Raw genomic sequence first — 288,358 nt, forward strand, 5'->3', positions numbered from 1 at the left:
ATTTAGAAAGAATGAGAAGAGTACTTTCATATTGTAGGAGATTTGCAGACAAATGCAGAAAAAAGAAGGACAATGGACAAAGTCAGCTTACAGTCCAAGAATTAGAGGAAACGCTATTAAAGGTGATAAAGCACACACAGCACGCCTACTTCAAACAAGAAATAAATAAGCTGGAGAAGAAACAGCAATTAGACAAGAAAAATAAATTAGCGTCATTGGTACCATTCCTGGATAGACAAGGAATTCTAAGAGTCACCGGAAGACTGAGACACACGAATCTAAAGTACGGAGAAAAACATCCGATAATTTTGCCAAAGGATAGTGCATTAACAAAGTTACTTATAACAGATAGTCACGCAAGAAATCTACATAGCGGATTACAACAAACACTACAGTACATAAAAAGGAAATACTGGATAATCAACGGCAGAAGAACCGTGAAAGATCATCTAGCAAAATGTTTAAGGTGCAGGAGGTATAAAAGCCAAGCAGCACAACAATTAATGGGAGATCTACCGAAAGACAGAGTGAACCCGAGTCATCCCTTTACTAACACAGGGATAGATTATGCCGGGCCAATAAAAATAAGTACCACGAGAGGCAGAGGACAGAGGAGCTATAAGGGCTACATCTCAGTATTTGTGTGTCTGTCAACGAAGGCAGTACACCTTGAGGTAGTAAGCGATATGTCTACGGATGCTTTCATCGCAGCGTTCAAGAGATTTACGGCACGCAGAGGACAGTGCAACAACGTATACAGCGATAACGGAACCACATTCGTAGGAACAGCAAATTTGTTGAAAAAAGAAAATCAAAAAATAGATGACGAGATAAAACAAGGATTACGGGCACTAGGTACCCAGTGGCATGTCATACCTGCATATGCACCACATTTCGGAGGATTATGGGAGAGCGCAGTGCGAATAATGAAATATCACTTGAAAAGAATCATCGGGGAAACAGTTCTAACATATGAAGAATTGAGTACGGTGCTGGCACAAATAGAAGCATGTATGAACTCGAGACCATTATGTGGGTCATCAGAAGACCCTGAAGGGAAAATAGCCCTGACACCAGCTCACTTCCTTATAGGGAGAGAAATTATATCACCAAATCGGGAAGAAGAGCTTACGACTTATTTGAAGATGCCGACGAGGTGGAGATTAGTGGAGAAAATAAAAAGAGACTTCTGGAAAATTTGGAAACAGGAATACCTGCACCAATTACAACAGAGAAATAGATGGCATAAGGCGCACCCTAACATAAAAGAAGAAGAAATAGTTATAATTAAAGAAGAGGATACACCTCCAGGCAGATGGCCATTAGCGAGGGTAACAGAAACACACCCTGGAGCGGAGGGATTAACCAGAGTAGTAACAGTGAGAAAGGCAAACGGGAAACTGACTAAAAGACCCATACATAAGCTAATACGACTGGAAGAAGAGAAACAGGAAAAGCCGAAAAAGGCAGCAGCACTAAGATGGAAGAAAATACTAGTAGCTATGTTTTTAACGATGTTAAAACCCATAAAGGCAGAACCGTATAAAATATATAATCCGGTACCAGGATTTTTCACAGAAGACCTTGGAGAGGTCGTCATAGACCGGGGAACATTTCGAATAAAGGTGTTACTCGAAAAAGGAAGAATTCGAACAGAGCACCAACTAATAGGAAATATGATACAAGGCGTACGAGAACTGTGTCATGAGATAAAAATCGTGAATTGTAAGGATATAATAGAGAAGTTAGAGGAAGGACAAAGAAAGGCGGAGTCAGTAAGCGAGGGGTTGACAGTAGAAATAAAAGGAAGGGAAAGAAGAGGAATATTAGGAACAATATTAACCTCAGTATTTGGAGTCAATGACGAAGCCTACAGTAACATTGAAGCATTAGATAATAACCAAAAGGAGCTAATAAAGGGATCACAGCACCAGGCGAAGATAATGTTAAAAACAATAACATCAATCAATCACACAGAGAACAGGATAAACGAGCAAATGAACAAGTTTAACAAAGCACTAATCACAGGTCTACAAGAAATATCTAAAGGACTTAACGAAGTAGAAGACAAAGCACAAAAACTAGAAACCGAATATAGCACGTTACGAATACAAACGATAGCATTACAAGTTATGGACTTCATAAACGAATATACTCAATTTTACGAGGGAATATTAAACCTTCACTATAACCACGGACACTTCATTGATATAGTGAAACCGGGTGAAATAACCAAATTAATAGGGAAAGCAGGGCAGATACTGCCTCAAGGGGTCGAAATACGACGACAACCCATTATAGAAACAGAAGTCAGTCATGACGACAGATATATAACAGTCATCGGCTACTTCATAGTGACAGGGAAAAATAAGTACAGCATGCTCAAAGTCACGGCCATACCACTTAACGTTGAGGGGTCGGTGTTGCGCACATTTGTCGCCCCAAGGAATCTACTGGTCGTAGATTATAACACACTGCACTACTTCGAATTGACCACGGAAGATAGAGAAAGGTGCTTACTGTTGACAAAGGCGCAGATAGCGTGCTCACCAACGGCTATAAGAAACATGGATACCCAACCAAACTGCATACTAGAAGAAATTTATGAGCGATCTAAGAATAGCACATGTCCAGTGGTAGCCAGGACAATACAGACAGCTCAATGGAGTAAGATGGGTACTCCCAACCTCTGGCTAGTTATCACGCCAGTCACGATACACATATCCATTATTTGCGATGGAAATCGGAGCGAAAGAGTACTGGAACGAGTCACATTCCTGAAGCTTTCACCCAAATGTATCGCCCAAACGAAAAATATTACATTACTCCCCACTAGCAGTGGGGTGGACAGAGCAGTGACGAGTTACCTGAAGTCGCCAATCACTCCCGTGGCCCAACTGGTGGCGAGGACACCCCGCAAGTTTAACACGCCTCTAAACACCTACCTTGACATACCAGGAGGAGAGCTACGTCATGTGTTACTTGAGGAGGAGAGTCTGGAACAAGAAATGACGCATACGCAGTGGCGATCGATTCACGAATCTAATTGGCATTATTTTGTGGCCACCGGGATCATTACTATAATGGTAATAATTGGGATACTCACGTTATGGAAGTACCGTCCTGTTGCACGACTATGTCGTTCAGGGAATCCACAAACTCAGACTAACGAACAGGAAGTACCTGTATTAGTGAGTAATCGGCACAACAATGTACGGTCGACTTCCCAAGTTGACATCCCACTTTCCACATTTTCATCCAATTGCCCTAATTTTAATCTAGAGATAGAGTCGGACATTGATAGCTAGGGTACGGTTGGAAGATTATTGATTATTCTTAAACTATTTATAATTTATCATGTTTGAATTTTACTATGTTATGTAATACTTATATGTAAACTTTGAGTATTGACACTTGGGCCAGATTGCCCGATTCCGCAGTATGTCCAATATCAAATCTTCATAATTCATATCCGAAATTGGACAGTATAATTTTATCACCCAGTAGACCGAATGAATCTATTTGTTATTAAATACACACACGTAGTTAATTAGGTTACATACACATTTGGTCAATTATAAATAATAATTTGGACATCAGTCAAAAGTACTGACAAAGTTAAACAATTTACATAAATTAAATACACATATCACGCTAGGTACGCGAAAAATATTGACCCAAATAGAATTTATATAAAACTAATATCTCTTGACTAGAGAAGCATTCAATCAATATTCACTCAACGAACATATAGTCTTCAACGATCAACTTCATCAGTCGCTACTCAAAGTAATCCCGGGTCTACACCCATAGTGTACGTCTCAACAATAAACTCTGCTACTATTATTTGGTGTTTCCATTACAACAGAACGAACATCTTCACTGAGCCAACGAAGGGAATTTGTTCACACAGTTTATACATACTTCATAACAGGTCATCAAATAGTTGCACATGTGTTACTCACTTAGCAATTTAGATTTAAGAGATTTCTTAAAAGATATAATCGATTTTAATTTTAATTCTTTAGCTAATCCATTATATACTTTTGATATTTGATATGTAAATGAATTTTTGAATTGTTCTGTACGATGTGGCGGAGCTGTAATTGTATTTTTATATCTTGTATTAACATTATGTATGTCAGTTCTGTATATAATTTTTTTAAAAAGATATGCTGGTAGAGAGTTTTTGATAATTTTGTGGAAAAGACAAGCAGCATGTAGAAATCTTCTCTTTTCCATGTTCAACCATTTAACATGTTTTAATTTGTGAGAAATAGGCTGGTGTCTTCTTACACCACAGATCAGACGAAGACACGAATTTTGAACCACTTGAATTCTTCTCCTGTCATCTGAACTAATACAAGGCCCATACACAACATCTCCATAGTTAAATTTTGATAGTACCAGACTTTCGCACAATATTGTTTTTACTTTGTATGACAGATAGCGGCGATTATGGTAAATTGTTCTTAGACTGAGAAATGCTTTACTCACACAGGTGTTAATATGTTTTGTAAATTTGAGGTGATTATCTAAAGTTAAACCTAGATTTTTTGCACTAGTTACAGGTTTAATGGTTTCATTATTAACAACTATTTCAATGATGTTACTCATTTCCAAACACACCCTGTTTGGACCAAAAACCACCAGATTAGTTTTTTTAGAATTTATATTTAATGCATGATTTTCTGCCCAAGCAATCAATGATTTAATATCTTGATTAACAATCTCAATAGCACTTGCTCTGTCAACTGGGTAAAATGAGTGGTAAATTTGTGTATCATCTGCATAGAGATGAAATTTACAGGTATTCAAGGAGGTACCAATATTGGTGGTGTATAAAGTAAATAAGATTGGACCTAAGATTGAGCCCTGAGGTACACCTGACAAAATGTTTAGAAAATCAGAGATTCTTTCGTCTACTTTGACGCTCTGTTTCCTGTGATGCAAGTATGACTTAACCATATTCAATGCATCTATGGAAAAGCCGATTGACTTCAAAATTGCACAGAGTAGTGAATGATTGAGAGTGTCGAATGCCTTAGAGAAATCGATCAAAACTAAAATGGTAACCTTACCCACATCTCTTTCTCTCAAAATGTCATCAGTTATTTTAAGGAGTGCTGTTTCACAGTTGTGAAATGGCCTAAACCCGGACTGAAAATCAGTTAAGATATTATTGTTAGAAATATTATCACCAAGCTGCATTTGCATAATGCGTTCTAACACTTTTGATAAAGTAGGCAGAATACTAATAGGTCTAAGATCCTTATATTCGGTTGGATTGTTACATTTAGGTATGGGTCTAATTAATGCTTTTTTCCATTCATCTGGAAAATAGTTACTTGAGAGGCAACAATTCATTATATGCGTTATATAAGGAATGATTAATGGGCAACATTGAAGCAACATTTTTAAGTTTAAACCGTCTGAACCTAGAGCATTAGATTTAATAGTATATAACAATTTTCGCACTAGATCACAAGATACTGGAGTAAAGGTAAATTGTTCGCGATTAGGTACAGTATTTAAATAATTGTCAATTGTATTTTGATTGATTGTTAGATGTGGGATGCAAGATGTGTAGTACTGATTAATCTCATAGGGTTCTTTTAATGTTTCTGGAATTGTGTGTTCTGTCTTACCAATATTAATGAGTTGTAAATTTTTCCAAGTATTTTTTATCCCACCCACATGAAGTTTGTGTTGAAAGAAAGCTTTTTTTTCATTCTCACATGCTAATGTTGTATAATTTCTAATCATTTTGTAGTAGGTAAGGTGAGCTACCTCCTTAGTTTTCTGCCACTTTTTTTTAGCCTGATCTCTTAGTGACATAAGAAGTTTCACATTATCTGTTAGCCAAGGATTATAATTTTTAGTGACTTTAATCTTTTTAAAAGGAGCATGTTTGTCGAAGAGAGCCAAAATGGAGCTGCTTAAGAATTTTACTTTATCATTGATGTTTTCAATGTGATAGATGTTGGCAAACAAAGTACAGTTTAAATCAAGTAAAAAAAGATTTACATCAAAGTGTTTGAAATTTCTAACAGTCTTAAAAATTGGGGCTGGTTTTTCTGGGAAGATATTGACGTCACAATAAATAAGCTCATGGTCTGTTATGTGGTCAAGAGAACACACACCAAAGGAGCTTATTCTATTTTTGTTTGAGACAATTATATAATCAATTAGAGTCTGCGATGTAGGGGTTATATGAGTTGGCCCATCAATAATCTGTACCAAATTAAAACTGTCAAGTAAGTCATTAATTGTATGAGCTGGATTCAGATGTGGATTGAGTAAGTCAACATTAAAATCACCCAAACAAAAAATGTCATCACAATCTGTAACCATATCAGCAAGAGATTTTTAAAAAAATTCAATGAAAGTATTAATTATGTAGTCTGGTGGTTTATAGACTACACCTATACCTATCAACAAGTCATTAATTTTTAGTTTGATCCACACTTGTTCTATGTGATTGTTAAATTTAAATTCAGAAAATTGATAATTATTTTTTATATACATACAAACTCCTCCACCTCGACAGTTGGCTATTCTGTCCTGACGAATTAAATTGTAACCATAAATTTGTACAGCGTTATTTGGTATTATTGGCTTGAGCCATGTCTCAGAGACACAAAATATATCAAATTGTTTATCAATAACATAATTAGCTAAATCAACTATTTTAGGAAATAAAGAACGAATATTAACATGTGCAACTTTTAATCTACCTGTTATATCTTTCTTCAAAAATTTCCACCTCCATTGCCTAAATATTCTTGATATCGATTCATATGAAATCTTTTTACACCAACTCCAACGGGCCAGAAATCCGATTTATACATATCATCCTTCTTGTTGAGGGGAGCCGATACCACAAATCGCTTTAGCATGTTTTCTTGGCTGGGTAGCTCTTTAACCACAATAGATTTCTCTTCCATTCCGCGTTTGTCTCGTAAAAATGTACGAATATCTTCTTCTGTCGATGTCCTCCTAATTCTGTATATGTATAACCAAACTTTACTCTCCTCTCCCTTAAAACCACTACCACTATCATCATGAGCTATTTCTGCCGTGCCAATATTTCTTCTAGATTTTCGTAGTTTAGTCTTTCTCTTCACAACCTCGGTGTAGCTGTCATGCTCGTCTAGTGAGACTTTATCAATTTCAGCATCAATCTTCAAACCTGTTTCCGTAACTGGGCCATCACAACAAGTTTTGTTTATTTGCTTCTGAATTTGTTTATTTTTACTGTATTTACCATTGCCGTCTATCAACAGAGTAGGAGGCAGTTTTGGTTCATATGAACTACTGTCCGTTCCGACTACGTCACGATATAATCGAATCATCGGCGAAGGTTGTGCGACATGTATGTTCTGTGGTATATCCATATATTTGGGTAGTTCACTTTCACTATTGGCATGACCTTGATGGGAATTGTTTACAGTCGATTGTTTGTTAGGTTTTACACTTTTTTCAGATATCTTTGTTTCTAAAAAACTTACTCTTTGTAATAATAATCCATTGTTTTCTTTTAAAATGCTGTTTTTGTCCTCCATTTCCTTGATAAGTCTTTTTAGTAATCCGTTTTCTAACTTAAGCATTTCTGTATCAGCTGTTGATTTAACTACATTCAGGTTATGTTCAACATTCTCACAGCACTTTATTAAATTTTTCTCACAAACTTCAAAACCAGCCCTTTTTGCACAGCTGGGATGAAACACATTGAAACACCATTTACATACCACAATTTTGCATTGTTTTTTGGTGCAGCATTTGAAATTAATCTGCAAATTATTGTCACCATCAACTGAACCTGCGTCCTCGTCGCCGGCCATCTCGAATCCTAATGATAACGATTTGTAATCTGTAATTTTAATTTAATCAGAACTACTTTATCCATCATGGCAATCTGTATTTTGCGAACTGCTGTTTTGAAAAGATTTGTGGTTGTTGTGTTGAACCATGTACGTAGATTTTTCAGCCAGAAAATCCTTCGCCTTTCTGGTTCACGTTTTCCTTCCACTTTTCCAGTCAAGATTAGTTGCAGCAGTTCATATCTTTCGCTGTTCCTCATGATGTGACTGAGGTATTCTATTGTGGTTAGCAGGTCTTTTTCTTTTTGCATTCTCAACAAAACATCCTGATTAGTAACGTGGTCGGTATAAGATATCTTCAGAATTCGACGGTAAAGCCACATTTCAAAAGCCTCAATTTTCTTGCAATTATAGACTTTTATGGAAGGTTATTACTCTGGTTTGAACCCACCTATTGGAAAAGGTGGACTAATAATTATTCATATTGGATCTGAAACTGGCTTTGTAAATGGTGGTTTTTTAGAATGTACTTCAAGAACCACCAAAGAGTATCATGACAATAGAGGTATGTATTTGAAGAATATTTAATGGTATCAAACGGTTAGTAACATACCGCAAAATTCTGTTATAGTAATGGATAATGTTAATTGCCATTGTTGTTTAATTGAAAAACTACCAACTTTGGCTTTATAAAGGCATTATTTACTTAATTAGTTAAAAGGAAAAGAGACTCATGAATTATTGTTCAATAACACAAACAAAAGTATAAAAAATATGTAATCAATGAAAAAGCTAAAAATGACAGAATAACTGTACTTCGTTTATCCCCATATAATTACTGTCAACTTAACCCTATAGAGCTAGTATGGGCACATGTAAAGGGCGACATAGTGAAAAACAACAGTTATTGAAGAAATAACTGTTGTATCAAGACGTAGCGAGAAACAAACTACATACATTCAAATTAGTTGATGTGAAAAGAATGTTGAGGAAGCTTTATCAAAAGTCACTGCAGAAAATTGGAAAGTATGTAGGTACACATACAGCATGCAAAAAGGATGAAGAAAAGTTAGGGAACTTAGATTTGTTAGTTGACTAATGCTTATTAGAAACCAATTATCATTGCTCCAAACAACCAATTTCAGATTCATAATAGGTATGATGATCATAAACACGATATGATATATTAGGTATGTGAACTGTGATATTTATTTTTATTCGACCTAAGGAGAACAGCATATAGCAAATTTAAATATTTGGTGAGTGACAATAATTGATAAAGAGGAAAGAAGTACAAAAGAGACTACTAAAAGTAGGTAGTGCAATGGTATAATGTTCGTGACCATTGGCATTGTATGCTTGTAACACTTGGATAATGAATAAGAAAGATGAAATGAAAATATACATCTAGAGAAGGAAATTACTTTGAAGATACAAGTGATACAATTTATTCATCTTCTGAAGAACTTGTGTTACTGTCATTGCCAATTGGAATTATTAACGGCTCTATTACACTATCCATGATGCCATCTAATTTACACATTTTTTCCTCCACTTTGAGAATGTGATTAACACAATTTTGCCAATGTGTTGTGGTTACATTCTCGAGAGCTTGTAACAGAAGTTTTTTTACTTCTTTAAGTTTAAATGTCGTGTTTTTAAGTGCCACTTCATTTTTCACCTGGGCCCAAATTTTCTCAATGGGATTCAACTCGCAATGATATGGAGGCAGCCGCAGTACAATTTGACCATTTGTTTTAGCCATCTCATCAGTTACATACATATTATACTTATCTTTATTTACACGTACAAGATGTAAAAGTTCTGACCTAACCATCTCCATATCAAAAGGAATGTTTTTTATTTGTAACCATTCTTGCATATATTTCTTTGTTGATGATGTTGTCGGAATTTTTTCTACTTTTCGGCTGTGATATGATGCATTATCCATTACAATCATAGCGTTTTTTGGTAATTTTTGCAAGATATTATTAAACCAATTTTCAAAAACAGATGCATTCATTTCTTCATGGTAATCCTCTGTCTTTCTTCCCTCAAAAAGTAAAACCCCTTCATTAACAAATCCTAACTCTGATCCAACATGTAAAACTATGAGGCGTTTTCCTTTCCCCGATGGGTTTTTCAAACCAGTAGACAGCCCCTCAATGAATGCCTGTCTAGGGTTTTTTATGGCACAGTCTACCCACACTTTATCTTTGGTGTGACCTTCATTTATACATTTTTCGTCAAGGTAATAAATGGGCTTACCTTCACTTCTGTACCTTTTTATAGAAGTTAGGTAATTACGCCTCCATCTGACAACATCATCACGTTCAATTAGAATACTTGTTCGACTTCTCTTCTACCTACAAAATAATAGAATGTTACATTTAGACCAGGGCAAATCTGTGAAAAAAGTCTGTTTTTGGATATGAGAGGTGGCATTCGGATTTTTGCAGAAAAAGTTAGGTAATAACTTCAATAATAACAATTGACTCATGCTCCCTCTCAAATATGCCCGGAGCATTAATAAAAACATTAAAATATTTAAAAATTACTAAAAATATGGATTTTTGTCTACTTTCTTTGCTCATAACTTTAAAACTGTTAATTTTGGAGGAAAGTCGTACATAAATAAAACAAAGATAATTAAATTTCCTATGATATATGAGTGGTTAAAAATGTCTTCCAACCATTTAGGTTGTACTTAGGTCCTTCGTAATTGGTTTAGAAAATTTTTATAATCTACTCAAACCGTCCACCAAATTTGAAATTTTTTAAAAACTTTTAGAACAAACATTAGACCATTTAGATGTTTGCAAATTTTTTTAAATATTAAGACGAACTCTACCGGTCTAATACACTACAGAATTGAAATCGTATTATTTAGGCGGTCTCAGCAATGTTTTAAAGTTATAAACAATTTTTTTGCTAAACAAATAGATTATTGAAAAAACCATACTGGAACAGACTCGGTAGACGCTTCTTGTAAAAGAAAAAAAGTTGAATTGCGAGGAGTAGTTCCTGAGATACAACCGGTCAACTTTGACCGGTATTTGCGACGAAGCTATACCTAAACAGTAGGATGGTAACTTTTGAACCATTACCTTATTTTTTCGGTTCTCTTTCTCTATACATTTTTTCATATGTTTAAAACACTCATAACATATAATAATAATAATGTTATGTTTGTTGCATATATTTAAGTTTGTATTACAGATGGTAAGAAAGAGAAGAGAAAATATGATGGCAGTATGGCAGATGAAGGCATGAAGGATGAAGAGAACCGCATGATGGCAGAAGGTTAAGGTTAAGATTCGTAGCTTTTAGCAAAGCTTTGCTTTTAGTATTAGTATTATCAAATAATATGTATTATATTCTTTGATTGTACTTACATACATATTAAAATAAAGTAGTTTCATGTAATATATATTTCATTCTACACTACATACACAGTACACAACAATTGACTTTTACGTACCATACAAAAGTGAAAAACGATAAATTATGGAAGCCGCAACTACCAGTACATTACAAATTCATTCTACATTTACAGTGGAATCGTTTAATGAATCAGTTACAAAATGGTCACGATGGGTGAAAAGCCTAGAAGGAGCTTTTAAAGTTTTTAAAATAGATCACAATATGAAATTATCTTATCTATTACATTATATGGGTCCTGAAGCCTATGATACACTATGTGACAAGTAAGTACCAGATGATAAAACATAGAATGAAATTATTACACTATGTAATGGACAATTTTTACAATCATGCCCATTTGGAAATTGCTGAAATTTACAGGTTTCAAACCAGAAAATAAGCCGAGGGAGAATCAGTGCAAGAATTCTTACTAGCATTACAGAAGACAGCAATAAATTGCAATTTTTAAGCATATCTAAAATCTGTAATAAGGAACCAATTTGTCTTTGGATTACGTTCCAAAAAAAAATACAAGCAAGACTATTGGAAACAAGGAATCGAGACTTGGATCGAGCAGTAGAGATTGACAGTAGTTTGGAAACGATCAGAAAAGAACAGTAATCAATTAAATTACAATAATTCAATTAACAAAATATTCAAAACTCAATAAGAGTAAAAAACATACTAATACAAGTTAAAATGTAAATTCAAGTACAAATATTACACATTCTAGTTCAAACACTAAAACAGGTATATGTTATCGTTGTGGGGATGCTTCTCATTTAGCCAATCAATGTAAAAAGAAAAATTTGGTATGTAATTTTTGTAAGAAAAGAGGACATTTACAAAAAGTTTGTTTGAAAACTAAAAACATAAATGCTGTTGAGGAAATTTTAAATGTACATTCAACTAATTTAAAAGATAAATTTATTATTAGTTTGAAAGTAAATAACAAACCGATACAGTTTGAAATTGATTCAGATGCTGTAGTCAGTATTATTAACAAAAATGTATTTAATTAGAATTGTACTGAATTACAATTACAAAATACTAATATAAAGTTAGCTACTTACTGTAAAAATGAATTACATGTTTTAGGTATGGCTTTGGTGACAGTTGAGCATCAGAATAAAACTAAATTCTTGAAATTATATATACTTGATGGTGAAGGTCCTCCATTGGTTGGGAGAGAGTGGATACATTCATTAGATATAAATTTACACAATGTGAACACTGTCTCAAATGCAGAAAAGGAGTTACAACAATTGTTTACAAAATATAAAGATTTATTTGACAAATCTATTGGACAATTTTCGATTTCTTATACCAAAGTTATACCTACCTTAAGTATATCTCCAAGAATATGTAAACCTATTGTAAAAATGAATTTGTAAAAAAATTCATTGTCAAGGAAGAAAATGTTATATTTGATGCATATATTTAAGTTTGTATTACAGATGGTAACAGAAAAGAAAAGGAGAGAACCGGATGGCAGAAGGTTAAGGTTAAGATTCATAGTTTTTAGTATTGTACTTAAATATTAAAATAAAGTAGTTTTCAAGTAATATATATTTCATTCTACACTATATACACAGTACACAACAAAAAACAATCAGTATTGAGCGATTATTTGGTATAAAAATACCAAAAATTCAAAAAAAAAATAGGTTGAAGAAAGTTTAACTTCAAAGTTCAAAATCGGTATACATAAAAAAATGCATTTTCTCAGCTTCCAATCGAGCAATTTTCTTCATTTTTTTTTAATCCGAAGTAACTCGAGTAGAGCCAGCCAAATAGCGCATTATCAAATTCCAAATATGTTTTAATTTTATTATAATAAATAAATTAATTTTTTTCTAACTAACACACATCTACCTTACTAACGCACTTCTAAATGCCAAAAAGGCTTTAGTTTTGTTGTAATAAATTAATTTATTTATAACAAAATAAAACCACATACTGTCTGTGTCAAGTTAAGAATTCATAAAGGAGCCTTATGGGAAGCGGTGATGCCAGAACTACCGATAGACTGAGATAGGCGAGAGTAGTGGAGTTGCAGCGAAAAAGCAGGGCCGAACTGCATGTTATATTGCACATTAGACGTTTTTTCACTTAGGTAACTTTAAATTTTTTTTGTTTTTTTGAAAAATAAAAATTAAAGACATGTCTTTTTCTCACAACAGTTATTTATTAAATTTCGGCTTAGGTCATCATCAGACTCTTAAAAATATTCTTAATTGTTTAATGAACAAATTGAGTGAGTATTGTGGTAGATATTATTAGTGTCAGTAAAAAACATAAAAAAACAATAAAAACTTCTGTATATTTTAAAAAAAATACAACAGAACCATAGAAATGTAACAAATTATTTGGTTTTTTAGTTTGACATTTATATATTTACAATATTACAATTATCAAAAACTATGTACATTCTTCGTCCATATCCAAATCGGAATTGTCACTACTATCATATAAATCTATAACTATGGGAGTTACGTCTTCCATTAGACCGTCCACTTCCCAAAATTTTTTCTCCAGAGTCATTACATGTTGAATATAGTTTTTCCAGTTATCAGACGTAACATTTGAAAACGCTTTTTTTATGAGGTCCTCCATATCCTTCGCTTTGAAGGTGCTGTTATTTACGGCCACATGCCTTTTTACTTGGCTCCATACCATTTCAATTGGATTTAATTCGCAATGGTATGGAGGCAAACGAAGCACTTTGACATTATTTTGTTGTTTACAAAGTTCTTCAATTTTGTAATTATCAAAATTTTGTTTAAATTGCGCGACTACCTCCAAAAGCTCGCACTTCAGATAATTTTCTTCAAAAAATATGTCTTTTTGTCTTAACCAGTCCATAATGTTATTCTTATTCCACGATTGGTTAGGCAACAACTCGGTTTTTACACTATGATATGGAGCATTGTCCATAACAATAACCGTTTTTCGAACTAAGTTGGGCAACAGTTTGTTTTCAAACCAGTTCTCAAAACACGGACCGTCCATTTCGTCGTGATAATCAGCGCTGTTTTTTTTTGCAAGGAAAAACATTTCAGCACCGTTTACAAAACCATTTTCACTTCCGGCATGGACAAGGATGAAACGTGGTCCACGCTGAGTGGGATGCTTTAGTCCAGTACTTAGCCCTTTTATGAACGCATCTCTTGCCGAGGTGACGGTTTTGTCTTTCCATTCTCTGGAAACCGAGTGCCCCACATTGACCCATGACTCATCCAAATACACAATGTCATAGCCCTCAGCCCGATATTGTTTAATGGCCCTTAAATATCCATGCCTCCATGCAATTATATCAGGACGTTCTATTAGCACGGCACTTTTATCACGTTTTGCATAAACAAAGTTCATGTCTTTTAACAACCTGTACATTGTACTGCGGGTAAAATTTGGCAAGTTTTCGTCTTGGTTCACTTTTGGCAGAAGACGATTCAAAGTAGGAGGAATGTTTTCAAAAAAAAAACTATGCACTGTTCGACGAACGCCGATACGAACACCTTCATCGTAAGTATAGTCTCTGGAGTTGTTTCGGCAACGGGTTCTTTTTCTGTTTGTTTTTACCTCAGAAAGCTCACCTTCTTTGTCTTCCTGTACGATTTTTTGAATCGTACGAACTGACACTCCTGTCATCGCGGATACTTTGTCGAATACAATACGTTGACTTTCATCTCGAAGCAAATTAATGTGGTATCTCACTACGTTTAAGATCACTTTTTTAGCACTCAGATGTAAAATTTGACCACTTTTAAACGGCAAAACTGGATCCATTTTAACAATATAATTTTTTACACTTGAGATTTGAGTGCGCGATGGTTATGCCTTAACCCTTGTCCGGGCAGAAGAATTTAAAAACGTAATCGGGCAGTTTGGGCTTATGTATACAGACAAACATATAATCTCCACTTCACCTAATTACACTATTTTGAAAAACATACCGCTCATTTATCTATAACTCATAAATCTGTCTGCTTTCCAAATGTGCTTTCCAAATGACACTATTGTTTGGAATGACTAAGTACATAAAGAGAATTAGAAAACTATTAATAGTCAATTATAAAGTAATCAATATTGTTTACTGTTAGGGCCTGTTAGCCCGGCTTGCCCGATAATGGAAGTTTAAGCACAATATCTTAATTATTATTGCTTTCTATTTATTAACTATTGTGAAAGTAATATTTTATAAATAATTTTGAGAGTTGACACCTAAGCTGTCAGAATTACCTGTGCCATAATAATTAACCAATTGCGTAAAACCTAATATTTTAACCACTAATAAAGACATTTTTCTAATAATCTTTAAAATCACTTCCCTGAAAATGTAACCATATTTATAAGTAATTGTAGTCGTTAAGCTTATTAAATAGATACGTACCTATCTTTTTAAAATAAATTTGATTAACATTGAAAAATATAAATAAAAATTTGAATATAAATAAAGAATGGGTTATTTCGGCCGGCCCTGCATAGTCCCGTGAACTATTGGCAACATACGCCCGTAAGAAATGCACTGGCCTATCTGTTCAGTTGTGAATTCTTAACTTGAAACAGTCTGTAGGTATTTCTTCCTACGTTGTGGAATTTTTTTTACAAAAACTTACCACACATGTACTTTTTAACGTTATAAATAGAAATATTCTCATTTGAATAGTCTATAATTATTTAAACAATCTTTGTTTAAACAAATTAAATTTTTTTGTTAATTTTTTTTACCTGACGGGGTACTTATCAGTTTCAGCGGTTCTGATTTCGCCCCAGAAGAATATGTCATCTGTGTTTATATTTCCTTGATCAAATAAAGACTATTTAATTAAACAAAGATTGTTTAACTAATTATACAGCTTTCAAATGAGACAATTTGCATTTAGACCGTTAAAAGGTCTACAACATAGGAAAAAAGAAGTAGTTATATTTTGTTAATTTATTTTTAACAACATTAAAGCATCTTTTGGATTAATGGTATTTATTGCTATTTTGCAGCAAGGGAAATAAATTAAGACAGTTTTAACCTCTATTCGTATAACAGGAAATTTAATCATTACCTTTATTTTATTTTTGTACGGCTTTGCTCCAAAATGAATAGTTTTAAAGTTATAAGCAAAGAAAATAGAAAAAAAAATCTATATTTTCAGTAATTTTTAAAGCTCTTTATCTTCTAATCGATTCCCTAATTCAGACATAATATATTTTTTGGGTTGCACGTTTTATTTATTATTGTGGCTAACCTATATTTACTTACTTAAAATTGATTTGCTTCAAGAATTTATATAATAATGAACGACACATATTTGGAAGATCTGGGCGGTTGTTTACTTCACTTAAAATTTTATTTAATGTAGGCATTTCATTCTTGAAAAAGAAGCTGTGTACTAGGTATCTGGCGTATAGATGTTTTAACTTTTTCATCATATGTTGCAAGAATAGAAGGTCGACAGCCAATATTTTTAGAACATTTTACTGTTCCAGTTTGCTTATATTCTTTAATTGTTCGGTAAATAGTTGAATTCGCAACACCTAAAATTAGCACATTACTTTAGTAAGTCTTGATTTAAACTATAACTATTCTGCAAAACTAACCTGTTGCCTGTTTTATTTTTGCTACCGTGACTGTTATTTTCATTCCAGAATTATCACTTTTGATTTGTTTATACATGTTTATAATGCATTGTTTCTCATTTGTAGATAAATGACCCAAATGTACTCGGCGTTTTTTTGGCGGAGAAAAATTAATTGAATCCATATTGTTATCTTAATAACACTAATATGTCGCTAAATAGTTCTGAAAAGAACTGTTTTTATATAAATACAAACGAAAAATCTAAAAAATGTAAGGAATACCGCAGAAAATACAAAAAATTGTCGATATAAATTTTGAATTTTAAAATTTCACAAATGTCATAAGTGTCAAAATGTCATAATTTAGTGGAGTAAACTTGCCTGCGATTGGACCAATTAGAAACAAGAATTACGGCGCGGAAAATTTGAATTACTCCTCCTGGTTAAAAAACAGACCATAGATTAGATTACACTGACTGGTATGCTCTGCCAATTAAAGATTCTTTGTATTTATCATAATATTCATCATGCCTGATTCTCCTTTCCTCGGTTTTACTTTTACGCTTCCATCTCTTTTCGAGTACTTTTGTAGTTTTTTGATCAACTCTACCGATTACCATTTTACGCGAAGTTCTTTGGTCGGTTAGAAATTCACGTTCAAGTACAGGCACTTTTATTGTACAAGAACAGCTTAAAAAGTCTTTACATTTGCATAAAGATATATCAAAGAGTTTCTTCTCGGCCAATTCTCTAAATAAAACAACCTGTTTTGAATTATTAAGTTGACCGTCCTTTTTTAGCCGTTTCATTATGTTACGATATTTACCGTGGTATTCTCGAATTTTATGTAATATTTCTTGGTCTGATACAACACAAATGGAAATTTTCTGCCACAAGTTTTTCAAGTCTTTTATTAAACGGGAACAGACATCATCAGCGAAACTAGGTCTTTGTTTACTTTGTTGTACAACAATTTCTTGTCGACGATATAAGTAACATTTAATAATATCCGCGTAGGTCGGCAACACATTATTCTTAAATGGTTGTGGTACACCAAACACAGGGCACAATGAATCACGTCGCGTAAAAGACATTTTTTACATACGTTAACTGTTATAATGCTGCCAAACAAAAACAACTAAAATATTTCAACACCATAAATCAACGGGGGCAGACGATACGTAGGTCTACGACCACAACCGATTTATTGCGAATTGCGACTGAGTTCTGTTAGCCTCGTTGGCGCTTTAACGCAATGCCGTGTCAAAGAGCATGTAGTATTGTTTCAAGGTCATTATATTGATTTGCTATTTGGTTCTAGAAATGTTTTGTAGACTTTGTAGTATGTACCTTCTTTACGTAATTATCCAGTAATAATTATTCATAAGATATTAGTGACAATAATAAGATATTATATATATATATATATATATATATATATATATATATATATATATATATATATATATATGTATATATATATATATATATAGATCTAGCGGTTAATGGGGGCTCCGTACTAAAACGGTATTATACTAACTCCAGGCGAATATACATCGTGTATATTATTATCTGGGTAGCGCTTTATGTGGACTCCGACCAACACGTCGGATTAAGTGGACTCCGTAATAGGTTAAAACACTTTTGGGATCCGTTTACATTTCTTTGCGTACACAACTAAACTCCTCCGATGTTGCCAATAATTTGATTAGTCGTAGATTTTTAAATTTTACAGCAGGTGCGTTTTGGAACTTCAAATTTATTTAAATATCAATCAATCTAGTCATCGAGAAATTTCACAAATAGGTACTCGGTTAATGTAGTTAAATATTTTATGGTGGTTATTTATATTACTTGCTTTAATTATTTTCAAACTTAAAAAAGTATTTATTATAAGCTTGGAAATGGCTAGTTTTCGTTTTATTTATTATTATTTTTTGTTAAAATGAATATGCACTTAAACATTTAGTCTCTAAATGTACTAACATCGAGAAAAGTAGTCGTGTAACAGTTTAAGAAAGTAGAAGCCCTTCGGTAGGATTATAATAAACTACATAAAATTAAAAGAAACTCTGTAAACAGGAGATCTTTGTAATTTTTTAATTCCTGCAATTTATGACGTGCAATATTTGTTTCATAAAGTAGTTAAATTTAAACTATAATAATTTATGGGAAGCGTTTAAAGAAGTAATCGCTAACCTTAATTAGAATACGGCACAATAAGAAGATAAAACTGTATTTTTACTTATTATATTCACAGAAAGAATATCCAAAGTAAAATTTAACACGTTTTAATGGAGTTGTAGTGAAATTTGACTTCTTATTACGATACCGGATCCTGTAAAATTCTAAATACATTAAATCTCCCATAAATTATTAAACTTATTCTTAGAATAAAATAATTAGTAATTAGGTACAATATACCGTTCACAATTATGTGATAATGTATAGGTGTCAAGATTGCACGGTCATGTGCCATAAGGTTTCATCTTTCATATAAACATCGATAGTTTTTAACTTTGGGTGTATTTGATTCCACCGTGCTGTAACCGATCCAACTTGAAAAGTGTTATTTTACATAAAATTAGCACGTTGGCCCTAATAATGACCTATAAATATACATTGCTAAAAATTGTATACATTTATCAATTTAAAACATTCTTTGTCGTCTTCTGATCTTCATCTCCATTCGTTCCTAATTAAGCACATGTTATCCACAGGATACCTCTCTCATTTTTAAATCATTACTCTTTTTGCCTTTTGCCATGAATTTCTTTATTTTGTTTATTCATATCGTTTTTACTCATAACAAATATTGGGTAGATTATTGTACATTAAACTTTCTCCTTATATGTCCGTATCATATAAGTTGTCTAGTTATTTTAGCGTATATAATATCGTATGTTAATTCCATTTTGTTTAACAATAAAACAGCAAAACTTCTACAAAATTATTTCTATCTTATCACTACAGCTGTTTCGGAGAGTGCCTTTCTCAAGTCTCAAGTTTCTCGAATCCATCAATCATCCATTGTATTTCTTATACTTTCATTTTAATCCTCTCCAATCAAAGATTTTGAAGCAGCTTTGCTCCATAGTCCATTTTTGTTGCTTTTTGTCACTGTTTCTCCTTTCTCTTTATCATTATCAATACGTAGCGCTACAACACTGGGTAGGTCTTCGCTGACTACAACTTATCTCCAAGTTGATCGATTTTCCACGAATCTGCAATCAAATGAAATGTTCATTTTTTGAGATATGATTGGATGTTTTCTCTCCATTGTATACTGACATGCCCAAGTGGCATTCTTCTGTGCTAACTTCCTTCCACACCAGTTCTACAAGTTTGACATCTTGGCGTCTATGCACGTGTCCGATATACCTTAAGGGATTTATTTTCCTGAACAATATCGTTATGCGAGCTTTCTTTATTCAGTATGCTTTCTTATTCTATACGGATTTGTAGAGATATGATAATGAGTTCTGAAGCTATTTTCTTGTGGCATTTTAAAGTAATTACTATTTAAATGGGAATAAGCCACAATTAAAGCTTAAAGGTAGTTCATTGACGTTTCAATTTCCACTTCGGAAATCGTTCTCAAAATACAAACATTAGTGAGAATGATTTCCGAAGTGGAAATTGAAACGTCAATAAACTAACTTTAACCTCTAATTGTGGCTTATTCCCATTTAAATAGTAGTCATGATAATGGGGTTAAATAAAAATTTCTGATTATTTTCCTTTCAAATATTCGGAGTGCTTTCTTATTTGTTTTAGTCATTCTTCATGACTCACATCCATGTATTAAAATAGGTCTGAAGTTTGAATTATGCTCTGTATTTCTTTAGTGGCATTATTACTAACCGTGATTAGTGATCTAAGATATTTAAAGTGTTCCATACTTTCGTTGACTTTAATGTTTTTTCTAAATTTATTGAATTGGTTGATTGGTTTTCTGTTGATTCGCTTGTATTTGGTTTTTATTTCGTTGATTTTAAGTCAAACATTTTTTGTGCTCTCTTCACTTTATTGAAGTTTGTGGACGAAAGAGTTTCTCATTAGAGTTATGAGTTCTATATCATTAGCATATGCTAGGAGTGCTTTGTCCCTTGGGCCGTTAATGGATTACATCTTAAATAGGCGTTATTTCTATTTTAGTAAGCTGTTCATTAATTTTTTGATTATTGGAATCGAGAATCTGTATTTTATTCGACTGTTTTATAACACAGAGTTTCTTGGAGCATATTTTTATCTTTGGTTTCCAGTATCATTATTACAAGGATTTTGCTGGCTATGGACATAGTGAACCCGGTGGTATGTACATGATATTTTCATAACCAACGTTCAAAAATTTTTCTTACTGTAAATTTATGATTATTTTACTAGGAAATATAGTGTTGTTTAATAATAATAAAGTTCAAGCAACAATTCCTATATGCATTAACTCGGTAATAATAATTCTGCTCCCCGATACCAGGTAGCAGTACCGAAAACATTAAAACTGCTACACTCATGCTTCTCATTATCCAACAATTAGCCAGTCCAGAACTATACGCCTTATTATAGTACTGATATTGCTGCTGCTCCTCATAAGCGAATAGAATATGCAAGGAAGGTTTTGACAATTTAATAGGATTTTGTGTGTTAGAATATTATTTCTACGAGAAAGTGAAGAATATCTATTTGCTATCCTTATTTAATCCATAAATTAAATAATAGAATGCTCTAAAATAATGCTAGTAGCAGCAAAAAAAGCGGTCTAATAGTCATCATCATCATCATCAATCAGTCATGAGTTGTCCATTGTTGAACATAGGCCTCCTCTAGACTTTTCCATCTGCTTCTGTTTTGCACCTCTGGTATCCAATTGGTCACGATTCTTTTGAGGTCGTTGGTCCATCGCTTTGGGGGTCTTCCTCAGCTTCGCTTGTCAGCCCGTGGTCTCCACTCAAGCAATTTTTTGGTCCAACTGTTGTCTTTCATTCTTGCAACATGTCCTGCCCATCTCCATTTTTTTTTGTAATATGTTCGATAATGTCTTTCACTCCGGTTCGTCTACGAACTTCCTCGTTTCTTATTCTATTGCTTAAGTTTATTCCAAGCATTGATCTCTCCATCTTTCGTTGTGTCCTCAATTTTTCGGCTGATGTTTTTGTGAGAGTTAAGGTTTCTGCTCCGTATGTGAGGACTAGTAGAACGCACTGGTTAAAAGCTTTTCTTTTTAAATGGATCGGTATATTTGTTTTAAATACGTCTCTCATTTTTCCGAATGCAGCCCAACCCAGACTTATTCTTTTGAGTATCTCGCATGTTTGGTTATCTCGCGTTAACCTTATTTCGTGACCCAAATACACATATTTTTCTACAAGTTCTATGGGCGACTTTTTGATTTCTATTAGCTCATTGGGGACGAGATTGGTCATCATTTTTGTTTTTCCATAGTTTATTTTTAAACCGACTTTCTGGGTTACTTGCTGTAGTTGTTGTAGCATAACTCTGGCTTCTTCTAAGTTGTCTGTTATGAGAACAATATCATCGGCATATCTGAGATGATTGAATATTTCCATCGATTCTAATACCCTTTGATTCCCACTCTAGCCTTTTAAATGCGTACTCCATGACTGTTATAAATAGTTTTGGCGACAAGGTATCTCCCTGCCGCACCCCTCTGCCAATTTTTATCTTCTCAGTGCAATGGAGGTTAACGGTTGTTGTCGCATTTTCGTATATATTTCGAATAATATTTGCATACCTTTGATATATTCTGCATTCTGATAGTGCTTTTAAGATAGCAACTGTTTCGACTGTGTCAAATGCTTTGTGGAAGTCGACAAAGATAAGAGCAAGGGGTCTGTTATATTCGATAGACTTTTCAACTAGAGTTTTAAGGTATTGCAAATGCTCGTTTATTCCGTGTCCCGCTCGAAATCCTGCCTGTTCTTCTGATTGATAGAAATCGAGTTTTGCTTCTAATCTGTTTGTCAGTATTCAAATAAAGAGCTTGTATAGGTAGTTAAGCAAACTAATTGGCCTATAGTTTTCGAGATCTGCTTTATCCCCTTTTTGTGGAGGATGATTGTAACCGAATTTTTCCATTTACTAGGAATGTTTTCACTATGCAGACATAGATTAAAAAGTGTTTGGATTCGGGACATCAACAGTGGACCTCCTAATTTAATTGTCTCAATGACTACACCATCTTCTCCCGGACCTCTATTATTTTTCATATTTTTGAGGGCATGTTGAATTTCCTCTCGTGATATATCTGGTATATCCTCCGATACTATATTATGTACCTTTTGTATTGGTTGTTCGATGAGCTCTGGAATAAGTTGACTTTTATATAATGTTTCCATATTTGTCTTTAAGTTGGAAGATTTCTTTTTTGTCATTTTCTATTTTTCTCCTCAACGCTTTCATGATTTTGTTGTCTTCTATAGTTTTTATAATTTTCTCGTTGTTGTATTTTCTAATATCCCGTCTGATGGCTTTAGAGATTTCTTTATTTATGTTGTTTATATCTTGTGAGTCAACATTTCCTTGACTTCTCAGCATTCTACGATCTTCCATTTTTTGTTTCGTTTCTTTACTATTTTTTTGTTCTTTTCCATGTTTAGGGCCAAATTTTTCCTGATCTTGTGTTAATGTATCTACTATTTCTTCGTTTAGGTTATTTATGTCTTCTCTTGTTGTATTTCTGAGTAAGTTACTGGTGATATATTTTTCAAACTCAAGTTCATTCGTTGGGCGCATCCAAGGTTTGAATTTTTTACTTTTTATCATGTTCAGTCTTTCGTGCTTAATATTGACTTCTACAGTTGCTCGGACCATTCTATGATCGCTTGCAACCGAAAATTGATTTAAGACTGTAACATTTTTGACTATATGTTTTTTGTCAGTGATGATGAAGTCGATCTCATTTTTTGTCTTACCATAGGGGCTCTTCCAAGTCCATCTTCTATGGATCTTCTTATAGAAGAAGCTATTCATTAAATATAGATTGTTTTCTAATAGGAAATTTAAGAGTATTTCCTCCCTTTCGTTTCTACCTGGTGTGCCAAAATTTCCGAGGGCATTTTCAGCTGGGTCAGTGCTTATTCCTATTTTGTCATTAAAGTCGCCACATATTACCGTAAAATGTTCTTGGTCTTCTGAAACAGCTGTGTACAAGTCATCATAGAACCGTTCTATTTCTTCGTCAGCGTGACTCGATGTTGGTGCATAGACTTGAATGATCTTTATGGAGTAACGGGTGTTGTAGTTGTAATTTTGCAAGTATAACTCTTGTGGAAACTGCTTTTACTGATATGATATTCTCAGCTAGTTTTTTATTAATAAAGAGCCCAATGCCTCCATTCCCATAGTTTTCTCCGACATGATAGAAAATGTGACCGGATTTTAAAGTGGTTAGGCTTTCTTTAGTAGATGTTCTTTAACATACAAAAGAGAGGATCGAGGGTAGCGCATAACGGAACAATAAAGCCATATAATTTTGAAAGATTTCAGCGTCTTAGATGCCGTAGGTAATGTTGTTACATAAAAAATAAAAGGGAATATTTAGGTAGCTAACTGATGTTTATGTATATATAACCCTCTTTTAAATCCAGAAGTCTAATTCGAGTCTCTAAAATCGGGATATATAAAATAGTGATCAAACCAGTGCTAATGTGTGGATACGTGACGAGAACGTATTAATTAAACCAGGATTGCTAGAAAAGCCATCAGAGGTATTTTCCGACTTACAGAGGTCCGAGTACTAACCAATACCGAACAGAGCTAATTCCAAGATCAAACACATATATAAAGATAGCAACGTCGTACAAGAAAGTAAATCTCAGTGCTAAAGTCGCGCTGGCTTTATCCAAAGACTCTATAATAACTGCATTGCCAAGTTAAATTGGGAGGATGCCCCAAGAGAAAAAATGCCTTTAAGACTTCCACAAATGAAGACGGAGGTAACATAGGGTCAGATTTAGGAATAATGAGACTATCTACCGACCCATTATATTTATTAACACCTGCTATCCTACCTACAATCAATACTTATCTGTTGTGGAATATCAAATCAATTACATGTAATCAAACGAACTGGGCTTAAAAAAAATTATCCAAAAAAAGGCACTTCAGAAATATTGACATAAATTTTAAAAACGTCTTTTACCTGGCTGTATTTTCAATAGGAAAGGGAAGACAAAAAGAAGAAAAGGCAATAGAATCTTGTTCCGTTCTGACTATACGATGACGATGATCTTTATATAACATATAGGGAGAAAGAGAGAATAATGTTTATGTTTAATTTAGAATTCGCTGGTTTTCTCCCTTTTGAATTGGGTATATATATGTATTACCATAGAAAATAAAAGCAAGAGAACTATAATTATAAAACGAAAAAATTACGAAATGAAAAGATTATATAAATCCCTTATATTTACACAGACTATTTTACAAAAGGTGACCGAATGAGCATAAACGGACAGCTGTTTTACAAACTTAATATTATTAGACGCATTTAGGATCAATTTCACTCAAAATATGATATGCTAAAATATAATACGACACGAAAAAGGCAATGACTTTTACAGCTGATTGCCACATAAATATCAATGTAACCCAAGTATAATGATTTTTGCCACAGCAAATTTAAAATGTTCCATACTTTCAATTGTAGTTGTTGACTTTAATGTTTTTTCTAAATTTATTAAATTGGTCTCTTCTGTTGATTCGCTTGTATTTGGTTTTCATTTCGTTGATTTTAAGTGAAACAGTTTTCGTGCACTTTGTTAAAGATGTTTGCGGACCGGAGAAAGTTTCTTATGAGATCCATATCATTAGCATATGCCAGGAGTGCTTTGTACCTTGGCCCGTTAATGGATTACATCTTAAATAGGCGTTATTTCTATTTTACTAAGCTGCTTATTGATTTTTTGACTATTTGAATCAAGAATCTGTAGTTTATTCGACTGTTGAATAAAACAGACTTTCTTGGTGCATATTGTTATCTCTGGATTTTTGTTTGCCGTCTCCTTATTACAACGATTTTGCTGGATATCGACATAGGGAACCTGGTGGTATGTACATGATGTTTCCATAACCAACGTTCGAAAATTTGTCTTACTGTAAAGTCATGATGATTTTACTAGAAAATATAGTGTTGTTTAATAATAATAAAGTTCAAGCAACAATTACTATATGCATTAACTTGGTACTGATATCTCTGCACTCCGCTAACAGATGGCAGTCCTTAAAACATTAAAATTCATGCTTCCCATTATCCAACGATTAGCCAGTCTAGTACTATACGCCTTATTATGGTACTGATATTGCTGCTGCCCCTCATAAGTGAATAGAATATGCAAGGAAGGTTTTGGCAATTTAATAGGATTTTGTGTGTTAGAATATTAATTTTCCGAGAAAGTGAAGAATATCAATTTGCTATCCGGATTTAATCCATAAATTATTAGAATACTATAAAATAATGATATTAACATATAAAAAAACCGTCTAATAGTCAGTAATAAAGTATATAAATGTTCTTTAACATACAAAAGAGATGACGTAGAGTAGGGCATAACGTAACAATAGACCCATATAATTTTAAAGGATTGCAACATTTTAGATATCGTAGATAACGTTGTAACATAAGAAATAAAAGGGAATATTCAGGTAGCTAACTGATGTATATACAGATTGAACCAATTTAAAACGGAACATACAATTTAATATATGTCTGTTTGAACTGCATTTGAAATAGTGGACCAATATAAAACTTGGACAAAAATAAATCCATACCCGGTGATAGACATTGTATAAAATATCGTTCAACTATCTGTCTTCTTTAAAGGAAAGAGGAGCTTGCCTAATAGTCGGAGAGATAGAGCCGAAATTTTAAACTGATCAGTAATATGACATTTCTCTATTGGAATATATTCATTGTAACTGGGTTAAGACTTTGCCTTACAGGCGGACGCCCCTCGTGGTACAGGGGGTGGCTATACAGGGATGAAGTTGTCATTTTTTTCGGAAAAATTAACGATCGATAATATGGCTGAACATTTGCCCAGAGTAAGATCTTGGTATAACTAGACGAAATCCCAAAGGGCGGACGGGAGAGTGGATACATAAGGGGTGGCGGACAGGGGTGAGGTTGCAATTTTTTGGGGAAAAATTAACGATAAGTAATATGTCTGCCATTTTCATGGCTCATTATTTAGCCCCTAAAAACTCTAAATATAAAAGGGCGGACAGCTGGGTTGGTGCAGAGAGCCATAAAACGGGGTCAAATGTACCACTTGCCTGCGCATTTTAGGTCTCGGTAACAATTTTCAAACTGATTTTATTATGATATTTTTATACCGATTGATTTGAAAATTTGTATGCTCACTTTTGTTACTATTCTGAAAAGCGTCAAGTAGAGTTTTCCTCAAAATTTTCCAAAAAAATTTCCGTAAATAAAAATTTTCGTAATTTTTTGAGGTAAAATCTAATTTGTAGAATCCTTTCGATTTTCTGTCAGTTATACCATGATTTTTTTCCAAAAATTTTAAAACGATTTTTCCGATAAGAAAAAAAAAATTTAGAAAAACTTTAAAAATTTCGTCATTTTTCTCACTCTCATTGATGTCATCACATTCATCATCTTCGTCACTTTCACTTTCAATAATATCACATTCATTATCTGCTTCATTTTCAATCACTATTTCTCGAACTGATTCTGGCATCTGAGGTCCACTAAATCATTTGAATTTATATGTTTTATCTTCAAACTCCCAACCATGTTCTTCAACAATCAATTCTGTTGGTACTTTTTTATGAGCATTTGTCTAAATATTTGAAATATAATGAGCTTGCAGTAGATGTTGGTGTAATTCATCTTGACATGGTGGTAAGCTTGAAGCATCGAATTTTTTTAGTTTTTTTAAGGCTCGTTCACATCATGCAACTTATACTGCCGGTTAAATAGTGAAACTCTGACATCGTTTACTTTTCTTTTTGGAATTGTTCTCGTCAGTCCTGTTCCATATAAGTGACATATGAAAGTTTCTAAGGTTTCGAAAACTTCATTACAATCGAAGTCAGTTTCACCAAGTTGAATAAAAGCATCTTGATACTTATTACATTTAGCGCATGCGTCTAGAATGACTGATCTAAATAAACGCGCATCATTATTATTTTAATATTTTAAAATAATAATGATGCAAAATTAATGTCCAAACAGAATTTGTAAAATTATAATTAACTAATGAAAAAAAAATTCAATCAATTTGAAAGTTAAAAAAAATATTGAAAATATCTACAAAGTAAATTTCAAAACTTAAAAAATTGATAATTCCACTATTAAATTGATTTTTATTAATAATTATTTGTAAAATGTTAAAGGAATTCTACAAATTGAATTTTACCTATTGATAAATAGAAATAATATATTTTGTAATTGATTATTAATGTAATAATAAATCAAATTTTTCTTATATCTGAACAATCATTATTTATGCAATATAAATTTAAAAACCTTTTTATTGTAATAAAAAATAAGTAAAATTACTATTTGTTATACCAAAAATATTTAATAGTTAACATTATAAAATTACTTTAATTTAATAAAATATCAAATATCAAACATTTATTCAATTAAAAATTAATTCGAAAAATATATATATTTAAGAAAAAAATGTGATTTGTAAAGTAAATATGACTTTAGTTTGAAAAAAAAAACATTATCATAATATCATTTTAAAACTACAAAATATTCTATAAAAGATTCAGACGATGACGTAGAGTTTTATCAAATATTTTAGAAAAGTTTTTCTAAATTTTTGTTTCTTATCGGAAAAATCGTTTGAATATTTTTGGAAAACAAATCATGGTATAACTTACAGAAAATCGAAAGGATTCTACAAATTAGATTTTACCTCAAAAAATTACGAAAATTTTCATTTACGGAAATTTTTTTGGAAAATTTTGAGGAAAACTCTACTTGACGCTTCTCAGAATAGTAACAGAAGTGAGCATACAAATTTTCAAATCAATCGGTATAAAAATATCATAATAAAATCAGTTTGAAAATTGTTACCGAGACCTAAAATGCGCAGGCAAGTGGTACATTTGACCCCGTTTTGTGGCTCTCTGTACCAACCCAGCTATCCGCCCTTTTGGATTTAAAGTTTTTAGGGGCTAAATAATGAGCCATGAAAATGGCGGACATATTACTTATCGTTAATTTTTCCCCAAAAAATTGCAATTTCACCCCTGTCCGCCACACCTTATGTATCCACTCTCCCGTCCGCCCTTTGGGATTTCGTCTAGTTATACCAAGATCTTACTCTGGGCAAATTTTCAGCCATATTATTGATCGTTAATTTTTCCGAAAAAAATGACAACTTCATCCCTGTATAGCCACCCCCTGTACCACGAGGGGCGTCCGCCTGTAAGGCAAAGTCTTAACCCAGTTACAATGAATATATTCCAATAGAGAAATGTCATATTACTGATCAGTTCAAAATTTCGGCTCTATCTCTTGGACTATATGGAAGCGATAAGTGGTTTGACAGCATAATAACTGCTTGTTTAATCTAGTTTTTTCAGTGATTCTAGGCAACCTATTTGAGTGGGGTTTTGACTTGTTCTTGAATGAGTTCCGAATCCAGCAGCCCGCTGAAGTATTGGATTTTTATAATATAATTATTTGACAACCTTTTGTTGGCCAACCACCTAGAGCGGAGTTGAGCCGAAATACATTGATTTCGTATGTTCCGTTTTAAATTCGTTCAATCTGTATAACTCTTATAATACTTTTAAATTCAGAGGTCTAATACGACTTTCTTAAATCAGGATATATAAAGCAGTGATTAAACCAGTGCTAATGTGTGGATATGTGGCCAGAACGCTAACAAAACAATGTACGTAAAACTCAGGTATTAATTAGATCAGGATTGCTAGAAAAGCCATCAGAAGTATTTTCCGACTTACAAAGGTCCGGTACTAACCAATATCGAACGGAACTAATGCCAAGGCCAAACACATATATAAAGACAACAACGTCGTGTAAGAAGCTAAATCTCAATGTTAAAGTTGCGCTGGCTATATCCAAAGGCTCTATAATAACTACATTGCCAAGTTAAATTGGGAGGATGCCCCAAGAGAAAAAATGCCTTTAGGACTTCCACAAATGAAGGGGGAAGGTAACATGAGGTCAGATTTAGGAATAATGAGACTATCTACCGACCCATCATATTTATCAACACATGCCTGTTCAACTACCTGCTATCCTACCTATAGTCAATACTCATCTGTTGGGGACTATCAAATCAATTACATGTAATCAAACAAACCAGGCTTAAAAAAAGTTATCTCAGGAAAGGCACTTTTAAAACGTTATTTACGTGACTTATTAAAATTTAAATTTTTAATGAAAAGTAAAAGATTAGACATTGCATACTGAGACGCTCAAGTGGTATTCTTCTGTGCTAACTTCCTTCCATACCAGTTTTACAAGTTTGACATCTTGGCGTCTATGCATGTGTACGATCTACCTTAAGCAATTTATTTGCCTAAACAATATCGTTATATGAGCTTTCTTTATTAAGTATGTGTTCTTCTTCTATACGGATTTGTAGCGATATGATAATGAGGTTAAAACAATTTTCCTATTATTTTCCTTTTAAATATTCGTAGTTCTTCCTTATCCGTTTTAGTCATTGTCCATGATTAGCATCTATGTATTAAAGTAGGTAAAAAGTTTAAATTATGATCTGTATTTATTTAGTGGCATTATTATTAACCGTGATTATTTATCTAAGATATTTGAAGTGTTCCATATTTACGAAATTGTAGTTGTTAACTTTAATATTTTATCAAGATGTATTAAATTGGTCTCTTCTGTTGATTCGCTTGTATTTCTTCTTAGCTTGACGAATTCTTCTTTTTTCATTCTGTGAACTACTAGTGGGTTCTTTTTACGGAATTTTTTCATCACGTTTAGGTAATCATTAACGGTATATAAACGTTGTTGAAATTTTAGGGCATTTTCAAAATCTCCAAAATCACTACCATTGGGTAAAAGCTATGACTAGGAAAGAAATAGCGTAATGTAATTTTTTCAATGGTAGGATGAGTTTCCAAAATCATTTTCAGAATCAAAACTATTTTAATGCTGCGGTTTTGGCCGCCACAAGAGTCTGACCACAAAATTACATGTTTTGCAGAAGTAACATTTTCTTCAATGTGTTTCTTAAGACAACTGCCTACGTCCTGGGCTCCCCGACCAGCTTCACCTTCTATCCAAATATAACAATGACTTTTTTATCCTTGGCGCTATAGATACCAAGGTTGTAAATACATAATTGACGCTTATAATATACAATATTTATTAGAATTCTCGAAAGGGGAAGAGTTTTTCTTTAAATCAAAACAAAAGGTTTCCACTTCTGGTTGATCCTTGCTTATCTTCATGTCTAGCTTTCTTTCTTCTAAGTGTACATTTTTTCTTTTTTTAACGCTTAATTGTTCGTTATCTGCGCAATTTTTAATTTCTAATTCGAAACAATCACATCTACTACAAGTATCTTTTTTCAACTTTTTTCTTTGAAGATTAAATCGTGTTAAAAACATTTTTTTGTAAAACGAAAATTTAACAAGATCATTGTCTGCTTCTTCAATATACAATTCATACATTTTACTTAATGTTATGTCTTTTGTTAAGTATTCTCTTTCTGTGTTAGCTCTTCTGTAATGTGACTATTATAGAAAAATTTAAGCAATAACTGCCACTACTTCTTAACCTAAACGCCTCAACAAGTTGCCAACGTCACCATTGTTAACCACGTTTATGTACATATGTTGCCAAATATTCGATTTACAATCATTAAAACGCTCGCAAGAGGCGCTTGGTCCAAAACTAATACACAAAAATTAGTCGCTTGCTCTAGTTATGCAAAATTCAAAATCCAAAATAAAAAGAAAGGTACTTAATCTTTTTAAATATATCTGGTTATTCGTTACTAACAGGTTAATGGGATTTATTACGTAGATAGTTTATGCCTTTTTCTATCTTCTTCTTTAAGTTCCATCTTCTATCGAAGGTTGGAAATCATCATGGCTATACGGACTCTGTTGACTGCCGCTCTATAAAGTTCTGCACTACCGCATTCAAACCATTCCCTTAAGTTTTTAAGCCAGAATATTCTTCGTCTTCCCACATTTCGCTTTCCTCGGATTTTGCCTTGCATAATAAGTTGTAATAATGCGTATTTTTGCACTCTCATCACATGTCCTAAGTACTCAAGTTTTCGTCTTTTGATAGTTAATAATATTTTCGCCCCATTTCCTATCATTCTAGTTACTTCCACGTTTGACATTCTTTGAATCCATGATATTCGTAGGATTCTTCTGTAACACCAAAATTCAAATGCGGCCAACTTATTCAAATGGACTTGTTTTAGTGTTCACGTTTCCAAGCCATAAAGAAAAGTAGAGAACACGTAACATCGAAGCATTCTCAGGCTCTAACTTTATATCCCGAAAACAAAGAAACTTTTAAAGTTTGAAAAATAATGCACGTGCTATTTCAATGCGTGTCCTAATTTCTTTTGTTTGGTCTACATCTGATGTTATCCTGTTGTTCCTCTTTTCCACCAGAAAGCGCCATAATCCACAATTTAAGAAATTGGGGCTGGGTCTAGTGATGCACAACGCCGTTCATATAGCAATTTGTTGTCACATGTTTATAGTTTTTCAAAAAATGAACTTCGATTTAAAGATTAAAACTTAAAACAAAATATAAAAACCTATTGAACCTTATTCAGAAAATTTCAGAAAAGAATAACTTTTGTGAAAGATTGTGGGACACAGTCATATTTTAAGATAAAAACTTCAATTCAGAGAGTGGACATTCTTAATAAATGTATAATCTAATATGGAAGCATGTTTATGTTTTACAGACTGAGAAAGCACTGAGCACACAAGTATTTATTTTTTTATGTACTAGGTCGTAAAATAAGTATACTCAAAACAAATAAATATTATCTACCAAGTATTCTACTCCACTTTAATATCAATGCATCAGATATATTATAAAGATTTCGTCGTAGTTGTAAATTAATAGGAGATAAAGCCAAATGTAGAGCATATAGTGAAATCTGAATATCTTAAAATAACTATATCGAGCGGGAACATTATTGATGAGCAAAAGAGAGACCCATCGCTGAGAAAGTGACAAAGCAATTGGCAAAAGCAAAGGGTACTTTGTACTAAAGTACCCATACTCTAAAGCCTAAGCAGGTCTTTTCGTACTCTTTTAGTAAGTGATAGATTCGACCGTTACTTGATGGAAATTCATTTTATCTAACAATTAAACAGGTATGCGTTTACACGTCATATTTTGTAACTGAATAAGTTGAGGAGGGGATAACTGTTTGTCTCAAGTTGGTCATTCAGAATTATGTCTGTATTTTTTAATTTGCTAATTTCCATAGATTCTAATATTCATGGAATCTACAGATAGCTTAAGGCCTTTATTAAAAATACACTTTTTTAGTAATAAAAATATATAAATAGAACCTAGAATACGCCTGTAAAAGTATGTAACCTTTGATCTCTGGGATAAACCCATCTCCTGAACAATGGTGCCGATATATGTAGGTAAAATTTTCTACACCTATTTTAACCTGTTTATTTCCTCATTATCAATATATATGAGTTGTAACCGATACCACAAACTCATTTACTTATAGAGACTATATATTGACTATAGTTATTACTATACAAATCTGACTCGAAATATCGTCTTAAAATAACAGTAACAGAAAAGTGAAAGATTAGTCATTTTTTATGAAGTTTAAAGTAGAAGCGTTCACGAAAATTAAAGTACTAATAAGACCACCGCAATCGGGCGTACCCTGGGTAATGAATAATTAAGTAATCGTTAATTCTTAAATCACCCGTTCAATATGTTTTTTGTCAAATTGGTCCTTTTTAGGACCAACTATTCTAATTATGTGTATAAATATTAAGAGTATATCTAGAGATAAAGACACTCCACTTTACATTTGCGCTTAACAAAATGCAGGAAGCACGTAGATGGCCAATCCTATGGTATTTGGTATTAAGCTAATCGCTGAAAATTACATATTAAATGCAGGCAAAGAAGCAAAGAAAAACTTATAATGAGAGAAAACAAAACCAGTCAGCTGAGAGAACCTTTTAACGATGTTGAGCTTGGATCCGCTATCCACGTATATAATGAACAATATTACGGCTCCTGGCTGAGGATCTGAGCACAAGACTAACTATAAAATTGGAACTAAAAATACAACAATGGCTAATATTCAAAGTCTTTAGACAAGCAAAGCAAAGACAAAGTTGTTGCCTTGCTTAAACCTGGCAAAAACTCCAACGACCACAAAAGCTATCGGCCAATATATCTATTTATTTTGTCAGCTATACAGAATACTTCTGTACATGATCCTTAATATAAACCGATAATAGAAGAAAAACTTAAATTAAAAGACAAAAGTGGCTATATATGACAGGTTAGATCATATATGTCACAAATACTAAATCTTGCCCAACACAGCAAAGAGAAGTACGAAAAATATCAGGTATGAGGAGTGGTATTTGTTAATCTAAATGCCGCTTATAAATAGTTATTTAAATAACTTATAAAATATTTAGTTATAAATTAGTCAGCCAAATTCAGGGAATATTAAGACTCACATCCACACATAAGCTCTACAATATCGTAGCTATCAATCCACCTAATATCCGAAGATAAGTAGCTAGAGAGCAAAAAAAATAAAGTCCAGATTCGTGACATCCACTCCACGAATACCAGCCCATTTTATGACTAGAATCAAGGAAAAACTGGCTATATCAACACATCTGCAAGATATACAAACAAAAATAAGCTGCTCCTCTCCATCTGATCCCTCGAACGGAATTTCCTTATGGTAGTTATCTTCCTTAAATCTGCCAGGAGGACTCTTGCCTGCAAACACCGGTTAACTTGTGTGCATGTGGGGTGGTACAAGACTTATCGCACTTCCTTAGTTAACTTTACCGTTCAAATCGCTCTTTTTGAAGGGACAAGGTTTATTTATGTGAACTGAACATGTAAAGTACAGTCAGTAAGCTATTACTTATAAAGATCATTGCAAATTTGACACTAACTCCACTTATATTAATTACATATTACTCCTAAATACGAGATAAAACATTCAGAAATATGTAATATTGGTGAAGTGGTATAATTCATGTTAGAAACATTAAGCATTCTTCCCTTTTTTGTGCACTACTACCCATTTTAACAAAAAAATATCTATTTTAGCACTTAAAAATTTATTTTGAGATAACCTTCTATCCAGAATTAAAAAATAGAATAATAAGAAATAGAATCCAGAAAAAAATAAAATAATAAAATAGAAGAATTAAAATAACAAAAAAGCTGTATATAAGATATCATGAAACAATGGATGAAATAAAAGAAGTTCTTATTAACCGGATTCTTAAATAAAACGTATAAAGACATACTCACATTAACAAAATACATTAGAAAATTTTCGCATATGAAAAAACACATCCAACTTGGTAATGAAATCCTTTTGTATCTATAAATCTATTTTTAGAAAAGCACGTACCTACCAAAAACAGGTATTTGGTAGAACACATATCTGTTACATACTGTAATGCGTATGAATGATAACAAAAGTAAGGAGTCTATATGAACCGTTTAGAACATACGCTGGAAATAAACGGCTTAATCCCATAGTTGCCAAACTATCAGAGCTTACTTAAACCGATATACGTATGGTTCCAATATACACGGAACAAGATCTGAACGACCCCTATAATATATACACGTGAACTAAGCGATATACATTCATGATACAGGGGTACTTAGGGGCTCCACAAAATTTTTAAAAATTGTGAAACTATACATGTTGACGAATCGACAGAGCCAATATTATGGAATGGTCAAGTGAGCTCCGTATATCGGTGGCCACTTGACCACGGAGCTCACTTGAACCTGAATTTTAACATGGGCGGAGTCCACTTTATGCCGTAGATATATATATATATATATATATTATATATATATATTATATATATATATATATATATATATATATATATATATATATATATATATATATATATATATATATAACTGTTTTAGATGGGTTGGAGTCAATAATAGGGCTATTGGTTAACTATTTTTTTATTCTCGAGCTTTCAATTGTGTTTACAATTATTATCAAGAGCTAAAAAAGACAAAATACTTATAAGGTTGAACTAAAAAGAAGAAACAATTTTTGTTAACTTACCAAATAAAAATTAGTTTGGTAAGTAAAAATCACTGCTTACATGTTCAAAATATTTAATACAAAAATGCTTTTATCCAATAAATGTTTCTCTGAAAAATTTTTATAATTTTGAAAACATTTTTTTTATTATAAGAATAATTGAATTTATAAATAAGTTCAAATAGCAACCAATTACAAATAGCCTCAATGTCATAAATGCCAACATAAAATTTTTATTTTTGACAATTATATTGCCAAAAGTAAAACTTCGTTTAAACATTCTTTTTTGTTTAGTAACAAAAAGAAGAAGATTTATTCACCCTTGACAGATGTCTGAAAGAATGTGATAGATATATGGAGAATTAAATATGACATTTTACAAGTTTTATATATAAATCATAAAGAAAGAATATAATTATAAATTTTACTTAAATTTTGAATTTCAGATCTTTTGTTTAAACTCTTATAATTTTTGCTAATACAAACCATTTCCAAAAAAGTCCTTTTAAATTTATTACTTTCACTACATAAAATTTTAATGTTATCAAAATCCATAATATGGTCTTTATCGATTACATGTTCTGCCAAAGCACAAGATGGTTTTTTAATTCTGCAATCACTTTTGTGAGAAATAATGCGATTAGAAAGATTTCTTCCGGTCTCACCAACATATTCAGCCTCACACTGAGTACAACTAATGCTGTATACTAAATTTGTTTTTTCAAATTTGTCTATAGGATATTTAGTTTTAGAATATAAAGATGAAATAGTTTTGATGTTCTTTGTTGCTATTTTTATATTGTCAATAACCTTTAGTGTTTGTATTAATTTAGGTGTTAATGATGGTATAAAAGGTAGTGAATGATAATAGATGTTCTGATTGTTAGATATAATGTTTTGAGATTGAGAAAAAAATGGTGTTAAATTATTTATATTACCAATATTAGAAAAAAGCATCCTATGTAGCATATCTGGAGGATAAGAGTTTTCAATTAGAATATTTTTTAATAACTGAAGATCTTCCTGTAGATAATCTGGATGAGAAAGTTTTAAAACACGTTCTTTTAATCCTGTTATAAGGTTCATTTTCATCTTATTTGGATGGTGAGAGTAATAGCTTATAAATCTATTACTACATATGGGTTTTCTGAACCATCTGGTTTTCAACATATTGTCTGTATTTCTTACAATTCTCATGTCAAGGAATGGTAGAGAATTATCTACCTCTTCCTCAACTGTGAATTGTATATGTTGATTATGACTGTTGAAAATGTTGACTGTTTCATGAATTTTGTGTTTAGGAAGTGCCAAAACTAAATCATCTACATATCTCTTGATAAAAGGAATGAAAAAAGTGCAATTACTGATACAATCACTGATAACATCATCCATAACATAGCTACTTAGAATGGGTGAAAGACTAGATCCCATAGGACTACCAAAAATTTGTTTATAAAATACACCATTAAATATAAAAATATTAGAATCAAAAACAAAGTTGATAAGTGTTTTGAAATGTAATAAGTCAATATTAGTGTGTTGTGAAATCTCATTCCAATGTTTTTCAACACTACTTATGATTAAATCTAAAGGCAAATTAGTAAAAAGAGATGTTACATCAAAACTAACTAAAACATAATTTTGTGGTAATTGGAAATTATTAATGAAAGAACTAAAATCAAATGAATCTTTAATGTAAAAATTGTTGTTTAAATTATAAGCATTAGTTAAGATGTCAGTGAGGAGCTGTGCTATTGGTCCATTAGGAGGGCATAAAGATGAAACAATTGGTCTCATAGATAAAGTTGGTTTATGTATTTTTGGCAGAGCATAGAACCGTGGAGCAATAGAATTGTAAATTTTGAGCTCTTTTGCTTTTTTATTATCAATAAATTTCTTTATGTTTAATTTTGATACTAGACAATTTGCTTTTTGTTGCAAAGTACAAACAGGACTCCTTCTAAGTGTAGTGTAATACTTAGTATCATTTAAGAGTTCTCCAGTTTTTTGTAGATAATCCTCTTTGTACTTTTATATTTTATTCTTATAATAAAAAAAATAATAAAAAATAAAAAAAAAAAAAAAAAAAAAAAAAAAAATGTTTTCAAAATTATAAAAATTTTTCAGAGAAACATTTATTGGATAAAAGCATTTTTGTATTAAATATTTTGAACATGTAAGCAGTGATTTTTACTTACCAAACTAATTTTTATTTGGTAAGTTAACAAAAATTGTTTTTTCTTTTTAGTTCAACCTTATAAGTATTTTGTCTTTTTTAGCTCTTGATAATAATTGTAAACACAATTGAAAGCTCGAGAATAAAAAAATAGTTAACCAATAGCCCTATTATTGACTCCAACCCATCTAAAACAGTTATATATTTGTTCCAAACGAGTCACAAGTACTTCTTTTTTCTTATTCTTGTAGAAAAATATGGGGTTTTTCGATGACATCCGAAACGATTATGGGCAATCTACAGTCAGAATTCTGAAGGATTGGACTAGAATTACCATCAAACTTGCTGCTTTACACAATCAAAAGACTTTTTTGTTGAAGTGTAGATCTAATGGATGTTTCCCTGGACATGTTACAAATGGCCTAGTTAATGTAAATTCCCTTTTACATCATCGGACTGGGAATATTCACCATGATGCTTGGAAATTATGTGACAGGTTTGGAAGAAATATTATTAATTTAGAAATTAAAATCGCTTTTGCTGATATAAACTTTTTTGAAAGAAAATTACATGAGTTACGTACCAAGGCCTACAATATCTTAAATTTCCACACATTTAATGAATTTAATCGTAGACAAAGAATTAAATACAACACAGAATTTCATAAAATCAAAAAAATACAAATTAATAAGTTCAATAAATTAAAAATAGAAGCTTTTGATAAGATAAAATTTCAAGAAAAATGGTTTAAAAATCTAACATCTATTCATTTTCCTTTTGAAATTAAAAAATTTTTAGCATTAGGACCTAAATTTTCTTTATGTCCTTCCAAATCTGATATTAGAGTTCCTAATTTACTTTCTGATATTGAATCAATAATCAGACCACTTAATGATAGTCAAAAGGATGTTGTTAGATCTAAATGTACAAACGTTATTACAAACTTTTTGCATAAAGAAGTCAAAGATCATTTTTTAAATAAATACTATATGCAAACTAAACTTTTTCTTAAAAACCATCCTGAAATTTATATTGTTAAAAGCGATAAAGGTAACGTAACTGTTGTAATGTACAAAGAGGATTATCTACAAAAAACTGGAGAACTCTTAAATGATACTAAGTATTACACTACACTTAGAAGGAGTCCTGTTTGTACTTTGCAACAAAAAGCAAATTGTCTAGTATCAAAATTAAACATAAAGAAATTTATTGATAATAAAAAAGCAAAAGAGCTCAAAATTTACAATTCTATTGCTCCACGGTTCTATGCTCTGCCAAAAATACATAAACCAACTTTATCTATGAGACCAATTGTTTCATCTTTATGCCCTCCTAATGGACCAATAGCACAGCTCCTCACTGACATCTTAACTAATGCTTATAATTTAAACAACAATTTTTACATTAAAGATTCATTTGATTTTAGTTCTTTCATTAATAATTTCCAATTACCACAAAATTATGTTTTAGTTAGTTTTGATGTAACATCTCTTTTTACTAATTTGCCTTTAGATTTAATCATAAGTAGTGTTGAAAAACATTGGAATGAGATTTCACAACACACTAATATTGACTTATTACATTTCAAAACACTTATCAACTTTGTTTTTGATTCTAATATTTTTATATTTAATGGTGTATTTTATAAACAAATTTTTGGTAGTCCTATGGGATCTAGTCTTTCACCCATTCTAAGTAGCTATGTTATGGATGATGTTATCAGTGATTTTATCAGTAATTGCACTTTTTTCATTCCTTTTATTAAGAGATATGTAGATGATTTAGTTTTGGCACTTCCTAAACACAAAATTCATGAAACAGTCAACATTTTCAACAGTCATAATCAACATATACAATTCACAGTTGAGGAAGAGGTAGATAATTCTCTACCATTCCTTGACATGAGAATTGTAAGAAATACAGACAATATGTTGAAAACCAGATGGTTCAGAAAACCCATATGTAGTAATAGATTTATAAGCTATTACTCTCACCATCCAAATAAGATGAAAATGAACCTTATAACAGGATTAAAAGAACGTGTTTTAAAACTTTCTCATCCAGATTATCTACAGGAAGATCTTCAGTTATTAAAAAATATTCTAATTGAAAACTCTTATCCTCCAGATATGCTACATAGGATGCTTTTTTCTAATATTGGTAATATAAATAATTTAACACCATTTTTTTCTCAATCTCAAAACATTATATCTAACAATCAGAACATCTATTATCATTCACTACCTTTTATACCATCATTAACACCTAAATTAATACAAACACTAAAGGTTATTGACAATATAAAAATAGCAACAAAGAACATCAAAACTATTTCATCTTTATATTCTAAAACTAAATATCCTATAGACAAATTTGAAAAAACAAATTTAGTATACAGCATTAGTTGTACTCAGTGTGAGGCTGAATATGTTGGTGAGACCGGAAGAAATCTTTCTAATCGCATTATTTCTCACAAAAGTGATTGCAGAATTAAAAAACCATCTTGTGCTTTGGCAGAACATGTAATCGATAAAGACCATATTATGGATTTTGATAACATTAAAATTTTATGTAGTGAAAGTAATAAATTTAAAAGGACTTTTTTGGAAATGGTTTGTATTAGCAAAAATGATAAGAGTTTAAACAAAAGATCTGAAATTCAAAATTTAAGTAAAATTTATAATTATATTCTTTCTTTATGATTTATATATAAAACTTGTAAAATGTCATATTTAATTCTCCATATATCTATCACATTCTTTCAGACATCTGTCAAGGGTGAATAAATCTTCTTCTTTTTGTTACTAAACAAAAAAGAATGTTTAAACGAAGTTTTACTTTTGGCAATATAATTGTCAAAAATAAAAATTTTATGTTGGCATTTATGACATTGAGGCTATTTGTAATTGGTTGCTATTTGAACTTATTTATAAATTCAATTATTCTTATAATAAAAAAAATGTTTTCAAAATTATAAAAATTTTTCAGAGAAACATTTATTGGATAAAAGCATTTTTGTATTAAATATTTTGAACATGTAAGCAGTGATTTTTACTTACCAAACTAATTTTTATTTGGTAAGTTAACAAAAATTGTTTTTTCTTTTTAGTTCAACCTTATAAGTATTTTGTCTTTTTTAGCTCTTGATAATAATTGTAAACACAATTGAAAGCTCGAGAATAAAAAAATAGTTAACCAATAGCCCTATTATTGACTCCAACCCATCTAAAACAGTTATATATTTGTTCCAAACGAGTCACAAGTACTTCTTTTTTCTTATTCTATATATATATATATATATATATATATATATATATATATATATATATATATATATATTGTGGGGTATTAACAAACAAATGTACTATTACAAATTAATAGTACTTAATTAACAGAACTATTCCTTCGATAACTCTGGCGAGAAAAATGGACCTTTACTCATTGGTGCAAATAATTATTAAAATTTAAATGGTTGCAATAAACAATCAAAGACAATTTATAGGTTTAGGTAAAACTAGGTAAAAACTTACCGCTGGGTCTAAGTACCAGGGTTTGCACTACAAAACAACGAACGAAATCAATTCAATATGCGTGCATGGGTTCCCGTGCCGGGTTGCGTCTTTTCTTTTCAACGACTGGTGCTCTTCTCTCTTAAAGGGACGCATTCCACGAGCCCGATGGCGGTACTTATAGGGATCGTAGGAATATAGGGAGGACAAATGTATTGATTAATTTATACAACCATATTTAAATTTAAACATTCTCCCCCCTTTAAAGGCCATAAGGTCTTTAAAAAACAAAACGAATTCCAAATACTATAATTACTTAAACAACTAAAACGATAATTAATACAAACAATTCCTATACAAATCTTACACAAATATTCAAAACTTAAACTACAATAAAAAAATTAAAATTAAAATGGTGGTTTCGTCGCGGTTATATTGACAAAAGTCGAACAAAACAAAATCAGTAAAAAGGCTGACCATCTAATCTTCATCTATCGGCAAGGGACAGATTCGAACAAGAGGCCGTTTTAAGGTTCCGGTGATCGTACGCACGGTAGCCACTCGAGCTACACCGTCTTTACCCTCATGCAATTCAACAAGACGCGCGAGAGGCCATTTACACGGAGCCAAATTATCCTCCTTTAAAACAACTAAGGCACCGATTTTAGGTACAAAGCCAGAATCTAACCAAGCATACACATTTTGAAATATTATATGCTTCCACGACTCTAACACAAACGACATAAGTTTTACCAAATGAACAGCAGCTAACAATTCTAATCGAGGTATAGTAATCTGTTTTATAGGAGCTACTTTCAATTTGGCACACAGTAAATTAACTTGAACTAGGTTACGAGTATCAATACTACGAATATAAACGACACAAGCATATCCCTTTTCACTAGCATCGGCAAATCCATGAAGCTCTAAGATCGGACATGAGGAAATATTCAAAAAACGAGCAATTTTGAACTGTGAAATAAGAGATAGTTCGCTCTTATATTGCTCCCATACACGAATTATTTCCGAAGGAGGACGATCATCCCATTTAAGACCGGTTGCCCAAAGTTGTTGGATTAAATGTTTAATGAAAAAGGTAATAGGTGTTAAGTAACCACAAGGATCATAAATTCGAGCTAATTCGGACAAAAACGATCTTTTGGTACAAGGGACGTCTTGCAATTTGACTGAAAATTGAAAGACGTCGGACTGTGCAATCCACTTCAAACCAAGGATTTTTAATGAAGGACCATTTGCTTCTGGATCAAAATTATTGGAGTGAGGATTAATATGGGATTCAGGAAACTGCGACAACAATTTGGGTTCATTCGAACACCATTTCCGTAACTCAAAGCCTCCTAACTTTAACAAAGCGACTAATTCGTCAACTAAAGTTTGTGCTTCTTCGAGACTCGAAGCACCAAAAACAAAATCATCAATATACGAAGCATGACGAATAAGCGAGACGGCTTTAGGAAAACGAGAGCCTTCGTCTAATGCTAATTGTTGGAGAGTTCTTAAAGCGAGATACGGCGAAGATACTATTCCAAAAGTAACGGTTAATAAACGATATTCCTGAATTTCCTCAGCGCTAGAAAATCTCCATAACACGCGTTGATAATCCGTGTGTTCAGGAGCGACTAAAATATTACGATACATCTGACGAATGTCCGCACACAGCGCAAAACGATTAAGTCTAAAATTCAACAACAGCGAGACTATGTTCTGTTGCAGCTTAGGACCGACCAGTAAATAGTCGTTTAAAGATTTACCGCGACTGGGACTTTTCTGAGACGCATTATATACAACTCGAATTTTACTTGAAACACTATCTGGTTTCACAACGCAATGATGTGGAATATAATACTTTCCCCTTTTATTTTCGGCATTAGAGACTAACTGCATATGACCTAAATCAAGATACTCCTGCATATGAAAAGAATATTCTTTTTTCAAACTTGGTTGACGAGATAAGCGTCGTTCTAATGATAGCAATCTATTTAAAGCAATATCATAGCTATCTTGCAAACCAGGCGGCGATTCACGAAAAGGCAAAGATACAACATATTTACCCGAGACGTCCCGATTATGCGTTTCCAGATAAATGTTCTCACACAGAACGTCTTCTGGTTCTGAAACTGGCTTTTCCGGTACGTTTTCCAGTTCCCAAAATTTCGTTAACGAAGAATTTAGTGGGTCTTCAATATTTGAAAGACAAACAAGCGAAGTCGACGAAAGGTTAGGTGTGCTAGTAGGTCCTAACAAAATATAACCAAAAACGGTATTTAGGGCATCTGGTTGTCCCGCTTTACCTTCAATTTTACCTTCTAACAACACCTTCGAAAATATGCTACAACCAATTAACAAATCTATAGATTGACTACAGTTAAATTCGGGATCGGCTAACTTCAAATTTTTAATATAATTCCACGTCGATATGTCAATTTTGGTGCTCGGCAAATCCGAGCAAACCCGATCTGTAATAATAGCCTCCAAGTGAAACACCGGTGACTCCTGATGACGAGGTTGGATAGAAAAACTTATTTGACCTTGATTCAGTTTCGTTTGCATCGAATTGAGTCCGTTAACTTCAAATGAACAAGGAGTTTTAGGCCAACCTAATCTACTGGCAGCTTTACGACTAATGAACGAACTCATTGAACCTGAATCTAGAAGACATCTCAAGGGCTGTTTACACCCCTTACTATCAATCGCGTGAACTAAAACAGTACCGAGCAAGATTTCCTTTTTTGTCTCGTTTTTCTTCCCTAAAAAACTAGCAGCACAATGTGATATTTCAGGCGAATTTTGTTCTACTCCCGATGCTCCTGAATTATTAGTATTTCCTGTGGACGACTGATTATTGGAAAGATTTCTATCAAAGTGCAACAAACTATTATGAAGGTGACTATTACATTTACTACATTTAAAGGCCTTTGGACACGACTTGACAGAATGATTAGCCTGATTAAGACACCTAAAACACGAGGAAGATTCTTTACAAAATTGGTATCTTTCTTTTGGAGATTTTTTCAAAAACAACGAGCAATGGTTAAGAAAATGACTTTGTTTACATAAAGCACAACATATTGACGACGAATTTGTAACAAAGGATGAACTACTATTATGCCTTGACTCATTGGAATGTTTATAATTACACTTTGGCTCCGTATAAGTTGGAGCCCTCGACGATTTCTTAGATTCACTTAAGCTACTATTCAAATTATCGTAAGCAATGTACTAAGTTTCAATAAACTCTACCAATTTTTGAAATGACGGGATTTTATTCGATTTATTTTCTAACTCAAATAACTTTACTGAATCCGCGTCTAATTTCGACAAAAGTAAATTAAACATAATAAAATCCCAATGTTCTGTCGGAAGACCTAATGTTTTCAATGCGGCTAAATTTTCTAAAAACGTATCTACTAATTTAGCCAGATTTTTCGAATTAACTACCGATATTTTCTGTACGCCCAAGATCGCATCCCAATGCGCGGTCGCACAACGACGAACATTTGTGTAGCGTTTAACAATTAGATCGTAAGCAATTTGATAATTATCGCTATTTATTGACAAATTACGAATCAAACTAAGTGGAGTCCCTTCTAAACATCCTTTCAAATACTTAAACTTTTCTACGTCTGCTAGGCCTGCGTTATTATGTACAACCGAATTATATAAATCTAAAAATGAACTAAACTCCTTAAAATCACCCTTAAATTTAGGCAGCTCTATTTTAGGCAAGCGAATATTTGATTGTGGAACTACTACCGATCTAAATGGTTCTGGAGTTTCAAATTGTGGCTCAAATAATTCCGCACTAAATAGTTTTATTTTATAAAATTGTTCCAAAAATAATTCCCGAACATTTTCTTCAACCCTCGTATCCGCGTCTGGTACAGAAAGAATATTACTAATAATATTAGTGTGATGTTTTAAGAACTCTTCGCGAATCGAATCTAATTCTTCCAGTCTAATTTTAAATAAAGGGCGAATAGAAACGTCTGAACTTTAAAATTTAAATAAAACAAAATATTTTTTCAACAAATGAGTTTAAATCCGGCTAGATAGGCCAATGTGGGGTATTAACAAACAAATGTACTATTACAAATTAATAGTACTTAATTAACAGAACTATTCCTTCGATAACTCTGGCGAGAAAAATGGACCTTTACTCATTGGTGCAAATAATTATTAAAATTTAAATGGTTGCAATAAACAATCAAAGACAATTTATAGGTTTAGGTAAAACTAGGTAAAAACTTACCGCTGGGTCTAAGTACCAGGGTTTGCACTACAAAACAACGAACGAAATCAATTCAATATGCGTGCATGGGTTCCCGTGCCGGGTTGCGTCTTTTCTTTTCAACGACTGGTGCTCTTCTCTCTTAAAGGGACGCATTCCACGAGCCCGATGGCGGTACTTATAGGGATCGTAGGAATACAGGGAGGACAAATGTATTGATTAATTTATACAACCATATTTAAATTTAAACATATATATATATATATATATATATATATATATATATATATATATATATATATATATTTAAGTATAGGGAAAATTCAAATTTTCAAAGCGGTTTGGGCAGTAGAAGTTTTAGGTTGATTGACCTGAGATTTTTTTTGGTGAATACTGGTAGTAAAAGGCAACTTTTCTACACATAGGCTTTAGGGAATTATGAAAAAAAAATTTCGCTCCACCCTAATGTACAACCTAATTTTCTCGAAAAATGTATTTCCAGAATCCTGGAGAAATTCAATAATTCCTATTCCTAAACAAAGTAAATCAAAATCAGATTCCGAAACATATAGGCCAATATCTCTTACTTGTAATATGTGCAAAATGCTAGAGAAAATTATAAATAACAGCCTTATGTGGTATTTGGAATCAAAGAAACTAATTATACCAGAACAAAGTGGCTTCTGAAAGCGTCGTTCTACTGTAGACAACTTTATTGATGTAGAATCGGAAATACATGAGGCTTTCCCATTGTACTGGAATATTTTTCGACATTAGTAAGCCTGCGATTCGTAGCTGCTGAATCGTAGCCTACGATTCAGTTTGGAAATATTCAATTTTAAAAACGCTCAGCGAATGGAAAATAAGAGGTAATATACTCAAATACATATCAAACTTATTAAAAAATAAACAATTTCAAGTCAGAGTAGACGGCGTATATTCCTCAACAAAAAATCAAGAAAATGGTATACTATAGGGCTCGAACCTTAGCACTACTCTGTTTCTTGTAGCTATGAATTCTATTACCGCAAAAATTAAACATCCTGTAAAAGCTAGGCTATATGCAGATGATTTAGTTATACTTTGTAGAGGAAAGAACATAACAACCATCCATAACCATGTCCAAAAAGCCATAAATCATATTGAAGAATGGTCATTCACAAGTGGTCTCCAGTTCAATACACTCCAAACCAAAGCAGTATGTTTTACGAAAAGTCACCAAATACAACCGAAGAACTTATATTTAAATAGAGGACAGCTTAAATATGTAGACGAAGTTAGATTTCTTGGTATGATCTTTGACCAAAAACTAACTTGGAAGATACATGTAGAATATTTAAAAAAGACATGTCAGCCTGGAATAAATTTGTTACGATCACTCGCAAACAAAAAATGGGGCGCTGACTCTTCTACGTTACTACATATCTACAAGGCCCTAGTACGCTCCAAACTGGACTACGGCTCAATTGTTTACAACTCCTCCAAAAAAACCACCTTGAAAACAATAGATGTTATTCAAAATACAGGTCTTCAGATTATACAGAAGCTTACAAATTACCTTCATATACAACAACGTTCTCAGCTGAACTGTATGCGATACTAAAAGCACTAGTTCTGATAGTTAACAAAAACAAAAAGAGAAATATCATTATTACAGATTCTCTCAGCTCAATAATGGCATTAAACCAACTCTACTGCAATCATCCACTACTCCTTCTCATTAAAAAGGAACTAAAACATACAGAAAATATGAACATTAAAGTTAATTTTATATGAGTACCATCACATACTGGAATCGAAGGAAACGAGGTTGTACAAAGGAAAGGACAAAATAGCAAAAAATGCACCTACGAACCCAAACGCAGAAGATAATACGAAATCCCTTCACACCGATCTGAAAGCATTCTTTAAAGAAAAGATTAATTCAATATGGCAGGATACATGGAAGAACTTCCCAACCAAGCTGTACGAAGTTGATATTAATCATAAAAAATTCCCAAAATTTAACAATAGAAGACAACAAGTAACCTTCACTCGCCTCCGGATTGGTCATACTCGGTTAACACACGACTACCTACTAAAACGTGATGATAAACCTGTGTGTGACATGTGTAAAAGTGTCTTAACGGTAAAACATTGTTTATTGCAGTGCCCCAAGTACGATGTGCAACGCAAACTGTATAACATACCATCAACATAAATAGTGCTCTTGGAAAAGACAGTGATACTAAAAATATTTTCGCCTTTCTCAAAGACTGGAAGCTGTTATCAAAAATTTAATATTTTACTTTGTATAGATTTAGGTTTATTTCTATTTATGTACTGCTATGGTTAATATTCTATTGTTAAGTTCTAACTCTGTATCACAATCCATACACGCTAATAACCCTGCGTGGTTGATGCGTCATGTAAGGAAAAAAAACCTTATTCCAATAGTAAAAATAATTAAAATTTTTTCCAAAAAATGATTATAGTATTTTTCATATAAAAATGCGTGAAATTTCATTAAAGATTTACGATGTCAGAACCCCACAGCGTTGCCAAAACATTAGAATAGTTAGTAAGTGAGGAATTTTTAAAATGTCAACTATTTGTCAAACTATTATATTAATAGTAGATACACTTAGTTTTAAGATTACTGCAACACACTTAAATACATAAGAAAACATTTTAATACAAAATTATATATTCTAAATTTTAAACTTACCACTTTTAGAGCATTAATAATAAAAACGTCCCGCCATTATTTCTTGTTCAAAATAATCTATCTTATATGAAAGCCTATCAGCTTTCTACAGACTATTTAGTTGTTTTGGCATAGCACAATCACAATACAAAACAATAATTAGTTTTTAACGCTATTGATCTAAATTTAATATGTATTTATAAATACAATTTATTAATATATAATATTATGATCAAATTGTGTCAGAAATCAAAACATAAACAAAATTCTTACTCTAAAAAAGTGGCAACACTAAACAATTTTACCACACGCTGAACTGTCAAAAAATTTGAAGTATTTTCGTACCAGTATTTAGTTAAAATTATTATTTTGCGGAATATTAGACTTAAAAAGTTATTTCATAAAATTTGTATTATTAATAATAAATGTTTTGGTTATGTAATCAATATAATTCTAAACCTCTCAATACAATGATGATTACATTTTTCTGATTATTATACCATGTTGATGAATATGAAAGATCGAGCAGCTCCGTATGGGTTTCGTATTATTAGCTGTGTCAGGAAAATTTGAACTCTAACGTTGACTGGAAATTTTAAATATAAGTGACGTCACTTTATATAAATTGTGACGTGCACACATTTTTATATGAAAAATACTATACTTAGTTCCATTCATTTTGTTTTTTTAAGCGATGAAAAGCTGCTATGCTGTTTGTATAACAATATCTGCATAGAAGAACTGCTAAGTCCCTTAATGAAAACAAACAAGATTTATCGTGAAACTATTAACACATTTTACAACTAAACTTAACAAAAATTGTAATTTATTACAATGTACACTTACCCTCAATAAATCGCTTAAATAATTATAAACACTAGGAAAAACTAACACCGATACAAATGATACAAAACGCGTACTTGTTACGTCAAGTTTTACGATTCAATCAAATGCATGGCTGTCAAGAACTTGGCTATGTTTACGCGGGAAAATCAAAGCAATCAGACTTAACTGGTATTCACATCATACAATATTTTAGGCTTTAGATAGAAAAATCTGACTTGACTGTTTACAGAATCGATAGACTAAATTAATACTATTATGAAGATGGTAAAAACACATTTTACCTAAAATGAGGACTTAGCAGGTTAACACAGGCGACAATATGAGTTTATATGTTTACACGCTGCAGCTCGAGCGCCCGTCCTGTCATAAACGTTTCAATAACTTTTAAAAAATAATGTTTTAAAATCAAATAAACCCCAAAATACTTATCGGGAAATGATAGAACCATATTTGAACTTGAATTTAGGTCATTGGTGAATTCAAAAATAATATTTTTTACTTGTGTTTTTGAATCTTGAAAATCGTAATTTTGCGCTTTTTCCAGTTTTAAATTAATTATAACTTGGAAACGATCAAGTTTACAGAAAAACTACAAGAGACCTATTTTGTTCAGAATGATTTAAAAGATTTAAAAAAAATTGTCTGGGCCGAAAAAATTGATTGTTACAATTTTTCTTAAAAAACTAAAAAAATCCGACCAGACAAAAAAAAACTTTTCGCCTGGGTGACCTCTTGAATCTTATTTTGGGTTATCTTATGAAAGTTTTTTTTCTAATAAAAAGGTTAGAAAAATTAAAAACTTAGTAATAGGTAGGTTGCAGTTTTACAAGAAATTTTCCTGGGCGTATAAGGAGATAGGAGATAAGGAGATTGTGGAAATTTTTAAGAAAAGATGAATAATATCAGGTTTTAATCTATTGTTGAATTTGATCTTTTTAATATAAGGTTTGGTGGTATTATACGAGGTAGTTTAAAAGATAATTACGTTTTTTAATTAATTTTGTAGCAAAATTAATACCCTGTATAAATATAAAGATTTAACATCAAAAAATATATTTATATTCTTAATTAGTACTTAGATTTTTAGTATAGTCTACAGTTCGTTTTTGGCAGTGGTCAGGTAAAGTTCTTATCAGTGCGTGAACGAGTCTTCATTAAGTGTTTGTTTATTTGTTTTTTAATTGTTATGATCGGGGATTCGGACGGAAGATATGAACCTCCTGATAGGGGAAAAAGTATAATTATAGATGAAGTGAATATGGAATTTAGCGGAAATGGAAAAAGCGACGAAACAGGTGGTATTGAAAAAATAATAAAACAAAAAAATAAATATAGTTCAACGGACCAAGGTCCATATTATGTATTTGTGCAAAGTAAAGAAGGAAACATAGGTAAGTTTCATAAAATTTCTACTGCTAGATTAATTTTAAACGCAGAACAGGAGATCAGGAATAACATTTTAAATATTTCTGTAACTGGTAGAAATAAAGTTAAAGTCGAATTAAATTCATTCAATAGTGCCAACAAATTAGTCGAGTCTAAAGCAGTGGCGGCTGGTGTGGTAAAATTTTGGGTAGGCCAAGCCACCAAATTACATAGCTATGGTCACGGGGTCATGACCCCCCCCCCCCAACTAATTTTTTTGCGATTTTTGATTTTTCATCTAGCAAATCGCGAACAGAAAACGCCCTCTTCTGTACATCCTTAACGGACAGCAAATTACTGAAATGTTCCTTGCAACTGGAATGTTTTTTTAAGGAGGTAGACATATTTTTTAAATCAAAGTATCCTTCACAATTCTATACATATTTCTTATTAGAAAATAACAAACACGGCCAACAATATAGTCTGTTTTTCGTAATACTTCCAGACAACCATTTGTAGATATCATACCAAGAGCAATTAAAAGTACACACCTTTTTCCCATCTTTTTGGTCAATTCGCAATGTTGGAGTATGCCTTTCATTCATAATAATTTTTTTTTCTATAAATTTCAGTTCTTCTAGATAATGACGATTCCAATAGTGAAACAACAATGTCCAAACACTCACTATCAACATTACTATTACTCCAACCTGGTAAAGCGTCATAAAAACTCATTTTTATGTATCAGTTATAAAACAATCTCACATATATAAGTTGCATACAATCAGGCGATATAGAAATCACGCAAATGTGATTTTTTTTTCTTCGAATTTTACGAATTTTTTAAAATTTATTTGGGCAACCGTGCACTTGTTTGTAATTGTGTTGTTTGTTTAAAAATATGTTACAATTAAAGATTATGTTACATATTTTTTTATCATAATTTAAAAGAAAATTTATATTACAATTCGATAATTACGTTACAAGTGACAACGATGGTCATCGTAGGCCCGATCGTCTGGTGCCTAAACAGCAAGCGTAAACACGACAATATAATTCGTTGTCCGGCAAGCTGCTTAACTTCAAACGCTTTTTGAACGGGGATCTTATGTGAGCTGGGTCGGCCAGTTCCGATAGGGCCTATTAATGATATTTAAAATGCCTGAATATGATTCGATGCTTACTGTGGTAATATAATAACTTAGTTGTTTTAACGGACGGTAATGTATTGAGTGATTTAGTACATTTAAAAGTTATTTACATGCATTAACATAATTTTTAAATATATGTTTTTCAATTTTAAAGCTCTTAAAATTATTGGGTAGGCCCGGCCTATCCTGCCTACCCCCAAAAGCCGCCACTGGTCTAAAGTATTTCAGGAAAAAAATTACGAGGCATATATACCCACTTTCTTTACATACAAAAAAGGTGTAATAAAAAGTATTGACAAGGATATCAAAGATGATGATTTATTAAACATAATTAAACCTAAATATGGAAATAATTTTAAAGTTTATGAAGTAAGGAGAATAAAACGAAAGGTAAATGGTGAGCTCCCTACAATGGCAGTTATTGTTACTTTTAAGGGGTAAATGATACCTAAACAGGTAGTAATAGAAAAAATTATTTACGATGTAGATATATATGTTCCACGAGTAATCCAATGCAGACATTGCATGAGGTACGGTCACGTTAGGGCACAATGTAGAGGTAAAGTTCGATGTGGAAAATGCGGCAATGAACATGAAACAAATTCTTGTAATTCGCAATTAACATCATGTATTTTAATTCGCAATTAACATCATGTATTTTATGCAAAGGAAATCATGAAGCAACGGATAGGAAAAATTGTGAAGAATTTCATCGTCAGAAACAAATTAAAACATATATGGCTACAGAAAATTTATCCTATAGTGAGGCTAATAAAAAATATAATAATAGTTACGCAACGGTGACAAAGAATGTAAATAAAAGCACTCATTACTCAGTACCAGTTAAACGCAGACGAAATTTAGAAAGTTATCCTAATTATCCCCGTTCAGGATATTCTGACGAGCATAAGGAGATTCTTTCATCTCCATCTACTAGTAGTCAACCGGTATATCAAAATTATAGAAATATCCCTAACTATTCCCAATCAACAATGAGCTCAAATTCAAATAAAAACTGTAAAATAAACTCTGTTTGTGATATGATTATAAGCACTTTTAAAAATGTATTAAAGAATAACTCAATAACTTTAGACAATATAAAAATATTTTATAATATTTTAAAAATAATTTAAGTCGTATTCTCGCAGATAATGAATAAGTTCAAAATTGTACAGTGCAACGCTAAGTCCATTGTACACAATAAAGGTCATTTTGAGAAATTTATTTTTGAAAATAATATTGATATAGCTATAATTAGTGAAACGTGGTTAAAAGAAAAAAATAATATTAATTTCAGAAATGATTACCCCAACGCAAAGATATATGTCTCTGGGGAAGAAATCGAACAAGTCAGGCAATTCAAATACTTTAGATGTTTGCTGAATGAGGGTTGGGACCCCGAGAATGAAATAAAGAGCAGAGTTGAACAAGCCAGAAATGCTTTTTTGAGGCTTCGTAAGTTTCTGACTGATCGCAAATTGGACTTCAACCTCCGATACAAGATGCTTAAGTGTTACGTGTGGCCTGTTCTCCTGTACGGAATGGAAGCATGGACGTTAAAGGCCAGTTCCATTAACAAACTTGAAGTGTTCGAAATGTGGTGCCTGCGTCGAATGATCAGAATATCATGGACGGACAGGGTCAGAAATGAGGAAGTACTCAGAAGAGCGGGCTTACAGGATAGGGAACTTTTTAATTATGTAAAAAGTAAGAAGACTGCATACTTGGGGCACATTATACGAGGAGAACGATACACTTTTCAGCAACTGATACTCGAAGGGAAAATAGAGGGTAGGAGAGGTCTCGGACGTAAAAAAATGTCATGGCTGCGCAATATTCGACAATGGACAGGAATCCACAGCTATGAAATGCTTCGCAATGCTGCTAAAAACAGAATTATTTAATCCAGAATATTTAACATCTCACCTGACAAGACGATGTACGGTGGACGCCTACGCAGAAATGCATGGCACCTTAAGAAGAAGAAGAATTTCAGTGGTTATAATATATTTCGGAGAGATAGAGATGATGGTTATGGAGGATTAGCTATTTTAACTAAAAAATACATTCAGTTCACAGGTCATCCAAATCATCATAAAATCAATCAGGCTATGAGTATATCAATAACAGTCAAATTAAAATCAAATAAAGTACTTAATATATATTCAGTGTATGCAAAACCAAATTTAAACGTATCAGAGAGTGAATGGAAAAAGTTTTTTAATAGTTTAAGTACACCATTTTTGGTGGCAGGAGACTTTAATTGTCACCATAATGCATGGGGTTGCGATCAGAATGATAGGGCTGGACTTAGTCTATTAACAGCAATAGAAGACTGTGAGTTATGTTTTTTAAATAATGGGGCCGAAACTATAATATCTAGATTATACACTAGAAATAAATCAGCTGTGGACATAACTATATGTTCCAGTGACATATCTTCCTGTTTTGATTGGAACGTTAAAAATGTAGCTCTAGGTTCTGATCACTTTCCAATAATAATTGAAAGCGATGTTGATAATATAACAATAGTTAATGAGAGAACCCGATGGAACGTGAACAGAGCAGATTGGTCGTTATTTTCTTCGATTCTTGAAACTATTGACACCAAAGATATAAATACTGATGAAAATATTAATAACATATATAATACATTTATCAATATAATTAATGATGCTTGTGAATTATCAATACCTAAGAAAAAAATGACGATCAATAGTAAGTTTAATAAAAAATGGTGGAACCCAGAATGTGCACAAGCTATAAAATTTCAGCAAGAAGCTTTTTTAGAATTTAAACGAAATAGTACATATGAAAATTACATAAAATATCAGAAAGCAGAGGCAATTAAGAAAAAAACAATATTAAAAAGTAAAAAAGCTTCTTAGCGAGAATTTTGTAATAAATTAAATACTCCGGCCCAAGAAATTTGGAAAGAAATTAAAAAAATCAAAAATACTTATAATGTCTCAAAAAATCAAGTAAAGAAAGATAATTGGACTGAAGAATTTTTAAATAAGTTAGCTCCGCCCTGGGTTTCACCAAATTTAAATGTGAATAATAATAATTCAAACTATTTGTTATACGAATTTACTCTAAAAGAACTAGAATATAGTTTAAAGTGTCATAAAAATACTGCTCCTGGCTTATGGGTACTTACAATATGGGTTTCGTAAACTAAGATCGACATCAGAAAATATAGCTAACCTTATCCTAGACATTAATATATCCTTTTCTGAACGTAAATCCCTGGTATCTCTATTCATAGATGTAGAAGGTACATATGATAATATCAAATTAAATATCCTCTATCAACAAATGGAGAAGATAGGAATACCCAGTGACTTTGGTAAAAGAATAATAAAACTGTATTCAAATAGGAATCTACAACTTCAAATCAATAATGAACTATTGGATCCAAGAATTTCTAATGTTAGGTTACCGCAAGGAAGCATCCTTAGTCCTTTACTATATCTCATTTATACCTCAGACTTACACAAAAAAAATGAATACAAGAAGAAATGTTCTACAGTTTGCTGATGATGTGTGTATATATGTGCCTAAAGTTGAAATCGATCAAGGTATCAATATAATGAGTAAAATGTTTTCGACAATAGAAGAGTATTATTTTAATATAGGACTCAGCATCTCTACAAAGAAAACCCAAGCATGTATATTCTCAAAAAAACATAGATTATAACAATCTATAGTATTCAATAACGTTAATTTTGAGGTTCAATCATCCATTAACTATTTGGGTATGGTAATAGATAGGAAGTTATTGTGGAACGAACACATAGACCGCTTAATAACAAAAACAGAAAAAGGATTAAATGCAATAAGATCAGTGTGTCATACAAGTTGGGGAGCTGATCCAAATGTTACGCTTACCTTTTATAAAGCTTATATTCGTTCAATAATAGATTATGGGTCAATTTTTTATAGTCAAGCAGCGAAGACTCACCTGAAGGAATTAGATAGGCTAGTAAATAAAGTCTTAAGAATAAGTATAGGTGCACTTAAGAGTACACCCATTTCAAATTTAAATGTAGAATGCAATGAACCTCCACTAAATTTCAGAAGAGATTACTTAACGGAGAAGTTTTTATTAAAAATGTATGCAAAGAAAATTCCGGTAGTCCAAAAATGCTTTGAGCTCAGTATTTACGATCTAGTCAAGGAATATTGGCAAAAAAGCCTACAATTCCTATTATTGAATCGTACAAATACGTAAGGATACAACTTAGTAAAGACATTTCGACTTCAAGAGAATTACCATGTTTTAAAATAGAATTAGAACACTTGGACAGCATAAAAGTAGGATATCTTAGAGACTACTCAGAATTTCCACAATATATCCGGAATAACATGTTCCAAGCTGGCATAAAGTCTATGTTCCCTAATTATTCACTTATTTTTTCGGATGCATCTAAATCAGATTTAAAGGTTATATCTGCCTTTTACGATCCAGATCGAAAAGTTAGTACAGTAGTAGATCTAAATATTAAAACCTCGATATATACCGCTGAATTAATAGCAATATTAGAAGCACTTAAATATATTAGTAATTTCTCAAGAACAAAATCTAATTACGTTATATTCTCTGATAGTAAAAGTTCAATACAAAAAATTGAAAATATTTCTAAATATAACAATATTGGATTTAATTATGTGTTATCTAAATTAATTACTATTTAAATGGGAATAAGCCACAATTAAAGGTTAAAATACTGTTACGAACATGCTCTCGGCATGGCCCAGGTAACGGTTGCATTGCATCTCTAATACCCTTCCAGAAGCTTCGAGGTGTATCGAGTGCGAGAGAGAATAACCGGTCACGTAGGCGAATTAGAGGTGGGACAACGCCAGAATATTCTCGAACCTTGTAACTGTAGTATATATATATATATATATATATATATATATATATATATATATATATATATATATCTCACGATGTTATGAGGGAGTTTAGTTAATAAATATAAGTATATAAATTCGAACCGCTCGTTTTATTTAATCTCGCTACAGTGGTGTTACGGTGTGAGTAAAAGAAATAAATTCAGCAATGACTTTTGAAAAAGACTTTTGAACTTTTGAAAAGTATTGTTCGTCGGGAACATCCGCGTAGTTCGGTAGTGATCTTTGTACGAAAAGAACATTTAAAAAATACGTGTGTGCCTGACAAAGATGCTGCTAGTAGAACTTTCAGTAAAACAGTTGCGTGAGCAACTAGAAGAACGCGATGAAGACTGCAGCGGGTCCAAAAAGATACTTCAAGAACGACTGAAGACTGTTCTCAACAAGAATGGAGAAGACCCAGAGACATTCCAGTTCCAGTCAGCAGAAGAGAAGAATCTTCTCGAAAGAATGACGAAAGATTCAATGAAACGTCTCAAATGATAGAAGAATCTTCTAAAAAAAATGATGATAAATTAGAGAACGTTTCCAAAAGATTCGATGAGAAATTCGAAAATGTATCTCAAAGATTCGACGAGAAATTTGAAAATGTTTCTCAAATGATGGAAGAAACTTCTAAAAAGAACAATGAAAAATTTGAAGAAGTTTCTAAAACATTTGATAAAGTAGAAGAGAAGATCAAACAGTTAGAGAGCATGATAACTAATACAAAAGTGCTACCACCAGTTAATACAATAGCCTTAGATCCGGTAGTGAAAGAAGAATCACCTAGAGACGAAACGACACATAATATGAGATTCAAATTGCCACCATTTGATGGAAAGTCCTCTTGGTCCATATACCTTAGACAATTTGAAGCTATTTCGACAGCCAATCATTGGACAGAACAAGAAAAAGCTGTTTCCTTGACTGCTGCTTTACGAGGTGATGCTGCGGATATCCTAAGATCGATTCCTAAGGGTCAAGAAAAATGTTACCAGACCTTGTTCACTCGACTAGACAAACGTTACGGAGATGCCCATCTACAACAAGTCTACAAGGCGCAACTAAGAAGCAGAATTCAACGAGCAAGTGAAAATTTGCAAGAGTTTGAAGCAGATGTTGGTCGTATAGTGCGGTTAGCTTATCCAGAGGCACCAGACAACATGCTGGAAGAAATTGCTGTAGATATCTTCGTCAATGGGTTAAAAGACAGTGAATTACAGAAAGCTTTACGACTATCAAGACCGAAAGTTCTAGATGAAGCGCTCGCTATTGCCTTGGAACATGAAACGGCTAGTCAAACTTCACGGACCCATCGAGTAAGAACCATTGAAGAAGGCGACGAACCAAACGATGAACGTCTGGAAGAAATGGTACGAAGAGTAGTTCGTAACACGATGCCGAAGAGACGCGAGCCCAGATGTTGAAATTGCGGTGACGTAGGTCATATTCGCCGTAATTGCAAGAAAATGATACAACAGTCGGAAAACTAGAACGGGTCGACAACAAGGGGCAACTGCCGACCTCGAGAAACACAGCCCCCATAGTAACGGTGAACATTACGTCCTCAGGTGGAATTCATAGCTTGTACATAGAGGGTCGTATTAATAATAAATGTAGATCGTTTTTGGTAGATACAGGTGCAACGAGAACTATTGCACGGCCAGAAGTAGTACGAGGCCATCTTAAATTATTGCCTGCAACAGTAAAGCTTAGAACAGCAACTGGTGAAATAATTAATACATATGGCGAGGCTAATATGTCAGTATCCATTGGCCAGACCACAGTGAAACATACAGTATTAATTGCAGAGATCTCTGATGAGTTCATATTGGGGATGGATTTACTAAGGAAAGTTGGGGCTGTATTGAATGTCAAAGATGGAGTTCTCGAGATCAGTGGTGAAGAGTTGCCGTTTCATGAAGACAAAGAAGATGTTATCAGCTTAATAACTACTTGTGACGTAACAATACCCGGTAATAGTGAGAAAATTTTGATGACCAGACCTGATGGTTACTGCCGAGAGGGAAGTTTAAGGATGGTCGAAGATGTAAATAATGACGAGTTCCTAACGGCAAAAGCTTTGGTGAGAATTCGAGATGTCGTTCCTGTAAGAGTTATGAATTTAAAGGGAACTGCTATTAAGTTAAGTAAAAGAACTTTGATCGGACAGTGTGTTCCCGTGGCTTCGATTTGTTCCATGAATACTAATGAGAAACCGTCGAAATCTAAGTATCCAAAGGAACTTGTTGAGACGATGATTAAAACGTGTCAAGATCTTGATGATGAACGAACTAAGAAAGTGAAGTCTATGCTGATAGAATTTCAAGATGTTTTTGCCATGGATAAGAAGGATAATGGCAAAATAAGCATAGTAAAGCATAAAATTAATACCGGAGACGCTCAGCCAATTAGATAACAACCTAGACGACTTCCATTTGCGAAAAGAGATGAAGCCGAAGACATCATCAAAGATATGAACAAACAAGGGGTAATCGAACCATCAAACAGTCCATGGACATCACCAGTAGTCCTAGTAAAGAAGAAAGATGGTTCAACACGTTTTTGTATTGACTACCGACAGCTCAATGCAGTAACTAAAAAAGATAGTTATCCTTTGCCCAGAATAGACGATACTTTGGATACACTTTCTGGTTCTCGTTGGTTCTCCACACTCGATCTGAAAAGTGGATATTGGCAAGTAGACATGGAGCCAGCCGATCGTGAAAAAAACCGCATTCTCGATAGGATCAGGGCTTTGGCAGTTCACAGTTATGCCCTTTAGTTTATGTAATGCCCCGGCCACATTTAAAAGATTAATGGATGTAGTTTTAAGGGGTCTAACATGAAAAACATGCCTGGTTTATTTGGATGATGTAATTGTAGTTGGAAGATCCTTCGATGAACATGCCAATAATCTAACAAAAGTCTTTCAACGATTGCGGGCAGCGAATCTGAAGTTGAGTCCGAAGAAATGTCACTTGTTTCGACGAGAAGTGAAGTACTTGGGACATATTGTAGCAAGTAATGGTGTAACAGCTGATCCTGAAAAACTTGCAGCAATTAAGGATTGGCCAGTACCAAGAGATAAACACGAAATTAGAAGTTTTCTTGGCCTATGTACATATTACCGACGTTTTGTCAAAGGATTTGCCAACATCTCTAAGCCATTAACAAAGTTGACAGAAGAAGGCAAAGAATATACATGGAGCGAAGAGTGTCAAAGAGCTTTCGAACACTTACAAATGGCTCTGATCAGCGCACCGATTTTAAGCTACCCTAGACAGGCAGGAAAATTTGTGTTGCACACCGATGCAAGCAACAGTGCAATAGGAGCTGTTCTTTCCCAAATCCAAGATGGGCAGGAGAAAGTCATCGCTTACTTTAGCAAAGTCTTGTCAGAAAGAAACTATTGCGTTACCAGGAGAGAATTGCTAGGCGTAGTGAAGGCTTGTGAGCATTTCCATAAATACTTGTATGGCAGAAAGTTTCTTCTTCGCACGGATCACGCTGCTCTAAAATGGCTCCTACTGGCAGAGTTCATTCAAATGCTGATGCCCTTTCGAGACGGCCGTGCAGTGCAAATTGTAATCACTGTCTTAAATTAGAAGAACGACTTTGCCCCGTGAGACGAACCACCGTCATTAATGAGCAATGGCAGCCTTAACAGCTACAAGACGCTCAAGCAGATGATCCATGTATAAAAAGAGTATTGGATTGGATGCGTCGAAGTGAAAGACCTTCTTGGCAAGACATTAGTGCATGTAGTCCAGAAGTCAAGTGTTACTGGAGCCAATGGAATTGCCTAGTGCTGAAAGATGATCTTCTGTATAGAACCTTTGAGAACGATGATGGTACAGAAACTAAGCTTCAGTTAATTGTACCTAAAAGTAAAGTGTCAGAAGTATTGCGTCAGTTGCATGACGGTGCATCAGGTGGACACTTTGGTATCACGAAGACTCTGCAAAAGGTTCGAGAACGGTTCTATTGGGTGAACTGTAAAGATGATGTAAGGAGATGGTGCCGGAAATGTGAACTGTGTGCAACCAGTAATGGTCCAACTGGTAAAAAGAGGGCACCCATGAGACAGTACAATGTTGGTAGTCCTATGGAAAGAGTAGCAATCGACATTGCAGGTCCACTTCCAGAGACAAATGATGGAAATAAATATATCCTGGTAGCCATGGATTATTTTACGAAATGGACTGAGGCTTATGCGATACCAAATCAAAAAGCTGCTACCGTTGCAGAGGTACTTGTTAAAGAATTCTTTAGCCGATTTGGTGTTCCCTTGGAGATCCACTCCGACCAAGGGCGAAACTTCGAGTCAACTCTTTTCCAAAACGTTTGTAAATTGATTGGTGTCAATAAGACCAGAACGACACCCCTGCATCCTCAGTCAGATGGAATGGTCGAGAGAATGAACCGAACAATGGGTAAACACCTGTCCAAAGTTGTATCAGAACATCAAAGAGATTGGGACCAGCATATTTATTTATTCCTAATGGCCTACCGCTCGGCCGTGAATGAAACTACAGGCCAGACTCCAACCTGCCTGATGTTAGGTCGTGAAGTTCGTTTACCCTGCGACCTAGAGTTTGGCTGCAGACCTTCCGAAGAACATGTTGCAAGCGAAGATTATGTCGACCGCCTGAAGTTAAGAATAAACAACATTCATGAACTTGCCCGACAACACATCCAGATAGCCAGTGACAGAATGAAAGATCAATATGATTCTCGATGCAAGAGTGAAAGCTATGAAGTAGGTGATCTTGTTTGGCTTTATAATCCACAACGTCGTCGAGGCTTGTCTCCCAAACTGCAAAGACAATGGGAAGGTCCATATGAAATTAAAAAGAAAATAAATGACGTAATATACCGAATTAAGAAGTTGCCGAAAGGTAAACCAAAAGTAGTTCACATAAATCGTCTTGCACCATATGCTGGCTCAAATGAAACAGAAGAAGCACGAACCCTTCAACATGAGATCAAAGATGACCGGCGACCAAGCTTTAATGAATTTATGTCAAATTACGCAGAGAGAAAGAGTGCTAGATTCGGCGTGACCACAGAAGTTCAGCAGGATCTTTTTAGTGTTCCGCATAACGTCTCTCTAGCCCACTGTGTTGCCCAAGATCTTGAGATGACTAAAGGAATCTCATCCGTATTTTATAAGAAATTCGGTCGTTTGGACGAATTAAAAAACCAGCAGCCTAAAGTTGGAAGAGTACTGAGATTAGAAGATGGTTCTCGATCTTTGCTGTATATGGTGACCAGGAAGTCGTATACAGACAGGGCAAGCTACGAGGATATATGGCGTGCTCTAACTAATTTGAAGAAAATTGTGTGCAATTACGACATCAAGAATTTGGCGTTACCCAAGATAGGCCATGCACTAGACAATCTGGATTGAAAGATTGTCAGAAGCATGCTTGAAGAAATCTTCCGAGAAACCGGCGTACGAATTACTGTGTGTTGCATTAACCCGATGAGATCATATCCTACAAAGTCAGTAAATTGTTATTTCTTTCTAAAGGGTTCATGCAGAGCTGGAGAGTCCTGTAGATTCCACCATCCTGTGCCTACATATAGAGTTGCTGATCGGGACGATCAGATTTAAGAGGGGAGCAGTGTTACGAACATGCTCTCGGCATGGCCCAGGTAACGGTTGCATTGCATCTCTAATACCCTTCCAGAAGCTTCGAGGTGTATCGAGTGCGAGAGAGAATAACCGGTCACGTAGGCGAATTAGAGGTGGGACAACGCCAGAATATTCTCGAACCTTGTAACTGTAGTATATATATATATATATATATATATATATATATATATATATATATATATATATCTCACGATGTTATGAGGGAGTTTAGTTGATAAGAGAGTACCGAACTGTAAAGTTATAAATAAATATATGTATATAAATTCGAACCGCTCGTTTTATTTAATCTCGCTACAATACGTTTATTATAATAATAAATTAAAATAAACCTGGTGGGTACAATAAAATTAAGAGGATCTAATGTAATGTTTTGTTGGATAAAAGCTCATTGTGGAATATTAAATAATGAAATAGTAGATAAAATTGCTAAATATAATGAACCATCTAAAGAATCAGAATATAAATGTGTAGTTGAAGATCTAAATTCTCATCTAAGGAAAAAAATGTTAAATTCATGGCAAACAATGTACAATTTGTCCAACAAAGGATTATATTATAAAGATATAAAACCAAAAATACAGTCCTCAACATGGTTCAAAAACTCAAATTTTAATAAAGATATGATTAGAATACTATGTAGAATAAAATTTAACCATGCTCTGTCTCCGTTACATAAATTTATAATTAATTTAGCCGAAACTCCATTTTGCGAATGTGGCGAAGAAGGCTCAATTGAGCATTTAGTTTTAAATTGCTCATTAAATACACGATGTATAAACCAATTTATAATAAAAATATACGAGTATATCAATAAGGAAAAAATTCGTATTAAAAGACCTTTTAATTTATCAGATTTAATGAAAACCAATAACTTGCATATATATATGAAATAATTTTTCGCCACATACGTGAAATGAAATTGAATTTCTAAATGTATTATGGTAACAGTGTATATATTTCAAACATAAAAAGTTAGTTATATAAGTCCTTTGTTTTAACCCAGTTGTTAACCTTTCTATCCGTGGTCTAATTTTGTGTTGTGCAAATCGCCTTGATAGACCCCTAGGCGTATGTAATAAATCAGCAAAACCATATATTTTCCTTTTCCTTCCAGTAAAAAAAAAGAAAAAAAATAATAACAAAAAAAAATAAGATAAAAAAAAAAATAAAAAAAAAATAATAACAAAAAAAATTAAAATAAAAAAAAATAAAAAAAAAAAATAAAAATAAAAAAAAATATAATGATAATAAAAAAAAAAATTAACGTAGGTACGTACTTATATGTAAGTCAATAGAAGATAAGATTTTATTGTTGTTACGGGTTCTCTCTATAACAATTGTTTAAAAAAAAAATTAATTAATAACTCAAAACATAATAGGCTAATAGATTATGTCTCTAGTCATAAAATAAAACTACACACACACACACACACACACACACACACACACACACACACACACACACACACACACACACACACACACACACACACACACACACACACACACACACACACACACACACACACACACACACACACACACACACACACACACACACACACACACACACACACACACACACACACACACACACACACACACACACACACACACACACACACACACACACACACACACACACACACACACACACACACACACACACACACACACACACACACACACACACACACACACACACACACACACACACACACACACACACACACACACACACACACACACACACACACACACACACACACACACACACACACACACACACACACACACACACACACACACACACACACACACACACACACACACACACACACACACACACACACACACACACACACACACACACACACACACACACACACACACACACACACACACACACACACACACACACACACACACACACACACACACACACACACACACACACACACACACACACACACACACACACACACACACACACACACACACACACACACACACACACACACACACACACACACACACACACACACACACACACACACACACACACACACACACACACACACACACACACACACACACACACACACACACACACACACACACACACACACACACACACACACACACACACACACACACACACACACACACACACACACACACACACACACACACACACACACACACACACACACACACACACACACACACACACACACACACACACACACACACACACACACACACACACACACACACACACACACACACACACACACACACACACACACACACACACACACACACACACACACACACACACACACACACACACACACACACACACACACACACACACACACACACACACACACACACACACACACACACACACACACACACACACACACACACACACACACACACACACACACACACACACACACACACACACACACACACACACACACACACACACACACACACACACACACACACACACACACACACACACACACACACACACACACACACACACACACACACACACACACACACACACACACACACACACACACACACACACACACACACACACACACACACACACACACACACACACACACACACACACACACACACACACACACACACACACACACACACACACACACACACACACACACACACACACACACACACACACACACACACACACACACACACACACACACACACACACACACACACACACACACACACACACACACACACACACACACACACACACACACACACACACACACACACACACACACACACACACACACACACACACACACACACACACACACACACACACACACACACACACACACACACACACACACACACACACACACACACACACACACACACACACACACACACACACACACACACACACACACACACACACACACACACACACACACACACACACACACACACACACACACACACACACACACACACACACACACACACACACACACACACACACACACACACACACACACACACACACACACACACACACACACACACACACACACACACACACACACACACACACACACACACACACACACACACACACACACACACACACACACACACACACACACACACACACACACACACACACACACACACACACACACACACACACACACACACACACACACACACACACACACACACACACACACACACACACACACACACACATAGTATAGTCTACTATTGTCTAAAATTATTAACATAGCGAAATATTTAATTTTTGTATACGGAGTTTGAATTTTACTTGTTTTACACTTGGAATGTGCCGCTGGGAAATAATCAAAAAACCCCGTGTGAATAAGAACTTCATTTTATTAAAATTAATACAATACAAGAATATATGACGGTAAGCGTCAGTCCGCTAATAAGTATTATGTTTCGCTTCGCTCTTCGCCGGATTACCGGTCTCGTTCTCGAATCTTGTGAATGTGGATGTGCTTTCCCCTTGCTATTCTTTTCGTGACTGGTTTTTTCGCGATTCGTTTTAATTTTCACATATGCCATATCTGCAGACACTGCTACGTTGTCGTATCGGAAAAAAAGCATGAAATTAACTTAAACCATATAATGCTGTAAAATCGACTGCTAACGCTAACTGTTGGAATGTTTGAAATACACTTAGTCCAAACTGGGCAACGGACACACCTTGAAAAAATAATGAGTAATCATACCATTGTCTGTCTTTATCTTGAAAACTCTGGCTACACCATCACTGCCGCGTATAAGTTCGATTACGAGACCTAACTTCCACCTTAATGGAGGTAGATTGTCTTCTTTTATGAGCACTAATGCGTTTTCCGCAACTTCACTGTTGGTAGTAGTCCATTTGGTATGTTTATATAGTTCGGAGATGTATTCTTTGTTCCATAGTTTCCAAATATGCTCAGAAAGCTGCTGAATATGCAAGAATTTTGAGAGCCGATTAACTGGAATATGACGCAAACCTGGATCTGGATTGGTAATAAGTGGTCTTCCAATGAGAAAATGTTAATGGGGAGAGATTATTTGTATCGCAGGATAAAGGATGAATAGGTCGGGAATTTATTATAGCTTTAATCTGCACAAGCAATGAATAAAATTCCTCGAACGTTAAGAGCGCGTTTCCCAAAACTCTATGTTAATGATATTTAACTGTTATTACTCCGCTTTCTCACAGTCCGCCAAAATGTAGAGAATATGGAGGTATAAAAGATCATGAAATATTATCCTTTAGCAAAGATTCTCTTATCGCGGGAGTATGCTGCTCTAAAAATTCTCTTACCGCTTTTAACTCCGAACTAGCTGCTATGAAATTGGTTCCATCGGGAATTTATTATAGCTTTAATCTGCACAAGCCATGAATAAAATTCCTCGAACATTAAGAGCACGTTTCCCAAAACTCTATGTAAATGATGTTTAACTGTCCTTACTTCGCTTTCTCACAGTCCGCCAAAATGTGGGGAATATGGAGGTATAAAAGACCATGAAATGTTATCCTTTAGCAAAGATTCCCTTATCGCGGGAGTGTGCTGCTCTAAAAATTCTCTTACCGCTTTTAACTCCGAACTAGCTGCTATGAAATTGGTTCCATTATCAGAAACCATCTTTTGAGGCTTGCCTCTTCGCACAATGAATATTGTAAAGGCCAACAGACACATATAACTCTTTATCAGTTTACAACCGGCCCTTTCTATAGCAAATTAAGAAAGGGTCTACACCTGTTACAATAAACGGTGGCCCACCTGCGAGACACTGGGCAGGTAGGTCTCCCATTACTGGCTGAATCGATTTAGATTTTAAACGAAAAACATTTTACACATTTGTGTACGATACGTCGTGCTACATTTCTTCCTGATAACGGCCAGAAAGTTTCTCGTATTGTAGAAAATAATAGTTGAGGACCAGCATGCATAAGATCCTTGTGAAAATGATCAAATATTAACGCTGTAACTACATGATCTGTCGCTAAAATTATAGGATGCTTTTTTTTTCATTCGCAAACTCGGAATGCTTTAAACACTCACCTACTCTCATGATGCCCTGATCATCAAGCAATGGAGATATATTTATGAGTTTGCTAGTTTTCTCGAGAGATCCTTTTTGGTTCAAACGCTTAATTTCATTAGAAAATGACTGTAATTGGCACAGTTTTAGAATACGATTAAACGCAGAATGTATTTCTTCTACAGAAAGGGGTTCGAAAGTTCTTTCATATTTTATAAACGTGCGGCTGCATCGGAATACATATGCAGCGGTTATTTTTAAACGTGAAATTTTAGAAAAGCGGTCGAATGAAAATACTTCCGTATTATGACTTTCATCAAGCTTGTTAGTAAAATCCTTTATGTTTTTCCTCGTTTCGCTTGTTTCAGTAGAAGCAACTTGTAAATTTGGGCACTTATCTGATTCTTGCATGAGCCACTCCGGTCCATGCCACCATAAGTTACATTCCATTATTTTAACTGGTTGCACGCCTCTGAACACTAAATTTGCAGGATTATCTACTAAGTAGTATCAAGAAATCTGTCCAGAGGTAACACGTGTTAAATTGCACATTGCACATTGAATTTTTGACCTTATTGGTCAAACGCGACAAAATGATTGCTCCACAGAGCTCTAAACGCAGCAATGTAACTGGCTTTAAGGGCATAACATTGCTTTTCGCACGTAATAAAAATGAATACGACCTACCTAAAGAATCGGTAGATTTGATGAATATGCAAGCACCGTACGCTCTTTTCAGGAGTCGCAAAATCCATGAAGTTCTATTTTAACCTCACGAGAACATATAACATGCCGAGGTATTTTTAAATTGTTTGAGTTTCCTAGTTTATTCCTAAACTGTAAATCATTTTTCGCTAAATGCTCAGGTATGGGATCATTCCATGAAAGACGCTCTATCCATAGTTTTTATAACATGATTTTCGCTATGATTGTACACGCACTTAATAAACCCAAGGGATCAAAAATTTGAGCTATGTCCGATAATAAAGTTCGCTTGGTGATTATATGGCGTAGAGATGAATTCATGTATGTATAGAATTCATGCTATAGATCTAGAATCGGTGTAGCTGAGCTTTCACATGCACATTAAAATAGAAATATCTTACAAAGATAAAAAAGGTATTTTAATATCTCCTTTTGTAAAAGTACTTATTGTAACCTTTTTTTAAATTACGGATTTTTCACTGTTATTTTTAAGTTATTTCACTGCCATAAAATCATTATACGGCCTAGATTTTAGATATCTCTAGATAGTAGTTAATAGTAATATTAATATCAGTCACTCACGGCCAAAGCGGTAGGTAACTGTAATTGAACAACTCATATCCAATATTTCTATAGCAACCGTCCATTGAAAGTTAGATACAAACATGTCATTCCTGCATTGCAGTTTTTGAAAGATTTTTATATAATTTTTATATACAGAGGAACTTTTGTTATTTGATATAGATCTGTTTCAATATTATGACCAGTTGTAGCAGTTCGGTTTCAGTGACTGTTAACAAATCTCCCAATTCCGATGCATCTCGGTAAGTTGATTATCTGGCATGTCTAGTTAATAGAAATCCTTTACTAGTACCCTTTTCATAAAACAATAAGAGCTTGATTTAATTTGGGCTATTATTATTAGCTGGTCATAGATGAATTGCTTTTAAATAGATCACAAGCAAGTTTATTGTTTTATATATTTCTTAGGGTTGTTTTTTATCTATATTTTATTTTATACAGTTCAAATATGACCTACCGTTTTACAAAATTTTTGAAACCTTAATTTGGGAAGATAGGGAATAAACTATTCATTAAATAAAAATCTGGAATTAAAAGTATATATATATATATATATATATATATATATATATATATATATATATATATATATATATAAATATATATATATATATATATACATATATATATATATATATATATATATATAAATATATATATATATATATATACATATATATATATATATATATATATATATATATATATATATATATATATATATATATATATATATATATATATATATATATATATATGGACGCTAACAAAAAGAGAAATAAATAAATTGCTGGTGTGGGAACGTAAAATTCTTCGAATGATATATTGTCCTTGCAGAGACAGCGTGACAAACGAATGGAGGGGCAGATACAATAACGAGCTAGAGTCTCTATTCGGAAAAGAAAATCTTGTCAGATATATAAAGGCCAATATGGGCAGGGCGTGTGATACGCAGTAACGACAATCGCCTTATAAACAATGTGTTCTGGGAAAGGCCAGAGGGAAGAAGGTCTGTAGGGCGGCCTAGAAAAAGGTGGAAAGAATGGAAAATTAAATCAAAATGTGATATTTTACAAGTTTCATATATAAATTATAAAGAAATAATATAATTATAAATTTTGCTTAGATTTTGAATTTTTGATCTTTTGTTTAAATTATTATCACTTTTGCTAATACAAACCATTTCCAAAAAAGTCCTTTTGAATTTATTACTTTCACTACATAAAATTTTAATGTTATCAAAATCCATAATAATGTCTTTATCGATTACATGCTCTGCCAAAGCACAAGATGGTTTTCTAATTCTGCAATCATTTTTGTGAGAAATAATGCGATTTGAAAGATTTCTTTCGGTCTCACCAACATACTCAGCTTCACACTGAATACAACTAATGCTGTATAATACATTTGTTTTTTCAAATTTGTCTAAAGGATATTTAGTTTTGGAATATAAAGATGAAATAGTTTTGGTGTTCTTTGTTGCTATTTTTATATTGTCAATAACCTTTAGTGTTTGTATTAATTTAGGTGTTAATGATGGTAGAAAAGGTAGTGAATGATAATAGATGTTCTGATTGTTAGATACAATTTTCTGAGATTTAGCAAAAATGGTGTTATTTTAAGTTATTTATATTAACAATGTTAGAAAAAAGCATCCTATGTAGCATATCATTTTAATTTATTATCATTTTATTTAATTGAAAACTCTTATCCTCCAGATAAATCCGTAAATAAATAAGTAAAGTTGGTGTTTTTAGGAGCAAAAGTTGTGAATCAGTATGTACGTCAAATTCTAGTTGTTATCTGCAACGGAGGAAAGCAAAGAATCCCTTAATGTATCCACTTCGATCGACTTATACGAAGATGACAAGTAACATTACAAATTCAGTTAGACAAAGGGTTCTTTCAGCAAAATTACTGAAACTTAGATCGATCCAGAGTCAACTTAACGATGCCAATTATCATTTAACGGTGAGTTTCTATAACAAATTCTGTTTGTTTTAGATTATTAAGGACTGTTTAAAATGAAAGGAAAAATAAGTTCAACGAACATATTGTACATCTATATAGGTACAGTGCGTCTGGGTAATTTGGAAGTCATATGGGAAACTTTTTTATTATTAATTTTATAAAAAAAGTTATTCTTCATGAAAAGCTCTGCATGGCCCAAAACCAAATGCAACCATCAGATATCAAATTTTATCAGATATTTATTAATATGTATTTTATATTTTAAACAAATTCTTATGTTTGCTCCTAACGTTACCTGTTAACCTATTAACAAAGCATACGTGATTTACTTATGACAAACCAGTCAAATTCAGACCAAATATTAATAATTAAATATAAATAAATATTATTTGATAGTAAATTTAATTATTATAAACTATTTAAAGTATAAAACTTATATGAAATTATTTTTAAACGAGAATTACTTAAAAAATTTAAACAGATGATTCAATGTTATTATTAATCGGATGACATTTATGACTTTTATTAAATTTTGACAATCGTTACGAATCGAATCTTCTAGTAACAGATATTCTTTTAATTTTTTACTTCTCATTTAATGTCTATTATTATTCTGTTAGTTATTTTTCATGCTGTTTTTAATTTAAACCTGCTTAAATATATGATGACTAGAAACGAATTAATCAAGACCCACTATTCTATGACGCTCGCGTCAGCATTTTATTGTAGGGAAAAAAGTAATAAAACGCCAGTATATAAGGTTTGCTTCAACAAAATTTTGGAATTTTTTTTTCAAATTACCAATACCAAACATCATTTTTATTTATTACAAATATCATAACTCTTTTATTATTAATTTTACGAAAAAAAGTTATTCCTAATTAAAAGCTCTGCATGGTCTAAAACCAAAGATTCAACCATCAGATGTCAAATTTAATCAGTCTTATACGAGGTATGTCAAAAAATATAAATTTTGCTCAAAAGTAAATGATCTTTATATTTCACAATATCGAAAATTGTTAAGATGAAATGTTGTTTGGAATTAAAAACTATGTTTTACTATGTAATTACATCCTAATTTAAAAAATTCAAATTTTTCTCAAATTACCGATACTTGACATAATTGAAGGGGTGGCTGCAATAACCAGCTAGCTCCATATTTTAAAATTTGTGGTAAATCGAAAAAAACCTCCTAAAAATTCAAAATTAGTTTATTTTTAATTATTTTTTTCCTGCGGTGAAAGCATGTAAAGAAGCATGTGAAAGCATTTTGCGTAGTTTTTGTAAATATTATAAATATCATATTTTAATAAAATAAAAAAAAATTGAGCTGCTTTGCCAAAAATATACAAAAAAAATAGTTTTAGGTTTATTTATATGTTATTTGGATAAAAAAAGGAAAGAAACTAAATAAAATGTCCTTATTACATTATTATCAAAATACAAACTAATCAGTGGAATATGAAAACATGAAACAGTTCAGTTTCGGAAGTTTGGCATTCTTCTGGCTCTACAGGAACAAGTTGTTAGTAGTACCATATTTCAGCCTCGCCAACATACTGTGGCCAATTCCATGACATTTAATAGCTTATATCTTTTCAATGGCAACGGGGCATTATAAACCTTATTGTGTACTTGTGGAAAAATCGGTACTCAAGATTTCTTTAGAAAGAAAGAAAGAACGAAATCCTCAGTTACAACCATTCGCTGACTCTGAGCACGTAACAGTCTCTCTATGTGTATCACTAAATTCGATAACTTTATGTTTCGATAGGGTAAATTTTGCACCAGAACTATTTTTAATATTGCTTTTCTTAAAAAATGGCTCAAGAACTTCTTTATAGTTTAGAATTATATCTTGTTTAACAGTTTTCACAATAAACTTCTTACTGGTATTTGCTATCATGCGACTTCATTCCTCTGGTAGATAAACTCTTTTTTCTTTCTTTTTTCTTTTTCCACCAGAGCAAACGACCTGTCGCAGGACAAAAAACTATGCCCAGGTTCGGGATAACGATGTCTTATTCTCTTGAATCTTCCATGTAATAGAAGAGATTGCCAAAAATGAACAAGAATGGAGTTCTTGTTCTGCGCAGCGCAGTTGTCACTATAAACGTAAAAGTTTGTTACCTGCGGATCAATGTAGTTATTAAATAAAATGGTGTAAGCAACTTATCACTTCATTTGGACATTTCCGACCCGTTATTTAATCGCAAACGTAAAAGTAACTCTTCGAAACGCTGCCCCTATGGATGCAAAATGGATAAAACCACAACTGGCGCTTGTAGAATACATCACCAGAGGTAACATGTGGCAGGGGCATGTTTTGTTTAAAATCAAATGACATGACTTCAACTCTGGGATCTTCCTTAGCCAAAGCAGTTTTTTCTGTTAAATCTTTATAGAAAGTATCAGCTTTAGTCAGGTGCACTTTTTTTTCCACCTTCAATGTGTTTTGAGTTTCATCATCTTTGGCACATTTTATTTTATTGTCAAGGATGTCGCAAGTTTTGCAAGTATCTGTTCTAGGGTGGCCAAAGGTTAAATTAAAATTTTTCACAAATACACGCCGATAATATGTGTATGAACCTTTTGGCTTAAACTCTGGCGTGTCTAAAGATTGGTAAAGATTATGCTGTTCTGGTTCATATTATTTTAAATACAATTTATGCATAAGCCTTAAATTCAGTTCGGATAAAAGATATCTTCTGTTTAGGTTATCATTTCTGCTATAATGGCTTTTTCTTCTTGGACAGCTATTTATATGATCCTCAATGGACTATGATCTGGGATTTTATTTAGTCTAGTTTCATGGCTCCCTCGCATGTCTTTCGGACCCACTATCTGTAAAGCCATATGAGTCGCTATTCTCTCCACTCTACCTTTCGTTATTGCGTGAATGTTCATAAATTCCGTTTTACACACTTTTTTCTCAAATATGCCTCTCTTTATTTTATATAAAAACATTTAGCCTCTTGGAACTCCACCACCTCCTTTCGGTCGCCTTGTGTCAACGTTTCTCGTCTGTATTAAACCACCTGAAAAAAAGATCAGAAAATCAATATTTCGTAAAAATCATTATTTGCCGTCCGTACCAACAGGTATGGAAAGAAGGCTATTGAAATTGTCATTTATTTGTTTAAATATCAAATAAACCTCGGAACCGAAATCTGCATTACCAAGAACCTATGAAACGATATATAACTAATACGTGCTTTCAGGCGCCAATAATTTTTTTCTTACCTAAATAGATATCTTGTTGCTCTTTGTCACCTATTTCATAAAAAGACGTGAAAATTTTATCAAGAATTTCTTCGCTGATGCCTTCAAAACATTTGAACCGGCACTGGCACGGATCTCCTCTACTTTGTCTTTCCACTATGTTTTCTTTAACAATAATGTACTCTTCACCTTTAGATCTTTTTAATTTTCTCTGGTTTCGCTTTCACATATTCGGCTCCCTGCTCCTCTTTTTCGTTTTTTTTATTTTCAACCAGTCCAGACGTAGTGGCAACATTGCTTGCAGCAACTTGGTTTACAACATCCTCCTCACTTGATTCGGAACCAGGAATGAAATCCGATGACAAATCTTGAAACGGTTCACTTTCACTTGAACTAAGTTCATTTGCCATTTCAAATATAAATAATACTAAATTTTATTCACTACGGATCGTAACAAAAGTGTGTATCTATGTATAACAACACGTCGATCTGAACTAAAAATACAACGAGCACCTGCGCTTGTCCGACTAAACGAGTAGGTAACTAGTTTACGGCGGCGCATGGGAAAATGAACAGGACCGTATTACAAACTGTTTAGAAATAGAATAATATTAAAATTATTGTATTATTACATAAAATTAAAAAGAAACCAAACAAATACATGAAGGAATCAAACTTATTTTTTATATTCCATGCATATTTTTATATCTTTTCTATATTTTCTATTATATTATTTTGCCAACAGTTAAGTGCAAGAACCAGGCAGCTCCAGGAGCTGCCTGGTTCTTGCACTCTGCGTTATTAACAGATACCCGTTTGTTGCAGGGAACGATCGGCCGATGTTTTCCCTAACCATAACCCTTCCGTTCCTATAAAAAATGATAAAAAAAATTCACAAAACAAATAAACTAAAAATTTAATTAACATTGAAGAGTTAAACCTTTTTTTTATCGGAAAGGACGGGTTATCATATTTGTAATAAATTAAAATTATATTTGGTAGGTATCGATAATGTGAGAAATTTTTTATTTCAATTAGTCGGATGTAATTGAATATTAAAACATAGTTTTAATTAAAAACAACTTTTCTTAATAAGCATTTTCGATATTGTGAAATATAAAGGTACTTTACTCTTGAGCGAAATTCATATTTTTTAACATACCTCGTATAATATTGATATTTGATGGTTGCATCCTAGGTTTTGGACCATGCAGAGGCTATTATGAAGAATATTTTTTTTTCGAAAAATTAATAATAAAAAAGTTTCTCATATGGTTTCAAGTTACTCAGAAATACTGTATATCAAATACTTGTGTCAGAGTGTTAGTCGCCATACTCCTCCGAAACGGCTGGACCTACTTTAATAAAATTTTATATGTGTGTTTGGCAGGTCTGAGAGAATAGGTGGTAATCTATTTTTCATACCCCTATGGGGTAAGAGTGGTTAACCACAAACATTTCTTTTATTTTTTGGAACAAATTCTTTATTTTTAATTTTTATGATATGGCATTAAAAAATATATACAACCATTATTTTCACCCCTCTATTACTCACCTCTTTTTTAATAGCCATATTAGTGTCATAGTGTTTTATCAAATGTTATATGTGTATTCGGTAGTTCTGAGAATAGATCGTAATTTATTTTTATCTCTAAAGGGTAAGGGTGGTCCAACATAAACATTTTTTTATTTTTTGAGCAAAATTTTGTATTTTTATTTTTTTATGATGTAACACAATTAATATCTGGCATCACTGCTGTCCGATAACCTAGGATGGTGTGCCGAATACTGCCAATTGATATTCAGCCTCAGCCATTAGATTGCAAGTTGCAAGTTATACAGACATAATGTTTGTTGCAACCTATTTTTAAGAAATTATTGTTCTTTTCAGTAACTATACCGCTCACAGTGATGTGCATTTTATTAATTTCAACTTACACTTAACTTACACTTACAGTTCGTACAGTTGCTTCTAGTTGTATTTACCAGTGATGTAAAATTTCGTTACTTTTGGATATTTGTAACGATTTGTTACTTTAAATATCAATACCCGGTACTTTATACTCGTTACTTTCGGTACTCTTAGTCTTCAGCGTACAATATTTGTGACTTTAGTGATTAGTATTTAAAAGGTAATGGTAATAGTCTTCGGTACTTATTATTATTATTAATTACAATAGTCCAAACTTGGTTAACCGGGATTTTATTAAACATAATAAAAACTTCTTTATTTCTCTAACACTAAAAGGTGCAAATGAAAAGGCTAATGAAAAAAGATCAAAAATATGGTTTCATAATTATTGAAGACATTAAATGGAAATGGAACCAAAAAACAAACCAAATAGAAAAAGTAACAAATAATAGAGAACCAACTAGTCCAAACAATTAGCTGAAGAAAATACAAGGACGGTCGGAGAAAAAAAAAACAGGCACAGAACAGGGACATGAGCAGATTTAAAGATAATAACAACACAAATGAAAGGAAAAACAAATTGAAGGACAACTCAAGCACAGAAAAGAATGAAACAACTGTGAAAACGGTATCATGGAATGTAAGAGGTATAAATGGGAAGGAAATAGAACCGGGGAAAGAAATTAGAGATAAGAACATTGAAATATTAGCTATAACAGAGACAGAGAAAAAGGGAAGAGGATCAATAAAACTAGAAAACGGAATGTTACTAATATCGAGTGGAGTAGAAGAAACGAAGAGAGCTCAGGCAGGAGTAGCGTGCATGATAAAAAAGGACAGTATGAGTAAAAAAGAATGAGTTCTGGGATAAATTAAAGGAAATGATAAATGATGGTACAAAGAAAATTGTGATCAGAGGAGACATGAACAGAAGAGTGGAGAAAGAAACAGAAAATGGAACAATGTCAGACCATATGGGGAGAAAAAATAAACAAAAATGGAAAATTACTTCCCAAATTTTGTCTAGACAATAACTTAGTGATTATCCATAAAAGGATACACAAGATCACAAGAGAAGTCAAATCAAGAGGAAAACAATCAATTATAGACTATACTACAGTGGAGAAGAACTGGAAAAGAGACGTAAGAGTGAAAAGGATTTATGAAATTGGCAGTAACCACTATCTACTAGAAACTACATTCAACAGCAAAAGAAAAGAAATAAAAAGGAAAGAGAACATAAATAGAAAACAGAAAGAAATAATTAAAATTTATTAACTAAAGGAAGAATCAACCAAAATAAGATACACAGAGGAACTATAGAAAGAGATGTACAATGAACATTAAACAACAGAAACAACAGAAGTAGAATGGGAAAGATTTAAAAATGCGATGATACAAACAGCTAAATCAATATGTGGAACCACGAGAAATAACAACAGAGGGAAACGAAAATCTTGATGAAACGAAGAAGTGAAAAGAGAAATAAAAGAAAAGAAAAAATTATGGAATGAACATTTCGAGCTGTTACTGAATGTAGATGAAGGGAATATAATAGAAACAGAAAACCACATTAATAGAGAATCCAAGAAAAACACGGAAATTCAGAAACTCTAGAACAAGAAGAACTGGAAGCAATAAAAAAGATAAAGATTGGAAAATCACCAGGAAGCGAGGAAGTAGCACCAGAAATGCTGAAATATATAGGAGTAAAAGCAAAAGAAAAATTGTTATGCCTATATAACCTAATATGGAAGAGAAAAATAATACCCAGAGAATGGAAAAATGCAATAATTATACCTATACACAAGAAAGGAAACACGAGAGACTGTAAGAACTAAAGAAGTATATCACTACTATGTGTAGCAGCAAAAGTATACGAAACCATAATAGAAAGAAAAATCAGAACAAAAATAAAATTCAAATTAGAGGACGTACAAAGTGGATTTAGGAAAGGACAGACCACGCAAGACCATATATTCATCATGCAACAAGTAATAGAACATCTTACTAGAGTCAAGACATGGAACGGACATAACAAACTGCAGAAGTTATAGAGGCGCAAACATAGACTCAGACCATTGTTTAGTAATCTCAACACTAAGAACTAGAATTTCAAATTCCAACAAAAAAAAAATAGATAGAAAGAAATGGAATGTACAGAAGCTGAGAGATGCAACTGTTGCAAAACAGTACTGTGAAAATATTACCAATAGGTTAAGGAATCAAAGTCTAAGCGAAGAAGACCAGAGAAATATAGACTCCTACTGGAACAGGATAAAGGAAGATATTGAGTCAGCAGCACAAGATGAAATAGAAACAGAAACTTGTACCCGAAAAAATCACTGGTTTGACGATGAATGCAAAGACCCAACACAGAAAAAAAAATGAAGCCTATGCAAAAATGCTTACCCGCCTAACTAGAACAAGTATAGAGAATTACCAGACAAAGAGAAGAGAAAAAAAGAAAATACACAGAATAAAGAAACGAAACCACCTAAAAAAGGAACTTCAATATATAGAAAACCTCAACAGAGAGAAAGAATTCAGAACATTCTATAAGAAAGTTAACATCAACAGAAAAGAATTCAAGGCAAACACAAATCAATGTAGAAGTTTGAATGGCGATCTATTAACAACAAGAACAGACGTACTAAACCGATGGACGGAATATTTTAACCAGATACTTAATATAGAGGAAGAAGAAGAAAATCAGGAACACGAAAGCTGTGAGATAAGCGGAGCAGACGAGAGGGAGGAGGAACCACCAACGATCCTGGAAGTTAAAGACGCTGTAAACAAACTAGCCAGAAAAAAATCACCCGGAATAGATAATCTATCAGCGGAATTATATAAAGAAGGTGGCCACGATATCATAATAGCGCTACAGCAGCTTATAAAAGAAATATGGATACAGAAGTCCCTTCCCAGTGATTGGAATATTGGAATACTTTGCACCATACACAAAAAGGGAGATATCTTTGAATGCTCTAACCATCGAGGAATAACGCTCCTAAATGCAGCGTATAAAATATTCTCCAATATACTATGCCATCGTATGGCACCGTATGCAGAGCAAATAATAGGACAATACCAGGCTGGTTTCAGAGGTGGTAAGTCAACAATTCATCAGATTTCAACCCTGAGACAAATTCTAGAGAAAACACTGGAATACGGTGTTGACAGGCACCACATATTTATACACTACAAGGCAGCCTACGACTCTGTAAATAAAAGAGAATTGTTTAGAGCAATGATAGACCTAGGAGTACTAAATCAGTTGGTAAGTCTAATTAAACTAACCCTTGAAAAAGTTGAATGCAGAGTACGAATCAAGGGGGCTCTCTGAACCTTTTAAAACAAATAACGGGCTACGTCAGAGAGACCCACTCTCCTGTATACTATTCAATCTAGCTCTGGAAAAAGTAATACGTACATTACAAATCACAACTACCGGTTCAATATATAACAAATCTGTGCAAATCCTAGCATATGCTGATGATATTGATATTGTTAGGAGAACGGAAAACGCAGCACGAGAGGCGTACGTAGCACTAAAGGAAGCGGCTACAAAAATAGGTTTAATAATAAACACCAATAAAAAGAAATACATGAAAATAGGTACGCAACCACATATACTACGGCCATTTGTTATAGAAAACGACGTCATCGAAGCAGTTAACGAATTTGTATACATGAGAACGCTAGTCAATATTGAAAATGACACTACCGCAGAGATAAACCGCAGAATTTGCACGGCTAATAGATGCTATTTTGGGCTTAATCTCCTTTTTAAATCTACAGTTATATCAAGAAATACAAAAGTAAAACTTTACAAAACAATAATACGCCCAGTCCTAACATACGGTTCAGAAACCTGGACTTGGCACATGGAAAACATGTGCAACATGTGTAATGTGCAATTCTGGATAGACACGGTACTGCTATAACACATACGGACGAGAAAATACAAAGATGGGCAGAATATATCGATGAATTGTTCGATGATGAAAGAGGAGATCTGGAGCACATAGAACTTACGTCAGAAGAAATAGGTCCATATATTACAAAAGAAGAAATATTGCACGCATTAAAAACAATGAAGAGCGGGAAAAGCCCTGGACCTGATATGCTTCCTATAGAAATCCTAAAAATTCTAGATGAGAAGCACATTGATGTTTTAGTGACACTTTTGAACCAAATTTATAGTTCAGGCGTATTACCCAAAGAGTGGTTGACATCTATTTTTATTTGTCTACCTAAAAAGAAAAACGCAAGAGAATGCAGCGATTACCGCACCATTAGCTTAATGTCTCATACGCTAAAGTTACTACTTAAAGTCATCCATAACCGAATATATCACAAACTGGACATAGACGTTAATAATACACAATTTGGTTTCCGCAAAGGCCTAGGAACACGTGAAGCTCTTTTTTTACTTAATATACTAATACAAAGATGCCTGGACGTCAATCAAGATATATACGCATGTTTTATTGACTATAATAAAGCATTCGATAAAGTACGACATGAACATTTAATGAATGTCCTGAAATCAAAGAAGATTGACTACAACGACCTCAGGATCATATCAAATTTATACTATAAACAGCGAGCAAAAGTACGTGTTAACGAACAGCTGTCAGAAGAAATTGAAATTAGATGTGGAGTAAGACAGGGATGCGTATTGTCGCCAATTCTTTTCAACGCCTACTCCGAAGAGGTCCTGAAAAAAAGCTCTTGAGGGTGAAACAGCTGGAATAAAGGTAAATGGAGTTCCCATTAACAACATTAGATATGCGGACGACACTGTGATTTTAGCCGAAAACATTGAAGATCTTCAGAGACTGGTGACCAGAATAGCAGAGTATGGAAAAGAGTATGGTCTAATAATGAATGTCAAGAAGACGAAATTTATGAGAATATCGAAAACTCAAAGAAATAACGAGAGTCTTCTAATAAACGAAACCAACGTCGAACAAGTGGACAAATATGCATACCTGGGAACAATGATTAACTCCACAAATGATTACAATCAGGAGATAAAAATAAGAATAGAAAAGGCTAGAGCAAATTTCAACAAAATGAGAAGAGTTCTATGTACCAGGGATTTAAAACTGGAACTAAGAGTTAGGTTGGCGAGGTGCTATGTTTTTTCGACCTTATTTTATGGAATGGAATCTTGGACCTTGAATTCTACATCAATGAAAAAACTGGAATCATTTGAGCTGTGGGTGTACAGAAGAATTCTGAAAATATCATGGACAGAACACGTCACAAACAAAGAGGTTCTAAGAAGGATGAACAAAGAAATGGAAATTTTAAATTCAATAAAAACAAAAAAATTGGAATATCTCGGACATATTACACGTGGAGAGAAATACACCTTGCTCCAACTGATCATGCAGGGAAAGATCCAAGGAAAGAGAAGCATAGGGAGGCGTAGAATGTCATGGCTGCGCAACCTGAGAGAGTGGTACGGATGTACATCAAATTAACTTTTCAGAGCAGCCGTCTCAAAAGTTCGAATAGCTACCGTCGCGGCCGACCTCCGCCGCGGAGATGGCACTTGAAGAAGAAGAATGAAAACATGTTAGGATGTTTCGAAAGAAAAATACTAAGGCGAATCTATGGAGCGGTGATTGAAAATGGTGTCTGGAGAAGACGATACAACTTCGAACTATATAGAATATACCAGGAACCAGATATCGTAAAACACATTAAGATAGGACGTCTGAGGTGGGTAGGCCATGTAATGCGGATGGAGCAAACCGACCCAGCTAAAAAAACGCTCCTTGATAGACCTATTGGTCAAAGAAGAAGAGGAAGACCCAGAACAAGGTCCTAGATAACATAGATCAAGATATGAGAAATATGGAAATACGTGCTTGGCGGGTTGTAAAGCCATCATGATGATAACAAGTAATAGAAAAGGAATTAAAAAAAGGCATTCGACTCAAGTGAAGAACTGATAAAAGCAACAAAAAGTATATACATGCAATCAACAAATACAATAAGAATGCTAAATATGCAGTCAGAACTATTTGAAATAACTCAGGAGTTAGACCAGGGGGAAGTGACAGTTCAGTGCTATTCATAAATGTAATATATGAGAAAGTGAAATAATGCAAGAAAACTTTCAAAAAATATTGCATCGGTTGGAACAGAACATGATAAACGCTGAGATGTGTATATTTGCAGACGACATAGTATACTAATTGCGGAAACAGCAGAAAAACTGAAATACAACAAAGCAAAAAGTAAAGAAAGAGAAGACTCAGATAATGAAAACAACAAGAAAACAAGGAACCAAAAATCAAATAAAGGTAATGATGGATCAACAAAAAATAATAGAGACAAATTCACACAAATACTTGGGAAGAGTAATCAAGAACAAAGGAGGCAGCGGGGACGATCTTAACAACAGAATGGAAAACACAGGAAAACTATTCCAAGCCCTAAATAGAGAATTCCTTAATAATAAAGAAATATCAACGAAGACCAGGATGACAATATACAAAACATTATATAGGCCTACGGTGACATACGGAGCAGAAAGATCTTAAACAAGACATCAAAGCAACATTCAGGCAGTAGAGAAGAAATACCTCCGAAGAACGATATAGAGTAAGAAGAACAGATAGAATAAGAAATGAGGAAATAAGAGAAAGGCTCAAAATCAAACCGATACTTGACTCGATTAAAGAGAACAAATTGGAATGGTGCTTGCAAAACCAGTTTTCCTTGGTACTCGAAGAACCTTTCTTGGATACTTTAGATAAATTCGGTTTCTTACGAGTGGTATTGATTTTATTGCTGTCTAACAGATCTTTTGTCACAACTTGCGCTCTACTATTGACAGCGGCTTTTCTTTTTGCTCTTGTAGATTTTTGTGCCATATATTGAGTGGTTAGTATATTTGAAAATGAAGTGTCATGTTTTTCTTACGTTACTCTATATTATCAGAATCACTGTTGCTTGTCGATGACTCTACGGCATAGCGCTTTTTAATTTTTCCAACCTTTAACGTACTTGGAGAAGGTGATTGCCTTTGAGAAGAATGTACCTACTCAAAGTAGATAATTCTCGGATAATGGTTCATCGGGTCCAATAGGGTGATCAGTTGCAGTACTGGGAGCAAACGCCTTTATTGCTATTGCATCTAGATTCAGAGTATAGATACCTGTTGCTGAAAATCCCGATTTGATGTTAGCAGGTGTCATGGACTTATCCCATACTATGGAGAAAATGGTTCCGAAACGTTGCTTCGTTATTGAGCGATCTCTGTTTGAGTCCAGTATTTTGAAACCTCATCGTCCCAGAAGTACTCGAAGGAACTAAAAACAGCGTTATCCATGGGCTGGAGCTGATGTGTTGTATTGTGGGCAAGCAATATAGGGTAATATAGGTAATATCAAGCTTATCTGCTTCTTGAACAATAACAATAGAATAATCGAGATGAGAAGAAGCACCATCAAAAATTAATAGACAGTTGCCAGCTGATTTGTAATTTGCAAAATTGTGCAACCAATCTTTAAACCTCTCAATTGTCATGCTGCCTTTAGGTGTCATCGTTATAATTCCAACAAGAGGTAGCGAATCTGACCAGTCTGGTTTAAGTCGTATGCCTTTAAATAAAATTGCAGGAGGAATAGCGGCATCCATAGCCTTACAACAGGATAGTATTGTAACATTCTATACATCTTCATTTGTCACTATGTGTACTCGTTTGGCACCTTTCTTTCTCGTCTATATTTCAAATAAAACTATCCACCTTAAATAACTTCTGAACTCCTAATTTTTAGGAAAAGTGCAAAAACACGTCGATTAATATTTGAAGGTGAAGACATTATGTCATATTTATGCTTGCTGGGAAAGAAACCCTCTCATCCCCTGTATCATCCCTTAATTTTTTTAATTACAATTACCTGTTTTATTTAATATTTGCATTCTTCTTTTTGTACAGATTTTAAAAATGTATAACACATGATGCTTAAAGTGTTTAGTTTATGAGAAAAATAAATACAAAAGCAAGAAAATTGGATTGAAAATAGAATTATTTTTTTAAAAAATTGATTACAAACATTTATAATGAACATTTCACTAACAAAATTTTTTACAATTGTTTAAAATGACTGCCATTCACTTTCATACAATAGTACAATTTATTTTGAAATTTTTCTAGGACATTCCTTAACACGTCTGCATTAACACGTTCTGCATTTAATTGTCGACATTCATCCTCTATTCTTTGTCGTAAATCATCCAGAAATACTGGTTGAGTAGCATAAAATTTTATTTTTAAATTTCCCTAGAAAAGAAATGTACGAGACGTTAAATCCGGTGACCTATGTGCCCAATCCATCATCTGCCCTCTTCTACCAGTACAAAGATCGGGAAAAGTTTCGTTTAAAAATTGTCGCACTGGTAAAGCAAAATCTGGAGAAGCTCCATCATGTTGAAATACAACCAAATCTCTTCAGAAAGGTTTTCATCATTTTCTAGTATTGTTCTAATACGATCAACCGCTTGCCTAAGTAACTCAAGATTGGATGCATCATTTAAGTTTCCAGTGATAAAGAAGGGTACGATAATGTGATCACCTAGGATACCCTACCATACGTTAAAGCTTTGAGAATGCAGTGTGTGAAATTCACGCACAATATGTGGATCACTCTCAGCCCAGTATCGGCAATTATGTCTGTTCACCAAGCCATTTAATGAAAATGAGCATTCATCCGAAAAGCAAATATTACTTAATAGTTGTGGATTGCTTATGATACATTGTGTCATTAATTTGCAAAATTCGAGACGACCTTCAAAATCTTCTTCATTTAACTCTTGTACCAATTTAATTTTATATGGATGGAGCTTAATTTTATAGAGGATTAGGAAGGCTGTAGAAGGTGAAACACCGATTGCTCTGCTTATTGTGGACAGTGACTGTGATTGATCAGCCTTTAAGTTGACTTGCCCTAAAACCGCTACTTGGATCGCTTCTTTATGTACAAGTCCCTGTCAGTTATGTTTTTAATTGCAAAATGACCCTGTTGCTTTAAATTTCTGCATCAGTTCAATCACATACTTATGAGTTGCATGTCTTCATTAAAAATTCTAGCAGCAGCTTTTGCAAAAGTGCAAAGTGTAAACGACCAAAATGAATGTCCAAATATCAAAAATCTGTAATAAAACTATAATAAAAAGTAAGTTTTTTGATTCTTGGTTTTTAAAGGTTGACGGTAAATATTTAAAAAGTTTAAATTATGCTACAACCTATTTTGTTACAGTCAATTAAGGTGAAAAAGAAACTATCTTGTTAAAAGAACCATTGTCTATCTCATAAACTTATCACTTCAAGTCGAATGTATTATACATTTTTGAAATGTGTGAAAGGTAGCAATACGAAGCGACTGGCAACAGGAAGAGTCGACATTGCCGGCATTCTTGTACCTCTCTTGAGGAGAGGGAACGCGGCTACACGAAGCGAGAATGCCGACATCTCTGTGGAATTGAGGCATACACCACGTATCAGAATTCTAACACAAATTTAAGTCATTGTAAGAAATATTTTCTGTAAGAAATTTCGAACGGTTAGAGAATTCTGATTGCCGGTGGCTCCTCAACTACCACAAAGGCTCGGCTGAACTTCTTACCCGTAGAGGCCGGTATCTCAATTTAATTCCTTATAACGAAGATGGACTCTCGAAACCTGAGATCCTCTACAAGAGCGGTGGCCGTAGATCGTCCAGAAACCCCTGAAAACCAGGAGGACGCTACGACCGTACGACATGGCGCCCAACTAACAGAAGATACCCACAACCCAGACCTGGCTACAGTATTGTCCACGCTGATACAAGCAGTCACAGCTTTAACACTGGTACAACCCAAACCTGAAGCCCAGGAAAAAAAGATCGAGATTCCACAACCAAAATGGACCCCTGCACCACCTTAATATTCCGGCGAAGATACCGAAAATCCACAACAATTCGTAGATGACATAATAGACCACATGAGCAATATGAACATCGATACCAAACACTGGATAGCCTACATCCTAGAAAAATCACTAATAGGAGAGGCAGCTCAATGGGCACAGAGCCAATTCACGACTGGTCTAAACTACGAGACATTTTTAAACAGGCTGATCGATCACTTCGACAACACAACGAAGAGATCATCACTAATATCCAAGTTATACGGACATTCCAAAAAATATCAGCCAATAGCCGAATTTATTTTAACCAAGATGGCTCTTTTTCAAAGATAATTACCACATATCGACGAAGAAGAACGGTGCAGGGCCATTACCAACCTAATTCGCCCAGAAATCAGGAAAAATCTTCGCAACAACCTGCCGAGAACCGAAGAAGACCTGAGGCGAATCTGCGCAGAACTAGAAGCAGACGACAATATTTTACGACGTGCAAATCGACAAACTGACCCGCCAAAAGCCGCAAAACAATCGAACCAGAACCAAGCCAGGGGACAATTTTCACAAAGGCAACCGAGAACTTCTGAGACTATAGACGATTGGAGAAATAGAAATCCAACTGAGAAACCAACGCCGAAACCCCGACAACAACCTAACAACCAGGGAAACGACGAGAGGGGCACCAATTAAGCCTCTCTCCAGATGCGGTGCCCCAACTTAATCCAATCAACGCCATGAAAGTTTCAAATCTGCTACGAATCGATGCGAACATCAATTCAAAGAGAGTCCAGGTCCTCATCGATACCGGTGCATCGATGAATTATATCAATCCTGACTTGGTTCAAGCGGCAGATATTCATAAAAGGCGAAAAATGGTCCAGTTGGCTTGCAAACACACCACTACACATAGTCAGGGTACAGTCGAAGTCACGATCGATTTTGGAAGTTTCCAGTCCACAACGAGATGTGCCATTGTCAAAGATCTGAACCAAGATCTAATTCTGGGTATGCTATGGCTCCAAAAAGAAGAGGTACTAATAGACATTAACCGAAAATAATCAAGAAAAGTCCTCTACTGGAAGTCGCATTCAGCCAAACAATGCAACTCAAAGACTCAACTCCAAGATGACCAAGCTCCACAATTTGCAGTCCCAACCGTAAGGGAACTCCTGCAGGAGTACGAAGACGTCTTCGACGACAAACTTAAACAACCCACTACCCGAGACACGGTGATGAAAATCAAGCTGACAGACACACGGCCGATCAATACGAAGCCATTTAAATGTTCTTCAGCTAAGAAAAAAGTAATGTTCGATGAAGTCCAGGAGATGCTTGCAGCAGGTGTCATCCGACCAAGTCGATCACCCTATAACAGCCCAGTGGTGATCGTCAAGAAGAAGGATGGCACACCTCGATTTTGTGTTGATTATCGTAAAATCAACAAGATAACAATCGATGAGGTCTCCGCCCTACCGCCAATCCACGATGCAATTAAAGAGCTAGGAACGGCGAGAATATTTTCGACATTAGACTTGAAGAGTGGTTTTTGGCAAATATCACTACACAAAGATTCGATTCCGCTGACAGCATTCAGTCTACTTGACGGATCGTCTTATGAGTTCGTAGTTATGCCATTCGGACTCAAAAATGGACCTGCAGCCTTCCAAAAATTGGTTACATCAGTCTTCGCTGGTTTTGTAGATGAATTTGTAAAAGTCTACATGGATGACATAATTGTTTACTCCAACTCCTGGGAAGATCATCAGAAGCATCTCCACCTCGTCCTAGAGCGACTCAGAACACATGGACTCTGGGTTTCGTTGAAGAAATGTCGGTTTGCTACCAACACGTTAGAGTATTTGGGCCACAAAGTAACCGACACAGATACTCACCCTTGGAAAAACGTTGCGAAAAAATCCAAGGTTTTCAGCGACCCAAATCTGTCAAACAACTGAGAAGTTTTATTGGGGCAGCAAATTGGCTCCGAGATTTTGTTCCAAACTTTGCGGTCATTATCACTCCTTTGACTGACTTAACATCAAAAAAGAAATATTTCAAATGGACGCCAGAAGCCGAGACAGCTTTCGACAGGTTCATGTCAGAGCGACCTGACATGAACCAGCCGTTTAGCCTGCAGACTAATGCCTCCGAATAATGTATGGGGGCCGTCCTATTTCAAGGCTCGACCGAAGAACGGAAGATAATTGCCTACGCTTTCACCAAACTTCGACTAGCCGAAAGAAAATATCATATCAATGAAAAAGAGTGCTTAGCAGTCATATGGGCACTTAAGAAGTTTTCGTCATTTCCTCCAGGAGAAAAAATTCACTCTTCTCACCGACAGTACAGCGCTGCTATGGTTAGACAGATACCAAGCTGATAAAGCCAAGCTGTCGAGATGGTCACAGCTACTACAGGAATTTAATTTTGAGGTGGTCCACATACCAGGAAAAGAAAACCAACTTCCTGATCACCTCTCACGAAATCCAGCAGAAGATGACCAAACCACAGAAGAAGACGTGGACAATCAAATTGACCGAATCTCCTGGCCAACACAGTCTCCTCCTGAAGCCGAACCAGAGGATTTCCCATTACTCTGCCTGTTAGACGACGAAGAAGAAGGTGTAGAACACCCCATCATCGATGATTTGAGAGATATATGTAGATATTATGTACGACACAGCTAGCTTAAATATGACATATTTCCCCCTCCCCCCTTCAAATATTAATTGATGTGTTTTTGCACTTTTTCTAGAAATTAGAAGTTCAAAAGTTATTTAAGTATGGTGGATAGTTTTATCTGAAAAGCACTGTATATACATTGGGGCTTATCCAACAAACACTTATCAGTCAGTATTTTCCTACGTTTCGCGCTCCATTGTACATTTGGTCATGGTATTACGTTTAAGTAATCAAGTATGCCTTGTTAACAAACCAGTCATCTTTAACAGCTGTGATGGCATTTCGCATATCTTCTTCCTTACATTTTCCTCTTATTCCTTGATTTTGGAATTTAGGCATATTCAAACTGCTGAAATAAAACGCTAATTAAGTACTCGTATATGTAGAACATGAAATATTTAATAATAAAAAAATAAAAATTAAAATAAAATCATAAAAGGCCAATTAAGTATATGGAGAACATAAAATAATTAATTAATTTGTTACTTGAACACGAAGTATGATTAAGACCCTAATATACTACTATGTTCGGTAATAACGCCTTGGCGTCCATTGGACTTGGCGATACTGACATGCACATAAATTGTTTGTAATTTGGTTTTCGAAGATCCAAAGGTCCCGATACTATAACAATAATCTCTCTCTCTCTCTTCTCTCTCTCTCTCTCTCTCTCTCTATATATATATATATATATATATATATATATATATATATATATATATAAATTTTATTTTACCGGCAGCATTCAAGAAGCCAGGAGTGGTAATTTCATTATACATTAAATTATTCAATTTCAATATTAATTAATATAATAATGCTACCTAAAGTTAAAATCAAATCATAACTATTGCTGTATTGTTGGAAGTGCATCTATGATTTTCTTAGGTCTTCATTCTCTTTTTCAATGGTTTTTACTTATACATTTTTTATATAAAAAACAAAACCACATGTTCTTTTTGCTGTGCTTAGTTTGAACAAATTGTTAACTTATTTAGTTCAATTTATTGTTTATACATCGTAGTCGTATAATGTCCATTTACTTAAGTGTCTTTACAACTTTAATATCACTGACTGCTACATATCTTTTTAAGATGAACTGATGATGCTTTCTGATTAAGAAAGCGAAACGTCTTCAATAAATAGATGAAGTAGCCATCAACTTTGTCTTTTTTCTCCACCTTTTGACCGAAAAAACCCACCACTCTTCTGAGTGATCCTTAATTTATATATATATATATATATATATATATATATATATATATATATATATATATATATATATATATGTATATATATATATATATATATATATATATATATATGTATATATATATATACATATATATGTATATATACTACTTGTTGTCACATTATTGTTCCGTCTGGTTTCATTTGATTTTGAGTAGGTATAATTTTAAAAATTAAATCCAAACAAATTGTATAAAACCAATAATTAAATGCAAAACGAAGCATCTCATTTCTAGTTCTCAACTTCAATCGACTCAAAGCAAACAAATATTTCAAACTAACAAAGTGAAATATTAGATTCTTTTTCTGGACCATCGTCACACATTTTTTCATTTATATTAAAAAACGGTAGGTTTCTTTTTATTTAGTTTACTTTAATGGTTATCTGTATCAAAAGTACTCGTTTATTTGGCCACGATATATAGACATTATTTCTAAGTATTTCGTAAGTGCTAAAGTGCTTTTTAATAACTAAACTTAACTGTAAGTATAATTTCAAATCACAAGCCTATACTCCAGTCGTCAGAGACGAAAATACCATTGAACCTCTAAAAATCATACGAATAAGCTGAATTTTGACGAGAATATTAATTTTGGGACCTCAAAAAAATGCAAAAAAGTTTACCATTTTTATCCCCGGGCTTTTTTTTGCGTCTTTACCCCCCTGCGAGGGGGCTTTTAGGGGGAAGCCCGGGAGTAAAAGTGCTAAACTTTTATGCATCTTTTTTGGGGTCACAAAATTAATATTCTCTTTAAGATTCAGCTTGTTCGTATAATTCTTAGAGGTCAACTCTTTGACGATTGGATTACTAGATTTTATGCTTAATTCGCGCGGTTTGCCGATATACCGATTTTGCATTGACACACATCTATGAAATCGGATTTATCGTCATATTATGATTTGGTCATGGAGTGAAATTTACAAGTTTACACTATGTGATTTCTAACTCGATGGATTTGTCACATAATTTTCTCATAAGCATTGTCATGCTGCTCGTCATAACTTGTCACAGGAGAATAGGATGGTAAAGTTCGACAAACTTTAGTTTGGGAATGTGACGTAGTGTTTCGCGCAGACGGTGTCGACAGATCTGCCACGTCTCCAGCTCGAAACTGACGACTACGCAATCAGATCTGCGCATTCTCACCTCTTGGCCTTCTGATTGGTCCCTGAGTTTATCCTATTTTCTAATTGGTGAGTTACGTGCCACGCCCCTTTTTAACACTCACCAAGGTGACGAAAATGGGATAAAAGACGGTGCACCTTTTCGGAAGGCCTATTCGGTTTGAGTCTGACTACTAGCTAAGACCTCTGGTTGGGGAATACCTTACCACGTTAAGTAAACTAGTTTCTCTTATACTCCTACCACTGGAAGGGAATTGGACTTCCCTTCTGCATCACTGTTCCTGTTGGTAATAGTTAATATTCTTCCGAATATTATTTGGTTTATTTTATTCTTTTCTTTACAGCTATATATTCCATGTTATTGTGCTTTATACTGTATATCTCGTTTTACCAATTCTATTACTTTTCAGGATACTTTGATACTTGTATTTGTGCCTTTTCGATATTATTATTATTTACTGATATTTGCTACTTGTTTGTGTTTAATTGTTTTGTTGCAACTTCGTTGCCACAGATATTTAATATATTGCCATTTCCTTTTACAGTCTATCATTTTTTTTATTAACCTTATTTTCTCTTACAGCTTATATCTTATCTTAGTTGTACTTATATATATATTTGTGCGTATATTTAATGATAACTAACAGTTACTCTTTCTTCCAGAACACTCATTTAAATTTAATTACAATTTCACCTATTTACTATTTTATGTTTACGTCTATTATTTCCCATATTCTGACCCTTTTGTTTTAGGTACCTCTCAGGTCCTCTCACGCGGCGTGCTTGAGGTTAGTTCGCGCTTTCTGCTCTGCCTTATCAGCTTAGCAACAAGCACGTCCTCAACAAGCTTGAATAGCGAGTCAGATACCATTTTATACGGTTATTAAGACGGTCCCCGAGATATTTCTATCTCCGAGATTCAAACTAAAAATAACTCGTATTATAAGTGGCTGACTCCGTGCAAGCACGAGGCGTGCATCCATCCACATAGCTTGGTCGCACACGTCGTCCAGAGAAGACCGTTGATATACACTCAGTATAGGGAAATCCGTGGCGAACTGACCCCGACGCGTCGACTTTTAATAAATAAAGAAAACCGTCTTCTGATTTTCTTGTTCTTCCTTTTCCCTCTGTTTACCATTTTGTTTTAGTTAACATGGACACACAGAGACTTCTCCGATCGTCTGCCTCAGCGGACAGAGCGACTGGTGGTGATCCACAGCCTCCCGTGGATCAACCTCAGCGACAACGGGCGGACCGTTTCTTCCAGTGGCGGACGGAAACCGGTAGCTTTAAAATAAATTTTTATAAGTATATTCAATTAAAGTGAGAATGAATTTGTCAATTTTTATTTTTATAGTTTTTAATATTTATGAGATTCCACTACGAGGTGTCGAACGAGTAACATTGTTTTATATTTTGCCGTGCTTAGTAAAACATAGTGCAAAAACAGTGAACATAAGTGTACCTTCAACTACAAATAAATGTATGTATAATTTACTCATTACTAGTTGAGGTTTGTTTTTTGTTTCAACTGAATAAAATCACAAAAGAAAAAATTTAAACAGGATTGCCTTCTACCGGCAATCTATTTTTATTTTAAAATGAATAAAAAGCTGAAACTTTACCATAACACATAAAAGCTAAATTATAATATCAACTAAAAACGCAATTGCTTTTGACTACATGAGCAGTGGCGTACCAAATACCAAAACAGTAAATATGTCTCAAACACAAAACCAAGTTTTATCCTATGTATCAGTAGCGAAAAAATTCCACGGCCAACTTTCCTAAGCAAAAATCAAGCCATTGTGATGCATGCCGAAGAAAATCTGAAATTGTACGATTACGTTAAAGCTATAGGTGATATAATAGGCCCTAAACAAGTCTCCTTTGCCTCTAGGATATCAAACAATCGCATTTGTATCTATCTTTCTAACACTAATCTTGTTGACCAGCTCATAGATTCACATTCCATAATACAGATAGATGTTTCTTTAAATATCCGAAGACTTATTTCCTCTGCTAAAAGAATAATTATATCTAATGTATCTCCGTTCTTACCACATGACATAGTTGAAAATAGCATTAAAAATCTTGGACTTTGCATCGCATCTCCTATATCCTATTTAAGAGCAGGCATTCCTGGGGACGAATATTCACATGTATTAAGTTTCAGACCCCAAGTTTACGTATACCCTCCCTCCGAAGATTTTAAATTACAAACATCAGTACTTATTTCCTTTGAAGGGAATGAACACAGAATCTTCCTTTCTACAGATAAAGTACATTGCTTTATCTGTAACCAAACAGGACATATAGCCTCCAACTGTCCAAATCCTCCAACAGACAATACAATCCCAACTGAATATATACCAACAAGCCCCAACTCATCCGTAAAAATTTCATCTCCCTCTACACATAATGCCAAAGAGCCACAAATCGAAAATAAAGACTCCAACACTGAAACTCAATCCAACACTGAAACACAATCAGACCAAATTGCCATAACACAAATATCTCAAAAACGAGGACACTCTGAAATAGAAACTTCTAGTGAACTAACAAGCCCTGAAATTCCTGAGAAAGAAGCTCAACCATTGTTAGATATGCCTCCCCCTCTATCAGCTTCCCCCAAAAAGATCTCAAAGCTAAAAAAAAATACAAACCTGATACTCCAACAGAATTAGTATTAACCGAAACCACCAAGAGAACAATCCAAGAAGCAAACAAAAAGAACCCACAAACCTTTAAAATACTCATAGACAATTTCTTTTTCTTCCTTGAAAATAGTTTTGGACATTCTGATCCTTATTCGGAAGCGAAAAAGCTCACGGATGATGTAAAAAGTATACTTTTATCCTGCATACTATATATCCGAATCTTTCAGATAGATCCTTAAAAAACCGATTTACCCGTCTAAGTAAAAAGATCAAAAAACAACTACAACTAGAATCTTCTGAAGCCACAAGTTTATCAGACCCAATTTCATCAAGCGAACTAACTGACGATGAGTGCCTTTTCAATCGATCCCAAAGGTCGCAGCACTGAAAAATCCCCCCTTCTAATATTCTTCTCATTCAATTTAATCCAGTGGAATTGTGATGGGTTTTACCCCCATCTAGAAAATCTCCAACTGCTTGTTGCTGATACTTCACCTGATTTCATTTGTTTGCAAGAAACCAATTTCTCTAAAAACCATAATCCATACCTTAAAAATTACGTTGGCTACCACTTTATACGAACATCACACGCACGAGCTAGTGGTGGGAGCTCAATATTTATTTCTACAGATATATTCCACCAAGAATTCCACTTAACAACAACTCTAGAAGCCGTTGCCGTTACTGCTTGGTGTCTAAATAAAATCGTAATTTGCAACGTATATATCCCTCCCTATTACACCCTAACAGCTCTCGAAATTACAAACCTAACTAACCAACTTCCTGAACCATTTATCTTAGTTGGAGATTTTAATGCACATAGCACTATGTGGGGCTCCAGTAATACTTTCGGTAGAGGCAAAATGATTGAAAATATCATAATCAATTCCAACCTTAATTTTCTAAACACTGGAAGCAGCACATACTTTCATATTCAAACAGGTACTCTCTCTTCCATTGATATAAGCATATGTAATCCAGAATTATCTACTCATCTTACATGGAAAACACTGGAAAGCCTCTATGGCAGTAACCATTTTCCCATTTTAATTTCTAACAATGATAACTTACAAAGACAAAGCCAAATTAAGCGGAAAATTGCTCACGCTGACTGGGATCTATTTAACTTAATTGTCAAGGAACAAACAAATGAAATCTCCTTTATGAATTCTGCTGATGAAGATCTTAACATGTTGATTAATTGTATTATAACTTCCGCTGAAAAATGCATCGGTAAATACTACTTTGATCCCTCCAAAAAATATGTTCCGTGGTGGAATGAATCATGTAAACTAGCTGTAAAAGATTGTAAAAAAGCATTAAACCGATATCGTAAAACTAGAAACCAAGTGGACCTAATAAATCTTAGAAAACTAAGAGCTAAATCTAAGCGAATTGTTAAAGAAAGCAAAAAGAACTCATGGAACAAATACATCAGTAGCATAACTTCCGACACACCTTCTAGTCAAATATGGACTAAAATAAAACAGATGAAAAGTAGATATACAACATACAAAATTCCAGCCATTATAGAAAATAACAATGTCATAACTGATGACCAGTAGATTGTAAACACACTTGCCAAATACTATTTAAATAAATCTAAACTTGATATCAACTGTACTGGACCAACAAACATAACAAATAAATGTGTTGTACATAAAAATCCAAATTCCAATGATCATCCTGTCAATCTCCCACTAACAATCGACGAATTAGTCGAAGCTGTTAACTCCCTAAAGAACAGTGCTGCAGGGCCGGATGACATTCCATCGATATTTCTAAAACATCTACATGAAGATACCCTAATAAAGTTACTAGAATTCTACAACAACATATGGCTAGGTAACCAATTTCCAACACTTTGGCGACAAGCTATTACAATTCCACTCAAGAAAAATGATACTTCTGCCAATACAACTATGTCGTTTAGACCCATCTCATTAACGTGCACACTTTGCAAACTCCTGAAAAAAATTGTCGACAAACGCTTACTTTGGTATCTTGAAAAACATAATATTATCAATACCGCTCAATCAGGATTTCGTCCAAATCGTTGCACGATGGATAATCTTATCACTCTTCAATCCGATATCATAGAAGCATTCTCTAATAGAAACGACCTTATAACTGTCTCACTCGATATAGAAAGTGCTTTTGACACAGCATCAAGGCCGGCAATTCTAAAAAAACTTAAAGAGTCTAATTTATCTGGAAACATATATCTATTTGTTGAGAATTTTTTAACTAACAGAAGTTTCAAAGTCTCTGCAAATGGTAAAATGTCTCCCTCATATATCCTGGAGACAGGAGTACCTCAAGGCTCAGTCCTCAACACAACCTTATTTTTACTGCTTGTTAACGACCTTAGTTCCTTAGTACAACCTCCTATCAAACATAATATCTATGCGGATGATCTAGTTATTTACTGCTCGGGTAAAGTAACAAGCTCCACTAGCACTCTTTTGCAAAATACTATTGATAACATTTCTCACTGGTCTAAAAAAATTGGTTTCAGCTTCTCGCTTGCAAAGTCTAAAGTGATTAACTTTAGCAAAAAATATAAACAAACTCTTCCACTCATAAAATTAAAAGAGCATCCACTACAAGTAGTTGAAAATCACAAATTTTTAGGGGTAATTTTCGACAAAAAATTAACATGGAAGAGACATATAGAAAAAACTAAAGCCAGTGCCTCAAAAAATATAAATCTCTTAAAATCACTAGCCAATCGACAATGGGGAGCCGAAGAAGAAGTCCTATTAAGTTTATACAGAGCCCTCATAAGATCTAAGTTAGACTATGGATCGATATTATATATGTCTGCCCCTAAAACTTATTTAGAATCACTAGATACAATTCAAAACACTTCATTAAGAATATGCCTTGGAGCCTTCAGATCTAGCCCTACAGAAAGCATATATGTCGAATCGTGTGAACCTTCTCTAAATATTAGAAGACAACGTCTAATAAACTCCTATTTTGCTAAGGTCTCTGCAAACCCAAATAATATATCTTTCCAACTTATTAAAAATTTTCAATTAACAGGAGCACACAGTAGAGCTACTGCCAAATCATCACTACAGTTTCTATTGCCACTCTTAGAAAATATTGACCTAAATCTTACCACACCCATTATTCAACCCAATACTAAAATTGGTTAAAAATATTACCTGACTTTAACGTAAATTTGTGCAGATATAAGAAAATGGAAACCTCCATGATACTCATGAAACAAACTTTTAACGACATAATTAATAGAGGCAAGTTTGATAACATAATATTTACAGATGCATCTAAAGACGAAGAAAGCGTCGGATGTGCTGTTACTTCCACAAATAACAGATTAGCAATGTATAGACTACCCAAGATGACCAGTATGATCACAGCAGAACTCTACGCTATACTTAAAGCTCTAGAGGTTCCAATGCAGGGTACCAAAAACTTAGCAATCTGCACAGATTCATTATCATCCATAAATTCGATTAGAAAAATCTACACATCAAATCCTTTAGTTAATGAGATCCACGAAAGATGTACAGCACTTGCTAAGTCAAACACTTCGGTTTCGATGATATGGAAACCTTCACATGTTGGTATTAAAAGAAATGAAAATGCTGACCACGCAGCAAATGAAGCACGTCGCTCTGACCTTACAGATGAAAAAGTCCAAATGTTTCAAGATATAATCATTGAAACTAAAAAGTTATCTACTTCAATGTGGCAAAATCAATGGAACAGGTGCACTACCCAATTAAAGTCCGTCCAACCAAACATTTTAGGACCTAGAATTTTTACTACGGAAAGAAAATCGAAGACCATCATTAGAAGGCTTAGAATTGGGCACACCCGGCTAACCCACGGATATCTGATGGTTCCCGAAGAACCTTCAAACTGTCAATATTACATCTCCCGTCTAAGTGTACACCATATACTTGTGGAATGTAACCAGTACGCAGCAGCACGGATCAAACATGGTATCCACGGAAGTTTATGTGATATCTTAAAATCCAAAAACAATATGTCTAATGTCATAGAGTTCCTTGAAAACTGTAAATTATATCACCTGTTGTAATTGTATCACCTACCTATATTTCAATTTTGTAATCATCCGCTAGTTTTTTATTTTCTTTTTTTTTTTTAGATGTCAATGTAACTTAATTTATTGTTTTCTGTAATACAGTTCCTCGTGTCAATGGCCACAGCAGCCGAGACATGTAATTTGAAATAAAAAAAAAATATTTATGAAGTTTATAGTCAGGCATTCGATAAAATAATGAGTAAACTATTAGGAGTACTTTAATAAATAAAAAAATCGTCAATACTTACAAATTATTTACATTGCCAGGAAGAAAGGAAGGGTTTCAATAACACAAAAAAAAAATAAGTAATTTATTTTAACTAATTAAATAATATATTTATGTTCTAAACAGTAATGATTGTAAAGACTTGTTGTTATATGACAAAGGAATATCACACAAAAACACGTCTATTCCGGAATTTTAATCACTATCTTCATTATCAGAAAGGCTTTCTTCGGATCAACCAGTATTAATAAAAAATTGTAAGTGGTCCAGCGTAGAGTCCAATAAATGTTCTTTTGCGATTTGAGTGTTTTCATATTTTTGTACGTGTTTACATATTCTAGCCCACTCTTCTATTAACACTTCTGAAAATTTTATTCTTGTTATATTTTCAACATCATTTATGTTAAATGTTGTATTATGAGTGGCCACTCTACCTTTTACCAAAGCCCATATTTTTTCGATAGGGTTTAACTCCGGATGATAGGGAGGCAAGCGAAGTACTTGATGTCCGTGTTATCCAAGCTCATAATCTAATACATAAACTGGTGGAAAACGTGGTATAATATATACGTATATAATTATATATTGGTTTGTATAATTTTATATAATTCCGGTTTTGTTAGTTTTTCTTGAAAGGGAATACTTTTTTCTTGTAACCACTTTACCATAATATCCCTACGGCTCGCAGACGTTACATTTTTTTCGATTAGTACATTATGGTAGGATGCGTTATCAACTACCAGGACCGAATTTTTAGGTAAGTTAGGTATAAGCTGACTTCTGACCCACTTCATAAAATTAAGGTGGTTCATATCGTCATGATAGTCGCCACTCTTGGATCCTGAAAGCATAAATATCATGAAATTATTGTACAAATTATGTTAGAGGAATTTTCGGCGATTAAAATATTCATTGTATATTTTTATGTTTAGTAAATTTTGCGTTATCAAAAACTTTTTGCCCGAAAACCTTTGCCTCGATATTAGTTTCATAGACGGCCCAATAGAATGTGATTTATTATGAAAATAATTATGGCTTACATTATTGTTATTGTTATTAAAATTGACTTTTTAATTGTCTAAATTAAATCTCATCTGTAACATGTACCTGATTTAACAATTAACACAGCGTTAGGTACAGCCTTTTACCATTAGAAATTGGTTTCTTTAAAGTTTTTCCGCTTTGATCTGTCCAGTGGTATGGTGGAGTATGGCTGCTGTGTATATATGTTTCGTCGGTATAAACTATAGTTCTACCCTCAGATCGAAATTGAATTAGCTTCTTTAAATATTCTATTCGTTTTAAACGAATTTCATATTTTTCCATTAGGACACTCCTATTGTCTTCGGTTTTTCTCCACCTGTAATTTGTTCGAGATAATTTGAAGAATATATTTTCAAAAGTATGATGGTTTAAATTTCAAATGTATCACAACATAGAGAAGTGAGAACAATTCATTTGTTAAAAACAAAAATTATGCAGAATCGTATGTAACCTTGGAGAGATTCATTTTTTGTTTACAGTTTTTCGGAAACCTGAATCGAAATAAATTATCCAAATATTTAGTACTTTTGAAAAGACACTATATAATTCATAATAATTCATATTCATCATAAGTTTAACTAAAACGATGCCAATACAATATCAATTTAAAATACATTATCCATTATACAGTTTTATTTGTTCAGCTGAATAATTATTTTACTGTGTTACCTAAAGCCTAATCCAATTATGGTTTTCCTTAATGATTCCTTTGACCCTGGAAATCCCATTTCTTTGTTCTTTAGTTTTTGATAAATACCTTAAATAAATAGAAATAGGTAAAATATTTGGAAAGTAAATCTTCTTTTCTAAGTAAGTAAAATTGTAAATGATTTTTTTTTTTATTAACAAAATCGCATCAGCCAAATTGGCTATTAGCGAAACAATGATAGTGAACAATAATGTGTATTACATTTATAATGTTAGTTTAGATTGCATTTAAAACGTTAATTGAGCTTAAGAAACTTTTTATGTTTGAAATATTGTACTGTAGACCTAAAATATCACTAAGTTTGTTTGGTATATTGTACAACATGCGCTTTGGCGTTAGTGCTGGACATTTCTCTAATATATGTTTGGTTGTTAATTTTTCATCACAGTTGTCACATCTTGGTTCTTGTTTGTTGGAGAACACGTAGCTATTAGTTAATCGCGTATGACCCAGTCGGAGTCGCGTTAATATTACCTGGTCTCTCCGACTTGTTGGTAATGTGGGCCAGGGTTTTATCGATTTTTTAACATCGCATAGCTTGGCCGATGACACTTTCCACTTTTCTTCCCACATATATCGCATTTTATATTTAACCGCCGCTTTCACGTCCGCACTCGTTAATGTTTTAATACACTCCGCACTATCACTACTTGCAGCTTCTTTTGCAGCATTGTCTGCCTGTTCATTTCCTGGGATTCCAATATGGGATGGTATCCAGAATAATATAATGTTTTTTCCATTCAGTTGGGTGGTGTGGATTTCTTCTTTTATCTTGATGACTAAAGGATTACTTGGATAGACATATTGGATTGACTGTACGGAACTTAAAGAGTCTGTGAGTATAATATAATTGGTATTATTGGATGTGTTGACAGCAATGGTGGCCTGGTATAGAGCATATAGTTCAGCAGAGTAAATGGAGTACTCTGAAGGGAGATTATATTTATTTGTCGATGTTGGGGTTATGACTGCAGCACCAGTACCTTCATTTGATTTTGATGCGTCTATGTATATATGTGTATAATCCTTGTAGTTGTGAAGCATATCGTTGAACGCAGATTTGATTAACTGTGGGTTTGTTGAATGTTTGTCGAAAGAAATGAGGCGGGTTAGGCACTGAGGGTTCTTTATTTGCCATGGAGGAATTGAGGACGATTGGGAGGAAAAGCATTCTGGAAACGTGTAGTTTAATTGGTTTAAATAGCTTCTAATCCTTGCGTAGAAAGGTTTAACAGTTCTTGGCTTATTTATGAAGAGATTTAGGAATTTTTCTGTAAAACAATTGTGAATAGTAGGGTTTTTTGGGTTAGACCTGATTTTTGCGGCGTATGCTACACTTAGATAAAGTCTTCTGTCTTCTAAGGACGGTTCACCAACTTCACAATAAATACTTTCGATTGGTGTTGTGCGAAAAGCTCCAGTTATTATACGTAAAGATAGGTTGTGAAGACTGTCAAGCAGTGTCTTAGTGGCTGTAGAATACACAGTAGATCCATAATCTAATTTTGATCTGATTAATGTTCTGTATAACATTAAAAGTGTTTGGCGATCCGCACCCCATTCTTTATTGGCCAGAGTTTTTAGAAGATTTAATCGCTTGTGACAAGATAAGATCAAATTTGTTATATGAAGTTTCCAGCTTAGAGTTTCTTCGAATGTCATGCCCAAGAATTTTATTGACGTTACACGTTTTAGGTTCTCATCACATAGTCTTAGGTTGGGGGTGTTCGTGATATTTTTCTTAGAAAACAGGATAAAACGAGTTTTTTCAGTGGAAAAACAGAAACCTGTTTTTTGTGACCAGAGTTCTAAGTGTTGTATAAAGTTCTATGTGTGACAAAATATATTTTGTATATTTTTACCTTTGCAAAAAACTACAAGATCATCCGCGTAGACGCGTGCTTTTATATGGGATTTTAGATTTTTGAGAATATCATTGATTTCCACTATAAAGAGCGTAGGACTTATAACCGAGCCTTGAGGAATGCCATTTTCTGGATACATTATATCTGATATTATGTTGTTTGTCCTAACTCTGAAAGCTCTATTTTGAAGAAAGTTTTTAATAAAGAAAAAACAGTGACCTTGGATGTTCCAACTATGTAATTTTTTTATTATATAATCGTGCCAGGCTGTATCGAAAGCTCTTGATATGTCAAAGAAAACCGCTAGACATTTATTTCTTAGTGTGAATGCTTCAGAAATGTCACTTTCTAAATCTATGATATTATCTATGGTTGACCTTTGCTCTCTAAAACCACTTTGTTCTGGAATAATTAAATCTTGTCTCTCCAGGTGCCATCTTAGTCTATTATTAATAATTTTTTCTAGTAACTTACATATGGCGCATGTTAAAGATATCGGTCGGTATGACTCGGAACTTGTTTTAATACTATTAGGTTTTTGTATAGGTATAACAGTGGATTCATGCTATTTTTCTGGAAATTTGTGCTGTAGCCAAATAATATTAAACATATTTAGAAGTTGTTTGTGAGCGCTATCTGGAAGGTGTTTGATAAAAAATACTAGGAATATCGTCGGGACCAGCGCTAGTTTCTTTGAGATTTGATAATGCTTCTGTATACTCTAATTGAGAAATGGGTAAATTTAACGGTTCACCTGTGTTAGGTATAATGCTCATTTCCTTATTTTCTTCTTGCTGTTTGTAATTAATAAAATATTTTTTATAATTAGTATTACTGGATCGGTTTTTGTATGTGTTAGCAAGGATTTTGACAATCTCAGTATTACTAGTAACTGCCTTTCCATTTATTTCGAGGCTTTTAATATTCTGATTGCTATTTAATCCAGATATTCTTCGGACTTTGTTCCATACTTCAGTCATGGGAGTGTTTGCATTTAACGTTGATACATATTGAGTCCATGACTGGCGTTTAGCATTTCTAATTGTCTTTTTGGCTATAGCACGTTGTTTTCTGTATTCAATTTTATTCTCAATAGTTTTGTAGCGCTTGTATTGGTGAAAAGCTCTTTTGCTAGATTCAACCGCTGTTTTGCATTCGTGATTCCACCATGGGACAGGGTTGCGTTGTTTTATGCATGTGGTCTTTCCTGCTGCTTTTGTGATAATGGTAACAAGGTTCTCTAGTGTCTCTTCTATATTTGGGGTACTTTTAAATGTGGTCATACTGCTTTCGATTAAATTGGAAAAAAGATTCCAGTTAGGATTTTTTAAATTCCATTTTGGAGTAAATGTCTGTCCAGCTTGGTTTTTGTTATTATGAATAAAAAGTGGATAGTGATCACTATTGTATAAAAAGTCGAGCCTATCCCAGGTGAGCTGTGGGGTCAGACCTGGTTCGCATATCGTAAGGTCTATACATGAAGATTCACCGTTCTGTATATTGAATCTAGTGGGCCTGCCGTCGTTTAAGACTAAAAGGTTGGACTGTTCAAATATCTCTTCTAACAGTCTTCCCCTAGTATTTATAGTAGAAGAGCCCCATAAAAAGTTGTGGGCATTAAAATCGCCCAAAATAAGTCTGGGTTGGGGAATTTGTTGTAACAGTTCAGGTAATGCTTCTGAGTCGACTTGCGTTGATGAAGGTAGGTATAAGTTACAAACGTGAATTTTTGGACTTGAGTTAAGTTTAATGCAAACTGCTTCTAGATTAGTTTGGAGAGAAATTTCAGTGGTTTCAATTGACTTTTTTACAAAGATAGCTACTCCGCCGCTGGCTTTTTCTTGGCTAGTTCGATTTTTGCAGTAACTTTTAAATTGTTTTAAAGCTTGTATTTTTTCATTTTTGAAGTTAGTTTCCTGAAGACTATTTATGTCTGGATTGTATCTACCCAGAATTATTTGGAGCATCGGAAGATTATTGTAAAAACCGTTAATTTTCCATTGCAAAGTTGAAGAGAAGCCCATGTATAATAAATAAAAACTGAAACTTGGGATTGTTACAGAAGTTTATGACTCGATCCCTGAGATAACTCACTTTCAGTCTCTGATGTCTCACTATCCGAGTAGGTCATCTGTAAATGTATCAGTAGTTTCTTTCTTATTTTTGTACATCTAGATTTAATGGATCTTTGTTTGAAGTAAGGGTATATTGCTGTTAGCATTTTCACTAAAGCTTCTAAATCGTTAGTGTAGTTTTTTATGACGCTGACTGGATCCTGTGCACCATAAACATTTTCAAATAGATCGGAAATTTGATTAAAATCAAGAATAAATGGAGGGTTTTGCTCTGAGATGAATACCTTGGCCGGTTCCATGAGTATGTGAATTGGTGTCTTTTCCTTGCTTTTTTTTTTGGTTTTTTGGATGGAGCATCATTTGGTTTAACAAACGGGTCTAGACTTGGGTTTTCTGAATCAGCATCTTGCGCTGGAGGAGGTGTGATTATTTCTTCCAAACTGCGTTTTGAGCTATTTTGTGTAGACTGGGTTGTATCTATATTGATGATTGGTTGTACGGTTGGAGTTTTTGAGGGGTTTGTTGGAAGTATTTGGGTAGGTGTGGATTGCGAAGATGTTTGGGAGTGAGGAGTTTGGTTGTAATTTTCAGAAACTGATTCTTGGGTTGTTTTGCAGTTTGCTGCAGTATGGCCTTGCCTTTTACATGAAAAACATACCAAGGAATCTTGTGACAAAAAAATCTTATAGTTGGTGTTATCATAATTTATTAATATAGATTCAGGTATTGAGGAAGGTGGTGGTGTGATAAAAATTTGTCGTCTAAAACTATAAACGTGGCTGAATTCCGGCAAACCGGCACTTATCTTGAGAAATGACATGGGAGACATGGTTCTAAGGCCCAATTTTTCAATTTCTTGAGTTAGTAAAGCATGCGGAATGGTAGGACAAACGTTTGACAGAATTAGTCTTTCTGCTGGAGTGACGAGTTTGCGTGCTTGGACTCGTTGATTATTAATTTCGATAAACCCTCCATAATTATTTATAAAATGTTCAACAATGTTTTTGTTTGCAAGGTACATACACACTCTGTTGTTAGAAAGCCTTGAGGAAAATAGAATATTTTTGGGCTCGATCAACATTCCTAGTGGAATCAAGTAATCTTGAAGTTTTAGGTTTTCAATAGCTGGGAATATGATAGCTTGATCTTTGGTAGGGAATTGTTGTTCAATCACAGCAGATGAATAAGTTTTAGTATGGTTTTCCTTTTGGGAGCTTCTGTAGTCAGAAGTCCCGTCAGTTGGATTTAACATCTTTTCTTTAAATTTAAAATTTAATTTAGACCTGAAATACGGACCTGTTTTACAACAGGCAATTTTATCATGTCGTTATAGATAACGAATAAACTTGTTTGGAGTTTTTATATCGACGAAGTCGACTTATGATAAATACAATAAATTCCTGTGAAATGACTCTGTTTTATATAATTTTAAAGAGTACTTACAGGATGGAAGACAACACACTCTTATGCACTTATATTGATAAAATAAAAAAAAAATTTAATCAATAACTACTATATAAATAACAGTTTTTGTTTGGAGCTGACAAATTCGCACTAATTAGTATACCTGTCAGGACCGAACTCCAAATGTAAAGGAATTGTATCTACCGTTTTTGTTAAAAATGTATCTATATCAGTGTGTTTACTTTGAAAACTTTGACTTTTTTTTTTATAATTTTACTTACTCTATTTTATTTACGATAACAAAATTTTTTATCGGAAATTATTTTTTAACTTAACTATTTACCATTAATTGTAGGTGATCTTTTCTCGATGGTGTAGAAGTCATATATAACATTTTTGATGATTTCCTCTTCTTCTTGGCCCAATTTAATTTTTTTAGCACTAGAACGTTTTCTTTTTGGACTTGTAAAAGATGAACTAGTCGCTCCATTTTTAATGGCTTCTCTACCTTCTTTTCTTATTTTGGTTAAAGTGTTTTTACTTATACATGTAGCTGCTAGAATCCTATCCCTATAATTACCAATGTTAAATGTTACTACATAAAAATATTGAGAAAAAAATGCACATTAATCATATTTACTAACATAGTCCATATTGAGGTCGGTGATTTTCTGTTTTAAGCAAATAATATAAAGTATCTGATGAAACATCGTAAATAGGTAATAACAAGGTGTTGGTTGTGGTGTATTTATACAAAATACAAACCAATCATTGAAATATAAATTACCATCTGTTTGTAGCATTTATACTGCCGAACTTTTTGCAGTTATAAAAGGTGTTATCTGGTTAACATCCAATAACATACTCGATGGAGTAATATTAAGAGATTCTAAATCTGCATTAGACTCTATAAAAAATACAAAATTTAAAGTAATGAAGTGTCCTATGTTATGTTGTTTAATAAACATGATTGCAAATTTAAATATAACATTTATTTGGGTTAGAGGCCATGTAGGTATACCAGGGAATAAAAAAGCTGATACTCTTAGCTAAGGAAGCAGTGCAGAATGGAGTCTTTTGCAATATTTACACAGTAAGGGATATATTTAACTCAATAAAAAATAAAATTAGACTGAAATGGGAACAGCAATGGGAGAATATTGTTGAAAACTCGTAAAATACATATTTCCAGGTATACCTCAATTTACATTTAAAGATGTGATTTCAGTGATTTATACATATATCTAAAAAAAGTAACAAACAAGAACAAAAAAAAAGTAACAAACACAAGAAAATAAAATATCATTGTCAATTTCCTTAAAGGTATTAACAGGTTTTCGGTTGCTTCGAAATGTGCTGCCTCTTGTTCCATAAATGTAGTAACATTATAATGATTGCCTTGGCTTGGCTATTTAATCCCAGCCTTTTTGTTCCTATCTTTGTAGAAGCCATATTGTTAAATAACTATTATTAATAACTTAACACACTATAAATACACTAAATGACTTAATAATTCACTAATTACTACTACCAATATACTAAGCACTAATCTAAAATAAAATAATAAAATATCCAACACGATCAAATCAACTAGTCAAACACTCTCTGCGATACACAACTACGACACTGGCAAACAGCAAACTGGCCGTTTCCATGGTAACACTAGTAAACAAGAATCACTGCGCATCGTCGAGTTGTGAGTCATATTCTCAAACTAAACTTTGTCGGACTTTACCTATTCCGCATGATAAAACCAAAGAATATTAAGCGTCTATATTCTTTGATAAAACCATATATGATTTTCGGTAATAATACTGGTAACACCAACATATTTAAATATCGCGCCTAATTCTTATGCCAATTCAGTGAAATTTCCTTCCCCAAAGACAACATAGGTAGTTTATTTATTTATTTATTTTTTGTCTGTTGCTTTCATATTGCGCCTATTTAATTATCTGTGCTATTGTGTCGTATGTTTCATTTATTGTTTATTTTATTCTTAGTTTAGTGTTTTATAGTCTTCTTAGTCATAATATTAGTTTAGTTTCTTTATTAATTATTTTTAATTTAGTGTAATATAACAGAAACACTAAATTTTATATACTCCGTCCACTATCTCTTCGTAAGAGCCACATGAGAGCCCAAAAGCATCTGATTTTTTTCTTCTTGCTATTAGCTGTGCGTGGTTGTTGCCGGCGTATTATTATTAAAAGTCGGGAAGCCAATGCAAGCAAAGATTCATTTTCCATTATAATAGTTTATAAATTTAATAGTTGTTGTTACCTATACTGTATCTAATATCTATACAGTGGCGCATCCAAGAACGGGTTTTGGGGGTTCCACCCCCCCTCCCAAGGGCACTAATTGGGTACTAATTTGACACTGTTACTCACAAATTTTAAGGCCTCAAAAGGAGGTAGCATAAAAAAATTCTAGGTGCGCTACTGTATCTATATACAGAACATAAACAAAAAGAAAAATCAACATAACCTCATTGTCACTGATATCATAATTCATAACTTATCATTCAGTTTAAACATATTTTAAAACATTGTTTAAATCATAGTCATATGATAAATCTAGTAGTGTAAAATCGACTTAACTCCGATTTCTGATCATTTTTCGAGCCCAATTCGAACCATGCTGATCGCTTGTTATTCGACGCAGTGTTGCCTATGTCTAACATAATTTCGTAGTTCTTCAAACTTTTTCAACATTTGGTTGCCAAATGTTGAAAAATTTTATCCAATTTGTTCGGATTTGAAATTAAAGTATAATAATTATTTTACTTTCTCGATAAAATAACTTTTATTGCATATAGCTGTTATGTATTTAGTAATATTTGGTTATATGTTATATTTTAAAACAATGCCAAAGCTAATTCAGAAAATCCTGCAGCAGGAGCATGTTATGCTCCTTATATGATAACAATGTATCAAAATCGGTTTGATTCTTTACTTTCGGTGCTTACTAATTCTAATAAATAAGTATCTGAAAATCTCTTGATACAAATCAGAGATTTTAGTAGAACTCGTACACATAGGGGAGGGTCTTGTACCTTGAAGCCAGTTTTTTTTTTCAAATAATTGTGAAATGCAAAAATATGCTAATGATCAAAATTTTTATATCTCGGCGTCAACAATAGGATGTATTTTATCAATATAATATGTATTTTTGGTCAATTTTTAATAAATAAAATTTCCACATTTAGATTTAAAAAAACTGAAAGTGGCCCAAGGTACAACATGCGTTGTACCTTAAGCCAGGGTGTAATGTGCTTTGGGCCATAGACAGCAAAAGCAAAGAGGAACATCAATAAGGGTTTATTTTACAATCTTATTTTATAAAACATGGTAACTTACTATTAAAATCAATTCCAAAAGTTAACATATTCTTTTGTCTTTCTGACAAGCCTTGGGGGATTGGCTGAGGTAAAGCCAAAATAATGCATTCTCTATCAATAGAAAATATCTCGTCACTTTCCTTTAAGAATTTGTTCGTGGAATAGAACCTTTTTAAATATTTAACATGAAATTCCTCACTTTTGATATGTATTATCTCCGCTACATAAAAATGCGGTGTTTTCTTCCTAGCTTAGTTTCACTAAAACATAATCTCTCTGTTTTAAAGCGCTGATATCAAACCTGTAAGTAGATTAGATATGCCGGTTCTGTGCGGGATAGGGAAATCAATGTGTGCGAGAGAGAACGTGTGACGTCATGGGAAATCAATGAGTGCAAGAGAGAACGAGTGACGTCATGGGAAATCAATGAGTGCGAGAGAACGTGTGACGTAGGTGACGTTACAGTTTATGATCATGCAAATTATTTTTATATTTTAACTATTATCCACTATCTATAAGACAATTTTAATCCAAATTATTAAACAAAAAAGTCTTCCTTATGTGGGATTCGATCTGCCGTCTCATAGCCTAAGAGGTAGAAACGCATGTCGCTGACCCACGGAGCCACATTAATAATACTCGCTGATAATTGGTATAAAAAAATGTACGTGGTTGTATGGGTATAAAGGATGGTATAAAATTTACGGGTTTGTATTGGTATAAAGGGTTGGTATAAAATCTACTACGGGTTTATATGTAAATATAAGTTAAAGAACGTAATTTACTAAAAACGTTTAGGATTAACAATTTATTTTTAAATATTTTTAATATAAAAATTGTAAACTGTAATGCGCTCACGTGTAGACTAACGTCACCATCACGTTCAATGATTAGCGTGTATACCGGGTGGGAAAAAAACAACGCATAGCAAAAAAAGTATTTTATTATTCAAAAATACATCTATTTACTATTAAAATTTAATTATATACAGATACAAGTTTGAATATTTGAGTTTTTAATGGTTGTAAGATATTTTCGTGTGGACAGGGTACTCCAAATAGATTCCAATTAAATGGTCCTGTTGCAATAACTTTTCTTGTAAATTCATTAAATTTATAGTAAGCATTTTGACGGAAAAAGTAAATATGGCCATCAATCCGTCGAAGTGCGAGTGAAATGTCTTTAGGTATCTATCCTCTCTGTAACTCGCTAGTAAAATCATTAGAAAATTCTATATATGACATATTATTATAAAATGTATATGACTGCCCAGCATTTGATTGAAAAATAGCATTGATCAAAGCCTTATTGGGTATATTAAGTGGAAAATTATCGATAGATTGAATACTAGGGAATGATGCTGAGAAATATTTCTTTGGAGACACAACTGTAACCAAATCACCGTTTGTATTTTGAAAAATGTGTTGTAAAGTGTATTGACGTATCTGTAGGAACATAATCAGCAAGAAGTTCAGGTTGAGATGGCATAATCATTTGGTTCAATTCTAGTTTCCATATAAACTTATCATGAGCAATATATAATCGGTAATTTGAAAATTCTGGAGCAGTGGCTAGAAAGATAAAATCGGGAAAATTGTCATACACATTTTTGAGGATCGGCTGCTTTTGAGTTGTAGGTCTTGACGTTGTTGAGCTAGCTATTGTTGTTGTATGTCTTGGGCCGATCGGTTGCTTACGCGTTGTAGGTCTTGTAGTTGCTGGTTTTGTAAAGTTTGGGATTGTAGCATATTTATTTTTATTTTTAGCCCCATATAGACTGCATTTATATCATCATCATGTAGAACACTTATCTTATTCTGATAGACACTATACATCATAGCATTTGAAGTATCACTATGATCAATGCCGAGAGCATGTCCAATTTCATGAGCCAATACCATAAGAAAACTAGTACGGCCTTCGGGTATATTAGAATCATTTCCAAAATGCCAGGACTTGTCAATATCCAAATGGATTTCTTTACATGTACCGGTGGGATCAGGAAAAAAGGAATGTTCTAAAATACCATGACCTACTTTACTCGGACATTTATCATTGCCCATACAATTTGATCTAATATAACGAGTTTTTCTAACCATAGCTACGGTAATATCGAAGGATCTAAAGTAGGGATTGTAACCATTGTGAATGTTAAGTCTAAAACATTTTGCCACATCTGAAAAGCCATTTCTGCATCTTTTTGTGCCTCAACCGTTTTTTGAGGAAAATACCATCGCAGGTGATGTTTCTGCCATGGAGAACTTACTCTAAATTCGTTATCACTGTATTGACAACGCGGGCGGCGCATAAATTCTATTGTTGCATTATTAAGCAATCCATCCACTGGCAAATTATACCTTTCTTGGAAGGTAATTAACAAAGTAGAGACATCTGTGGTATTATCGATATTTTGTTCATATTTTTTCAGGTATACAATAGCATCTTTTTCAGATAAATCGTTGCATAACGCTTGTGAACGTTAGCATAAAAACTAATACGTCTACTCCCTTCAACGTCTTGGCTGAGAATGATTTTAAAGAATATGTATATAATCCTCTACTAATTATTTTATTATTTCTACTTTTTTTTAAATATTGTTGTCAATAATTATTAATAAGTACGGAATACAAATTACGTACATCTAATTGAAATAACTACTAATAAAAGTTTTCATACATCACAATAATTCCTTAAAATATTATTACTAAAGAAAATATGTTTAGTGCAGTTTGCTATCGAGTGATATCACCCGGAAACAGCTGTGCATACCTTTTAAAATTTTATATATTTCCTGTGGGAGTATCATGCACTTATTTCCAGCCGCAATGATTAATAAACGCTGTAGATGTGTTTACTGAGAAAATTATAACGGTATTTCGTGTGGGCGTCTCATGCATGCAAGCATGCTATTACGTCATAGCGGCAATGACTATTTAACTAGCAGATACACAATTTAACATTAATAATATTTCAACACTATCCTGAATTCTGTTGAAAATATTAAGATTTCCTTTAAAGTTAACAATAAATTGAGTAGATCATTATGCAATAATAAGGACTCTATTGACTTCAGCAAACGCAGTGGAGTTTATAAACTTCAATGTTCTGACTGTGATGCCACTTATATTGGTAGAACTTGTAGATCTCTAGTAACCAGGGCCATTGAACATTCTAAGTTAGAGAACACTTCTTCTTTTTCCCATCATCTTAAATATCACAATCACACAATCAAGGTATCAGATGATATTTCTCTTCTTCATAACATCCCAGGTAGAGATTATCTCAAACTTGACCTTTTTGAGGATTTGGAGATAGTCAAGGAAAAGAAAAATAGTCCCAATTGTGTCGATCGTCACACCAGCATCAACAGAGACTTCGTCCCACTACATCGACAATTATTCTCCTGATCTAACTTTCTTTCTTTTAACTACACATCCAGTTTTACTTACTTCTGCATTTCTTTCCATTTTCCCATAGCTTAATATCACCTTATATAATCCGCCATACTTAACTCTATTCTTGTCACCATTAAAATACTAACATCCCCCTTTTCCAATATCCAATTTCCCATCCTCTCCAATAACTACCATCTTAACTAATCACACAGGTTTTCTTATAAATACTCACTTTACATCTATCAATCTCTTATCACAATCAGTTTCAGTATCCCTAGCTTACATCTTTACATTCATCTCCTATTTCTTTTTCTTTTATTTCTTTTTCCTCGATTCATCTTCCATAAATTTCAAGCCAACTTTTATCTATACTTACTTCATACAAGGAAACAATTAGGTAATAACATTCTTTTTATCGCCTTTAAAATGATTTATTAATTTCAACTACCTAACTTAAATTTTGCCTTACCCTGGTATACCAAATTTATTTTACATCACAGTCACTCATTGTTTTACATTCTCCCATCTTTTTTAAAATACCAAAAATTGCTATTGATCCTACTACATACAAAATACAATTCTTCACTAAAAACGGCCTATTCACAAACTTATTAATCAACAAGTTAACAGTCTATTGCATTTACCTTTATAAATACCATGAGGATTGTTTTTTAATACTGATGTCCTTCCAATATTTTTAACAACTTTTTATGTAAGTAGTAAAAAACCAACGTGTTCTTTCTATATATTTAAATTTTAACTTACTTGTTTTTCAATATTGGTATTTTTACTCTCTCTTTTAGTAAACTAATGATGGAATGATTCAATTCCGAAAAGATCTTCTTTAAAATAAAAATTTTAAGCTTTTAATAAAAATTTTTTATACCTTAATACACACGAACACCACCGTCTTTGGATTCAAAAGGTATACTAGCCACTCCTGGATATCTCTACTTCATGGTTTGTTCCAGTTTCACTTTTAATTTTACTTTACTTTCAATAACTGCAGTGCCCCAGTCATCTGTTATCTTAAGCTTTGTGTGTTTGTGCAACAAAAGAAGTTAATTAATGTAAGTACTTTATTTCCATTTTTTAATTAGCAGAAAATATTTTAGTTTTAATTTAAACTACTTGGATTATTTTTCAAATTTTTTTTTCTTTGTACATTAAAAAAATCTTATTTGTTAGAACAGTTTTTCAAAACGAACGTTTGATTAATTATTTTAAAATCCCTACATTGCAAAAATAAATTTTATGGAGGGCTTTGACATTTCAATTTTCACTTATTTTTTAAAAAATAAAATCGTAAAAAAACTTTATTCCTTTTAAACGAAGAAAATTATTTAGAGCCAAGTAGTATTAATAAAAATTCTTTTTGTTGCTATTGATTTTACGCTTCAAAATAGTAAAGTATTTTTTTCTTGTTTTAGATGGATTTAAGTATACTAAATAAGGTTTCTCTTGTGGAGAAAAAAATCACCAACAATCAATATTAAGGATCTGCCGGAAAACATACCCATTCAAATTTTATCTGGAAAAGTCGTTAGTACAAAGTACGGTGAAACAATTATGTTGGAGCTCGTAGACAAAGCTGTGTTTCTTCCGCATAGGGTAACCGATGCATACAAACCGTATTTAGACCAGTTCAGCAGCAGAAAATATAGCATTATGTACAGAGGACAAGTGGACATAGGAAAGACGCATTCACTAGCATCTTTTGTAATAACTGAAAATTAAAAGAATAGAAGGCGAGATAAAAAAAAGAATAGGGTAAGCGATTTTTCTGTAAATATTTTATTTTTTTTGTCGTAAAGTGACTTTTTTAAAATGTTTTTGAATAACATCAAACAATCAGACTGTGTTATAATGACAATTAAAAAATTACGAAAAATTTTATTTGACAACTTTACAATTAGAGATGTGGAAGTATGGTTAAAACGTTTGAGGAAACATTAGGGCATGCAATAAGGCAATTCGTAGTAGACAACAATATAAATTATCACTTGGGGTTAATCATTGGACTTAATCTAAGCTTAGTCAAGGGGTTAAATAGAAAAATGTGAAATCAAGCTTTCAAAGTAGAGTCAAAACCGGAATTATAGTTAATTTACGTCATAAGGATTTGAATAAATTTTTAGAAGATTGTATAGTTGTTTTTAAATCTAAAATTTGAAAAATTTGAAAAATCCACTCCGTACTTAAAGTAAATATAACATTTTGTGGGGAGTTCATTAGAAAATCGGGCAATAATTTTGTACCTTAAATATTTTAATACTAAAAATGTTGTTATCGAAACACATATAGAAGAATGGTTTAAAGAAAATGTAGTAGATAAACTTTTAACTAAATTATATGAATTTGCCGAAAAAAAATCAGGGAGCGCGTAACATAAAAATATTTCTTTGGCTGTTAATATCAATAAATTTGAACTTGGAAACGGTTCGTCTTACATTAGCCTCCCAGAACCGATTAAAAAAAAAGCTTGTATTAATGTACAAAATACGGATCAAAACTGCTTCTACTGGTCTATTGTAAGCGCTATTCGAGTTCCTAGACGACGAGTTGACGAGACCACCTCATATCCATACTTTACAGAAGTTTTACAAACAGAGAATTTAAATAGTCCTATGCCATTATCACAAATCTCAAAATTTGAAAAATTAAATCATATTTCCAATAATGTTTATTCTTTAAAATTAATTAAAACAGAAAAAGGTCCTTTTACACAGTAATACCTGTTAGATTGACGGAAAATAAGCTAGACAAACATGTCAATTTACTTTTAATTCAAAATAAATTGTTGTTGACAATTTATTGACAACTGTAAACAGTTGATGACGACTGAAAATTTATTTGCGGTAGATGTATGAATTATTTTCATAAGCAAAATAAATTAGTTGAGCATAAAAAAGTGTGCTAAATTAGATAAATATAAAATTAACTTTCCTAAATATGATAATGTTGAATTTAAAAATTTTACGTACAAGCAAACTACTCCCTATGTTGTTTATGCAGATTTTGAATGTCAGTTGGAAGATTTTAATAAAAATAGTGTTAATAAAACTTTAAAATATCAAAAACACGTTCCGTATAGCGCAGGCTACTGTGTAAATTGTTCTTATGATGATGGTATTTCTTATTTCGATAGCTATCGAGGTGAAGATTGTATGGATTGGTTTGCGGAGCGTATGATGAACGTTTCAAAATTTGTTAATTCGAAAATAAAGACAATAGTGCCTATGATTGAAAAACCAGATACATGTAAGGCAACATCATGTCATATTTGTAGTAAAAGTTTTTAAATCAAAGATATAATTGTTAGAGACCACGACCATTTCACATGAAAATTTAGGGGTTTCGCACACCAAGCCTGCAATCTTAACTTTAGAAAGTAGTTTGTAGTGCCTATTATATTTCATAACCTCCCTTCATAACATTAAATTACGATTTATAGACTCTTTTTTATAGATTTTTTCGATTTACGGAGACTTGTCTTGATGAATTAGTTTCAATTTTACCAGATTCAGAAAAGAAAATTTTACGGAGGGAATTTCAAAATTTAGATGAAAATAAATTTAAATTATTGACGCGTAAAGGAGTTTTTTGTTACGGTTACATTAATTTTTTCTTCTTCTTCTTCTTCAGTGCCTTATCCGGTCCGGATGTTGGCGATCATCAAGGCTATCATGGTTTTGTTGACTGCTCTGCGAAACAGCTCCGCTGAGGTCATCCCAAACCATTGTCGGAGATTTTTCAACCACGAGATACGACGGCGTCCCGGTCCTCTTCTGCCAAATACTTTACCCTGCATAACAAGTTGAAGAATTCGATATTTTTCTTCGTTCCGCATCACGTGGCCGAGGTACTCAAGCTTACTTTGTTTAATTAAATTAAGCACTTCTTTTTCTTTTGTCATGCGCTGTAGGACCTCAACGTTGGTGACATGGTCCACATAAGATATTTTTAGTATCCTTCTGTATATCCACATCTCGAAGGCTTCGCTTCGTTTTTCAGTGGCTTGCGTCAGTGTCCAGGCTTCAACTCCATATAGTAACACTGGAAAAACGTAGCACCTCACTATCCGCATCTTGGTTCCCAAACTGAGATCACTGCAGCACAGCAAGGATCTCAACTTAATAAATGTAGACCGTGCCATTTCAATTCTGGATCTAATCTCTTGTACGTTGTAGTCCCATTGTACGTTGAGGGTAGTTCCAAGGTAAGTGAATCTGTCGACTCTCTGGATCTCTTCGCTACCTGCCATTAGTGCCCCGGGATCTAAATTTGTACGGCTGACAACCATGAATTTAGTTTTCTTAATATTGAGGTTCAGTCCGTATGTTACGCTCACAGTTCGCACTCGGTCTAGTAAGGCCTGCAGATCGTTTAGGCTGGTTGCTAGTAACACGGTGTCATCGGCGTAGCGGATATTATTGATGTATTAACCGTTCACTCGGATTCCCATGTCTAGGTTTGTGAGGGCTTCATTAAAAATCTCCTCAGAGTATATATTGAAAAGAGTCGGCGATAGCACACATCCTTGCCTTACTCCTCGCATGATCTTTACTTGGTCGGTCAGCTGGTCTTCGACCTTGACTTGAGCACGCTGGTTCCAGTATAAATTCATGATGATCCGAATGTCCTTCTCATCCAATCCTACTCTTTGTAGTGCGGTGACCATCTTCTGGTGCTGACAACGGTCAAATGCCTTGGCGTATTAATTCTTTGGAAAAATTAAATTCCACAGCTTTGCTCTTAATTGAAAAATTTTACAATAAATTAAACGATGAAAATACAATGATGAGAAGTATGCTCATGCGCAATCAATTTGGCAGAATTTTAATATTAACAAAGATAAATATATCTCCTTTACGCTGCATTTAGATGAAAATAACATTAAATTACGATTTATAGACTCTTTTCGATTTATGGGGACTTCTCTTGATGAATCAGCTTCAATTTTAGTAGATTCAGAAAAGAAAATTTTACGGAGGGAATTTCAAAATTTAGATGAAAATAAATTTAAATTATTGACGCGTAAAGGAGTTTTCTGTTACGATTACATTTATTCTTTGGAAAAATTTGCTTTGCACTCAATTGAAAAATTTTACAATAAATTAAACGATGAAAATACAAGTGATGAGAAGTATGCTCATGCGCAATCAATTTGGCAGAATTTAAATATTAAAACTTCAGAGGAATATATTTAAAAAGAGATATTCTGCTTCTTGCGGACGTTTTCGAATAATTTCGAAAAAAATGCTTTTTGACATACAGACTAGATCCTGCGTGGTACTATACTGTGCCAGGATATACATGGACTGTATGCTCATCGGGTGTAGATTAGAACTGCTAAAGGATCCTGACGTGATGTTTTACGAAAACGCCATAAGAGGTGGAATTTCGTTATGTAGCAACCGGTATTCGGAAGTCAACAATAAATATATGTATGAATACTATCCTAAAAACCGTCCAAGTACATTATGTACCTGGATGTTAACAATTTGTATGGTTTTGCCATGAAGCAGCATTTAATCTACAGCGGGTTCAAATGGGTTGATGATGTCACATCGTTTGATATAATATCAATAGCCGATGACTCTGACGTAGGGTATATTCTTCAAGTTGATCTATCATATCCACGAGAACTACACGATAAACACAAAGCTTTTCCGTTTGGTCCGTTTTCCGGCGAGTCAAAATTGCCGAAATTATTGACAACACTTACTGATAAAAAAGAATACACTGTTCACTATAAAAATTTAAAGCAAATGGATTAAAGTTAACGAAAATTCATAAAATTTACAATTTAAAGAGGCAGCCTGGTTGAAGCCTTATGTCGAGCTAAATATTCGAAATAGGGCTGCAGCCCGGACAGATTTTGAAAAAAAAAATCTTTTTAAGTTATTGAATAATGCTGTTTTTGGGAAGACGATGGAAAATATAAAAGAACACCGTATTTGCAGAATTGTGAAATCTTGGGGAGGTCGTTATGATGAGACAAACTTGATTTCGAGTATTCGCTTCCATATTCGTACAATTTTGGAAGAAACTTCTTATAGTTATCGAATTAAAAAAGCTTGAGATAACCTTTAATAAACCTCTGTACGTAGGCCAAGCAATTTTAGATTTATCGAAAACTGTTATGTACGATTTTCATTACACTTATATGCTGCCGAAAACGGGAACAGATAAGTGTAAGCTGATGTATATGGATACCAATAGCTTTGTCTATGAATTGTACTGTGATAATGCGTATGAGGAAATGATAAAAGCAGACCCAAGTAAATTTGATACATCTGATTACATTGAAAATAACGAATATAAAATTGTACGGCTGAACAAAAAAGTACCTGGTCTTATGAAAGACGAAAATAACGGGAAAATCATGACACATTTTATTGAACTCCGCAGCAAAATGTATAGCTACAAATTGCAGGGAGGTAAAATTATTAAAAAGTCTAAGGGAGTCAACTATAATATCGTTAAAAACAAAATTAAATTTGAAGATTACCTTGAATGTCTAAAAAAGTTTAAAGAGAAAACAACCACATAGAGCTGTATTAGGTCGTATGCTCACAACGTATATTCTATTGAATCGACAAAAATTGGTTTGGAAATTGGAAAAAAGTCCGTATGACGATAAACGATATTTAATTCCGGAGAGTTATGACACACTTCCTTGGGGACATTGCAGTATTTTAGAATAGATCTTTTTTTTTTATATATGAATGCTCCAGGAGGAGGAAAAGAGGACGACCCCGAAAATCCTGGAGAAACGACGTAGACGACGCCATGAATAAGAGAGGTCTAAACGATGGAGAATGGGACAACAGAGAGAGATGGAAACGGTTGAGCGAGAGAAGGCAGTGAATACTGTAGAATCCCTGAATATATATGAACGCTACAACATTGGCTGTTAGAAAAATTTATAAATCAATAACGTCAGCAGCTGATTTCATGCAACCGTTTCCCCTACCATGGAAATTAACCAGGATAATTATAAAAAATTTCCTTCATTTAAATGGCGCGCTATGCTAAAAAAGCCCAAAATGATCATAACCCTTCCTAAGTATACTTGATTTTATTACATGTTGCAAAGAAATAGATCCCAATTTAATTAATACTATATTAGGAAAATCAGATTGGGAATATATTTTTGAAGATTATTCTAGTTATTGTGTATGGACAAGTGGATATTGGCTTTAACAATATCATCTTAACGTATGCAAAACATGTTTTTCTAAATTTAAAAAAACACATAAAACTTTAAATGAATACATATTTGTTAGCTATAATCCTTGTCACGAGGTTTAGGATTCTAATGCTATTATTGAGGATGTATATAAAAAAAAAAGTTATTGGTGTCACAGCTGCTTTAAAAGCGTATTATTTGAAATAAAAAACTATGAATCTTGCATAAATGCCTTACACGAAATGCCTAAATATACCCTATTTGATGATTCCGATGTAGATAGTGAAATTGACTCTTTTGAAAATAATTTGTAACTTTTTACAAAAGACAGCTTCACGACAAACAAATTAAAATATTAAAAGAAAAAATTGTTGATCCCTATCCTTGTTTATGTAATTAAGGTTTATAATTTTATATCAACATTTATATCGTTATGTTAAATTTTTAACTAACATTTAATTTTTATTTTTCCCAAACCATGTATGTAATTAGAGTTAATTATATATATATATATATATATATATATATATATATATATATATATATATATATATATATCTCCTGTTTTAATTTATTTCCTTAGCATTAAGATACATGCAAAAAAATTATAAGAAAAAAATGTTTTATTTCTTTGGAATAAAATTAAAAAAGCGAAGTTGGTTGAATGGTCTAAGACATTGCAGTGTGAGAGATTTGATCCAATGGTCTATAGCTTATTTTAAAAATTTCAAAGCAATGTTGCAAAGCCTTAGATTACTCAGCTAACTTAGCTTTGAAACGTTGTTCTAAAAATAATGATATCATTAATCGCGACTTGTTTTTAACACATTGATAATAAAATGAACTTAATTTTTAAAATAGTATTTTATTCAAAAATACTGTTTTTCAAAAATAATAGCGACGATAATAAAAATAAAATATGAGAAGCCTCACAAAATGAATATAAAATGTCTGTTGGCTTTAAACCGTTTTTGAATAAAGTCGCAATTTTTAGTGCATTATAATAGTAATCCGAAAATTCAAGTCATTCGAGAAACCGACTGCGCGGTTAAACTAACTTCTCGTTTCCTTTAATAAGATTCTTGACATCTTCTTTAAATAACTGTAAAGTAACATCAAGCTTCTTAACGAATAACCACTTTAGTTGATCTGTAGCTTGAGTTTCTATCGTTAAAAATTCACAACACTCTGGAGGTTCATCTTCACAATAACATTGTAGAGGCATCTGGAAGAACAGATTGTATTTACGATTAAGTTCATCCATGAATTGTAATCAATCACATATACCAAGTGATATTTCATTATTCTGACAACATAATTTAACCCCAGGCTCAAATAATCGAGCTGAACTGATTCCAACTAAAACTCTTTTATTTTCAAAATGATACAATGTATTAATTAACATCGTTTCACTTTTGGCTTTTACTTCAACACTGTTCATGGTAGTACGTTTTTCACGAAATAAAGACGTGGTTATGACAAACTTTTAATTTATATATTCTAACCTCCCCTACTGTTATTTGTATTTGAGTGCAAATTCCAACGTAAAGAGTTATCCTTTTAGTATGTTAAAAAGCGATCGAAAAACGTATGAGTAGAAATAAAAGACATTTTGATATATAATAATATTTATTATTGCATAAAAGTATTTACAACTTTAATTTTATAATAATGTAAGTATTCTCTTAAAGCCTGACTTAACAAAGTGTCTGTCGAATTGATACAAAACGCAGTTAAAACTTCAAGTGGTCCATATAAACTACTTCTGCTACAAAAGTTTGATTTTATCAAATCGATGACATTTCTATAATATTCATGAAAATCTAGTTTATTCAATAACGATACACGATGAGATATCAGAGTGCTGTTTACATCTAGGATTTGGTTGACATCACTTTCATCTAGATAGTATTCTACACCATGTTTTTCAACAACGATAAATTGGTTACATCATACACTATTTTTTTAATTTTACAATAGTCTCCACACTAAAACTCGGTAGAATTATAATCATCTTGAGAGGTGCTGTTAAAGAAATCACTAATCTTCTGCTTAAAAACTTCAATTATATCATTCCACTCGAACGTGTTTAAACTTATTCTTACATTCTTGTTAGGCTGACACAAAATAATGGCTGGTGAGAAATCTCGGGCTGGAGATAGACCAACTTTCATGTTAAAACATCCAACTGGAAATGCAGCTTCTAATAAATAGTATGGTTCTTTTTTGGCAGCATCTTCAAATTTGGCTAGAACCATATCTAATTCCGCATCATAATCATTTTCTGATGAATCATCAATCACTACCATATCACTTGATGAACTATAACCACTATCTTGAGAACTCATATTGATGAAATGACAGGAACAACTGAGAGTGAGCTTGGAGGCTTTTTGCAATTTATACTTTTTAGTCCACTATTCCCCGCTCATTTAGTGTATGTCTACGCGGCGTATGTAAAAGCAGATCCTCAAATTACGCCTGAACTATTAATCCAACTGTTATGTTTGCTATCAAATCCTAACCATTTAACGTACATCTTGTTGCCTTTTCGTCTAAGTACTTTTTCAACTACGTAAAGTAGAAACCCTCAATTCAGAAGAGTGATTTCATAGTTTAAACGCCGAATATCCTCAAATTTAAATGTACACAGCGGCCCTCGAAAACTGCCTGTTTTCTCGATTGCAATTTGCGTTTCCTCATAAGAAATTACAGAATATATAAAGTAGTATATTTATTTGTGCTTCTCTATAGTAGACTTGACCAGAAGTTGTCGTACAGTGTAGCCAATTCTTGTTCACAAGTAGTAATTATGGTCATACAAAACCTGTATTCTTCCATGCAGCGATTATTACCGTCATAAAAATACAAAAAAAACATAATTTTTTCAATAGTAAAAATTAAGCACAAAATTGTAATGAAATAAATTTTATTTATATGTTCCGTTTCGTTACATATTTAAATTTATAAAATAAAAATCGATATTTTAAAACATTATTTTTCAATCATTTGGCAATGTTGGAATAAGCGAGGAAATTCCGTTTTATAATTCGGACCCAGACATGCCATAAAACTAGTTTTTATTATTTTTTCGCCGGAGGAATGGTTCTTTTACATGGGCGTTTCTATGGGTAGTGTATTTTGTGAGTATATTTTATGTGATAAGTTTGTAAACTTATTGTTGTCAATACTGTTTTAACAATACTGTATTGTAGTATTGATAAAACGTGTTATTGATAATAAGAGTGTTATAGTTTGTCGTTTTATAGTAAATTTTTAGTTATATTCTTATACAGAATTGTTGAAATTATTGTATATATAGTATATACACAGATTATTGACATACAATGGACGAAAAACCGAGTTGTTATAAGAGAAGACAGCAAAATTCTGATGTTGATTCCAAAAATAAAAAGCCGCAAAAGAGACGGAAAATGTTAACGTCCGAAGAGAAGGTAATGATACGAAACGTTTATGAAGGAATTGTCGGCAGAAAAATGACATTAAATGTTAGCCAAGCGGTCGACATTTGTAGCAGTTTAACAAAAGTATCCGTTAGCTGTATTTATCGTGTACTTAAAAATACATCGGAAAATAAAAAGCAAGAAAAAGGTAAAACTAGAGGTAGGAAAAGCATTGTTTTCGATGACGAGACAAGGAATATTATACGTCGAAAAATTCATTCATTTTATTTTCGGAGTGAAATTCCAACACTGAAAAAAATTTCTCAAGAGCTCAAAAACGATGACTCTTTACCCAAGATATCTCATAGGGTCTTAATCAGAACCATGCGCGAAATGAACTTTCGATATGTAAAACGCAACAGAAAAAGTATGCTATTAGAAAAAAATGAAATTATTCTGTGGAGAAGAAAATATTTAGAAGAAATACGAAAAATTCGCAGCACTGGATGCAAAATATATTATTTGGATGAAACCTGGATTAACGAAGGTCATACAGTTGGAAAAGTTTGGCAAGATTTAAATGTCAAAAGTAAACGCGAAGGCTGGTCTACAGGATTAAAAGCTCCATCAGGAAAGGGACGGCGTTTAATCATCACCCATATAGCAAGTGATACAGGATTCTTTGATGATGGTTTGCTTCAATTTGAGTCGAAAAAAACAGGTGATTATCATAAAGAAATGACTTCCGAAGTATTTGAGCGCTGGTTTAAGAGAATCTTACCAAAATTGGAATCTGAGTCTGTGGTTGTTATGGACAATGCGCCATATCATAGAGAATTCAAGAATGGCTTACAGAAAAGGGGATTGCATACGAAGAATCAATGCTCAAAATTCAACTACTTGACATTGCACGGTTAAGGAAAAGTGAATATCTTAAATATGTTGTGGATGAAACTGCAAAAGATTATGGTGTCAAAGTTCTACGTCTACCACCTTATCATTGCGAACTTATTCCCATTGAACTTATCTGGGCGCAAGTGAAAGGAAAAGTAGCACGCAATAACAAAACGCTCAAATTAAACGAAGTTAAGGAACTTTTGATTCCAGCAATCCTCCATGTAACTCCAGAGAAATGGGCTAAATGTATAGGCCACATAATTAAAGAAGAATATCGTATGTGGGAACTTGACACTCATGTCAAAGTTTTACTAGAGCCAATTATAATTACACCAGGTGAAGATAATGACAGCGATAGCAGCACTGCATCTTCAGATTTAGACAGCGAATAATATTTTCTAATAGTTTAGTAGGCATCAGCATAAAAAAACCAAAAACTAAAAAAAAAAACGAGAAGAACATAGTAAGTGTGTATATTGTTTGTGTTTAAATAGAATAGTACAATGTTTTGTTACATCCAAAATTATTTTTATTTTGTTTTTATAGAATTTTATTTTATTTTATAGGATTTTATTTTGTTTTGTTTTATACTGTTTAAGTGTTTTGTTTATTTTATTTAATGAGACAATATGGCTCTTGGCGAACACCCATTTAAAAAAAAGTGACGCACCACAAGACATACCTCTCGGGTGGTGTGGAAACTGTCTTAAAATTTGTTTTAAAAAAATTTCATTGTGTAACTCTTTAAGGACGGGTCACGTCAAAAGACGTTTTAGCGTAACTTCCGCGACAGCCTGGTGGCATCAGTAAGCTTTCTGCAAAATTACTTGTTTTTTATAGCTTTTTGTTTGTGGCATTCTGTATTTTTAGGAGACTGCATGGAATAAGCCACAAAATATTTATTTATAGGTTTAATTTACTGATTTTTTGATCTCTATATAAAGACATCGTTTTCAAATATACAAGTGATAGTAATATTTATTTTTCTATGGCTTTTTGCTTGCCGTTCTGTATATTTAGAAATAATGTTGGGAATAAGTAACAATATATTTAATTGAAATGTTTAATTTACTGACGTTTCGATCTCTATATAAAGAGATCGTTTTCAAATATACAAATGATAGCAATATTTATTTTTCTGTGGCTTTTTGCTTGTGGCATTCCGTATTTTTAGGGAGAATGTTGGAAATAAGCCACAATACATCTATTTACATGTTTATTTTACTGACGTTTCGATCTCTAGTACAGAGACCGTTTTTAAAGTTAAGAAAAAAAAAGAAAATAATATAAGAATATATAAATATATAATAATAAACAAATAAAATAAATATAACTATAATTTATATCTTTGAAAACGGTCTTTGGATATAGAGATGGAAACTTCAGTAAAAACCTGCAGATAAATATATTGTGGCCTATTTTGAACAATAATATTTAAACAATATAATATAATTAACGTTGAAATAAAAGTGAGTGTACGCCACTGGATTTTCATACGTCTTTCCCCACTTCTACGCCTTCAAACGATGACTCACTCTTCAAAATAGTGAAATTAGAGTATAAATGTTTGGATTTTCCGTTTTCTGTAACTTTTCTTCGTATAATGCTCCTCTGATAGGAGGAACAGTCATATCTTCAATCAAGTATGATACAGGATTTGTTATTTTAATTTCAGTAATTTTAAACAGTTCTGTTGTCCAATTCGACTTGTATCCCTTAACGAAGACGTGTTTATTTTTACTAATGCGAACCACATCGCCAACTTTCAATTTTCTTGGGCCAGCAATGTTTAAGTTAGTGTAATATTTTCGTAAAATTTCTTTTTCGTTAGATTTAGTAACGTCAACAGGTCTAAGTCGAATTTTGCTGTGTTTCCTGTTATTGTACTCTTTTGTAATTTGAGACAATATATCGATCCATTTGTATGTACCATTACGACTGAAATACTTGTAAAGTTTTACCTTCAATGTACGAATAACTCGTTCACATATAGCTGCTTTTTTAACACTAAAGGTATTATAGTAATTAATACTATGTTTTTACGAGATTTTGAAACTTGGAATTGAATTCTGTACCTTGGTCTGTTTGTAAATTTTTCGGACATCGTTGAGTGTGAGCGAGAATATCCGAAAATGTTCGAGTAATTTCCTCTGCGGTTTTCGTCTTTAATGGTCGAGTCCACACAAACTTTGAAAAACAATCAATTATAACGAGAATCAGCTTATATTTTTTATTTTGATTGGCATACGAACACATTTCAGCCAAGTCCATCTGCCATAAATCGTCTAAGCCTTTAATGATTGTACGTCGTCTCGGATAATTTTTTCGTGCTTGCTTATAAAGCTCGTTAACTAGTTATATCTTCTCTTTGGAATACACCATGTCTACCTTCTAACGCTTTAACTCGTTGGACTAAAGGGTGTAAATATGTGTTAAATATAGCAAGTGAGTCTTGTATTTCTTTTACTGCTGCAGATACACGTTTATCGAACAAAGTCTTTGACAGATCTGATACTCTACCATCTAATAAAGATCTCATATCTGATTCATCTCGAATACTTTTCTGCCATTACTCAATATCATAAATCCTATTGTCATTTATTGTTTGCATATTTAACTGTAACTCGCTTCGTAATTTATTATGTTTTTTACGTTTCATCTTTTTTACATCGGACATCTTCACTCTTTCAAACCTTTCTATCTTCTAACACTTTAAGTCATTGTTTCCTAGTCTTTATATGATTTTATTATTTTCGATGTATTCTTCTATTACCTTAAGACGATTGTCTAAATCATGCGAATTAAGATCCATTGTTTAATCTTTTTTTTTCTATTTCCAGCGCTTTCATCATATTTTGTGCCGTTTGGTAGGCAGCATCGCTAATGCTCTTCTTCATTTCATGTTTAAATATATCTAGATCATTTTTAAAATCATGTATGTCTTTCGATAAATTAGATATTTTCGATAATCAGATAATTTATTTTCATCAGCTAACTCATTAATCGATTTATTAAACCTGCTTTCAATTTTGCTAATTGAGTTTGAGATTTTTTGTTCAAGTTGAGCATCTTTTGCATTATATTCTTTGCGTATCAAATTAAACTCTTTTCTTACAAAAGTTTTGACATTAACAATGTGGTCATCTACGTATTTTTCATTGGAAAGATGTATACCTGCTACAGGAGGCTCTCGTTTAATATCATTATTGACTGCATGTATCTGGTTTTGTAAATCCAAAATGGATTGCTTTAAACCGTCACGTAGCTTTTTAACAACTTGTTTATTAGAACGATAATGATGACGACCAAACTTGTCAACACTCATATTGGAAATGATGTTCCAATAATCTAACCTAACATTAATAAATAATATCTGCTTCACGTAATTCGTTGATAATGGCAACAATTTCGTTATTGTGGGATGTATTTCCTGCTTCTCGAGAAGCAATCAACAATTTGAGTCTGTCGCATAGTTCGTTTGGATCATCCCAATACATATATTCAATAGGATTATCATTGTAGATCAAATGAGAATCATCGACGAGCCCTAACCCTTTGGAGCTAGATGGTGAAGATAACAATGTTCGAGGAGACGTTGTTGACGATGATGAACGAGTCGTTTTTGCTAAACGAACAAGACCTTCGAAAGATTGTCTCTTTAATGCAGTAGATCGAGTTTTTGGTGGTGATTTCTTCGTTGTTGCATCGGTAATATGATGATATTTCTCCCAGTTGCACCTTTAAGACGACCTTTGGAACCCAGATGAACTTCTGTACTATTTAATAAACTTTTATAGTGCTTTATCATTATAATCTTCAGGGTTATCATAGAAAATTAGTTGGTATAGACCTGATGTTCCCGGCACCCATCCTCCTTCCCCACTACCATCACTGATGACTTGTATACTACCTTTGTTTTTGTTAAAGTTTATTCGCCATTTACCTAACATCCAACCAATTTCATCATTGTAAATAGGTCCATAGTTTTTATCAATTTTATTATCTTTCATCCAAAACTCTTTTATATACTTATGGCTCATTGGAGGATATTGCTCGATATATTCATCAATAACCTCTTTCTAAACATTATTAGGATCAAACATTTTATGTTCTTTAACTTAACTGGTTGATACTGCATCAGGAAATACATCGTCATCGCTATCCTCTTATTTTACCTCTTCTTCCGGTTTGATCTCTTCCTTTTTGACGTGTCTAAGCTTATTATTAATATCATGATGCAACGTTTTTTGAAGATTGTGCAATATCTTTTAGAGGTTTAGCTATCGGCTTAAATAGTTTATTTAGTGACTCAGCTTGTTCTGTTCTACCTAACTTTAGCGCCAAATACTTTTTGCGAATAACCCGAGCTAATTCGGCAACTTTACGCTTGCGTGCAGCTACCTGTTTAAATGACATATTGTTATACAATGCGTGTGTTTTGATCATACCTACATTTTTATAAGTTTGTCGAAGCCTTTGCGATATCGTCCGTTAGAAATATCGAAATCCTTAACAAGGACGAATGTACCGTATTTCTCTTTCCAACATTCGAAACAAAATCGTTTAAATTGGTCAAATGTCATGTCAGGTGAGACGTGATCGTCAAAGACGTGTTTTAAATTGAGCTCATCCTGTTTAAACAATACAATAAGGTTAGCATTATCACGCAAAAGTTGTTTACCTGCTCGACTGTATGATTGACATAGGTATGCACAATCGATATCCTTATGTCTGCCCATACAGTAATATTCACGTATTGTTTGTTGTGGATACGTTGACACGTCATCAAAAATGAAAATAGAATTTGGTTTATCTTTACTGGGACTTATTACATCGTCATTGTCTTTAAATGGAAAATAGCCTACTTCTTTCACAGACTCCAACACTTCCTTCAAAAATTGATACTTGGGTTGAAACAACGACTAAACGTAAATATTTTTGAATTTAGCGCCATTCAGGTCAAACAGTAATGCCAACATAACATTAGTTTTTCCACAACCACTTGGACCACATATGATAGCATGAAAAGAATGTGGTAGCAATGCGCCATGTTTACTGGTTCTTGTCACGTTATCGAGAAAATCCAAGTTTTCCACTGCTACTGTCTTATCTTGTTGAACGACATTCATCTTGTGATTGAGATTTATTTTATACACTTGGTTATATAAAGGAATGTTTTGTAAGAAACAATTCATTTCAATGTTGGTCGTTCAAGGTGAAGGAGTTTTGAATTCTCTGATCAATAGTCTACCGGTTGAATTGCATGCTCCTGGTTACCAATATCTAGGACCTGGAACTAAATTACAGAAACGTCTAGCTCGTGGAGATCCGGGGATAAATCCGTTAGATCGAGCTGCGAGAGATCACGATCTCGCATATTCCCAAAGTAATTCATTGAACGATCGACATAAAGCAGATTGGGTGTTGGAAAACAAAGCATGTGAACGAGTTAAAGCAAAAGACGCATCTTTGGGTGAAAAAGCTACTGCCTGGTTTACTACTACAGCAATGAAAGCTAAACGAAAACTGGGTAAATCAGCCTTAGTGGGACTTGCAACAGCTAGAAAAGCCGTGAAGAATGTAGGTGGGAAAAAGAATGTACGAGTTCCAAGAATCATTCCATTCGAACCAAAATCTGGTGGCATTTTGCCTGTAATCCCCATCTTTGCAGGCTTATCACCTCTTGGTAGTTTGGCGGAGGACGCAAGCGCAATCGCTAAGACTGTAATTGATTCAAAGAATGCTCAAATGTAACTAGAAGAGGATAAACGTCACAATAAAGCTATGGAACATCTAGACAAAGGATTATACCTTCGAAAAAACGCTAAAGGTGGCTTTGGATTATATTTAAAGAAGTCAAAAAACTCCCGCTGAAGCTACCTAATAGACCTTTGACTAATGTGGACTTGATTAAATTTGCTAAACTACTTAAAATTCCAAATTTTCGTGGTGTGTTTATGAGAGATAATTTACCGCGTAAACCTCGTAATACATGAATGTGCTATAATTAATCTCGACATTTCAACGAACCCCGGTACACATTAGGTAGCTTACAAGAAGATAAACAACAACATAGAGTACTTTGATTCATATGGTTGCTTGAAGCCACCGCGAGAACTAGTATCATATTTGAACGGTGGAAGAATTTTCTACAATACCGATCAATATCAAAGTTATAACCAAATAAACTGGGCATTTGTGCTTAAAGTTTCTCTACAATGCAACCATCTAAGGAAATCTTGAGAAGTGCCATTCATATTTTTATGGAAAATATAACGAGCGGTGTTTGGTATGAACTACCTCAAGATATTCGTCACGCACTAGAAGAGTATTTACCTTGCAAGAAAGATTATGATAGACATGAATGGAGTGATGTTTGTGGCATGTATATGGAAAGTAAATGTGTATTTTGTGAAGTGCCATATTATAAGAAAAATAAAACAAAAAACCTGTAGCAGTATAAGAAAAATAAAGAAATTTTTAACATATTTTGTTATTTAACTTACTATATCTTTTACCATATATCGATTATATATTATGATACATATTACGAGTTTTCGTTTACTCCTCAAGTGCCTCTTGTGCTTGATCCGTTTTGACAGTATTATGTAGCAGTGTTGGGATTTCATACATTTAATTCAATTCCAAACATAGATGGTGAAAAGTTTTATTTCTATGAGCAAAATGATCGTACAAAGCTGCGTAATATTGAAATTCCATCCGGATGCTATGAAATTACTGATATCGAAGCGTACATTCGAAATGAATTAATGCGTAAATACAATTACGCAATACAATGTATAATACGAAATTCGGTTCGAGAGTTTACTTTAAAATCCACAAGAAAACTAAGTTCCTGTATTTGGCTGTATACCATATATTAAAAAAATTTTGAGTAAAATCCTTTATAAAAAGGTATATAAAAAACCCAGTTGGGCTATGTTGAATTGACAAAACGTTTTCGGAATAAGTATTCCATCATCAGTGTCTAGTTAATACATGGATGTAGCCACTAAATATGTGGGTAAAAACCCTTTAAAAATTATTAAATGAAATTTAGTTTACATTATGTCTAATTTACAGTTAAGATGGTAAAGTTACCGTTGTATTGGTAACATGGCGACATATGACTCTACATTAAGTTGCAAGTCCTGAGACGGTATGTCTACGAGTACTTTATCAAAGCAACTGAAGTTGCTTTCATAAAGTTGCTCATTTAGTTGTGTCAGGAATATTTTTGTTATTTGATTTTGCAAACGCATACGCTAAAGCTGATTTCTGTAAAGACCATAATGCATTTTTGATAAAACAATGAGATATTTTACGAGACTTGCTTCCTCTGTCGGAGTAAAGACTGCTTTTACCGCACAATTTTAATAGGGCTCATAATCTTGAAGTTCGTTTTCATCGACATTCAATAGTCGTTGAAGGGTTGCCCTCGAAACTACTGGGTCCTATTTTTTTCACTTAATTTTTACTTCTAGGCATCTGTAAATTAAAAAAAAAATAATTGTTGTACCGATTGTATTCGGTAATTTTTTATATTTTCAACTGATACGCACAAATATGAACAAAAATACAGAGACTTTTAATTAAAAAATACAACTAACAAATTAAGCAAGAGGTATCATGTACCTTGGGTCACGGATCAAGGTACGTGCCCCAACCTGGCTCAAGGTACATGTGCATGCATAAAAAAGGAGTTATGCACAAAATCGCATAACTCCAAAATAATGGATAAAATCAACAAAAAGTGTATCATATATATTAGGTATAAGTATAGTATTCCATGCAATAAATAGCTTCTATACTAACTTCAGTTTATTCTACATAAAACAAGAATTAATATGAAACAAGTTACTTACTTTGAACTCCCAAAATCAACATTTTATAAAAAACACGTGTAGCCGTCGATCTAACAATAGTCAACTGAATGGGATTCGTATTTAATGCGCAGACAAGGGTTTACATTAATTCCAGCCCATTCACATGAAATTGTAATGTAATGTTTATTTACGGACTTGCCATTTTTTTACAAATCAACTTAAATTTAGCTTAAACTATTAAAACACAATGTGATTACACAAAAAGGTATTTTCCATCTTATTCTTAATAGTACTTAGTGATAACTTAAAAAAATCATTACTATTAAATTTATTTGCATTTCTGCACATTCTCTGTAAGGGTTTATTTACTGTATAAGTTCGATTATGAAACTCTAAATAAAATAAGTCTTGGGATCTGGTGTCTCTACAGGGAGTACGCAAGTAAAACTTTTCCAAAAGAGCACTAGCATCAATGCCCCCTCGTATTAATTTATATATAAATGCTACATCCAGCAATATTTGCCTTTCTTCAAGAGTAGGCAATTTAAGTAAAGATTGCAAAACAGTGTATTCAATTTCATTTACAGGTATTCTCAATTCAAAAGCAAAGAACTTTTTCTGTACTCTTTCTAATAGATCTTTGTAACATTAATAATGAGGAGACCAAATATTGCTACCATATTCCAAAACCAATCTAATAAGGGAACAGTAAATATTTTTGAGACAATAAATATTATCAAATTCAGAGAGGCTACGTTTCATGAAACCCTAGGGTCAAAAATTACCCCAAGATTCTTAAATGTTGTGATTACCTCTAAATATTCGGTCCAATATGGTATTCAAATGAAATCGGATATTTGTTTCTAAAAAATCGCATTACCTTACATTTATTTATTTTCAAATTCACAGCATTAAGTTACACCAATCCAATAAACTACTTAAATCATTCTGTAATAAACTACAGTCATTGAAATTTTTTATGACTATAAATTTTTAGATCATTAGCATAGAGAAGAATATTGCTATGATAAAAACAATTTTTTATATCATTTACAAAACAATTAAAAAGCAGAGGAGATAAATGTCCACCCTGTGGAACACCAGAGGTTACATTGATAGTAGATGACAAAAATTGGTTAATTTTTACAACTAGAGTTCTATCTGTGAGATAGCTCTCCATCCAGCCTAATAATCTTCCATGTAAACCAGCATTATAAAGTTTAGAGATTAGGACAGTAGGATTAACTCTATCGAATGCCTTCGACAAGTCGGTGTAAATTACATCAAACTGGTCATACCCTTCAAGAGCATCCAACAAAAATTCTTGTAAAACTAAAAGATTGGTAGTAGTAGAACGTCCTGGAATAAAACCATGTTGGTCGGGTATTAAAGTAAGATTCAATAATGGACCAAGTTTTGCAGCTACAATCCCTTTAAAAGATTTAACGTAAACTGAAATTTTAGATATAGCTCGGTAGTTTTTAATATTTTCTCTATTACCACCTATAAGGACTAGGGTAATATAACTTTTCTTCCATATCTCTGGAAAGACACCTGAGCTCAATGATAAACTAAACATTTTTTGTAAAATATAACTCAGAATAAATCTACAATTAAATTTGAAGAAAGGGGATATATTATTAGGTCCACAACTTACTTTTATATCAATCTTTATAAATTCAAATATATCTAATACAGTATTATCACAAATTTCAACACAAAGGCTATTATCAGAGTTTACAGCTGGAAATCTGTTTATGGAAATTACTAGTAACATAGGTTGAATTAAAACATTTACTCAACAAATTTGCTATATTTTGGGAATTATATTCTCATAATTATTTCATTGTGTTAGGCAAATCATACATAACAGTTTGTGAATTATTTAAGTGAATCTAATGACATGTATTGAAACAATCCCTAAATTCTTGGCGCAAATTAGAAAAATAATCATAATCCTTCTTAGATCCTGTCATTTTGTATTTTGCATGAGCAATCTTCATTTCGGAAATTTTGAGTTTTTGCATCTAGTTTTTGGTACAAATAGATTAATATAGGAATCTAACGCCTCATAAAATTTATCAACGCTATTATTTACATCTGTCTCATCAATAATCCTATCCCAGTCGACTGAACCTAAATATTTATTAATAAGGATATAATTAGCATTTTTAAAGTCAAAATAGAAATAATCATAGCTAAGAGAGTCAAAAATATCATTTCCAATAAAGTCAAAGGACAATGCTGGATGATAGCTATCACATTTTAATAAAGATTGATTGGCAATTTTTAAGTCAATGTTATTTATACTAGAAAAAATAAGATCTAAGAAACCCCCCATTACAGTTTGATACATTATTTAATTGAAAGAGATTTAAAAAAGCAAAACTTTCTGAAGTACATTCAACTTTGTTAGTAATATTTCCAATCGGTCTTGAACCAAATTCATCATTTTCCCAATGAATATTTGGTAGGTTAAAATCAGTAAGTAATAAAAAATATCTTCTATACAATTTACATAGTCTTCATACAAATATAATGGAGAGTTTGGAGGTAAATAAACACATCCCATAAGAAACTTTTGTTTTTAAATTAAAAGTTCAACAAAAATACATTCAATGTTTTTAAATTGATGACTTACTAAAACTGAAGAAATATTCATATTAATCGCTATAAGAACTCCTTCAAGTCGTTCACATGAACGGGTTAAGCTTGATCTATCACAGCGGTATATATTGTACTGTGAGATGCCTAGTTAATTACTTTCTATACTATCACATAATGAGGTTTCAGTAAACGCCAGTATATCATAATTATTATTCGCTGTTACTGATTCAGAGAGGGTATTAAGTTTTGTCCGTAGTCCTCTAACATTTTGATAATAGATACTGTAATAGCCATTTGATGTACATGTACCTCCACATGGTCGTCTTATTGGAGAAAATTTTGCAGAAGAAGACGGATTAAGAATAACATCATTGTTATTTCTTTGAGTTGCCTTTTGAACGAATTAGTTCTTCCGATAGTTTTAAGTTGTTCTATGATAAAGACATTATTAATACCTTCTTTTAATGATAGTTTATCAGTTATATATTTGCTTATAATATTTACATTTATAGTTTTGGATACCGTAAAATGGGGTGAGATTGATCTCCCAGGGTGACATTGACCATTTGTCGTTGTATCACATATATGTAGATACAATCGGCAACAATGTAAAATTGTTTCTGGGCGTGGCACTATTCATTTTTTGGATCTTGACTATGATCAGTTCACGTCGTTGTTAGTTTGCAATTGGCATTGAGAAGAAGTTATGTGGCTTTGAAATTAACCATAATTTTTGGCCTATTTTTATAGTTTGTCCACTTTTGATGATAGAGAAAGAACAGAGGTAAGTTCGCTATTTCTAGTGTTATAAAATTATTTTTGTATGGTTCTGTAATAATAATTTTAAGTATCTAGCATTTTAACCAACGCCAGCTTTTTTAAGATGGCGGATAATATTGAATAGGGTGACATTGATCAAGTGATCAATCTAACCCCACGGTACGTACGTTCCAGGAATTAATTTATAATTGTTGTTACTAATATGTATTGGACCGGGTTGTAAATAATAACAACAGTATAGGAAATACTACCGACTTTTAATTATCACTCCAAAACGTAATGCAAATAACAATATACATTAAATAGGCCATCGTCGCGTCTGTCGTACTGAGTTTTCTCTCAGCTGATTGTGACGTAATCGCACTGCATGGTTGCCAATACATCACACTCATCCCTCCTGGATGAATCTACTCATCATAGTCCTCCAAATACCTTGGAGGTTTTCTTATTCGAGCAGGTGGCTTTTTAACTTCAGCGACCTGCTCTACAATTTCTGGTACTTGGTCCACAAATTCATTTTGATGCAGAAACAACGGTTGCGGAGTTACTAGTAATTTTGTTTCCATCGAGGTTGACGGTGCAACTTCGTCCGTTGTTTCTTGGTCACACACACGGGTTCTGATTTGGTCAGAATGACGACGTAAAATTTTACCATCAGGGGTTTGAATTTTGTAGCTTAACGGTCCAGTGGTTTCAATTATTTTGGAAGGAAGCTACTTTTGACCACCTGGAGCAAATGACCTTGCAAATACAGTCTCGTTTTCTTGAAAACATCTGGGTGCTGTTTTGTAAGAATCTTTCATCTCTTGCTTAGATAACATCTCTTTTCTAAAATCGGGCTGTAAACGATCAAATAATGAGCCCAATTTTCGCCCCATTAATATTTCTGATGGGCATCTCCCTGTTGTACAATGGGGTGTAATGTGCTGAGTAGGGAGATATCTGTGCAATGCTAACTGTATTTTAGTTTCTTCATTACTATCTGCCATTTTTGTGCATTTTTTACATTTTGTACCATGCGTTCGGCTTGCCTATTGCTACTTAGATGGTACGGTGCAACCAATGCTTGTCTAATAAGGTTTTTCTTTAAAAAATCTTGGAACTCAGCTGACGTAAAACAAGTTCCGTTATCAGATACGTCGACATCTGGGATGCCATGAGTGACAAATAAACCACGTAATACATCTATAGTCACAACACTAGAGGTATTTGGAACGATTTTAATCCCCAACCACTTCGAGTACGAGTCTATGATAATCAGAATCATTTTGCCTTTAAATGGACCGGCAAAATCGAGGTGTATTCTTGTCCATGGAGCTCTGGCCCACTCCCACGGATGGATTGGAGCCTTTTTTGGCATGTTTCTAGACTCCTGGTACTCGCTGCATGTATTTACTAGGTGTTCGATTTGTTTGTCGAGATTTGGCCACCAAACATATGAGCGTGCCAGTGACTTCATTTTTACGATTCCGGGGTATGCTGAGTATAGCAAATTCAGTATTGTTTTCCTCCCTCCAAGTGAAACTATTACCCTTGTACCCCATAACAGGCAGTCTTGATAACAGCTAATTTCGTTTTTACGTAGTAGATAAGGAGTATATTCGTCTGAAAATTTAATTTTCTCATCAGACCGACCTTTCCAAGCCCACTGCAAAACTTTAGATAACACTGGGTCTTTCTTAGTCTCATTGGTAATGTCTTTAACACAGATTAGTTTTTCTAGGTTGTTCTCAAGCATCAAAACGTCATCTGAGCTTGGTGGTTCCGGCGCATGTACCTTTTGTGGCAATCTGCTAACAGCATCTGCATTCTGAATTTTTGAACCTGTTACGTAACATAATTCGTAATCATAAGCAGATAACATAAGAGCCCATCTAAGCATTCTGGGTGACAGTATCTCTGGAACACCTTTTTTCGAATTAAAAATACCCAACAATGGTTTATGGTCCGTTCTTATGCCTATTTTCCTGCCATGTACATATTCATGGAATTTTTTAATGCCCGATATTATGGCCAGTGCTTCTTTGTCGATTTGGGAGAAATTTCGTTCAGTAGATGATAGAGTACGGCTATGGTACGCCACTGGATATTCACGTCTCTCATCATTACGTTGACTAAGCACACAACCTACCCCGTAAGGGCTGGTATCACAAGTCAAAAATAAATCTTTTTGTTCACTGTAATGTCCTAACACAGGTTCTTTCGCTAAAATTTTTTTTAATAAATCGAAAGCTTTTTGTTCTATGAAACGCCATTGCCAGGGAACGTCCTTTCGGAGCAGTGCATGTAACGGATTCGCAATGGTTGCCTTTAGAAAAACATGATAAAAATTTATAGTCCAAGAAAAGCTTGCAACTTGGTTTTATTGGTTGGCGCAGGCGCATTAGTTATGGCCGCGATTTTGTCTTTAGTGGGGCATAAACCGTCTTCACTAATTTGAAAACCAAGAAACTCTATAGTTTTTGTTCGAAAAACGCACTTTTCTTTGCGCAAATGCAGTCCGTCTTCCTGGAAACGCGATAGTACCGCGCGCACTTTTGAATCCAAGTCTATTTCTGAGCTACCAACTATTAAAATGTCGTCGTAATAAGGTAGTACACCAGGAATAACCGTTAATCGAGTGTCTATGAATTTTTGAAAAATTTGTGGAGCCACTGATATACCGAACTGTAAACGATTGCATTTAAAAGCCCCTTTATGCGTAATTATTGTTCGTGCTTCAGCAGCTTCGCGGTTGACACTTACTGCAGATAAGCTTGCGCCATGTCCAGTTTTGCAAAAATTTTACCGCCCGCAAGTGTGGATAAGATACCCTGTACCGATGACACTGAATAAGGTTCCGGATTTAACGCTAAATTCAATGTGGATTTGTAGTCACCACAAATCCTAACCTCCCCGTTCTCTTTGCAAACAGTCACAATTAGGGTGCACCATTTTGGGTGCGTAATCGGCTCTAAAACCCCTTTCGCAATAAGCCTGTCCAGTTCAACTTTGATTTTGTTTTTTAGCACAAATGGAACTTTACGAGCTTTACACATAACCAGCTTTACATTTTTGTCCAACGAAAAACTTACCGGGCGACCCCGGTAAGATCCTAAATCTGTATTAAACACATCTGGGTATTCTTCTGAATAATTAATCATTGATAAAATTTGACTCATCGAAGGAGGCAAAATCGGGGAGGATCAGGCAGGGTTCACGGCAGGAAGATCATGCATAGACCACATATACACACTGGAACAACTGTTGGAAAAGAAAAAAGCAAAAAATAGAGATATACACTTGACATTTGTGGACCTGAGAAAGACGTATGACTCTGTACCAAGGTCAGAACTATGGGAGGCAATGTACAAATTAGAAATACAGACGGAACTCATAGAAGCTACAAAAGCTCTGTATAAAGAAAATAAAGTGTCCATTAAAATGGGAACAAGAATCATAGGAGACTTCACCACAACAAAAGGGCTCCTGCAGGGTTGTTCCACATCTCCGACCCTATTCAAAATATACTTAGAGAAAGCCTTGACTACATGGAAAAGAAAATGCGAAGGTATGGGAGTACCGGTACGGAACGAATACCTATATACTTTAAGTTTTGCAGACGATCAAGTAGTGATTGCATAAGACCAAGGCGACCTCAGCTACATGATGAAGAAACTACAAGAAGAATATACTAAGGCTGGCCTAGATATTAACCTCGCGAAAACAGAGTACCTATCTACAAGTGAAGAAGACATAGAAGATCTACAGATTGATGACAACGTAACAATCAAAGGAAAGGATAAATTCAAATACCTGGGGTTTATAATCACGAAAAAGGCAACAACAGAGGAAGAAGTTACACAAAGATTAGGACAAACAAGAACAGCAATCCGACAACTTAACTCAGTATGGTGGGATAGACACCTAAATATGAAGACAAAAACGCAAATTTATAAAACATTAGTGCGAAGTATTATGACATATGGGGCTGAAAATTGGATCATAATCAAGAAAAACAGCAATAAGATAATAGCAACAGAGATGGAATGCCTGCGAAGATGCTGCAGAGTAACAAGAATGGATAGGAGAAGTAATGACGAAATAAAGCAAAGAACATCAATAGTGTATGTATGGTTTTCATGTACGGATATACTTGGCAACGTTGCACTTGGCAAACGGAACCTCAAGTGACAGCGGTGACATGACAACCACACAGGACAATAGATTTAGGTTATGGACTACATGTGAACTGAAATAATGTTAATTTATACAATACTTATAAAGCTTAATAAATTAATAAAACCTATCGTAAGTAGCTTTATGTTATGTCCAACAGTCCTAAAGAGGAATACATTACAAATAGAAACAGACATACTAACATATATAGAACAAAAAACACTAAAGTGGTATGGACATGTAAGAAGAAATAGCGACAGCAGATGGATAAAGAGAATAACCGAATGGAGCCCCATAGGAAGGAGGAAAAGAGGACGACCCCGAAAATCCTGGAGGAACGAAGTAGACGACGCTATGAGTAAGAGAGAGGACTAAACGATGGAAAATGGAACAACAGAGAGAGATGGAAACGGTTGAGCGAGGGAAGGCAGTGAATATTGTAGAACCCCTAAATATATATATATATATATATATATATATATATATATATATATATATATATATATATATATATAAATAAAATTTGACTTACCCAAGCTATAGTTTTAAACCTAAACTATCAAACCAGTTTTTGCCGAGTAGACTTGCGCGATTTCCTTCCGTGACTATGAGAAGAAGTGTCGCTGATCTTGGACCTCTCTTTACCTCCACTTGACACTTACCCAGTGTGGGTATCACTGTGTTTTGATAGTCCCGTAACATAACACTGGATTTATCTATTTTAGGTCGATTTTTACTAAAGATTTCATGGTAGGTTGATTTGCTTATCACTGAATAACTCGCGCCTGAGTCAACCTCCATTTTCACTTTTTGGTCATTGAGTAGCACATCTACCAAATATTTACCGGTAATGCTATCAGACGTCACGTTATTTAACGAAAATTCATAGTCACTACTTTGATAAAAAACACTCTGAGTGTTCCCCGAAACCGGCTCGGTATTGGACGTAGATTCCACGGTAGTCTGATGTATTTGCGTTTGTGATTTTGGTTCTTCTTTTTAGCAAAACAAGCTATTTCGATGTGTCCAACTTTCCTGCAATAGGTACAGGTTGATTTATTGTGTTCACAAGTTTCAGGAGAATGTTCTTTTTCGCACCGAAAACATTTCTTCCTTTCGCGATTAGCTAATTGTTATTTGAACTGGCCCGGTTGATTTTTACGAAAACTTACCGCGTTTACATCTGCGCTCGACTCACTTTCTCGTAGCACTGCCAAACTTTCCACAGCCACCTCCTGTGCAAGGCACATGTCTTGCGCGTCCTTAAGTTTTAACTTATTTGTGGCTAGCAACTTTTGCTGTAGCGATTCGTCGGTAATACCACAAACGAGTCGGTCACGTAGCATTAAGTCAAGGCTAGTTCCGAAACCACAGGGTTCTGCCAATTTTCGCAATTCCTTCAGATACACAGATATTGTTTCACCAGTCTGTTGATTCTGACGATAGAACTTAAACCTACACACAATTTCCGACATTTTTGGAGAAAAATGCTTTTTTAACTCAACTATGATTTGGTCATAAGTTTTATCAGACACTTTGGACGGCGCGACCAAAGATCTAAAAATCTCGTATGTATTTGGACCGCACAAACTTAAAAATGTAGCTTTTTTCTTATCAGGGCCCGTAATGTTATTTGCCAAGAAGAAAAAATTCATACGCTGGACGTAGAATTCCCAACCTTTGGAGTCACCCACGTTAAACTGTTCGATGTTTCCGAATGCCGCTATCTTGCACACAATTTGCTTTATTTATCGCCGGGACGAAATAATGCACTTAAACTGGTACACACACGAATCCCATCCTCGTCGCCAAATAATATGTATCGGACCGGGTTGTAAATAATAACAACAGTATAGGAAATACTACCGAATTTAATTATCACTCCAAAACGTAATGCAAATAACAATATACAATCAATAGGCCATCGTCGCGTCTGTCGTACTGAGTTTTCTCTCAGCTGATTGTGACGTAACCGCACAGCATGGTTGCCAATACATCACAGTTACAGATTTAAGAATATCAATCAAAATGGAAAGAACGTACAAAAGACAATTAGGCAGTAGAACGTATGGCAATTTTAATGAAGAACATGTTAATCAGGCATTGCACGATGTATTGGAAAATGGATTACCGCTAAGAAAAGCCGCAAAAAAATATAAATTGTCCTACGGAACTTTAAATAACAAGTACCATGGAAGGAAGATTAAGAAAACAGGTGGACAATCTGTATTCACATATGAAGAACAAGTAGCCATTATAAATAGCATTTTAACGTGTGCAGATTAGGAATATCCTCTAAGTGCAATTGTTTTTGTTTTGCTTAGACTTATCGTCATACAGCCAGACACAAAAGGAATAAGACAGTATCCATCATTATCATTTACCTAAATGTCATATCAAAATAAAAGATTACATCGATATTAGGAGAACAGTGACAAACTCTTCGCGCATAGGGACCTATCAAGGCATTGATTTATGTAAGACACAACAACACTAGGTCACAAAGAGGAGGAAGTTATACAAATTGTTTAAAACAAAGGTAACAAGATTAACTAAATAATTTTTAGAGAATTATAATGATAATTTGCTGTCTTTTAAAGATTTAATTAAAGAGTTGTAAATATCCACAGAGCCAAGTGATAATAAATATAGTATGTTCCAAGGAGCTGCTATTTTATATTTTAATAAATCATTTATAAGTTTGGATGAGTAGACTGTATTTTTAGAACAACCAAAAAATATATGATCTAAATCACTTTATTTTAAATAAACCCGTATTTTAAATAAGTGTTTTGTATAACATGCGTGCCCCAATCGTATTCTAATAATGGAAGTTATGTGCCTCCTGGAAGCTCTACAAGACTTGTACCAAGGATATTTGGGAATATCTGGTTGAATTAATGAGTATCTATTTTGGTTCACAAAAGAGTATTCCTTCCACTGGTAGCGAAGCAATGTTAACTTGCAAGAAACAATACTATCAGAAAGCGTTACTTTATGTAGAATACCAGTATCGGTTGAAATGCTTGCTTTGGCTAATAAGTCGACATATTGATTATGTTCAAGTCCTGCATGTGCTTTAATCCAGAGAAAATGTACATTGATTGCTTTGGTTAAAGAGTTTGAATAATATGTTTAATTCTCTAAATGTATGGGGAGTCTTGTAAGTTTGGTGGTCCATATTTACCAATGGATTTTAACACTGCTAAGAAGTCGGACAAAATTATAATATGGTCAAAATCAACTTCAGCTACATATAATAAAGCTTCATATATTGCAATAGCCTCTGCTGTATAAATCGAAGTTTCCGGGTTCAGTTTGAATTTCTTTTCTACATGTCCCGATTTTATATAAACAAAGCGCATATGGTTCCATCTGGAGATTTAAACGCACCTGTATATAGATCTGTTGCCTCTTTGTAATTGCTGCTTATAGATAGAACAATATTTTAAATTAAATATATATTTTCACTATAATTTGGTACAATAATATCTGTATGTAAAAAAAAGAAGAGTAGTTTTTGAATATGTAGTTCGTTCTATCTATAGTAAGTTAGATTTCTATTTCGAAGTCTAGGTCCTATAAGAATATGATTGTCTTTTAAATAAATTATCCTATTTGTGTACAGGTTCACAACGTTAGAAGCAAACTGTTATATGAAAAAATTTAATCATTTTTTCTTGGAGAATTGTAAGATGTACCGAGTCGTAAGCACCTTCGATGTCTAAAAATAAAGCAGGTACATAACTGTTCCTGGAAAAACTATTCTGAATGTCTACAACAAGAGTTGTAGACATTTAAAGGAATTTAAAGTTCGATAACCTTTTTAAAGCCATGTTGGTTAGCGGGTAAGGGACTTTGATCTCTTAGCCACCAATCTAACCTAATTTTAATCATCCGTTCAAGAGTCTTCAATATACATGATAGTAATGATATAGGTCAGTAAGCTTCAGCTAATTTAGGGTTTTTTCCCGGTTTGGAAATAGGGACAACTATAATACGCTTAAAATCAATTATGTCGTTACCCTCAATAATTATCTGGTTAAATATATTTAAAAGTAATTATTTTGCGTTATCTGACAAATTTTGTATCTAGGATATTTGACTGCATCATATCCTGGTGAGGTACTAACGCGATTATCAAGGGCAAACTCTAATTTAGCTCTTGAAAAGGTGTTAAGAGAAAATGATTCTGATCAGATGGGGGAGTTTCAGATGGCATTACATATATCTGGATATTTACGTAAGGTGGAGCTATTTTATCAAAAAAGTCGTCTACCCATGAGTTACTTAGAGTCAGTGAAAGTTAACTTTTTTCCTATTCATTTTCCTTGCTTGGTTCCAAACAAGACTAGATGGAGTTTGTTTATTTAATTTTGAACACCATTCATCCCAACTTTGTTTGGCCTTTAATTTCAGGAATTTTTTGACACGAGCATTCACTTCTTTGCATTTACAAAAAATTTCAGAAGGATTTTTTTTGTAGTTTACTAATGCTTTCTTTCTTTCCGCAACGGACTGATCACATTCCGAATCCCACCACGGAGGGGGAGTACGTTTACATTTAAATGATTTATATTGGCAAACAGATTGTTAAGAAGCTTCATTAATACAGTCAATAAGAAAATTATATTTTTCTTGGTTGTCTGAGGGTTGTTAGTTAATAAGGTTTCAATAAACTGAGAGTATAATGACCAATTGGCTTTTTTAATGTTCCACTTACTACTGGGATAAATGATATTCGCATCAGTTCCCAAGATATCGATTACAACCCTCATAACGAAGTGATTTGATCCCAAAGTGTCAGTATCTACAGACCAAGAAATTTTATGAAAGAAAGAAGGTGAGCAAAATGTCCAAAATCATGGAATCTGTATTTCCTGATCTCGCTTGGCAAGTTGGTTGTCCTTTATTAATTACCAAATAATCTAGATTCTGAATTGTCTCCACAATTTGATGGACTGTTTTATCATTTTTAGATGAGCCATCAGAGAATTATGTGCGTTCATATCTCCTCCAATGATACAAGGGTGTTTTAGTTGAGAAAATAACTTATCCCAATCTTCGGTGTTAGTTTTAGCTTTCGGACACCTATATACAGAGAGTAAAGTTAAATAACCAGTAACTGAATACCAGTTTTAATTAAAATAGCAACTCCGGAATAGCCGTCATCCCGATCTTCGCGTATTACATTATAACCTCTATAACTATAAACAACATCCCGTTTAAACTAGGTTTTACTTATTAAAGCTATATCAATATCTTCGGTTATTAAAAAGTTAAGAAGGCTGTTTTTGTTAGCAACAGCTGATCGAGGATTCCATTGTATTATTTTGAGATTAGCTTTGAAAGTAATTAGACTAGTTATTTTTTAAAAATATCTAAAACATTATTAATACCTTTGGCTAACATATTGATATCAAGTGATTTTGACTCTTCTAAACAATTAATGTTTTAAATAAAATCTGAGAAAAGAATTACTAAAGAATCTACTAATTTATTTTTATCATTGTCTACATTTGAAAAACTTTCCTTATTTAAGGGTGGTAAAGGTTAAGATGGTCCAAATTTGAAAGGGATGTGAGGAGATGTAGGATACTTGGAAGTTGGGGATGATACTTTTCTTTTTTATTTTCCCTATAATCATTGCTTGATTTACTACAACTTGGTTGACTAATATTTTTGGTTTTCTGTAAATGAGGTCGCAATAGGTTGAAATAAGCAGGTATATTAACTTCAGATGTGTTAGTTAATTTTGGAATCTGTTTATTTGACAATATTTCAAATCTGTTAATACAAATAAGACCAGAAAAAGAAGAATCGTTCAAATTGTTGGCCCCCAAATATGAAATTTTATGTTCAATCATGACATTTTTTTTTGTGTTCGAAAAAAGGACAGTTTTTAGAGATCGATATATGCTTATCACTTTTACAGTGTATGCAATACATTTTTTTTTTCATCACATGTATGTGTATCAGTTTTAATTTCTCCACATCGTATGCAGTATTCCTGTGTACCTTTACATTGTCTAGAAATGTGTCCAAATTTGAGGCATTTATACCATTGTGTAACTTTACCTAACAATTTTTCAACTTGAAAATATACATTATTAATTACAACATAATTTGGCAAACAATTGCCTTCAAATATATAATTATAATATTAAGTCTAGGTACATATTCTGTATTTCCATCCTTTTCTATTTTCCTGTGCATTCTTTTAATAACAATAATTTGTGAACTAGAGGTCATATATTTTTTCAAATATTCAATGTTATATTTGGTATCGACATCACGTATCAGCCCTTTGATATCTAAGAGGTGATAGGGAATGTACACCTTTAAATTATCGTCTTTTAAATGAATATTACTGACTAATTTATTTGCATCCAAAATAGATTTGAGGATTACTTTAACACGGTTTCTTCCTAGACTTTTAATTTCCTTAATATTTTTGATCTTTAATTTTTGATGTAAAATATCACCCACAACCATCGGCTGCAATCGGCCTATATTCTGATCATTGGTCTTTTCAACATATACACAACAATCTTGAAAGTCGTAATTACTAGAATTATTATTAAAAAGTTTTACTTCTATGTAGTAGGAGAAACGGTAGTATTAATTCCTGTATCCATATCTTCTTCACTAACAACTTCAGAAGTATTTAGTTCGCGCATTGGCGCCTTATTGGTATTCTCCCCCAACAGGGGAGAATATTTTCACTTTTTTATCACTATTTTACTACAATATGTAAATATTTTTAAACACGACAAAATTAAAATATTCTAATTGTCACAAATACTGGGAGCTTAATGACTTTATCGATAAACACGTCTACCCGATATCAATGTATCGCTTTGACTGCTCTAAGTGCAATGGATTTGAGAATGTTCGTCAAAAGTTTTTTGGATAAAACTGGTAGACGTGTATCTAGATTTAAGGAGAATATTCCTGGAATTGACTGGGTAAATAGCTTGTTGAAGAGAAACGGAGGTATTACTGGTAAAAGATTAGCAACTTATATTAAAAAAGCCGAGCAGAAGTATCTCCGGACCTGATTAAAAGATACTTTGACAATTTACAACAAACGATTGAAAATGCTCCAGTTAAAAATATTTTTAATTACGAGTCCAACGTCTCAGATAACCCCGGAAAAAAAATTGTGCATCTACCGAAGAGGTAGTAAATATCCCGAAAAAATATGTAACCATTTAAAATCTGCTACATCGATAATGATTTGTGGATCCGCCTCAGGTATACTTCTGCCACCTTACGTCATATACAAGGTGGAAAATTTGTGGGATACTTGGACAGAAAATGGCCCCAAGGGCAGCCCATGCTGCGAACAGCCATGTTGCTCACTGGGGACACGATATAATCGAACCTCCCATGGGTGGATTGATATGTCAACATTCATTGATTGGTTTGTTACTTGCTTCTTACCACATGGTAGGCGACTCGATGGAAAAAGATGTTAATAGGGGACAACCTAGCATCTCATTTTAATCCAGATGTTCTGAGACAATGTGAAGAAAATAATATAATATTTGCATGCTTACCAGCCAACTCTACTAATATTTGCCAGCCATTGGATGTCGCATTCTTCAGGCCCTTAAAAGAAAGCTGGAGAAAAACTTTAACATCATGGAAAATGCAAAATTCCAAAACCTCTGGCATTCCGAAAAATGCATTTCCTAGGCTGTTAAAGCAAACACTTGAAATCATGAATAAAGTACCACCTAAAAATCCAGACGGAGAGAAAAGTGCTGTAAAAAGAAATTTATTTTCTGGTTTTGAAGCATGTGGCGTTGTACCATTCAACCCCAATGGAGTTTTGGAAAGGCTACCATAAGACGCTATTGATCAAGCCGAGCTTAGATGCTCTCTTACTAACTTTTTGAAAGACTTGAGGTACAATTCCGTCTCTGAAAAACCTAGACGTAAAAGAAAACTGTTAGCAGCTGAACCTGGTCAAAGTGTTACAGCGCCTAAACCATCAGAGGAGTCCAGTGACGATGATTTAAATGAAAACCTGAAATTAGATGACAGCAACAGTGATGTTGATATTAACAAAGATGAAGAGGAGGTTGAATACTTCTGTCCTTCATTAGAAAACATCACAAAGCGAAAATTCCTGTTAGTGACATTTTTGTCAGGTTCTCGGAAAGAGACTAAATTTCGCTAAGTCTGTCAGGTAAAAGGAGTTTTAGAAGGAGAAGAAATCGAAGTTCAAGGCCTTAAATCAGCAGGATCGAGGAAGATTTTTAAAATAATTGAAAATGACATATCTACTGTTCCCTTCAAGGAAGTAGTTGCCTTACTACCAGATCCGACACTTGAGACGATTTCTGATAGGATACAAAAATATCATTTTCGCGGAGAAATCAATATAAAAGAATGTTAAATCAAATTTTCTTTTTTTATAAGTTGTCCTGAATTACATTTTTAGTTGTTAAAATATGTTTTTTTGTATAAATAAAGAATAGTACAATAAAAATAGTGTGATCATTCTCACCCCGCATAATCAATCTCTTCTCTTTGTAAAAATTCGAAAAACTGACCGAATTAGTCAGGGTTAAGATTAATCCTATTCTATTTAAAAGCACTACTGTTTCATGCTATAAAATCATCATGATCAATCTCACCCCAGTACGGGTCTAATATTGATCACCCTTTTATTATGAGATAAGTGGATTTTATTAATAATTAAAATAAAACTAATTAATACTAACTAATAATTAAAACAAAACTAGTGTTAAATCACTACTCTTTAGATATTAATATAACACGTGTTTAAATATAGAACAGTCACAAAAACGTTTAAAATATAAATCAAATAAAGTTAAAATTAATCAATCTCACCCCATTTCACGGTACCTTACCAATATAATATCACCTATTTTTATTATTATCGGCTACAAATTCTTGTCCACTGGATATTTCTGGAGAATCTCTAATAACAAAATTCTTATGGCTTTGGTTTCTTGTAACGAGATAACGTAAATACATCATTGTTTTGTTGTTGTTTGTTCAGCATGGAGGTTGATAGGAGCGGCTAAAGACACAGTGAAGCTCTCTACTTTGCGCATGAGTCAAAATATTTACAACGTTGTCGTGTTATAACAAATTGAGACAGGACAGAAAACAATTGTTATTCGTTCTTTGACATTGACATCTCCAGGAAATTTAAAAGTCAGCTGTTTGATTCATAGACATATCTTTATATACTTTAGTACATTGATTACTTCCTTAATTTCAGAAACAAAAACACGTTTCTCAGTATGAAGTTTATAATTGAAGTAGAAATAATATAGCTGAGTTTTAAATTTTTTTCCTTTTCGGGACTGTAATCCAATTAGATATTAATAACTAAATATTATATAGGAAGCCTGAAAGATTTATTTGGATAACTCATTGATGAAATTAACTTTCCCTTGAAAGACAAACTTCACTTATCATGTGTACAAGTGAAAATTCGAATAAATAAATTAAAATCAATGTAAGGATAGACACAATAATATAAATAAATTTTTGAAAATAAAAGTGTTTTTACAAAAAGTTTTATTAAAATATATACACAGTTTAATTAAATTATATCATAGTTTTTACATAATTATGTTCGTCAGAGGGTTTGTTGAAATGTATTTTTCGGACAATAAAACGGATTTCATTGAGGACAACTCACTGTTTCGTAGCATATTGGGTTTTTTGAAGTTGTACTTCTATACGCGCGTACGATGTTGGAAATTTGTACGGGAGTGAATCGGCAAAATCATTACATATATAAGATATAGGTAAGAGAGAGACAGAAGATATATTTTCTCTCTCTTTCTTTCTCGAGAATAAAAATGTTCCTTTTGTAAATATATTTAATATTTATTAATATTATTATTATTATATATTAATTCGGTAAATACATACATTTGGCCAAAGTCTTTTACAAATAAATATTCTTCCTGGAACTTCTATGATCCGTAATAATCTTTCCATTTTTGAAATACAAGAAATAAATAAACACAAACACAAAATAAGACCAAAAAACTGGCATGTTAATAATGTTCTTGTCAAATAATGACATTGATTAGCCACATTATTTAAGGTTACTGGTCGAATGAGTTGAAGCGCGGTATTTAGAACCATAAGTCGCGAGTTCGATCCCAATGAGGGAATATATATTTTTAATTATTATGTTCTGATTTATGTCACTTTCGTTTTAAAAATCAAAGAATGGAAAAATCATAATATCTTTTTTAATATTGTTTCGATAATTTTATACATTATTTACTTTTTATACATTATTGAAATTTATGTTATGTATATGTTTATATGTATGGAGATAAATCTCAAAAAAGGTCGATTTTATTTTTAAATTAAGATTTTTTGGCATACATATGATACTAGTGACGTTATCCATCTGGGAAGAAAGAGTTATTCTTTTACTGAGAGTTAATTTAATAAGATTTTCACAATTTAGTGGGAATTTTGAAACGGTGCCATAAAGAATCAAAAACATCCAGGGACGTAGGGGAGAGGGGGGTTAGTGTGGACATGGGGTTAGTGTGGACATAGTTAATTATTTAAAAACTCGCATTTAAATCTGCCGCCCAGTCTGTTCAGGAAGTGACTATTAACGCCACCGAACACCACGTAAAAGTTGGTTGAAATATTTTCTATAATATGGCCGCCAGTGACAGAAAGTGATTTTGTGTGTTGTATACATTTATTTCACACGGTAAGTAAAATTATACTAAAATTGAAGTTATTGAACTAATTGTATACCTAAGTTAGTGTATGGCTTCTGGAATATTTAATTACTAAATTTGATATGGAATGAGATAAAATTATCATTTTTCGAAACGTCATTCCATTGTTACTGTCAAACATGGCGTTCGGGGTTAGTGTGGACAAATCATCAGCTGTCCACACTAACCCCACAAATGATTATATTTCCAAAAATCATGTGATAAAAATCGGTTTTTTGTTTCAGATGAGGACTTACAGTAGAAAAACGGCGAGAGCTGATATTGATGAAAAAGTTGTAGAGCGTGCAATAAAGGATATCCTAAGAAAAAAAGGAAGCTTGAGAAATATTGCAGAGAAATATGATGAAAAAAAGTATGCTTCACAAAAGAGTCATTTTGGCTAAGAGAAACCTTCAAGATGCTAATATACCCTCTGGTGATGATTCAGGTAACGAAGATGAGTTAGAAATTGTTAGCTTGAATGTTTCTGGCGTCAATAAATTTCGAGGTCGCCAAATATTTTCTGATGAACAAGAACAACACATTGTCAATTATCTTAAGAAGGCGTCTCGATTACATTATGGCTTGACTTACAAGCAGGCTTGTACCCTAGCTTTTGAGTATGGTAGTGCTCTACAAATAGAAATTCCTTCGAATTGGACTAAAAATAAGATAGCAGGAAAGGACTGGATATATTCATTTATGAAACGACATGGAGATTTATCTCTTAGAAAACCTGAAAATACAAGCATAGCACGAGATGCAGCCTTTAACAAATCCAACGTGGATTTATTTTTTGATAATTAATTTTAGATAAATTTAAAGGAAGGCCAGAAAGGATAATAAATTTAGATGAGACAGGTATACCTACGGTCTTACCACCACCCAAACGTATAGCTGAAAAGGGAAAAAACAAATAGGAGCTGTGGCCTCTCAAGAACACGGTGAAAATGTTACAATGTGCGGAATTATAACAGCCACTGGACAAGCAATACCTCCAGTTTTCATATTCCCCAGGAAGAATATGAAAGACCGGTTCTTAGATGGTGCACCAATAGGGAGCATTGGTCTGGCTCATCAGTCTGGCTATATGACTGCGGAATTATTTTTAGAAGTACTAAAGCACATAAAAATGCACTTAAGTGCTTCTAAAGAAAACCCTCTACTGATATTAATGGATAATCATTCAAGTCATATAAGTTTGGAAGCTATAAACTTAGCTAGAGAATCTGGAATTACTCTTTTATCGTTTCCGCCACATTGTAGCAACAAACTACAGCCGCTAGATGTTGCAGTATATGGTTCTTATAAAGCTGCATTACGGGTTGCAATGGAAGACTGGCTTCAAAATCATCCAGGCAGACCTATACAAATATATGATGTTGCTCAACTGTGTGGTATTGCTTTTCCTGTGGCATTTACAATGAAGAATATAACATCTGGATTCAGATCTGCTGGTTTATGGCCAATAAATCGTCTTGTATTCACCGATGAGGATTATGAAGCTGCCGAAACAACAGATAGGAATCAAGAACCACCAACAGCAATGAACCCAAGAAATCCTGAAGATCCTGAGCGAATATTAGAAGTTGCTTCAATCTCCACAAGACTGCTACCTGTAGCTCCCATTACGCTTTCACCATCAGTAGCAACTACATCAACAGCTGTAATTACTCCTGAGAGCTGCCGCCCTTTTCTAAAAGCAGATCGCTCATCAAACTCCAAAGCAAGAAAAAATAAAAAGTCGACTATTTACACGAGCACACCAGTGAAAGATCAGTTGGAAGCTGAAAAAGAGGCTAAAGATTTGAAGGAAAGACGTGCGCAAGAAAGAGCTGAAATGCGAGAAAAGAATAGAGTGAAGAAATCTCTTTCCTATGAACCAAAAAGGAGTAGGAAAGAATCTTCCTCTTCCAATTCTTCTACAGAAGTAATACTTGAATCAGAGGATGAAGGCTGGATGGAAGATGATGGTCAGGACAACGATATTTTTATGGACAAACAAATGGAGAAAAATGATTTCGTACTTGTAAAATTTATGGGTAAAAAATCGGTAACACACTATGTTGGCCAAATCGTAGATATTCGAGATGTGGAGGTACAAATTAATTTTTTAAGGAAAAAAGTGAATAATTTCGTATTTCCCGAAGTTGAAGATGTCTCAGTTGTCGACAAGAACGATATTGGCGGAATTTTGGAGCACCCAGTAGACACTGGCACGAAAAGGCAAGGAAGATTATTTTCATTTAATATTAATTTCAGTTCTTATAATGTATCGTAGTTTCTTTTTGTTAACATAAAGTTTTCAGTATTCCTGTATATGTTTTACTATGCGTCCACTATAACCCCATACTCTGTCCACTTTAACCCCACCACGGGGTCATTGTGGACAAATTATTGATTCCGATTTGAATCAAAATATTTGTTCTATTAAGAAAGATACAAATAAAATATTCACATCGAAAGTTGAGTTGATGTTTACAGTAAATATGTGAGGTAAGTTCAGCAATAAGAATCTTATACATATTTTTTAATTTGCTAATAAGTAAAAATGGTCCACAGTAACCCCCTTCTCCCCTAATGATTTATACAAGTGCTTTTAAATAATATACTAATTTCTCCATGAACCCATTTAAAAGTATCTTACAAAATGACGCCAGGACGATATTAATAAAACTGAGGCTTAGTTCAGTTAGCTATTGAATTTCTTCTTCTTATTCTTATCATTTATAAGCAATTCTGCTTGTTCATTGACGAATTAATACATCTATGGAAGGTTGTCAATCCGTCTTTTGCCCGGCCGTCGGATACTTCTGGTGACTTACCTCTTGCTATTTTGACGACACAGGTCCCCCCATTCTGCTTATGGGGTTATTCCATTTTAATTTTTTCTATTTATTGTCTATTCGCTTATACACTGTACGGTACATTTTCTTCTAATGTCTTCGCTTATGAGAAGAACGTGTGAATTGAACGTGTCTCACAATGTAACTACTTGGAAACTATAATTAATAAGTCGTGGGACAATACCCAAGAGATTAAATGTCGCATCGGAAAGGCAAAAAGTGCATTCTTGACTATGAGTTTTGTGTTTAAGAGCCATGACCTCACCCTAGACACAAAAATAAGGCTCCTTAAATATTATGTGTACTCAGTGCTTCTGTACGGAGTAAAAACGTGGACGTTGAAGGCGGAAACTCTATCAAAACTTCAGGCTTTTGAGCTATGGTCATACAGAAGGATCCTAAAGATACCATGGACAAAGTCACCAATGAAGAAGTACTGCGGAGGATGAAAACAACTGCGGATTTGGTCAACATCGTGAAGAGCCGTAAGCTGCAGTACTTGGGACATATAATGAGAAATCAAGGCAGATACGGGCTACTTCAATGCATTTTGCAAGGTAAATTGAAGGAAAAAGGGCCTCAGGACAAAGAAGAATATCCTGGCTTGCTAACCTGAGAGCATGGTATAGAAAGACCTCAACACAGCTATTTCGTATAGCAACCAACAAAATCATCATAGCCAGGATGATCGCCAACGTTCGGAACGGACAGGCACCTTAAGAAGAAGTCTTCGCTTCTCTTTCGATCTCTCAGCGTATTTCCTGTAACTCTTACTATACTGATACTCTCACTCTCATCTCTGCCGTTTCCAGTATTGTGTTGTGGCTGTGTCAGGTCTTGTTTCTGAGGCATATGTCACTATTGATCTTACACTGACTTTATAAATTCTTGACTTCATGTAAGTGTTAATGTGTCTGTTTCGCCATATAGTGTTATTAATTCATCCTGTCAGTCTATTTGCTTTTTGTACTTGATTTCTCACTTCTTTGTCCAAGACTCCATAGCTGCACAATGTAGCTGCACATTAGTAATAATGGTATTTTATTTCCATTACTTTTCATCAAAATATTGATTCAATCCTTCATTTACTATACTCCTATTACAGGTCAAATGTTGTTTATATACAGCAAACGATGCACCATATACCTAATTCTGCTTCTCTTTCTGTTCTCTATTACCTATAGCATTACAAATGTAATCATTGTGCAGATTGACTCCCATATAAATTTGTAACGACGAACGCGTGTATAGAAGTATAACTTCTACCGGCAGTCCCACTGGACTGTCACACCCGTTTTTTTAGTTTTATTTTTTTCTTAGTAGAATAAAAGCTTTGTTGCTTCCGTATTTTCTTATTTGCTGGTTCTTTATTCTTTATAACTACAGCAGATTGAAAGTCATGGTGTAAATTACTTTTTAATAAATTTATGCGGTTCCTGTGAACTTTTAAAGCATGCTCTACTATACTGTCATTAACATGAGTAAGATTAAGTTCAATAAGCTCTTGGCCATATTGTTTAAGTAAGTCCCGTTTATCTGGTCCTTTGTAAGCCCTAACAATACTACTTGTATCTGGTTATAATTCAGTTCAACTGATAGTACTGCTGCTGATACTCTTACAGTGAATTACATTTACTTTAGTATTATTTTCCCTTTTATTTTGTGGTATAGCAATATAATGAATATGTTTGCACATGATTCACTTTATAAAATATTCAACGAAAGTGCATTGGTACGTGTGAATACAAATGTTGCATTTAACACACTTTAAATCACAACATGATAAAATGTACGTTAGTTTTTTAGAAACACTATATTTCTGCCCGTTATTTATTACATGCCAAACATTTTCGTAATTATTACTAACTTGGAAAGAACTTTTCAATGCGATTTCATGCCTCTTTTCAATATTTCTTAAATGACTTGTGTCTTTCCCTTTTATTTGTTTGATCATGGCTGATCATGATTTACAGCATGAACTCCCTTATCCATCCTTTTAACTACTTTCCCGTCTAGCTGAAAATATTTTATGCACTTATGCATAGACTTTAAATGCCTGTTTGTGTTGACACCTACTGTTTTACGATACACATATGCTCACTGTTCACATATATTTATATGATTATTGACAAAATATTTTCCAAACATAATTAAATCTGGATCGTTCTGTAACATATTTACAAAATTCTGTATTTCTTTAAGAAAATTAATTTCATTCAGTCAATCAAATTCAGTCTGAATAACTTTTAGAGCTACATGTACCTTCTCTCGTTTTTCTTTGTCAGAAATTTTATTTAAATTAGATGTCCAGGCTCTTTCAACGTGCCAGAAACAAAATATCTGATAAGTTACAGCACCCATACTTGCAGGCCATACATTATAAAAAACATTAGTTATATCCGTCATGAAAGTTCTGGCTGAGATAATTCCAACCTTTTCTTTGAGTTTATCAAAAAAGAATTTAAAAATTTCAGAATCTTTTCTGTTTATAAATAAACAGGCTGTAGAAAAACCTTCACCCCATTCATCAACTACTAATATTGTGGTAAGTTCGAAGTCATAGCTGTTAAGCCCATGTGTACTATCAACACATATAACACCCCCATTACCATAAGTTTTTAACATATATTCTTGAGTTGAATTGATGAAAATTAAATATAGATTATGTTTATTTAAGTAATAATCTTCAGCTCCCTGACTTTTATAAAACACTGTGTTAGATCCTTTTTTTTTAATTCTTCGACCCAACAACCAACACTCACACTATCAATAGAATGTCCAACTTCACTGTTAATATCGATATTATATGTACATTTTATATTATGAACATCTTTTCTTGTCAGCAAATCCTTTCTTTTTAACACTGATGGTTCTATATTTTCCCTGCCAGACTACAGAATTCTAAAACAATAAATAAAAAATAGCATGGGACTTGGGAAGTGCCAATGGAAGTGAATACATCTGTTGGCATATATTGGATATATATATATATATATATATATAATAATAATAATAATAGTCTCCCGTTTTATACCGCTGTCGCGGCTTTGGCAGTATAGCAGGGTAGTCTGCTATATCTAGGGCCTACGGTATACAAGGAAGGTAACATGGCCAGTGCTACGCTTCAACCGTCTATTATTACCCCTGGTTTTACCCAAGGTACTCATTTTTATTCAGGCTGAGTCGACCTGGGGCCTATGGACATTTTTAAAATGTCTAGATGTTCTTGCCGGCGGTGGAATTCGAACCCCGGACCACCGGCTTGCGAGTCAAGCATCCTACCGCTTGCGCTACGCAGACCCGTATATACATATATATATATATATATATATATATATATATATATATATATGTATATATATATATATATTTATAAATGTATGATAACTAAAGATACTAAAGTCCGAAATTCAATTTTTTCTATATATATATATATATATACATATATATATATATATATATATATATATATATATATATATATATATATATATATATTCAGGGATTCTACAGTATTTACTGCCTTCCCTCGCTCAATCGTTTCCATCTCTCTCTGTTGTTCCATTCTCCATCGTTTAGGCCTCTCTTACTCATGGCGTCGTCTACTTCGTTCCTCCAGGATTTTCGGGGTCGTTCTCTTTTCCTCCTGGCTCCATTCCGTTATTCTCTTTATCCATCTGCTGTCACTAGTTTATCTTACATGTCCATACCACTTTAGTCTATTTTGTTCTATATTTGTTAGTATGTCTGTTTCTATTGATGTTCTTTGCTTTATTTCATTACTTCTCCTATCCATTCGTGTTACTCTGCAGCATCTTCGCAGGCATTTCATCTCTGTTGCTACTATCTTACTGCTGTTTTTCTTGTTTATGATCCAATTTTAAGCCTCATATGTCATAATACTTCGTACTAATGTTTTATAAATCTGTGTTTTTGTCTTCATATTTAGGTGTCTATCCCACCATACTGAGTTAAGTTGTCGGATTGCTGTTTTTGTTTGTCCTAATCTTTGTGTAATTTCTTCATCTGCTGTTGTCTTTTTCGTGATTATAAACCCCAAGTATTTGAATTTATCCTTTCCTTTGATTGTTACGTTGTCATCAATCTGTAGATCTTCTACGTCTTCTTTACTTATAGATAGATACTCTGTATTCGCGAGATTAATATCTAGGCCAGCCTTGGTATATTCTTCTTGTAGTTTCTTCATCATGTAGCTGAGGTCGTCTTGGGCTTGTGCAATCACTACTTTATCGTCTGCAAAGCTTAACGTATATAGGTATTCGTTCCGTACCGGTACTCCCATGCCTTCGCATTTTCTTTTCCATGTAGTCAAGGCTTTCTCTAAGTATATTTTGAATAGAGTTGGAGATGTGGAATAACCCTGCAGGAGCCCTTTTGTGTGTCTCCTATGATTCTTGTTCCCATTTTAATGGACACTTTATTTTCTTTATACAGAGCTTTTGTAGCTTCTATGAGTTTCGTCTGTATTTCTAATTTATACATTGCCTCCCATAGTTCTGACCTTGGTACAGAGTCATACGCCTTTCTCAGGCTCCCAAATGCCAAATGTATATCTCTATTTTTTGCTTTTTTCTTATCCAACAGTTGTTTCAGTGTGTATATGTGGTCTATGCATGATCTTCCTGCCGTGAAGCCTGCCTGATCCTCCCCGATTTTGCCTTTTTTTGTATTGTATTGTAATTTTTTCTAAATATCTTAAAAAACGTGCCTGCAACATTTAACAAAAAACACCCATTTGGGACTGCCTTTACTGCTCCATACAGTTTAATTTGATTCGATTTTATTTAATAAATTACAATTTAATTTTATATAATTTTATTTAATAAGGTTATACAGGTAAACATGTTAATAATTCTGTAATAAGTGTATATGTATCTATATTATACGGTATACCGCAAGGTTACTACACGCGTTTCGATTTTTCGACTTACGCTAAATAGGATTTCGGGCCCGCGCAAAACATGGTACCGACCCATAAGAAGTATTTACTTCAATTTATTAGATTGTGAAATCCTTAAATGCTGGAGTTCGGTTACATGACCATAATGTTCAGGTACATATTTGGCTGACCTGTTTTAATATATTTTCTTAGTTGAATTATACTTGTGCAAGCAATCTCTTGCTTGCAAGATCCTTGAATTTTCATTTTTCTTTTTCGGTTATTGGGGGACAAATTGACAATTTTACTTGACTAACAACTAGACAAATATATTTATAGAATACCTAAACCATATACGTTATAGCCAGAATATCTTACCACTTCCGTTGCAGTTATAATATTGTTACGAACATACTTTCGGCATGGCCCATGTAACGGTTGCATCTCGAAAAAGGGATCAAGAATATTCGCGATGTATCGAGTGCGAGAGAGAACAACACGTCACGTAAGCGAATTAGAGGTGAGACTACCCCAGAAGATTCGAGAATAATACTTTTTGGTATATATATGTAACGATGTTGAGTGAGTTTAGTTGTTAAGATATTACCGAACTGTAAACTTATAAATAAATATACTTATATAAATTCGAACCGCTCGTTTTATTTAATCTCGCTACAGTTGGTGTCCGGTGTGAGATTTAGAAATAAATTCAGCAGTGATTGCTAAATAAAAAAAAGACTTTTAAACTTTTGAAAAGCATTGTTCGTCGGGAACATCCGCGTAGTTCGGTAGTAATCTTTGTACGAAAGAACATTTAAAAAAGTACGTGTCTGCCTGAACAAAGATGCTGCTAGTAGAACGTTCAGTGAAACAGTTGCGTGAGCAACTAGAAGAACGCGATGAAGACTGCAGCGGGTCGAAGAACAACTGAAAACTGTTCTCAACAAGAATGGAGAAGACCCAGAGACATTCCAGTTCCAGTCAACAGAAGAAGCAGTTTTAACGAAAATAAAAAATGTGTCGCAAATGATTGAAGAATCTTCAAAAAAACATGATAATAAATTAGAGAACGACTCGATGAAACATTCGAAAATGTATCTAGAAGATTCGAGACTTCACAAATAATTAAAGAAATCTGCATTCAGAACAATGAGAAATTTGAAGAAGTCTCTAAAATATTCGATAAAGTAGAAGAGAAGATCAAACAGTTAGAGAGCATGATAACCAACACAAAAGTGCTACCACCAGTCAATACAGTAGCCTTAGATCCGGTAGTGAAAGAAGAATCACCTAGAGATGAAACGACACATCATATGCGATTCAAATTGCCACCATTTGATGGAAAGTCTTCTTGGTCCATATACCTTAGACAATTTGAAGCTACTGCGACAGCCAATCATTGGACAGAACAAGAAAAAGCTGTTTCCTTAACGGCTGCTTTACGAGGTGATGCTGCGGATATCCTAAGATCGATTCCTAAGAGTCAAGAAAAATGTTACCAGACCTTGTTCACTCGACTAGACAAACGTTACGGAGATGCCCATCTACAACAAGTCTACAAGGCGCAACTAAGAAGTAGAATTCAACGAGCAAGTGAATATTTGCAAGAGTTTAAAGCAGATGTTGGTCGTATAGTACGGTTAGCTTATCCAGAGGCACCAGACAACATGTTGGAAGAAATTGTTGTAGATATCTTCGTCAGTGGGTTAAAAAACAATGAATTACAGAAAGCTTTACAACTATCAAGACCGAAAGTTCTAGATGAAGCGCTCACTATTACCTTGGAACATGAAACAGCTAGTCAAACTTCACGGACCCATCGAGTAAGAACCATTGAAGAAGGCGACGAACCAAACGATGAACGTCTGGAAGAAATGGTACGAAAAGTAGTTCGTAACACGATGCCGAAGAGACGCGAGCCCAGATGTTGGAATTGTGGTGACGTAGGTCGCATTCGCCGTAATTGCAAGAAGATGATACAACAGTCGGAAAACTAGAACGGGTCGAAACTAGAAAAGGGGCAACTGCCGACCTCGAGAAATACAGCCCCCATAGTAACTGTGAACATTACGTCCTCCAGTGGAATTCATAGCTTGTACATCGAGGGTCGTATCAATAATAAATGTAGATCGTTTTTGGTAGATACAGGTGCAACGAGAACTATTGCATGGCCAGAAGTAGTATGAGGCCATCTTAAATTATCGCCTGCAACAGTAAAGCTTAGAACAGCAACTGGTGAGATAATAAATACATATGGCGAGGCTAATATGTTAGTATCCATTGGCCAGACCACAGTGAAACATAGAGTATTAATTGCAGAGATCTCCGACGAGTTCATATTGAGGATGGATTTATTACGGAAAGTTGGGGCTGTATTGAATGTCAAAGATGGAGTTCTCGAGATCAGTGGTGAAGAGTTGCCGTTTCATGAAGACAAAGAAGATGTTATTAGCTTAATAACTACTTGTGACGTAATAATCCCCGGTAATAGTGAGAAAATTTTGATGACCAGACCTGATGGTTACTGCCGAGAGGGAAGTTTAAGGATGGTCGAAGATGTGAACAATGCCGAGTTCCTAACGGCAAAAGATTTGGTGAGAATTCGAGATGTCGTTCCTGTAAGAGTTACGAATTTAAAGGGAACTGCTATTAAGTAAAAGAACTTTGATCGGACAGTGTGTTCCCGTGGCTTCGATTTGTTCCATGAATACTAATGAGAAACCGTCGAAATCTAAGTATCCAAAGGAGCTTGTTGAGACGATGATTAAAACGTGCCAAGATCTTGATGATGAACGAACTAAAAAAGTGAAGTCTATGCTAATAGAATTTCAAGATGTTTTTGCCATTGATAAGAAGGATAATGGCAAAACAAGCCTAGTAAAGCATAAAATTAATACCGTAGACGCTCAGCCAATCAGACAACAACCTAGACGACTTCCATTTGCGAAAAGAGATGAAGCCGAAGGCATCATCAAAGATATGAACAAACAAGGGGTAATTTAACCATCAAGCAGTCCATAGACATCACCAGTAGTTCTAGTAAAGAAGAAAGATGGTTCAACACGTTTTTGTATTGACTACCGACAGCTCAATGCGGTAACTAAAAAAGATTGCTATTCTTTGCACAGAATAGACGATACTTTGGATACACTTTCTGGTTCTCGTTGGTTCTCCACACTCGATCTGAAAAGTGGATATTGGCAAGTAGACATGGATCCAGCTGATCGTGAAAAAACCGCAATTTTGATAGGATCAGGGCTTTGGCAGTTCACAGTTATGCCGTTTGGTTTGTGTAATGCCCCGGCCACATTTGAAAGATTAATGGAGGCAGTTTTAAGATGTCTAAAATGGAAAACATGCCTGGTTTATTTGGATGATGGAATTGTAGTTGGAAGATCCTTCGATGAACATGCCAACAATCTGACAGAAGTCTTTCAACGATTGCGGGTAGCGAATTTGAAGTTAAGTCCGAAGAAATGTCACTTGTTTCGACGAGAAGTGAAGTATTTGGGACATATTGTAGCAAGTAATGGTGTAACAGCTAAACCTGAAAAACTTGCAGCAATTAAGGATTGGCCAGTACCAAGAGATAAATACGAAATTAGAAGTTTTCTTGGCCTATGTACATATTACCGACGTTTTGTCAAAGGATTTGCCAACATCTCCAAGCCATTAACAAAGTTGACAGAAGAAGGCAAAGAATATATTCTTATATATAGGAGCGAAGAGTGTCAAAGAGCTTTCGAACACTTACAAATGGCTCTAATCAGCGCACCGATTTTAAGCTACCCTAGACAGGCAGGAAAATTTGTGTTGGACACCGATGCAAGCAACAGTGCAATAGGAGCTGTTTTTTCCCAAATCCAAGATGGGCAGGAGAAAGTCATCGCTTACTTTAGCAAAGTCTTGTCGAAACCAGAAAGAAACTATTGCGTTAACAGGAGAGAATTGCTAGGCGTAGTGAAGGCTTGCGAGAATTTCCATAAATAATTGTATGGCAGAAAGTTTCTTCTTCGCACGGATCACGCTGCTCCAAAATGGCTCCTACAATTTCGTAATCCAGAGGGCCAGATGGCAAGATGGTTAGAACGATTACAAGAATATGGTTACGAGATCGAACACAGGGCTGGAAGAGTTCATTTAAATGCTGATGCGCTTTCGAGACGGCCGTGCAGTGAAAATTGTAATCACTGTCTTAAATTAGAAGAAAGACTTTGCCTCGTGAGACGAACCACCGTCATTAATGATCAATGGTAGCCACAACAGCTACAAGACGCTCAAGCAGATGATCCATGTACAAAAAGAGTATTGGATTGGATGCGTCGAAGTGAAAGGCCTTCTTGGCAAGACATTAGTGCATGTAGTCCTGTAGTCAAGTGTTACTGGAGCCAATGGAATTGCCTAGTGCTAAGAGATGATCTTCTTTATAGAACCTTTGAGAACGATGATGGTACAGAATCTAAGCTTCAGTTGATTGTACCTAAAAGTAAAGTATCAGAAGTATTGCGTCAGTTGGTAGAAAGAGGGCACCCATGAAACAGTACAATGTTGGTAGTCCTGTGGAAAGAGTAGTAATCGACATTGCAGGTCCACTTCCAGAGACGAATGATGGAAATAAATATATCCTGGTAGCTATAGATTATTTTACGAAATGGACTAAGGCCTACGCGATACCAAATCAAAAAGCTGCTACCGTTGCAGAGGTACTTGTTAAAGAATTCTTCGCCAATTTGGTGTTTCTTTGGAGATCCACTTCGACCAAGGGCGAAATTTCGAGTCAACCCTTTTCCAAAACGTTTGTAAATTGATTGGTGTCAATAAGACCAGAACGACACCCCTGCATCCTCAATTAGATGGAATGGTCGAGAGTTTAATGGCCTACCGCTTGGCCGTGAATGAAACTATAGGCCAGACTCCAACCTGCCTGATGTTAGGTCGTGAAGTTCGTTTGCCCTGTGACCTAGAGTTTGGCTGCAGATCTTCCGAAGAACATGTTGCAAGCGAAGATTATGTCGACCACCTGAAGTTAAAAATGAACAACATTCATGAACTTGCCCGACACATCTACATAGTTAGCCAGTAACAGACTGAAAGATCAATACGATTCTCGATGTAAGAATGAAAGCTATGAAGTAGGTGATCTTGTTTGGCTTTATAATCCACAACGTCGTCGTGGCTTGTCTCCTAAACTGCAAAGACAATGGGAGGGTCCGTATGAAATTAGAAAGAGAATAAATGACGTAATATACCGAATTAAGAAGTTGCCGAAAGGTAAACCAAAAGTAGTTCACATAAATCGTCTTGCACCTTATGCTGGCTCAAATGAAACAGAAGAAACCCGAACCCTTCAAAATGAGATTAAAGATGACCGGCGACCAAGCTTTAATGAGTTTATGTCAAATTACGCAGAGAGAAAGAGTGCTAGATTCGGTTTGACGACAGAAGTTCAGCAGGATCTTTTTAGTGTTCCGCATAACGTCTCTCTAGCCCACTGTGTTGCCCAAGATCTTGAGATGAGTAAAGAAATCTCATCTGTATTTTATAAGAAGTTCGGTCGTTTAGACGAGTTAAAAAATCAGCAGCCTAAAGTTGGAAGAGTACTGAGATTAGAAGATGGTCCTCGATCTTTGCTGTATATGGTGACCAGGAAGTCGTATACAGACAGGGCAAGCGACGAGGATATATGGCGTGCTCTAACTAATTTAAAGAAAATCGTGTGCAATTATGACATCAAGAATTTGTCCTTACCCAAGATAGGCCATGCACTAGATAATCTGGATTGGAAGATTGTCAGAAGCATGCTTGAGGTGATCTTCCGAGAAATCGGCGTAAGAATTACTGTGTGTTGCATTAATCCGAAGAGATCGTGTCCTTCAAAGACAGTAGACTATTATTTCTTCTTAAGGGGTTCATGCTCAGGGGACGCTCAGAGTCACAGACCACTAATAACTAGACGTTTCACGTAGGTAGCTCAAGGTCAAACTAAACTAAATGTCATTTGTAGTACCGATACAAATCTTCAGATGTCGCTTTACTCTGGCTTTATCTTTACTCTGCAGTTTAGGTTTAGAACACAACTAAAAATTATAATTGTCAATCGCTAATTGTCAGTAATTGATTAGCGTCTATATAGTCAGATTTTGATTTGAATTTTATGGTTATTATTGCAAAGAAATTAAACTAAACTTGGTTTAATATCTCTGGGTTATTGTTAGCATTAACCTCAAATTAGTTTGTAAATTACAAACCACCTACCTCAGTGATCTGTGGCGGTTTAAATGTTCGTGGCGCTGTTCAAACAGTATTTTGGAGATTAATAATAATTAGTTAAATATGGTTTTTCACAATAAATGTTGTATCCTACAATGTACCAATTCGTCATCAATTAGACATGCCTTTCCAAACCCTGATAGACAGTATACGATTTAGGAAGTGGCTTAGTGTTATAAAAAAGCCTAATTTAGATATGATGAATTCCAGTACAGTTTTTAAAACAAAACGAATCTGCCACAGACACTTTGAAGATAAGTTTGTTTCTTCATGGAGCCATAAATTGTATAAAAATGCAATTCCTAGCTTACATTTGTATGGTGAGTCCAATAAATATTTGATATCAGAGAACAAATAACTGATTGATGATTGATTTTAGATTCTTCTTCTAATTTAGATCCCAGAAGTATTTCAATGTTGAGTGTGGAAGCAAATGTAACCGAAAGTAAGTAACCCTAATATGTAATTAATAAAAAATTTTTTACTTGAAGTGAATCATGGCATAAATTATTATATTAACTTTTTGTTTTAGTTGAGAGTCCTTCAACAAGTACAGATGCACAATCTACACACATGTTTCAATCATTTGAGATACCCCATTAATGATGCACAGTTACCAAACGAAGAAATTTTAATACAAACTGATTAGAGTAAAGATTTAAAAGGTAATTATAGTTAAAATTTTATATTTTGTATTGTCATCAGCAGATTTGTAAATATTCTCTAATGTGATTGAACTATAAAATTAACAGTTTGCTTAACCTTCTGGTAGTGATACTAGAGTTTTTAAGTTTAGTTGCCTCAGTGTCATAGACCAGCTGGAGCTAAAAACTAGAAATAGGAGCTTGCCTGTGTTTATAATCTCCCATTGCTAAAATCTAACAAAGATATATGAAGGTACTGAAACATTCTAGTACTTACAATAAATTGTTTAATACTCACATCAAAAAACAGTCTACCAAGTCTCTCACTCAGTAATGCCACTACACTAAGGTTAATATATTGAATCGATTTTGCCTTGTAAGGATTGAATAAAGAAATTAACATCACATTTATTTTTAGGTGTTGCCCTTAAGAATATCACACAACTGAAAATATTGCAGCAGTGTAATATATCAAGAGGTACAATTACCCCTAAAAAGAAAAAATGATATGGAGCATTAAAACAATTACACCAGAAATACTCTTTGGAAAGAAATATCTGTTCCATAGTATCCTATTTATCTCCATAATTGGTCATCTTAATACCAGTCATTAATTTGTATTCATGCTTGTATAGTATGTATTATGTGCTCTTTTAGTTTGAATTATATTTATATTTAATGATTTGTAAAAAATCACAAAGTCAGATCGGGTTTTTATGTAATAAATGTACCAAATGAGGTCTATCAAGCACTACACAATAATCTTTATACTGCCACTGTTTTCTGTGACTATTCCAAAGCTTTTGATTGTGAAAATCACGACATTTTTATAAAAAAAAAAACAAAATTTCTATGGAATTCGAGGTGTTTCTTTGAATTGGTCCCAATCTTATTTAGGGAATAGGAAATAACTAGTTATAGCAAATGATACAGCTTCTAGTCACAAAAGCATTGTATGTGGAGTACCACAAGGTTCAGTATTGGGTCCTCTACTTTTCCTTATCTTTATAAATCACATCACCAACTTAAAACCGATGGAAACATTTTTCTTTTTGCTGATGATACCAGTATTACCTGGAGAAACTCTAATATTGCAATTCTTTATGCAACTATAACTTCTGATCTATTTAAAATAAAAACCTAGTCAGACTCTAATGTACTCTCTTCTAACTTGGATAAGACAGTAGCATTATCCTAAAAAGCTATTCAATCCTTGCTTCTTAATAATAGCCAGATCAGTATCATTGATTCTGTAAAATTTCTTGGTATTTTTATAGTCAGCAACCTTAAATGGTCCCTTCATATCGATTTGTTAAGTAAGAAACTAGCCTCAGCCTGCTATGCAATAAGATCTGGTTTGAAGAAAATTAATTTAGCATCTTCCAAAATAACATATTTTTCTTTGTTCGAGTCTCATCTTCGATATGGTCTTCTTTTTTGGGGTTCTAGAACAGCTGCCCAATCTGACAGTTGTTTTTAAATTACAAACAAAAAAAGAGCAATACGGTATCTTTTTGTTCTCGGTAGAATAACATATTGCAGAAGATACTTAAAAAATCACGGGATTTTAAGTCTTCCTTCTTTATATATTTTAGAAACTGTTTGCTTAATTCGTAAACGCCTACATGTTTTTTCAGCAAGACCTAATCATGACTACTCCACCAGAAATTCAACCTTTAATGCGTATTTACTGATCCCGTCCACTGCGTTAGTAAAGAAATCTATATTATATTCAGTAAAAAGATTATACAATCATATCCCTTTGCAACTTAAATCTGCAACTTCTTTCCTTAAGTTCCGTAAAAGAACAAAAACCTATCTATCTGAAAGACCATATTATTCAGTAAAAGAGTTTCTGAACGAATAGCTTTATGTACAAGTAACTAAAGTATTTGTATAAATATATATTTGAGTATCACATGCAGAAACTTAAACGTATTAGTTCGTAAGGATTTATTATGCAATTTGCAATTTATTTAAATTTTGCAATACATTGTGTATTTTATTATCTTTTATTTTGTGATATTGACGATTTATGTAATTTCAGTAAATTTTAAATTGTTATTTTTCTGACTTTTTGTAAGCTTTGTCCATAAAATTGTACAATTTTCAGTGGTAATAAAGCATATTTCTATTCTATTCTAAATTTATATATAAAGTTGTTTTACATGTATTAAATAAATAAATAAATTATATTTTGTCTTATTTTTTCGTAAACGGTATTGTGTATATTTGAATTTAAAAATAATTTGCATGTTTTAAAATTTCAAACACATTTTTTTTTCAAATATACCAAATTATATTTAAACATTTTAAGCTTTATTTAAATTTTCCCACCAAAATTAAATTTTGAATTTCCCGCGTAATTTATCGCTTGAATTAGTTCCGATACAAATCTCTTGGAGCGCTGAATTTCATATCCAACTAAAGTATTGTCGTGAAGCATCTAGAGGTTAGGTGATCTGTGCTCAGAGTTAAGAGGAGAGCAGTGTTACGAACATGCTTTTGGCATGGCTCATGTAACGGTTGAATCCCGAAAAAGGCATCAAGAACATTCGCGATGTATCGAGTGCGAGAGAGAACAACACGTCACGTAGGCGAATTAGAGGTGGGACTACCCCAGAACTGTAAACTTATAAATAAATATACTTTTATAAATTCGAACCGCTCGAACCGTTTTATTTAATCTCGCTACAATATGTTAGAACAACTTCCTCACTTCTTTTGTCCGTAGTGTGTTTAGCATACTATTGATTTTTTGTTTTACATATTTAATTTAACCACATTTCAAAATCTGAACGAAAACCATTAGCAAACCAAAGTAGCTTATTTTTGATCAATTTATAAATTTACCCTCTACATTATTGAAATGTAAAATTTCTTCAGAAAAAGAAGTATTATGAACTTGAGTTAAATGTTTCCTTAATTGCTTAATATTGATAAATGATAGATTGCAACCCTCGAAATATTTGTTTACATGAACACCATATTCGTAAGGAATAATGTTTTTTTTTGTGTCACAATGTATTGTTCTTAAATGTCTGTTAAAATTTCTTTGCAAAGTAAATACTTTTTGACAATATTTACACGTTATCGTCATGCATAGTCACCAAGTTTAAAATTATTAGGCAAAAACACAACAAACAAAAACACAAAACTCTTCTTCTTCTTCCATTCATTTACTTGGCCTTAGCTACCAGGACTATCCGGCCAGAATCTGTGTATTTATACTGAATGTTCAAGAGCCGTACCTAAGGTATATCTGGGCTTAAGCTCATAGCTCCTGAACCTGCAACAAGAATTAAAGGAGAAAAAAATCAAATTAAAGTCAAATGTTCAAAAGTTTTTTCACATAAGTTCTAAAGTTCTATTGTTCTAGTCCTATAATACTGCACCAAACCGCACTAAGCACATGCAATCCAAGCAAGCAGATTAAAATTATAATGTACATTAACGAACTACACTTGAGACCTTGTTGACGCTAAAAACTTTTGCACTGCAAGCAGAGTCTTTGAGTTTATGTTTTTGAACAACACATCAATGAATGTTGGAACACCTTGAAATTCACTTCTAAGTAACTGGGACTCCCTTTCATATCTAGTACATTCCAACAACACATGTTGTAAGGTGCCTAAACTGCCACATGGACACAGTTTTGTATTGATCACTTTCAATCTAAATAAATGAACCGGAACGCTGCAATGTCCACTTCTAATACGACACATTTATGCAATTATGCCCCTCCCCAGGTTAGGAAACCTTATAAACCAGGCCTTTTTATATTAAACCGTAACATTTGTATAATATGTAATTCCTTTTACCAGTCCTATTTGTTGGAACCGATTTTACCAACTGATCCATAGGTTTTCCTTATATTTAGTTTGAAAATCTTTAAAGGAAGCCTTTGGTTCTTCAGTAACAGGTAGCTTTCTTCCAAGTTTAGCAAGATAATCAGCTCTATAATTCCCCACTAGCCCGGTGTGACTTGGAATCCAAGCGAATTTAATTTCTTTATCTTGTTCATGGAGTTGACTAAGTTTTTTTTTGTAATTGAAGAGTTTGTGTGTCTGCTGCAGCCTTATAACTTGCTCTTCTTAATTATAAGATTTTCTCCAGAGCACTTTTTGAATCACTCCAAATAAGGCTTTTTTCAAAATCATTCTGATGAATTAAATCTAATGCCTTTTTTTATCGCAAATAATTCTGCTGAACAAATTGAATTAGCGGATGGTAATCTTGCTGTTAATTAGGTGCTTTCATTAAGGTATATACCAATGTCCACGTTAATATAAATTTAGATGCTAGCCAAATCCTTCTAAGGTCTAACGGTGTTTCCCCACATTTCGACAAAATAATATGAACTGGAGAGGATCTCATAAATCCCCCGACCACTCTAAGAGCTCTACATTGAACTTTATCCAGTTTTGTGAGTAAGGAAAGAGCACAACCTCCAAGAAAAATCGATCCATAATCAAGGTGTGGTCTAATATAGGCCTTATATAAAATGAGTAAAGTGGTAGGATGTGCTCCCCACCATGTTCGACACAGGCACCGAATTATATTGACTCCACTGGATGACCTCAACGTCATCTTTTCAATTTGGCTTTTCCAAGAAAGGGAACTATCTAAAATAACTCCCAGATGAGAAACTTCCTGTTTCCAATCAAGCAAGATGTTATTTACTAATATTTGAGTGTTCGGAGTGTTATTTCTATTTCTATAAAAAAAATCACTTGACTTATGCTAGATGAAAAACACATTCCCATGCCAAGAAGTTTTACAGATATATTCTCTACTGTGTCATTTAATTTTTCCACCACTTCCAACCAGCTGCAGCCGGAAAAGTAGAGAGCAACATCATCTGCATATTGAGTCATTAGGACATCCTCAGGCACACAAGATGATATTATGTTAATAATGATGTTGAATAATACAGGACTTAAAGGAGAACCTTGGGGTAGACCAACATTAGCTGTTTTTGGCCCCAATAGATTAAAGGAAATAGGATCTCGGACGAACACCGAACGATTTGTCAATATATGTTTAATCAACTCAATAAGTAACAATGGCAAATTGAGATCTCCCAGAGCGTCTAATAATTGGGTGATAGATACTTTATCATATGCTATATGCTAAAGAAATGTCTAACATAACAGCCGCCGCTGGCTTCCTTTTTAAAATATTAATTGAAATTTTATTAACCAGATGGATAATGTTTTCAGACACCCCTCTACCTTTACGAAAACCTGTTTGGAAAGGCGATAGGATCAGATGATGTTCTACATACCAATCTAACATTATTTTTATCATGTTCTCTAAAAGCTTACTGACGCATGAGGATAGGGCAATTGGTCTCCAACCTGAAAGACAATTTATATTTTTGTTGGGTTTGGGGATTAAACAAATTGTTTGCGATTTCCATTGTGTTGGAATATGTTTTTCCCCTTTAAGACATAAATTAAAAAGTTTTAGCAGAAAATTGATTGCTGACTCTGGAAGATGTAACATAGAAAATGCTATACTATCCTGACCCGAAAGAGTACCTCTTCTTTCAAATAAAGCCAATTTTAATGAAAAGGGTTCACACTGGATAGTATTAGATTTCACTGAGTGAGATGTAACATTCTCAAAAACAGGTGGGGTCAATGAGTTAAGCATTTCTTCCCCTAATGGAGAATTGCTGGGAGTTCTGACTGAAACTTTGGAGAAGGCCCTATGAAAATTTCTCACTTTTCTCCACATTACTGATATTGGGGTATCAGGAGAGATTGTGGGGCAAACATGGCAAATGATTTTTTCTTTTTGGACTTAAGTTCCTTTTTACAATGAGCCCTAACCTTTTTAAAATTAATAAAGTTCTCTAAAGATGGTTCCTGTTTAAACTTCCTAACTGCTTTCCTCTTTGATTTAATCTAAGCAGAACACTCTTCATCCCACCAAGGTATTTAAGGTTTAGAAAATCTAAAACGCTTTTTCTTAGGAATGAACCTATTTGCTGCATCTAATAACAGGTTCTGAAAATATGTGTATGAGTGATCAGAAATATTGTGAATATTAGACTCAATGTATAGATTAAACTGCTTCCAATTTGCTTTTTTTACATTAAAGATACTGAGTCCTTGAAGAGGGTTATTTATTTGGGTGTTGGATCTATCTTGCCCATAACACACAACAAATGGAAAATGATCGCTAGCTCCTATCTCTGGAAAGACTTCCAAAGACAGTCCGCAGCTAAATCTATCACCACAGGAGAAGCTATCGCCACGTCAGGAACACTGTTAGAATCAGGAGGTGAAATTCTTGTCGATTCTCCTGTGTTGAGAAAGCACAAGTTATCTTCCTCCAAAAGATCAGCAAGACGATTACCATTCGGAGTGTTATGATGATCCCCATGAATAATGATGACAATTCAAGTCACCTATGAAGAAGAAAGGTTTATAACACATTTGGACCAGTTCTCTAAAGGTCTCCTTACGGAAACGTATATCTGGTGCCTTGTATGAGCCTATAATGAAAAATTGTTCCAATTTAAAAACAATAGCCTGCCATTTCTTAGGCAAGTAAATGTGTGAAATATCCAACCTATCAGCTGCCAAAGACTGATGTATAAGAATAGCTATTCCACCCCATCCATCAATCCTATCATCCCTAAATCAGTAAAAATTAGGAATATACAACTGTTGCGAAAATTTCAAATGATTTTCATTTAGAAGAATGATATTAATATTAAATTCTTTAAGAAACACAGTTATATCCTGTTTATTGTTAAAAAAACCATTAATGTTCCAATGTAAAATATTAATTGTCATACCTAATTTATATTTATTATTACTATTATTTTTTTTTTAATTGTTATATTATACAGTGTGTAAAAGCCAAATGGAATAAATTCATTATTTAGGTTACTGTACATATTTATAAAAAATCCCGAAACACGTCAAATTTAAATTATAACTTGACATTCTTTAACGTGAAAATGCAACCCCTACCTTCACCCCCTTAGAATGACAGGTACAACCCCCAATTTTTAAAATAGGAAGTATAGGCTTGTGATATATCGTTTGAAACGTCTTTTCATTCTCCATTCAAAAATGTTGTCGCTTTCAAGTTTATTAAGATTAATTAAGATAAAATAAATTAAAATCATGTGGTTACCGAAATTCGCTAAAATATACTCAAAACTTATTTCCCGTTTAGGTCTTGATAATGAGAAAGTAAATAAAAACCATAGCAATGTGGTTTTTAGATGGTAACCATTAAAAAACTTTAAAGAATTTCCGTGGCAACGTTATTTTAACACGCATTAGTAAATTGTTTTATTTAAGTTGTCAGTATTTTAATTTAAGTAAAAAGTTCGTTCAATTCAATTCTGAAAAATTGTCAGATTAACGGAAATGCATAAAATAACAGTTTTACAAATGATTGGTTACAGAGATAACACCCGAACACAACAGGAAGTAACTCGCCTATTTCATGAGAAATTTCCTAATTTGCCGCCTATATCCCAAGGAACAATAAGTAAAATAGAGAAGCAGTTTCGCGAGTTTGGTCATGTAAGGCAGATAAAAAAAGCAGCTGCCAATGCACTGAGTGATGAACTCAAATTAGATGTGTTGCTTGAGTTTCAGGAAAATCCACATACATCGAGTAGACAGGCATCCACTACATTCAATGCTAGCCATACATCGATAGTAAACATATTAAAAGAAAATAAATTGCATCCCTATAAGATGATACCTACTCAGGAGCTCATGGAAGACGATTTTGATAGGAGAACTTTTTTTTGTGAGCAAATGATGGACATGTTGGATAACAATATTATCCAATTAGAAGACGTTATGTTTTCTGATGAGTGTACTTTTTCACTTAACGGTCATGCTAATCGGCAAAATTGCCGCTACTAGGCCATGGAAAATCCTCACAGGATGAGAGAAGAACACACTCAATACCCTCAAAAGGTTAATGTTTGGGCAGGGATTGTAGCAAACAATATCATTGGTCCCTTTTTCATTGAGGCAACTTGAATGGCAACAATTATTTGGCACTACTTCAAAATTATGTCATTCCAACGTTGGCAAATTTATATCCTGATCCAGGAAACCCTCAAGTTCCAGCGAATACGATATGGTTTCAGCAGGATGGAGCACCACCACATTACCAACTTAATGTCCGGCAGTACCTCGATACAATATTTCCCAATCGGTGGATAGGGAGGCGAGGATCGATTGAATGGCCAGCGCGATCACCTGATCTTACATTATTAGATTTCTTTTTATGGGGATATGTGAAGAGCCATGTGTACAAAACTAAACCTTCTGATTTAAATGACTTAAAAGAACGAACGAATAACGCTTGCGCTTAGGTCGATCACGCCTGTTATGTTAAATAATGTTAGAAGACAGTTTTATTTGAGATTAGGATGTTGCCAAGACGTTCGCGGTGAACATTTTGAACATCTACTTCATTAACATTCATAGTTCTTTTTCGTGTTCTACATTTTATTACGTTTTGCATTACATTTTAGTTTTTGATTGTATTGTAGCGAATTTCGGTAACCACATGATTTTAATTTATTTTATCTTAATTAATCTTAATAAACTTGAAAGCGACAACATTTTTGAGTGGAGAATGAAAAGACCTTTCAAACGATATATCACAAGCCTATACTTCCTATTTTAAAAATTGGGGGTTGTACCTTTCATTCTAAGGGGGTTGAAGGTAGGGGTTGCATTTTTACGTTAAAGAATGTCAAGTTATAATTTAAATTTGACGTGTTTCGGGATTTTTTATAAATATGTACAGTAACCTAAATAATGAATTTATTCCATTTGGCTTTGACACACTGTATATAAAGATATTATTGGTGTTATAAATAAGAAATGAAGTATCACTTAACCAAAACTACTTTTATTTAACTTAAATTTACTTTGTGAATCCTCAAAACCGGCAAAATCCATATTTTCATTATCAGACGTTAAAACAGTATTTTTTGAAGACAAGCTATCCTGAGAGTATACCGAGTAACTTGGTAATGAAAGAGTAAAGTTTGGACCCTGAGATCCTATATGCTTTTGTGAATCGTTTAATTTATTTAGCATTGGCAATTTAGGTAATTTTCTACTTAAGTCCTCATTTAATAAGGCTTTATGAACCTCCCTATCATAACTGGTGTCTTTCAGAATAATCTTTTCTTTTAACTAGGACAACATGAGTTTGGTTTGAATAATGGGAAGCAGAGGAAGATTTTGAGACAACTTGGGTAAAAGCTCTAGAAGAGCTTGCTGGAAGAGAAGGAAAATCCCTGTTTCTCCTTTGAAACATTCTAGAATTCTCTGGCTTTTCTTTTAGTGGGGGAACAACTTGGCGGCTTCAAAAAATGTAAGGTCTTGAAAGACCATTACCTCATTGATGTTTTTCTGTCTTTCAAATTCTTTACATACTTTATTAGTTGAGAGGTGTATAAGGTTACAATAAAGGCATTTTGGAACGCAAACCATGCAATCTTGTAGTGTATGTTCCTCAGCACATTTAGGACATCTTACTTTTCCCCTGAATTATCTTTGAGAATGACCAAATCTCAAGCATTTGAAACATTGTTGGATAGGGGGAATGTAGGGTTCAACTGTTACCAAGTTCGAATAAATGATTATTTCTTTTGGAGGAATTCTTCCATCAAAAAGTAGTTGTACAGTGCCTGTTGGAATGTATGTTACAGACCCATCTGTATTTACAACCCGTCTGTTTAGTCTTCTGGCAGAAATAATTTTCCCATTTTTGTATACAGAATCTTCAATTATATTTTCCATAGAGATATTCAAACTGACACCTCGAATTATGCCTCTTGATGTTAACATTTTTTAAAGAATATAGGCAAAAAAACCTGTAATTCTGTAGCATTTAGGATAGTGTTTGCTTGTTTGGATGTATTAAACTGAACTCCGATTCTATTTATACCTTTTCTACTGATATCTTTGATACCAGTTGTATCCATTACATGAAAAATTTTACCAATATCCATAGGATGGATATTACCGGCTTTTCCTTTGTCACTCTCTATCATAACAAGAAAGGGACCGAAGTCAGTGTCTTTATACTCAACTTTTCTCCTACTGATATTTTCAATCCTAGAGGATAAATTATTTACTTCTGTTGACATAATCTGATCATGTTGATATCTATTTTTTAATTCAAAAAGTTCCTTTTCAATTTTATTAATATTTTGTTTATGTCTAGGAGCTAACATGTTAGTAGATTTTAAAAAGTTTCCAATGTCCAATGAAAGCAAAGCAAAAATCCCGCCCCCTTTATCAGGGGGGGCAGGAGTATTGACATCCATGCTTTACGATCTACTACTACTTATAAAATATTACAAAACTTACAATAAAGTCCGTAGGATTTTCTTACTCACTATTAACTAAACTATATTGTTCAAAAACTAAATAACTTTATTTTAATTTCAATTACTTGATTGAAAATGAAAACACTCAATTTCCACCGATTAGATTACTTAGATTCAAAATTTTTTCCACGTGCCCCTATAACAAGCCTAACAGTTTACTACTTTCAAATCTCTCACCCAAAACTCTAATTCGTCTATCAATGAACAACTAAATTGGTAAATGGTAAAATCAAACTATCTCGGAAACGGCAACATTTGAAAACACTCATGCGCAAAACAGGGAGTATGACTATGACTTTAGACGCTTCTGGGGTAGATTGACTGGATAATAGCGTTGGAACTACCAATATTGTCATTCTCTGTGTGATTTGAACTACTATGTCGTTTGGTAGCTTCAGAAAAGAGAAGGACATTTTTATTTTTGGCACCGCTGTGTTCACTTCGGGTGTGTGCTGTGTATTTATCACTTCATCACAAACTGGTTTAATTATTCGATTATTCACTGAGGTAGGCACTGTTCCTTGATTATTAGATTGGTTATTGAAGTCGATCTTATTTGAGGTTACATTTAAAGATGATATTCTATCAACTAATAGACGGTGTAACAGCCACCTGTTATTTACCCACTAATCTCCCGTACTACGCACTCAGCCGCTTCGTCGACTTCCCGAGCAGACACGAAGCCGCGCGAGAGCAGCAGTTCAACAAGTGAAGCGAACCTAAAAACAACTCGTGGGTCCTTCGCGTTATGCATTTTATTTTATTGTAACAATGTTTTAGTCTCTAATATAATCTACAGTAACAAGTGTTAAACGTATATTTCGTGTACCTACCCCCATCCCACCTTATAACGGTTATTTTCCTTTAAGTTAAGATTTTTGTCATTCATCTCTTCAATTAATTTATTTACTAGTAACACTTCCTGTTTTAACATATGATTCTCAGATCTTAAGGCCGTATGACACTATGCATTTTCTTGTATCATTTCTTATATCGTTTCTGATATAGAAAGTTATTTATGTTTTCTTGTATCATTTCTTGCACGTACATTTGTGCTCTGTATGAAACTATGCAAGTTCTTTTACCGGAAATTGTATGTGATTCGGCACATGATTGGTCGAAATTTTGACACATATAAAAATAGAACTGCAGTACCTGAGGACCCCAAGCCATATGCTACTGATTATTTTTTAAAATACTGTGGTTCAAAAATGAAAGAAATAAAATGTCCCAACATTAAAACTAAATTTTTTTTTTATTTTAAATTAAAGTGTCTCGGCAACTATGGGCCATTGACACTGGTACAAGTTTATTACAATATGTTTATGTTTACATACATATACAATCTGTTTATATACAAGTTAGGATACATTAATAACATCTTAATATAATTACACTAAGTAGTAAAGGTGACAGTCTTTTAGGAAACGAATTATGGCACTGTACATGTTTGTAGAACCAAGTAGATCACTTAAATTATTTTGAAAGTTGTAGTAGTCTCTTTGAGGTTTGTAGTGGACGCATTCTAGTAATATGTGCTGGACTGTTAAGGACTCATTACAATGTTCACAGCGAGGATGGTTTTCAGACGACATCAGATATCCATGAGTAAGACGAGTGTGACCTATTCTGAGCCTTCTGATAATAATATTGTCTCTTCTGCTCATTTGAGGCATGGTGATGGAGGTAACAGTTGGTTGGATTGTGCGTAGTTTTGTATTTTGCACGTTCCAGTGTGTTTGCCAAGTGCTTAGTACGTTTTTCTTGATACTGGCCTTTAGGTCTTGGTGAAGTTGGATGTTTTCCATATTTTCTAAGGAGCAGGCCAGTTTTGCTGCATGATCAGCGTTCTCATTTCCATTGATACCAACATGGGATGGTGTCCAGATGATAGTTACTGAAACACCATTCTTTGATTGCTCTTGGCAGATACTGTGGATGCACTGTACAATGGGATGTATGGAGTATATATTTCTGATTGAGTCAATGGCGGAGAGGGAATCGGTGCATATTGCTAATGATTTCTCATTAGCAATGGGCGAGTCTAATGCCTTGAGTATTCCATACAGTTCGGCTGTGTGTATACTGCATCTGGGAGAAAGCCGATATGATGCTACTGTTGTATTTGAGGTACTGATTGCACAACCGACGGCCTGTTCTTCTTTGGAGGCATCTGTGTAGAGAATTTTGTCATAACGCTGAGTCTGTATAAGTTCCTTGAATGCTTGCACCAAGAAAGTTCTGGGCGTTTCTGCTTTTTTGTATCGGTTCAAGCTGGTAAGGACAGTAGGTAGCTTTTTGGTCCACGGGGGAATTCTGGACGTAGTAAATGGAGTTGTGAGTTTTAGATCTGTGTCTTTTAGCAAAGTTTTTAAAATTTGTGAGAGAGAATGTGCTCGAGGGTGACTATTATCTGGAACAGAGTGGGGAGTATTAATTAGTTTAATTACTGGGTTTTTTGGATTAGCAGAAATTCTAGAGAAGTAAGACAGAAGTAAACGTTGCCGTCTTATAAAAAGTGGAGGTTCTGAGGATTCGATATAAAGACTTTCAGAAGGACTTGATTTAAAGGCGCCGAGGCTAATGCGCAAAGAGGTGTTGTGAATTGTATTCAGACTTTTAAGGTGAGTATCGGAAGCAGATATGTAAAGAATGCTTCCGTAATCCAACCTAGAGCGGATCAATGTTCTGTAAATTCTTAAGAGGACTTTCTCTTCTGCCCCCCATTGATGATGAGCTAGAGTTTTTAAGATGTTGATTCTATTTAGGCAGTTTGTTTTTGTATTCTGTATCTGATCTCTCCATGTGAGTCTTTTATCGAATATTACTCCTAAGAATTTGTGTTTATCAACAACTTGAAGAGGAGAGCCATTTAGTTAAAGTAGAGGAGGGTGAGTGTGATGTCTTCTAGAGAAGTTTATGACTTTAGATTTTCCAGATGAAAATTTGACTCCAATTTTAGTGGACCAGTTATGAAGATTGTTAAGAGTGTTTTGGAGTAAAGAGCATGTGCTCCTTGTAACTTTACCTTGGCAATAGAGAACAAGATCATCTGCGTATATTGAGTATTTTATTGGAGGGAGAACAAGAGAGTTTATATCGTTGATGCTAAGAAGGAATAGTGTTGGGCTAAGAACTGAGCCTTGGGGTACTCCATTTTGTGAGATATGTGATGTAGATGTTTTCCCGTTTGTAACTACTTTGAATGATCTCTCTTGTAGGAAATTGTTTATAAAGGTGATAATATTACCCGTTAAGTTGAGTTGCTCAAGTTTTCTAATAATAACAGCTCTGTTTATTGTATCAAAGGCACTTTCTAAGTCTAAGGCAACTGTGATGACTTCATTCTTATTTGATATAGCTTGGGTTATTTCTGTTTGGAGAAGTACCAGGTTATCCATCGTACTTCGATTGGGTCTGAATCCCGACTGTGCTGCATCTATAAGATTATTTTCTTCAAGAAACCACAGCAAACGTTTATTTATCATCTTTTCTAGTAGTTTGCACATTGTGCATGTTAGTGAGATTGGCCTGTAGGCACTGGCAAAGTTAGAAGATGAGTCATTTTTCTTGATCGGTATGATAAGCGACTGTCTCCAAAGACTTGGAAAGCTTTGGCTGAACCATATCTTATTGTAGAGCGCAAGTAGCTTAAGGAGGGTTCCTGCCTGTAGATGTTTGAGAAAGATAGACGGGATGTCATCAGGACCTGCAGATGAGTTTTTTATTGATGAGATTGCCAACTTTAACTCTACTTCTGTGAAGGCGAGGTTTATTGGATTGGTTTGGATAGGGTTAGGTGGTGAGTCGTTTGTGGGGTACGAAATGGAGAGTTCAGACTTAGTTTTGTTTTGAAAGTATTTGGCTAGCGTTTCGGTTATTTGGTTATCATTTGTAATGATATTATCTCCATCTGTTATTGCGGATATTTTAGGGTATGTTTTTAAACCTCTCATTTGTTTAATTTTTGTCCACACTTGAGCGGGAGGGGTATCTGAAGTTATGCTGTTAACGAATTTTTTCCAGGATTCTTTTTTGCTTTCCTTCAGAATTCGTTTGGATTTTGCACGCATTTTCTTAAAATGAATAAGATCTTCGATGCTACGAGTTTTGCGATATCTATTAAGGGCCTTTTTGTATTCTTTTATTGCGAATTTACAGGAGTCGTTCCACCATGGGACGGCCTTTCTTGAAGGATTTATGGTGCATTTACCTATACATTGGTTGGCCGCAGTTAGAATGCAATTTGTAAATTGCTCTACGGCAGCGTCGATGTTTTCCTTAAAAATAATTTGGTTTGAAAGGTCTTCAAGAGTGTCACTGAATAACCTCCAATTTGCCTGGGCAATTTTCCATTTATTTATGACTTCCGCATTTTCGATTATATGACTTGAGATTAAAATGGGGTAGTGATTGCTATCATATAAGCTATCTAGTGTTTGCCACTGAAGCAGAGGAGCGGTTCCAGGATCGCAAAAGCTTAGATCTATGCAAGAAGAGGTTCCAGACTGGATGTGGAAATATGTCGGGCTACCTGTATTCAAGAGGTTAATGTTAGAGTTGCTTATGATATCTTCGATATGTTTACCTCTCCCAAAGGTGCGTTGGGAACCCCATGTTGTGCTGTGAGCGTTAAAGTCCCCAACTAGGATGAAAGGGTTTGGCAGTTGTTTTATGAGGTCGCTTAATTCTGAGCTAAATAAGTTGTAGTTTGGAGGAATGTATATAGAACAAATAACTATCTTGTTGGGACACCATGCAGTTATCGCAATCGCTTCTAGGCTTGTGTGTAAGTCAAACTCTTGATGGAAGATATCGTTGGAAACAAAAATAGATGAGCCTCCACTTGCTCGTAGGTGTGTGGGTCTTAGGAAGTTGTAGCTAGTGTAATTTTTTAGGTAGGGGTTGTGATCTTTGGTGAAATTGGTTTCTTGAAGACAGATAAACTTGGGCGAGCAGTCCGATATAAGTTTTTGTAAATATTCTAGTCTGGGGTAAAAGCCATCGCAGTTCCATTGAATTAGACTTAGCATAGTGTTAGTATTAATAGGAGCTGAATTGAGAGGATTGGGATGGTTGTGAGCTGTCAGAATTGTAGTTATCTTCATTAGAATCGACGGAAAGATTTGGACTGGGCGTACTTTCACGTTCTTCTGGATCAGTGCCTAACGCCTTTATCAGTTTTTTGGTTAGACGGGTTAGCCTGTTTTTGATAGACCTCTCCTGACAAGTTGGGTATAATGCTTGGATGTTAGAAATTAGCCCTGATACATTTTCTGTAAACTTAAGAGCTTCAGTGTAGGGGTCACTACAGCCGAAAGTGTTTTCTACAAAGGCTATCAAGTTTTCTAGAGGAATAACGAGTGATTCTGAGGTTTGCTTAAAGGATTCTTTGATAGCGTCTTTTGTTAAATCGGAAAGGTAACGTTCTGATGGTGAACTTGTTCTGGGTTTCTTTTTTGGTTTCTTAATGTCTCTACTAGGGGGAGGCATGATGTTGTCCTCGGATGGATTTGCGACCGAGATGTTATCGGGAATATCAGTCTGCTCACTTGTACTCTCGATTTCAGAGCGGCCACGTTTATGTGTGGGCGTTTTAGTAATTATGGAATTGTTTGGTTCTGAAGCAGACATATGTAGTGATGTTGCGGGTTGTATAGAAGACTGTGGTGGTAAGGGATCTATTATCTGGGTTGATATTAACGGCTGAGGCTGGGGTGTTATATAATTAGGTGGAGGATTAGGACAATTTGAGGCAATATGCCCTGACTTCTTGCATATGTAGCATTCCATTTTGTCTGTGGACAAAAAAATTCTGTTTTCATTACCTTCGAATGGGATAACTAATGAAGTTTGCAGATTGAAATTGTCATCAGAGGTAAAAACATATACTTGCCTTCTAAAGCTCATGATGTGCGAATATTCATCGCCGGGGATACCTGCTCTTAAAAATGAGACGGGGGAGGCCAGTTGGAGCCCAAGTTCTTTTATAGCATTTTCTGCAAGGTCGTGTGGTATACATGGAGATATATTGGATATTATTATTCTTTTTGTGGGGGAGACTAGCCTGCGAACATTCATCACGGAGTTTCCTACTGTCAAAATCGGATGGGATTTTAGAAGTTTGTCGACGAGTTCTGAATTAGTTAAATATATACAAATTCTGTTATTAGATATTCTGGATGCGAATAGGATTTGTTTGGGACCAATAGCGTCACCTACTGCCTTGACGTAATCAAACAATTTTAGATTTTCATCGGCATGCAGTACTATGGCTTGATCCCTCTTTGGAAAAGTTGATCTAGGAGTTGATTTGGTTGCAGTTGCATATGAGGAAGTTGAAGTAGAATTATGCTGAATATTTTGTGACATCTTGACAAGTTGTGAACTGTGAGGATCTGATGTGAGAACTGTATTTGTTATCGGTACCCTTGTAGTCAAAGGTAGACGAGAAATTTATTTATTTGTTAAATTGAGTTAGGTTTTATGTATTTTCTTCCAAAAATACATATTAGGTAGGCCTACGCCACTGGTAGTTGACCCAGTTATTGAAGAAATTACTAATTTGCTAATTAACTAATCGATCCAAAAAAAAAAAAAACATGCAATTAGTCTTATCGATACATACGGTAAAGTCTGGTCTTACTACTATTTAAAAGTAGTTGTTTGGTTTCACAAAAACACTAATAAACTAGGAGCAAAACACTGATACGATGTTACCTCGTTCAAGTACACACTCGGAATCCCTTAAAACTAAATTGGAAACCACAATTTTTGAAGATATTCAACAGGCTGTAATGGAAGACAGAAATAATAAATAATTTGGTTGTAATAATTTATTTGTTTTTTTACAAATTATGTGTTTAAATGGCATGCTCTTGAAATTCTATTCTCTTACTTGGAGATATAAAATAATCTTTAAACTCATCACGAATTTTTAAAGCGGTTATGTATTGTTTTTAGTAATGCATCTCCTTCTACTTTCAGTAGTTCCGATGCTATTTGATCCAATCCCTGTGATTTATTGTTTTTAAATTTGGCTACTGCTGTTCTAATCTTGGTTATTGTTGGTGGGCACTTTTCTCTGATGTCTGCTTGGTCTAATTGTATATCAAAGTTCTCCTCCAGCCGCCATTATGACAGAAATTTTACATTTTTGCGCACAAATTGGCGCATTTCTTGTACAAGAAACGCAGCGGACACAAATTCTTGTATCGTTTCTGATATACGAACTATACGCTTGTATGACGCTATCCATTTTTTGTTTTATAAGAAACGATATAAGAAATGGTACAAGAAAATGCATAGTGTCATACGGCCTTTACTTCATCTAATTGAGCATTGAATATAATATCCTTGTTTACATTTTTTTCGCAACATACTACATGATTCTTATTTAAAAACTTAATATTTTTCTTCTTTGCACAACTATCATGATATAATTCATCGCAATTTTAATCACATTAGAACTATTTAAATCGCTTTTATTACTACCAGTGTAGGATGGCACTTCATCACCCGTCGCCATCTTTTACTTGATGTACTTGCAATATATATATATATATATATATATATATATATATATATATATATATATATATATATATATATATATACATATATATATATATATATATATATATATATATATATATATTTATATATATATATATATATTATATATATTATATTATATATATATATATAAATATATAACTGTTTTGGATGGGTTGGAGTCAATAATAGGGCTATTGGTTAACTATTTTTTTAATCTCGAGCTTTCAATTGTGTTTACAATTATTATCAAGAGCTAAAAAAGACAAAATACTTACAAGGTTGAACTAAAAAGAAAAAACAATTTTTGTTAACTTACCAAATAAAAATTAGTTTGGTAAGTAAAAAATCACTGCTTACATGTTCAAAATATTTTATATAAAAATGTTTTGATCTAACAAATGTTTCTCCGAAAATTTCTATAATTTTGAAAACATTTTTTTTAATATAAAAATAATTGAATTTATAAATAAGTTCAAATAGCAACCAATTACATATAAATATATATTTATATATATATATATATATATATATATATATATATATATTTATATATATATATATATATATATATATATATATATATATATTTATATATTTTATATATATATATATTTATATATATATATATATAATATATATATATATATATATATATATATATATATTTATATATACAGATTGAACGAATTTAAAACGGAACATACAATTTAATATATGTCTGTTTGAAGTGCATTTGAAATAGTGGACCAATATAAAACTTGGACAAAAATAAATCCATACCCGGTGATAGACATTGTATAAAATTTCGTTCAACTATCTGTCTCCTTTAAAGGAAAGAGGAGCTTGCCTAATAGTCGGAGAGATAGAGCCGAAATTTTGAACTGATCAGTAATATGACATTTCTCTATTGGAATATATTCATTGTAACTGGGTTAAGACTTTGCCTTACAGGCGGACGCCCCTCATGGTACAGGGGGTGGCTATACAGGGATGAAGTTGTAATTTTTTTCGGAAAAATTAACAATCGATAATATGGCTGAAAATTTGCCCAGAGTAAGATCTTGGTATAACTAGACGAAATCCCAAAAGGCGGACGCGAGAATGGATACATAAGGGGTGGCGGACAGGGGTGAAATTGCAATTTTTTGGGGAAAAATTAACGATAAGTAATATGTCCGCCATTTTCATGGCTCATTATTTAGACCCTAAAAACTCTAAATCCAAAAGAGCGGACAGCTGGGTTGATACAGAGAGCCATAAAACGGGGTCAAATGTACCACCTGCCAACGCATTTTAGGTCTCGGTAACAATTTTCTGGTAACTGATTTTATTATGATATTATTATACCGATTGATTTGAAAATTTGTATACTCACTTCTGTTACTATTCTGAAAAGCGTCAAGTAGAGTTTTCCTCAAAATTTTCCAAAAAAAATTCCGCAAATAAAAGTTTTCGTAATTTTTTGAGGTAAAATCTAATTTGTAGAATCCTTTCGATTTTCTGTCAGTTATACCATGATTTTTTTCCAAAAATTTTCAAACAATTTTTCCGATAAGAAAAAAAAAATTAGAAAAACTTTTCTAAAACATTTGATAAAACTCTACGTCATCGTCTGAATCTTTTATAAAATATTTTGTAGTTTTAAAATGATATTATGATAATGTTTTTTTTCAAACTAAAGTCATATTTACTTTACAAATCACATTTTTTTCTAAAATATAAATATTTTATGAATTAATTTTTAATTGAATAAATGTTTGATATTTGATATTTTATAATTTTTTAAAGTTTTTCTAATTTTTCGTCATTTTTCTTACTCTCATTGATGTCATCACATTCATCATCTTTGTCACTTTCACTTTCAATAATATCACATTCATTATCTGCTTCATTTTCAATCACTACTTCTCGAACTGATTCTGGCATTTGAGGTATCTGAACAACCATTATTTATGCAATATAAATTTAAAAACCTTTTTATTGTAATAAAAAATAAGTAAAATTACTATTTGTTATACCAAAAATATTTAATAGTTATCATTATAAAATTACTTTAATTTAATAAAATATCAAATATCAAACATTTATTCAATTAAAAATTAATTCGTAAAATATTTATATTTAAGAAAAAAATGTGATTTGTAAAGTAAATATGACTTTAGTTTGAAAAAAAAAACATTATCATAATATCATTTTAAAACTACAAAATATTCTATAAAAGATTCAGACGATGATGTAGAGTTTTATCAAATGTTTTAGAAAGGTTTTTCTAAATTTTTTTTTCTTATCGGAAAAATCGTTTGAATATTTTTGGAAAAAAATCATGGTATAACTTACAGAAAATCGAAAGGATTCTACAAATTAGATTTTACCTCAAAAAATTACGAAAATTTTCATTTACGGAAATGTTTTTGGAAAATTTTGAGGAAAACTCTACTTGACGCTTCTCAGAATAGTAACAGAAGTGAGCATACAAATTTTCAAATCAATCGGTATAAAAATATAATAAAATCAGTTTGAAAATTGTTACCGAGACCTAAAATGCGCAGGCAAGTTTTACATTTGATCCCGTTTTTTGGCTCTCTGTACCAACCCAGCTGTCCGCCCTTTTGGATTTAGAGTTTTAAGGGGCTAAATAATGAGCCATAAAAATGGCGGACATATTACTTATCGTTAATTTTTCCCCAAAAAATTGCAATTTCATCCCTGTCCGCCACCCCTTATGTATCCACTCTCGCGTCCGCCTTTTGGGATTTCGTCTAGTTATACCAAGATCTTACTCTGGGCAAATTTTCAGCCATATTATGGATCGTTCATTTTTCCGAAAAAAATGACAACTTCATCCCTGTATATCCACCCCCTGTACAACGAGGGGCGTCCGCCTGTAAGGCAAAGTTTTAACCCAGTTACAATGAATATATTCCAATAGAGAAATGTCATATTACTGATCAGTTCAAAATTTCGGCTCTATCTCTTGGACTATAAGGAAGCGATAAGTGGTTTGACAGCATAATAACTGCTTGTGTAGTCTAGTTTTTTCAGTGATTCTAGGCAACCTACTTGGGTGGAGTTTTGACTTGTTCTTGAATGAATTCAGAATCCAGCAGCCCGCTGAAGTATTGGATTTTTATAATATAATTATTTGACAACCTTTTGTTGGCCAACCACCTAGAGCGGAGTTGAGCCGAAATACATTGATTTCGTATGTTCCGTTTTAAATTCGTTCAATCTGTATATATATATATATATATATATATATATATATATATATATATATATATATAAATGATAAATCAAAACCTAGGATATAAGGTTTTAATCAACATAAATTGTACACATAATGTTAACAAAAACAATAGAAATTAATATAGCAGTGACAGTGACTTCTGTCAAACACTGACAGCATAAAGTCGCCTACAGTATTCGAAGTCTACAGCCAAAGCAATACCAAGGAGGTTAATATCACATCATTCTCCCACACTATAATCTTCCAAATACCGTGGTAAATGACGAATTCTTTCAGACTTTCTAGGTAGTGGTGAAGGAAGCGATAAGCTCTGTTCAGAACTCAGTGGGAGTTCTTCAAGAAGTAATGAATCCGGTGGAGGGGGAGATGTAGATGTATCTTCTAGGGCTGCATGTTTTGCGTGGTTGTATTGGATGAGGAATCATTAAGACTCGAATGTAACTCATGTGGGTCTTCTACGAACACTGATTCTTGACCTGGTATATCTAGTATTTCCCCTTCACCTCGTCCACACGGAGCCAGATGACGATTAGACACTGTGGTCTCCCGTCCGTCTTTCAGTTTAACAAAAGAGTATTCAGGATTTACCTCTATTAACTCCACTTCCTCTACGATAGGCTGGTACTTGTTCTTCCGATCTAACCTTTTCATCAAGTCATGCCCAGATTCTGCTAGCCATGACGGTATTGTATTCCCATTTGGAGATCGACATGTGTGCACGAACATCCTTTCATGCGGCGTACAGTTAGTTGCGGTACACAACAGTGAACGAATGGAATGCAGCACGACAGGTAGGTATTGTTCCCAAGTCTCAATAGGTGCTTCATGTGATTCACAGGCCAGTTGAATAGCTTACCAGACAGTAGAATTCAACTTCTCCACTTGACCATTTTCTTGAGGATTATAAGCAGTAGTTCTACTTGTTGCGATTCCCCTGGAGTGGAGAAACTCTTTGACTTCAGCTGATAGAAATTGAGTCCCTTTATCCGAATGAGAGAGGTATAACCTTCTACTCCTCATAATACAGGGTAAGATCTCCGGAAGGAGATGCCCAGGCCGACAAAGAACATCCTGGCTCCGAAATCTCCGGGAATGGTATCAAGAGACCACCGCTAATTTATTTAGAGCCGCCGTAAACAAAGTTATTATTGCCAATATGATCGCCAACGTTCGATAATCGGACAGGGCACTGAAAGAAGAAGAAGATCCGAATGAGTGTATGCAGGCATTCCAAACATCATGAATAAGTTATTTAAATTCTTGATTACTGTTTTGGCATTAATGTCACTGCATGGGAAAGCAAATGGGAATCTGGAATACTTATCTATTACCGTAAGAATATAACGATTATTGGTATTCGAAGGCACTGGTCCTTAGTCAATACTAAGGCGTTCGAAGGAAGATGTGGCTTTTATAAGCTTTGGAAAAAGTCCCTCATTCTTAAAGTACCTCGGCTTAATTTTAGCACATACCCCACAGTCACGAGTCATAGTCTTGACTTCATTGAGAGAGAAAGGCAAATTCTTTGATTTTATCCAATGCAACATACGTGTTACCCCTGGATGACAAAGTGCAGTGTGAAGTGACTTGAGTTTTGATGCACCTGCCGCCGTGGTAGTAGCACAAGAGCAGATGAGCGATAAAGCATCCGCTGCTTGGTTGTCTTTTCCTGGTCGATACACAATGTCATATTTATAAGGTGCCAACTCAAGTCGCCATCTTTGTATTTTCTCATTTTTAATCTTGCTGGAATGCTTCGTGTTGAACACAAATGTTACAGACTTTCGATCAGTAATGATTGTGAAAGCCTTTCCTATAAGAAAATGGCGCCACATCTTTAGAGATTCAACAATAGCGTATGCTTCTTTCTCCACAGCAGAATGGTTCAGCTCACTAGAGTTAAGTGATCTTAAAAAGAAAGCAACGGGTCTGGAATCCTGACTCAAGGTAGCAGCAATTGAGTGTTCTGAAGCATCAGTTTCAATAACAAATGGCATATTTTCGTTGATCGCGTGAACAGATGACTTTGCAACTATAGATTTCAGATTTTCAAAACAAGATAAAGCATCTTCGTTCAATGGAAAATTGTTGACATGAGCTAATGTGTGGACCCTTTCGTAAAATTTGGGAATCCATTTTGAATAATGGGCAAACATACCTAATAACCTTCTGTAAGATGCAGCGTCATTCGGTGGAGGCATTTTTAATAAGGTTTGTAGTCTGCTAGCATCGGGCTTTATGACATGGTTTGGTTCTATAGTATAACCAAGTAAGTTTATTACTGTTTGATTGAATTTGCTCTTGGTTTTGTTTAGCGTCAAGCCATATTTGTCTGTGGCCTTCAGAAAGTTCTCAAGATTTTTGTCATGTTCTACCTTCGTCTTACCACAAACAGTTATGTCATCAAGGTAGGCATATATCCCTTCAAGGTTTTCTGTGCGTATGAGCCAGTCGATTATTCTTTGCAAACTGGCTATACCATTGGTAACACCAAACGGAATGCGACAAAATTGGTACAGTTTCCCAGCGGCTTCAAAAGCTGTGTACATCTATTCATGTGGAAGTATTGGAACCCGATGGTATGTACTTTGGAAATTTATTGCACTAAAGACAGTGAATTGTGGTACATCGGACACCATTTCCTCGATATTTGGCAGTGGATAGGCTTCAAATTGAGTGAATCGATTAATTGTTTGAGAATAATTAACGACAAGCCGCTTCTTGTGAGTTTCGTTTTTGGTGATAAACACTTGCGCTCTCCAAGGGGACTGACTTTCTTCAATAATGCCGTCATTTAAAAGCTTCTTTACCTCATTTTTAATAAAAATCTGATCTTCAGCACCATGCCTGCGCGGTTTTACTGCGATAGGTTTACAATTTGAAGTCAGGTTACAAAATAAAGGAACTGCAGGTACTGAGGCTTCAACTACACTACATACCTTGAATACTTCTTTAGGTCCTCCAAATTTAAACTCTAGACTTGAGTGGTTAGATAGAACATCATGACCAATTATAATAACAGCACAGAGATTTTTAAATATAAGTAAATTAATGTTGTCGTAGGAGTGGTCACCAATTTTAATATTTTGAGTAGTCACATCTTTAACTTCAGATGTGTGTGATAATGAGGCCATAGAAACAGTCTAAGTACAAGGCTTCCTAAGGAATTTGCACAGGTTAGCAAAGTCTTCATTAATAAAACTGACAGAGCTACCAGTATTTATAAGGGCATCAGCACGAAGGCCTTTTATAGATGCAGGCACTATAGCTTTTTTCAATGAAGCAGGAGTAGCAGCAATAATGCAGGCTGTGCAGTTATCATAGCCTTCAAATACGTTGGCAGATGCACTAGTGCTCTTGGAGCGGCAAACCTTTGCAAAGTGTCCGTTTTTATTACAGGATTTTCAGATGGATTCCCGAGCAGGACAGTTCTTCCTTGAATGTATTGGCCCACTACAGAAAAAACATTTGTGTCCCGACCTAGAAGAGTTAGCAGAGTTGGTAGCAGCTGTCACAGTGACACATTCAGAATTTGTTGGAGAGCTCTGTGACTCAAATTGATAGTTACCAGGTAGCTCACTAAGTGTCGAATGTTGATTTGAATAAACCTGAGAGTTGAGTTCTGCCATTTCCATTGAAATAACTATATTGTAAGTTTCTTTTAAAGTTAGTGTTGAATTCTCTAATAATCCGGATCGTATCTTTGTGGATGTCATTCCAGCGATAAAAGCTCCACGGCATGTATCATTTTTATAAGTATCAGCATCTACAGCAGTAAAATTGCAGTCTTTTGCTAACTGATTTAAAGATTGCATGTAAGAATCGATAGACTCATCTGTTTGTTGTCGTCTAGTGGTTAGTATGTGTCGAGCATGAATAGTATTGTTTGGTTTGATGTATATTTTGTCAAGAATTTGAATGGATTCGTTTTAAGTGTTACAATCGCTTATATATGTATATACTCGTGGCGAAACATAATTTATTAACAGTTGTAGCTTATTATCATTAATATCTAGGGGTGGTACAGCAGCACCATCGGCAGAAACAGCGGGAGTGACAATATGGGCAGCTAAAAAGTTCATTAAAAAGTTCTTTTCCAATGGTCCCATTCCTTTGCTGTTGATTTCACAGATGGATCCCCGTCGAACCTCTCGGGTCTTGGATACTTCTCCATTTATGTTGATTAAATTGAAATGATAAAGCAAAACCTAGGATATAAGGTTTTAATCAACATAAATTGTACACATAATGTTAACAAAAACAATAGAAATTAATATGGCAGTGACAGTGACTTCTGTCAAAAACTGACAGCATAAAGTTGCCTACAATATTCGAAGTCTACAGCCAAAGCAATACCAAGGAGGTTAATATCACATCATATATATATATATATATATATATATATATATATATATATATATATATATATATATATATACCGGTATTTAGGCGGTACGCCCTTCCGGTAGTGATCTATGGAGGAGTATCACCGAGCCTCAAGCCCTTATCTCTTGCCGTGCTGCTCCACCATAGGCCGATCAGACACCAGCATATTCTAGTCTAAGCCGCAGATTCATTTAGAATTTTAAACTGGTGCGTTAGCCTTTTTGTTTTCTGTACACCGAGCTGGGGATCGAACTCACATCCACTGAACCACTCGCAGTGAAGCGAATGAGAACCGGCCGCACAGCCCGCTTGGCTATCTGACCGACCAAATAGCAATATATGCAATATATATGCAAATAGCAATATATTTAGTGGGATGGCTCGAGGTACACGACGGCTCAAAGTACATGACCCTCTCCTATGTCAGGAGGAAATTTCGTTAAATTTGATGGTACTGTTAATGCTGATGTTCAAGCTTTTCTCTACAATATAATCACTTTTAAGGGCTGTTCCCAAATAAGTGATGAGAATGGTTTTCGTGGTTTATCCATGCTGCTTAATGGTTTTGCTACATAGTGGCAAGGTATTAAAAATACAATGCTCACATGAGAAGATGATGTACAAAAAACTTCAGCCTCATTTAATATTTCGAGAAGTATTCTCGTGTGAACAAAATTCTAGTGAATCTAGTGAATTATTTGTTTCTCATATTCGAGCTTTCTTTACACAATTACCTTATGCCCTAACTGAAGAGGTTCAGTTGGATATGGGTTATGGCTTATTGGTACGTAACTACCAACTCTGATCGTCAACAAAAACCTCAATCAAATCAAGAAATTCAGACCAAAGTGTAAATTTTGTAAACATTTTGGCCATATTCAGTCAGAATGTAGAAAATTTAACATTAGTCAAAAGACTAAGCAATCGATGACTTCTAATTCTAATGATTCAGTTAGCATGTATGTATCTCCTGGCCGATACGAATCCTAGCACTTCAAATGTACCTTCTCAACTTTCTTCCAGTGTAGTTTGTTACAGTTGCAATTAATACTCCTGTGTATGTTTGCACAAATTCTATTACCACAAAAGCAGCCTCTTCTGTAGAGCGTCTTTTAGCAAAAACTAACAATTTGAATAATCATTCCCTCTATCCAAGACGTGTCTTTGGTTTGAGTGATTGCGCATATGTTGATACTGGAGCTAAACGTACTATAGCTGGAATTAAACTTTACAATCATTTTTTAAACAAATGCCTACACTATGTTTCCAAGGATATGAGTTTAGTGCTTGCTGAGGGTGTAAGCCGTACGCTAACTGCTCGTATTTTTGAGTGTTCGGTTCTCCTATAAGATAGATCCGTACCTACAACTTTTGTTTATTTTCTGAGCACACATTAGCTAAAACTCTGCTCGGCATAGACTTCTAAAAAAATGCTGACATTATTATTAATATCTCTCAAATGAAATTCTTATTTGCCGATTCTCTTGATATTTGGCATTCATTCCTGCAATGCTTCAATTAATCTTCTTGAACTTACATTACGACAGGATAAAGCTTCACAAAACTTCTGAACGTAGCACTTTACAATGTTTTATAAATCAGTAAAGTGGAGTTTTGATGTAACATAATGAACCTACACCATTTGCTGAGCCTTGTATTAATTTAACCATTGATATTTTAATCGCTGTGCCTCCTTATAGAACAACTCCTCAGAAAGCGGAAATACTGAAAAATGAAATCCATCATTTATTGGAAAAGGAAATCATTGATAAATACAACTCGATAAAAACAGACACTTCGTTCAGACACTGTTTATGACAACACTAGATTTGAAAAGTGGTTATTATCAAACATGTGTTCATCCATCAGATCGAGATAAAACTTCTTTTATTACTCCGTTTAGTATTTTTAGATTCAGTCGTATGTCTTTTGGTCTCCGAAACGCGCCTGCTAGTTTCTAAAGGCTTATTGGTCGTTTTTGTAGCGGATTACCAAGTATTACTATTTTGGCATGTTTAGATGATATTTATTCTATCTAGCTCGTTTGAAAATCATCTTAAAGATCTCGCTAATGTGTTTTAAAGGTTACAAGTATTTAAGTTGTCTGTATTACAAAATGTATTTTTTTGTGCTCTTCTGTCAAGTATTTAGGGCACCTTTTGACGCCCAATGGAATTGCTCCTGATCCTGGAAGAAAATCAGCAATTGCTGAAATGCCTATTCCATTCAATGTTAAACATATTTTATAATTTTTATAAACTTGCAGTTGGTTTCGACGTTTTGTGCCAAACTTCACAGGTATATCCAAGCCTCTTTCAGACTTACCTAACTAAGAAGAATGTAGCATTTGTTTGGGGACCGGCACAAAACTAGGCTTATGAAACTTTTAAAGAATTACTTACGCAAGCTCCTATGCGACAAGCAACTTTTATAATCTCATTTGTAATATAAACAGACGCAAGTTCATACGTAGTTAGCTAATGGCTTCTTCAGAGGGAGGGAGAAAATGAAAAGCCGATAGAGTGTGCAAGTCGCTTACTCACAATCAGCTAGTTAGCTAGTTGACTATAAAATTAATATATAATTTTTTTAGGAACTCGGTAAAGAAAATCAAATTCTGAAAAATCTTCAAAAACGACAAGATAAAGCACTTTCAAAGTAAGTCATGTTATTGTTTAAATGAAATGTTTTGTATTTGTTTTATTTTTAACAGGCACTTTTTTGCTGTCCTAAATAAGTAAAAATATATGTAGATATATTGATATCTAATAATTTTGTTCTAGATACGAGAACACCAATGCTGATCTTCCCCGTCTAATTCGGTCTCATGAAGAACAACTCCGAATTATTACAGAAAAAAACAAAGCACAACGAATAAAAATCAAAGAACTAACCGACCTACTAAAAATACGTGACGAAGAGCATCTGCGAACACAAGAAAAACTAATTCATTTGGAAAAACTCAACAAAGACAAACGGCTCATTGACAGGGAAAAAATGTTGGAACAAATCGAGGATTTGCAGGTTAAACTAAAAAACACAGACGACGTTAATAGGATACTCAATAGAAAGTTGACGTTAGAAACGAAAACAGCAAAACAGAGATTGAACAATGAGTCAATGAAATTACGACTAGCACAGAAGGACCTGGCACAGGCTTTGGCAGAAATTGACCGTTTGACTTCACTTTTGGAGGTTAAATTTTTTTAAATGAATTATACTAGGGCGGTCCGATAAGTACCTAGCCTACAAAATAAAAACGAAAATTTTGGACAGGTGGCGATAGTCTACTTTTAGCTCTATATACTCGACCCAGCGATGCTTCAACTTTCCGTCTGACAAATACGTTTTCTCGAGGTCTGCAAAGTAGGCTTCCGCGGCGGCAATGACCACTTGTTTCGACTAAAATTTCTGCCCGGCGAGTGCATTTTTCAAGTTTGGAAACAAAAAGAAGTCACACAGGGTCAAATCTAGAGAATATGGTGGATGGGGCAACAGTTCGTAGCCCAATTCAACCAATTTCGCCATGGCGATGGCGGAGGTATGAGCGGGTCTGTTGTCATGGTGGACGAGCACTTTTTTCTTCGCTAAAAGGGGTCATTTTTTCTGCAATTTCGCGTCGAATCGGCCCAATAATTCGACGTAATAGAGCCATGTGACCGTTATGACATTCTCCAGGTGATCGACGGAGATCACCCCTTGTGTATCCCTGAAAATGGTGGCCATCACCTTTTCGTTCGATAGGACAGTTTTCACCTCTTTCGGAGAACGTTCGTCGAGTGCCGCCAATGTTTCGACTGTTTTTTGGTCTCTGGTGTGTACAATGGATTCATGTTTCGTCAACGGTTACGAAAAAACGTAGAAACTTCTTCGGATTATGCTTAAATAGTAGCGTCAAACACTGTTCTGAAGTGGTTTCACGGTTGAGGTTGTCAGGAGTGAGCAAACGCGGCAATCATCGCGCCGACAGCTTTCTTATACTCAAAATTTGACGCAGGATATGACATACTCAGTCTTTTGAGATACCTACTGTCTCAGCTATCTACCTTCAGTCGGCGGTCTGCCAATATGAGATCTTGGACTTTTGTCGTAGCCGATTTCGGGGTACCTGGGCGTGGCTCATCAAAAACCGACGTGCGACCACGTTGAAACTCGTTAAACCAATTTTTGAGGGTTGTCATCGAAGGAGAAGAGTCACCGTACACAACATCCAAGCGCTCTTTGATTTCGCTGCGCGATTTCTCTTGCAAAAACAAGAATCGGATCACCGACCGATATTGCTCTTCTTCCATTTTTCCGAAATCCGCGGACACGCCCGCTTTCACACGGGGTCAAAACAAAACTACGAGTCTGATTAGGCTAAAATTTTAACATTAGCCATCTACGAGAATGTATTATACGATATTAGATTGCTCTTGAGATAGTGGCGGCATCGAGCGGTGAGGCTAAGTACTTATCGGACCGCCTACGTAATCTTTAAATGGATATTACCAATTATACATTCAAAAATTTTTAATTTTTGACATTTTTGTCTTCATTGCATTTTTAAACAGTTTCATGAGATCCGGGGCAAAAGAATATTCTGAGATTTCTGGGGTTGAAATCTGCTGTGTCTTCCTGAGTTTTTTTTTATTTTTCTTGCATACCTCATAAGTTTAATATATACTAATACAATTTGTATTTTACATTATTGTGACCAATGTATGACAATCTAGGTTATTTCCTTTACTTATTAAAGACATATACTTTACTAATAATTTACTATTTTTAGACAAGAGAAAATGTGGTACATCCACGCAAAAACAGATTTAATAGGCTAACAAATCAATCCATATCCATGACAACATTAGGTTCAATTCCTCAACCATTAAAAACAAAAAACTCGGATAATAAAAGAGACAGACTGTCAATGATAGCAGATAATGAGCATATCAAATTACCAGTTACAAATATAAAGTTGGAACCGATAAAGTATATTAAAACTGAAGAGTCATCTAGAAAATTTAACGACATGCTTAATATACCATCGGAAGTTATTAAAAACAGACTTTCAAGTGGGTCCAAATCGAGAGAAAGTGGTGAATCGGAAAATTGTTCAGAACTATCATTCGGTCCTTTCGAAACATACAACGAAGAAAAAAACAGTTTTGATGATGTTAAAACTAGCTCGGCAGAGAAGAGTGAAAGAGACGTTAAAACAAGATCGTCAGATACGAGTTCGTCAGATCATAATAACAAATCTACAGATGGAACTCAGTCGGATACTAGTGAAGAGAGAATGGAAAAGATAAATTCAAATTTGAATGAAACTGTTAAAAACGCTGCACAAAACATTGAATCTGAGTTTCAAAATAAACTAGGTAACTATAAGTTTTTAATCGATTTTTTACCATAACCTTAATGTTATGTTGGTATACCTAATATTAATTAAATTGAAAACCTCTACTTCATTTATTTACTCTCCAGTTCTACTTTTCTTTTTGTTGCTATTTTCAGAGTTTTTCCCATTTTTATACAGATGGAATTGACTAAATTATATTTTTTTTCCTAGGTTAATGGCACTGGCAAAGCCAAAAGGCCAGTCATGTTTTCTCATAGTTCTATCATCCATTTCCATTGTTTACATTATAAACATATTAATATTATATACATGTTAAATTGGGATACAATAATTTTAGTGTGTTAGTAAATGCCTAAATATTTTGGTTACTTATTTTCATTTTTATTGTTTTTTTATATAGGTAAGTATATATAACATTGTAACTTTTCTTTTATTTTTATTGTTAATTTCTTTTTATTATTATTTTTTTATTGTTTAATATTATTTATTTATTGATTTGATTTTTTTTCTGCTTACAAAGTAATATTTGTAGATTTTACATATTGATATATGATGTTGTAGATACTATTATCCTCTAATGTCAATAGATTTGAAACATTTATCGGAAATTTTATTTTGTAAAATATTAAATTTTATTTTTTTAACGGACATTCTAAAAGAATATGTTGTAAATCGGCAATTTCATCACATAGACATTTATTATTATCTAACAAACCTATTTTATGTTTATACACTGGAAATAGTTCATGATTGCATCGCATTCGACTTATTATCCGAATAATTGAACGATTACGTGTATTCTCAAACCATGGTTTGTTCCGTATTTTTGGTTGTATATTCTTAAAAAACTGTCCTTTGTCTTCACATTTATATTGTGTCTGCCATTTTTCCATAAGTTCCTTTCGAAAAATTTAAATAAAATCAGATTCTGGTATTTTTAATCTGAGTATTCTTCCATTTTTCGCACCTTCTTTTGCTAAAGAGTCCACTTCTTCATTTTCTTCTATACCTGAATGGGCTTTTATCCATGATATATAAATTTGTTTTCCTCTACTTAATACGTTTTGATACAATTAAAAAATATCAAGAAGGATGTAATTTAAATTAGGATTCAAACACAGATTACCTATTAAGTTTTTCTACCGAACTTTTAGAGTCTGTAAATATGACAAATTTATTATCTTCTTGTTCTAAACACAGATTAATTGCTAGTTTTATGGCAATAAGCTCAGCACTAAAAATTGACATCATATCTGAGTTTGTATATTAGTTAGTATATTTTTGGAAGAATAATAAACTACAAAGCCAACTCCATGTTCCGATTTATTCTCCGTTCACAAATTGTTGATAGCACGAAATGTGCCTCAAATTCATAAAACGGTCGTAAATCATAGGCGTTACTGAGGTGTTTATTCATTAAATAACAATATAATGTTTTAATACTGTTATATATAATATTAATAATGTTTTAATACTAATATATTTAGCAAAAAAACAATTAAAACTTTCACGGCTAATGTTGGTTATTATATTATATTAATAAAAATAAGAATTTAACCATTAACAATTTTGTAAATAAGAATACCTTATCTCTTTGGATATTTCAATACCAATCTTCGCGTTTAATCACTTTACTAGAAAACCTGGAATTCATATCCGAAGGTACGATTCGTTGCAAGATAATTAGGATGGAATTCCCCAGATTTTTAATAATATAATGGGTTTAAAGATGCCGGCTTTGGTCACGTGCCTCGTCTGTTCAGTTTATATTCGAAACTTAACTTGAAAGGGTGAAGTTATTACGAACGAAAACAATTTTTTTGTTTAGTACGTTTTTGATCGCATGTAATTTACGGCTCGTCGGTGTTTCCGCGTCTACGGCAGTAATTAGCGTCTCGAATATTTCTTTTGCGAATTATATGCAGTGCGTGAGTGATTTTTTATTCCATATACCTACGAACATATACGTACCTTTCGCTCGTGCTAGTTTTGGTGGATTGTTTGCGATGGCTTCATCATCAACATCATCAAGTTTTACACCGGTACTGTTGCGTACAGTCAGTAAGTCTGTCTATTCACCAAGACAGAAGACTATTGTCCTGAATGTTCACGATGCTCTGGTTTCTCAGAATCCCACAAACACTGTTCGCAACATAGTCGAAAGTTGTGCCAACATGACTGGCCTAGGAGAGTCAACTATCTATAGGTTCCTATCAGAAAGAAAAAAACACGGTATAGCTAACCCAAATACAAACGAACACTTAAAGAGAGGGATAAAGCCTATTAAAATTGATAAATTTGCCAAAAATGGTATTCAAAGGAAAATTTATGGATTTTTTTTTTCAAAAAAGAAATACCAAACCTAAACAAAATTTTACAAGAAGTTAGAGACGACCCGGATTTGCCTCATATCGGACGAACTAAATTGTTGCAAGTTTTAAAAGAATTAAATTTCCGGTGGGAGAAATCAGACCGAAAATCACTTTTGATTGACCGGGAGGAGACAATATGTTGGAGAAGAAATATGTAAAAATATTTAAGATCCATACGAAAATTCCGGGCTGAAGGAAGGCCAATCTTCTACCAGGATGAAACGTGGGTAAACTCAGGTCATACTCTAAAAAAAATTTGGTCAGATAAAAATATATTAAGCTCCACGCAAGCCTTTATGGAAGGTTGGTCTACTGGTACCTCCCCACCTTCTGGTAAAGGCAGTAGATTAATGATTTCTCACATTGGCAGTGAAAAAGGATTTGTTAAGCATGGTTTGTTGGAATTTCAGTCCAAAAGCACAAAAGACTATCACGAGGAGATGACAGCTGATGTTTTCGAAGAGTATTTTGAGCAGATGATTGAACACATACCACCAAATTCAATTATAGCATTAGATAATGCACCTTATCATTCATGACTAGTAGAAAGACTTCCGACGACTGCGTGGAAGAAACAGGATATTCTTGACTGGCTGCGAAATAAGTATCTGCCTTACGAAGATGGAATGGTAAAAGCAGAACTTTTAAAAATTGCCCGGCAACACAAATCTAAGTTCAAGAAATACGTAGTTGACACAATGGCGGAAAGGCGAAACATAACAGTCCTTAGACTTCCACCCTACCACTGCGAAATAAATCCAATTGAACTCATTTGGGCACAAATGAAAAGTTATGTGGCTAGAAAAAATACGTCATATAAAATACAAGCTGTACGTGAATTATTATACGAGTCTTTACAACATATTACAGAACAAAACTGGAAAGATGAAGTAAGACATGTAATAGAAGAAGAACAAAAAATGTGGGATCTTGATAACATAATTGATGCGACCGTAGAGACACAACCGCTAATTATTAACCCTCAAGACGACTCGGATTCCCCTATTTATTTTGAATTTGAATAGTTTTCTAATCGTAATTATATAAGGTAAGTAATAGTAGTTGTAATCGTAAGGTATTAAAGGCGAAAGGCGCAAAATGTCGCCTGTCAAAATGTTCAATGTGTTTTAAATGCATCCATTTTTGTTCAAATCCTGAGAAAACTAAAAAGCATTTTTGAAAAATTTAAAGGCAGAATGAAATATTTATTAGAATAAATAACAAGTTTCTTTTGCATGCAATATTTTCAATTAAAAATTATACTATATTTTCTCTTTTATTTTCACCCCTGTTACATAACATATTAAAATAAACATTGTAGAAGTTTTTAGGGACTTTCTGCCCTCAGTAATAATGTAATCTTTCATTCTGCGTTTAAATTTTTCAAAAATATTTATTAGTTTTCTCCGTATTCGAAAATAATGGATACATTTAAAACACATTGAAAATTTTGCCAGGCAATATTTGGCGCCTTTCCCCTTAATTTTTTTATAACTTTAATAACTTTTTATTTTTGAATAAAATAAAGAAGTTTTATTAAAAGATACAATTTACATAAGTACAATTTAAAAAATATATTTATTTAGTTCAAATAAATGTTTCAATCATATACTCTACGACACTGGTCGGTCATCTGTAAACATTCAAAATACCTTCGTAATAGGATTATAAGGTATTGCATTCCTTCAGATACAAGGTGGGTTAGTCGAAAACATCTTAAACCGTCAGTTTTAGGTTGGTTTTTACTATTATATCGTATTACCTATCTTCTCTGTATTTCAGTTCTCTAATTAGGGTTAAACTTGTAGTGAGCTATCGACAAATTGTGAACCGATTATAGATCCATAGTATAAACTTTTTCATATTCTTTCCATTTTACTATACTATCTCGATAATATTCTTTTTGTATAATAATATTGTTTTGACACCAGTAGCGAACATTAATATGGGTCTCAACTGGAAAAAGAAACATTTCATAAGAATAATTCCATAAAGGGATTCTTATCCTAATATTTAGATGTTAAAATCCAGCTAAACTGGATATTTTAACTAATAACTTGGATTTCTGACTTCTTAACTTTACCACGAATTTGTCAGATAGAAATCTTCTCCGAAGATTCAGTGGCGGTTCACATGTTTCTGTTTCCATAACGTCTACAGGCATTTGTTTTTTATTTTATCCATTTTTATAAGATTTGTTTCTGCTGCTGAGTGGTAAAATAAAGATCCGTAATCTAAAATAGATCTAACAAGTGTTCTATAAAATAGTAACATTATTTTTGGATCCCCTCCCCAGGAGGAGTGACCGAAAATGTTTAATAAATTAACACTATTTTCTGTTCTTTTGATTATATAATTTACGTGTTCTTTCCAATTTAATTTACAATCTAAAATTACTCCTAAAAATGTAATGGAAGATTTGTAAGGAAACAAATATTTTGATAATTTTATTTGGTGAGGACACCGAAATCTTTTTCTTGTAAAAGTAACGAATACTGATTTTTCTTCTGAAATTGATAAGCCGTTATTGAAAATCCAATTGTCTAAATTTCTTATTGCATAATTGAGTTGATTATGGCCTATATAATAACAATATCATCAGCATATTGCAAAATCGATATATTATGTGGGATGTCAACAATTAGATCACTTGAGTAAATTATATAAAGTATAGAACTTAATATACCACCTTGTGGCAAACCCATAGATGTTTGTCTGCATTCAGAGAATAAGTGGTTTTCTCCGAAAATAAATTTCTATTACTGTGTAGATTATATAGGTGTTTAGATAGACTTTGGGGAATTCCCATTTGACACATTTTTTATATAATATATCTAATTTCACGTTTTCATATGCCCCTTTTATGTCTAAAAATAAAGCTGATGTTGACTGGCCATTGGAGAGTGATATTTGAATATCTGTAATAATATTGGCCAGGTTTTCATATGTTGGACTTTTTTTTCGAAATCCAAATTGAGAACTATAAATAAGATTATTATATTCCAAAAAAAATTCTAGTCGTGATTTTATCATTCTTTCGTATGTTTTCAGAACACATGATGACAAAGATATAGGCCTATATGACGATGAATGATTTTTTGGCTTTCCTGGCTTAAGTATAAGAACTAAAATGTAATTCCTCCATTGTGAAGGTATATCGACTTTATTTAACCAAATATCATTTAGTAGATTTAGAAGCAAAATTTTTCCTGATCTAGGAAGATTAAACAACATAGGAGCAAGTATATTATCAGAACCTGGAGCTGTATTCGTATATTTTTTGAGTTCCATATCTAATTCTTGAAGTGAAAACTGGTTGGTGAGATAATGTCCACTAATACTATGTTCTATTATATCTACACGATCAAGAAAGGTTGGGTCAGGGGATACATAAGGATAAGGTTAAATTTGTGAAATTCAGCAATCCATTCATCATGATCTGATTGATTTTGATTAGAATACTCGTATTTTCGATTTTTAAAATTATTTACCTTTTTACATATATTCTTAAGAGGTACCGATCTATTGAGAGATTTACAATAATTTTCCCAACTATCTTTTTTAATTTGTTTGAAGGTTTTTTTTTTTGGCTCTAGCATCAGTTCTTTTATATTCTAACAAATTATCCAGTGTGGGATTGTTCATATATTTATGCAAACTGTTTCTTCGTCTCTGTACTAGAAATTGACATTTTTCATTCCACCATTGCTTATTTTTATTTGAACATTGATTTGATTTAAATTTAGGTATAGAAAGGTTTGCTGCATTTTCAGCTAATCTTATAAAAGAATTGTAACTTCTGTTTTATTGAACTATTCTTGAAACTCCATATAATATATATCCCAGTTTGCCTTTTTAATATTCCATTTTCTACAAGATAGTAATTTATTAACTTTGGGTACCATATATATTTGTGTAATGCATGGTAGATGATCAGACCCATAAAGATCTGTTATTGTGTGCCAATATAGTAAATGTTTTATATAGGGAGAACAAATTGTCAGGTCGATGGCAGAATGAAATTTTAAATAATTTCCTATGAATGTGGGTGATCCATCGTTGAGATATACAAGATTATTTCGGCCAAGAGCTTTCATAAGTGTTATGCCATAGTAGTCTGTGTTTGGCCCACCCCAGGCAATATGATGTGAATTAAAATCTCCCGTAAAAATTATAGGTGGATTAAAAGAACTAAAGAATTTATCCCAAATATGCAACGAAATTTTAGTTTTTGGTGGAACGTAAAGCGATACAATGGTAATATTTTTTTATCTTTACATTTTAAAATAATGGATGATTGATAACAATTAGGTAGTGAAACAGAGATAGGTAGTTCCGTATACAAAAGTTTCGATTTAATAAAGATGGCCGTTCCACCGCCGTTGAGGTCTACACGGTCATCTCTCAAAATGTTGTAACCTGGAAGATTAAAATATTTATTGGATGTAAATCTAGTTTCTGACAAGCAAGCTATATCGATGTTATGATCATTTGAACAAATATTGTAAATTTTCTTTATTTGAATTTGCCGATTTAAGGTTCCATTTAAACTAGTTTTACACATTAATTTAAATAAAAAAAAATAATATTTGTAATTTCGTTTTCTTGTATGTCTAATTTATTTTTGTTCTTTATTGTATTTATGGTTGATAAAACTATCTGAAAAATGACATTTGCAATTTCATTATTTTCAGTTTCCCGTATGTGTATTTTCTGATTTATTTTCATTTTGAATATTGAATATTGTTCTGTACTCAAAATTCCCCATTTCTTAAAAGGAAGATTAACTGAACTAATAATGGGCTGGTGCGCTGAAAATGTAGGATCGGGAGATAAAGGATAAGATCTTTTACTTTTTTTTGTTAAGTTGTTTAATTGGGCTTGAGAGTATGAATGGGAGCTTGATCGTTGAGAAATGGGTCGCGTATTGGATTGGTGTAATATTTGTGAAGAGGGCTTGAACGCTGTTGAAGTTACATAAACATTAACCGAATTTAATGAAGGATTTTGTTGTAAATTAGAATTAACTATTTTATTATCAACTGTTTTGGAAGGTAAATGCTTAGATACAATATCTGCATAACTTTTTTTGGTATACTACTATTGGCACCCTTGAACGAACAATTTGTCTGTGACATCATTTGTTTAATTTATTATTGTCTGTTATACTCCGGGCATACATTAAAATCGTTAGTAAAATGGTTTCCACTGCAGGAAAAACACTTCACTGTAATTTCGTCTGATGAGCAGGTAACTGTGTCATGATTCGGAGAGCACTTAAGACATCTTATTTTACTTCGACATTGTTTACTAATATGTCCATAGCGGTAACAATTATTATTACACATTACAACTCTTTGTGTATAAACTTCTACTTCGTAAAGAACTTTGTTCATTTCTATATACTTGGGTAAAGTCTGACTTTTAAAAGAAACCAAAGTAGTACTTGTAGGTATTAATTCTGGTTCGTTATTCGAGTTTTTTTTTTCTTTTCGATTCATTCTCTTAATAAATTCCACTTCAAACTTACAATGAAAATCAAAGACTTTAATTTTATTTTTTAAATATTCAACTGGTAAATCTCTATCAATGAATCTATTAATTCCTAATCAAAATATTAAAAATTTAGGAATATATGCAGTCAAGTTTTTATTTTCTAAAATGTGAGATTTTAACAATATATTAGCACTCAAATAATCCTTACAAAAAACCCGAATTCGATTTCTCCCTATCGACTGAATTTGTTTTATTTTTTTTATCTAATTCCGGATGTGAAGTTAAAATTATTTCTCCAATTTTTATTGCGTTTAATTGGCCTGTATAATTATCCATATTATTTTCCATGTAAATCTGAAACGGGCCTATATCAGTAGATTGATAAAAGTATGTTGTTTTTACTTTTTGTTCGATTCATTGTTATTGTGAACGAAAAAACTTATTCTGGATTAGGACTAGCCTCAACTATCTTATCCTTTAATACAATTTGTTTTTTATTTTTTATATCTTTAATGTGGTGATTTAACGCAGGAGAATCTATAATTAAATTTAAATGATTTGAACCACTTATCTGATTTCTGTCTGGAGGATCTGGGAGTGGAGGGGGTTTCCCCCATCATCTACTTCCATCTGAATGCACTAAGCTTTTACAATACCCTTATAACTATAATTATAACTAATTTTTAAATAATTAATATTGTGTTCTAAAACGATTGATTGTACTAAACTTATTCACCGTAACTGTTCACTATAACTGTTCACACACGAATGGAATAAACTTTAAAATGCGGAGAGTATTTAAAAATGCGTATCCACACTTTGTAAATTATATTGTCTATATGTTCTTATTACAGTTTATGTTTTGCATTTCATTTAGTCCTTTTATGCACACTTCTAGTTTATTTATTGCAACTTTTTTAACTAACATATAATAGTCCCGATAAAATTATGTCTTTATTTCTAATTATATCTTTTCAGGTACTTATTGTTCCGACGTAGTGGCAAATGTCAGAAAGTGCTCGGAACAATTGGAGTGTCAGAAGAAAAGTCTGAAGCTATACAAAAAGGACACAGATATTCTGTTAAATACTTTCGAAAAAACAACAAAATTAGAAGACAATCTTAAAGATTCCTTCGTAAATTTCGATCCTCTTAACGATGATTTTCTAAAGGATATTCTTTCAGATAATTACACGACCAAAAGCAAAAAGGATAGAAATGGCAACGTGAAAAAACAGGAAAAATTTAGTGTTTGTGATAGAAAAAAGTTACTGAACACGTTGAAGGCGATAGATGCAGGTGATAGTATTGAAATTATTGACGAGATACCTACGCACAACTTGAAAGAAATAGATCAGATAATCGGCTGACAAATGGGTTCTAATATATTTGGTTGTTTAATACATTTACGTACAATAATCAGATAAAGTATTTATTTATTTAACGTGAATATTTTAAAATAAATTTCCAATAAAATTTGATTTTTGTTATTATTGTCATCTTTTACGAATCCAGCACTATGTAATGAGTCCGTCACTTCAATAATCCTTTCATCACTTTTAAAGAAATTCTTAAAATCCATATTCCTTTAATATCTCTTAGTAACTTTTAATTTCTAAGTTGGTATTAAGCAGCGACTCCAACCGGCAGTTTTGGCAGACATGCTTACCCGACTAGAGACACTTGTCATTCTTGTTTTGACTTCGGTAAAGAAAAGTTGGGTTTAAACCAGTAGGCGGCTAGAGATGTGCGAAAATTTGTTTTTAAAATACGCAAAAACGATCTACAAACAAAATTATCAAACTTTCAAATAGAGAAACCACAAAAAAATCTCACAGATGCAGAAGAGGTAAAAAATGGTAGTGAATGGGTATCAGTCCACCACAAGAAACGTCAACGCAACGATGATAGTCCTGAATTGAAAAACACCAAACAAGCTACACTCAAAGATTATTGGCTAAGTAAAACTGTTCCTACATCTAACAGATACGAGGCACTTGAAAATGATAAACCTAATGAAGAGGATGAAATGCTGGAAGAAAAACAAGATGAACAGCCACCACCTATATTTATCCAAAATGTTGAGTGTATCAAACCATTACAGGAATTACTACAGCAGATAACTCCAGGTAAATATACTTTAAAATGTCTTGCTAACAACCAAGTTAAAGTTCAAGCTGACTCATCCAAAAACTATTCATTAATTGTAAAATCTTTAGCAGAAAAAAATACTCAGTACCATACATACCAACTGAAACAAAACCGTAGATTCCGAGTTGTTATACGTAATTTAAATCCTTCAACAGATCCAGATGACATTAAAAAAGCGTTGCTAGCGCACGGACATACAGCACTGAACATCTCCAACATTAAGCAAAGAGGCACAAAGAAAGATCTGCTACTATTTAATATAGAACTGGCTATCCAAAGTAACAATAAAGATATATATAATATTACAAAATTACTAAACTCTATTGTCACAGTTGAGCCACCGCATCCGAAAAGGGAACTACCCCAATGCCAAAGATGTCAAAATTTTGGCCACACCCACAATTATTGCCACAGGAGTCCGCGCTGTGTAAAATTGGTGGGCGATCACCTATCATCTCAATGCCCAAAACCAAAAAATATAAAAGATGTTCAATGTGTAAATTGTCTAGAAAATCATCCTGCCAGCTATAAGGGATGCTCAATATACAAAGAGCTACAGAAAAAAAAAAATGTCCAACAGTTAGAGAAAAAAAAACGCAAGTCAACCACCTAGTGCAGAATTTCCTTCAAGTACTCAGCCAACTACAAGCTATGCGAAAATTGTTGCAGGAAGAGATAATAGAAATACATCTACCATAGATGAGACTTCTCATATAATAGAAACAACAACTCCTCAACATATACAAAATAATCTAGAACTACTAGTTCATAAGTTAATGGAAAGAATGGATAAGATGTTTGATCTCATAATTTCTCTGATATCTAAGCTTAACCTTCAACACTAAACTAAAGATGTTCTGTTGGAATGCCAATGGATTAACCACTCATTTCCACGAAGTTAAAGCATTTATCTACAATCATAATCTAGATGTTATGTTTATTTCCGAAGCACACATGACTAATAAGAGCCATTTCCATATTCCCAAATATTTAACCTATGTAACTCAACATCCATTAGGTAAAGCCCACGGAGGTACGGCAATTATTATAAGAAATAACATTAAGCATCATGAAACAAATAAAATTAGTAAAGTTAACATCCAAGCCACATCAGTGTCGGTCGAAGATTCACAAGGCTCAATTATTCTATCTGCTGTTTACTGTCCACCGAATAAAATAATTAAAGCTGATCATTTTACTGAATACTTTAAGATGCTAGGACACCGTTTCATTTCTGCTGGAGATTATAATGGCAAACATCATAAATGGAGTTCCAGAATCGTAACCTCACGTGGACGAGAATTATTAAAAAGTATTAATGAGAATCATTTAATTACTTTCTCTACTGGAGAGCCTACGTATTGGCCTACTGATAGACAAAAAATTCCTGATCTTATTGATTTTGCTATAGTAAAAGGAATATCACATACCTACCTCCAAATTTATCATTCATTTGACCTCTCATCAGATCATTCCCCTTTCTTCATAGATCTACAAAGCCAAATTCATAACTGTTCTAAACATTTAACACTCTCTAATAAAAGAACAAACTGGAACAGATATAGAAAAGAAATAAAAACATCCATCAACCTAAACTTGCCTCTTAAAAGTGATAGTGACATAGAAAATGCAGTTGCTCACTTAACTACAGTTATTCAGCAAGCTGCTTGTACGTCCACCCCAGAAATTTATTACAAAGACAACTCCGAGTCCTATCCTGCACACATAAATACACTCATATTGGAAAAAAGAAAACTGCGAAAAATATGGCAGCTCACTAGGCATCCAGAAGATAAAACAAATCTGAATAGAGCTTGCAGACTACTCAAAAGAAAACTGATCCAACATAAAGACAGTGGAATCAACAAATATTTAAAGAACCTCTCACCTGCAGATGATACAAACTATTCGCTGTGGAAACTAACAAAAAAACATAAACACAACGAACAAATAAATATGCCAATCAGGAAACAAAATGGCACTTGGGCTAAAACTGACATAGATAAAGCATATAAGTACTTTTGCAAATCATCTATGCGAGGTATTTCAACCGCATCAGAGGGAAGTCTCAGTTGAAGAAGAACAACCTATCCATGAAGTCGTAAATGCACCATATCAAATGGCTCCACCTATTAAACCTGTTAAGAAATCTGAAATCAAAGAAATAATTGATAATCTGGAAATTAAAAAGTCACCTGGATATGACTTAATATCTAGTTTAGTACTAAAAAATCTACCCAACGAAGGCGTAAGTTTAATTACTTATATATTTAATTCAATATTAAAAACAGGTTATTTTCCACTCCAATGGAAAGTTGCTCAAATTGTTCTGTAATTGTTCTGTAATTGTTCTGTAATTGTTCAGTAATGTTTTACCGAATTATCAGTTTGGGTTTAGGAAACAACATGGTACTATCGAGCAAATTCATAGGGTGGTAAAGACTATCAGAAATTCGCTTGAACAAAAAAATTACTGTACTGCTGCATTTCTAGATGTCTCTCAAGCATTCGACAAAGTTTGGCATGTAGGTCTTATCTCCAAAATTAAATCTATATTTCCTCATCCCATAAGTTCACTTTTAAGATCCTACCTGACAGATCGATTCTTTCAAGTCAAAAGAGGTGGGGAAATCACTAACCTGTTACCAATTTGTTCCGGAGTTCCACAAGGAAGCATACTAGAACCCACCCTCTACTTAATATACACATCAGATCTCCCAACGACGACCAATACAACAATCGCTACATATGCCGATGACACAGTTATCATGGCTTCAAATTCTACAGCAGCTGAAGCAGCCCAGGTATTACAAAATCACCTACTTAAACTAGAGAGCTGGCTTAAGCTGTGGCGAGTCCAAGTTAACAGTTTAAAATCAACACAAATAACGTTTACTTTTAAAAAAAGAGCTGTCGAAAAAAAAAAACTGTCGCGCCACCAGTTTCTATAAACAACACTCCACTACCAGTTAATAATGTCGTTAAATACTTAGGAATCCATTTGGATGGCAAACTAAATTGGAGCATCCACATCTGGAAAAAACGCCTTCAACTCAGCTTAATCTACAGGAAAATGTATTGGTACATGAGTCGAAAATCAAATCTTAGCCTGGAGAACAAACTTCTGATATATAAATGTATTTTAAAACCGGTATGGCAATATGCAGCACAAATCTGGGGTACAGCAAGTAATACCAACATACAAAAACTTCAACGTTTTCAATCGAAAGTACTGCGCCAGATCTGTAATGCCCCTTGGTATATCACGAACCACAGATTACACCAGGATTTACAGCCACCAACAGTTTGCGAAGCAATATCTGCTGTAAACTCTGTATACAAGAACAGACTATCCTGCCATCCAAATCCGCTGGCCACGGATCTGCTCAACATTTCACACGTAAGAAGATTAAAACGACCAGACCCTTTGGACCTCTAGTAAATCAGGAAAAATAGAGCATAGTGTGATGATGCGGTGAAAAGTGTTTTCTAAATATTTCCTTAACTTGTGTTTCTAGCTTTGTAATTCTCATATGTGTGTCAGTGATGTTTACCTGTATTAAACTCTGTTTGTTAATTGAAAGTTTAAACTAATTGATTATCATAGATTATATTTATATTATATTTTACCTGGGTGCTCGCCACTGGGCAGCTTCCCACTATGTTATTTGTACATAAATCATACATATTGCTTATTGTTTATAATGAGACAGATTGCAATAAAAATTGGATGTTAAAAAAAAAGTGTGTTAAAAATCATATTTAAATGATTAAAATTTTCTCTTTTTACCATACCATTGTAATAATATACATAATAGATTTGTCCAATAAAAATACATATTTTTTGTTATGCTATGTTAATTAATAATGTTAATTGTTTCCTTATGAAATTAACACACTTATAGTTGTTTATTTTACTTCTGAGTATTATTTCGTGTTGTTGCTTTATGAATCTTGTAATATGGTGAGATAATACAAACGTTTTGACTTAATTGTTTGTATATATAGTAAAGAACCCACTAGTTTTATATGAATTTATTTAATACAAGTAGGTACTTTATTAATAATTATAAAAAATTTACGAAGAAACTAAAATGTATTTAAACTTCATTCATAATCCATATTATTGTCGTGAACACGTGAACCGTTGATGCAAGGTTATTGAAAAATGCCCAGTATTGTTGAGGAATTGCATTAGTGACAATCTACTAGACCTTTCTTTTTTTCATTAGATATCTTTGGACGGGTGGTGTATGCTTTCTTTAGTTGAGGAACAATGGGACGACCTCTGGCTCTTATATCTGATATCAATCTTCATAAATTCTTTATCAGCGTATGAGTTTTTATAAAAAACAGTAAAAGTTTCAGCTTTACTAACTTTGACCATACAAGCTTCGTTCCAAATGACTTTTTCATGCTTGCCCAACTCTGCTTGTAGAAGCTTTAGATCATAGAAACGGTCGAATTGTTGTTCATGAACTTTGTAAGGATTTCCTTTCTTTATCGCTAGCTGTATTATAGAAATTAACTGTGCAGGGATATATAAAGGCACTTGCTTTTCAATTAAAGCATGCATTGTGAAGCATCACATTCATTTTGTGTGTGACCCACAATCACGAATTTGAGTTATTTTTTCAATTGTCTCTATTGTTAAAACGCTGTTGTAAAAAATACGACAAACTTATTTTTATTTTGTCCTGCAAAATTATCGCTTTTAAAGATAATTTTTTACCAGTTACATGGTGCTGTGCTGAAGGTAATGTAGCAAACAACTGCCAATTTCATTAGCTCCCCCTTTTCCTTGGCCTTCATGCCATTCTTCTTCTTCTTCTTGTGCCACTCCTATCGGAGATTGGAAATCATCAAGGCTATCCTGACATTGTTTACAGCTGACCTAAAGAGTTCATTAGTGGTACAGCCAGACCACTCTCTCAAATTACGCAGCCAAGACATTCTTCTACGGCCTGGATTCCGTTTTCCTACTATTTTTCCTTGCATTATATTTTGAAGTAATGCGTATTTATGTCCTCTCATCACGTGACCCAAATATTCGAGTTTTCTTCGTTTGATAATAATAGTCTCCCGTTTTATACCGCTTCGCGGCTTTGGGAGTATAGCAGGGTAGTCTGCTATATCTAGGGCCTACGGTATACAAGGAAGGTAACATGGCCAGTGCTACGCTTCAACCGCCTATTATTACCCCTGGTTTTACCCAAGGTACTCATTTTATTCAGGCTGAGTCGACCTGGGGCCTATAGACATTTTTAAAAATGTCTAGTTGTTCTTGCCGGCGGTAGGATTCGAACTCCGGACCACCAGAATGCGAGGCAAGCATCCTACCGCTTGCGCTACGCAGGCCCTTTCTTCGTTTGATCGTTGAAAAAATTTCTGGGTCTTTTCCTATCCTTCACATTACTTCAAAATTTACATACATACATAAGAATAATCTTGTTTGTCACAGATTGTGTAGATAGTGAAAATGTAACTAGACAAGCGCCTCTTATAGAAAAATGAACTTATGTCTCCACAAGCCTGTACATGAGGACCCTTAAGCTAGCGGGGACTGTAATATATTATGTTAAAGGTAAAAAAGAAGAAGACCGATGACAGACAGATGTCATCCGGTACCGCCATTCCGGCCAGGGTCATGTAACTTGTAACTTGTAGCTTCTTGATTGCTATAATAAAGATTCTGTATGAACTTCTTGTTTAATATATATATGACCAAAGGAATCAAAACATGGTGTCAGGTGTGAAGGCTGCTAGTTTGCCCGAATTTTGAGTACGTAGAAGTGTTAATTAAGTTTGAAACCACGAGGAAAGAGTTAGGTTAGAAGCCCGCCAATCCAAAGATTTTCTGGTTGTTAGAGATTTTAACAATAATAATGGAATTTAAACCGCCTAGTCCATTATTTGAGCATCAAAGTCCGGCTAGTTATTGGCTTTTATGGAAACAGAAGTTTAGAATTTACCTTACCGCAAGTGGGAAGAGTGCTTCAACAGAAGAAGTGAAAATTGCAAATCTTTTAAATTTCATAGGAGATGAGGGTGTTGATATTTATAATACATTTACAGAAGACCAACAGGCTACTTTCGATAAATTAATAGGTGCGTTTGATGATTATTTTTTTGCCAAAAAAGATAGTTCCAATGGAAACCTTTAAGTTTCATAATCTTGTTCAAGGTAATGAACAATCTATAGACCAGTACCTGACTGACTTAAAGAAACAAGCAAGATTATGCGAATTTAAATGCACTAAAGCAATCTGTGGTGAGTCCTATGAAGATAGAATGATACGTGATCAGCTAATCATTGGGCTAAAATGTAATGAAAGTCAACTCAGACTCCTTAGAGAACAGGCTCTTACTACTGAAAAAATCCTTGAATATTGTAAGAGTATTGAGTTAAGCAAAGAGCATATTAAAGTTCTTACCAAAGAAGAAGATGTTAACTTTGTCAAGCAGTACAAACCATTGAAAAAATTATTGTGTAAGAAGTGCTGTTATGAACATTTTCCTAACAGATGTCCTGCTTTTAACAAGACTTGTGCTAGTTGTCAAGTTAAAGGTCATTTTGCAAAAGCTTGTCCTAATAGAAGTGAAGAAACATGTGAAGGTAGTAGTAAGAAGAACGCTGATCCACCTAGAGGAGAAAGAACTGTTAATACAGTCCAGGAGGAAGAAAATAAAGACAATTTGATATATGTATATGAGTGTCATTCCAAGAGTAAAAATTCATGGTATGAAACATTGATGGTAACTGGAAAAGAGGTAAAATTTAAATTAGATTCAGGTGCTGATATCAGCATTCTACCTAAGTATATTTTTGATTCTCTATCAAGTAAGTTGCTACTTAATAAAACATTAACAACCCTAGTTGTTATGGTAATTTTAAATTTAAACCAGTAGGTGAAGTTTTTTTGGAATGTCAGTATAAATATAGCTCCTGTAAATTAAAGTTTCTGATTGTTGATTTTAATGCTGAACCAATATTAGGCCTTAGCAATTGTATTAAATTTGACTTAATAAAAAGAGTAAATGCCATAGAAACCACCTTGCCAACTAAAAAAGAAGATATTTTGATAATGTTTAAAACGATATTTCAAGGGTTAGGTAGAATGCCAGGATATTGTAATATTGAACTTTCAGATGATGCTAAGCCAGTTATTCAGTATAGTAGAAAAATTCCATTGTCAATGCATGATAAACTAAAGGAGACACTAGATAGTTTGGAGGAAGACAAAGTTATTGAGAAAGTAGAGTATCCAACTGAATGGGTAAACAATTTGTTGATAGTAGAGAAAAAACCTTCAAATAAACTAAGGTTATGTATAGATCCCAAGCCACTTAATAAATTTATTCGTAGAGAACATTTTGCTATACCAACATGTAATGATATAGTAAGTAGACTTTCAGGAAAAAACATATTTAGTGTTGTAGATATGAAAAACGGGTTTTGGCAAATTGAATTAAATAAAAAAAGCTCAGATTTATGTACTTTTAGCACACCTTTTGGAAGGTACAAATTCAATCGCCTTCCGTTCGGAATTTGCTCTGCACCAGAGATTTTCCAGCGGAAGAACTTTGAAATGTTTGGTGTCATTGATAATGTTGATATATATTTTGACGATATTATTATATCGGGTAGAGATGAACTTGAACATGACATTGCTCTTAAAAAAGTATTTCACACTGCTATTGATAACAATATAAAATTTAACTGGGGAAAATTTCAATACAAATTAGTTGAGGTATCATTTATGGGACATATCTTATCAGGAAAAGGTGTTAAACCAGATTTTAAAAATATAGAAGCAGTAATGTCTTTAGAATCACCTAAAAATAGGTCAGAAGTTCTTAGAATACTTGGTATGGTCAAGTTTTTTTCGAAATTTATTCCTAATTTATCAGCTATAACTTCAAATTTAAGAAATTTAACCAGGAAAGATGTACATTTTTCTTGGAGTAGTGATCATGAATCTGAATTAAATCAATTGAAGTTTCTTATAACTAATTCACCAACTTTGAGGATATTTGACCATACAAAAGAAATAATAATACAGTTTGATGCATCTGGGGAAGGGCTAGGGTGTTGTCTTATTCAAGAAGGGCATCCAGTTTCTTTGGCATCCCGTTGTCTTACTCATGCTGGGAAAAGTATGCACAGATAGAAAAGGAATGACTTGCAGTTGTTTTTGCAGTAGAAAAATTTCATTATTTTATTTATGGGTATAAAACAGTGGTTCAGAGTGATCACAAACCTTTGATATCAGTTATTGAGAAAGATCTTAATAAAGTCAGTGCTAGATTGCCAAGAATGTTACTTAAATTATTAAAGTATGATATCAACCTTGTTTATTTGCCAGGTAGGGACATGGTAATTGCAGACACATTATCTAGGTCATATTTAAAAACAGAAGCTAAGGATGATCCAGAAATGGAATATGCCATTCATGCCATATCTAAGGAAATTCCTATGAGTGAGAATAAGAAAATAATATTTCAAAGGGAAATTAATAATGATGAAACATTAAGAAAAATAAAAGGATACTGTATTGAATCTTGGCCTGTTAGTGATAAAAATTTGAACAAGGAATTAAAGTTTTACTATAAATTAAGAGAAAAGATTTATTTATCTAATAATTTATTATTTTTGGAATATAAAGTTATTGTTCCAAATTCACTAAGGAAAGAAATGTTGGAATTGGTTCATAAAGCACATTTTGGTATTTCAAAAACTAAAGCAAAAGCTAGACAATTACTATATTGGCCCTATTTAAGTAAAGATATAGAGGATATGATTTCAAAGTGTGAAAAATGTCAAATATTTCAAAGATCTAATCAAAAAGAGCCATTAATTAATCATTTAATACCTTGTAGACCGTGGCAATATTTGTTTTCAGATTTCTTTCAATACGATAATAAGAACTATTTACTGATTGTGGATTCCTACTCGAAGTGGTTGGAAGTAACTGAAACTAAAGGTAACACATCTCAAGAGGTAATTAATTTTTGCAAAGAAAAATTTGTTCAATTCGGTATCCCGGAAAAATTTTATGCAGATAATATGCCATATAATTCTGAGAATTTTAAAAAGTTTGCTCAAGATTGGGATTTTTAAAGTTATTTTTAGCAGTCCGTACTATTCCCAATCAAACGGACTTGCTGAAAAATATGTAGGAATAACTAAACAAATGTTACAAAAGTCTGAATCTACTAAAGATTTGCCTATTCTACTTATGGAATACCGTAACACCCCATTAACAAATCTAGACTATTCTCCATCCCAACTATTTTTGCACAGAATGTTAAAAACTTGGATACCTATGTCTAATGAAAATCTAATTCCAAAAGTTTTAGATTCCAGTATTATACAGGAAAAATTGAAACATAATCAAAATGTTAAAAAAATATATTTTGACCGAAATGCAAAAGAATTAGATAAACTTAATAAAGATGATAACATTTCAATTCAGAAAGGAAAAGTATGGGAAAGGGGAGTAATAAGAGACATAGTTAATGATAGGTCTTATATTGTTCAGGATTCAAAAGGTACAGAATGTAGACGGAATAGAAAGTTTCTAAATAAAACAAATTTAACGTGTAACAAAGACTTTTTATTATATGATCTTCATTTGAATTTATTTAAAACTGAAAATATCTTGCTTGACAATAACGAAGTACACAATGTTAGTACCCCAACTGGTCATGGTAGATATGATATCCCAACTGAATCTGATATTAAAATTGTGAGTCAGAATGATAGTGATATCTGTGAAAATCATAGTGACCATGAAGGTCTTACTGATATTGAGATTGAGATGTTTGAAAATGTTAATTTAAATAATGACGTTATTGTTGATTTACCTAGATTTAAAAATAACACTTGCATTTCAGATAACCTACTGAATGTAAGAGATGAGGAGGAAGGTAACACTATCATTAAAACAAATAGGAGATCTCACAAGCCTCCTACATATTTAAAGGACTATGTGTTAAATTGAAATAGTGGCTACTTGTTTGTATTTGTATTTTAGTTGAATTCGTATTTTAGTTTTGTACTATCTAAAAAAAGGGAACGTGTAATATATTATGTTAAAGGTAAAAAAGAGGAAGACCGATGACAGACAGATGTCATCCGGTACCGCCATTCCGGCCAGGGTCATGTAACTTGTAACTTGTAGCTTCTTGATTGCTATAATAAAGATTCTGTATGAACTTCTTGTTTAATATATATATGACCAAAGGAATCAAAACAGGGACACATAAGCGGAATCCAATTTAACCTACGTAATATTTTTTCACCCATTTTCACTAATTTATTACCACCCTAATAATTTTTCACCACCAAACCAACCTTAAGGGGAGCGATTCTGCTGGCTTAAGGTTCAAGCTAGCAGAATGAAAAAAAAAAAACTTTTTGTTGATGGCATATTTTTTCAGCCATTTTTCACTAATTTATTACCACCGTAATAATTTTTCACCACCAAACCACCCTTAATGGTAGCGATTCTGCTGGCTTAAGGTTCAAGCTAGCAGAACTTAAAAAAAAAACTTTTTGTTGATGGCATATTTTTCACCCATTTTTCACTAATTTATTACCACCCTAATAATTTTTCACCACCAAACCACCCTTAATGGGAGCGATTCTGCTGGCTTAAGGTTTAAGCTAGCAGAATCAAAAAAACATATTTATGATATGCTACATTGTTTTGCTAGGTTTTTACGAATTTATTATCACCCTAGTAATTTTTCATACCTTAACCTTGTGAAAAGTCAGTAATTATGTTAGGTTAGAATTTAACGTGAAAAAAATCTTTTTTTATAATTTCACTGTCCTCTACTTATCACTGATATAAAAAAGTATTCGGTTAAGTTTTTACTAAACTTTGACCACCCTGATAAGTTTCCATCCCTAAACCAATCTTATTTGGAAACGTTCCTGCTAGCTTAATATTCGAGCCAGCGGAATAAAAAAAAATATTTGTGATATAGCACAGTCTTTTGCTAGGTTTTTACGAATTTATTAGCAAATTAGTAAATTTTTTTCCCTCGACCAACCCTTGTTGGAAGTCAATAGTTCTGTTAGGTTTAAATTGAAGGTGAAAAAGTTTTGTTTTATAATTTTATTGAATACTATTTATAAATAAAATAAGAAACTGCTTTGGTTAGTTTTTACTAAATGTTAACCAACTTCACCAATTTCACCATCTACACATTTACGCTAGTTGAATACAAAGCTAATCTTTTCGGAAATATAAGATACTACAGTATTGTGCTAGATTTGTACTAATATATTACCATCCTGGTAATTTTACATCCTTCAACTACCCTCTATGAGGAGTCAATAGTTCTGCTAGGTTAAAATTTAAGGTGATTAAAAATATATCTTTATAATTTTACTGTATTCTACTTGTAAGTGAAAATATAAATTGCTTGCCAAGTTTTTACTGAATTTGATCCACCCTTATAATTTTTGACCCCCTAAGCCTCAGTTAATGGCAAACATTCAACAAGATACACATTGACGCTAGGTGAATAAAAAATCTTTTTGGAAACACAAGAGTGCTCTGCTAGATTTTTACTATATTTTTACCAGCCTAGTCATGTTTTTCTCAACTACCCTGATTGAAAAATATTTTCAAATGTTATTCTATGCTAACTAATATTTATTTTTTTATCGTTTAAATATTGAAAATATGAAAATACTTTATTCCAAAAACTATAAATTTTAGCTGTTTTAAGAAATTGAATTTAAGAAATTCGAGTCTGGATAAATTTCTGTAAGAAATGTATCCAAGTGGTACTACGCCACTGGTAGCAATTAACTTACAATTCTTAACTTCTACCTAGGTAAATTCTCATGAAAGTGGAAAATGTATTTAAAAGATATGTTTACCCGTAGATTAACTTTCTCCGACCAATTCCAAAAATTTCTCTGTTAGACAAGAATTCAAAAGGTCGGTTTTTACCTACCTCTGTCTAGAACTATCGAAGTTGTCCCCTGCCGCTCGAAAATCCCTTTCAATAGTCAGGTATTGAAAATCGAAATTTTTAATCAGTATAATATTGTATCCCAGCTTAGCTGGTCGCCCGCATATTAGTTAGTTTTTAGTTTCGAAATCAATATAATTCGACGCATTTTCGGTTTAAGAGTTTTTAGACTATCGCGTAATCAGTATCAAATTGTATCCCAGCTGAGCTGGCCGCTTCTTATTTTTAGAGTTTTATCTCGCGCATTGTAGTTATCGTTACATACCTTAGAGTAAAAAGCTGAACGCTCATCAGTTATCAAGTTTATTCATATATAAGAAAACGTCCTTAGTTGAAGTGATAGTTAGTAGTAATATTTCATCTGTATCAATGCTTGTGTTTGTAGTGTGTCGTGGACAGTGTATAGACAGTGGTCGGGGCTATTTCAATAAAGAACTTGCGCTAAAACTTTGGCTAGATATTAACTTAGTTGTAGTAACATTCAATTATTAAATTACGTATTGTTTGAACTGCTTGTGTTCTTATTTCCCACGCCAGTGGGTGGTCCTTCGGATTGGAAGTAATTACAAGACTTAGTACGCTCTAAATGGTAGCAATATCGCCATCTTAATTTGTTGAACAAATGTCCGTTTAATTCTACCATTGTTGTTGGTCACTTCGAGACGGATGAGGAACCAGTTGTGCCAAATTATCTGTAAGTGATATCTCGCTTTTATTAGAAAACTTTCGCAAAAAATAAAATTTAAGTCCAATCTAGTCAAAGTTGTTTATCGCCAAAATAAATATTTAATTTCAGAACTTTTCGTTGTATAAACTTAAATCGCGTCGTGAGTGATATATGTGAGTCATCAAGTTAAGACATCGAAGAATTGTGCCTGGCAGATTACCTGTTCCAGCTAATCACCTTTGGGTCGGCAAGAAGCGGTGAGCTATTGTTCATTTGGAAATTCCCAAGAAGGTCGCCAGACATTGTTAGCTATCGGTATTGTTAAATTTATTATTTAAAATATTTCATAGAAAATTTTATACTCAAAAGATTCGATCATCTTATTGTTGTCAATTGTACTGTTTTGTGAAAGTTGCTGAAATTACTTCTCAGAATTTATCCAAGCAAATTGGGGGTTTTAAATCTCAATTGACCCATATTGAAAGCTTTTTTAATACTAATTCAGACGATTTGAATAATAAACAGCTAATACAATTAAAGTATGATAGTTTATTTGGAACTTATAAAAAATTACAAGATTTATTTATTAGATCAAGCGGAAGAGTTAAGTTCTGATGATACAACGACTAATGCTACTGAATCATCACATAAGGAAATTGTATCATCAGCAATGGAAACTATCGACCGTTTTGAGAACATTTTGGGTAAATTATTAAATTTAATAGATCACGCTGATGATCATTGAGTTTCAAACATTTCTCAAAATCATTTTTCTAATGTAAAACTCCCAGATATTAATATTAAGACTTTTACTGGGAATGCTCAAGATTGGCAGTCATTCTTTGATTTCTTTCAAGCACTTGTATTAAATAATGCCAAATTAAGATCTGATAGCGAAAAATTTTATTATTTAAAAACGCTTCTGAGAGGTCAACCTCTGCAATTAATTGAATCTTTATCTGTGACTAATCAAAATTTAGAAATTGCTATATCAACACTTAAAACTAATTATGAAGACAAAAATAAGCTTTTAAATTCTTTGTATTGTACATTATTCGATCAAATTATCTTGAACTAAAGACGTTTCATATCACATGTAAAAAAACATTAGATTTAATTAGAAACTTAAACTTAACGGCTAAAATCAATTTAGACACATTGTTAGTATTTATCTTAGAAAAGAAACTACACTTGAGTGCAAAATAATCGACTCAAAAGCAATATTTGAGATTACACCTTCTGTTTCAATGTAAGAATTACGAAAATAAAAAAAATGTAATGTGCAAACAATTACTTTATTATTGAACTTACAAAAACTTCTATTGCATTATTTAAAAGACGCATTTTAAAAATAATATGCAGCAATACAAACAGAGTTTCCTAAATATTCATCATTGGAACTAACGCAAGAAAGACGTTATGAACAGAGAAATCATCAGTTACAAAATGAATTTCTTAATTATTCAGTATTTAATATTACCACCCCTACTCCTAATTACACTTTTCAATCGATTTCGCATGGGTCGGATGACTTTTCTAATAAATTCTTGAGGCATTGCTTCCCATTCATAATTAAGTGCAGCTCTTAATTCCATTAGGCTCCTTGGTGTATGATTTCTGTTCCGGACCCTTCGTTTAAGCTCATCCCAAACATGCTCTATTGGATTTATGTCCGGGCTCAACGCAGGCCAATTTATTGTAGGTATACCAATCTGTCAGATAGGTGGTGGTGACTCGTGCGGTATGTCATCGTGCATTATCATGCAATAAAATAAAGGCATTACCAATAAATCCCGCGTATGGAACCGCATGTTCCTCCAAAATATCTCTGATGTAACAATTCGCCGTTAAACCTCCTCCACGTCCTCCATCAGGCACGAAAACCAACTCGGTTTTCCCATCCATAGAAATGCCTGCTCAAAACATACAAGAACGGCCTCCACATGACACAATTTCTCGTATACAACATTGAGCAAATCGTTCCCCTGGCCTTCTATAGACTCGACGCCTCTTGTCGTTGCCATGTAGTCAGATCCTACTTTCGTCGGAGAATAATACCTGACTCCATTGATAGTCGTCGCAATCGAGATGTTCGCGAGCAACTTCTAGTCGCTTTTGCTTCTGGGCTGCAGTTAGCTTGGGACCCGTAGCTGCCCTTTTTGGTGTCAGGTTGGCTGCTTTCAGTCTCCTTCTGACTGTCCAAACGCTGGTAACGACACCTCGAACCTCAAGCTCTTCTTTGAGATTAGCACCAGTCAAATGTCGATTTCTTAGAGATTTAGATACAATAAATCGATCATCTCTCTCTGTTGTTATTCGTTTAGGACCTCCTCCTTGTCGGCGGATAGAATCACCAGTATCTTGGTACCGACGATACACTCGGGACACAGGAGATTGGCTTAAATTTAGTCGATTTGCCACGGCTCTCTGGCTCAGGTCTTCTCTCAATAATGCTACTGCTTGAGCTGCTTTGACGGAAGTGGTATCCATTTGTTATGAAGTTGCGAACTTAATTGACTGATGTATTAGTGGATTGCTATGGAAATTGATGCTTACGATGTTCACCGAACGACTTAATTCGGCGCGTGTCGATTTCAATGAGTCAAATTCTGACCTGCTCTCTACGTATTGCATTATTTATTTGTAATACGTCACCCGATTTACCAAAAATCAAAACTCAATAATCAGGTTTATAATTGTATACTAAATATTTTTAAATTTACACCTTTTTTGATTGAAACAGGAGACGAACTTTCGCAAAATAATTTTGAGTCGATTTTTTTGCACTCAAGTGTAGATTATCAGACTAGACGCGCTTTTGAAAACGAACGCAATCCAACGAACTGCCATCTACTAATGGGCTTTTTTGAATTTTTGCAAAAACGGTATAATGTATTAGATAATTTAAATATATTTGAATCTAACGCTAAACCTAGAAGTCATAATAATAGTAATTTTGAAAGGAACGCATCTAGAGTATCATTACACACAAACGCAGCGGAATATCGTCGTGACACACATTTTGATAGTAAATCATGTAATTTTTGCAAAGAGCGCACGCATCAGATATATAAATGTCAACAATTTTTAAATTTAGTTCCACAGGAAAGACATAAATTTGTTAAGGCTTATCCTTGAAAATCCTAACGGTAAAATTCAGTGAGATATCTATTTCAAAAATATCTTTCTTTACGAAAACAAAATCCATTCACGAAGAATATTCTAAACGTCATCTTGTACTAGATTTTATATTTATACCTACTTAAAACCCCCTGTGGTAAAAAGTCTTGGGTCTATACAATAAAGCGATTGGGCGGTCTTCTATTCAGTGCGGTTATGGGGTAATTAGAATAATACGAGTATACCAGAGTAATATTATTTATTGAATAATTAATTCACAACTTAGCAAGGGTACATACAGGTAACAAATAATCGTCCTGTAAATGATTCATAACAATCAAATCTAAGACAAACTTTTATAAAATTTTATTACAAAATAATGTATAACAAGATATTTTGAGGTCACAGTACCTATTGGTCTTTTTATGTCTTATATTTTCTTTTGTTTATTTTTGTTACTTTTTTTACTGACAAATTGGCTTTTAACGTAGATTACAGTTTGATGATAAATATTCTGAAAATGGAAAATGTTGAGATGTGGCGAATAAAAACATTCATGAAATTAAAATGAAAGGATTTACGTCTATTAGTGGTGCGATTTATAAAATTAAGCCCAAATCGCGGGAGGAATATGTGCATCAGTTTTCAAATATTTATTATTTACTATATAATTTCTAAATTGAACCACTTTCACTTCTTTAGGTAACAATGTATCTGTCTTGACAACTAAATAGGTAATTAGACAAAATAATGAGTATTATTAATTTCAAAACAGGAGTTTAAAAAATTAGAAGGAGGTAGTCCGGGCCCAGTTGAACGGTCAAGCTTATTCTATTGGAAGCAATGTAATGCTTCTTTAGAAGCTGTTTCAGATAAAAATTATAATAAAAATCTTGCAATTTTGGTAGCATATTTTCCCACAGTTCTACATATTTATAGATCTTTTCGAATAAAATACCTTTTGGGGTCCATACTGCAAAGTAACAGTATTCTCTATTAGATATAAATAACTGTCCCTGCACTTGATAGTAATAGGAATCAGTTCGTTTCAAATGCAATTGGCCATCAATTAGTTGGCAAAATTGAAGTTTTTTTTGTTCAATAGCTTCTTCAGGCGTAAGTTCTCTTGCTTTATATGGACATTTGATTTCGACTACGCCTGAGTCACCTATTAAACCATCAGGACTAGCTGCAAGAAAGGGATATTCATCATGTATGAAGGGGCCTGATGGTTCAATATTTATATGTATTTAAAATTATTTCTAACATTTCTTTTGCTTTAGGTTCGTTCGCAATTCCGTATTCCGTAAATCTATTTCCACAAAACGTTGGATTCAATATTGGTTCCACTGTTTTAGTTCTGTCTGTTTTGTCTCGCAATTTACATATTTTTCCGAAATTGCTGGACGTTAATCGTTGTTGACGTTCAATAAACCATGCAGCACTGTTATTTTGACTCGTTGTATTATTAAAAATCTCTGTTCTTTCCGAGATATTTGTAATTTTTTTAAAAATTCCAGTTTTTTCGCTTCGAAGTCTTCATCTGACAACTGAACTAACTCTTCTGCATTTAGGCCGTAGTCTTTTTCAGGTTGATTGTTACTTTGTTTTTTAATATATTTTTTTTGTCTTTTTGTTTGCTCGACCCATTTTTTAATTTTTGTTTGAGCAAATAAATTTTGGTAATAACCAGTTGGACTTTTGCTTATATTTTGCAATATATTATTTAAATAATTTCCCCGACAATTATATGAGGCTGCTGCCGCCAAACACCTTAACCGATAGCCACCTCTCTTGGTGTGATTTACACGTTTACCTCCAACAAATTTTGCTATAACAGAATTGAAGGTTTCGGAGTTATTATTGGTGGCGCTTTTTATCAAACTTGTTGCATGATATTTGAGCCTATTGCTGAATGATATAATATCGGACAACAAACCACACTCTTGCATTTCAGGAATGTAATTAATTTCCTGGTCCAAATTTTGTTTTTTACAAAGTTTTTAACGTTTTATATTTTTAAAGTTATTCTAAATGTTTATAAACTACAGAATTTCAAAAATTTGGCGTTAGGATTTTTGATTATAATAAATCATTTTTTTATCTTTTTTTAATACATATTGATGGTATACGTCTTTTAATTTCATTTGTCACCCACAGCATTACCCTATCTTTATTATTTTCTGCCTTATGTTATTGTAAAAGAAAGGCCTCTGAGATAAACAAATACAATAACTTTTAAACTAATTAATACATCGGTTCCAAATTTTGAGGGTTTGTTAAGTACCCCAATATTCAACCTTGGCTGGAACTCTAAAGTTTAAAGTTTAAGTTTACTAAAAGTTTTTAACAAATATCAATTGTCACTTATTTTGCAGTTTGCAAAGCAACAAATTGACTTTTCAACTTACAAAAATCGGCATTTTGAAGCTTTGTCAATATTCTAAAAAATAAAATTTTGTAATTTTATTTCAAGTAATTAGCTTTCTAATGGAGTGCAAAAAATCGAAAAAATCGCGTTTTTTGCATTAAATTGTTAATCATTAAAAAACGGCTCCGAACTTTAGGCAGGAAACAGGTAGGTTTTGTTCTTATATGTCTACAATAACTAAAAAAGTTGTCAGCTACCTGGATTATTGATTGTCACGAGAAAATCCTTATTACCCTGGACTAATATGAGTGGACAAGCAAGTGACGAAACAAACTTCATATATTATGTAAACTTTACTAACAAAAACGTTCAAAATAAATATTCCAATAAATATAAATAATCAAATTCCATATTCAAATACGGCAAAATATTTGGGTATTGTCCAACTAATATAAATAATTAAACTCCATATTCAAATACTGCAAAATATTTGGGTATTACTCTGAGCTCATGTACAGAAGAAAAGAAAATAATAATTCTGATTGAAATACAAAAAAATGTACTGACTGATTGACCAAAATTTCTACATAATAAATTATTATTATATAAGCAAATACTAAAAGAATAGTATTATTATAAAAACAGTATAAACATTTAGAAGGAAAATGTCACAAATGAACAGAAAATATTTCTATTCATATAAAAATTTAATCAAATTATAGGTACTACTACCCATATTAAAAACAATTAACACACTGGTTCGTCAAAAGTCGGAATAAGCCCTAATAATGTTATTCAACATTATTTATGACCCTCCCTCATTCTTACCTACCCGTCGGCGAGAATCCAGAAACTATCGACAAGAACAGCCTGTACTGACCGAGAGAGAGAGAGAGAGAGTAACATTTAGCAGAACTTTGAGATTTTTTAAAAAGTTTATACCAAATAGCTGCTTTGTGTTACACTTTATGATAAAAATAAAAACAGATTCGGAAAGTGGTCAAATTCTATTTGGCCCTATTTCAAAAAAAAAATTTTACGTTTATTTTAACCAAAAATATTTGAAAAAAAAATATGATTTAAACAATTTATTAATTTACAACCAAATAGTGCACTAGAACTTTTTAAGACCTTTCATATAAAAAAATAATCATCTCAATATCTGCCATAGTTTTTGCGTCATTTGATATAAACTTTTACATTGGAATTTAGCTATGCCCAGAAACGCGAGGAACGGCCTTAAAGCCAAATCGTTATGTTTTAATTGTTTAAGTAATTTGTATATCGTGTCTTCCTGTAAATCTTTGTCCAGGTGTCAATTATGCACGAAAAATCATCACTCTTTACTCCATTTAGACAATAACGGTCAGCAACGGTATCAATCGCAAGGTCGAACCCACGCTTCTTCTAATTTTTCACGTAGTTCTCATCAACAAAGTAAAAACTCACATAGGCATAATTCTAATCCTAATAGCTCTAATCATAATATTGTGTTGTATTGCTGCACTAGTTAAAATTTACATGCGAGACAACCAACCTTTAAAAATTGAGGCTTTGTTGGACTTTGTGAGGAACAGTATGCAAAGTTTTGTAACAAAAAGTTTGGCCCAAAAATTACAGTGCGACCCAAGATTTCAAAAATTAAATATTTCTGGTCTAGGAAATAATATTGTAATAAAAAGTAGTGAAATGATTGATATAGAAATACATTCGCAAGTACACCCTTTCAAAATATTTAATGTTTCTTGTTCAATCATTGACAAAATCACAGGAAATTTGCCACAAATTCCGTTAAATGCGCAGTCCTTTCAAATCCCACTAGAATTAAAAATCTAGTGGGAATAGGGGCTAATCTCCCTACGCTCATGAATACTCAATTAGGATATGTTATTGTGGGTCCACTCACATCAAAGAAATATCTAAGTCATACCAACGCATCCTTTGTAACACAAACATTTTCCTTTTTATCTCGAGAAAATACGCATTATATTGAAGATAAAAAAGAGGAACATAACGCAAGAATCGATACAATGTTAAAAAAATTTTGGGAAGTCGAAGAGCTTTCATTTACGCAGTCTCATATTGATGAAGAAAAAATTGCAGAGACACTTTTCCAAACCACCACGCGGATTTTGGATTCCGGGCGGTATCAAGTTAAAATGAATCTTCGACACTTGAAAAATAAAAAATTAGGCAGTTCCTTTTTTACTGCAATACAAAGATTTTTACGTTTAGAGAAAAAATTTGAAAATGATCAAAATTTTTAAAATGAATATAAAAAAGTTATTGAAGAATATCTAACGCTAAAACACGCAAAAGTTATACCTTTAAACTTTAAACTTGTATGATAATATCACTAACGAAATAAAATACTTTATACCACATCGTGCAGTGATTAGAGAACAGGCAACATCCACGAAACTTCGCGTCGTATATGACTTTTCTGCCAAATCTACTTCGGGATATTCGCTGAATGATCTTACACTAAAGGGTTATCAAGTACAGGATAATTTATTTGATATTCTTTGTCGGTTTAGGACATTTAAATTTATTTTGACTGCAGATATAAAGATGATGTATAGAGAAATTGAAATTTCGCCCAAACACCGCTATTTACAAAATATATTGTGAAGAGACTCACCCTCTGAGGATTTTAAATGCATTGAATTGTCCCGTCTCAGTTTTGGACAAAATTGTTCTCCATTTTTAGCCACACGCATCCTTAAAGATATTGCACAAAATAACGTTCAATTTCCATTAGCAGCTAGTGCTTTGTTATCCCAAACCTATATGGACGATATCTTAGGTGGAACCGATAAATTTTCTGAGCCCGAAGTACTTTATGGAGAATTGAATCAAATATTGAACCAGCATGGTTTCGCTTTACATACATGGTCTTCTAATTCGCCCCGCTTTTTAAATAAGATTTCTGATCAAAACGCTGTGGAATTGGATTTGAATCTTGATGATGCACCTTGCAAAATTTTGGGTTTAAAATGGGATTCAAAATCGGATCATTTAAAAATTGATGTAAATAACGCTACTAAATTAGACTGCATTACAAAACGTCAAATTCTTTCATGTATTAGTTCTTGTTTTGACCCTCTGGGGTTGGTAAACCCCTTAATTGTGAAGGGAAAACTCTTAATGCAAGAACTATGGCAGATGAAGGTTTCATGGGATGAACCGATAATTAATTTACGCATAATAGGTCAGTGGGAGAAATTTAATAAAAATTTAGCCCAAATCGCTCATATCAAAATTCCGCGTTTCGTCTTGTTTGACTTAGACATTCTTAGCATAGATCTACACGGATTTAGTGATGCAAGTCAAGTTGCATACGGTGCTTGTATCTATATAGTCGCTCGATATGTAAATTTGTCATCAAATCTTGTTGCCGCAAAATCGCGTGTCGCGCCGTTGAAAAGCAAGCTTACCATTCCTAAACTAGAATTAATAGCCACGGAACTCTTAGTCAAATTGATTGAAAAAATTTTAACGACCTTTAAAAACCGTGTAAAGAATAATTCTATAAACGCATGTTCAGATTCACAAATTGCTCTCAGCTGGATTAAACATCCCGCTAATAATTATAATACGTTTGTTTCGAATAGAGTGGCCAATATTCAGAATCTTGGTAAAAATCTAAAATGGAGACATATTAAATCACAATTAAATCCTGCGGATCCCTTGTCCCGCGGTGTATTTAATCAAAAAACATTTTCGTTTTGGTTTCAGGGACCTGAGTTTTTGCTAAATCCCAAAATATATTTTGATGAAATTGATACCTTTGAGAAAATTGAGAATTTACCGGAGGTAAAGAAAATAGCTCTATTAGTTGTTAACCATTCACCAAATAATTGGATAACTATATTTGGAAGATTTTCTAAATTTTCAAAATTACAAAACGCAGTAGCTTACGTATTTAGGTTTGTATATAATATGAAACACAGTAATGAAAAAATTAAGGGTACTTTGACACGTAAAGAAATTTCGAACGCTCGTGATTTCAGCATTAAAACCATTCAGCAACAATATTTTTCAACCGATATAGCCCGCTTATTAGAAAAAGAACTCGTCTTAGACAAAAAATTACTCCCTCTTAATCATTTTTGAGACTTCTCTGGAATTATACGTGTTGGATGTCGCTTGAAAAATGCAGATATAAACTTTAATAATAAATTCCCTATATTGTTGCCCGCAAATGATCATGTTGTTTCTATGCTTATTAAAAAGGAACATTGTAGACTAGGACACAGTGGTCCTCAAAATGTGTTAGGCAATCTGCGTCTACGATACTGGCCTTTAAGTGGGGTCAAGTATGTTAAACGCATTATCAAAAAATGCATTGCATGTTATAGATTCAATGCACAAACCGCAACGCAACTTATGTCTCCACTCCCATTGGATAGAGTTAGAATCTCATGCGCTTTCTACACTGTAGGTGTAGATTTTGCAGGCCCTTTGTTTATTAGGGCTTCTAGATTAAGAAAGGCGCAAACACTTAAATGTTATTTTGCAATTTTCGTTTGCATGGCTACAAAGGCCATTCATTTAGAGTTGGTTAGTGAGTTATCTTCTAACGCTTTTTTAGCAACGTTCAAACGATTCATTTCCCGTAGAGGTAATCCCCACACTATATATAGTGACAACGGGACTAACTTTGTTGGTGCCAGTAATCAACTTAAGGAATTAAGTAATTTTTTCAAATCAATTTCTGAATTTGACAAAATTAGAGCTTATTTAGCCCAAACTGAAATTCAGTGGAAGTTTATTCCTCCCCGATCACCTCATTGGGGTGGACTCTGGGAGTCAGCAGTAAAAAGTAACAAGTTTCATTTAGTACGTTTAATGCGTAATTCGGCATTGAATTTCGAGGTTTTATATACCGTTTTAACCCAAATAGAAGCTATTTTAAATTCTCGAACGCTTTATGCATTATCCAATGATCCTAATGATTTACAACCATTAACTCCTGGGCATTTCTTAATCGGTACTCCCATAACCGCATTCCCTGAGATTGATGGTACAAATACGCCTGTTATCAGACTTTTTATCTGGAAACAAATTTCGAAAATACAGCAATCCTTTTGGAAACTTTGATCTGTTGACTATTTTAATAACCTACAACATCGCCCAAAATGGCTCTTTCCCACCACAGATATAAAAGTAAATGATCTAGTTCTAATCACAAGTGAAAATACATCTCCATTACGGTGGCCCCTAGCAAGAGTGATATAATCGATTAGCAGCAAAGATGGAAAAGTTAGAATTGTCCGTGTCCGTACTGCTGATAGAGAATATATTCGCCCTATCACTAAGCTGATTCCTCTTCCATTGTCTGAAGCCGATAGCCTTCAGTAGCACTGTAGTTGTACTTAAGAAGTAAAGTTTAGGATATTCCTAGCTAAAGTTATACTTCACCTAGCCGCACGCCCCCCAATATGGATAAATTTCTGTAAGAAATGTATCCAAGTGTTGCTACGCCACTGGTAGCAATTAACTTACAATTCTTAACTTTTACCTAGGTAAATTCTCATGACAGCCGAAAATGTATTTAAAAGATATGTTTACCCGTATATTAACTTTCTCCGACCAATTCCAAAAATTTCTGTGTTAGACAAGAATTCAAAAGGTCGGTTTTTACCTACCTCTGTATAAAACTATCGAAGTTGTGCCCCGCCGCTCGAAAATCGCTTTCCAGCTTAGCTGGTCGCTTGCATATTAGTTAGTTTTTAGTTTCGAATTCGATATAATTCGACGCATTTTTGGTTTAAGAGTTTTTAGACTATCGCATAATCAGTATCAAATTGTATCCCAGCTGAGCTGGTCGCTTCTTGTTTTTAGAGTTTTATCTCGCGCATTGTAGTTATCGTTACATAGCTTAGAGTTAAAAGCTGAATGCTCATTAGTTAGCAAGTTTATTCATATATAAGAAAACGTCCTTAGTTGAAGTGATAGTTAGTTGTAATATTTAATCTGTATCAGTGCTTGTGTTTGTAATGTGTCGTGAACCAGTGTATAGACAGTAATCGGGGCTATTTCAATAAAGAACTTGAGCTAAAACTTTGGCTAGATATTAACTTAGTTGTAGTAACATTCAATTATTAAACTACGTATTGTTTGAACTGCTTGTGTTCTTATTTCCCACGCCAGTAGGTGGTCCTTCGGATTGGAAGTAATTACAAGACTTAGTACGCTCTAAATGGTAGTAATATCGCCATCCTAATTTGTTGAAAAAATGTCCGTTTAATTCTAACCAGAGTCATACTACAGTGAAATCGAATCATTAGTCCCTTTCATGAATATAAAATAACTGAAATCAAGTTAAGTTTTAGTAAATACAATGAAATTTTTATATTTCACAGAATAAATTACCAGGTAAGAAATATTTAAATTGAAATTATTTTATTACGTCTGTTACATTATTTAACTAATTGTAAAGGAGGGTCGGGACCATGCGCACCTATTGCTAAAAGATTAAAATATTTTATTCATTAGGTACATGAAAATTTGAAAAATAATTTAGGTATTTAATATTTTAATCCCTAATAGCGCACGTACGTCCAGTGAACATCCATAGTACGTCCCACACGGACGTTAAGGACGTCCCTCGAACGTCCGCTTTGGTCCCAAGGACGTCCTTTTAACGTCCTATATTGGTCCGAATGTCGCTGTGCCAAACATCCTATGGACGTCCATTTAACGTCCCGAGTGAACGTTTGGTGAACGTACAGGGATGTTAATTGGACCTTAATCGAACGTCCATAATACATAACGTATTAAGACACTGTAAGCATGCTAGAATGTCACAAATTTTAATAGTTAAAGAGTGAATATGGCTGGGACTAATATAGGGTCTTTGACTACACTTGTCTATACAGAAGAAAGAAGGATTGTGAATACTGCTAAAGAAATTGGCAAAATCGTTGAAAATTACTGTGGCTCACTAAAAACAGAATCATTCAACTTCCCTTATCTCTTCCCATTGTGATTTCCCTTACAATTGTGTGGTCGGCAATTAAAAGCAGACAAGTCAATTAATGAAATCATAAATATGAAAAAGATTAATCAGTCTTATCAGAACAGCCAACGAGTAAAGACGTTAAATTCTAATTATTCGTTTACCTGTTTTTGCAAAGTTAAAAACGCGTTTTGTGAAAGTGTTTTATTTTAATGATAAACATTGGTAAGGTAGCTTCATTTCAAATAATATCGACAACTATATAAATAGGCCAGTATTTTATGGCTCCAAATAATTAATATTTTGGCAAACAAAATATTAATTTTTACATCATGGCATCATTATCTACGTCAACTCAACCTAGTTCTGTACCAGACCAACAACCTGTGCAACCTAAAAGTTACTCTTCCGTTACCAGACAACCAACTACTAGTGTTTTTCCGTCAAGAAATTAAGCAATCGTATTTGATGCAATAGACAACACTAAAATTGAAGATTACCTTCACAGTTTAAGCCTAATAATTCAACCAATCAACATTATTTTCTGTTCAAGGCTATCCAACAACAGAATATGCATTTACTTAGCAAATGAAAAATTGGTCGATGATTTTATTACCAACCACGGAAAAATCAACATTAATCAACAATTCTTGCAAGCACGTCGACTAATCACCCGCAGCCAACGACTAGTACTTTCTAACGTATGTCCGTCCATTCCACACTTAATCTTGGAATCTGAATTGCAAGCACTTGGTGTCAAACTTTTGTCACCCCTATCTTTTCTACAGATAGGGACTTCAAGTCCTGAATTCCAGCATATATTAAGCTTCAGGCGGCAAACCTACATATCCTCTTTAACCAACCATAACTTACCCGATTCTTTTGTTATTACTCATGAGAAAACATCATATAGAATATACTTATCTTTAGATAACCAGACTTGCCAAATATGTAAAAACACCAAGCACTTAGCAAAAGACTGTCCAGCAAAGGTATCTGTATCAGACGACACAACTTCTATACCTCACAATATAGAAGTCGGTCAGAACCCTATTGATAATAGTAACAATCAGGTGACTAAAGAAGTAACTAGTACCATCCAACAAAATCAAACCCAACTGAAGGAACAAACTATGCAACATAAAACACCAAGTACAAAACTCCTAACTAATCAAATAGAAACAGATCCAGTACCACAAAAACGCACAGTTTCTGAGCCTTCTACACCGTCCCCAACTCCTTCATCAGAACACCTCTTTGAATTACCAAAATACAAAGAGAAAAAGACTAAACTAAATCAAGAAAAGAAACCAACAAAGACGCTAGAGGAAATGCTGAAACCAACAGAAGAAATATTTAACAACCAAAATTCCAATTATCCCTTAAACTATGAACAACTAATAGATTTCTTCGAAAACTGTACGGATCTTCGGACCCACTAAGTATCGCAAAAATATATACCAATGTAATTTCTGAAGTCACAGATAAAATTCTTAGATAAATTGATCCAAACTTCCATATCGAGGCAGACAGCGATACCTCTGTAGACACATACTAACATAATAATAGTATTCAGCGGTTTAATTCAATGAAATCTAAATGGGTATTACACCCATTTAGAAATGTTGCAAATATTAATCTCAAAATACAGACCAATGATTCTATGTTTACAAGAAACTAATTTTAAAAGCAACACTGTACATAAACTAAAAAACTTTAATTGTTTCTTTAAAAATCGACAACATGCTAAAATAGCCAGCGGAGGAGTAGCGATATACATAAAGAACGACATTGATAGCATAGAAATACCATTAAAAACAAACCTTGAGGCAATTGCAGTCAGAATCAAAGACGTAACTACCTTTTCCGTATGCAACATATACATTCCCCCCAACCAAGAACTTAACCATAACGAAATATCCGACCTTTTAGATCAAATACCTATTCCACGATTAATTGTCGGAGACTTCAAAGCACATAACCCTTTATGGGATTCAAAAAAATTAACGAGTCTCGGTACAAAAATAGAATCCCTTCTGGAAAAATTTAACCTAAATCTACTTAATGATGGACAAGATACCCGTTTCGACATTAGATCGGGTGAAGGTTCTGCTATTGACTTGTCTATATGCGAACCATCAATAACTCATATGCTTTCATGGGATGTATTACTGGAGCCATACGATAGTGATCACTACCCTATTATAATCCATAACGAAGAATCATCTACAGCTATACCTGAAGTAAAATGAAACTTGAAAAATGCTGACTGGAAGAAATTTCAAAACCACATCCAACACAACTTGCATATCATAAACCAAAACAGTAATGTGAATGAAGAAGTAGATTTTATTACAAAACTGATAATAGATTCGGCAAATAAAAATATTAGAAAAATTAACTTCGCCAGTAAATTCCATCCAGTTTCTTGGTGGAACCAAGAATGCAAACAAGCAATTCAACAATCCAAAAAAGCGTTTAATAAATTCAAACGACAGAAAAATGAACAAAACTCTTTAGAATTCAAACGACTACGAGCTATAGCCAGATATACTATCAAAAAAGCAAAGCGCGAATCTTGGATAACATACGTTTCAACAATTGACAGTTCTACTCCAATGACAACTGTATGGAAAAAAGTAAAAAGAATATCTGGTACAAAATCACACAAGTTGATAAATCTGTTAGAGCAAAATAATGTACCTAATATATAAATCTCAAAAGGAAATATCAAATATACTGGCATTAGGTTATGAAAAAACTCAAGCGATGCATACTATTCACCAAATTTCTTAAAGAACAAAATAAATGAAGAAAAATCTACCATAGACTATGAAGATCAAAATAACAGCGAAATAAACTTTCCAATATCGATGGATGAATTAGAAACGGTAATGAAAAACTGTAAGAACTCGTGCCCTGGGCCAGATAATATACCCACTATTTTTCTAAAAAACCTCACCTAGCCATCTAAAGAATACTTACTCAGCATGTTCAACCTAATTTTCTCCAAAAATGTATTTCCAAAATCCTGAAGAAATTCAATAATAATTCCTATTCCTAAACAAAGTAAATCAAAATCAGATCCCGAAACATATAAGCCAATATCTCTTACTTGTAGTATGTGCAAAATGCTAGAGAAAATAATAAATAACAGACTCATATGGTATCTGAAATCAAAGAAACTAATTATACCAGAACAAAGTGGCTTCCGAAAACGTCGTTCTACTGTAGACAACCTTATTGATGTAGAATGGGAAATACATGAAGCTTTCGCAATCAAACAACACTTATTGGAATATTTTTCGACATTAGTAAAGCCTACGATTTAGTATGGAAATATTTAATTTTGAAAACGCTCAGCGAATGGAAAATAAGAGGTAATATACTCAAATACATATCAAACTTTTTAAAAAATAGACCAGGTCAGAGTAGACGGCGTATATTCCTCAACAAAAAATCAAGAAAATGGTATACCACAGGGCTCGAACCTTAGCACTACTCTGTTTCTTGTAGCTATGAATTCTATTACCGCAAAAATTAAACATCCTGTAAAAGCTAGGCTATATGCAGGTGATTTAGTTATACTTTGTAGAGGAAATAACCTAACAACCATCCATAACCATGTCCAAAAAGCCATAAATCAAATTGAAGAATGCTCATTCACAAGTGGTCTTCAGTTCAATACCCTCAAAACCAAAGCAGTATGTTTTACGAAAAGTCACCAAATACAACCTAAGAACTTATATTTAAATATGTAGAGTAGCTTAAATATGTATAGTAGCTTAAATATGTAGACGAAGTTAGATTTCTTGGTATGATCTTTGACCAAAAACTAACTTTGAAGAAACATTTAGAATATTTAAAAAAGACATGTCAGCCTGGAATAAATTTGTTACGATCACTCGCAAACAAAAAATGAGGCGCCGACTCTTCTACATTACTACATATCTACGAGGCTTTAGTACGCTCCAAACTGGACTACGGCTCAATTGTTCACAACTCCTCCAAGAAATCGTACTTAAAAACAATAGATGTTATTCAAAATACAGGCCTCCGAATTTCCTTAGGAGCACACTACAAGTCCAATACAAACTCTATACTGGTAAACTGGAGAGATTCCACTCGAATTTAGAAGGCAATATCTAAGTCTTTCATATGCCGCAGCAGTATCGTCTAATCAAGATAATCCTGTTATACACAACTTATTCGCTGACCGCTTCAAAAGTTGTTTCCAAACTTCAAATCGAACTGATCACCCTTTCTATTACAGCCTACATACCTACTTGTTAACAATGGGTATCCATTTTCCAGACACCTACGATATCTCCTCAATTCAAACCCCTCCTCCTTGGACAATTCGACCTTCCTCCACTGATACCAGCTTATTGCGCCTAAACAAATCAGATACGCCAGCAAGTCAAATTAATCAAGAATTTCTAAAAATATTAAGCAAATATGGTAGCTGTTTCAAAGTTTACACCGATGCCTCCAAAAACGAAGACGAAACTGGGTCAGCAATCTACTCATCAGATTATACAGAAGCTTACAAATTACCTTCATATACAACAACGTTCTCAGCTGAACTGTATGCGATACTAAAAGCACTAGTTCTGATAGTTAACAAAAATAAAAAGAGAAATATTATTATTACAGATTCTCTCAGCTCAATAATGGCATTAAACCAAGTCTACTGTAATCATCCACTACTCCTTCTCATTAAAAAGGAACTAAAACATACAGAAAATATGAACATTAAAGTTAATTTTATATGGGTACCGTCACATACTAGTAGATAGATAGTATTCCTTCTGGAGCGGAAGTGACGTCACACGTCGATCGTCAAGCGTACGTATCCTCATGGGTCAAGGCCACGCCCCCCTCGTGACGTAGGAACGTGCCTAGGGTCTCGAGGCCACGCCCCTCGACCAATGGTGACGTAGGAACGTACCTCGTGTCTCTAGACCACGCCCCTCGGCCAATGGTGGCGTAGGAACGTCCCCCCATGTCTTGCTGACCAATGGTGGACGTCCTCGTGACGTCGGAACGTGTCGTCGACCAATGGCAGCATAGCAGCGTCAGTGGTGGGAATAGCAACACCCCCAGCGACCAATGACAGCTCAGAATTTGAATAAACATCATAGAAATGACGGTATAGCGATGAGGGACCAATGGTGACATAGTAACGCCCTCCTCGTGACGTCGGAACGTGTCGTCGACCAATGACAGCATAGCAGCGTCAGTGGTGGGAATAGCAGGCCAATGGTGGCATAGTAACGCCCTCCTCGTGACGTCGGAACGTGTCGTCGACCAATGACAGCATAGCAGCGTCAGTGGTGGGAATAGCAGGCCAATGGTGGCATAGTAACGTCCCCCAATGTCTTGCTGACCAATGGAGGACGTCTTCGTGACGTCGGAACGTGTCGTCGACCAATGACACCATAGCAGCGTCAGTGGTGGGAATAGCAGGCCAATGGTGGCATAGGAACGTCCCCCAATGTCTTGCTGACCAATGGTGGACGTCCTCGTGACGTCGGAACGTGTCGTTGACCAATGGCAGCATAGCAGCGTCAGTGGTGGGAATTGCAACACCCCCAGCGACCAATGACAGCTTAGAATTTGAATAAACATCATAGAAATGGCGGTATAGCGATGAGGGACCAATGGTGACATAGTAACGCCCTCCTCGTGACGTTAGAACATTTTCCTCGACCAATGATGCCACAGAAACGTGTCCTCAACCAATGGTGGACATCCTCGTGACGTTGGAGGCCAATGGTGTGCATCAACGGCCAATGAGAAAGACGTGCATCGACTAATGGGGGAGTCGTACCACAATATTAACGAAAAGACGCCCCCAGTCCCCCCATTCCCCCCATTCCCCCCGAAAAGACGCCCCCAGTCCCCCCATTCCCCCCGAAAAGACGCCCCCCAATAATAACGAAGCTACACGTCAACGTAACCAATGAGAACGATGTTCAATCGCTGGTCGGTGACTGCGTTCTATGAATTGACAAAGAGAAAAAGAAGACGAATGACAGACAAAGAGAGCAATTTTTCCTCGTATTTTTTTTAATTAAAACCTACAACCATTAGCGTAAAACTTCTAAATTTTTTCAATTTATATTTTACGAGTTACCTCGTATATATTTTATCGATTACCATAATAACAAAAATTCGTTTATTTTTCAATTTATACTTTACATGATCAGTTGAAATCTTTATAAAATAGATCTTGCTACTGAGAATAATGACATCATCGGATACGCCGGCTATTAAAAATTTCTCACGCGATCACGATGTAGCCGGAAAACACGTGCACTTTCTAATTCTAGTTAATGTAAGATAAAATATATTCGCATGGAGGCAGGAAACAGGTGCACATTCCGTTCTATTTAATAATTAAGCCCGGCAAGTGATGCATAAATGAATAGTCTTACGAAATATTGCGCAACATAGTTTTAGCGTGGGAGAGGCAGTTAGATAAAGAGCAGATGCTCTACATATCATCAGTTCAATTCTGATCATCCTTCAGACAAGTTGTGTGTTTTGTGCAGCGTCAGCAATTATACAAAGTACCGTTCGGAGAAGTTCTGTGTTTGTGAAGTGCCGGCAATTATATATACAAAAGTAAGTGTTATAATACTTAACCTTTTTTATATCATTTAGAATTCATCATTATCTTTACTAATGTCCAATTCTTAATAATTTTTCTGATTTAAACATTTTATTCAAATTACTTGGTTATATTCTCTGTTCTAAAAAAAATGTTTGTAAATAGTGCGGTATTTGTAATTTTTTGTTTCTATGAAAGTTTTGTTAGTTAAAACTATTTCATTGTTAAATTAAAAAATATACATATTATAATAGACAGAATTTTTGTAAAATAATATTGCTAGTAAAAGATATTTTACTGTTAAATTAAGAAATTGCTAGTCAAAGTTATTTCACTGTTAAATTAAGAAAATACATATTGTTGCAGATGGACCTAAAAAAGATTAATGCATCCTCTCTGCTTACAGAGAAGACAATCAAGACAATTAGAAAGCTGAACAGCCTACCCGTAGGAGTACCCCAGAAGATAATTGCGGCAAGAGAAGTCGATACGAAATTTGGGGAATCCATCCTTATTGAATTAGAAAAGGAGGTGACGTTCTTGCCGCAAAGGGTGGTTGAACTCTACAGGCCGCATTTGGAACATTTCAGCGAGGGAAAGTACAGCTTGGTGTTCCGAGGAAACGTTGCCACTGGAAAGGAAAGGTGTAGCCAGCCGCCACGTTTGAAATAATAGAAAATTAGAGGATTAAAAAAAATATTGGTGAGTTTTTCATTTATTGATTTATTGCTTTTTACTTAATCATGAGTAACATGGGTGATCTTATTAGTGACATTGTACAACATTTAATTAAAGCGCGTGATGTTTTGTTTCGAAATTATACACCGCGAGAAGCGAATATTTGGTTAAATCACATTAAAAGACATTTGGCTTTGTTTACTAAAGCGATTCGGTGTGGGGACTTGGAATTAGCTAAATTACGGCAACTACAGACAAACGCGGGGCATTTAAAGACAATTAAATCGGAAATTCAAAATTTCGGTCTTCGCGTGGGTGGTGGAATTACTAAACATCGTCGGGTTAAATGGGAAGATGTAAATTCCGCATTCAAGAGTAGAATTAGAACAGGCATAATTATTAATCTAGGACACAAAGATTTAATGCAATTTTTCGGGGATTCTTTTAAGTTATTTAGAATTCGAATTAAAAACATTTTAAAAAAATTAAATATGATAAAATGTAATATGACATTATGTGGAGAATTTATTAGAAAATCAAATCAAGGAGGTGATATTAACCAATTTAAATATTTTAATACCAAAAACGAAGCCATAGACGCAGGAACGGACTTGGTTTTATGGTTTCACACAAACATAGTCGATAAATTAATGTCTAAGCTATCGGAATTTGAAGAAACGGGATCAGGGTGGGCTTTGAAAAAAATAGTTTCTTTAGAAGTCAATATAAATAAATATGAAGTGGGAAATGGAGCTTCGTCGTTCATTAGACTACCAGAACCAATCCAAAAGAAGCACGCATGTATAAATATCAAAAACGATGATGAAGCATGCTTTTTTTGGAGCATAGTTTCAGCGATTTATCCAGCTAAATGCAGTTCAGATCGTACATCTTCATATCCACATTATGCGACTGTCTTAAATATCGATGGGCTAGAGACACCTATGACTATAAAAGGTATTTCAAAATTTGAAAAGTTAAATAATATTTCTGTAAACGTGTACGGGTTAGAAATGAATGTTGCTAAAGAGAGAACATTTTACGTAACAACGCCGGTAAGGTTATGCAAAACCAAATTAACTAAACATGTAAATTTATTGATTGTACAAGATAAATATTTTCCAAAATTGAATGACTACGAAGCACCTATGGCTCACGATGAATCTGTAGAAATTAATTATCATTATTGCATGATTAAAGATATGTCTCGACTTATGTCCAGGCAGTTAAGTAAGAACCGTAATAAAAAATTTTTATGTGATAGGTGTTTGAATTATTTTCATAGTTTTGACAGATTAAATGATCATGCAAAATACTGTGAGAAAATTAATGAATGTAAAGTTTCTTTTCCATCATATCAGAATGTTGAATTTAAAAATCATATTTATAAACAAACAACTCCTTTTGTAGTCTATGCCGATTTTGAGTCAATGTTGCACAAAGTTAAAAACAGCCCATTAAAATGCAAAACAATTAAGTATCAGCAGCATAAAGCCTTTAGTGCAGGTTATTACGTAAAATGCTCTTACGATGAATCTCTGTCGTTTTACCGAAGTTACGCAGGTGAAGATTGCATGGAGTGGTTTGCCAAGGAAATGTCTGAGTTGGCGGCATTTGTTCAAGGAAAAATTAAAGATATTGTACCTATGAATGTCACACCCAGTTTTAATGCATCTAATTGTCACATTTGCGAAAAAACGTTTTCAGATAAGGATGTAATTGTTCGTGATCATGACCATTTTACCGGAGATTTTCGATGATTCGCACACCAAGTGTGTAACTTAAATTTCAAAAAACTGTTCGTTGTCCCAATTTTTTTTCATAATCTTAGCGGTTACGATTCGCATATGATGATTAGAGATCTAGCGAAAAATGGTAGTATCAGCTTATTACCAATAAATAAGGAAAAGTATATTTCATTTATAATAAAAGATTCTGAATTCAGTATTAGGTTGAGGTTCGTTGATTCACTGAGATTTTTAAATTCATCATTGGACAAGTTGGCTGCCACATTGCAACCTGAGGATTTAAGATATTTAGCTAGCGAATTTCCAAATACCACTCCCGAATAAATGGAATTATTGAAACGAAAAGGCATATTCCCATATGAATATATTGACTCTTTCAATAAATTGAATGAAACGCAACTACCATCAATTGATAAATTTTACAGCTCATTATCGGGTGAACACATCTCCAAAAATATGTATCATCATGCTCAGAATGTTTGGCAGTCATTCGGTATTAAAAATATTTTGGAATATAGTATGTTGTACATGAAAACTGATATTATGTTACTGACTTGCATATTTGAAAATTTTCGACAAAAATGTCGAAGTACATACAGTCTTGATCCTGCATGGTACTATACCATGCCTGGATTTTCTTGGGATGCAATGCTTAAATATACTGGATGTAAACTTGAACTGCTGAATGATATCGATAAAATCATGTTTATTGAGAAAGCTATCCGAGGTGGTATAAGTCAAGTAAGTAATCGGTATTCTGAGGCAAATAACAAATACATGCATAATTATGATCCATCAAAGCCTAGTAAATATGTGCTATATTTAGATGTCAACAATTTGTATGGTTGGGCAATGTCTCAATTCTTACCATATGGGGGTTTCGAGTGGGTCGATACCAATATTGATGTCTTGTCTATTCCTGACGATGGAGATGCAGGATACATACTACAAGTGGATTTGGAATACCCAGAACACTTGCATGACTTACCTCGAGATTTACCGTTTTGTTGCGAACATCGTGTGCCACCAAGAAGTAAGCTTCCAAAACTTATGACCACCTTGTACCATAAAAAAGAGTACACTTTGCACTATCGCAATCTAAAACAAGCTCTGAATGCAGGACTCAAACTAACAAAAATCCATAAAGTGTTGAAATTCAAACAGAGCGCTTGACTTAAGCCATATATCGATCTTAATACAAAATTGCGAACTGCAGCAACTACAGCATTTGAAAAAGACTTGTACAAGTTAGCCAACAACGCCATATTTGGTAAAACGATGGAAAACATTAGGAAACATCGCATTGTAAAACTTGTATCAAAATGGGATGGAAGATATGGAGCGAAAAATTTGATTGCTAGTCCAAGATTTCATAATAGAACTGTGTTTAATGAAAATTTAATGGCAATCGAACTTAACAAAACAGAGCTCATTTTCAACAAACCATTGTACATCGGCATGTCAATTTTAGATATATCCAAAGTGTGTATGTACGATTTTCATTATAACTTTATGCTGCCATATATGGGAGTTGAAAATTGTAAGCTAATGTATGGGGACACTGATAGTTTTATCCATGAATTAAAATGTGATGACGTTTACAGAGATGTTATTAAAGCAAATTTATCCAAATTCCATACATCAGACTATTCTGAGAATAATATTTATGGAATACCTCAAGTCAACAAAAAAGTTCTCGGAATGATGAAAGATGAGGCAAACGGTAGCATTATGACTCATTTTGTCGGACTTAGATCTAAAATGTATTCGTTTAAGATTAGTACGACGGATGAGGATCGAAATGCATTGTGGGATAAATACAAGAATAATATGGATGATGCAAATATTGAAAGACTTGCAAATAATTTAGGCGTCACAAAAAAATCTAAGGGTGTAAAATCTTCAACAGTAAAAAATGACATTACTTTCGATGATTATGTTAAGTGTTTAAACGAATTTACAACTAAAAGTGTTTCCCAATCAACGTTTCCTTCCTACGCCCATGATCTTTTTACAATAACACAAGAAAAAATTGCATTAAGTCCGTATGACGATAAACGTTACTTGCAACAAAATTCTCATGACACTTTACCTTGGGGTCATTATGAAACCACAATGATTGAGTAAAAACAAAAATTAATAAATGAAAACATAACCAATTTTATTTTTTATAGCTTTATCAATCTCCACAGAAAAATGGACCGGCTATTTTTAAATGAATATGTAGATCGATAATTGTAATTTTGTTAAAAATCAATTTGTAATCATAAGTAGAAAATAAAAGCTTTAAAATATTTACATTGTTTTCCTGTAATTTTAAGTCTCAGCTTATCTTTTACAGCGTTGTGAGACATTCAACGTGAAAATAAAAAAGACATGTTTGCATAAATAGCATTTATTTTGATTATTACATAAAATCATTTACAACTTTAATTTTATAATAATATAAATATTCTCTTAAAGCATGACTTAACAAAGTGTCTGTGGAAATTTCGCAAAACGCAGTTAAAGCTTCAAGTGGTCCATATAAACTGCTTCTGCTGCAAAAGTTTGATTGTATCAAATCGATAACATTTCTATAATAAGCATGAAAATGTAAATTATCCAATAACGATACATGATGACACACCAGACTGCTGTTTACTTCTATGATTTGGTTGACATCACTTTCATCTAGATAGTATTCCAGACCATGCTTTTCAATAACAAGGAACTTGGTTGAATCATACACTATTTGTTTAATTTTACAATAGTCTCCACACTGAAACTCGATAGGATTGTAATCATCTTGAGAGGTGCTTTTAAAGAAATCGCTAATCTTCTGCTTAAAAACTCCGATTATATCAGCCCACTCGAACGTGCTTAAACTAATTCTTACATTCTTGTTGTGATGACACAAAATAATGGCTGATGAGAAATGACGAGCTGGAGAAAGGCCAACTTTGATTATACAGTTGTCAAGCAAAAAGGATGCTTCTAGTAAATAATATGGTTCATTGTTGGCTGCTTCTTCGAATTTCGCCAAAACTCTATCTAATTCAGCATCATAATCGATATCATCTGATGGTGAATCAGCAGCTACCACCATATCGTCTGATGAACTATAACCACTATCTTGAGAACTCATATTGATGAACTGGCAGGAACAACTGGGCATGAGCTTGCAGCATTTATGAAATTTATACTTTTTGTCACCCCCCACTCATTTAGTGTATATCTACGCGGTGTATGTAAAAGTAGATCCTAAATGATATCTTTAACGTTAATCCAACTATTATGGCTACTATCGAATCCCAACCATTGAACATACATCTTATTTCCACGTCTGCGCAGTACTTTCTCTACTAAATATATGTCTTTATTTTTTGTTTTCTGTAATTCTTCTTCGTAGAATGCTCCTTTGATAGGCGCTCCAGTCATATCTTCAATCAAGTATGTTGTGGGATTCGTTATTTTAATTTCAGTAATTTTAAACAGTTCTGTTGTCCAATTCGGTTTATATCCCTTATCGAAAATGTGTTTATTTTTACTAATGCGAACCACGTCACCAACTTTCAATTTTCTTGGACCGGCAATTTTCAAGTGAGTATAATATTTTCGTAAAATTTCATTTTCGTTAGATTTATTAACATCAATAGGTCTAAGTCGAATTTTGCTGTGTTTCGTGTTGTTGTACTCTTTTGTAATTTGAGGCAAGATATCAATCCATTTGTAAGTTCCATTAAGACTGAAATACTTGTAAAGTTTTTCCTTCAATGTTCAATGTTTTTAACACTAAAGGTATTATAGTGATTAATACTATGCTTTTTCATGAGATTTTGAAACTTGGAATTGAAAAATTCTGTGCCTTGGTCTGTTTGTAAATTTTTCGGGCATCGTCGAGTATGAGCGAGAATATCCGAAAATGTTCGAGTAATTTCCTCACCTGTTTTCGTCTTTAATGGTTGAGTCCACACAAACTTTGAAAAACAATCAATTACAACAAGAATGAGCTTGTAAGATGTATTTTGACTGGCATAAGGCCTCATCTCAGCAAGGTCTATTTGCCACAAATCATCTAATCCTTTAATGATTGTTCGTCGACGAGGATAATTTTTTCGTGCAGGCTTGTGTAGCTCGTTAACTAGTTGTATCTTCTCCTCGGTAAATGCCATGTCTAGCTTCCAACGATTCGATTCTCTGAACTAACGCTAATTCGTTGTTCCGTTAGCTTTATTATGTAAGAGGTAATCTTCCATTACATATACAGCCGGTTTCCGAAAGGCTGATCATTATCAAAATTAGGTAATCTACTGTTAACAGTCGATTAAATCCATTTTGAGTTGCAGAAACATCGATCAAACTTCAATCACATAACACGCATTAACTAATCTAACAAGCAAATAATCGATGATTAACAGCCTGTCAGAAGTATTTTGGGTTTCCGAAACGCTAATTATCGTTTTATCTATGTCAAACTTCTGTCATACTAGCTTGTCAGGTAATCTGAGATTTTTGGACAATTAATATATGATTAATCTTATAATCTTTGGTTATGTACCAATGGTTGTAAGTAAATAAAATAAAATCTTTGGTTACGTTGTAAGATACATAAACCTAAGGTGTTTTATAAAAAGCTGTTGTTTAGAAAGAAGCCAAAAATATTGTTACAAAGGTTCAGTTTAAGAATTAAAGATAAATGACAAATTGGTAAATATTAACGAACGACACAAAATTATTAGTTAGTTAGGTTATGTTTGTTTGTTGATTTTCAGAATGCAGATTACACATAAACAGGAATGATGGTAAAGTGAAACAGCAACATTACTTTCTTAATTTAGAGCAAGATAAAGAACAATTCGTACAGAAATAATAAACGATTACAATCGATTCTACTGTTTCCATGTAAAATCGTATGTCAAATAATCTATAATCGGTGATCACGTAATTTTACCATAATTTTCGTTTCGGAAACCTGTCGCTTGTTAACAATTGATCAAATTTGATACTTGATTACATGATTGGAGATTTGAATAACGTTTCGGAAACCGGCCGTAAGACGCTCATCTAAATCATGTGAATTAAGATCCGCTGTTTTAATCTTCTTTTCTATTTCCAACGTTTTCATTATAATTTGTGCATTTTGGTTGGCGGCATCTGTAATATTCTTCGTCATTTGTTGTTTAAATATATCAAGATCATTTTTAAATTCATGCATTTGTTTTGATAAATCAGATATTTTCGAAGCAGTCATTTTATTCTCATCAGACAAGTCGTTAACTTTTTTACTTAAATTAACTTCTATTTTACTAATGGAGTTTGAGATTTTTTGTTCGAGTTGAGTATCTTTTTGAATTCTATTTTTTTGTATCAAATTAATCTCTTTTCTTAGAAAGTTTTCGCACGAACAATGCTGTCATCTACATATTTCTTATTGGAAAGATGAATACCTGCTACAGGAGGATCTCGTGTAATGTCTTTATGTACTTCATGTATCTGATTTTGTAAATCCAAAATGGATTGCTTTAAGCCTTCACGTAGCTTTTTAACAACTTGTTCATTAGAACGATAATGATGACGACCAAACTTGTCAACACTCATGTTGGAAATGATGTTCCAATAATCCAAACATTAATATATAATATCTGCTTCACGTAATTCGTTGATAATGGCAACAATTTTGTTATTGTGGGATGTGTTTCCTGCTTCTTGGGAAGCAACCAGCAATTTGAGTCTGTCGCATAGTTCGTTTGGATCATCCCAATATACATATTCAATAGGATTATCGTTGTAGATCAAATGAGAATTATCGACGAGCCCTGACCCTTTGGAGCTAGATGGTGAAGATAACGATGTTCGAGGAGACGTTGTTATCGATGATGAACGAGTCGTTTTTGCTAAACGAACAAGACCTTCGAAAGGTTGTCTCTTTAATGCAGTAGATCGAGTTTTCGGTGGCGATTTCTTTGTTGTTTCATCGGTAGGTTTAAATAGCGGTTTGATAATATGATGATATTTTTTCCCAGTTGCACCTTTAAGACGACCTTTGGAATCCAGATGAACTTCTGTACTATTTAATAAACTTTTATAGTGCTTTAAATCTGTATCATTATAATCTTCAGGGTTATCATAGAAAATTAGTTGGTATAGACCTGGCGTTCCCGGCACCCATCCTCCTTCCCCACTACCATCACTGATGACTTGTATACTACCTTTGTGTTTGTTAAAGTTTATTCTGCGTTTACCCAACATCCAGCCAATTTCATCATTGTAAATAGGTCCATAGTTTTTATTAATTTTATTATCTTTCATCCAAAATTCTTTTATATACTTATGGCTCATTGGAGAATATTGCTCAATATATTCATCAATAGCCTCTTTCGAAACATTATTAGGATCAAACATTTCATGTTCGTTAACTTGACCGATTGATACTGCATCGGAAAATACATCGTCATCGCCGGCTTCTTTTTTTATCTCTTCCTCCGTTTTCACCTCTTCTTTTTTAACGTATCTAAGCTTGTTATTAATAGCATGATGCAACGTTTTTGACGATTGCGCAATATCTGTTAGAGGTTTAGCTATGTGCTTAAAGAGTTTATTTAGCGACTCATCTTGTTCTGTTTTACCTAACTTTAATGCCAAATACTTTTTGCGAATGACACGAGCTAGTTCGGCAACTTTACGCTTGCGCGCAGCTACCTCTTTGTCTGACATATTGTTATACAATGCGTGTTTTTCGATCATACCTACAGTTTTATAAACTTGTCGAAACCTTTACGATATCGTCCGTTAGAAATATCGAAATCCTTAACAATGACGAATGTGCCGTATTTGTCCTTCCAACATTCGGAACAAAATTGTTTAAATTGCTCAAATGTCATATCAGGTGATACGTGGTCATCAAAGACGTGTTTCAAATTGAGCTCATCTTGCTTAAACAATACAATAAGATTCGCATTATCACGTAAAAGTTGTTTGCCTGCTCGACTGTATGATTGACATAGGTATGTACAATCAATGTCTTTATGTCTACCCATACAGTAATATTCACGTATTGTTTGTTGTGGATCCGTTGATACGTCATCAAATATGAATATTGAGTTTGGTTTAGCTTTACTTGGGCTTATAACATCATCATTATCTTTAAATGGAAAATAATCTACTTCTTTCACAGACTCCAACACTTCCTTCAAAAATTGATACTTGGGCTGAAACAACGACTTTGAATAAACGTAAACATTTTTGAATTTAGCGCCATTCAGGTCAAACAGTAATGCCAACATAACATTAGTTTTTCCACATCCGCTTGGACCACATATGAGAGCACGAAATGAATGTGGTAGCAATGCACCATGTTTGCTGGTTCTTGTCACGTTGTCGACAAAATCCAAGTTTTCCACTGGTAGTGTCTTGTCTTGTTGAATGAACTTCATCTTGTGATTGAGATGTATTTTGTACACATGGTTATATAAAGCGATTTATTTCAATGTTGGTCGTTCAAGGTGAAGGAGTGTTGAATTCTCTGATCAATAGTCTACCGTTTGAATTGCATGCTCCTGGTTACCAATATCTAGGACCTGGAACTAAATTACAGAAACGTCTAGCTCGTGGAGATCCGGGGATAAATCCGTTAGATCGAGCTGCGAGAGATGATGATCTCGCATATTCCCAAAGTAATTCATTGAAAGATCGACATAAAGCAGATTGGGTGTTGGAAAATAAAGCGTGGGAACGACTTAAAGCAAAAGACGCATCTTTGGGTGAAAAAACCGCTGCCTGGTTAACTACTACAGCAATGAAAGCTAAACGAAAACTGGGTATGGGTATGAAACGTGGTAAAGGTGTTGGTTTATTTAAGCGACATGTGTTACAGCCAATTATCAAAACATTGAAACGTGCTCCTCCGTCACCAAATCTGCGTAAATCCGCTCTACTTGCACTTGCAGCAGCTAGAACAGCCGTTAAGAATGTAGGTGGGAAGAAAAATGTACGTGTTCCAAGAATTATTCCATTTGAACCAAAATCTGGTGGCATTTTACCTTTAATCCCAATCTTTGCAGGCTTATCAGCTCTCGGAAGCCTCGCTGGGGGCGCAAGCGCGATAGCGAAAACTGTTATCGATTCAAAGAATGCTCAAAAAAAACTAGAAGAAGATAAACGTCACAACAAGGCAATGGAACATCTAGGCAAAGGATTATACCTGCGAAAAAACGCTAAAGGTGGCTTTGGATTATATTTAAAAAAGGCAAAAAACTTCCGCTGCAGCTACCTAATAGACCTTTAACCAATGAGGATTTAAATAGATTTATTAAACTACTTAAAATTTCAAATTTCAGCGGTGTGTTCATGCGAGATAATTTACCACGTAGCCCTCGTAAACATGAATGTGCTATTATTAATCTCGACATTTCCACAAACCCCGGTACACATTGGGTAGCTTACAGAAAGATAAACAACGATATAGAGTACTTTGATTCATATGGTTGCTTGAAACCACCGCGAGAACTAGTATCCTACTTGAACGGTGGAAGAATTTTCTACAATAACGACCAATATCAAAGTTATAACCAAATTAACTGTGGACATCTTTGTTTAAAGTTTCTCTACAATGGAACCATCTAGCGATATATTGGGAAGTGCCGTTTGCATTTTTATGAAAAATATAACGAGCGTTGTTTGGTATGAACTACCTCAAGATATTCGTCGCACACTAGAAGATTATTTACCCTGCAAGAAAGACTATGATAGACATGAATGAAGTGATGTTTGCGGCATGTATATGGAAAGTAGATGTGTATTTTGTAATGTGTAATATTATGAGAAAAATTTTTAACAGTATAAGAATAAATAAAGGAATTTTTAACATATTTTGCTATTTAATTTCATACACCTATTCAAATGTATCAGTCATGTTTCGCTTGTTGACCTTGACAAGTACTTCCAACGAGTTTTCGTTTACTCCTCAAGTACCTCTTGTGCTTGACCCTAACCGACAGTATTATGTAGCAGTGTTGGGATTTCATACATTTAATTCGATTCCAAACATCGATGGCGAAAAGTTTTACTACTACGAGAAAAATGATCGAAAAAAGTTGTGTAGCATCGATATTCCGTCTATATCTTATGAAATTACTGATATCGAAACATATATTCATAACGCATTAATCGATAAATATAATTCGATTCGAGATAATGAGTTCATCTTAAGACCCAACAACAATACGCTCAAGTGTTAAATCTTTAGTCAAGATCATGCTGTTACTTTCGAGAAAGATGACTTCTTCTTCTTCTCGTGCCACTCCTATCGGAGATTGGAAATCATCATGGCCACTGCGACTTTGTTAGCAGCGCGCCTAAAAAGTTCAATCGAACTACACCCGAACCATTCACGTAGATTACGAAGCCACGATATTTTTCTTCTTCCCACACTTCTTTTGCCCTTAATTTTGCCCTGCATAATATTTCTTAAAAGTTCGTACTTTTCACCTCTCACAATGTGCCCCAAGTATTCCATCTTTCTAGTTTTTATCTCATTTAGAATTTCGCATCTTTTGTCTAAAGTTTGGAGTACTTGCGTGTTAGTGACGCGGTCCATCCATGATATTCTGAGAATGCGCCTATAGCACCACATCTCGAAAGCTTCGATGTTTTTTGTGGTCAACTGTTTTAGTGTCCAAGCCTCTACTCCATACAACAGGGTAGAAAAGACATAACACCGCAGCATTCGTATTCGTAACTTTATATTGATATCACGATTGCAAAAGAGTTTGCGCATTCTATTAAAGACTGATCTAGCGATTTCTATTCTACATCTAATCTCTTTTGTTTGATCAGTATCGTCTGTGATCCAAGCACCTAGATATTTATAACAGGACACACGATCAATCGTTGTATTGTCTATTACAAGATTAGCTCTGATGTTCTTTGATTTCGTGATTACCATAAATTTAGTTTTTTTCAAATTAATTTTCAAGCCGTAACTGTTACAGTATATATTGAGACTTTGAACGAGATGTTGTAGTTCTACTAGCGTTCCCGTTAGGAGAACCGTATCGTCAGCATACCTTATATTGTTGATCGTCTCACCATTTATTATCAGACCAAGATCTTCTTCCTCGAGTGCTTGTTCACAAATAGCTTCACTATACAGATTAAATAAAAGTGGCGACAAGATGCATCCCTGCCGGACTCCTCGACGGATTTGAATTTCTTTTGTTAGCCTACCCTCAACCTTCACATTTGCTGTTTGATTCCAATATAGGTTGCATATAATTCGAATAGCTCGGCTGTCTATATTTTTCTTTATTAGAATTTGTCTTAGTAGTTCATGTTGTACTTTGTCAAAGGCCTTTTCGAAATCAATAAAGCAGGTGTAAATTTCTTGGTTCATGTCTAAGCATCTCTGTGAGAGAACGTTCATTGCAAACAGAGCCTCCCTTGTACCCAGCCCTTTTCTGAATCCCATCTGAGTGTTACTAATGTCTGCGTCTAATTTCCTATAGATCCTATTATGGATTATTTTCAGGAACAGTTTTAGAGCATGACTCATCAAAGCTATCGTACGATATTCGCTGCATTCCCTTGTATTTGCCTTTTTTGGCAGTAGTATAAAGGTCGAACGGAGCCATTCCCTAGGTATTATTCCAGTTCTATATGAAAGAAAGATAACAGTCTCGGCAAAATATTGGGTTTCTCATCAAACAGAATATTGGTGCCAGGAAAAATGCATTCTTCGGACCAACCTGTAAACATTATAAAAGTATCGAGCCTACTTTTTGAATGCAACATTACCGAAGGAGCCTTTTACGAAGACAGACCTGCGCACAACGTTCTACATTTTCCGATAAGTGTTGATCCTGGTTTCTCTATTGACGAACGTCCTCATAATCCTATATACATACCAGTAAGCAATAGCATACGTGAAATTGCCAACATTACCGTTAGCGTACTTGATCAAGATTTAGGACCAGTCAACTTTAGAGGAGAGAAAAGTACACTTCATTTGGATTTTAAGGAAACGATATAGATGGGTTTAATTATAAAACAAAGCTCTACACATTAATATCCATTAGTCTCACGCAAATCTTACAAGCGACGTGACGTGTCTGCTGTCAATAAAGCCTTTCTTGTTTCCATTGGATTACAGCTAAAAGATGTCAAAACGTCAATACATTCGACGACAGGTTCAGGAACCTCAACCACCTATTTTAGATCTGTACCAGAAACCTCAGTTCGACGATACTATTAGAAAAGAAGAATTTCGTACATATACATCTTACATCAAGTCATTTAATAATAGCGACGTTGTCGAGTTTATCATCAATCAATCAGATGCATTTTTTGCCATACACGAAACACTTTTGGAAATTAAAGGAAGTATAAAGAAAGTGGGTACTGGAACTGTTTCTCTTGCACCGAATGCTGGAGCCTTCTTGTTTGATACATCACACGATATGGAAATAGTTCGAGATCCTGGTGTAGTTAGCACTATTCGCAGTTTGTTGTGTTACACTCCTGACGATTACAAGTATCTCAGTACTGCAGGATGGAACTATCCCAATAATCCACATTTATCGGGAGACAGCTTTAGTTTACTGATTCCGATAAAACATATTTTCAACATTTTCAACGATTACAATAAATTAACCTATGGTCGTCAAGTGTTTCGATTTGTTCGAGCACGTAATGATAGAGACAGTATTTTAGTGGAAGAACCTAATGTCACAACAACAACAACAGTGTCTTTAACTGTTACCAGCATGGAACTGAAGGTCAAACATGTCTTTCCGAATGACGATGTAAAAATTGACCTAATGACTCCGATTAAGAATAATACGCCGATAACTATACCTTTCCGTAAATGGGAACTTAATGAACTACCTTCACTTACGGCTGGATCCCGACGTGAGATATGGAGTGTAAAGACAACTTCAGCTGTTGAACGTCCACGCTATGTCATTGTAGCTTTTCAAACTTCTAAACGAGATGACATTCACGCCAATCCAACGTTATTCGATAACATTAAGGTGTCCAGCGTACGAGTGGTTATTAATGGTGAATATTGGCCTAACGAGAGAATGCAATTGGATTTTGCGAAAAATGATTATGCTATAGCTCACTACAACTATACCCAATTCTTTCCCAGTTATACTCATTCGTCAATAAAACATCCAATCTTGGATTATAATACTTTTAAAAAATATGCTTTGTTTACTTTCGACTGCTCCAAACAGGATGATACGTCATTTAGATCGGGAACCGTTGATATTAAGTTGGAAATCGAAGCAGATGAAGGTTTTCCTGTAGGCACTCGAGCGTACTGTTTAATTGTCCACGACAGTCTACTCGAATACTTTCCTCTAACTGAAGTTATCAAAAATATCATTTAACTTGACTTAGTCAATCATATCCAATTCAGTATACTATCAGCCATCATGAGGATCGCATTGGTTGACATTCAAGGATTCACCGTAGATGGGTGGTTTGTTCCCAAAGAACTCAGCATTGAAATTGGCTTTAAACATTGTCATTATATATTTAAACCTCCACAACCGTTTGCTACATTAAGTAATCAAGATAAGAAGACTGCTGTGTACTTGGAGAAAAACGTGCATGGTCTTCGGTATTCTAATGGAGATGTTAAATATTCAAAAATAAATAAAATACTGGAATCTAAGTTGTTTTATGCAGCTGACTACATCTACGTTCGCGGAGAACAACAAGCAGAATTTTTAAGATACAAATGTTATATGCTTGAGGTCTTTCCCATAGTTATTGATGTTTGCAAGTTTGATGATTCTCCATACTCCACTGGAGGCTTTGCTCCACATGAATACAACTACCACGCTACTGGACTATTTTCCTGCTCCTCGATAAATGTAGATCACCTCCGTCAATGGTTGTGTAACAAAATATTACCTATATAAATTGGATTTTTTTAAAATAAAAGATTAAAAGTTTTATTTTAGTTTTATTTTAACAGTTTTACATATTTATTTTAATGCAAGATGATTCGCATTTACGATTTATAAGAAATTTTTTAATGATATTAATCGCTATAAAGGCATTTATTACGAATATAATACTTAAGAGTATAATCGATAAACCATATTGATCGATGTCATCATTATTAGTTTTGTACCATTTTGAATCACTTTCGGTGTTATTTGGGGATATTAGCTTGATCTTATAGAATGCTCCTCCTGATTTTGGTATCGCTTTGAAAAATACTGGAAGCTGTCCATAATTCGCCACTTCATGATCCATTAGAGTCCAGTTCGGCCGATAACAATCAGTTTTTTCATCATTAAAACATATCGCCTGGTTCTTACCGTTGTTTGGAACGTTTGTATAAAGGACATTGTTAACAATAGCTGTAAGGATGATGAATGAGGTTGTTATTGGAGGCATCTTGTCGGTTGAATTCTTTTTAACGGGTATTGTGTTGTTTTTGGTAACTTTCTTTCTGACAAATTAAACTCTGCAAATCGTTTTTCAATTGCAGTTCTATCTTCGTACCACTGTATATCGGCTTTTAACTTTTGTATTTTTTCGTACAACTCTTCTAATCTACACCGTATGGAAGTCATCGATGAAATAAATGTCTTTCGCTCCAAACGCCAATATAAATAATATTCTTATTCACCCCCACTACCCTGGTATAATAAATAGAAATAAATATTTTAATCCTTTATTCAAAAATACTGTTATTTAATTCACTAATTGTAGCTTCCTTATAATAATACAAATATTCCCTTAATGCTAAACTTACAATACTAGTATCACAAGAAGCCTCACAAAATGAATATAAAATGTCTATTGGTTGTAAATCGTTTCTGAATGAAGTAGCAATTTTTAACGCATTACAATAGTAATCTAAAAATTTCAGTCCTTCGAGAAAACGAATGCGTGGTAAAATTAACTTTTCGTTTCCTTCAATAAGATTTTTAACATCTTTTTCAAATATCTGCAAAGTAACACCAAGTTTCTTAACATTGAGCCATTTAAGTTGATCTGTCGCTTGAGTTTCAATTGCTAACAATTCACAACATTCTGGAGGTTCATCTTCACAATAGCATTGCAGAGGCATCAGGAAAACTGATTGTATTTACGATTAAGTTCATCGATGAATTGGATCCAATCACATATACCGAACGATATCTCATTATTCTCGCTGCTTAATTTAACACCCGGCTCAAATGATCGAGCTGAACTTAATCCAACTAATACTTTTAAATGCTCAAAATTATACAAAGTATTAAGCAGCATCATTTCACTTTTGGCTCTTACTTCCGCACTGTTCATGTTGTAATGACTATGTTTTACGAAATAACGCTGTGAACATGAACACGTTTAATTATATCTTCTTACCTCTCCACACCTGCCTCTTTTACGCTAAAACTATGTTGCGCAATATTTCGTAAGACTATACATTTATGCATCACATGCCGGGCTTAATTATTAAATAGAACGGAATGTGCACCTGTTTCCTGCCTCCATGCGAATATATTTTATCTTACATTAACTAGAATTGGAAAGTGCACGTGTTTTCCGGCTATATATCGTGATCGCGTGAGAAATTTTTAATAGCCGGCGTATCCGATGATGTCATTATTCTCAGTAGCAAGATCTATTTTATAAAGATTTCAACTGATCATGTAAAGTATAAATTGAAAAATAAACGAATTTTTGTTATTATGGTAATCGATAAAATATATACGAGGTAACTCGTAAAATATAAATTGAAAAAATTTAGAAGTTTTACGCTAATGGTTGTAGGTTTTAATTAAAAAAAATACGAGAAAAAATTGCTCTCTTTATCTGTCATTCGTCTTCTTCTTCTCTTTGTCAATTCATAGAACGCAGTCACCGACCAGCGATTGAACATCGTTCTCATTGGTTACGTTGACGTGTAGCTTCGTTATTATTGGGGGGCGTCTTTTCGGGGGGAATGGGGGGACTGGCGGCGTCTTTTCGTTAATATTGTGGTACGACTCCCCCATTAGTCGATGCACGTCTTTCTCATTGGCCGTTGATGCACACCATTGGCCTCCAACGTCACGAGGATGTCCACCATTGGTCGAGGACACGTTTATGTGGCATCATTGGTCGAGGAAAACGTTCTAACGTCACGAGGAGGGCGTTACTATGTCATCATTGGTCCCTCATCGCTATACCGCCATTTCTATGATGTTTATTCAACTTCTAACGTGTCATTGGTCGCTGGGGGTGTTGCTATTCCCACCACTGACGCTGCTATGCTGCCATTGGTCAACGACACGTTCCGACGTCACGAGGACGTCCACCATTGGTCAGCAAGACATTGGAGGACGTTCCTATGCCACCATTGGCCTGCTATTCCCACCACTGACGCTGCTATGCTGTCATTGGTCGACGACACGTTCCGACGTCACGAGGAGGGCGTTACTATGCCACCATTGGCCTGCTATTCCCACCACTGACGCTGCTATGCTGTCATTGGTCGACGACACGTTCCGACGTCACGAGGAGGGCGTTACTATGCCACCATTGGCCTGCTATTCCCACCACTGACGCTGCTATGCTGTCATTGGTCGACGACACGTTCCGACGTCACGAGGAGGGCGTTACTATGTCACCATTGGTCCCTCATCGCTATACCGCCATTTCTATGATGTTTATTCAAATTCTGAGCTGTCATTGGTCGCTGGGGGTGTTGCTATTCCCACCACTGACGCTGCTATGCTGCCATTGGTCGACGACACGTTCCGACGTCACGAGGACGTCCACCATTGGTCAGCAAGACATGGGGGGACGTTCCTACGCCACCATTGACCGAGGGGTGTGGTCTAGAGACACGAGGTACGTTCCTACGTCACCATTGGTCGAGGGGCGTGGCCTCGAGACCCTAGGCACGTTCCTACGTCACGAGGGGGGCGTGGCCTTGACCCATGAGGATACGTACGCTTGACGATCGACGTGTGACGTCACTTCCGCTCCAGAAGGAACACTATCTATCTACTCATACTGGAATCGAAGGAAACGAGGTTGTAGATAAAATAGCAAAAAATGCACCTACTAACCCAAACGCAGAAGAGAATACAAAAGTTTTTCACACCGATATGAAAGCATTCTTTAAAGAAAGGATTAATTCTACTAACCCAAACGCAGAAGAGAATACAAAAGTTTTTCACACCGATATGAAAGCATTCTTTAAAGAAAGGATTAATTCAATATGGCAGGATACATGGAAGAACTCCCCAACCAAGCTGTACAAAGTTGATAAAAATCATAAAAAATTCCCAAAATTTAACAATCGAAGACAACAAGTAACCTTCACTCGCCTCCGGATTGGCCATACTTGGTTAACACACGACTACCTACTAAAACGTACTGATAAACCTGTGTGTGACATGTGTAAAAGTGTCTTAACGGTAAAACATTGTTTATTGCAGTGCCCCAAGTACGATGTGCAACGCAAAATGTATAACATACCATCAACATTAAATAGTGCTCTTGGAAAAGACAGTAATACTAAAAATATTTTCGCCTTTCTCAAAGACTGCAAGCTGATATCAAAAACCTAATATTTTACTGTGTATAGATCTAGGTTTATTTCTATGTATGTATTGCTATGGTTAATATTCTATTGAATATTATATATCGCTGCTCTAGAAGAACAATGACGTAACTGACAAAATGATAATTGTTCAGGAAACGCAAAAAATCGAAAGTAATTTTTTAAAAACGTCATAATTCAAAAGTTAATTTCTCTATTGAATTGGGACTCGGGCAAATTGTTACAATAAGGTTCACACCAAAGTTCAAAACATTTTTTTTGTTAAAATTCACCCCGTGCCTCCACCATCACCTCCTCCCCCTTTAGCAAATGCGTCATTGTTCTCCTAAAATTATGAGTCAAAATAACAAATTCTGACAAAAAATGAAAGGGGAAAAAAGTAGTTCTTGATAACAATTTTATTGATTTCTAGGTGCCGTTTCACATGTAGCCGACGCCGACGGTCAGCTCTGACCATCAGTGATAATGGAATAAATGCATTGCATTGCACAGCTGATCATACGCAAGGTATGTGAAATGGTTAGTTTGCGCGAATGCATTTAATTCATCATCACTGACGGTCAGCGCTGACCGTCGGCGTCGGCTACATGTGAAACGGCACTAAGACTGTCATTTATTTTCAGAAACTTGAACAAACAGTGTAAAGTAATCAAAACTAGATTTTAGATTAAATTATACCAAACTAAACATAGTAACTGAAAAATACAAATCATTAGTAGGTAGCATTAAACAAAAAATGTTACAGGGTTTTCTAATTATTTAAAGAATCATAGAAACTTTTATAATAGCTGGGAATTATGTTTACCAAACTATTTAAATCTCGAATTTTATTTTCTGAGAGTAGTATTTTTTTAGTATACGCAGGTTTCAAAGCGATATTAGTTGCTTTTATATTCTCTGCTGAACGCCTTTTCTTTCCTGTAAACTGAACTTGACTCCATTTTGATTGTTTATAGCTATTCTTGTAGTAAAACGTATTACTTCCTTTTTCAAATTGAAGTATTTTAACCTCACTCAATTTGAAGATATTTCCGTCTACGTATTTTGCCATGTCAGGTGCCATCTCATCATGCAACGCCTTAATGTTCTTAAAATCTGCAAAACTCATTTTTGTAACACGCAGAGGCTCTCCCTTCTTTTTCGCTTGTCGGATAATGGTTACATATTGGCCAGGTAAATAAATCGGCCCAGACCTCTTAGCACTCTTTAATAACTTTTCTATGATGCTATGAATTGCGTCACCTTCATTTTGCGTGTGACCACGAATTAAGTACTTGTGTGAAATATACTGAATGTTAAGCTGCTGAACCGCATACAAATACATCGCTATCATGAATCTACAACAGAAACAATAAAAAAAATTATTAAATTCTTCGGCAACTTTTTTTTGTGCTTCGAACCTGTTTTTCTGTTGTTCCCCGCAATTATCAGAATAGAATACAACTTTTGCCCCAGGTATGTTATTTGACAACTTTTCAAGGTAGCGTAGCACGCAAGTTGCTATTTCATTCACACCTCTGTGCCCAGTTCCCTCATGCCAAAAAAAGCAGTGGCTTTTGTTACTTCCAATGTCTGTCACCTGCAACAAAACAAAGAAGAAAGTTAGCTCAAGCGGACTTCAAGAGTTTTAAACTTACTGTAAAATTATAGCAATTCAGCCTTGACTTATAAAAAAAGCCGATGTTTGTCCCATTGGCACAGGTAAGACTGCTTGCAAATCATAAATAGCTAATTGTATCTCATTGCTTTTGGCCTTCTCCTTGTCCGCGTTTTTCTCTGTCCTACTTAGTGCTTTTTCTTCTTGATGTTTTTGAAAATTTTCTTCCAGCTTTGCTATGTGTCGTAGTTTGCAGCTGCAAGGTTAGCAGAAGACCGTTCTAAGGAATAATGTCTATGCATTTCTGCTATAGATAAACCGCCGTCGATGAATTCCCTGTTGGTGTCACTTCTTATGTAGTGGCTCTCAATTCTAGGAACTGAATTTATGTGAGCTCTAATTGATTTCAAAATTTCAGGATCAGTTTTTTTGCGGTTATCATGTTTACCTCTATTATCTGCAGGTGCCATGCCGGTCCCAGTCAACTTAGTTTTGATAACAGTACGGATAGTCCTCTCTGTTATTCCCAAAGTATTGATAAGGAACTTTTTGCACACACGAATTTTCTGGTCATTGTTCATTAGATAGAAAGCACAATTCGGATTTCTAGGTTCTTGAGCAGAGATCCGACGGTACTTTACAACGAGTTTTTCAATACACGAATTTAAAAAATCCCGTTGTCTTTGCAACGAGCCCAATGCCCAGTAATTCTTGAACACCTGAGCTCCCCAATCTTCTAAAAATTTTTTAGAGCAAGAGAGGACACATTTATCTGTACATGAAACATCCATCTTTCGAGCCTCGACGAATTTTCCTGTTCTCGATGTGTAAGCTTTCCCTGAATTTTTTAAAATTTTTGCTTTTACTTTTAACCAATTGCTTGCATTACGTGTCCTTTTTTTAGGTTTCCTTGTTAAAGGTTTTTCAGGGGGTATTTCACCCAGCAATTGTTGGTTCACAGATACTTGCGCAATGGCTGTCGATGACCCAGAACTTAAAGATTCATCGCTGCTCATTGGTTCGTAATTGTCGTCTGAGCTTGAGGAAAAATCTGAACAAATTTCAAAACTGCTGCTAGGAGGTTCAGGGGCTGCTGTTGATGATACCCTTTTTATCACCGATCTTGTAGAGTTAGTTCTTTGAATAACATAAAAATTTGTTCCTTCAGTTTCATGTGTGACATTCAGATCACATTGAGAGGTTGAAGGCTGTGGCACTAGGTTGCTGCAAGTTCTTGTAAGCTCTTGTTGTGGTTCCATCAGGTTGCTATTCGGCGTGGTTGTGAGTTTGCGTTGTGAGGTTGATAAATGTGGCTCCTCATTGCTAACCGAAGGTGATTTGCGGCACAGTGTTTGCAGATCATTCAATGAGGTATCATTATTCTTCTCCATTACATTATCTATCGTTTCATTTTCACGAACAAGGAGTAAACTAATCTTTGTTCGAGAGTTCATTTTCAGCTAAAAACAAAGAATGTATTGCTAACAAAAAGACATACTTAAGGGCCTCTCTAGTGAATTTTACATTTTTCAGCCCAAGCTCTACAATACAATACAATACAATAACGATATATTGGGAAGTGCCATTTGCATTTTTATGAAAAATATAACGAGCGTTGTTTGGTATGAACTACCTCAAGATATTCGTCGCACACTAGAAGATTATTTACCCTGCAAGAAAGACTATGATAGACATGAATGAAGTGATGTTTGCGGCATGTATATGGAAAGTAGATGTGTATTTTGTAATGTGTAATATTATGAGAAAAATTTTTAACAGTATAAGAATAAATAAAGGAATTTTTAACATATTTTGCTATTTAATTTCATACACCTATTCAAATGTATCAGTCATGTCTCGCTTGTTGACCTTGACAAGTACTTCCAACGAGTTTTCGTTTACTCCTCAAGTACCTCTTGTGCTTGACCCTAACCGACAGTATTATGTAGCAGTGTTGGGATTTCATACATTTAATTCGATTCCAAACATCGATGGCGAAAAGTTTTACTACTACGAGAAAAATGATCGAAAAAAGTTGTGTAGCATCGATATTCCGTCTATATCTTATGAAATTACTGATATCGAAACATATATTCATAACGCATTAATCGATAAATATAATTCGATTCGAGATAATGAGTTCATCTTAAGACCCAACAACAATACGCTCAAGTGTTAAATCTTTAGTCAAGATCATGCTGTTACTTTCGAGAAAGATGACTTCTTCTTCTTCTCGTGCCACTCCTATCGGAGATTGGAAATCATCATGGCCACTGCGACTTTGTTAGCAGCGCGCCTAAAAAGTTCAATCGAACTACACCCGAACCATTCACGTAGATTACGAAGCCACGATATTTTTCTTCTTCCCACACTTCTTTTGCCCTTAATTTTGCCCTGCATAATATTTCTTAAAAGTTCGTACTTTTCACCTCTCACAATGTGCCCCAAGTATTCCATCTTTCTAGTTTTTATCTCATTTAGAATTTCGCATCTTTTGTCTAAAGTTTGGAGTACTTGCGTGTTAGTGACGCGGTCCATCCATGATATTCTGAGAATGCGCCTATAGCACCACATCTCGAAAGCTTCGATGTTTTTTGTGGTCAACTGTTTTAGTGTCCAAGCCTCTACTCCATACAACAGGGTAGAAAAGACATAACACCGCAGCATTCGTATTCGTAACTTTATATTGATATCACGATTGCAAAAGAGTTTGCGCATTCTATTAAAGACTGATCTAGCGATTTCTATTCTACATCTAATCTCTTTTGTTTGATCAGTATCGTCTGTGATCCAAGCACCTAGATATTTATAACAGGACACACGATCAATCGTTGTATTGTCTATTACAAGATTAGCTCTGATGTTCTTTGATTTCGTGATTACCATAAATTTAGTTTTTTTCAAATTAATTTTCAAGCCGTAACTGTTACAGTATATATTGAGACTTTGAACGAGATGTTGTAGTTCTACTAGCGTTCCCGTTAGGAGAACCGTATCGTCAGCATACCTTATATTGTTGATCGTCTCACCATTTATTATCAGACCAAGATCTTCTTCCTCGAGTGCTTGTTCACAAATAGCTTCACTATACAGATTAAATAAAAGTGGCGACAAGATGCATCCCTGCCGGACTCCTCGACGGATTTGAATTTCTTCTGTTAGCCTACCCTCAACCTTCACATTTGCTGTTTGATTCCAATATAGGTTGCATATAATTCGAATAGCTCGGCTGTCTATATTTTTCTTTATTAGAATTTGTCTTAGTAGTTCATGTTGTACTTTGTCAAAGGCCTTTTCGAAATCAATAAAGCAGGTGTAAATTTCTTGGTTCATGTCTAAGCATCTCTGTGAGAGAACGTTCATTGCAAACAGAGCCTCCCTTGTACCCAGCCCTTTTCTGAATCCCATCTGAGTGTTACTAATGTCTGCGTCTAATTTCCTATAGATCCTATTATGGATTATTTTCAGGAACAGTTTTAGAGCATGACTCATCAAAGCTATCGTACGATATTCGCTGCATTCCCTTGTATTTGCCTTTTTTGGCAGTAGTATAAAGGTCGAACGGAGCCATTCCCTAGGTATTATTCCAGTTCTATATGAAAGAAAGATAACAGTCTCGGCAAAATATTGGGTTTCTCATCAAACAGAATATTGGTGCCAGGAAAAATGCATTCTTCGGACCAACCTGTAAACATTATAAAAGTATCGAGCCTACTTTTTGAATGCAACATTACCGAAGGAGCCTTTTACGAAGACAGACCTGCGCACAACGTTCTACATTTTCCGATAAGTGTTGATCCTGGTTTCTCTATTGACGAACGTCCTCATAATCCTATATACATACCAGTAAGCAATAGCATACGTGAAATTGCCAACATTACCGTTAGCGTACTTGATCAAGATTTAGGACCAGTCAACTTTAGAGGAGAGAAAAGTACACTTCATTTGGATTTTAAGGAAACGATATAGATGGGTTTAATTATAAAACAAAGCTCTACACATTAATATCCATTAGTCTCACGCAAATCTTACAAGCGACGTGACGTGTCTGCTGTCAATAAAGCCTTTCTTGTTTCCATTGGATTACAGCTAAAAGATGTCAAAACGTCAATACATTCGACGACAGGTTCAGGAACCTCAACCACCTATTTTAGATCTGTACCAGAAACCTCAGTTCGACGATACTATTAGAAAAGAAGAATTTCGTACATATACATCTTACATCAAGTCATTTAATAATAGCGACGTTGTCGAGTTTATCATCAATCAATCAGATGCATTTTTTGCCATACACGAAACACTTTTGGAAATTAAAGGAAGTATAAAGAAAGTGGGTACTGGAACTGTTTCTCTTGCACCGAATGCTGGAGCCTTCTTGTTTGATACATCACACGATATGGAAATAGTTCGAGATCCTGGTGTAGTTAGCACTATTCGCAGTTTGTTGTGTTACACTCCTGACGATTACAAGTATCTCAGTACTGCAGGATGGAACTATCCCAATAATCCACATTTATCGGGAGACAGCTTTAGTTTACTGATTCCGATAAAACATATTTTCAACATTTTCAACGATTACAATAAATTAACCTATGGTCGTCAAGTGTTTCGATTTGTTCGAGCACGTAATGATAGAGACAGTATTTTAGTGGAAGAACCTAATGTCACAACAACAACAACAGTGTCTTTAACTGTTACCAGCATGGAACTGAAGGTCAAACATGTCTTTCCGAATGACGATGTAAAAATTGACCTAATGACTCCGATTAAGAATAATACGCCGATAACTATACCTTTCCGTAAATGGGAACTTAATGAACTACCTTCACTTACGGCTGGATCCCGACGTGAGATATGGAGTGTAAAGACAACTTCAGCTGTTGAACGTCCACGCTATGTCATTGTAGCTTTTCAAACTTCTAAACGAGATGACATTCACGCCAATCCAACGTTATTCGATAACATTAAGGTGTCCAGCGTACGAGTGGTTATTAATGGTGAATATTGGCCTAACGAGAGAATGCAATTGGATTTTGCGAAAAATGATTATGCTATAGCTCACTACAACTATACCCAATTCTTTCCCAGTTATACTCATTCGTCAATAAAACATCCAATCTTGGATTATAATACTTTTAAAAAATATGCTTTGTTTACTTTCGACTGCTCCAAACAGGATGATACGTCATTTAGATCGGGAACCGTTGATATTAAGTTGGAAATCGAAGCAGATGAAGGTTTTCCTGTAGGCACTCGAGCGTACTGTTTAATTGTCCACGACAGTCTACTCGAATACTTTCCTCTAACTGAAGTTATCAAAAATATCATTTAACTTGACTTAGTCAATCATATCCAATTCAGTATACTATCAGCCATCATGAGGATCGCATTGGTTGACATTCAAGGATTCACCGTAGATGGGTGGTTTGTTCCCAAAGAACTCAGCATTGAAATTGGCTTTAAACATTGTCATTATATATTTAAACCTCCACAACCGTTTGCTACATTAAGTAATCAAGATAAGAAGACTGCTGTGTACTTGGAGAAAAACGTGCATGGTCTTCGGTATTCTAATGGAGATGTTAAATATTCAAAAATAAATAAAATACTGGAATCTAAGTTGTTTTATGCAGCTGACTACATCTACGTTCGCGGAGAACAACAAGCAGAATTTTTAAGATACAAATGTTATATGCTTGAGGTCTTTCCCATAGTTATTGATGTTTGCAAGTTTGATGATTCTCCATACTCCACTGGAGGCTTTGCTCCACATGAATACAACTACCACGCTACTGGACTATTTTCCTGCTCCTCGATAAATGTAGATCACCTCCGTCAATGGTTGTGTAACAAAATATTACCTATATAAATTGGATTTTTTTAAAATAAAAGATTAAAAGTTTTATTTTAGTTTTATTTTAACAGTTTTACATATTTATTTTAATGCAAGATGATTCGCATTTACGATTTATAAGAAATTTTTTAATGATATTAATCGCTATAAAGGCATTTATTACGAATATAATACTTAAGAGTATAATCGATAAACCATATTGATCGATGTCATCATTATTAGTTTTGTACCATTTTGAATCACTTTCGGTGTTATTTGGGGATATTAGCTTGATCTTATAGAATGCTCCTCCTGATTTTGGTATCGCTTTGAAAAATACTGGAAGCTGTCCATAATTCGCCACTTCATGATCCATTAGAGTCCAGTTCGGCCGATAACAATCAGTTTTTTCATCATTAAAACATATCGCCTGGTTCTTACCGTTGTTTGGAACGTTTGTATAAAGGACATTGTTAACAATAGCTGTAAGGATGATGAATGAGGTTGTTATTGGAGGCATCTTGTCGGTTGAATTCTTTTTAACGGGTATTGTGTTGTTTTTGGTAACTTTCTTTCTGACAAATTAAACTCTGCAAATCGTTTTTCAATTGCAGTTCTATCTTCGTACCACTGTATATCGGCTTTTAACTTTTGTATTTTTTCGTACAACTCTTCTAATCTACACCGTATGGAAGTCATCGATGAAATAAATGTCTTTCGCTCCAAACGCCAATATAAATAATATTCTTATTCACCCCCACTACCCTGGTATAATAAATAGAAATAAATATTTTAATCCTTTATTCAAAAATACTGTTATTTAATTCACTAATTGTAGCTTCCTTATAATAATACAAATATTCCCTTAATGCTAAACTTACAATACTAGTATCACAAGAAGCCTCACAAAATGAATATAAAATGTCTATTGGTTGTAAATCGTTTCTGAATGAAGTAGCAATTTTTAACGCATTACAATAGTAATCTAAAAATTTCAGTCCTTCGAGAAAACGAATGCGTGGTAAAATTAACTTTTCGTTTCCTTCAATAAGATTTTTAACATCTTTTTCAAATATCTGCAAAGTAACACCAAGTTTCTTAACATTGAGCCATTTAAGTTGATCTGTCGCTTGAGTTTCAATTGCTAACAATTCACAACATTCTGGAGGTTCATCTTCACAATAGCATTGCAGAGGCATCAGGAAAACTGATTGTATTTACGATTAAGTTCATCGATGAATTGGATCCAATCACATATACCGAACGATATCTCATTATTCTCGCTGCTTAATTTAACACCCGGCTCAAATGATCGAGCTGAACTTAATCCAACTAATACTTTTAAATGCTCAAAATTATACAAAGTATTAAGCAGCATCATTTCACTTTTGGCTCTTACTTCCGCACTGTTCATGTTGTAATGACTATGTTTTACGAAATAACGCTGTGAACATGAACACGTTTAATTATATCTTCTTACCTCTCCACACCTGCCTCTTTTACGCTAAAACTATGTTGCGCAATATTTCGTAAGACTATACATTTATGCATCACATGCCGGGCTTAATTATTAAATAGAACGGAATGTGCACCTGTTTCCTGCCTCCATGCGAATATATTTTATCTTACATTAACTAGAATTGGAAAGTGCACGTGTTTTCCGGCTATATATCGTGATCGCGTGAGAAATTTTTAATAGCCGGCGTATCCGATGATGTCATTATTCTCAGTAGCAAGATCTATTTTATAAAGATTTCAACTGATCATGTAAAGTATAAATTGAAAAATAAACGAATTTTTGTTATTATGGTAATCGATAAAATATATACGAGGTAACTCGTAAAATATAAATTGAAAAAATTTAGAAGTTTTACGCTAATGGTTGTAGGTTTTAATTAAAAAAAATACGAGAAAAAATTGCTCTCTTTATCTGTCATTCGTCTTCTTCTTCTCTTTGTCAATTCATAGAACGCAGTCACCGACCAGCGATTGAACATCGTTCTCATTGGTTACGTTGACGTGTAGCTTCGTTATTATTGGGGGGCGTCTTTTCGGGGGGAATGGGGGGACTGGCGGCGTCTTTTCGTTAATATTGTGGTACGACTCCCCCATTAGTCGATGCACGTCTTTCTCATTGGCCGTTGATGCACACCATTGGCCTCCAACGTCACGAGGATGTCCACCATTGGTCGAGGACACGTTTATGTGGCATCATTGGTCGAGGAAAACGTTCTAACGTCACGAGGAGGGCGTTACTATGTCATCATTGGTCCCTCATCGCTATACCGCCATTTCTATGATGTTTATTCAACTTCTAACGTGTCATTGGTCGCTGGGGGTGTTGCTATTCCCACCACTGACGCTGCTATGCTGCCATTGGTCAACGACACGTTCCGACGTCACGAGGACGTCCACCATTGGTCAGCAAGACATTGGAGGACGTTCCTATGCCACCATTGGCCTGCTATTCCCACCACTGACGCTGCTATGCTGTCATTGGTCGACGACACGTTCCGACGTCACGAGGAGGGCGTTACTATGCCACCATTGGCCTGCTATTCCCACCACTGACGCTGCTATGCTGTCATTGGTCGACGACACGTTCCGAAGTCACGAGGAGGGCGTTACTATGCCACCATTGGCCTGCTATTCCCACCACTGACGCTGCTATGCTGTCATTGGTCGACGACACGTTCCGACGTCACGAGGAGGGCGTTACTATGTCACCATTGGTCCCTCATCGCTATACCGCCATTTCTATGATGTTTATTCAAATTCTGAGCTGTCATTGGTCGCTGGGGGTGTTGCTATTCCCACCACTGACGCTGCTATGCTGCCATTGGTCGACGACACGTTCCGACGTCACGAGGACGTCCACCATTGGTCAGCAAGACATGGGGGGACGTTCCTACGCCACCATTGACCGAGGGGTGTGGTCTAGAGACACGAGGTACGTTCCTACGTCACCATTGGTCGAGGGGCGTGGCCTCGAGACCCTAGGCACGTTCCTACGTCACGAGGGGGGCGTGGCCTTGACCCATGAGGATACGTACGCTTGACGATCGACGTGTGACGTCACTTCCGCTCCAGAAGGAACACTATCTATCTACTCATACTGGAATCGAAGGAAACGAGGTTGTAGATAAAATAGCAAAAAATGCACCTACTAACCCAAACGCAGAAGAGAATACAAAAGTTTTTCACACCGATATGAAAGCATTCTTTAAAGAAAGGATTAATTCTACTAACCCAAACGCAGAAGAGAATACAAAAGTTTTTCACACCGATATGAAAGCATTCTTTAAAGAAAGGATTAATTCAATATGGCAGGATACATGGAAGAACTCCCCAACCAAGCTGTACAAAGTTGATAAAAATCATAAAAAATTCCCAAAATTTAACAATCGAAGACAACAAGTAACCTTCACTCGCCTCCGGATTGGCCATACTTGGTTAACACACGACTACCTACTAAAACGTACTGATAAACCTGTGTGTGACATGTGTAAAAGTGTCTTAACGGTAAAACATTGTTTATTGCAGTGCCCCAAGTACGATGTGCAACGCAAAATGTATAACATACCATCAACATTAAATAGTGCTCTTGGAAAAGACAGTAATACTAAAAATATTTTCGCCTTTCTCAAAGACTGCAAGCTGATATCAAAAACCTAATATTTTACTGTGTATAGATCTAGGTTTATTTCTATGTATGTATTGCTATGGTTAATATTCTATTGAATATTATATATCGCTGCTCTAGAAGAACAATGACGTAACTGACAAAATGATAATTGTTCAGGAAACGCAAAAAATCGAAAGTAATTTTTTAAAAACGTCATAATTCAAAAGTTAATTTCTCTATTGAATTGGGACTCGGGCAAATTGTTACAATAAGGTTCACACCAAAGTTCAAAACATTTTTTTTGTTAAAATTCACCCCGTGCCTCCACCATCACCTCCTCCCCCTTTAGCAAATGCGTCATTGTTCTCCTAAAATTATGAGTCAAAATAACAAATTCTGACAAAAAATGAAAGGGGAAAAAAGTAGTTCTTGATAACAATTTTATTGATTTCTAGGTGCCGTTTCACATGTAGCCGACGCCGACGGTCAGCTCTGACCATCAGTGATAATGGAATAAATGCATTGCATTGCACAGCTGATCATACGCAAGGTATGTGAAATGGTTAGTTTGCGCGAATGCATTTAATTCATCATCACTGACGGTCAGCGCTGACCGTCGGCGTCGGCTACATGTGAAACGGCACTAAGACTGTCATTTATTTTCAGAAACTTGAACAAACAGTGTAAAGTAATCAAAACTAGATTTTAGATTAAATTATACCAAACTAAACATAGTAACTGAAAAATACAAATCATTAGTAGGTAGCATTAAACAAAAAATGTTACAGGGTTTTCTAATTATTTAAAGAATCATAGAAACTTTTATAATAGCTGGGAATTATGTTTACCAAACTATTTAAATCTCGAATTTTATTTTCTGAGAGTAGTATTTTTTTAGTATACGCAGGTTTCAAAGCGATATTAGTTGCTTTTATATTCTCTGCTGAACGCCTTTTCTTTCCTGTAAACTGAACTTGACTCCATTTTGATTGTTTATAGCTATTCTTGTAGTAAAACGTATTACTTCCTTTTTCAAATTGAAGTATTTTAACCTCACTCAATTTGAAGATATTTCCGTCTACGTATTTTGCCATGTCAGGTGCCATCTCATCATGCAACGCCTTAATGTTCTTAAAATCTGCAAAACTCATTTTTGTAACACGCAGAGGCTCTCCCTTCTTTTTCGCTTGTCGGATAATGGTTACATATTGGCCAGGTAAATAAATCGGCCCAGACCTCTTAGCACTCTTTAATAACTTTTCTATGATGCTATGAATTGCGTCACCTTCATTTTGCGTGTGACCACGAATTAAGTACTTGTGTGAAATATACTGAATGTTAAGCTGCTGAACCGCATACAAATACATCGCTATCATGAATCTACAACAGAAACAATAAAAAAAATTATTAAATTCTTCGGCAACTTTTTTTTGTGCTTCGAACCTGTTTTTCTGTTGTTCCCCGCAATTATCAGAATAGAATACAACTTTTGCCCCAGGTATGTTATTTGACAACTTTTCAAGGTAGCGTAGCACGCAAGTTGCTATTTCATTCACACCTCTGTGCCCAGTTCCCTCATGCCAAAAAAAGCAGTGGCTTTTGTTACTTCCAATGTCTGTCACCTGCAACAAAACAAAGAAGAAAGTTAGCTCAAGCGGACTTCAAGAGTTTTAAACTTACTGTAAAATTATAGCAATTCAGCCTTGACTTATAAAAAAAGCCGATGTTTGTCCCATTGGCACAGGTAAGACTGCTTGCAAATCATAAATAGCTAATTGTATCTCATTGCTTTTGGCCTTCTCCTTGTCCGCGTTTTTCTCTGTCCTACTTAGTGCTTTTTCTTCTTGATGTTTTTGAAAATTTTCTTCCAGCTTTGCTATGTGTCGTAGTTTGCAGCTGCAAGGTTAGCAGAAGACCGTTCTAAGGAATAATGTCTATGCATTTCTGCTATAGATAAACCGCCGTCGATGAATTCCCTGTTGGTGTCACTTCTTATGTAGTGGCTCTCAATTCTAGGAACTGAATTTATGTGAGCTCTAATTGATTTCAAAATTTCAGGATCAGTTTTTTTGCGGTTATCATGTTTACCTCTATTATCTGCAGGTGCCATGCCGGTCCCAGTCAACTTAGTTTTGATAACAGTACGGATAGTCCTCTCTGTTATTCCCAAAGTATTGATAAGGAACTTTTTGCACACACGAATTTTCTGGTCATTGTTCATTAGATAGAAAGCACAATTCGGATTTCTAGGTTCTTGAGCAGAGATCCGACGGTACTTTACAACGAGTTTTTCAATACACGAATTTAAAAAATCCCGTTGTCTTTGCAACGAGCCCAATGCCCAGTAATTCTTGAACACCTGAGCTCCCCAATCTTCTAAAAATTTTTTAGAGCAAGAGAGGACACATTTATCTGTACATGAAACATCCATCTTTCGAGCCTCGACGAATTTTCCTGTTCTCGATGTGTAAGCTTTCCCTGAATTTTTTAAAATTTTTGCTTTTACTTTTAACCAATTGCTTGCATTACGTGTCCTTTTTTTAGGTTTCCTTGTTAAAGGTTTTTCAGGGGGTATTTCACCCAGCAATTGTTGGTTCACAGATACTTGCGCAATGGCTGTCGATGACCCAGAACTTAAAGATTCATCGCTGCTCATTGGTTCGTAATTGTCGTCTGAGCTTGAGGAAAAATCTGAACAAATTTCAAAACTGCTGCTAGGAGGTTCAGGGGCTGCTGTTGATGATACCCTTTTTATCACCGATCTTGTAGAGTTAGTTCTTTGAATAACATAAAAATTTGTTCCTTCAGTTTCATGTGTGACATTCAGATCACATTGAGAGGTTGAAGGCTGTGGCACTAGGTTGCTGCAAGTTCTTGTAAGCTCTTGTTGTGGTTCCATCAGGTTGCTATTCGGCGTGGTTGTGAGTTTGCGTTGTGAGGTTGATAAATGTGGCTCCTCATTGCTAACCGAAGGTGATGTGCGGCACAGTGTTTGCAGATCATTCAATGAGGTATCATTATTCTTCTCCATTACATTATCTATCGTTTCATTTTCACGAACAAGGAGTAAAATAATCTTTGTTCGAGAGTTCATTTTCAGCTAAAAACAAAGAATGTATTGCTAACAAAAAGACATACTTAAGGGCCTCTCTAGTGAATTTTACATTTTTCAGCCCAAGGTATGCAACATTAAACACACTTATTTTGACAGGCCACCACCCGTAGTTAAAGTTTCTCATAAATTTTAATGCCTATTGTTCGACAAAATATTTTATTACGTTGATGTCCGTACAGTTACTTAAACTTGTTTATAGATAAGGGGTTTCTCGTTTTCAAGGGTCGTTTTTATCTGGTTTCCCGCTGTGTTCATCTAAACCGGTAGTAAATCATCGGTCAGCTAAATTGAAATCGAACATTTTGCATCACAAATTTTTAATTAAGCTTATAGTCATTATCATTACGTATTAATAAAAAACAACATGTCAGCGGCCTAGATCTTAAAGTCCTCAATCTTATGTCAAAAAATCGTAGATACATTTTTAGGTACCTATTTTTAATAAATAAAATGTCTCAAAAATTGACTGTCTCTTTCTGTCCACCAACCACACAATTTAACCGTTACAAAATTAATCATATTTGCTAATGCTACATGCAAATTAAATTTTATTTATATTTTTATTTCAGCATCTGCCCTCTCTTTAGATCTCTTCAGACATTTCATTATTAAGTTTCAATTTCCTTCCCCATGGCAATGCTGGTTTTTGAATGATCAAATGAGCAGTAATTACACTTTGACACTTTAAAAAACAAAAATAACAGTGTATAATAAAATATGGCCAACAACAAACCTTCATCTCATATCTCTAGCTGTAGTTCTTAAAGCAATATCATAGCCAGACCTAAACATTTGTGAGTTGGTAATTTTTGCCATCTAAATTACATATAAGACACAGTTAACGATATGCTTCATCGGCTGTATGTGGCCACTTAAGCGATAGTGTAAATTCTTAAATGTACCTTCAATCGATTTATGTTTACAAGTTACAAACCTTTTAAAATCACAACTATATGTGTGTCTTCAAAAGCTTTATACTGCTTTTTCCCTAGCCAACTATATTTTCCTTGAATTTTATTGCGGTTCAGCTTCTTAAGGCAGTTGTTCGGTAGAATTCAAATCGATCGGACGTGTGTAAATTATCGGCGTTAATAGTATCGATAACAAAACTTTTCTCCTACTTGTTTTGTTGTTTTGCGATAAACAATTAATTTTGGGGAAACTATAGGTGTTTTTTCATAAAGATGAGTGAATTAAATGGGGGCAGCAAGCCCCCTGACCCTCCCCCTTCTTATGATAAAGATGAAAATCAGGTTGGTATGATGGAATTTACAAATATGGAAACAATTTCACAAAAACAAGAGAACCAGAATGTAAGTACTAATTTAATGTCTAATTCATTGGGAAAAAACGGTAATGTTTCTAACGTTAATGAGAGGGTAAATAAAAGACAGGTTTATTTATATTCAAATAAAGATACCGGACCATATCATGTTTACGTAGAAAATTGCTCGGGATCTTTCACCGGTAAGTTAAATGCTTTAAGAGTTGGTGACATTATTCTTTCTGCTTTTCCTGAATTGGACTCAAAAATTACAAATATTGATTCTATAGGTCGTAATAGAATTAGGATTAAATTAACAGACTACAAAAATGCAAATTATTTAATAAATCAAAAAAATTCATCAGTATTTGTTACAAATAATTTAGAATTGTATATACCTAAATTCATTCTGTTCCGACAAGGGATAATTAGAGATATTGATACAGAATTTTCTGAAGAATATGCAAAATCAAAAATTAAACAATATGATAGTCATTGTAACTTTAAAATTGTAAACGTTCGGTGAATTAAACGCAAAGAGGAAGTAATTGAAAATGATTCAAAAAAAAATAATTTACGTTCCCACAAAATCGTTATAGTTTCCTTTAAATCTCAGATATTGCCGCGTTATATTTCAATAAATAAAGTTATTAAAGAGGTTGAACACTATACACAAAAAGTTTTAATATGTTTTAATTGCCTCAGATATGGACATTTGGGTAGTCAGTGTAAAGGTCGCCCAAGATGTGGTAAATGCCAAGAGTCGCATAATACAAAGGAATGCCAAATACATGACTTTATCCCAAAATGTTTCAGTTGCCAAGGAAATCATTATACAACAAATTTATCAGTGTGTCCAGAGTTTAAGAGACCAAAATTAATTAAGGAAGCTATGAGTTTTTCCAACATAAATTTTTTTGATGCCAATAAACAGGTTCCCAAAACTTCCTATGCAGATATTTTAAATAAAAGCAATACGAGCCATCCATTTGACTTACTGGTTCAATCCACTTCTTCTACCTATTTACAATCTACTTCTTCCTCTACTTCTGTTCAGAATATTCCAAAAGTCAATTCCTCTAGAAAACAATTTGCTTCCCATTTGCTTTATAACAGTAGCTCAAACGAATTAAAAGATAAATCTAATAAAAGGCCAAGGCCAAATACTCCTGATCCATCTGAACAGATCAGAAAAGAGATTTTTTCTCAGGTTAATGTCCCCAGTACTTCGGGAGGAATATTAAGTAGCCCTCAATACAAAAAAACGATTATCACAGATCGACAGTCAGAGGTCCTAGATCCTAATATAATTAATGTAATTTTAGAATTGGTTATGAAAATTGTTAATTCTCTACAACAAATAAATAATTTTAATGTTTCTAAATCAGAAATCATCCAACTAATTTGTAAACATGTAAATCTAGATGTGTTATCAAATTCGCTGACCTAAACTCAAAATTAAATGTTTTGCAGTGGAACTGTCGTTCGGCAGTCGCAAATAAAGTAAATTTAGAATTTTTACTCAATCAAAATCAAATTCATATTGCCTTATTATCGGAGACATGGTTTAAGCCTGGTTTGTATTATAACTTTAAAAACTTTAATTGCTTTAGAACAGATCGTATAGATGGATATGGTGGGTCAGCTATTTTATTGAAAACAAATATTAAATGTCAAGAAATTAGATTTAACATAAATATCCCTGTTACATACACATGTATTTCCTTTAAACTACTATCAACAAATAAAATCATTCATCTTGTATCTCTATATAATGAACCGAAAAACAAAACTACAACACAGCAATGGCTATCCTTTTTTAAAATTATACCAAAACCCTTTATTTTGGGAGGTGACTTTGACGCGCTCAATGTCGCATGGGGCTGTGAAGTTGATGACACATCCGGTAAATCATTGTTGGATGCTATCGAGCAGTGTAATCTAGTATTTCTAAATGACGATTCACCCACTCTTGTTCCTTTAACCACACATTCACGAGCATCTGCAATAGACCTCACAATTTGTACTCAAGATATTATAGCGCTACTGAATTGGAATGTTTTACAAGATCCCCACGGATCAAACCACCTACCAATTATCTTTTCAATTTATCACCCAAAGGGAAAAGAAACCAAGAGACTACACAAAATCTGGAATTTCAACAAAGCAGATTGGAATTTGTATTCATCAGTCTTTACATCTCTAAACCAACCCAGGACGTATGGTGATCTAATTGAAAACTTCTACTTCTCAACCAATACAGCAATACCACAATACACGAATATTACCAACAAACATCACATTCCAAAACCTTGGTGGGACAAAACGTGCCAGGAAACAGCCCGACGCAGAAAATTAACTTATATTAAATATAAGCAAAATCCCACAATAAGTAACCTAATAGAATATAAAAAGATGACGCATTAGCGAAGAAAACCTTTAAGGAAAAGAAAAGGAAAAACTGGAGGGAGTATTGTAAAAGTTTGAATCAAAACACTCCCATTAAGGAGTTATGGAGGAAAGTAAATTGCTTCAAAAATCGCAAACAATCCAATAATTTACCTATTGACCCGGACGAACCATGGATAACAGAGTTTTACCAAAAAATTTCACCAGATTGGGTTCCAAATGATATTACCAACTCCATAGCCACTGTTTCTAGAGATAACCTTTGCTTAGATCGTCCGTTCTATCTATGGGAACTAAGAAGGGTCCTCAAACAAAATAACAATACTGCTCCTGGTAAAGACAATATATCTTATTCTATGATTTCTAACCTGACAAATGGACATAAAATCCATCTACTTCATGTTCTAAATAATATTTAGCAGAAACAAGCACCAATTCCAGAAAGCTGGAAGGAGTATATTATAATACCTATTATCGTCTATTAAAATAGTATCGTCTATTTAAATAGTTAAAACACGTATTTACGTAAATATAGCTATTTTATTAAATTAAATCAAACTCGTTCACAATGGTCATAATTAAATCACACTCTAAATTATTATCTCTCGTTCCGCTGTGTTTATGTGTCATCACCTAACTACTCGTGACCATATAAGGCAATTAGTCACCCAAGCCAATCACCGTATTAGAAGTTGAGTGTCTTCACAATGTCATAACAGAACTACCCGTATTCCATCTTAAGCTGATTAGGACATTAGGAAGTTAGTGACTTAAGCTGATCAGCGTATTAGGATAATAGTGTGACTGCATTCGACCATCCTGACGTCACGATCGTCCTCGATCGTACAACACCTATTAAAAAAAATAATATGTTCTTTATTATTAAGAATGCCAATTTATAGAAAGGCTCCATCATTCTGCAGAATGACATAGTCTAAATCAATTCGTTTCAGATAGCTACAACTATCCATACAAGCTCATTTTTAAACATTAAAACATATGGCTGTCATTTTTCAGAATGACAATGTGAATAAATTTGTTTCACATAGCTACGGCTATTCAAACAAACTCATTCAAGACATTAAAATATTTGGGTGTCATTTTGCAGAATGGTGAACTGAATATCCATTCAGAACATTAAAACATTTATTTGTCATTTTTCAGAATGACGAACTGAAAATCCATTCAGAACACTATAACATTTATTTGTCATTTTTCAGAATGACGAACTGAAAATCCATTCAGAACATTAGAACATTTATTTGTCATTTTTCAGAATGACGAACTGAACATCCATTCAGAACATTAAAACATTTATTTGTCATTTTGCAGAATGACGAACTGAAAATCCATTCAGAACATTAAAACATTTATTTGTCATTTTGCAGAATGACGAACTGAAAATCCATTCAGAACATTAGAACATTTATTTGTCATTTTTCAGAATGACGAACTGAACATCCATTCAGAACACTATAACATTTATTTGTCATTTTTCAGAATGACGAACTGAACATCCATTCAGAACACTATAACATTTATTTGTCATTTTGCAGAATGACGAACTGAAAATCCATTCAGAACATTAAAACATTTATTTGTCATTTTGCAGAATGACGAACTGAAAATCCATTCAGAACATTAGAACATTTATTTGTCATTTTTCAGAATGACGAACTGAACATCCATTCAGAACACTATAACATTTATTTGTCATTTTTCAGAATGACGAACTGAACATCCATTCAGAACACTATAACATTTATTTGTCATTTTGCAGAATGACGAACTGAAAATCCATTCAGAACATTAAAACATTTATTTGTCATTTTGCAGAATGACGAACTGAAAATCCATTCAGAACATTAGAACATTTATTTGTCATTTTTCAGAATGACGAACTGAAAATCCATTCAGAACACTATAACATTTATTTGTCATTTTGCAGAATGACGAACTGAAAATCCATTCAGAACATTAGAACATTTATTTGTCATTTTGCAGAATGACGAATAAAATAAATTTGCTTCAAATAGTCAGAACTACTCAAATAAACCCATTCAGATCATTGAAACACTTTGTTGTCATTTTTCAGAATGACAATTAAAATATATTTTTTTTTTTTGTTCCAGCTATTCAAACAAATTCCTTTTAAACAATAGAATATCTTTATGTCATTCTACAAAATGACTACACTATCATGTAACTAACCTGAATAATTTTAAGATCTTTGAATCTTAAATCTCTTGATGTTTTCTCCACCAACAACTCCTTCATAAGGACGCCTTTTTCTTGATGAATGTACATCTTCTGTTACACGATATCTATCATTTGGTAGAACCTCAACAATCCTGAATGGCCCTCTATACTTTTCTAAAAGCTTCTTACTTTCATTGTTTGCTGGAAAACTTGTAACTTTTGTCAATACCAGGTCACCAACAGCATATTTCACTGGAGAGCATCTTTTTTTTATTAAATTCGTTATTCTGTTTGATTCTGTTTTCTTCTAATCGTTTAGCTACATCCTTTCTCAATAACATTACATCAATAATGTCCATATCATTATCATCTATGTATTTGTCTCCATCAACTCTTAATTTGTACCCGAAAAACACTTCACTGGGAGAAGATTTAGTTATTCGGTGTTTTGTCTCGTTTATTCCTTGTTGAATGTTTTTTTAAATTTTTATCCCACATATCGGACTCAAATTTTGCACCCATTGTGGCCATGGTATCCAGTAATGTTTTATTTGCCCTTTCTACTTGGCCGTTGCCTCTTGCCATTCCTACTGCAGTTGTAAACACTCTAATTCCTCTCTCTGCCATATAATTCAAAAATTTTTTTGAAACAAAAGCTGATCCTGCATCTGATATCATTCGTTTGGTGTTACCAAATATTTTAAAAATTTCTTCTAAAGCACGAATAACATGTTTACTTGATGTATCTGGGACAGCTTCAACAAACACAAATTTAGAAAAGGCATCAATCAAAACCAAGACGTATTTATTTTGAGATTTCGTTAACACAAATGGCCCTAAATGATCGGCATGGAGTGTATGAAACGGTCTAGCATATTTTGGAATGGAATGTAGATGGCTTTTTTTCCTCCCGGTTGTTTATGGTATAAACAGGCAAGACAAGCCGAAATGTATTTCTTAATAAATCTTCGCATTCGTGGAAACCAATACCGTTCTTTTATTCTTTCAATTGTTTTATCCAACGCAAAATGTCCAATATCGTCATGATTCATTTTGACAATTTGCCAACGACAATCTTTAGGCACATACCATCTTCTACCATATTCCGTTATTTTATAAACTTTGTTTCCTCTTAAATCATATTTCTTGAAAGTATCCTTATGATTTTCCTGATCTCCTGACAAAAGAATAATCTTTTTTTATTTATTTCCGTATCTGTATCCTGTGCTTCTCTTAGATAGTCGTCTTCTTTGATGAGCATCACTTTAATTTCAAGACTTTCCCCTGCTTCAGTTCTTTCAAAGTTCCTACTTAAGGCATCTACATGTTGTAGTTGTACTCCTGATTTATGTTTTATTTCAAAACAAAAATTTTGTAAACACAAAACCCATCTTGCTGTTCTTGGGATTATTGTTTGTTTTACTAATGCATTTTTAACGGAATTGCAGTCTGTTATTACAGTAAAAGATCTTCCTGCTAAATATTATCTATACCTTTCTAGGGTTTTGACAATAGCCAAAAGCTCTAATTCAAAAGAATGATATTTCTTTTCTTCTTTTGTGGTTTGCTTGCTAAAATAGGCAATTGACTTTTCACGACCATCAACAATTTGAGTTATTATGCCTCCAAATCCTTCTCTACTTGCATCCGTGTAAACTATTATGTCATGTTTCGGATTAAATATTGTTAAAATTGGTTCTGAGACTATAACTTTCTTTATTTCTTTAACAATTTTTGTTTCTTCTTATGTCCATGTCCAATTTACATCTTTTTTTTATCAATAGGAAAAGAAGGGCTTGCGAACGATGAATTACTCTTTCGAATAATATTTGCATCCAATAATTCTTGTACTGTTTTTTGTAAAATTTCTTTGTCAGCTGCAGGTGTTCTGTAGGGACGAAGCTTAACTACATCTGAACTTGTAATATAGATTCTCATAACAACACAATGCGATTTTTTTTAGAGCTTTCAAATTTGTATAAAAACAGTCCTCGTGATTTAGCAAAATATTTTCCAACACCATTTTCTCGTATTTAGATATATTTCCTGTACTTATTTATTTATCTAAGTCTTTCTTTATCTAAGGAATTTAAATGTTAAACTATTATCTATCCTATAATACATAATATTTACATCTTCTGTAAAATTTCTTCCTATTAGAAGGTCATTAACCCAATCTTTATCCATGACATTCACAAACATAATATTTAATTCTACAAAATCGATTTTTCTTTTAGAAAATACATAATATTCAACTGATAAAGAATTTCCCAAAAATCCAGAAAGTTTTACATCTTTAGTTAATGATTTTATTTCTAATTTAAACTTATCTGCCAATTCTTTTGAAATTAGCGAACAATCGCTGCCAAAATCAATGAATGCAGTATGGCTGTGCTCATTTAAGAAAATAATTTTATTAAATTTATTTTCGAATGAATCAAACTGTATTTGTTTAACAGATTTATTTTTTTCTAAATTTTTGTTCGTTTTATTTACTTTTGTGATAAAGCTTATTTCTTAAATAAACTGCCAATAAATTGACATCTTTGATTTGAGCAACTTCAATACTTAGCAGATTTAATATGTTCGTCTCTAATAGCACCAATTATTAAAGAAATCTTATCTGACTTGGAAAAATTTACTTTAAGTTTATTAATTTTTGCTAAATGTTCAAAATAAAATTCATATAATGAAGAACTTTCTGTTAGTTTATGATGGGCTAGGTCCATAAAAAGATCATAAGTATTTCGTGTACTTTGAAAAGTATTTTCTAACACTGATCTCCATTCTGCCCAAGAAAATTGAGACCATGCAACTTCATTTTCAATAAAACTAGCGTACCATGTTTTAGAGGTACTTTTAAGCTTAGAAATCGCTTGAAATATCGTCGGTATACTGCGAAAACCAGGTAAATGACAAATTTTAAAATATTGAGTTAAGTATACCAAAATTCTCAGCTTTTTCCGCTCTACATACAGGTAAAACCAAATAAATAATACGACTTACCATTCAGCAGATAATTTGTGTAATAAACAAATAAGTTACACCTAATCAACTTTTCGTTTTCAAATAAAACAATATATCGCTACTTACTTCCATAAAATTAAAGTTCTGTTGCATGTAAAACAAAGTAAGCCCACATATATTATTATGCCGGACAACAATATATTTCTACTACTGCAAACCATATTCAGTAAAAAGGTGATAAGTGTCTTTAATACATTTTACGTGTATGATTTATTAAAATTTCTCTTCCATATCGACTAGTAAAAACCTTTAAGTACACTTACTTCATTCTACGTGTTCTTTTCGTTTTTGTATACCTTGACTACCTTCTCGGCGAAGAATCGGTAGACGAAAATTGTTGTGGTTTCACTTGTGTATTCATTGTACCATGACTGGAACTACTATCTCGCTTGGACTTTTTCCTTTTCGGCATTTTGGACACTTTTAATCACTTAACATTAAAAACAGTTCACTAAATTCTACCGTAGGTTCTTTAACACACTTCTGATATCGTCTATTAAAATAGTATCGTCTATTTAAATAGTTAAAACACGTATTTACGTAAATATAGCTATTTTATTAAATTAAATCAAACTCGTTCACAATGGTCATAATTAAATCACACTCTAAATTATTATCTCTCGTTCCGCTGTGTTTATGTGTCATCACCTAACTACTCGTGACCATATAAGGCAATTAGTCACCCAAGCCAATCACCGTATTAGAAGTTGAGTGTCTTCACAATGTCATAACAGAACTACCCGTATTCCATCTTAAGCTGATTAGGACATTAGGAAGTTAGTGACTTAAGCTGATCAGCGTATTAGGATAATAGTGTGACTGCACTATAAGGAAACCTGGCAAACGTGATGACGATCACAATTCATATCGCCCAATATCTCTAGCTTCTTGTCTTCTTAAAACCCTGGAAAGACTAATTAAAAGAGATTAGAGCATTGGTTAGAATTTAATGACATTCTCCCAAACTCCCAATTTGGTTTTCGCAAATTTAAATCCACGCAAGATGCCATAACTGCTCTCGTCACAACAGTTCAAGTCAATTTCACGGAAAACTCATCTACTGCAGCTGCATTTCTGGACGTATCATCTGCTTTTGATAATATAAATTTGGATATCCTTGAACAAAAGTTATTGTCAGTCGGGATACCTATAGGTATAACATCCTTTTTGAAAACTTTGTACTCGGAGAGATTGATTTACTAAAAATCAATGAGAAATTTTTTTCTCCTCGACTGTCCAATATAGGCCTGCCGCAGGGAAGTATTTTAAGTCCACTTTTATATATTTTATATAATATAGATTTAGAAGACATTGTTCCTATTAACACAAAAATACTACAATTTGCAGATGATGTGGTACTCTATTCATCAGACAAATCAATCGATGTTTCTAAAAATAATTTAACAACAGCTATTTCAACAATACATGCATATTATGAATCAAATTGATTAACATTATCAGAATCCAAAACAGAAATCTGCTTCTTTTCTAGAAAACATAGAATTCCAGAAGGCTATATAAATTGTGGTCAATTCAAATTTCCAATTAAAAACTGTATCAGATACCTGGGAACTTATTTAGACAGAAAACTTTTGTGGAAAGATCATAGTCAACATAAACCGAAAAAGCTATGAATATCCTAAGAGCTTTCTGTAAAACAAACTGGGGTGCAGATCCCAACATTAGTTTAATGTTTTATCGATCTATGATACGACCAGTTTTCGATTATAGCTGTCACTTGTATGGAAACGCATCGGACACCCATTTAACAAAAATTGAGGTACAGAAAAATAAGTGCCTACGCTTGTGCCTTGGGTATCTGAAATCTACACCAATTGATGTAATGGAAATTGAAGCTGTTGAATCGCATTTGAATTTTCGGAGGCAGTATCTTACCGACAAATATATAGCTCGTACCATGAGCAGAGACCAAGTATTTCTCAAAGATATGCACAATCTGGCTGTTTTAGATTTGACTAAAAGGTATTGGTTTAAGAAAAAATCTCCACTCGTGGCGGTAAGCTACAGAAATCTGTCTAAATTCAAAGAGGTACTTTATAAGGGTCATCTTCCACCAGTTTACACTGAAAAGCCTCATGTGCTGATCTTAATAAAAATCAAGACAGAATTTCTCAATAATGTCCAAGGCCCCATGTTTAACGCAGAAATTCAGAAGAGATGGCCTAATTATTATTATATGTTTACAGATGGTTAAAAAAAAGGTAATAACACTGCTTGCGCAGTATATCAACAGAATTCTAGACAACAGCATAAATATAAGTTACCTGATGAAGCCACCATCTACACATCCGAAATGCTGGGTTTAAAGTTTGCTCTTTCTCACGCTTTGACAAAGGAAATGAAGAACTGTGTAATATTTACAGATAGTAAAAGTGCAGTAGAAAGATTATGTGTAACAAATAAATCCAAGCAATTGACTCATCTTGATATAAAGATTTTAAAATTGTACTACGAGGTTTCAAAGCTCGAAGGAGAAGTTATTATCGCATGGATCAAAGGCCATTCTGGGATAAAGGGTAATATAATAGCGGATGCTTTGGCAAAAGAAGCATTATCAAGCTGAGAAACCATAGACAACAATATTTTACCGATGTCAGATATAGATGTATATAGTAAACATCGGCTCAAATTAAAATGGCAAGCCAATTATACGGAATCCGAAAGTCAGTCATCCTTTAAATATTGGCAACCCACACTTCTTAAAAAAAGGTGGTTTCATTCAGAGTCCAACAGAAGTTTCATTAAAACTATTAATAGAATAAGGTCAAATCATGCTCTAACACCAAGAATGTACAAAATGAATTTAGCAGACACTCCAAACTGTACTTGTGGTAAATATGGAGATTTAACACATATCCTATTAGAATGTGTAAACCAACAAGGAAATATTACATGTTTATATGAAAACTTACGAAAACTAAATGTCTGTTTCCCATTTCACATAAATGAATTAATTTTCTCTGGAAACGTAGAAATCTTTAATTGTATTTATCAGTTAATAAGAAATTGTAAATATAAACTTTAAACAATATAATGTACTAACCATAGAATTAAGATGAAACTTGTAAGCAATTTGCGAACATACCAATCATGTAATAAACCTATGAACCATATGAAAAAAAAAAAATTAATAAAAAAAAATAAAAAAAAAAATAAATAAAAAAAAAGAAAATAAAAAAAAACAAAAAAAAATGTAAAACAAAATTATTATAAAAAACGACCAAAACAAAATAAAATATATATATACATATTACATACAATATCGAAAAGTTATATAAAATAATAATAAAAAAAAAGAATAATAATAATAAATAAAAAAAAAATAAATAAATAAAAATAAAAATTAAAACTAACATTTAGTACTAACTCGAACTCTGATTGTTGTTCTGTGAATACAAATTACAAAATAGTCTGGCCAATTGGCTATGCCAAGGCCATTAAAAAAAAAAGCTTCTTAAGGCTTCTCTTAACAAATTCGTTTATGGTTTCCTCACCAATTTTGGAAAGCTCATTATCCTAAAATATAAATCAACATGTAATAATAATCTAACTACCCCACAAACTTGATCATCCATGCTTAATTATTTTAGCTTAAACTATCTAATAAAAAAACAGCCCGTATTACAAAATCAATCAAACATTCATTTGCAAATTTTGGTTTCTCATCACCATGGAAAATGCCTATTAATCCTACAATTTTTGGATATATAAACAAATTACACAAACTAGGATAAAACTGACTACTGGAACTCTTTATTAGTTAGGGATTCTGACAAAATTTACATAAATTTCTATATTTTTTTTTGCAAAGATAAAAACACCTTTGAACTTTGAAATTTGAGTCATTGGATCAGAGTATTTTTTTTTAAGACCAAAGTAGAAATATTTTCCAGGGAAAACTTAAATTTAAGTTCTCTGGGTGAAGCAAGAAATGTTCTAGCATCTGAAGGCAAATGCGAAAGATCAGAAACTTCTTTATGAATTTTTAATAAATCACCTAGTATTTTAAAAGACAAAGTCCAGTTGCATAATTTATTAGAAAAATTAAAACTCTCGATAAGGTTCTCCAGAATTCTCGTTACAACCACGTTTAGACCCTTCTTCAGTTTCATTGAAAGAAGAGCTTTGTAAAGGATCTAAACCAAACCAAAATGGTCGTCCACGTGGTCTATTTGGATTATTTTAGGTACTTAACATGATGTTGATAAAAAGTTTAAATCGGAAGTATTGTAACCTGAACTATTTCAACTGAAACTCTCATCAAAATAATTAGTTAGGGATTCCGAAGAAATGTTTGAAGATTTAATATCGGGGTTATTAATATTTTCAACAATATTCTTCACGTTTTTCGTAACCATCCTCTGTTGATGAAGCTTAGAAACAAATTGTTTTCTTTTACCCTACCTACAGTGCAAATGATGTGAATTAGCAACTTTTTTTATGTTTGCTTTGGTTATAGTATACTGTTAAATATTTGGTAAAATTTTCTAGGTTACTTCCGAGTTTGGTTTTTATTTTATTACAAAAAGGTAAGTATAATTCTTCCTAATGTAATGTAAACAGCAAGGAAATAAAGAAGGAAAAATTAAGAGGTAATTAGCCTAGTAAAGAGTAATAATTATTTAAGTAATTATTATATATTAAAGATTAAATTCGACACAGTTTAACGTATACATTCCAAAGTAAAAACAAAACGATTGACACAGTTTAACACAAGCCTGAATGTTTAAAAAAATTACGACACTTAGACCTTGTTGGAAATTAATACAAGGTAAGAATTGTTAAACAAGTGAGAAGAATTGTGCTGAGTAAGAAGTTTTTACATAGCGTGATCCAGTTTAACACATGGAATACGTGACATAAAGAATCGAAGGTAGAAGTTGGCGATACATAAAAACCAGGCAGAAGTTGGTCGGCAGTCAGTAGTAGCGCGGCGCCTGAGGGCCCCACGCGAGAGCGGCGTTAGTGGGAAGTTTTCACGCAGCAGCTCCACGCGATAGTGTGGAGGTCGGGAGGTACGCAGACAGTGGACGCGTTAATTAACTCGACGGGGTAGTGTGACGTATAAAGTGTCGGCAACTGGAGGTTCGAAGGTACGAAATCTCAAATCCCGGTAGACTGGAGGCGTATTCCCTAGCTAGAGCCTAGATACGCAGAGGTAACTAAGATCTCTATATACTAACCCCAGGTATATCTAATAATACGGAAATTGTCTGATCTTTAATTCCTTGCTGGTTTCTTCTCGTCTCCCTTCGCGCCTGAGCGAACATTTTTGTCATAACTGATATTTGTAATGTACAGTCTAGTTAATACATTGTAAATTCGAAATTTGTTTTGTTATTCCTAGCCGTTAAAGGTCGAGACTAGAAGAGATACACATTTCGCTATGCAGTGCTTCGGCTTCTAACGTAAGCCCATAGCCTCTCACTCTTTGCAGGACCTGAGACCGAGAAGTCCTTGATCCCCTTCCCTTCCAAAAAGATTTCTCTTCCCTCTTGTAAATCCGCGAGGGCGAAACCAGTCAGTTTCAGACTAGTGGAGCCAGTAAGCCTTGCCCCGCTCGCAGGGATAAGTATCCCCTAAGGATTGTAGAGGCATTGATAAGGAGATTTAACGGACGTCTTCTACAATGGTGACAGCCTTTATCAAAGTGGAGACAATTCATTAGAGGGGTTTATTCGATTCATTTACAGCTTCCAATAATAAATTATTATATATTATTAGAATGGTGTCTTCACCCCCAATATAACCTTATGTATTATTAGACTAAAATTAGTTATGTTTACCTCACTGTATACTGCTTAAATATAATTCTTTTATTTCTTTTAAGCATTAATAATATTATTATAATCAAACTATGCCATTTGTTTAAATATGTATATAACAATGACAATTAATATCATCATTTTGCTACACTTCCTTCAAGATTCATCTTGTTGATAAAAATTATATTTTTACTTTTAGCAAACTTATATCATCGTAACTAGAATAATAAAACAATTGTAACGAATTAGCTAGAAATCAAAGATTTTTACACTTTTCCTAAAAACAAAAATATGTTTTGGATATATTAAGCTATACAATTTTTAATTAATCATGAGTAAATAATTTTTTATTCTATTGAAATATTTGCTATTTGATCCCATAATTGGTAAATGTCGGACGTCCGAGTACGGACGTCCAGAGAACATTCATATTTAGTCCACCCAAAGTACGTCCCACTTCGTACGTCCCAAGTACGTCCGTTTAACGTCCAGGAACGTCCAGACCAAAACTGGACATCCAGAGGACGTCGTGTGTTACTAGGGATATTATTCAAATAAGAAGAGTATCAACGATTGGTCAAAACATACTTTTAAGATTAGATGTATAGCATAAAGAATTTATATTGGAAAACATTTTAGGATATAAACATTTTAAGTAGGTATATTCAAATGAGACGGAAATTACCGGTTGGTCAGAACAGCTGGTATAGATTTTTGTATTTTAATTCTTTGTCGATTTTTTATTCATTGTCAGTTGAATATAGGTAAAAACTAAAGGGTATTACAAAAAATATTAACCTATTTATTTTGTTTATGGAAATGTTTGAAAGAATCGCCCAAGGAGAGATCTTGTTTCTCGGGACAATCCACACACTCATAAATTTAGTTTTTTCTTATTTTTAGGATAGGACATACTCTGCATCTTTTCGTTTTCAATTCGCTTTTGTTCGATTTATTAGCAATTATTTATAGGTAAATGTTCGCGTGCGATATTCCGTCTTTTTTTTCTTTTTTATAAATTAATTTATGAATTAATTCTTACCTTGATACCGTCTTTTATGTCTTTTTTGTTTATTATATTGTTTAAAACTAAGTCTTTCCACGGTACCATCGATTCATCTAGTGATAATTCTTTTACTGGATAATGCAGAGCAGTCATTTTATTATTAAAAAGTCTATGATTGTTCTTATTCTATAAAACCGATCTAGAGGAATAACTGTTTATCTCTACAGGAATAACTGAATAACCGATTAGGTCTCATGGGATTATGGATGAAGTGTAAGCACCTTAAAAAGAAAAAGATCTCTACCGATGTTTTGCAAAAAAGATTTTAAGTTGAATAGTGGATCTGTTTTCCAATAACCCTACAATCTTGAAATCCGTATGTATCAGTGTGAAAGATAATTCCCATAAATATTAGAAATTCAAATTCAATTCAAAGGAAAGTGGTTTACATCTTTAAATGCTAGAATTTCCACAAACACCAACTTCACCAACTGTTTTATATGCTAAACATTGCAATATTGTTGTTTTGAACACTGTGGTATTTAAAAAAAATAATTTTTTTCTGATATCTCTGGTTGGAATAATGAGCTAGCAGGAACGTTTTTGAATAAGATTGGTTTAGAGGTGCAAAATTATAAGGATGGTCAAAGTTTAGTAAAAACTTAACAAAACACCTTTTTATTTTAGTTATAAGTAGAGAAGAGGAAAAAATGTCTCCGTAAATTTTAATCTAACACAATTATTGACTTTTCACAAAGGGTAGTTAAGGAGTAGCCATGAGCACACGTGCTCATAGCTAATATTAATAATAAACAAATAAAATAGAACTTACGACAATCAATATTTATTTAATTACACCATTTAAGGGGATGGTTAGGTTGGGATGTGATTCTCGAGAAATAAGGGTTCATTTCATAATAACTTCACTGCAAATAGGTAGCAACGCACAGGTTGATGTAAATGATAATAAAACACATTGCTTGATGTGGTGTATTCAGATGAAAAATAAAACAATAGACATTATTAAAACTACATTATACAGATACACACATGTTGATTGCTATGTAGACAATATGACAATGCCAATGAATATGACAGACAACCGTTGACAGCATCCTACGTCACAATGGTTGACAGGGTTGCCAAGTATAATCTTGTTACATCCTCCCCCTTTGGATCAGACGTAGAAGATGACTGATACAAAACATGTATGGTTGTTGATTGTTAGCGAGGGCTTGGTACAAACCTCGGGCATCATTCATGGGCGTCTTGGTAACGCTTAGGATGGTACTTGGAACGAATGGGTCTCTGCATAGAACCATTATCCTTTGCAGGCAAAGAGGTACTTCTGGGGTCACGGGTTATGGTTTCAGGTACACCAGAACTTGCGGATTGCTGCGTTGGCTTTAGGTGTCGTTTTGGGATAGCCCCTTTGGCTTCCTCTGGAACACCTTTCTGCAACGTGTTTGAAGGTCGTCCTCTACTACGTAACTCATGTAGAGGTGTTATAGGCGAATTGGAATCATCCTCCATAAAAGGATGGAGAGCAGATACATGGTACTTCCCAATTGCTATAACCGGGTGCGTTACAGTTGCTAACTCGTACGAAGTAGGCGAAAGTTGGTTGAAGATAAGGTATGGGCCATCGCGACGCGGCGCAAATTTGGAAGACAATCCTGCATCACTCTTACTAAGGATGTCAGTCTTTACGAGAACTTTCTGTCCTTTGTTAAACACAACGGTTTCGCAAAAGTGTTTATCTGCGTACAGTTTCGAAGCGTTTTGGCGTAACTCATTATTCTCACGCGCACTTAGTAAAATGTCTGTATGTCTGCGCAAGTACGGCGTTATCTCAGGAATAACCGTTTCACTCGCGATAATAGCTCATAAGTCTTTATGCACATTTGTGGGCGTACGTAGCTCACGTGCAAAGTTCAAATACACCGGAGAATAACCGGTAGCTAAATTTGGTACCATATTCATGGGAAAACGAATACTGGGTAGCACTTCATCCCATTTAGTATGGTCCCTTTGCACTAATATAGAAATCTGAATCTTTAGATCGCGATTTTTACGTTCCTGCGGATTTGAGGCAGGGTGATAAACAGGAATGAGTGATTGCTGAATACCTAGGCAGTATGTAAACTGCTACATTATTTTACTAACGAATTGGGATCCGTTGTCACTTATTATTCTACGAGGGGTTGCCGTATCGTAAACATATTTCGCTTATTAGTACCTTTGTGCACTCCTCCGCAGTAGCTTGTTTTAACGGGAATATTTCTATCAATTTCGTGGAAGTATCTTCCACTGCGAAAATCCATCTGTTTCCTTTTTCAGTTACAGGTAGTGGACCCACTAAATCAATTGCAACGCATTCAAAGCGTTGTGCCAATACAGGTGTCTGGATCAGACCTGCTGGTTTCAGATTCAAAGGTTTATACCTTTGGCAGTCGATGCATTTCTTTATATGCTTTATGACATCTCGCGTAATAGTAGGCCAGTAGTAACGAAGAGCAATTCTTTGAATTGTCTTTTCAATACCATAATGTCCTGCGATGGGCATATCATGGCACTCTTTCAAAACATCGGCTATTTTGCTTTGAGGCACTACTAACTGAGCGTCTTCA

At 34.0% G+C, this 288,358-nt stretch overlaps 1 protein-coding gene across 1 annotated transcript; it reads left to right on the forward strand.

Annotated features, from left to right (window-relative positions):
• Nucleotides 1-69,120: 69,120 nt before the first annotated feature.
• On the forward strand, nt 69,121-204,499 carry LOC140448465 (uncharacterized). The gene is made up of 6 exons (XM_072541543.1): nt 69,121-69,293; nt 70,809-71,022; nt 192,403-192,467; nt 192,593-193,004; nt 194,581-195,169; nt 203,997-204,499. The coding sequence occupies exons 1-6, from the start codon at nt 69,229-69,231 to the stop codon at nt 204,386-204,388; spliced, it is 1,737 nt and encodes a 578-aa protein (XP_072397644.1). The 5' UTR covers nt 69,121-69,228; the 3' UTR covers nt 204,389-204,499.
• The last annotated feature ends 83,859 nt before the right edge of the window (nt 204,500-288,358 follow it).

The sequence above is a fragment of the Diabrotica undecimpunctata genome, chromosome 8, assembly GCF_040954645.1.
Source record: "Diabrotica undecimpunctata isolate CICGRU chromosome 8, icDiaUnde3, whole genome shotgun sequence".
NCBI classification, from domain to species: Eukaryota; Metazoa; Arthropoda; class Insecta; order Coleoptera; family Chrysomelidae; genus Diabrotica; species Diabrotica undecimpunctata.

Bases quoted from the DNA above. Each gene is read 5' to 3' on its own strand.
- LOC140448465 (XM_072541543.1), top strand. From the start codon at position 69,229: ATGACCAGTTGTAGCAGTTCGGTTTCAGTGACTGTTAACAAATCTCCC. The intron at 192,468-192,592 runs GTAAGTCATGTT...ATTTTGTTCTAG, and splicing joins CAAGATAAAGCACTTTCAAA to ATACGAGAACACCAATGCTG. The intron at 195,170-203,996 runs GTAACTATAAGT...ATATCTTTTCAG, and splicing joins TGAGTTTCAAAATAAACTAG to GTACTTATTGTTCCGACGTA.